The sequence below is a fragment of the Pan paniscus genome, chromosome 1 (assembly GCF_029289425.2).
Source record: "Pan paniscus chromosome 1, NHGRI_mPanPan1-v2.0_pri, whole genome shotgun sequence".
Classification (NCBI taxonomy): Eukaryota; Metazoa; Chordata; class Mammalia; order Primates; family Hominidae; genus Pan; species Pan paniscus.
Genome location: NC_073249.2, coordinates 179,752,373 through 180,040,730, shown reverse-complemented (window position 1 = coordinate 180,040,730; position 288,358 = coordinate 179,752,373). Strand labels below are relative to the sequence as shown.

Below are 288,358 nucleotides of genomic sequence, written 5' to 3'. Positions count from 1 at the left end.
CCTGACAGATTGCATTCCAAATGCTACTCTGAGAAAAGAAGTGGATAGTGGGGCCATTCACTGAGATGTGGTACGCAGGTGAGGAACAGTTTCAGTTGGGGGTAAGAACATTGAGTTTGCAGTGCCTGGAACACAGGTGAGTGGGGATGTCAAGCCTGAATGTGGATATATAGAGTTTAGAGGAGTGGTTTGGGCAGGAAATATACACTTGAGAATTGTTGGCATACAGGTGGGAATGGGGAATTGTCCCCAGAGAGAATGCGGAGGAAAAGGGCAGGAGGCCTGAGACAGAACCCTGCGGCCACCAACATTTAATGGTCTGGTGCAGGGTATAGTAGTCAGCCTCTAAGATGGATCTTAATGTCTCTGCCTCCTGGAACTTATATCCTTGTGTAGCTCCAGCCACATTGTACCAGGCTGCAACTGTGTGACTAATAGAATATGGCAGAAGTGATGACACATCACATCTGAGACAAATTGAGACAAATGATAAAAGACATGATGGCTTCCTTTTTGGTTGCTGTCTATTTTTTTCCTTCCTTCCTTCCTTTCTTCCTTCCTTTCTTTCTTTCTTTCTTTCTTTCTTTCTTTCTTTCTTCTTCTTTTGTTTTTTTGACAAGGTCTCACTCTGTTGTTGTCCAGGCTTGAGTGCAGTGGTGCGATCACGGTTTACTGCATCCTTGACCTCTCAGGCTCAAGCAATTCTCCCACCTTTGCCTCCCGAGTAGCTAGGATGACAGGCACATACCACCACACCTGGCTTTTAAAAAAAAAAAAAAATTTTTTTTTCGTAGAGACAGGGTCTCACTATGTTGTCCAGGCTGGTCTTGAACTCCTAGGCTCAAGTGATTCTCCTGCCTTGGTCTCCCAAAGTGCTGAGATTGCAGGTGTGATCCACTGTGTCACTCCTCTCCTGTGCTTTCTCTCTCTCTTGAATCACTTACTGTGGGGGAAGCCAGTTGCTACGTTGTGAGCAGCCCCAGGGAGGGAGCCCCATGGTGTGGAACTGAAGCCACGTGTCACCAGCCCTTTCAGGTGACAGCAGCCTCAGCCAACAGCTTGGCTGCAGCCTTATTAGAAACTGCGAGCCAGAACCATTCACCTAAACTGCTCCCCAGTTCCTGACTCTCAGAAATTATGTGAAAAGATGATTGTTGTTTTTAGTTGTTAAGTTTTGGGATGGTTTGTTCTATAATAATAGATAATGAATACAGAGAAGAAGGAGCCAGTAAGGGGACTGAGAAGGAACAGCCACCAGGTGCTTCTGGATGGAGAGGCTGTGTGCTGATTAATTTTATCTGTTAACTTGACTGGGCCATGCAGTGCCCAGATATTTGGTCAAACATCATTCTGGGTGTGTCTGTGAGGATGTTTCTAGTTAAGATTATCATTTGAATCCATAGACTGGACAAAGCCAATTGCCCTCCCAAAAGTGAGTGGGCCTCATCTAATCAGTTGAAGCCCTGAATAGAACAAAAGGGCTGAATTAAAGGGAACTCATGCTGCCTGACTGCCTTCTAGCAAGGACATTACTTTTTCCTTGTCTTTGGACTTGAATTGAGTCTTGAGCTTACTGGCTTGCACTGGAGTTACACTGTCACCTCTCCTGGTTCTCAGGCCTTTGGACTGGGACTAGGACTGGGACTGTATCATTGGGTTTCTTGGGACTCCAGCTTGCTGATAGCAGATCTTGGGACTTGTCAGTCTCCACAATCCATGTGAGTAAATTCCTTACAATAAAGCTTCCTCTGTCTCTATGTTCATCCTGTTAGTGCTGTTTCTCTGGAGAATCCCAGATAATACAAGCTGCTTCTCCCTCATTACAGCTGGGTAACATGAATAGTGCTAGAAAAAAAAGATAAAGCCAAGGAGGGTGGCCAGCCACTGTGACCATCCTGCCAGACTGTCTGCTATGACATCCTCCTGCCAGCTTCGTGAAGGCAGCCATGTGAGCTCCTAGTGGCTCTTTGCTTCCCCACTGTCCTTTCCTCTCCATTGCTTTGTTGGAGCTGGAGTTTGCTTTTCCCTTTGACTCCAGGTTGTACCCTCTGGGTGGACCTAGAAGATTAGAGAAGGCCCTGGGGTTTTCCCCTAAGACCTTGCCTTCTGGCCACAGAGCTCACGACCCTCTGGCTACTGCAAGCTCCCTTGATTCTTCAGATTTCTGAACTAATACAGCTTCTGAAACTATTGCTGCTCCAGGCTCCCTCTGTGTAAAGCCCTGAGTAATGTATATCTCCACATGGACAGCTCACAGACACCTGGTTGCCAGGGACCCCATCCCATGAGCTCTGGCTTCCCACTCTGGGCTCCATCACTAGAATAGCTCAGATGTCTCTCCTCCCTTCCCTGTGTAATTTTCCACCAGGGCTTCCAGCTCTGCTAGGGGACTTTCAGCCTCAATGCACAAATCTAGAGCACAAAGTTCTCTTCGCAGCTCTTTCAGTGGCTTGATAACAAAGTCCCTCTCCTCTCTAGGACTTACCCATAGACTGAAAGACTTATTGCGAACGTTCTCAGCTCTGAGCTCTGTAATTCTGATGGTAAGAAACTGATTAACCGACCATAGGCTGAAATGATGAGGGGTGAGGATGGGGACATTGTCCTGCATGCACCCATAGACAGAGCAAGTTTGAGGGAGAGATCTCAGATTCTGAAGGAGGCTTCACGGCCTTCATGGCAGAGAGAGCTGTCTTCATTGCACAGTGTGGTACTTGGCAACTCTGGGCAGCAGTCCCACCCTACTACCAAACTGGAAGCTTTCTTGATGCTGGAGGCTGTGAGATGCTGGGAGTTGCTGAGATGGCAGTTGTGGGTTGGCTGGGAGTCAGGACTCTGAGCTCTCCTTCCAGCTCTGCCCAGGATGCTCTGGGCCATGTCAGCCAGAGGAAGTGGTTCTCAGCCTGTGGCCCCTAAGCTGGGAATGGGGTCTTCTAGCAATTTCCATTCAAAATACAAAAGGCACTACTTACTTTCTAACTCCTTTTAATATCCCTGCGAGATGGTTGCATTTCCTACCTCCCCAGTCTCTGAGAGTGCCCTCTGCTCCTCCCTGGGCCTCCTGCTAGTGTGATCATTTCGGGAAATCTCCAGGAGCTTGCTAGAGTCCAAAGACCATTCTGGTTGTGTTTAACTCAGATGGGTTCCCTTGGAGCCAGAGGGACACCATAACTGCCACTAGAAGCTCAAGAGACCACCTCTTCATGGCCACTGCCACCACTGTTTCAACTTGTCACTGAGTCATGCCCCATCTGAGGCTGCTCCAAGCCCTGCCATGGAGCTACTGCACACATCGCCCCTGCCAAGGTGGTGTTTTAAATCTAACATTTAAATTATGAGACAAGATGTTAAACAAACTGAAAATACAGAAAATAATTTAACAGAAACCTATGAACCTATCTTCTAGATTTAACAGATGTGAATATTTTGCCCTATTTGTTTCAGATGTCCCTTTCTATCTTTTTTTTTTTTTTTTTAAAGACGGGAGTTTAGCTCTTGTTGCCCAGCCTGGAGTGCAGGGCTGCGATCTCGGCTTACTGCAACCTCCGCTTCCCAGGTTCAGGCAATTCTCCTGCCTCAGCCTCCCAAGTAGCTGGTATTACAGGTATGTGCCACCATGCCCAGCTAATTTTGTATTTTTAGTAGAGATGGGGTTTCACCATATTGGTCAGGCTGGTCTCTAACTCCTGACCTCAGGTGATTTGCCCACCTTGACCTCCCAAAGCGCTGGGATTACAGGCATGAGCTACTGTGCCTGGCACCCTATCTTTTAAAAGCAGTTAAACCCTAGATACAGCTAAAACCCTATCTAATTATCCCTCTTCATTCCTTCTCTCCATAAAAATCTAACCTGAAATTAACATGTATTGTTTCCATGCATGTTTTCATATTTTTTCTACATACGATGTGTGTGTATAATGCATAGTGTTGTTTTTGTATTTAAAAAATTTACATAAATGTTTATGTGCTTTCGCAACTTCCTTCCCTACCCTCCACCCACTTAGCTTTGTTTTTGAGATGTATTCTTACTGAGATATGTAAACTGGTTGATTAATTTTAACCACCATATGCTATTCCACTGCAGGGATTATTCAGTTTACATATCAATTTTCCTACTGAGGGGAAGTTGGGATATTTCTCCGTTTTTTTTTTTTTTTTTTTTTTTTACCATTGCAGGCACAGCTATAAGGAACACCCTTCATTGGTCTCTGGGTATAATTATAGGAATTGGGTATGTGGCTAGAAGAAGACTCACTGGGTGGTGAGGTTTGTGCTTCTGCAAGTTTACCAAGCATTGCCACAGTGCTCTTCAGTTTATACTCCTCATAGAAATATGTGAGAGTTTTTTTTTCTCCACATCCTGAACTCTTGGCATTGTCAAACTTGAAGATGTTTGCTAATTTGTTGAATGTGAAATGAACTTTCATTCTGGATTAGCTTTTCATTTCCCTAATTTCTAGTGAGGTTAAACATTTCCCCATGTTTTTGGCCATTGATATTTCATTTATAAATTGCCTTTTTATGTTCTTTGCCCATTTCTTAATTGGTATGTTTGTCTTTTGCCTATTATTTGTAAATCTTTATATATTTTGGATGCTTATATGCTTTGTAAATATCTGATTCAGTCTGTGACTTGTCTTTCAATCTTGCTTATTAAATACCTTTTGTCATACACAAATTTCAAATTTTAATGTGGTAAAATTTATCCCTTTTTTTCTGATCAGATATATCAATTTTTCCCTTATGGTTTAAAAGTTTTAAAGCTTTAACAGATTAATGTTTAGGTCTTTAATCCATTTGGAATTTTTAAGTATGATATGAGAGATCTAATTTTCCTCATTTTCATGTGGATAGTCAATAGTTATAGCATCATCTATTAATACTTAATTTATTCACACTGATTTGTAATGATCCTTTCATCTTACATGAAGTTTTAATATATTAGTCTTTCTGTTCCATTGTGACATTACCACACTTCTAAATATTATTATAGCTTTGAAAAGTCTTGATATCCCTATGAAGGCAAGTTCACTCTTACTCTTTTTCCAGTTCTTCTGGCTATACTTAGCCATTTATTCTTCCATAAGAATTTTAGGTCCAGCTCAGTAAGTCCCACAAAAATTCCTGTTAGTATTTTGTTTGGAATGGCATTGAAATTATGGATTACTTTAGGAAGAAGTGCCACCTTTGTGATACTGAGTCTTCTCATCCATGGATTTGGTATATTTCCCCATGTATTCACTTCTTTATACCTTAGTGGCTGGTGAGATGGGGATTAGGTTCCTTTCTTTAACAAACTCACAGGGTTTTGTGAGAATCCATGGAGAAAATGCTTGAGAAAATGCTTTCCAAAGTCTGTAGTTGTGCACATGTTTGTTGCAGCCTTGGCATATTATTAAGACCAATGAATTTCTGGTCCCTATCTCCCAGAAATTGCAATTCATTAGAAACAGGCCATCAACTTTCCTAACAAGTTTTTCTTGCTTTTTTCCCCCTCTTAATTCAACTCAATAAGCACTTACTGACTTAACTATGGATGAACTGGTGGCCAGCCATCTCAGTATGCCCAAGACTTTGCTGATTTTACCACTGAAAGTTTCTGTGTCCTGGGAAGCTCTTAGTCCCAGGCACATTGGGATGGTTGGCTACTGAGTTCTGTGCTAAGCCATGGGCCACCAGAGAGTTGAATTAGATGAACCCCTGCCTTTGAGTGGGGGAGGGGTCTTGGAGGGCCTCGGGAGGTAGGATTGGAGAGTGAGGGGAGGAGAGCTTGTGAACAAATGCACTTTTATATAACAGACTAAATACAGGAAGGGAATCACAAACAGCCAAGCACAGCAGTGTGGGTGTAGGAATGAACTCTTAGAGGACTTCCTGGAGGAAGGGCATTGGTTATGAAAAGCATAGAATTAGGTAGGCAAAGGTTAGGGGTTAGAGGAGAGAAAAAGTCAATTTTGCTTTTCTCTCAGCTGCTTTCAGTCTCCCGATTTTGTGCTAACTCTGCTCTCTATCTCAGGTGTAAGATATTGTTAAGACGCACTATCTTAGCATGAGACGGGACTTCTTCCAACCCTCCTATGGAACAGAGGGGCAGACTGAAGACCTGAGAAGGAATCTACTTGCCCAGGATCACACAGTGAGTCCATGGCAGAGGCTGGCCTGGATTCAGCTTTCTAGCCTGATACACTGCCTAGCACACCACAAACTGTTATTTCAGGAGCCTGATCTTATGCCCTTAGCCAAAGGCTCTAGGCTGCTCTGAAGGCAGACACCTGGCTTGCCTTACTGGGATCGTACTTGAATGGAACATAGCCAGCTTCTAGGCCTCCTGATTCCGTTTGCCCTGCCCGCATTCCACAGCCCTCTGTCTCCACTTCACACACACTCAGGCTCAAGTACCAGCCAGGGGCAGCTGGGATTACTCTGAAGCAAGTCTATTTCATGGGACAAGCTGTTCAGGAAGCAAGGAAGCCCTAGAATCCATGCTAGAGGCTGCCTCACTCATTCTCCTTTTATCGATCACCACTTACCCCAGAACAACTGCATGTGAGAATATTAAGCTAAAATGTGCTGAGCTGTCAATGTGGGAGCTAGGTGCTTTGCACACATTATCTCTTTTAATCCTCCAAGCAACTTTACGGGTTAGAGGTGATGATAACCTCTGTTCTAAATCTCAGATTAGCAACCTGAGATTTAGAGAGGTTAAGAAACTTGCCCAGGGTTGGATTTGCATCTCAGGTCAGTCAGAAAGCCAAGCTGATGCTCTTAACTGAAGCTTCTGACCGTCCCAGGCAGCTAGTGTGCCTGATGAGGAGGTGGCGGAGCCAGGCATGGCTTTGATGGTGAGTGGCCTGAATGCCAGGCTAAAGGTTTAGCTTTTTCTTGGCCACCCCAGCCAGGCCCCTGAAGTCAGAAATGATTGAACTTTATATGGAAGATGCCAAATGGGGTGGGATTAGATAGGGCACAAAGGGTGCGGTGTTAAGAGTCCCCAGACTGGAGCCCACCCTCCTAGGGAACATGCCCTCCTACCTGGATTTCTCTAGAGGGGAGCAGAGCCCTCTCTGCCAGGGGTCAGACTACCAATGGGTCCAGCTATCTCCCAGGGGGAGCCACTCAGGAAAAGTGCTGAGTCATCATCCTTAGTGAGAGATGGAAGGGAAAAGGAGAAAAGAAGAGAGGGAGGGACCGATGGGGAGGGAGATAAACAAGGAAATAAGTCCTGTTGTAATGCCAGATGGAGCTTTCTCTGATGTGCCAAACATACACCTTTCCCCAACCGGTTCTGGAGCAATCGAGAAATACTGTTATCTCTTGTCTTGGTATCTGGGAAACTGGGTATTTACATGGGGGATTCCAAGCTTCACGATTTCCCAGGACCAGGCTGGAAGAGCTGCCCATTGACGCAGATCCATTGTACTATCAATGCAATAAAATGGGATTAGCACATATATTAAGCACCAGCATATAAACCCCACCCTCTGTCTTCCGACCCTTGTCACCTCAGCACCCTCCACCCACAGTCACATGACCATATGTCTTCATTTTAGTTCCCCCAAAAGCAGAGCTTGAGGGAAAGACTTGTTTGCCTGTAGTGATCCCAGGGAATAGGAGTGAGGGGCTCAGGAAGAACCCACAGGGAAAGCTGTTACCTGCTGGAGACAACCAGGCTTAGTCATGCTGGGAACCCTCTGAGGAACTGTGTAGAATCCACCTTAGAACTATTTGCCTGAGGCATGGAAAAGGAGAATGTTTATTTATCCACTCTTCTCCTGTTTTCCACTGGTCAGGGGTTGCCTGGTCAGGGGTTGCAGGGATGTTAACTCCCTGGCTCTACCAGGTGTATGGGATCCCCCCTGTGCTGAAATGGCTGAGTGGGCTCCTACTTGGCAGCAGGAGGGAATTCCTAGGGCAGAAGGCAAGAGAGATGAAGTGAGGTAAGGTGCCCATAGGCTACACCCGCATGCAGCTGGCTGCTACAGCAATGGTCAGAGCAAAAAGGTGGGCTGCGGGGTGTGCAATGGAGCATAAAGTTTGCCAAAATTGACACATCAGAGTGCACACTGGAGGGCACTTCCTAGACACCATCTGATTCACTGACATGGGACAAGCTGAGGCACTGAAAGCAACAGGGTTTCATCTGAGGTCACTTAGTGAGCCACAGGCAGACTCAAGACCAGAACCCACATTTTCTGATGCCCACACAAAGGTCTTTATTTTTCTGGGCTTACACAGGTGTGCTCTTCCCAGGAACGCAGTCAATTGGTAGGCAAGGGAATGCCTGCATTTTGGACTGGGCTCCTGGAAATATGGAGAAGAATTTTTGTTGTTGTTGGCAGAACATTGTCAGAACGGGAGCTCCTCGTCTCTCTTGTGTATTAATTTATTTCAAGTACTTCAATAAATAGCAGTACTTATTTTATAGGTGCAATAGTAGGTGCTTGGTAAATACATGTTGATGAATGAACGAATGAATGAGTTTGAAAACTGATAGGAGAAAAGTGGTTTCTCTCCTCTTATATGCAGGTGAAGGAAATCTATTTGATGTTTACCTTTCAAGCACTGGCCCATCTTTGTTCACTTGCTGCGACTCAGGCAGGCTGTTTTCTCTGTTCTGTGGTGTAGGTCTCTCTCTACCCTTCTCCTTCCATTTGCCAAGACTGTACCCATCCTTCCCAGGGATGCATCTCGTACTAATTTCCTGCAGAGTGTGACACAGCCACAGCTTGCAGTTTCACATGGAATCTAAAGTATCCCACCATCCTGGGCAGAGGGGCTGGGGACTGGTGTCCATGGGAGGGCAGGGATTCTGAGTCACATCATCCCCATTGTGCTGTATCTTTAGCTGTCCTTGTGGCAGAGCCATCTTTGGGGTGGATTGGAGCACCTTGGAAGAAGTTCGCCATGCTCTCTGGAGCCTCAACTCAGGACAAAGCCTGTAGAATGGCTGACTTCTGTCCAGCCCAGCTGCTTCACGTTCCTCACTACCCTCCTGCCCTTCCCATCTCCACCCTCCACCCTTTTCCCCTGACACTTTCAGGACCAAGGTACTCAGCTAAAGCTGGTTGGGATTGCTCACAAACAAGTACAACCTAGATGGAAGGAGCTGGGAAAACTACAAAGATCAAGAAATCTCAGATGCCCAGACAGGGAGTGACTTGTCTTCTTCCCCCTACCCACGTTGGGCACTAACTGTAGCATCTCTCACATGGTGCATCAGTTTTATAACATGCATAGAACATTGCCATGATCACAGGCTCCTTATGACAACTATGTGAAGAAGGCCATGTGAGCAGGAGAGACAGGTTGTGGGCCAGCACAGAGGACAGGGATGTGTCAGAGGCACCAGGTGATTCAAATGTGCAGCCAAGGTCAAGGATACCACTCTGGACACATCTTTTCTTCCTCTGAATATTACCTGGCTTTGTCTCCTCTGTCAAGAATTCACATTCAGTTTGCCTGACATCCCTGGGAGATTGAGGTATGGGTCCCTTTGAGGACAGTGGTGAGGTTTGAGCCCACCAAGCAGCAGCTACTGGGATCCAGTCACAAGAAGTGCTGACTGCATCAACCAGAAGGGCATCAGTACAACATTTCCAATATATTTCACATTGGTCAGTAAACCTTTCCTCACCATCTCCTCCCCATCTCCAGCTATAATAGCCAATCTCTTCAACATTCATTCAACAAACTGTGAAAGGAAAATAAATCTTGGGGCCCCAAAATCACTAAGCTAAAGGGAAAAGTCAAGCTGGGAACTTCTTAGGGCAAACCTGCCTCCCATTCTATTGAAAGTCATCTCTCTGCTCACTGAGATAAATGCATATCTGATTGCCTGCTTTGGAGAGGCTAATCAGAAACTCAAAAGAATTCAACCATTTGTCTCTTATCTACCTATGACCTGGAAGCCCCCTCCCTGCTTTGAATTGTCCTGCCTTTGGCCTTTGCTTCGAGTTGTCCTGCCCTTCCAGACAAAACCAATGTTCACCTTACATATGTTGATTGATGTCTCATGTCTTCCTAAAATGTATAACACCAAGTTGTGCCTTGACCACCTTAGGCACATGTCCTCAGGACCTCCTGAGGCTGTGTCTTGTGCACCTGTCCTCAATCTTGGCAAAATAAACTTTCTAAATTAACTGAGACCTGTCTCAGATACTCAGGGTTCACATTTTGATAACCATAGAGGGATTCTGAGTGAAGGTGCCCCTGAACTTTGACAAACCTCCCATTGGTGCATGGTACCAGCATGAGCTAACTTTACGGCTCAAACCGGCAGGACAATTTACTAAGGTCTGGGAGCACCCCTTCCAGAGAATCCTTGATCTCCCAAAATTTGGTGGAAATCTAAAGTTTACTTTGCTGCACAACTCCCCACCCCCACCCCACCTTTTTTGGGAGTTTTACTTGCTCCCAACAAGGATGGCAAGATTTCCTGCTTCCATGATGATGGAAGGCAGGTAACTCCTTTATGGAGTTTGAGCTTGCTCCCAGCAGGGAAGATGAGTTTGAGTTTTTCTTCCTGCTTCTAGGATGGTAGGAAGCGATCTTCAGCCTGAGACCCATCTCTAGGTAAGTAGCTGAATTGGGGTTTTGTCTTGGCTAAAGTTTAATAACCAGCTGGTCTTAATTTCTCCTTACTATTAGAGTGTGCAGTGATCATATTGTTGGGGTTTTTTGTTATTTGTTCCAGTCTTTCTCCCATCAGATTTGAGCAGCTCTACCTCACTTGGTCAAATACAAGTGAGAATTCCAAATTATGGGTAACAAAGCCTCTCTAATTTGGCTAAAATTCCTTGCAGCTGAAAAAGAGACGGGTGGGGGGAAGAGCAAATTCCAAACAACCGTGCACTTGGTTTCTGTGTTTGCTTCCTGTGTTAAAAACAAACAAACAAACACATGTTCTTTCACTTACTTCCACCCTATACCTCCTTCCCCCTTTTGCCATCTGCAGTACCAAAAAAATCTAGAGAAGGCTTCTAATGACTTAAACCCCTTTGAAGAATTCAGAACAAAGGTACCACTCACCCCTTTTGGGGTGTTCTGTTTTCTTTGTGGAGTTTCAAGAGTCATGGGCAGATTCTTCTTAGGTCTAAATCCCTGTTTTCTTGTATTGCATAACCTAACCTCTTTGGCTTTGGGGTTACCAGAGATTACCTTGTATGTCCAGGAAATGCTTATAACAGCTGGTCACCCAGTGTTTTGAACCCTCTTAGAGGTCATAGACCTCTGGAGAGAGACACTGAGACACGTAAGATGTTGGAAACAACTCAGTGGTGACACCCTGTGGAGCCCCACCCACAAGCAGCACACATCACTCCACCACACAAAAACCCTTGGCCACAGCTCACTTCCTCCTTTTAAGAAAAAAGTGTGGGAAACAAATAATCTAAGAATGAGGAGAAAACAAGGAGAATGAACTGTTTTGAGCACTCTGTAGGTTTTATGGCACCTCTGCTTGCCAGAATTTATGCAAAATGGAAGTAATATGGTCTTTGTGCACATTTACATTAAGGAAAAAGAGCCCTAAGGTTGACCTGGAAACTATAGAGTTCCTAAGTTCTCCCTTTTTTTTCTATTTTCTTTTCTGTCTACTTTAAATCTGCTGAAATTAAAGCTATTCAACTCCTCAAGTCCCAGGGACTATAATGAAAGAGGTAGGCATGTGAGATTATAAGGACCAATTTTGAGAGATAAAATATGTTCAGTTTCTCTATAAATTAATCATTAATGTCAAAGACACGCTGATGTAAGAACAGCATATGGGCCCCTGTGTCAGATTAACAAGAATTTCTTGAAGCATTAACTGACTCCTTAATAAAGGTTATAAAAGGCTTATGGAAGTTATGGTTAAGATTAAGATTTTATAGATTATTTATAAAATTTCCAAAAAAATTAAGTCTCCTCTCTCAAAGAATGAGGGTTTTTGCCTTTTTTTTTTTTTTTTTGAAATCCTTGAGTTATCACTTTGGTTAAATGAATTACTTATTTTGCAATGACCTGTGATATCAAGTGTTTTAAACCTTTGATATTTGAAAAACGTTCCAAAATCAAATTGTAAATTATATATTTTTCAACCTAATTAGTCCTTTAAGATATTAGGTTCCCTAAAGTCCAAAAATGACATAATATGGCTTACTTGGTATAAAAATTATACAGGAAGAATTGTAAAATATGAAATGGTGTTTGGATTTCTTTGGGCTGTATTTGGATAAATATGTTATTGGTATGTGTTCCAAAATTACGGGAAACTTCTATAATTCTGATATGACTTAGTGTACATTATCAGTAATGATTATAATTCTGATGTTAAATTATTGTGTGGCACAGAGGTACAAATTTCCTTGTCAATTGTGTCTTTGGTTATGGCTGCCATACAAATAGTTGTTTTGTTTTGGTCCTCTCTAGAAGGTGGTTTTATAATCATCCATAAGACTCTAACAGGCATGTTTCTGATAACTTTGGAGACTGTGACATCAGAATAGAGGAAAGACTTCTAGGACTCATGGAGAGCTGAAATGTCCATGAATATCAAGCAGAACAGGAATTAACTGCATGGACTGAACTAATAGAAGACTAAAGTAATCTTTTTGGCTTTTTGATTAAAACTTTGCTGGTCCTTTGTTTTGTTTTTCCAGAGTCAAGGCAAGTTTTCTTTTGAGCTGTTGATAGCTTTTAACCATTATGCATACTCCTATGGACAAAATTTGGAGCATATTTGTTTCCGTCTACCTGATTTCTCCAGAATTTGGAAACTATTTGTGTGAATATTCTTAACTTACAGCATGACAGTTATTTGCATAAGTGCAATAAGAATCTGTTTTCATTTGTAACAGGACACAAATGGAGAAACTGGTTATTTTACCAAGGTGTTGACTGGAATGGTATGCTTTCCTTTAAGGAATCAAACTTGACTTAGAGACCCAATAAAAGCCCACTGGGAAAGAGTTTTATAGCTGATTATAAGACTTCTTGGGAGATAATTTTATAGCTGATGATAAGACCACCTAGAGAGGACCAAAACAAAACAAAAATTGTCTGTGGATGGCAAAAAGTTTTAGGGCAGCTATAGTTAAAGACACAATTGACGAGGAAATTTGTACCTCTGTGCCATCAGAGGTACAAATAATTTAACATCAGAATTATAATTATTACTGATAAAGTACACTAATTCATATTAGAACTATAGGAGTTTCCCATAATTTTGGAACACATACTAATAACATATTTATCCAAATACAGCCCAAAGAAAACCAAACCTCATTTCATATTTGATAATTCTTCCTGTATAATTTTTATACCAAATAGGCCAAATTATGTCATTTTTGGACTTTAGGGAACCTAATATCTTAAATGATTAATTGGGTCAGAAAAATGCATAATTTATAATTTGATTTTGGAAAGTCTGTCAAATATCAAGGGTTTAAAACACTTCATATCACAAAATAAGATCACACATTTTTTGTAAAATAAGTCATTCATTTAACCAAAGTGATAACTCAAGGATTTCAAAAAAGGTGAAAACCTTCATTTTTTGAAAAAGCAGACTTAATTTTCCAAACAATAAGCCCCAATAAAAACAGCATGAAGCCAATTAAGTTTGTTTTTCAAACGTTATAAAGTCTATAACATTTTAATCTTGACTGTAAGATTTAACTTCCATAAGCCTTTTGTAGCCTTTATAACCTTTGTTAAGGAGTCAGTTAGTGCATCAAGGAAACCTTGTTAATCTGACACAGAGGCCCACATACTGTTCTTACATCGTGTGCCTTTGACATTAATTATTAAATTATAGAGAAACTGAACTTATTTTGTCTCTCAAAATTGGCCCTTACAATCCCACACATCCACCTCTTCCTCAATAGTCCTTGGGCCTTGAGGAGTTGAATAACTTTAATTTTTGGCCCCATGTCTCAGGAATGAGGTTTATTTATTTTCTAAAATTGTTATTTTATTTTATTTTTCCATAAGTTATTGGGGTACAGGTGGTATTTGGTTACATGAGTAATTTCTTTAGTGTCTATTTGTGAGATTTTCATGCACCCATCACCCGAGCAGTATACACTGCATCACATTTGTTATCTTTTATCTCTCGCCCCCTCCCACTCTTCCCCCCAAGTCCCCAAAGTCCATTGTATCATTCTTATGCCTTGTGTCCTTGTAGCTTAACTCCCACATATTAGCGAGAACATATGATGTTTGGTTTTCCATTCCTGAGTTACTTCACTTAGAATAATAGTCTCCAATCTCATCCAGGTCATTGCAAATTCTGTTAATTCATTCATTTTTATGGCTTAGTAGTCCATCATATATATATATATAAATATATATTTATATAATATATATATTTATATATATAAAATATATATATTAATATATATTATGTATAAAAATATATAAAATTTATATATATAATTTATATGTAAAATATATATTTATATATTATGTATAAAAATATATAAAATTTATATATATAATTTATATATAAAAATATATAAAATTTATATATATAATTTATGAAATTTATATATATAATTTATATATAAATTATATATATAAAATATATAAATTATATATATAATTTGTATACATATAAAATATATAAAATTTATATATAAAATATAAAATATACATAAAAATAAATATATATAATTTATATATAAATAATGTATATAAATACATATATATAAATACATATATATATATATACACACACACACACACCACAGTTTCTTTATCCACTCATTGATTGATGGGCATTTGGGTTGGTTCCATGATTTTGCTATTGTGAATTGTGCTGCTATAAACATGCATGTGCAAGTATCTTTTTCAAATAATGACTTCTTTTCCTCTGAGTAGATACCCAGTAATGGGATAGATGGATCAAATAGTAGTTCTACTTTTAGTTCTTTAAGGAGTCTCCGCACTGTTTTCCATAGTGGGTGCACTAGTTTACATTCCCACCAGCAGTGTAGAAGTGTTCCCTGAACCCCACATCCATGCCAACATCTACTGTTTTTTGACTCTTTGATTATGGCCATTCTTGCAGGAGTAAGGTGGTATCACATTGCGGGTTTGATTTACATTTCCCTGATCATTAGTAATGTTGAGCATTTTTTCATGTGTTTGTTGTCATTTGTATATCTTCTTTTGAGAACTATCTATTCATGTCCTTAGCCCACTTTTTGATGGGATTGATTTTTTTTTTCTTACTGATTTGTTTCAGTTTATTGTAGATTCTCGATGTTAGTCCTTTGTCAGACATACAGATTGTGAAGATTTCCTCCCACTCTGTGGGTTGTCTATTTACTCTGCTGACTGTTCCTTTTGCTGTGCAAAAGCTCTTTAGTTTAATTAGGTCCCAGCTATTTATCTTTGTTTTTATTGCAATTGCTTTTGGGTTTTTGGTCATGAAATCCTTGCCTAGGTCATTGTTTAGAAGGGTTTTTCCAATGTTATCTTCTAGAATTTTTATAGTTTCAAGTCTTAGTGTGTCCGGAATTGGTAGGTTCTTGGTCTCACTGACTTCATGAATGAAGCCGCGGACCCTCGCAGTGAGTGTTACAGCTCTTAAGGTGGCGCGTCTGGAGTTTGTTCCTTCTGATGTTCGGATGTGTTTGGAGTTTCTTCCTTCTGGTGGGTTCGTGGTCTCGCTGACTCAGGAGTGAAGCTGCAGACCTTCGTGGTGAGTGTAACAGCTCTTAAGGCTGCATGTCTGGAGTTGTTCATTCCTCCCGGTGGGCTTGTTGTCTTGCTGGCTTCAGGAGTGAAGCTGCAGACCTTCGCGGTGAGTGTTACAGCTCATAAAAGCAGCGTGGACTCAAAGAGTGAGCAGTAGCAAGATTTATTGCAAAGAGCGAAAGAACAAGCTTCCACAGTGTGGAAGGTGACCCGAGCGGGTTGCCACTGCTGGCTTGGGCAGCCTACTTTTATTCTCTTATCTGGCCCCACCCACATCCTGCTGATTGGTAGAGCCAAGTGGTCTGTTTTGACAGGGTGCTGATTGGTGCGTTTACAATCCCTGAGCTAGACACAGAGGTTCTTCATGTCCTCACCAGATTAGCTAGATACAGAGTGTGGACACAAAGGTTCTCCAAGGCCCCACCAGAGTAACTAGATACAGAGTGTTGATTGGTGCATTCACAAACCCTGAGCTAGACACAGGGTGCTGATTGGTGTGTTTACAAACCTTGAGCTAGATACAGAGTGCCGATTGGTGTATTTACAATCCCTGAGCTAGACATAAAGGTTCTCCAAGGCCCCACCAGAGTAGCTAGATACAGGGTGTCCATTGGTGAATTCACAAACCTGAGCTAGACACAGGGTGCTGATTGGTGTGTTTACAAACCTTGAGCTAGATACAGAGTGCCGATTGGTGTATTTACAATCCCTTAGCTAGACATAAAGTTTCTCTAAGTCCCCACCAGACTCAGGAGCCCAGCTGGCTTCACCCAGTGGATTCTGCACCGGGGCTGCAGGGGGCGGTGGGGGAGGTGCCTGCCAGTCCCGCGCCATGTGCCTGCACTCCTCAGCCCTTAGGTGGTTGATGGGACTGGGCGCCGTGGAGCAGGGGGCGGTGCTCATCTGGGAGGCTCGGGCTGCACAGGAGCCCATGGAGGGGGTGGGAGGCTCAGGCATGGCGGGCTGCAGGTCCCAAGCCCTGCCCTGCGGGAAGGCAGCTAAGGCCCAGTGAGAAGTCGAGTGCAGCGCTGGTGGGCTGGCACTGCTGGGGGACCCAGTACACCCTCCGCAGCCGCTGGCCTGGGTGCTAAGCCCCTCATTGCCCGGGGCCGGCTGCTCCCAGTGTGGGGCCCACCAAGCCCATGCCCACCCAGAACTCCAGCTGGCCCACAAGTGCCACACACAGCCCTGGTTCCTGCTGGCGCCTCTCCCTCCACACCTCCCTGCAAGCTGAGGGAGCCGGCTCTGGCCTTGGCCAGCCCAGAAAGGGGCTCCCACAGTGCAGCGGTGGGCTGAAGGGCTCCTCAAGTGCTGCCAAAGTGGGAGCCCAGGCAGAGGAGGCACAGAGAGTGAGCAAGGGCTGTGAGGACTGCCAGCACGCTGTCACCTCTCATTAGGTTTAAGTCCTTAATCCATCTTGAGTTGATTTTTGTATAAGGTAAGAGATGAGGATCCAGTTTCATTCTCTTACATGTGGCTAGCCAATTATCCCAGCATCATTTATTGAAAAGGGTGTCCTTTCCTCACTTTATGTTTTTGTTTTCTTGTCAAAGATCAGTTGGCTGTAAGTATTTGGGTTTATTTCTGGGCTCTCTATTCTGTTCCATTGGTCTGTGTGCCTATTTTTACACCAGTACCATGCTGTTTTGGTGACTATGGCCTTATAGTACAGTTTGAAATCAGGTAGTGTGATGCGTCCAGATTTGTTCTTTTTGCTTAGTCTTGCTTTGGCTATGGGGGCTCTTTTTTGGTTCTATATGAATTTTAGAATTTTTTTTTCTAACTCTGTGAAGAATGATGGTAGTATTTTGATGGGAATTGCATTGAATTTGTAGATTGCTTTTGGCAGTATAGTCATTTTCACAATATTGATTCTACCCATCCATGAGTGTGAAACGTGTTTCCATTTGTTTGTGTTATCTATGATTTCTTTCAACAGTGTTTTGTAGTTTTCCTTGTAGAGGTCTTTTGACCCCTGAGTTTGGTATATTCCCAAGTATTTTATTTTATTTTTGCAGGTATTGTAAAAGGGGTTGAGTTCTTGATTTGATTCTCTGCTTGGTCGCTTTTGGTGTATGGAAAAGCTACTGATTTGTGTGCATTAATCTTGTATCCAGAAACTTTGCTGAACTCTTTTATCAGTTCCAGGAGCTTTCTGGAAGAGTCCTTAGGGTTTTCAAGGTAAATGATCATATTGTCCATAAACAGGGACAGTTTGACTTCCTCTTTACTGATTTGGATGCCCTTTATTTCTTTCTCCTGTCTGATTGCTCTGGCTAGGACTTCCAGTACTATGTTGAAGAGGAGTGGTGAGAGTGGGCAATCCTTGTCCTATTCCCATTCTCAGAGGGAATGCTTTCAACTTTTCCCCATTCAGTATTATGTTGGCTGTGGGTTTGTCACAGATGGCTTTTGTTACATTAAGGTATGTCACTTGTATGCCGATTTTGCTGAGGGTTTTAATCATAAAGGGATGCTGGATTTTGTTGAATGCTTTTTCTGCATCTATTGAGATGATCATGTGATTTTTGTTTTTAATTCTGTTTATGTGGTATATCACATTTATTGACTTGCCTATGTTAAACAATCCCTGCATCCCTGGTATGAAACCCACTTGATCATGGTGGATTATCTTTTTGGTATGTTGTTGGATTTGGTTAGCTAGTATTTTGTTAAGGATTTTAGCATTTATCTTCATCAAGGATATCAGTCTGTAGTTTTCTTTTTTGGTTGTGTCCTTTCCTGGTTTTCATATTAGGGTGATACTGTCTCCATGAAATAAATTAGGGAGGGTTCCTTCTTTCTGTATCTTGTGGAATAGTGTCAAAAGGATTGGTAGCAATTCTTCTTTGAATGTCTGACATGATTCTGCTGTGAATCCATCTGGTCCTGGACCTTTTTTTGTTGGTAATTTAAAAATTACCATTTCAATTTTGCTGCTTGTTTTTGGTCTGTTCAGGATATCTAATTCTTCCTGATTTAAGCTATGAGGCTTGTATTTTTCCAGGAATTTATCCATCTCTTGCAAGTTTTCTAGTTTATGTGCATAAAGGTATTCATAATAGCCTTGAATGACCTTTTGTATTTCAGTAGTGTCAGTTGTAATATCTCCTGTTTCGTTTCTCAGTAAGGTTATTTGGATTTTCTCTCTTCTTCTCTTGGTTAATCTTGCTAATGGTCTATCAATTTTATTGAACTTTTCAAAGAACCAGCTTTTTGTTTCATTTATCTTTTGTATTTTTTTGTTTTGATTTCATTTAGTTCTGCTCTGATCTTGGGTATTTCCTTTCTTCTGCTGGGTTTGGGTTTTGTTTTTTCTTGTTTCTCTAGTTCCTTGAGGGGTGACCTTAGATTGTCTGTTTGTGCTCTTTCAGACTTTTTAGGTACATGTTTAGGGCTCTGAACTTTCCTCTTAGCACCACCTTAGCTGTATCCCAGAGGTTTTGATAGGTTGTGTCATTATTGTCATTCAGTTCAAAGAATTTTTAAATTTCCATCTTGATTTTGTTCTTGACCCAATGCTCATTCAGGAGCAGGTTATTTAATTTCCATATATTTACATGGTTTTGAAGGTTCCTTTTGGAGTTGATTTCCAGTTTTATTCCACTGTGGTCTGGGAGAGTGCTTGATATAATTTCAATTTTCTTAAATTTATTGAGGCTCATTTTATGGCCTATCATATGGTCTATCTTGGAGAAGGTTCTATGCGCTGTTGAATAGAATGTGTATCCTGTGGTTGTTGGATGTAATGTTCTACATATATCTGTTAAGTCCATTTGTTCCAAGGTATAGTTTAAATCCATTGCTTCTTTGTTGATTTTCTGTATTGATGACCTGTCTAGTACTGTCAGTGGAGTATTGAAGTCCCCCACTATTATTATGTTGCTGTCTATCTCATTTCTTAGGTCTATCAGTAATTGTTGTATAAATTTGGGAGCTCCAGTGTTAGGTGCATATATGTGTAGGATTGTGATATTTTCCTGTTGGACAAGGCCTTTTACCATTATATAATGTCCTTCTTTGTCTCTTTTAACCACTGTTGCTTTAAAGTTTGTTTGATATAAAAGTTGCTACCCCTGCTTGCTTTTGGTGTCCATTTGCATGAAATGCCTTTTTCCACCCATTTACTTTAAGTTTATGTGAGCCCTTATGCGTTAGGTGAGTCTCCTAAAGGCAGCAGATTGTTGGTTGGTGAGTTCTTAACCATTCTGTTGTTCTGTATCTTTTAAGTGGAGCATTTAGGCCATTTATGTTCAATGTTAGTATTGAAATGTGAGGTACCATTGCATTCATCACGCTCTATGTTGCCTGCATACTTTGGTTTGTTTTTTGATTTTGCTTTTTAACTTGTATTTTTGTTTTATAGGTTTTGTGTGCTTTATGCTTTAATGAGATTCTGTTTTGATGTGTTTCCAGGATTTGTTTCAAGATTTAGAGCTCCTTTTAGCAGTTCTTATAGTGGTGGCTTGGTAATGGTGAATTCTGTCAGCATTTGTTTGTCCAAAAATGACCATATCTGTCCTTCATATATGATGCTTAGTTTTGCTGGATACAAAATTCTTGGCTGATGATTGTTTTGTTTGAGGAGGCTGAAGATAGGACCCCAATCCCTTCTAGCTTGTAGGGTTTCTGCTAATAAATCTGCTGTTAATCTGATAGGTTTTCCTTTATAGGTTACATGGTGCTTCTATCTCACAGCTAAGATTCTTTCCTTCATCTTAACTTTGGATAACCTGATGACAATGTGCCTAGGTGAAGATGTTTTTGTGATGCGTTTCCCAGGTGTTCTTTGTGCTTCTTTTATTTGCATGTCTAGGTATCTAGAAAGACTAGGGAAGTTTTCCTTGATTATTCCCCCAAATATATTTTCCAAGCTTTTAGAATTGTCTTCTTCCTTAGGAACACCAATTATTCTTAGGTTTGGTCATTTAACATAATCCCAAACTTCTTTGAGCTTTTGTTCATGTTTTCTTATTTTTTTCTTTGTCTTTGTTGGATTGGGTTAGTATGCAGATCTTGTCTTTGAGCTCTGAATTTCTTTCTTCTACTTTTTCAATTCTTTTGCTGAGACTTTCCAGAGCATTTCACATTTCTAAAAGTGTGTCCAAAGTTTCCTGAATTTTTTGTTGTTTTTTCTTTTCCTTTTCTCCCTCTCTTTTTGTTTTTTTTATTGAGACAGAGTCTCACTCTGTCACCCAGGCTGGAGTGCAGTGGCGTGATCTTGGTTCACTGCAACTTTCACCTCCCAGGTTCAAGCAATTCTCCTGCCTCAGCTTCCTGAGTAGCTGGGACTACAGACACCCACCACCACAGCTGTCTAATTTTTGTAGTTTTAGTAGATATAGAGCTTCACCATGTTGGCCAGGCTGCTCTCAAACTCCTGACCTCAGGTGATCTCCTGCCTTGGCCTCTCAAAGTGCTGGGATTACAGGCATGAGTCACCATGCCTGGCCTGATTATTTTCCTTTAAGCCATCTATTTCTTTGAATACTTCTGCCTTCATTTCTTGTATCTTTTTTTGGGTTTCCTTGCATTGGGCTTCACCTTTCTCTGGTCCCTCCCTTATTAACTTAATAAATAACCTCCTGAACTCTTTTTCAGGTAAATCAGGGATTTCTTCTTGGTTTGGATCCATTACTGGTGAACTAGTGTGATTTTGGGGGGGTATTGACAGGATTTGTTTTGTCATATTACCGGGTTGGTTTTCTGGTTCCTTCCCATTTGGGTGGGCTCTATCAGAGGAAAGGTCTAGGGGTGAAGGCTGTTGTTCAGATTTTTTTTGTCCCACAGGGTGTTCCCTTCATGTAGTACTCTCTTCCTTTTCCTGTGGTTGTGACTTCCTATGAGCTGAACTGCAGTGATTGTGGTCTCCCTTCTGGGTCTAGCCACCCACCAAATCTACCCTGCTCTGGGCTGGTACTGGGCATTTCTGCACAGAGTCCTGTGGTGTGAACTGTCTGTGAGTTTCTCAGCCATGGATACCAGCACCTGTTCTGGTGGAGGCGGTGGAGGGTGCAATGGACTCCATGGGGGTTCTTAGCTTTGGTGGTTTAATGCTCTATTTTCATGCTGGTTGGCCTCCTTCCAGGAGGTGGTGCTTTCCAGAAAGCATCACCTATAGTAGTGTGGAGAGAGACCAGTAGTGGGAGGGGCCCTAGAATTCCCAAGATTATATGCCCTTTTGTCTTCTGCTACCCGGGTGTTTAGGGAAGAACCATCAGGTGGGAGCAGGGCTAAGTGTGTCTGAGCTCAGACTCTCCTTGGGTGGGTCTTGCTGTGGCTGCTGTTGGGGCTGATGGTGAGATTCCCAGATCACAGGGATTGTATATCTAGGAGGATTAGGCTGCCTCTCCTGAGTAATGCAGGTTGTCAGGGAAGTGGGGGGAAAGCTGGTAGTCACAGGCCTCACCAAGCTCCCAGGCAAACTGAAGGGCTGGTCTCACTCTCACTGTGCCCCAGGAATGTGTTTTATTTTGATTGGCATCTTCTACCAGGTCTGAAGATAAGGCTTTAATGGGTGTCAGTGTTTAAGATTTAGCAGGACTTGGTTGTGTTCTTCAGACCCAGGAGTCAAAGCCCTGTAACTCAATGTCACAAGTACTTTAAAAGCACATACAGAACAATACATGAATGTAATAATCTTAATTAAAAAACATTTTTTAAAAAATCTGTTTTTCTAAGCAAACAAAAACTTAATAATAATGGCATATAAATTGTTTCAATAAGCCACAAAATCTGTTAGGCCAGTTACCAAAAGGCAAAAGAAAAGACCTTCTGCACTGCACAGAATATTATATTGGAAGAAAACATTTTCTTTAGACCTTTAAGAAAACATTGTTAGCATCAGGCCACAACAAACAGAGCTCGAGGAAGAAAACTTACATGAGTTGAAAATGAGTTGAAGTAGAGCATTAGTATTTCATGGCCTTTAAAAGGGGAAAGAAAATTAAAAATGATATGCAATAAAAGTTAAACTTTGGATTAAAAAAATTAAAATCTCTTATATATTAAGAGTAAATCAATCCCTTAGGAAAATTTCATTGTTTAACCAATTATTTAGTATATATATATTTTTTTTACCTCAAGCCAAATATCTAGAAAGACCATTATAATTTCCCTTTAATTACAGACAATTTGATCATATAAAAGTTTTTTGTTTTTAAAAAAATCCTTATTGTGACATACACAGACCATCCATGACATGCTTGGATTTTTGGCTTTGTCTTAAACATGCCCCTTTCGTAAACAACCTTGTCATTTTATTTTAGGACTAAATTTACCATACAATTTTTTTCATTTAAAATTATTTCTCTTTAATCTTTCTTACCAAAAAAGTACCTCTTTTTTTTCTGTAACTTTTACATCTCTCTTATTTCCTGGTTCTTTTTTACCTTGTTTTATAGATAATCTTTAAATAAGCTTTGAATTAGATAAAAATTTTTCACTTTTTTGAAAAGGGTACACTTTTTTTAATAAAGAATGTTTTTCTACAATATATTTTTATTGAAAAATACCCAAATAATGAAATATTGATTATTTAATTTAATATAACTTTAAATCCTAAAGTATGACAAGTTTGTCTAGAAGTATTTATTCTATTACACTTACCTAATTATTTTATTTTAATCATTTACCTAGATTGCTTATGAAAACTGTGGTAGTCATCATTTAAAGTAAGCTTATGGCACCACCATTGCAAAATTATAACTGAGACAGTGAAAAAGATCTGACCTAACTGACTTCATGTTGCTTCTGACCTCCAGGATATCCTTATTCATTCCTGGGTATAGGCTGCACTAACTTTGGGAGGAACTTAATTGATAGTTTAGCTTTGAAACAAAGATGATTCCCAAAACAAACTTCTTACTGTCCATGGACTAGACTGCCTAAAGCCATGAGATTAAAAGTTTTGCTAATCTTGCTAAATTCAAGATGTCCCTACTTTCATTAAACCAATATCAATGTCTTATTTATTAAAAATTACATGAGCAAGTATCATTCTGTTTTGACTGCGTTTATAGTTTTGTAACCCTTATGCCAAATTTTGACACCTTATAGTATTTGGTAGAGATAAGTATGAAATTGCTTGAATAATACATGCAAATAAAAATGTATGCTGGCAATTCTTAAGACATTTCTAACATTACTTTAACAATAATTTTAAAGCTAGCTAATGTATTAAAGATTTTACTTAATCATGTAAACTTGAAAAAGTGTTTGACTAGTCTTTCTTTTTTCCTGATAAATTTAACTCAAATGCTTCTATTTTCTTAAGCCACTTAATTTGAGCTCTTTTATATATTTTTACTAGTGAAACATTGTGTACACAACACATAAATACATAGTCATAGTAGGCATACCAATAGAAATACATCTTGTAGATTCCTAAAACCTCCTTTTTTTTTTTTTTTTCCTATCTTAGACTTGAAAACTCTTGGTAACCTGTTTTATTGCCCTGGCAGTTGTCAGCTAAACAGCCCTAAATATGTGTATTGAAGGAAACAACTCTTAAATTAAAAAATCAGATAGCAAATTTGCATGTTAAAGTACAGAGAGAAAATGTCTTGTGGCGCTAGAGAAAAATTAAAGATAGATGCCAAATCAAACATAAAATTATAGAAATGTGTCATAGGATTTTATAGGGAGACCAATTTTATTTAGATAGGGACTTCCTATCTTTTAACTGGATCTCTGAGCTTTGGACAAGCCCACATTGAATCCTGGGTCTCCAAAAAGGAAGAATTATTATCAGGCCATGTGATGCTTTTACAGTGCACTTTTTTTTTTTTTGTGATGGAGTTTTGCTCTTGTTGCCCAGGCTGGAGTGCAATGGCATGATCTTGGCTCACTGCAACCTCCACCTCCTGGGTTCATGCGATTCTCCTGCCTCAGCCTCCTGAGTACCTGGGATTACAGGCACGTGCCACCACACCAGGCTAATTTGTATTTTTAGTAGAGACAGAGTTTCTCCATGTTGGTCAGGCTGGTCTTGAACTCCCAACCTCAGGTGATCTGCCCGCTTCAGCATCCCAAAGTGCTAGGATTATAGGCATGAGCCACCCTGCCCGGCTTTTTTTTTTTTTTTAAATGAGGACATTTTTAAGTATCTAAGTTACACTCTTCCTTAAAAACCCAGGAGTAGCCTCTCTTGCAACAACTATTTTAGTCAAAAAATTAGGTAACACAATACAAAATCAAGCAGCTTAAGAGCTGAGACAAACTTGTCTATTTACACTCTTGGGGTTCCATAAAGAAAAAGAGAGGTTTCTCCCCAGTGGGAGTGTTGTGCCTTCTCCATTTTCTTTAAGGAACTCCAGGCTATTATAAATTATTTTAGGTCTCTCATGCAGCAGAGGGTGAAAGAGAAAGGAGAGACAGCAGAAGTAAATGAAGAAAACAGTATTCAGTCAACGGAGAAGAAAAAAAACTTTGCTAAATAAAAGGCAAGTTCTAGGAGAGAAACAAAACAAAAACAAAAACATGATGGCCTTTTAAATACAAACACATATACACACACATACAGACACTTATCTTGGATGTTAGCTTAAAAGCTAACTTATTAAGCTGACTTTTAACCACTGAGCTCCTTTAAAAACATCTTTTAAAATCTCATTACCACATTTCAGCTAGGACAAATTGCTGCTATTTCAGAAGTACCAAGTATCAAACCAAAAAGGGCTTGATTTAGGAACCAAATCCAGGGTGTCGTGGTGGAAAAAAAGGGGGCAGAACTTTAGCTATCCAACCGCAGTGTGGGGTGACAGCCATAGTTCTTTCAGTTTGGCCTGGTTAGCAAAAGCCTGGCATTGTTATGTAAATAAAGACCCTTAAGTAGTCAAAATAAAAAATCTTTTTTCCCCCTTTTGCTGGCTGTTTTCTCCCCCCACCACACCACCTTTTTCTGTGTGTGTGTGTGGGAATTTAGCCACTTCAGAGGTCTTGTTCCCCATAATTTGGAACTTTCCTTCGGATTTGATCAAGTTGGATAGAGTTGGTCAAGCTCAGTGGGAAAAAGACTGAAACAACGGCAAAAATGTAAACAACCAAACAACAACATCAACAAAAACCAGTTAAGCAAAACAAACAATTGCTCAACTTATATGATTACTGAGCACTGTAATGGTAAGGAGAAATTAAGATCAGCGGGTTGTTAATTTTAACTTTAGCCAAGACAAACCCCAATTCAGTTACTTACTTAGGGATGGGTCTGAGGCAGAAGACTGCTTTCCACCATTCTCAAAGCAGGAAAAAACTCAAACTTGTCTTTTCTTGGAAGAAAGCTCAAACTCCATAAAGGAATTACTCATCTTCCATCATCATGGAAGCAGGAAAACTTGCCTTCCTTATGTTGGAAGCAAGTAAAACTCAAAAAAAAAAAAAAAAAAAAGAAAAAAGAAAAAGTCATATGGCAAAATAAACTTAAGGTCTCCATCAAATTTTAGGAGATCAGGGATTTTCTGGAGAGGGTGCTTCCAGGCCTCAGCAAATTGTCCTATTGTCCTCCTGGTTTGAGCAATATAGATAGCTCAGGCTGGTACCAAGCACTAACAGGAGATTTGTCAAAGGTCAGGGGCACCTTCACTCAGAATCCCTCCATGGTTACAAAATGTGAACCTTGAATGTCTGAGACAGATCTCAGTTAATTTAGAAAGTTTATTTTGCCAGGGTTGAGAGATGCCTGTGACACAGCCTCAGGAGGTCCTGAAGACATGTGCCCAAGGTGGTCAAGGCACAGCTTGGTTTTATACATTTTAGGGAGACATGACACATCAATCAACATATGTAAGAAGAACATTGGATGGATCTGGAAAGGCAGGACAACTTGAAGCAAAGGCCAAAGGCAGAACAACTTGAAGTGGGGAGGGGACTTCTAGGTCATAGGTAGATAGATAATGTGGGGAAAAGAAAGAGAGATCAGACTGTTACTGCGTCTATGTAGAAAGAAGTAGACATAAGAGACTCCATTTTGTTCTGTACTAAGAGAAATTCTTTTGCCTTGAGATGCTGTTAATCTGTAACCCTAACCACAACCCTGTGCTTGCAGAGACATGTGCTGTGTTGACTCAAGGTTTAATGGATTTAGGGCTGTGCAGGATGTGCTTTATTAAAAAAGTGCTTGATGGCAGTATGCTTGGTAAAAGTCATCGCCATTCTCTAATCTCAAGTACCCAGGGACACAACACACTGCGGAAGGCTGCAGGGACCTCTGCCTAGGAAAGCCAGGTATTGTCCAAGGTCTCTCCACATGTGATAGCCTGAGATACAGCCTGACCATCCCCCAGCCCGACACCTGTAAAGGGTCTGTGCTGAGGAGGATTAGTTAAAGAGGAAGGCCTCTTTGCAGTTGAGATAAGAGGAAGGCATCTGTCTCCTGCTCCTCCCTGGGAATAGAATGTCTTGGTGTAAAACCCGATTGTATGTTCTATTTACTGAGATAGGAGAAAACCACCTTAGGGCTTGAGGTGAGACATGCTGGTGGCAATACTGCTCTTTATTGAACCGAGATGTTTGTGTGCATGCACATCAAGGCACAGCACATTTCCTTAAACTTATTTATGACACAGAGACCTTTGTTCACATGTTTTCCTGCTGACCCTCTCCTCACTATTACCCTATTGTCCTGCCACATCCCCCTCTCCAAGATGGTAGAGATAATGATCAATAAATACTGAGGGAACTCAGAGACCAGTGCAGGAGGGCACAGGTACTCCATATGCTGAGTGCAGGTCCCCTTTTCTTTCTTTCTGTCTTTCTTTTCTTTCTTTCTTTTCTTTCTCTATACTTTGTCTCTGTCTCTTATTTCTTTTCTCAGTCTCTCATCCCACCTGAGGAGAAATACCCACAGTTTGTGGAGGGGCTGGCCCCCTTCAGATAAGAGACAAATGGTTGCATTCTTTTGAGTTTCTGATTAGCCTCTCCAAAGGAGGCAGTCAGATATGCATTTATTTCAATGAGTAGAGGGATGACTTTGAATAGAATTGGAGACAGGTTTGCCCTAAGTAGTTCCCAACTTGACTTTTCCCTTTAGTTAGTGATTTTGGGGGCCCAAGATTTATTTTTCTTTCACAAGGATAAGACAAAGATAAGAGAAATAACTGCTACAAGACTGAAGGTGAATGCAGCTAAGAAAAGTTGCAGACTGAGGTGGAAGATTTAGAAAACTGGCCTAATTGGTGTTTCTGAAGTGGAGGCGTGTGGAGGATGGCATCCTGGAGGAAGAGAGCAGTTAGGAAGGACTTGGATAAAGGCGGTCTCATTATGTCCATCTCTTTGCAGCCTCCCTTCCCTACTCCCATAACCCCAGACCTCTTCAGACACATGGGAATTAATCTTTGCTAAAGGCCTAAAGATTTTTTTCCCAAGGAGTCTGAAAGGGAGGCTTCCAGTCTTGCCCTACAGTCCTGTATAATGGAGATCTCTTAGGCAGGTACCAGTGGTCAAGGAGAGCTGCTATAGTAACTCTGCAGCCTGGGGGTTAGGATCAATGGTGTGTTTGAAAGTGTTTAACAACCGGCTTCTCAGGGGAAAAAGTGGGATTTGTAGCATTTGCCAATTTCTGTCATGTAAATATTAAATACTCCTATGATGGCCAATTTCAAGCTGCTAATGTGACACCAAACCTAGAGTTGGGAAGTGATATACACAATCTGCTCTTGAGAGCCAGTGCCAGCCTGTTCAGTACACTAATGGACTGGGGGCCATCTACAAGCCTTTTTTTTTTTTTTTTTTACAGTTGAAGTTTTCTATGGGACCCTTGAAGGAAGAACTAAGACTACTGGGTGGAAGCTTCCAAGAACTTTGGCTTCCACAAATCACACTGCCAAGATGGTCAGGGTATGTAGCTAGTAGGATCAGGACCTGGGAGTTGACTGAAGCCTAGCCTCTGGCTCTGGTCACATGATGACTTGTTTTTTGCCCTAAAAATGTGGGTGGCTGCCAGATTTCAGCCAAGGGGTGGAGAGCAGGGTGTATGGAAAATAGATCACGAGTGCTGGGCTATATATTTCTGGCAGGAGAAGGTATGTAGGACCTCTGAGGCACAAGCAACATCCACCCTGCTCATTCTCCCTCTGACTTCCTCTCCCTGCCTGCCAATCCATACTGAGCTCCAGCCCCCTTGCACCCCACCAGCCTTGAGTCATGCCTTCTGCCACCTCCCTGTCCAGGTCATCTTCCACAAAGATCAGTGCATTGATAGCTTCCTCTCTCCTCTCCAACCCTTCTGCAGGCCCCACCCCCACCAGCCCAAGTCATTGCACACATACAGAGGAGGTGATCTTCCTGGACCTCACCTCTGATCACCCTTGTCTCTCTGCTTAAGGCCCTCTCCATGGCCCCCTGCAGCCTAGAAGACAAAGTTTAGTCTCCTTACCCCTCTATGCTAACCCTGCACTTGACACTCCAGTTTCCTAACATGTTCCTCTCCTTTGTGTTTTCTGCTTGATAACGTCTCAGATATCTGCTTCTTCTCTAAACTATGCCCCTCACTTTCACCATATCCAGATTATTGCTTGCTCCTATCTTATGGTAGCTTTGCCCAGGCTAATACCACTTAGAACTTCTCTATGAACTCCCTCAGTATTTCCCAGGCAAGCCCCACTTCTCAAAATGTACCAAGATAATCCCACTTGTCCCTTCCCAGGTTAATTTCATTCAGTTTGTCCCAAGCTAACCCCCTAAATATGTTTCAGCCCAATTTAGCCAAGGCTTTCTCATTTTCCCAGGTTTTCCCTAGTATATCACATAGAAATACTTTGGTTTCAAGCAGCAGAAAACCCAACTCAGATTGAATTTAAACAAAGGCGATTTGTTGGTTCATGTAATTAAGAGTCAAAACGTTGGCCTAGGCAAAGAATTTATGACTAAATCCTCAAAAGTAAATGCAAAAAAACCCAAAAATTGACAACTGGGACCTAATTAAACTAAAGAAACAGCAAAAGAAACTATCAGTGGCCAGGCGCAGTGGCTCATGCCTGTAATCCTAGCACTTTGGGAGGCTGAGGGGGGCAGATCACGAGGTCAGGAGATCAAGACCATCCTGGCTAACACAGTGAAACCCTGTCTCTACTAAAAATACAAAAAATTAGCCAGGCGTGGTGGTGGGCACCTGTAGTCCCAGCTACTCGGGAGGTTGAGGCAGGAGAATGGCATGAACCCGGGAGGTGGAGCTTGCAGTGAGCTGAGATCACGCCGCTGCACTCAGCCTGGGTGACAGAGTGAGACTCCATCTCAAAAAAAAAAAAAAAAAAAAAAAGAAAGAAACTATCAACAGGGTAAGCAGACAAGCTACAGAATGGGAGAAATATTTTCAAGCTATGCATCCAAAAAAGGACTAATATCCGGAATCTATAAGGAACTTAAACAAATCAACAATAAGCAACCCCATTAAAAAGTGGGCAAAGGACATGAATAGGTACTTTTCAAAAGAAGACACACAATTAACTGAGAAGCATATGAAAATGCTTATCATCATTAATCATCAGAGAAATGCAAATCAAAACCACAATGAGATGCCATCTCATACCAGTCAAAATGGCTATTACCAAAAACTCACAAAATAACAGGTGTTGGCAAGGTTGTAGAGAAAAGGGAACACTTACACACTGTTGGTGGAAATGTAAATTAGTTCAGCCACTGTGGAAAGCAGTTGGAGATTTCTCAAAGAACTGAAAAAAGAATTACCATTGACCCAGTAATCCCAAAGGAAAATAAATTGTTCTACCAAAAAGATATCTGCACTTGCATGTTTATTGCAGCACTATCTGTAATAGCAAAGACTCATGGAATCCACCTAGGTGCCCATCAGCAGTGGATCAGATAAGAAAAATGTGGTACATATACACCATGGAATACTACACAGCCATTACAAATAATGAAATCATGTCCTCTGTGGCAACATGGATGCAGCTGGAGGTCACTTTTTTAAGTGAATTAATGCAGAAACAGAAAACTGCATGTTCTCACTTATAGGTGGGAGCTAAACACTGGGTACAAATGGACATAAAGAGGGAAACAACAGCCACTGGGGACTCCAAAGGTGGGGAGGGAAGAAGAGCAGCAAGGGTTGAAAAACTTCCTATTGGGTACTATGTTCACTATTTGGGTCATGGGTTCAACTGAAGCCCAAACCTCAGCATCATACAATATAGCCATGTAACAAGTCTGCACATGTTCCCCCGAGTCTAAAAAATAAAATGAAATAAAATGAAATGAAATAAAATAAAATAAAATAAAATAAAAAGTCAAAGGTAATTCTAGCTTCAGGTGAAGCTTGATCCAGGAGTTCAAACAACGTGACTGATATTTAGTTCCTTTTAGTATGTTTCTCAGTTGTGTTGCTATGGTGTTGAGTACATTCTTGTCTGCCTCTTTCCACATTGATGGCTTCTGAGATTACATGCTCTAGGATCGAATTGAATATTAAAGAGAGAATCTGTTTCAAGATAGCTTAAATTAAATACTGGAAATAGATTTCATTCGCCCTGATTGGCTGACTTTGTTCGTGTGCCTATTCTTGAAAGAATCAATTACTGTGGGCAAGATGAATGCAGACTATGTTAAATAAATATAAGCCCATACTGGAGTTGAGGGTGAGGGCAATCTGAATGCACCCCAAGGCTTGCAAATTCATGGTACTAGGTGGAAGGGGGAAGCAAGGAATGGATGCTGGGGAGTCATTCAACTGACGTCCACTCTACCCACTCAACATCTTCTAGGCTAACCCTATTCACTTCCCAGGTGAATCCTATGTGGTCCTTGCCAGGAGCCATGGCTCTTTCATCAGGTGGGAGCCCATTTAGGCTTTCCCTGAAACACTCCATCATATGACCAGGCTGAAACTATGCTGATAAATGAATTCACCATCAAGAATGGAATTCTGCTGATAGCTCATCATGTTTCTTTATTCTCTGACTCAAGTGACTTGCTTTTTTAAAATTTTAAAAATATACTTTAAGTTCTAGGGTACATGTGCACAATGTGCAGGTTTGTTACATATGTATACATGTGCCATGTTGTTGTGCTGCACCCATTAACTCGTCATTTACATTAGGTATTTCTCCTAATGCTTTCCCTCCCTCTTCCCCCCACCACCTGACAGGCACCAGTGTGTGATGTTCCCCATCCTGTGTCCAAGTGTTCTCATTGTTCATTTCCCACCTATGAACGAGAACATGCACTGTTTTGTTTTCTATCCTTGTGATAGTTTGCTCAGAATTATGGTGTCTAGCTTCATCCATGTCCCTACAAGGACATGAACTCATCATTTTTTATGGCTGCATAGTATTCCATGGTGTACATGTGCCACATTTTCTTAATTCAGTCTATCATTGATGGACATTTGGGTTGGTTCCAAGTCTTTGCTATTGTGAATAGTGCCACAATAAACATACGTGTGCATGTGTCTTCATAGCAGCATGATTTATAATCCTTTGGGTATATACCCAGTAATGGGATGTCTGGGTCAAATGGTATTTCTAGTTCTAGATCCCTGAGGAATCACCACACTGACTTCCAGAATGGTTGAACTAGTTTACAGTCCCACCAACAGTGTAAAACTGTTCCTATTTCTCCACATCTTCTCCAACACCTGTTGTTTCCTGACTTTTTAATGATTGCCATTCTAACTAGTGTGAGATGGTATCTCATTGTGGTTTTGATTTGCATTTCTCTGATGGCCAGTGATGATAAGCATTTTCTCATGGGTCTGTTGGCTGCATAAATGTCTTCTTTTGAGAAGTGTCTGTTCATATCCTTTACCCACTTTTTGATGGGGTTATTTGATTTTTTCTTATAAATTTGTTTAAGTTCTTTGTAGATTCTGGATATTAGCCCTTTGCCAGATGGGTAGATTGTAAAAATTTTCACCCATTCTGTAGGTTGCCTGTTCACTCTGATGGTAGTTTCTTTTGCTGTGCAGAAGCTCTTGAGTTTAATTAGATCCCATTTGTCAATTTTGGCTTGTGTTGCCATTGCTTTTGGTGTTTTAGTCATGAAGTCCTTGTCCATGCCTATGTCCTGAATGGTATTGCCTAGGTTTTCTTCTAAGGTTTTTATGGTTTTCGGTCTAACATTTAAGTCTTTAATCCATCTTGAATTAATTTTTGTATAAGGTGTAAGGAAGGGATCCAGTTTCAGCTTTCTACATATGGCTAGCCAGTTTTCCCAGCACCATTTATTAAATAGGGAATCATTTCCCCATTTCTTGGTTTTGTCAGGTTTGTCAAAGATTAGATGGTTGTAGATGTGTGATATTATTTCTGAGGGCTCTGTTCTGTTCCATTGGTCTATATCTCTGTTTTAGCACCAGTACCATGTTGTTTTGGTTACTGTAGCCTTGTAGTGTAGTTTGAAGTCAGGTAGCGTGATGCCTCCAGCTTTGTTCTTTTGGCTTAGGATTGACTTGGCGATGCAGGCTCTTTTTTGGTTCCATATGAACTTTAAAGTAGTTTTTTCCAATTCTGTGAAAAAAGTCATTGGTAGCTTGGTGGAGATGGCATTGAATCTATAAATTACCTTGGGCAGTATGGCCATTTTCATGATATTGATTCTTCCTATCCATGAGCATGGAATGTTCTTCCATTTGTTTGTATCCTCTTTTATTTCATTGAGCAGTGGTTTGTAGCTCTCCTTGAAGAGGTCCTTCCCATCCCTTGTAAGTTGGATTCCTAGGTATCTTATTCTCTTTGAAGCAATTGTGAATGGGAGTTCACTCATGATTTTGCTCTGTGTTTGTCTGTTACTGGTGTATAAGAATGCTTGTGATTTTTGCACATTGATTTTGTATGCTGAGACTTTGCTGAATTTGCTTATTAGCTTAAGGAGATTTTAGATTTTGGGTTGAGATGATAGAGTTTTCTAAATATGCAATCATGTCATCTGCAAACAGGGACAATTTGACTTCCTTTTTCCTAATAGAATACGCTTTATTTCTTTCTCCTGCCTGATTGCCCTGGCCAGAACTTCCAACACTATGTTGAATAGGAATGGTGAGAGAGGACATCCCTGTCTTGTGCCAGTTTTCAAAGGGAATGCTTCCAGTTTTTGCCCATTCAGTATGATATTGGCTGTGGGTTTGTCATAAATAGTTCTTATTATTTTGAGATACATTCCATCAATACTGAATTTATTGAGAGTTTTTGGCATGAAGGGCTGTTGAATTTTGTTGAAGGCCTTTTCTGTATCTATTGAGATAATCATGTGGTTTTTGTCTTTGGTTCTGTTTATATGCTGGATTATGTTTATTGATTTGCATATGTTGAACCAGTCTTGCATCCCAGGGATGAAGCCAACTTGATGATGGTGGATAAGCTTTTTGATGTGCTGCTGGATTCAGTTTGCCAGTATTTTATTGAGGATTTTTGCATTGATGTTCATCAGGGATATTGGTCTAAAATTCTCTTTTTTTGTTGTGTCTCTGCCAGATTTTGGTATCAGGATGATGCTGGCCTCATAAAATGAGTTAGGGAGGATTCCCTCTTTTTTTATTGATTGGAATAGTTTCAGAAGGAATGGTACCAGCTCCTCTTTGTACTTCCGGTAGAATTTGGCTGTGAATCCATCTGGTCCTGGATTTTTTTTGATTGGTAGGCTATTAATTATTGTCTCAATTTCAGAGCCTGTTATTGGTCTATTCAGGGATTCAACTTCTTCCTGGTTTATTCTTGGGAGGGTGTATGTGTCCAGGAATTCATCCATTTCTTCTAGATTTTCTAGTTTATTTGCATAGAGGTGTTTATAGTATTCTCTGATGGTAGTTTGTATTTCTGTGGGATTGGTGGTGATATCCCCTTCATTTTTTATTGCGTCTATTTGATTCTTCTCTCTTTTCTTCTTTATTAGTCTTGCTATTGGTCTATCAATTTTGTTGATCCTTTCAAAAAACCAGCTCCTGGATTCACTGATTTTTTGAAGGGTTTTTTGTGTCTCTATCTTCTTCAGTTCTGCTCTGATCTTAGTTATTTCTTGCCTTCTGATAGCTTTTGAATGTGTTTGCTCTTGCTTCTCTAGTTCTTTTAATTGTGATATTAGGGTGTCAGTTTTAGATATTTCCTCCTTTCTCTTGTGGGCATTTAGTGCTATAAATTTCCTCCACACATTGCTTTAAATGCATCCCAGAGTCAAGACCCATCAGTGTGCTGTATTCAGGAGACCCATCTCATGTGCAGAGACACACATAGGCTCAAAATAAAGGGATGGAGGAAGATCTACCAAGCAAATGGAAAACAAAAAAAGGCAGGGGTTGCAATCCTAGTCTCTGATAAAACAGACTTTAAACCAACAGAGATCAGAAGAGACAAAGAAGGCCATTACATAATGGTAAAGGGATTAATTCAATAAGAAGAGCTAAGTATCCTAAATATATATGCACCAATACAGGAGCACCCAGATTCATAAAACAAGTCCTTAGAGACCTACAAAGAGACTTAGACTCCCACACAATAATAATGGGAGACTTTAACACCCCACTGTCAACATTAGACAGAACAACAAGACAGAAAGTTAAACAAGGATATCCAGGAATTGAACTCAGCTCTGCACCAAGCAGACCTAATAGACATCTACAGAACTCTCCACCCCAAATCAACAGAATATACATTCTTCTCAGCACCACATCGCACTTATGCCAAAATTGACCACATAGTTGGAAGTAAAGCACTCCTCAGCAAATGTAAAAGAACAGAAATTATAACAAACTGTCTCTCAGACCACAGTGCAATCAAACTAGAACTCAGGATTAATGAACTCACTCAAAACCGCTCAACTACATGGAAACTGAACAACCTGCTCCTGAATGACTACTGGGTACATAATGAAATGAAGGCAGAGATAAAGGTGTTGTTTGAAACCAATGAGAACAAAGACACAACATGACTTGCTTTTTAAATGGTGCACTCAATGTCTCGATTCTATAAAATGAAGCACAAATGTGAAATTTCAGGAAGTGTGACAGACCAATGGAGAAGACACTTTTGGAGTTCTTTCATTGTACTCTCTTCTTGCTTTCTCTGCCTATGGGTAAGATTGGACATTATGTCTCCCCAGCAGTGGAGGAGGCTTGGTCTCTTGTGCCAGAGGGGACAAGGAAGCCATGTTGATGGCTTATCATTCTCTGAATTAGAACCTGTGATCTGAGTTCTGAGATTTGAGATCCAAGTCCACCTGATTTCTGGTTTTTTCCTGCCACCTCCCTGCCAGACTGTCCTTGCTCTTATCTCTCTGGGAGGCTGACTTCTGCAGATTGACTCCCCAGGCTCCTTGCCATTTCACTTCTGATTGGCTTGGCTGATTGGAGACACTAGTAGGGGATGGGAGATGGGAGATGAAAGAGTTTAGGACATTTTTGCTCTGTTCTTCCGCTGTTCCAGCATCACTTCTCTCACACTGGCTGTGTTCCCCATAAATACAACCCCCACCAAGCTACAGGATCATGATTTTGTTCCCTTCTTCCTTTAGTCCTGGGGTATTGATGCATTTCTTGTTGTTTCAAGTCTCTGCATGCCACATCATATCTTGTTTGATTTCTTTAATCTGCCTGCCTCTGCAAATAACATACCCTCCCCAGGCAAGGCAGTGGTCTGAGCCAAACTTGTTCTTCCACAGAAGCCTGGGCTGTGGCATTGGGAGCTGCCAATGTCTTGCTGTGCAACTTTGGATATTTCCCTGCCTCTCTTGAGCTTAAGTGGCTCCATCCAGCCAGGAGGGATTGAATTTGATGACTTCTCATCACCCTGAAAGTTCTATGTTCCTAAGTGTCAAAATGGCACTATTGTTTTAGGGGTGGAGTTGGCCCCTTTCTGACGTGGTATTTCCCTTTTGGGGCTAGAACCTTGTCTCTGAAGGTGCCTCACAAAAAAGAACTCAAAGCATTGCGAGCCTAGCATAAATGCCAGCTCTCTTAAGGGTTCACATTGAAGGGGACACTGGAAGCTTTCTTGAGAGAAAGCATAGGCAAGCTGAGCCTCAGCTTCATTATCTGGGAAATGGGTATAAAATGTGAGTGCCTCTGACCTCCTTGCTGTTTGGGTTAAATGAGATAGTATGTAAAAAGTGCCTGAAACATTCACAGTGCTTGTATGAGAAGACAGTGGTTATTATGCTGATGATTACACCAAGAATTGCCATCTGTTTGTTCTAAGGAATCAAGGTGGGATACCCATTGCCTGTTTTTTTTGGAGTCCACTATTAGGTTTCTCTTCAGCCACTAGGCTCTCTCCTCTGTTGTTTGCAGTTTTGGAGGTTGCTGTCTCCGCCTTATGGCACTCAGCCCAGCCTTGGCTGCTGCTGGCTGCAGGGAGTGGCTAGGGCTGGGCGCTGACAAGATGCATGGGTCCAGAGTATAAAGGAACCCAGGAGCAGCTGAAGGCAGGTCAGATGAAGGCTAGGTGGCTGGAACTCCAACATGGTGCCCAGCTTCCTCTCCCTGAGTTTCTCCTCCTTGGGCCTGTGGGCTTCTGGGCTGATCTTGGTCTTAGGCTTTCTCAAGCTCATCCGCCTGCTGCTGCGGAGGCAGATGTTGGCTAAGGCTATGGACAACTTCCCAGGGCCTCCCACCCACTGGCTCTTTGGACATGCCCTCGAAGTATGTGGAGGTCGGGGGGGTGGGGGAGAAAGAAAACATCCTCCCTCCTTTCAGAGAATCAGGCCTAATTCCCAGGGGGCTGTGGAGGGAGACTTCAAACTTGGGCAGGGGGATGATGTCCTGGGATCCATGGCTTCCATTCAGCTTTCCCACCGGAATTTCTCCTTCACTCCAGCCTTTCAAGCTGACTTCAGAAGTGGGGGCAACTTCCAAGTCAGGGCTCAAGCATGGCACAGACACCTTCTCCTCATTCTGAGGCCCGAAGTTTGGACCAGGTTCTGCTAAAAGCTCAGCAATGACAGAAAGGCAATGGCAGAAATCCAAAACCTCTGGATAGTCCATAGAAGTAGGCAATCCATTGAAAGCTCAATCAGCGTCCGTGTTGTTGTGTGTAGTGTAAAGATTTCCATTTGTAAGGCAGGAAATGAGAGTGAGCATGAAGATGAGTACCGCCACATGACAGACCTCACCGAGTGTCTAAGCGGTTGGTGTCCCCAAAGGCAGGGCTCTCCCGGCCATGCCTATGGGTGGCTCAGGAGCCGTGACACCTTCCCAGGTTCAGATCATGGTTCGTCTTCCTGTTACTCCAGGGTGGGAACCACCTTAGCCCCTGCTCTCAGGAAGATCTCTTAGTTTCCTACTGTATTGGGGATCTAGACCAGAGGTTTCTAATTAGACACAGGGCAGGGAATTGGAATCAACTGGGAGGAGCAAATTCCTGGACCTCCAGTCCCTGGAGATTCTAATTTGTCAGATTGGAACTAGGAGTTTACATTTACAAACCTGTCCAAGTGTTAGTGTTTTGATCTGCAGCCAGCTTGGGGAATCCAGGTAGAGATGCCAGAGACTTTTCTTTCTTTCCCTCTCTTTTTCCTTTCCTTTCCCTTTCTTTCTTCCTTTTTTCTTCTTTCTTTTTCTTTCTTTCTTTTTCTTTCTTTCCTTCTTTCTTTCTTTCTTTCCTTCTTTCTTTCCTTCCTTCTCTCTCTCTCTCTTTTTCTTTCTTTCCTTCTTTCTTTCTTTCTTTCCTTCTTTCTTTCCTTCCTTCTCTCTCTCTCTCTCTCTTTCTTTCTTTCTTTCTTTTTTTGATGGGGAGTTTTGCTCTGTCTCCCAGGCTGGGGTGCAGTGGTGCAATCTTGGCTCACTGCAACCTCTGCCTCCCAGATTCAAGCAATTCTCGTGCCTCAGCCTCCCAAGTAGCTGGGACCACAGACACGCGCCACCATGCCTGGCTAATTTTTGTATTTTTGTAGAGATGGGGTTTCACTATGTTGGGCAGGCTGGACTCAAACTCCTGACCTCAAGTGATCCACCTGCCTCGGCCTCCCAAAGTGCTGGGATTATAGGTGTGAGCCACCGCGCCTGGCTGACATGCCAGAGATTGAGGCTCAGAGTGAGGCAAGTTCCTTCTCCTACCTTCTGAACTCACTTTCCTCATTCTCAGTCTGGGTGGGGGCACTGCTTCTCTTCCTTGATTGACACTAGAAATGAGCTTGACCTCTAGGCTTATTCTTGCCCTGACAGATAACCCTGTAACATGCATCCTGAAGACATCCAGGAAAGGAAAGTGTGGGTCAGAGAGATGAATCAGACCCAGGCCTGGGGTTCAAAGAGCTTACGGTCTGAAGGGAAAACAGACACCAGAGCCTTGCTCCCGAGCTGGGCAAGGTTCCTCCCCAGGATTCTGCCTTAGCCCCATTATTTTGATCTCAGCACCTGTCCTGTTGGGTTGAAGTCTTCTGTTTACCTATTCATCTTCTGCACTAGACTGTGGCTCCTGGAGGATGGAGATCTGATCTGATTCATCCCTGTACCCTCAGGGTCCAGCATAAAGCCTAGCGTAGTGTAGGCATCACTAATGAACCAGTAGTGAATGTTGGAGGGTAGGGAGAGTATCCACAGAGGAGAAAGCATGAGGGAGAAGAAAAGCAAAGGGACCAGGAGGGCTTGGGAGAGGCTTTGCTAAGTACACAAGAGGGCCAAGGGAAGGTTGAGGTCTGACACTAAAGGGGTACAAGAGGTATTTAGAGAGAACTTTCTCCCTTTCTTCTTGTTCCCTCTCCACTTCTACCTGCCTTCGTCAAAGTTGTGTTTGCCCTCAGCCAGGGACTTCTTTAGGACAGGGACCTTGCACCCCCACCTCCATGTCAGAGCTGGCTGTTTTCTTCCCCTTGATAGCCCCCACCCCCACCTTGAGAGTATGCAGAGGGCCTGGAACACAGTCTAGCTTTGGCTTCTTGGCTCTAACACAACTGTCTGAAGGGCCTTCTCTTGGCATCAGGTTGAGCAGACAAAGGCTGGAGGAGTGACTACTTGTGGGAACTACAAAGGTTTCCTGGGGAACCATTGCAAGCACAACTCCTGCAGTCATCAAGGGCTTGGCACCTCTGTTCTTGCCTGGATTCATACCTGAACTTGAGAAATGGGTTGGGCAGAGAGGGGATTATTTTCCCTAATGTAAAAATGAGGACATTGAAGTTCAGAGGGTGCAAAGTATTTGTCTATGTCTGTTTAGTAGCTCAGGAGTTAGGTCGAGACTGGGCCCAGGACTTCTGCATTTTAATTCATAATGTTGTCAGACCATAAAAGGTTACTGCAAAGTTGATTCTTAGGCCCAGCAATGATGGGAGTAGGAAGGGGAGGAAGACTGATAGGTAAAGGGACTGGGGGCAGGGAAGAGCTGCTGTCAGGATTAATTTCTCCTTCTTGGTCTCTGATTACAGTCTGGAGGCCTGGGTAGCATCTACCTGTCATCCTCCTCAATTCTCAGAACGTGTCTTCTGGAGGTGGGGACATGTCCTATTCTTCCAGGGTCCCCCTCATTCCAGTCTAGGAACCAGGGAGGACTTTGCACACAGTAGGTGCTCAGCTATATTGTTGGCCTGAGGTTGGAACCCTTGAAAGAAGCCAACAAATCGGTGTGTGTGTGTGTGTGTGTGTGTGTGTGTGTGTGTGTGTGTGTGTGTAGAATGCCAGCTCCCAGATCAAGGAAATGAGATACTCTGAGACTGCAGAGGCCTCTTTCCCAGCCATGCCCTTTGCTGTGAGAGTGCCCTTGACCTTGTGCTGTGTAGTGAAGATGGGACTGTGGCTCATTTTCATTCAGTAAACATTGATTACAGGCCTTCGCTGTGCCTGGTTAGCTAAGCCACTTTACCTCTCTGTGCTTCTGTTTCCCTGTCAACAAAGTGGAGATAATCATTTTTACCTTACTGGGTTAGAAGGGGATAGAAAGAGATAAAGTATAGGTATTTTGCAAACTACTGGGCAGATAAACGTCAGGTGTTAAATCATCATAGAGGGATTCTTGCTACAAAACACCCTGGGGCATTTGCTTTCTTCATCCCCTTCCTTCTTCTCAAGTCAACCCAGTCTTTGTGAGCCAGATATGGTCCCTCTTTCCTAAGCAACCAGCAGTGTCTGATCAACAACTCTGGGTCTGGTCCTATGCTGAGGCCAGAGGATGAAGAATCAAGACAAAGAGGTTGCCTCAGAGGAACTAGGTCTGTAGGAGAGATGAATAACACAGCAGAAGTGTTACCAATCTTTGGGCCTAGAGAAGGGCCCCTCTCAGTGTGGGGAGTCAGGGAAGGTCCAGGGAGGTGATGCTGAGGCACATTCTCAAAGATCTGGAGGTAGAAACCTGTGGCAGGAAATGCAGAAGAAAAGGCAGAAGGTGCTATCTGTGCAAAAAGGCACACAGGCTGGAAAAAGCAGTGTGTTTAGGAAATTAAATTGTGTTTTGGGGTCTAGGACATACCTGTGTTAGTAGCTCAGCGCTTCTGCAGTGGTGACAGGGAGGACAGAATGGAGAGGATGAGGCTGGAGGTAGACGGGGCAGTCACGCAGATCCTTGAGGCCAGGTCAAAAGGCTTTACCTTATTTTGAGGACGATGGGGAACGATGGAAGGAATTTAAGCAAGGGAGAGACAAGCTCAGACTTATGTTTTAGAAAGATCACTTTGGCTTCAAGGTGGCGAACAGATTGACAGAGGGCAAATAGGAGGCAGGGAGGCTAGGGTGGAGGTGATCCAGGCCTCCACCTTGTGTTGGGGAGTAAGCCAGTGGGCTGGAGGGAAGTGGAAGGTAGAGCAGGCCAGGTCTTGGCATGGTAGCCACAGGAGAGAGAGGCGTTGAGACCTCCACCATAGCCAGATGTGAGGGTCAGTGAGGGCTCCTCCATGTAGCAGGAAAAGGAAACAAGGATTACCCTTGGAGCTCTGTTAATTGGAGGCGTCAACACAGCTGGACCAGAGCAGAATCTAGCGAAAGTCATCAAAGGAGAGCCATAAGACTGGATTGTAAACAGGAGGAATGAATTTCTATGTCTCAATTTTAAAATGTGGGCATCTGAGCCCCAGGAAGAGGAGGCTCAGTGGCGGGCAGCACCTGTCAGTGTCTGGGTATGGGATCCTCGAGTACTGGATTTGGAGAATTCCGTGGCAGAGTCTCCTCCCATGACCTGCTACATCTGGTTCTTTTTGCTCTGGTTTGCTGATTTCAATGTAAAAATCACTTGGTGGGCCTGCAGGGAGGAGGGGCCGCCTCCACAGGGCATCCCTCTTCATATTGATATAAACTATGGAGAAAACGACATTCCGTATTCCTGGCTAGTTTTTGGGTGGGTGATGGTACCATCCCCAGGTTCAGTAGGAGAGGCAGATTTTGGGGACAAAAGTGTAGAACATGTGTATGAGTGTGGGTTTGGAAATGCTGGGTCTGAAGAATCTGGAGGGTGTCATGCAGAGAGTTCCGGGGGTTGATTATGATTCTGGACCTCAGGAGAAAGGTAAACTGGAAAGAGCTGTCAACTGAGAAATTGTTGGTAGGTAGATGGCACAGGAAACCACAGAAGCAGGTGAGAGCTTTCAGGGAGAAGACGCAAGGGAAGAGGCCAAGGACTGGATCTGGAGGAACAAAGAGTGGGTGAGGAGCTGCCCATGGCGGCCACTGGGAGAGAGGGGAGGACATCCAGGAGACAGTGCATGAGAGACAGGGAGTCAACTGGGCTCAGCGCCAGGGAGGGTGCTGGATTCCTTAGCAAGATCAGCATAGGAGAGGTGGGGCCATCACAAGGAATTGGAAAAAGTGGGCACAGCTCTTTAGAGAAGTTAGATTATGAAGGGATGAGCAAATAAGGTGTTAGCTGGAGGAGGAAGCTGAACAAAGGGAGATTTGGTTTCATTTTCTTTCTTTTTTTTTTTTAAAGTGAGAGACTTGAACAAATTTTGAATGAGGATGGGAAGGAGCCTGCAGAGAGGGTGAGGTCTGTGATTTGGGAGAGAGGGGCTGATTGATGGGTGAGGTGCCTTGTGGGGAGGGTTGGAATCCAGATGGACTGGTCTTGGACAGTCCCTGCATGCTTCTCTCCTGAAACAGAGGGAAACAGAGAGGCTGGGCGCAGGTGGGGTGGTCCTTCAGGTCTGCCAGCTGACTTTTTGGGGTTTCTTATCTGATGGTTTCTATTTTCTCTGGGAAGTACAGCAAGGGTGATCTGCCAGGAGTGAGGAGGGGAGAGGTAGAGAGGGCAGTTGAAATAAAAGTTTTTGAGAAGCAGATTGTGGCTGATGCCATGGGGCTTTCCAGAAGGCATTTCTGCTGATCTTTGCTGAAATGTCACCTTAGGGTGGCCTTCCTGACCCACCCCCATCCATAGTGGCAGCCTTGCCCCTTACTCTGCTTTTTTTCTTTCTGGAGTTATCACTACATGAAATTGTATTCTTGGTGTATTTGATTCTTTTTATTTTCTTTCTCCCCACTTGGAATATATGCTGGTGGGGCAGGGCTTTGTCTTGCTCACCACTGTAACCAGAAACTAGCACTGTCCCTGGCACAATGCCCATGTGTTGGAAGAGTGGATGAATCTCTGGGGGGAACCAACTCTGGGCAGCAAAGCCACCCATGCGGACTGAGGACAGATGACTGCATCCCCCTGGACTCTTGGGCATTTCTTGGGTCCCTGCCTTCCTGCCTTTTTAGCTGTTTGGATGTTTTCCTGCATTCCTCCTCTCACCTGATTGGGTGCTCCTGAGTCTGGAGTTCACCTTTGGATGCTGAAGACAGGAGGGGTGTTGGGGGCAGAGCACAGGCTTTGGAATCTAAAGACTGGGGCACGATGCTAGTTGTGTGACTTTGGGCAAAGCCCATCATCACTTCCTAGCCAAGGCATGGTGGCTAGAGAGTCCTGGTGACCACACTGATCTCACCCAAAGTCTCTTTGCTCCTTCTATTGAGCTAGGGGTTCTTTCTGTATGTTATCTGTTCACACGTACATGTGTAATGGTTTATTTGTCTTTGAAAGGGAGGATGGAGGATGAAGTCATGTTTGTCACCAGCATGGGAGGAAGTCACCTCTCTGCTCCCTGGGGTATTTTGCATTCGATCCCCTCTTTCCAGGCTCTCTCCATGGCTTTGTTCAACCTCACAGCCGAATCCCCAATGAGTTTTTGTACATTGAGTCTGCTTTTCCCACTGATTTTTATAGTTATTTCAGAGATGCTACCTCTTCTCCCTTTTGGTTGTTTTTTTCTTGGCTTCTAGCTCTTTAGCTTTATTTAAAAGCTTGGCAGTGGCTTGGACTCATGCACACATGGAGCTCTGGTAATTTTGGGGTGTGGGGAGAGGGCCCATAGTAGGGAGACAGCTGAGACCAGGGCACCAAAGGGCACCTAAGGGTGTCCATCCTGGAGGAGAGCAGACCTAGGGGGTTCTAGCCCCCAATTCCCAATCCCTGCAGGACTCCCCTGGGCAGTGGGAGCCTGTGTGGTCCCAGAGGGAGACCCATGGGGAAGGCTACGGGCAGGTGTCTTTCACTTTAGCGACTAAGAAGCCTTTTGAGGAATTAAGACTGTCCAAAGATGGTTGGGGTATTTTGAAAAGAAGTTTCCTGTCACTAGAGATGTTTGAGCACTTGGGCAGGGATTCTTACTGGGTGAAGGTGCTGGGCAGGCACCCTGTGTGCTGGGAATCCGAGACTGACATGACCTGCCTTGAGGGAACTATGACATGCTGCCGAAAAGGAAACCCCTTTGTCTTTCTCCTCCCTCACCTTTTGTTTTTCGAAACTCTTATCCCCATTTTGTGAGCAGACTGATTTTCATTCTGAAGCAGCCCCCTGGGGCACTGTAGCTGTAGCACACTGGTCAAGGGTAGCTTGTTTCTTGGACACTGGCCCACTGAGCTTCGGGTCAACTGGCTGATGGCTTGAGCAGGCTTGCTAACAAGGGCTGCAGAAAGAGACTAAGCCAGGATCCCTGGTCTCCCTTAACTCACGCTGGACTGTTCCCTTTGGTCTTTGTACCGCACATTTCCACCTATAAAGAGAGGTCAGGGTTCCACTAGGCAATGTTGAAATCCTTTTCCGATCTGATTCTTGGAGCAAAGCTTACTTTAGGCTCTTGAGAAGCAGAGAGGAAAGTGGTGACGTATGCTTGCTCTTCCCAATCCCTCCAGTGGTTTATTTCTGGTGAGGTCAACAAGGAGTGCCAATGTGAGGGTGGGAGGTGGGGCTGGGGAGCTGGGATCAGTGAATTATCTTCATACCCTGCTCTCTTCCTGTTTCCTTCCTTCTGGAGAAAAAAACAAGCTGTCCCAGACCTCCCAGTCCTGTAAGTGTCCCAGCTCAGGCATTCTGAGGGTGAGTCTGAGGCATGCAGTTGTGTAATCCAGAGGAACTGTCCAGGCAGTCATGTGTACCCCACAGGGCGGATGCCTCAGCCCTCTTGAGGGGCTGCAGCTGCAATAGTGGGACCAGGTGCTGGGAGCTGTCCTCCTTCTTACCAGGCTCCCGGGGTAATCGAGGCAGGTGCCTGGCAGGTGCTTCTAGTTCTCTAGCTTTATTTAAAAGTTTGGCCATGGCTTGGGCTCATGCACATGTTTTTTATTTATCTTAGTTTTATTTGTTTCTTAAATAAATCTAAAGAGCTAGGAGAAAGCTGGGCACAGGGAGGCAGTGGCAAGCTGGCTGTGACCTTGATCAGGGCACAGGTTGTGAATGTGGTCAGCATGAGACCAGGGTCTACTGTCCCTCGTGGGGTTGCTGCAGAGGTGCACAAGCATAGCTGATAAGGAGGGAAGTGGGGCTTGGATGAACCAGATCAGCCAGAGGCTCCTTCCAATCCTAAGATCCTATGAGTCTGGCTTTTTTGTGACTCAAGCCTTTCCTTGACCCATCCAATTGGGCTTTCTGGACTTGGTAGGGATGGAGAGAAGGGGAATGGCCAGGTGACCAGGAAGTTGGCAAGGAAAACCCAGGAGGGCAGATGGAAAAATAAGACAGACACCAGGGAAAGGAGCACTTCCAGGGATATCAGCCAGGAAGGAGGCAGGCATACAAGAATGTTTCCCCTTACCTGTGGGTGGAGATGATTTTTATCACTTTGTGTTCTTTTTGACATCGTGTACTCAAGGGCAGTGAAAACTCTTACAGCCCTGTTGGGTTGAACTCAGGATTCTGCGTTCAGAGGCAGTGAGGGAAGGGATCTATGGGATGATTACAGACGACTCCACAGAGGGCCTAGGAGGGGAAGAGCCCTAGAGAAGGCACAGATGGGTGGCTGGAGGCCAAAATAGGCCCAATCCCATGAGCCCTTGGAGATAGTGGCTTGGGCCAGAAAGGATCCCTGGGGGCTACATTATCAGATGCCTGTGTCCTTCTTTAAGAATGTTCCCTGGAAGATACAACATGGATGTCTTAGTCCTTTGTGTTGCTGTAAATGAATACCTGAGACTGGGTAAAAGGTTTATTTGGCTCACAGTTCCACAGGCTGTACAGGAGGCATGGTCAATATCTGCTTCTGGTGAAACTGCTATTCATGAGGAGGAGCTTTAGGAAACTGCTATTCATGAGGAAGAGCAGACATCACATGGCAAGAGAGGAGGAAAGGAGAAAGAGAGAGAGAGAGAGAAAGAGGTGCCAGACTCTTTTTAACAAACAGCTCTCATGGGAACTAAGAGAACTCACTCAATCCTGCCAGAATGGCCCCAGGGCCATTCATGAGGGATCCACCCCTATGATGCCAACACCTCCCATGAGGCCCCACCTCCAACATTGGAGATCAGATTTCAAAATGAGATTAGGAGGGGACAAATGTCCAAATTATTAAGGTTTGGACATTTTTCCCTTCCTAATTTGTTTGGATACTATCAGTGAATAGGTGGCAATTGTGAGAGAGAATTTTACAGAGAGAAAAAGCAGGCTCAGCACAGGCTCAGGCCTCAACAGGAATTTTATGGGACTGTAACCTAACCTCTCTATTCCTTAGGCTCCTCTTCCCTAAAATGGGACCACTTAGAATTGTTGTGAGGATTCAATCAGGTCAAAATGTAAGGTGCTTAGAACAAGGTCTAGTACACAGCAAGTGCTTAATAAAGATTAGTCATTACCATGCCTCCCCACAAACTCCAGAGCTTGGACCTTTTCCAAGGCCCCTGGGCAGGCCACTAGGAGTGTTAAGTGTATCTTTGAAAGACTCCCACTAAATGGGGAAAAATAGTTAAATACATTATGGTACATCCTTATAGTGAAATACTACACAACTGTTAAAAATAGTAATGACAGTTAAGTGCACTAGCTTGGAAAGGAGGACAAGTTATGTTCAATGAAAAATGGCTGGTTTTGCAAAAATATTTATTGTATAACTTCATTTACTTAAAACACCTCTGGGTGAGTAAACGTGACTAGAAAGACCTCCAAAGGACATATACCACCCTCCGGATGACCTATTCAAGCTCATCCCAGGTGACCGTCCCACCATGGGGCAGCTCCTGGAAGACACCGTGATCTTTCCCAACCCAGCACGTTTGTGCTTGCTGTTTTCTCACCCGGAATGCTTTTCCTTTATGCTTCACATGGCCAGAGACTCACCATCCTTCAAGTTTCACCTTAAATGTTGTCTCCAACAAGAAGCCTTCCAAGATTACCCTATCTAAGCAGGCCCTCCCTGTTAGTGTCTCTCATAGCACTGTTTTTATTCTGAGCACTCACTATTGTCTGTGATTATTTTACTTAATTGTCTACTTGTCTATTATCTGTCTTCTCCATAGAATGAAAGGGCAGAACTTGTCTGTCTCATTCCCCTGAGATGTCTAGAACAGAGCCCTGCACATGTAGGCCCTCAATAAAAATGTGTTGAACGATACGGCAGGGGTGGAATTGAGGCCATTTCTCTATTGCACAATGAGCAAATATTACCTATCTTTATAATTAAAGAGCTTTAATGTGGAGAAGAAAGCACTTTCTGGCTGCAGTGCAGTAGAGAGTTGGTGGCAGGTGCTAAATGGAAGCAGGTTGGCTAGTTTGGGGATGTTGAGCTAACCCCGGTGTGAGAAGAGGGCGGCTTGGAATTACAGCAGTGGTTGTGGGGCTGGAGAGGGCACTAAGCCCAGGGATGTGTAGGAGAAGGGGGTGCAGGAGAGGTAAGGAAGCAACCAGGGCCTGCCTGGGCAGCCTTCTCCCCTACCCTCCCAGGGACTTGGGGCCTAGCTGGTGACAATGTGTTCCTGAATGACCTTGGCCTTCTGTCATCATTTCAGATCCAGGAGACGGGGAGCCTCGACAAAGTGGTGTCCTGGGCCCACCAGTTCCCATATGCCCACCCACTCTGGTTCGGACAGTTCATTGGCTTCCTGAACATCTATGAGCCTGACTATGCCAAAGCTGTGTACAGCTGTGGGGGTGAGGAGAGAGGATGGGGATCTCAGGAGAGGGTGGGGTTTCCTGAGAACAAAGGGCTCAGGGCATGATATGGGGAGGAAGCCTGGGCCTGTATACTAAGTCTGGGCAGCTGAGGTTCCCACCCTACTCATAAATGAGCCTCCTCTAGGAACCCCGGGTCCCTGCTTGACCTGATTGTCTCCTCCTGCAGACCCTAAGGCCCCTGATGTGTATGACTTCTTCCTCCAGTGGATTGGTGAGTGAGCACCTGCCTTCCCTGCCCTGCCAACCTCAGACCCGTGGTGCTGGGTGACTAGGATCCTGGCCTGTCCCACTCAATTGGTTATCCCAGATGGCCTAGTTCTCGGGTGCCCATCCTAAGCTCAGCTGCTCAGTGGGGAGACAGGGGAGGAGCAGGAGAGCCCCCAGCTGTGGGGCCAAGGCATCTTCTCTGGCACGGCCTGATTCTCTAGACAGGGCAAAGGCTTTGGAGAATGTGTGAGTGCGAAGAACAGTTTCCTGAAGGAGGTGGCACTAGAGTTGATCCAAAAGGAGATTTAAATAGGTAGTGCTGGCCAGGGCAAGGGTCTAAGGAAATGGTGTGGTGGTAGGACCACGGCTGGTCACCAGAGGCTGTGAGGCTGTCAGGGTGGCTACAAGGCAGAGCCCAGCTTGGAGATGATGCTGGGCAGGGAGGACAGGCCAGCCTTGACTGCCAGGATAAGGAGGTGATTTGATGTTGAGAGTAGGTGGGAGTCATTGAGTATTTTATTTTATTTTATTTTACTTTTTCCTTTACAGAGGTACTCAAGTTAAAGCCATTGAGTATTCTTTAGCCAAGGCCATATGCTTCTCCAAAGCTCCTCTTTTACTCATGATCCTATGGTGTCTTCAGTATTTTCCTGGGAGCTGAGAAAGGGCAGGGCCAAGAGGGAGAACACATTCCCAATCCTATTTACTCACCGAGTACCACTGGGAAGACTTTTTGCTTCTAACCCTCTTTTTAGTTATCAATGGGAGGATAAAATTAGAAGGCAGGCAGAAAAGGGTTAGGAAAATGAAGAGATGGTTTTGAAGACAGGAATGCATTTCCATTGCTAGGTGTGTTGGAGTGGGGTAGGAAGGGTCCCACCTGAGGCCATGAAGCACGAACACGGTGGGACATTCCCTAAGTCCTAAAGCTGTGGCCAGTCTCAGCAGCTGAGAGTCAAGGCTCAGCAGGCTCCCCCTCTGCTTGGCTGTCCCCAGGGGGATGCGTGTCCTTTGTCTCACATCTGGCAATGTCATCTGACACAAGTTCCTGGACCCAGGCTTTGTGGGTGCAGCTGAGAGGCAGAAACTGAGTTATCCTGTCCTAAGGAAGGAGCTCACTCAGCCAAGAACTGCTGCCACCTGTCTCCTGAGGTCCTGGTAGCCTAGGGTGAGGGCATGGAGGGCTATACTGCGTTGCTTAGTGGCCCACCCTTGGAGGGTTCAGGCTCAGGGATGGAGTCTGGTAGGATGTGCTTAGCCCCAGGCTGCCAGGGCCTGGAATGACCAGCCCTCTCTCTCCCATCCCTTCCCCAGGGAGAGGCCTGCTGGTTCTTGAGGGGCCCAAGTGGTTGCAGCACCGCAAGCTGCTCACACCTGGCTTTCATTATGATGTGCTGAAGCCCTATGTGGCCGTGTTCACTGAGTCTACACGTATCATGCTGGTGAGCTCCCTGTGCCAGAGTACTGGAGGCTGTTGCCTGCTGGGCTAGCCCCTCTCCACCCTGATTTTGTCTTGGGGAGAGCAGGTGGTGCTCTGCAGTAAGGAGAATAGCTGAGCCCCAAGGCCTGTTCTGCCTGCAACAGCAGTGCCAAAGCCCTGCTCTACTGACATGTGCCGCAGGCTGCCACTGAGTAGGTGCTGAATCTCTGAGTGTCCTGGCAGCCCGATCCTTGTCTCCACCAGGAGACCCAGCCCTCTTTCCTCCCAGGCCAAAGGGTCTCTGTGAGAACTTAATAAGGCTCCTAGCATAGCAGGTTTGAGGACTGCCTATATTTGAGAGTATGGGGAAAGGCTTTCACATCTAAAAAGTGTCTCCTCATTTTCTGTCTACCACAGCTGCCCAGAATTATGTCAATACAACTCATCTCTAAGAGGGATGTCAGAGGTCAGGGTTAGAGTCTTAGGGCTGGGTAATCCCTAAGTTATCCAGGCTAGTCTTTCCCCTTGTAGGAAACTCCCCTCCAGGATTACTTACATACACACTGTGCAGGGGAGCTCACCACCTCTCAGCCATCCTACTCCCTTATAGGCTGCCCTGACTGGGACAAAAAGTCTGTGTGCTGTGCAAGATCTGCCTCCTGGTCCTGCCCTCTGAGCCTGAAGCCCAGAGGCTGCCAAACTTCTACCCACCCTATCCTGATATTCCAGCAGGATGGAGGGCAGGACAGGGACTGGGAGTGTGTGAAGGGGGCTTGGTGGTGGAGGATAGGCTACGGGTCCTGGAGGGCAGCTTGGGGCATCCAGCCCAACTAACCCCCACATCACCTCCTACACATTGCCTCCTATCCCTGGACTCCAGGACAAGTGGGAAGAGAAAGCTCGGGAGGGTAAGTCCTTTGACATCTTCTGCGATGTGGGTCACATGGCGCTGAACACACTCATGAAGTGCACCTTTGGAAGAGGAGACACCGGCCTGGGCCACAGGTCAGGAGCCACCTCGGGGCTGACCGCACTGTCTCCAAAGCCAGCTTAGAGGGGAGAGTTGGCAGGGGTCCTGGGCCCTGATCTGAGAAGAGATAGGGTCCTGCCCCGGGGAGCCTTAGCTTGCGGGGAGACAGGACCTGCTCATGTTGGGGTAAACACCTGGCTTTAGCAAGGAGGCTTAAGGGCAGGGAGAAGAAGAGCAGGATGCTCTGTGGTTGGGGCTAGATTCCTGGAATGGAGTTGCTCTGGCTCTGCTCCTGGGCCAGTGTCTAAGCCAATCCTTCCTCCTACCCTCTGCTTAGCAGGGACAGCAGCTACTACCTTGCAGTCAGCGATCTCACTCTGTTGATGCAGCAGCGCCTTGTGTCCTTCCAGTACCATAATGACTTCATCTACTGGCTCACCCCACATGGCCACCGCTTCCTGCGGGCCTGCCAGGTGGCCCATGACCATACAGGTGGGCCTTTCCCACAAGGCTCACCTCTAGGAAGCCTGGGTTCCTCCTCCTGGCCCCTCTATGCCCCCTCCCATTATAGGACCCCAGTTCCCCTTTGGACAGAAGATGGCTTCCCAGGCAGTGACACTCTGTGCTTTTGGTTCAGACCAGGTCATCAGGGAGCGGAAGGCAGCCCTGCAGGATGAGAAGGTGCGGAAGAAGATCCAGAACCGGAGGCACCTGGACTTCCTGGACATTCTCCTGGGTGCCCGGGTGAGTACATTGTTGCCCACCCCTACCTGAGGACTGGTCCCAGAGAGGTGTTCAACCATCCTCCCAGGACAGCAGAAGGAGCTCTTAAGCATTTCCCCCTCTTTCCTCAGCAAATATAACCTGTTCCTCGTCCCATGAAACATATTAGCAAGGGTTCAGAGGTGGGCAGGTGTAGGGTGTGTGTGCCTGAGCTGTGGAGTTGGGAGCCTAGGTCACGTGGTAGTGGCTGGATGACATTTCTAGACTTCTAAGATCCCTCAAAATGTTGGCCTTGAAGAATCCTAGAATCTTAGACTTCATTCATTCATTCATTCATTCAGTAAGTTCTTTATTCATCAATTCTAGAAACTCACTGAGTTCTGACTCTGGGTCATTTCTGTGCTAGGATGCAGAGATGGGAAAGACCTGGCCCTTCCCTCCAGATGCTTACAGTCCAGCAGGGGAGACAGTAGGTAGATGTTGACCAAAATGTCTTCCTCTGGCAGGTGGTATTCTATGTGCCCAGTGAGCAGAACTAACAGTCAGGGCTGGACAAGGTCACAAGTCATTTGGCCAGAGCATTTAGGGAGGGCTTTGTGGAGGAGGAGGCATCCAGGCTGAGCTTTGAAGGAATATAGGAATCTGGGGGAAGGTCCTAATCCACCCTCTGAAAAGGAGCTTTCACTCCCTCCCAGAGACCTTCATTTGACAACCACCATTATGAGTTCTTCTTGTTACCCACCTCCAATACCTCAGGCTGTCCTATTATGCCTTCCCTAACCCAGGATGAAGATGACATCAAACTGTCAGATGCAGACCTCCGGGCTGAAGTGGACACATTCATGTTTGAAGGCCATGACACCACCACCAGTGGTATCTCCTGGTTTCTCTACTGCATGGCCCTGTACCCTGAGCACCAGCATCGTTGTAGAGAGGAGGTCCGTGAGATCCTAGGGGACCAGGACTCCTTCCAGTGGTGAGTCTGAGGGTGGGCCCGGTTTATCCTGCTCAGCCCTTGGGAAGGGCGATGCCCATCCTGTCCTGAACCATCCTGGAAATCAGGTGAGGTGGCGGCTGCTATCCTGTTTCCCCCAGTGTCATACCTTTTGTGGTGGTGGGGGGTGGGGAGAGTGGTTGGCTGGGCACAGATGCACCCCTGAGCCCATTCTCCCAAAATGGAGCCTTTTCAGAAGTGTTATGTAGAGAAAGTTGTCAACAAGAGGCTGATATTTTGTGTGCTAAATTCTTCTGACGGTAGAACCTGATTACCCTTCTGGGTCCCTGGATAGAGTAGGGAGAGCTGGGAGAGAAAGAGGTGGAAATGTGGGGGTGAACAGAGCTGGGACAGCTGGGAGAGCCAGTGCCTTGCTACTTGCCTTTGGATGGCAATACTCAGCTTCCAGATGCCATATCTCTCCTGCTGGTGAAGGAGAAAAGACTTCCCCAAACTTCATCACTTAAAAACTTTCCATTCTTTTCCCCTGTTTCTTGGCTCAAGACTGAACTCCTAAACACTTAAGGATTGACCCTGACCTCTCTGCAGTGTGAGCTCTGGGAGTCTCTCAAGAGGCTCCTCCACCCTTGCTGGCTGCCTGTTCCCCTCAGGCCTTTGCTTGTGGTCAGACACCCTGCCTTTCTCTCTGGGCTCCTGAGCAGCCTCCAAGAGGGGGCTAGGCACACAGCAGGGTTACAGAAAATGCTGAGCCGGAGGGGGAACTTTAGATCCACTTGAGAGGGACTGACCTATAACTCCAGGGTCTAGGACCTGGAGTATGAAGCCTCTATTACCATTTCTGTTGGTCATATGTGAGAATCCCCCCGCCACGGGGTATCCAGACACATGCCAGGTGCTATCAGGGGTGCAGAACGGAAGAGAAAGAGAAGCCATGCTGCTCGTGGGGAGTTTTATGGAGACAAATTCACATAATCAAACAGCGAGAGAAAAATCACAGGATCACGTGGTCTGAATGTTGAGGGCAGAGGGAAGGAGTGAGGCTTGAACTGACTTTCTAAGGAGGGTTAAAATTCAGGCAAAGAGAGAGAGGTAGGCATTGTAGGCTGGGTAACAATGTGAACACAACCCGAGGCAGGGATTAGAATATTTATTTTATTTTCACGTCATTCCATCTAGAGCTTGAAGCAACTTAGAGGACAGTTATTCAATAAAATAGTAAAATGCAAATGAAAAATAAGAGCCAGTGGGGAGTTTGGCGACTCTGCAATAAAATATTGCCCTGTAGTTATAGTTGGATGTCACATTTGGGCCTGAGCTTCCCGGTGGCCAAAGGGAAAAGACACACACACACACACACACACACACACACACACACACACACACTTCACCTCATTAAATAATGCATGAACTTTGGTTGGTTCATTCAACCAATGTGTATCAGCCCCGGTTTCTTTCATTCAGCTCAGTAGGGGAAACCAAGCTGAAACCTAAAGAACTGTCCTTTGTAGGCTTCCATGGGGGTCCTGAGAGTTGCAGAAGTGACCTTGTCTTTGATGGCTGGGTGCACATTCATCTCTAGGGTCCTGTGCCTTCTTCTCCTACCAGTGAAGATGAGAAAGGGATGGAGAAAAGTGGAACCAGATCCTTTAGATCTAAGTGTTCACACCGTGTCAGGCCTAGCCTGGCCAGGGGCACTTGGAACTCTGTGCCTCTGACTCTTGAGTGTGTGGTGGTGGTGAGGGAGGAAAACTGGGGCTGGGGTCTGCTTTCTCGCCAAATCCTGTTGCTTCCCATTCCAAGAATGTTCTGGTTGTGTTGCTGGCAGGGATGATCTGGGCAAAATGACTTATCTGACCATGTGCATCAAGGAGAGCTTCCGCCTCTACCCACCTGTGCCCCAGGTGTACCGCCAGCTCAGCAAGCCTGTCACCTTTGTGGATGGCCGGTCTCTACCTGCAGGTGGGATGGGTGGATTTGGGGGTGGAAAAGGAGTCCCTGCATGCTCCTCTGGCACCCTCTGTGCCTTTAGTCAAATCTTTGCACTTTTGGGGAAGAGCTCAGGCTTTGCGTTCAGAGGGCCCTGGGTCTAAATCCCAGCCCCACAACATATTGATCAATTCTTCTACCTCTGAGCCTCCATTTCCCCTTCTGTAAAATGGGGATGAGAAGAGTATCTATGTTTCTAGGCTGCTGTCAGGATTAAAGAGAATGTTCACCAAGGCTGCCATGTACCACCATGCAGGTCATGCCCTGAACAGCACCAGGGAGCAACACTCACATAGACTATGATGCTGTGCAGTGTGCAACCTGCACAACTGTATGTGGTAGCTTCATAAAGAGTGTTAAGCCTGTACCTGGTTCATAGTAAGCACCTGGTGAATGATAGCTGTTACTGTTGGCAGTATAATATTATGAATAATAACTTCCCAAGAGTCAGTTAGCTGAAAAGGTTTAATAGTTCCTTCCTGTTCTACCTCATGATGGATGGGTTCATTCTCCCCTTTATTCATTTCACAAATGTCTATCAGGTGCTGTACCCAGTGCCGGGATTACAGGAACTGGGCATCATGATGATCAAAGTACTGTGATGAGTCGGGTGTGGTCATGAACTCTCTGTCACTGGCAGTGGTCAGGCAGGAGCTGGTGCCCCAGTTAAGGGGTCACTAGGGGACTCTGACCTTATGTGGAGGTAGGCCTGGCTTCCCAGGACTACCTGGTCACCAACCTCTGTTCTGCCCATAGGAAGCCTGATCTCTATGCATATCTATGCCCTCCATAGGAACAGTGCTGTATGGCCCGACCCTGAGGTACCCTTTCCCTGGGCTGGGAGATCAGACAGGGTGGGGGACTGGGAGGGTCACCCTCTGCCAGAACCTGGTGAGTGTTTAAGCAAGGCCTGTCCCTTCAGGTCTTTGACCCTCTGCGCTTTTCCACTGAGAATGCATCCAAACGCCATCCCTTTGCCTTTATGCCCTTCTCTGCTGGGCCCAGGTATGGAGAGACCCAGTATCCCAGGCCCTCAGGACTGGGGAGGAGAGGGTGGATGACATCATAGGGGAGGCACTATTAGAAGGTACTCTGAATAAGGGGGAATCATGCTGGGTTTGTGGTGGTTCTAATGCAGGAGGCTTCTTCTTGCAATTATCATATTCCTGTCCCTGGGAAGTGGGTGGGATAGATGAGTCATTCCAAGAGAGAACCCCATGCCAGACCCCCACCATGTGAATCTACCTGGTCTGGGACCCTCACCATGCTCCCAAGGTTTGTTTCATAAGCCCAGGTCAACCAATCTATCAGCCAGTTATTCATCCAAAAACAGTTATCTCTTTTGTTGGCTGCTAAGAGCACTGAATGTCATCACTCTGGACGCTCCATTGCACGATGACTCTTTGTGCTGCTTGCTACAGGAACTGCATTGGGCAGCAGTTTGCCATGAGTGAGATGAAGGTGGTCACAGCCATGTGCTTGCTCCACTTTGAGTTCTCTCTGGACCCCTCACGGCTGCCCATCAAGATGCCCCAGCTTGTCCTGCGCTCCAAGAATGGCTTTCACCTCCACCTGAAGCCACTGGGCCCTGGGTCTGGGAATTAGCTCTGATGAGAATGGGGTCCCAGATGGCTCAGGCTGTGACCTCCCTGGGCACCACCCTCCCCAGGCTGGGTGTGGAGGAGTTGGGGCACCCTGCCTTCAGGAGGCTTGTAGTTTAGAAGGGAAGTAGGCATTACCATAGACGACTCCTAGAGGACAGTGCTATGTAAAAATGTGTGTCTATAAATGTTTATCATGCATGTATTCTAGAGCTCATTCATTTATTCAACAAACATTTGGTGAGCACCTATTTCGTTCGAGAAACTTCATTTATCTCCTATAATTGGCAAACTTAAAAATGCAGCAGAAACTTACATTCCAACCTTAGAGACTCATAGTGAGCACAAGGAAAGTTTTGCCCTGAGATTCATGGTTATGGCTGGGTACCACCAAATAGAAGAATGGCTTAGGGGAGTGCCCCTTCACTGAGATGTGTTTCTTTGTTGAACTTTGTGTGTGTGTGTTTAGAATATAACAGACATAAGAAAAAATTACCTAAATGAAGACTGTACAAAATAATAAATAATTCTGAAGCAGACTCTCTTGTAACCATCACTGAAGTCAAGAAATATGGAATATGGTATCACTGATGTGTCTTCTGCTCCTCCTGAGATGGGTCTCTGTGGCACCCCTGCCATTGTCAGTGTCTGTGTCTCACAGTCACGTGGTGCTCCAGGCATTCAGGGGTCAGCTGGGGAAGGTGGCCAAGTGGCATTAGAAGGGGGTTTCCTGGAGGAAAGGAACCCCTCTCCCCCACTTGAATCAGCTTAAATCAGGCCTTGAGGAGGCCTGGGAGGCTGGATGGGAGGGGGCCATTATTCCACTTCTGTAGGAAGGGAAGGAACCTGTAAGACACTCATCTGGGAGGAGCTTGAGCTGAGGCTTCTGATTCTGGCCTCTTTGACCAAGCCTCCATCATTGTACTGACACTCTCCGAGAGTGTGTGTCAGTGTGAAAAGGAGCTAAGAGCTTTGGTGTGAGAAGGGATAGACAGGCTCCCTGTGGGAGGGAGATAGGAGGCTGGGGAATGGTGGGCACCAAAGATGGATTCCATTTAATTCTTCCAGTTCTCTAAACACACTCTGCTGCCTCCTATGATCCTGGACATGTGTGTACATGTGTGTGGGTTGAATGTGGAGTGTGCAATGGACACATACAGATGTGGCTGTGCCTGAGTGTCTCTATATGGTGTCGTGGAATGTGCACAGATGTGCACTCAGCCTGAGTCTTGCCCATTGCATGGACTGAGCAGGTTACTTTTTGGTCACTCATTCATGCCCTATGGGATCCTGTGGTTAGAGCAACTCTCCATGGCTGACCACCCAGAATTCTGAGCCCCCACTGTCCTTTGTTCTCTGAGCATGGCCAGCACGAGCCCTCGCGTGCTATCTGATACTAGGGACCTGCTGAACATCCTGTGCAGGAAGTTCCCAGCCCACTCTTCTGTCCCAACCCTCTCCCTCTGACCCCAGTCAAACACTGACTGTCCAGGCTGCTCCTTTCCTGCCTCTTCTCAGAGCAGGGCTAAAGTAACCCAGTGATTTGGGAGGTCAGGGGACTGGGAGGGAGGTTCTGCCTACAGCCACCAATTTAGGGAGAAGCCCTGTCAGAGAAGCAGAAAAAGATGTCACATCTTAGTAAAAAGAAGGTCTGTCTATAGCATTCAGGGACCTGGGCTAAAAATGGGGGACACCTGTGCTCAGATCCAGCAAGAGAAGCAAGGTCTAAATGGAGAGAAACTGGCACAGCAGGGACACCAGTCCAGTGAAGCTGTGAGAAGTAGGGGACTGGGTGTTGAAACAGCCCCAAGGCAGTCACCAAGTGTGGACAGGGTTGAGGATGTCCCTGTTCACTCGGGGTGGCCAGCCAGAGAGGCAGGAAACCACCACAAGGCTGTGGTGAGGGGGAGGAAGTGCTTGGGGTCCGACATCCTCTCCACTGGCCAGACCCATTTGTCTACCTTGGCTCCTCCCAGACCTTGCTGGATAGCTGCCCACTCTGTGAACTTCCTGAAGAGCCTGCAGACCTCATGTGTGAGGGAGACCAACAGGTGCCTGGTCATGTGGCCAGGCTGGGCTCCCTTTTCACGTCTCATTGCGGGTATGAGAGGCTGGATCCTTGAGGCCCTCATGCCAGACCAGGCCTGTGAGGCTTTCCTGCTCAGCTCACAACAGCCCTGCTGGTTGGGATGTGGTGTGTCACTGCTCAGACTCTGGTTGCTAACTTGATTCCCAATGTGGCAGTGTTTGGAGTCTGGGCCTTGTGGGCAGTGTTTGGGTCATGGGGGTGGATCTCTCATAAATAGATTAATGTCCTAGAAGAAAACCAAGGCAATACCATTCAGGACATAGGCATGGGCAAGGACTTCATGTCTAAAACACCAAAAGCAATGGCAACAAAAGCCAAAATTGACAAATGGGATCTAATTAAACTAAAGAGCTTCTGCACAGCAAAAGAAACTACCATCAGAGTGAACAGGCAACTTACAGAATGGGAGAAATTTTTTGCAATCTACTCATCTGACAAAGGGCTAATATCCAGAATCTACAAAGAACTTAAACAAATTTACAAGAAAAAAACAACCCCATCAAAAAGTGGGCAAAGGATATGAATAGACACTTCTCACAAGAAGACATTTATGCAGCCAAAAGACACATGAAAAAATGCTCATCATCACTGGCCATCAGAGAAATGCAAATCAAAACCACAATGAGATACCATCTCACACCAGTTAGAATGGCAATCATTAAAAAGTCAGGAAACAACAGGTGCTGGAGAGGAGGTGGAGAAATAGGAACACTTTTACACTGTTAGTGGGACTGTAAACTAGTTCAACCATTGTGGAAGTCAGTGTGGCGATTTCTCAGGGATCTAGAACTAGAAATACCATTTGACCCAGCCATCCCATTACTGGGCATATACCCAAAGGATTATAAATCATGCTGCTATAAAGACACATGCACACGTATGTTTATTGCAGCACTATTCACAACAGCAAAGACTTGGAACCAACCCAAATGTCCAACAATGATAGACTGGATTAAGAAAACATGGCACATATACACCATGGAATACTATGCAGTCACAAAAAAGATGAGTTCATGTCCTTTGTAGGGACGTGGATGAAGCTGGAAACCATCATTCTCAGCAAGCTATCGCAAGGACAAAAAACCAAACACCGCCATGTTCTCACTCATAGGTGGGAATTGAACAATGAGAACACTTGGACACAGGAAGGGGAACATCACACACCGGGTCCTGTTGTGGGGTGGGGGGAGGGGGGAGGGAAAGCATTAGGAGATATACCTAATGTTAAATGACGAGTTAATGGGTGCAGCACACCAACATGGCACATGTATACATATATAACAAACCAGCACGTTGTGCACGTGTATCCTAAAACTTAAAGTATTAAAAAAAAAAAAAGATTAATGTCCCCCTGCAGAGGCATATGAGTTTTTGCTCTAACTGTAAGGGATTAGTTCCTGAGAATGTGGGTTTTGAAAGGAGCCTGGCTTCCTCAGTCTTCCGTGCTTCCGCTCTCACTACGTGAGGGTCCTGGGTTGTAGTTTTGTTTATTGTGCTTGTTTTGTGTTGGTTGACCTTCAGCCAGGAGGTGGCGCTTTAAAGAGAGCATCATCTGTGGTAGTATAGGGAGGGGCCAGCCATAGAGCTCCCAAGAGATTATGTCCTTTGTCTTTGGCTACCAAGGTGAGTAGAGAAAAACTATCAGGTGGGCACAGGGTTAGGCATGTCTGAGCTCAGACTCTCCTTGGGTGAGGCTTGCTGCAGCAGCTGTGGGGGATGGCAGTGTGGTTCTCAGGCCAGTGGAATTATGTTCCCAGGGGGATTATGGCTGCCTCTGCTGTGCCATGCAGGTTACCAGGGAAGCAGGGAAAGCCATAATTATAGGCCTTACCAAGCTCCCATGCAGCCCCAAAAGCCTGTCTCATTCCCATTATGCTTCACCAACAGCACTGAGTTTATTTCCAGGCAGTGGGTGAGCAGGGCTGAGAAGTTGCCCCAGGTTGCCAGCCTCCTGGCTGAGAAAGCAAGCAGGGCATTCAGGTTTCATGCTTCCTCACCTGCTGTGGCTTCTGTGCTGTGTCTGTACTCCCAATTTCCCCCTCCCCCAGGTTCTGTCCAGGAAACTTCACGTTCAGTCAAATTTATTACGAAGTTCGGCTGGAAATTTCCTTCTTTGTGTGGTCTTTTCCCAGTTCCTCTGGCAGCCCTCCCTAGGGACTCCTATGAGACAAAGTCAGAAATGGCTTCTTTGGGGACTGAGAGTGCCCAGTGCTTCTTCTACCCCTGTATTTCACTCAGCTCTCTAAATTCATCTCAGCTCCAGGTAAGGTCAAATCCTACTCCCTCGATCTGGACTTTCAGTTTTCCCAATGAGGGTGTGTGTTCAGGGGCAGATGAGTCCCCTTTCACACTTTAGACACTCACAGTTTTTTGACTGTTTGCCGGGGCCTGCAACAGCAATCTGCTTCCTTCAGAGGGTCTGGGGATTCTGTCAGCTTTCCAGGTGTTTTCCTGCACTAGTTCTTGGAACAAAAATTCATGATATGAGTCTCCATATGCTACTCTGTCTGAATGGGAGCTGCAAGTTATTCCTGCTTCCTGTTTGCCATTTTTTCCCCCAATCAGTGTATATTAACTTTTAAAAATTAGTGAAACATACAGAACATAAAATTGGACACTTTAACACATTTTAATTTCATTCCATTGGAGAAATTGGTTTCATAACATCCATAGCATGCCTTTTATTCATTCAAATCCATGAAAATTTCAAAAAAATTATACTTAATATTAGTTATGATCTTTTCCCATTTATAGGTCTACCTTTAGCTGCCACCATAACATCTGCTAAATTCACACTGCAGTCTTGTCTTCAATTGCCCAGAGAAGGTCCTACAGCAATTTCAATCCAACTTCAGTCAAGTACTATAGCTATAGTGGGAACATGTTTACTAATTCTTTTTCATTCTACAGTAGAGAAAGATTATACAACCAGAACTTTACACTCTTTTTAGGAGCCCTGACTGCCTAGTTTAGTACAATCTGTGCTGAACACAAAATGATATTTAGAAAATGATTGGTTTGTCAACCTGAAGTCAAGAAGCTCTACTAAGAGTAACCGTTGATAAGAACTAACCTTTCTGGCACTTTCACATACCTCTATGTGAGCATTTTCTAAAGCTTTATTATTCTAATACTCTGGACCCATTATTCATCATTTAAATGACAAGACTTTTTTTTAAAATAAGACTTATAAAAACTCTTTTACTCTATCCTCAATAATATTGGAAGCCTTACAGTCATAGATGTACCATTCCTGACCCATGTCTATTGTAAAGAAAAAAACAAATCTGACTTTTTGAAATCACTTTATATTAAATAGTTGAAACAATTTTCATCTAAATAATGAACACTGACTTTACCCCAGGTAAGGCTTGTTAAGGTGACAGAGCTGGTAATTGTGTAGAACTTAGACTTATAATCAGAGGTGCAACTCTTCTGCTTAACCATATGTTCATTAATGATGAGAACACATAGACACATAGAAGGGAACAACCGACACTGGGTCCTATTGGTGGGTGGAGGGTGGGAGGAGGGAGAGAATCAGGAAAAATAACTAATGGGTACTATTTATTAATAATACCTGGGTGACGAAATACTCTGTACAACAAACTCTCATGACAAGTGTTTACCTATATAAAAAACCTGCACATGTACCCCTTAATTTAAAATGAAAGTTAAAAATAAAACAAAACAAACAGAAAAGTTTATTATTAATAAACTCTTATTAGTTATTCCTGTTTAATTAGCCATAGCATTCTTAGTATTGTACAAAATTGTACAAAAAGTTTTAAGACATACACAACTTTGACAAGGACCTAGTGTTATTGCCCCCATAGACTACTACAACCATTTGCAAATGCTTTCAAATTGTTTCTTCAAGAATCATTGTACCTGTGAGAGAAGCAGCTTGCCACTGCAAACTCTGTGAGACAGTCAAAAAACTGTGAGTTCCCAAAGTGTGAGAGGGGGAAAAGTCTGTCTCTGAACACATATCTCCACTAGAGAACTGGAAAGTACAGAGCATGGAGAAGGATTTAACCTTACCTAGGGCTGACATGGATTTAGGGAGCCAACAAAATATAAAAGCAGAAGCAGCCATGGGAAGGGCCCTATAGGCACTGCTGGTCCCCAGCTTGAGCCCAGGGAAGCCATCCTTGACTTTACCTCACAGGGATCCTTGCGGAAGGCAGCCAGCAGAATTGGGCAGGGATTACAGGGTGAAGGAAGCTCCTAGTTGAACTTCTTTTTTTAAATTATACTTTAAGTTCTAGGGTACATGTACACAACATGCAGGTTTGTTACATATGTATACATGTGCCATGTTGGTGTGCAGCACCCATTAACTTGTCATTTACATTAGGTATTTCTCCTAATGTTATCCCTCCTCCCTTCCCCCACCTCATGACAAGTCCCAGTGTGTGATGTTCCCCACCCTGTGTCCAAGTGTTCTCATTGTTCAATTCCCACCTATGAGTGAGAACATGCGGTGTTTGGTTTTCTGTTCTTGTGATAGTTTGCTGAGAATGGTGGTTTCCAGCTTCATCCATGTCCCTGCAAAGGACATGAACTCATCATTTTTTATGGCTGCATAGTATTCCATAGTGTATATGAGCCACATTTTCTTAATCCAGTCTATCATTGTTGGACATTTGGGTTGGTTCCAAGTCTTTGCTATTTTTAATAGTGCCACAATAAACATACGTGTGCATGTGTCTTTATAGCGGCATGATTTATAATCCTTTGGGTATATACCCAGTAATGGGATGGCTGGGTCAAATGGTATTTCTAGTTCTAGATCCTTGAGGAATCGCCACACTGTCTTCCACAATGGTTGAACTGGTTTACGCTCCCACCAACAGTGTAAAAGCATTCCTATTTCTCCACATCCTATCCAGCATCTGTTGTTTCCTGACTTTTTAATGACTGCCATTCTAACTGGTGTGAGATGGTATCTCATTATGGTTTTGATTTGCATTTCTCTGATGGCCAGTGATGATGAGCATTTTTTCATGTGTCTTTTGGCTGCATAAATGTCTTCTTTTGAGAAGTGTCTGTTCATATCCTTCGCCTACTTTTGATGGGGTTGTTTGATATTTTCTTGTAAATTTGTTTAAGTTCTTTGTGGATTCTGGATATTAGCCCTTTGTCAGATGAGTAGATTGCAAAAATTTTCTCCCATTCTGTAGGTTGCCTGTTCACTCTGATGGTAGTTTCTTTTGGTGTACAGAAGCTCTTTTGTTTAATTAGATCCCATTTGTCAATTTTGGCTTTGTTGCCATTGCTTTTAGTGTTTTAGTCATGAAATCTTTGCCCATGCCTATGTCCTGAATGGTATTGCCTAACTTTTCTTCTAGGGTTTTTATGGTTTTAGGCCTAACATTTAAGTCTTTAATCCATCTTGAATTAATTTTTGTATAAGGTATAGGGAAGGGATCCAGTTTCAGCTTTCTACATATGGCTAGCCAGTTTTCCCAGCACCATTTATTAAATAGGGAATCCTTTCTGCATTTTTTGTTTTTGTCAGGTTTGTCAAAGATCAGATGGTTGTAGATGTATGGTATGATTTATGAGGGCTCTGTTCTGTTCCATTGGTCTATATCTCTGTTTTGGTACCAGTACCATGCTGTTTTGGTTACTGTAGCCTTGTAGTATAGTTTGAAGTCAGGTAGCATGATGCCTCCAGCTTTATTCTTTTGGCTTAGGATTGTCTTGGCAATGTGGGCTCTTTTTTGGTTCCATATGAACTTTAGAGTAGTTTTTTCCAATCCTGTGAAGAAAGTCATTGGTAGCTTGATGGGGATGGCATTGAATCTATAAATTACCTTGGGCAGTATGGCCATTTTCACAATATTGATTCTTCCTATCCATGAGCATGGAATGTTCTTTTATTTGTTTGTGTCCTCTTTTATTTCATTGAGCAGTGGTTTGTAGTTCTTGAAGAGGTCCTTTACATCCCTTGTAAGTTGGATTCCTAGATATTTTATTATCTTTGAAGCAATTGTGAGTGGGAGTTCACTCATGATTTGGCTCTCTGTTTGTCTGTTATTGGTGTATAGGAATGCTTGTGATTTTTGCACATTGATTTTGTAACCGGAGACTTTGCTGAAGTTGCTTATCAGCTTAAGGAGATTTTAGGTTGAGAAGATGGGGTTTTCTAAATGTACTATCAATCATGTCATCTGCAAACAGGGACAATTTGACTTCCTCTTTTCCTAGTTGACTACACTTTATTTCTTTCTCCTGCCTGATTGCCCTGGTCAGAACTTTCAACACTATGTTGAATAGCAGAGGTGAGAGAGGGCATCCCTGTCTTGTGCCAGTTTTCAAAGGGAATGCTTCCAGTTTTTGCCCATTCAGTATGGTATTGGCTGTGGGTTTGTCATAAATAGCTCTTATTATTTTGAGATACATCCCATCAATATCTAGTTTATTGAGAGTTTTTAGCATGAAGGGCTGTTGAATTTTGTCAAAGGCCTTTTCTGCATCTGTCGAGATAATCATGTGGTTTTTGTCTTTGGTTCTGTTTATATGATGGCTTATGTTTATTGATTGCATATGTTGAACCAGCCTTGCATCCCACGGATGAAGCCAACTTGATAGTGTTGGGTAAGCTTTTTGATGTACTGCTGGATTCATTTTGCCAGTAGTTGATTGAGGATTTTTGCATCGATGTTTATCAGGGATATTGCTCTAAAATTCTCTCTCTCTCTCTTTTTTTTTTTTTTTTTTTTGTGTCTCTGCCAGATTTTGGTATCAGGATGATGCTGGCCTCGTAAAATGAGTTAGGGAGGATTCCCTCTTTTTCTATTGATTGGAATAGTTTCAGAAGGAATGGTACCAGCTCCTCTTTGTACCTCTGGTAGAATTCAGCTGTGAATCCATCTGGTCCTGGACTTTTTTTGGTTGGTAGGCTATTAATTATCACCTCAATTTCAGAGCCTGTTATTGGTGTATTCAGGGATTCAACTTCTTCCAGGTTTAGTCTTGGGAGGGTGTATGTGTCCAGGAATTTATTAATTTCTTGTAGATTTTCTAGTTTATTTGCATAGAGGTGTTTATAGTATTCTCTGATGGTAGTTTGTATTTCTGTGGGATTGGCGGTGATATCCCCTTTATCATTTTTTATTGCATCTATTTGATTCTTCTCTCTTTTCTTCTTTATTAGTCTTGCTATTGGTCTATCAATTTTGTTGATCTTTTCAAAAAACAAGCTCCTGGATTCATTGATTTTTTTGAAGGGTTTTTTTGTGTCTCTATCTTCTTCAGTTCTGCTCTGATCTTAGTTATTTCTTGCCTTCTGATAGCTTTTGAATTTGTTTGCTCTTGCTTCTGTAGCTCTTTTAATTGTGATTTTAGGGTATTGATTTTAGATCTTTCCTGCTTTCTATTGTGGGCATTTAGTGCTATAAATTTCCCTCTACACACTGCTTTAAATGTGTCCCAGAGATTCTGGTATGTTGTGTCTTTGTTCTCATTTGTTTCAAAGAACATCTTTATTTCTGCCTTCATTTCGTTAGGTACCCAGTAGTCATTCAGGAGGAAGTTGCTCAGTTTCCATTTAGTTGAGTGGTTTTGAGTGAGTTTCTTAATCCTGAGTTCTGATTTGATTGCACTATGGTCTGAGAGACAGTTTGTTATCGTTTCTGTTCTCTTACATTTGCTGAGTAATGCTTTACTTCCAACTATGTGGTCAATTTTGGAATAGGTGTGATGTGGTGCTGAGAAGAATGTATATTCTGTTGATTTGGAGTGGAGAGTTCTGTAGATATCTATTAGGTCTGCTTGGTGCAGAGCTGAGTTCAATTCCTGGATATCCTTGTTAACTTTCTGTCTGGTTGATCTGTCTAATGTTGACAGTGGGGTGTTAAAGTCTCCCATTATTATTGTGTGGGAGTCTAAGTCTCTTTCTAGGTCTCTAAGGACTTGCTTTATGAATCTGGGTGCTCCTGTATTGGGTGCATATATATTTAGGATAGTTAGCTCTTCTTGTTGAATTGATCCCTTTACCATTATGTAATGGCTTTCTTTGTCTCTTCCGATCTTTGTTGGTTCAAAGTCTGTTTTACCAGAGACTAGGATTGCAACCCCTGCTTTTTTTTGTTTTCCATTTGTTTGGTAGATCTTCCTCCATCCCTTTATTTTGAGCCTATATATGGCTCTGCACGTCAGATGGGTCTCCTGAATAGAGCACACTGATGGGTCTTGACTCTTTACCCAATTTGCCAGTCTGTGTCTTTTAATTGGGGCATTTAGCCCATTTACATATAAGGTTAATATTGTTATGTATGAATTTGATCATGTCATTATGAAGTTAGCTGGTTATTTTGCCCGTTAATTGATGCAGTTTCTTCATAGCATCCATGGTCTTTACAATTTGGCTTGTTTTTGCAGTGGTTGGTACCGGTTGTTCCTTTCCATGTTTAGTGCTTCCTTCAGGAGCTCTTGTAAGGCAGGCCTGGTGTTGACAAAATCTCTCAGCCTTTGCTTGTCTGTAAAGGATTTTATTTCCCCTTCACTTATGAAGCTGAGTTTGGCTGGATGTGAAATTCTGGGTTGAAAATTCTTTTCTTTAAGAATGTTGAATATTGGCCCCCACTCTCTTCTGGCTTGTAGGGTTTCTGCCGAGAGATCCACTATTAGTCTGATGGGCTTCCCTTTGTGGGTAACCTGACCTTTCTCTCTGGCTGCCCTTAACATTTTTTCCCTCATTTCAACCTTGGTGAATCTGACAATTATGTGTCTTGGAGTTGCTCTTCTCGAGGAGTATCTGTGTGGTGTTCTCTGTATTTTCTGAATTTGAATGTTGGCCTGCCTTGCTAGGTTGGGGAAGTTCTGGATAATATCCTGAAGAGTGTTTTCCATCTTGGTTCCATTCTCCCCATCACTTTCAGGTACACCAATCAAATGTATATTTGGTCTTTTCACATAGTCCCATATTTCTTATAGGCTTTGTTCATTTCTTTTTACTCTTTTTTCTCTAAACTTGTCCTCTCACTTTATTTCACGAATTTGATCTTCAATCACTGATACCCTTTCTTCCGCTTGATCAAGTTGGCTATTGAAGCTTGCGCATGTGTCATGAAGTTCTCGTGCCATAGTTTTCAGCTCCATCAGGTCATTTAAAGTCTTCTCTACACTGTTTATTCTACTTAGCCATTCATCTAACCTTTTTTTTCAAGGTTTTTAGCTTCCTTACAATGGGTTAGAACATGCTCCTTTAGCTCGGAGAAGTTTGTTATTACCGACCTTCTGGAGCTTACTTCTATCAACTCGTCAAAGTCATTCTCTTTCCAGCTTGGTTCCATTGCTGGCGAGGAGCTGCAGTCCTTTGGAGGAGAAGAGGCACTCTGGTTTTTAGAATTTTCAGCTTTTCTGCTCTGATTTCTCCCCATCTTTGTGGTTTTATCTACCTTTGGTCTTCGATGTTGGTGACCACAGATGCAGTTTTGGTGGGGATGCCCTTTCTGTTGATGTTGATGCTATTCCTTTCTGTTTGTTAGTTTTCTTTCTAACAGTCAGGTCCCTCAGCTGCAGGTCTATTGGAGTTTGCTGGAGGTATACTCTAGACCTTGTTTGCCTGGGTATCACCAGCGGAGGCTGCAGAACAGCAAATATTGCAGAACAGCAAATATTTCTGCCTGATCCTTCCTCTGGGAGTTTTGTCCCAGAGGGGCACCCACCTGTATGAGGTGTCTGTTGGCCTCTACTGGGAGGTGTCTCCCAGTTAGGCTACATGGGGGTCAGGGACCCACTTGTGGAGGTAGTCTGTCTGTTCTCAGAGCCCAAGTGCCATGCTGGGAGAACCACTGCTCTCTTCAGAGCTGTCAGACAGGGACATTTATGTCTGCAGAAGTTTCTGCTGCATTTTGTTCAGCTATGCCCTGCCCACAGAGCTGGAGTCTACAGAAGCAGTAGGCCTTGCTGAGCTGCTGTGTGCTCCGCCCAGTTTGAGCTTCCTGGCTGCTTTGTTTACCTACTCAAGCCACAGCAATGGCAGACGTCCCTTCCCCTGCCAGGCTGCTGCCTTGCAGGATGATCTCAGACTCCTGTGCTAGCAATGAGTAAGGCTCCATGGGCATAGGACCTGCTGAGCCAGGCACAGGAGAGAACCTCCTGGTCTGCCAGTTGCTAAGACCATTGGAAAAGTGCAGTATTTGGGCAGCAGTGTCCCGTTTTTCCACGTACAGTCTGTCATGACTTCCATTGGCTAGGAAAGGGAAATCCCCCGACCCCTTCTGCTTCCTGGGTGAGGGGATGCCCTGCCCTGCTTTGGCTCACTGTCCATGGGCTGCACCCACTGTCTGACCAGACCCAACGAGATGAATGAGGTACCTCAGTTGAAAATGCAGAAATCACCCGTCTTCTGCATCAATCACACTTGGAGCTGCAGACTGGAACTGTTCCTATTCAGCCATCTTGGAATGGAATAAGCCAGTCTAATTTTTGGAATGTGCAGGGTTTGAACATCCCAATCCTGCTGAGTGAATGCTTTACTTCACAACTTTCTTCTCTCCTGAAACCCTCTTGACTCATTTATTAGTTTTTGTAGTTTCTTTTTGTTTTTTTTTTGGAGCCCTTAGGATTTTAAAGTAAACTTTATTTTTAGAATAGTTTTGTTTATTTACCTTTTCTTGAGACAGGGTCTCACTCTGTTGCCCACGCTGGAGTGTAGTGGCGCAATCATGGCCCACTGCAGCCTCGACCTCCTGGGCTCAAGCAATCCTTCCACATCAGTCTCCTGAGTACCTGGGACTACAGGCGTGTGCCACCATACCCAGCTAATTTTTTGTAGAGACCGGGTTTTACCATGTTGCCCAGGCTGGTCTCCAACTTCTAGGCTCAAGCAATCCACCTGCCTTAGCCTCCCAAAGTGCCGGGATTAAAAGTGTGAGCCATGACACCCAGCCACCAACAGTTTTAGATACACAGAAAAATTGACAGGATAGTACAGAGTTCTAATACACCCTGCATCCAGTTTTCCTGTTATTGATGTCTTATATTAATATGGTACATTTGTTATAATTTATGAACCAGTATTGATACTTTATTCACTAAAGTGTGTAGTTTTTTCAGATTTCCTTAGCTTTTACTTAATGTCGTTTTCTGCTCTAAGATCCCACTCAGGATATCATGTTACATTTAGTTGTCTTCTAATCTCCTTAGGCTCCTCTTGGCTGTGGCAGTTTCTCAGACTTCCCTTGTTGTTGATGGCTTTGACGGTTTTGAGTGGTGCTGGTCAGGTATTTCGTAGGATGCCCACTATTGCAATTTGGTGTTTTTTCTCATTAGACTAGGGTTATGGGTTACTGGGAGGATGACTACACAGATATCAGGCATACTTACTATCAGTGTGACTTATGGTTGTTAATGTTCACCTTGATTGCCTGGCTGAGGTATTCTTTTTCAGGTTTTTCCACTGTAAAGTTACTCTGCTTCCCTCTTTTCTTTTTCTTGTTTTTCTTTTTAGACGGAGCCTCGCTCTGTCTCCAGGCTTGAGTGCAGTGGTGTGATCTCAGCTCACTGCAACCTCCCTGTCTTGGGTCCAAGCGATTCTCCCACCTCAGCCTCCTGATTAGCTGGGACTACAGGTGTGCGCCACCATGCCTGGCTTATTTTTGTATTTTTAGTAGAGATGGGGTTTCATCATGTTGGCCAGGATGGTCTTAATCTCTTGACCTCTTGATCGGCCCACCTCAGCCTCCCCAAGTGCTGGGATTACAGATATGAGCCACCACTCCTGGTCCCCTCTTTTCATATTGCATTTTTTTGCAAGGAAGTCACTATGCACAAGCCACACCTAAAGTGGGGGAGTTATACTTCTTTCCTTGAGGGCAGAGTATCTACACAGATTATTTGGAATTCTTCTGCATGGAGGAATCTGTTCCTTTTCCTCCTTTTATTAATATATTTGATCATTTATTTATATTCGTATGGGTTCATGGATATTTACTTTATACTTTGCATTATAGTCCAGTACTGCCTTATTTATTTTATTCAAATTGTTCTGACTTTGGCTGTTGGGAGATCTTTGGTTGACTCCTGTGCTTCTTTGATCTGCATCCATCAGTGTGGTGAGTTTTGTCCATTTTGTTTTGCTTTTTAGCCATTACTTTCTGGCACTACGAAATACTCCAAGTTCATTCTGTATATTTCCTGACCCAGTCTTGGATCAGCCTTTTCTCCAGGGAGCCTTGCTTTCTTTTATTGGAGAAGGGTATTAGAAACCAAGATCTGAGTGTTAGGTGTGGTCCTTACTGCTGGGGTGTACTTTCTTTTAGCCTGTCTTAGCTGACAGAGCAAAGAAACATAGGTATGTGCACTAACCTGAACATATATACATATCTATAAATGTCTTTATATGTAAAACTATCTGTGTCTATATGAAACACAAGTTCATACTATGTTTCCACTTCTAATCCGTGATTACATGGATCACTCTATAGCTTCCTCCCCTGCTTGTCTATAAATTACCACTCTAACAGTGAGAAATCTGGCTCCTACCATTTGCCATCCACTTATTTAATTGTTTAATTTCAATGTATATGTGTAGCCATGTCAGATTTGTTAACCCATGCCCCCATGAAAAAAAGCTTTACCTACTAGTATACAGTGGTATACACAACTCTTTTGCCTTTAGTCTTACAGATTCCACTCATTTCCAAAGGTAGTTAGGTCAGCTCTTTCTCCCCCACCTCCTTCGGTGAGGTTGGTTCATACCCTTATGATTTAAAAAAAAGTTTAGTTCTGGTAAAAACTGCATAACAAAAAATTTACATTTTAACTTTTTGTTTTTTTTTTGAGACGGAGTCTCACTGTGTCTCCAGGCTGGAATGCAGTGGTGTGATCTTGGCCCACTGCAACCTCCGCCTCCCAGGTTCAAGTGATTCTCCTGCCTCAGCCTCCCGAGTAGCTGGGACTACAGTAAGTGCCAGCATACCCGGCTAAATTGTTTTTTGTATTTTTAGTAGAGACAGGGCTTCACCATGTTGGCCAGGATGGTCTCGATCTCCTGACCTCATGATTTGCCTGCCTTGGCCTCCCAAAGTGCTGGGATTACAGGTGTGAGCCATTGCACCTGGCCCATCTTAACTATTTTTAAGTGTACAAGTCAGTAGTGTTAAATGAATTTACATTGTTGAGTGACAGGATCTCCAGAACTTTTTCACCTTGCAAAACTGAAACTCTATTCCCATTAACAACTCCTCATTTCCTTCTTCCCCAGGCTGCGGGCAACCACCTTTCTACTTTCTGTTTCTATGAATTTGGTTACTTTAGATATTTCATATAAGTGAAATCATACTGTATTTGTCTTTTTGTGACTGGTTTATTTCACTTAGCATAATGCCCTCAGGATTCATCCATGTTGCAGCATGTAACAGGATTTCCTTCATCTTAAAGACTGAATAACATTCCATTGTATGCATATGCCACATTTTGTTTATTCATTCATCTGTCAATGGATATTCGGGTTACTTCCACCTCTTAGATATTGTGAATGATGCTGCCATGAACATGGGTGTGCAAATAACTTTTTGAGATCATGCTTTCAACTCTTCTGTTTATTTATTTGCTTATTTTAGAGACAGGGTCTTGCTTTGTCACCTAGGCTGCCGTGCAGTGGCACCATCATAGCTCACCGTAACGTCTAACTCTTGAGCTCAAGTTATCCTCCTGAGTAGCTTCCTGAGTAGCGGGAACTGCAGGCACTTACCACTATGCTCAGCTAAATCTTTTTTCTTTTTTTTTGTGGAGATACGCTCTTGCTATGTTGCCCAGGCTGGGTTTGAATTCCTGGCCTCAAGCAATCGTCCCTTCTGCCTTCCAAAGTGGTGGGATTACAGATGTGAGCCACCATGCCCCATCAATTCTTTTGGACACATACGTGGAAATGGGATTGCTGGATGATAATGGCAGTGCTATTTTTACTTTTTTGAGGAATTGCCATACTGTTTTCTATAGTGGCTGCAGCATTTTACATTCTCATCAACAGTGCACAAGGGTTTCAATTTCTCCAGCACTTCTTATTCTGCCAGCACTTCTTATTCTGTTTTGTCAGCACTTCTTATTCTGTTTTGTTTGTTTGTTTTGTTTTGTTTTTCGAAAAGGAGTCTCACTCTGTCACCCAGGCAGGAGTGCAGTGGTGCGATCTTGGGTCACTGCAACCTCCACCTCCCGGATTCAAACAATTCTCCTGCCTCAGCCTCCTGAGCAGCTGTGATTACAGGCACATGCTACCACGACTGGCTAATTTTTGTATTTTTAGTAGAGATGGGGTTTTGCCATGTTGGCCAGGCTGGTCTTGAACTCCTGACTTCAGGTGATCTGCCCACCTTGGCCTCCCAAAGTGCTGGGATTACAGGCATGAGCCACCTCACCTGGCCTATGTTTTTTTTTTTTTTTTCTTAATTAGTAGCCATTCTAATGGGTGTGAGATACTTTTAGAATTTTTAAATGAATATTTTCAATGTGAAAAAGATAGAGCTACATTTTTCTTCTTTATATCTTTATCAGTCTGTTCTTGCATTGCTGTAAAGGAATACCTGAGGCGGGGCAATTTATAAGAAAAGAGGTTTAATTGGCTCTTGGTTCTGCAGGCTGTAAAAGCCTGGCACCAGCATCTGCTTGGCTTCTAGGGAGGCCTCAGGAAACTTACAATCATGACAGAAGGCAAATGGCGAGCAGGCACATCACATGGTGAAAGCAGGAGCACGAAAGAAAGAGTCGGGTGTGGGGAGGCACTACACACTTTTAAAAGACCAGATCTCACTGTCTTGAGAGCAGCACCAAGTAGATGGCACTAAACCATTCATGAGAAATCCACCCCCGTGATCCAGTCACCTCCTGTTAGGCCCCACCTCCATCACAGGGAATCACAATTCAACATAAGATTTGGTTTTGATTTGCATTTCTCTGATGGCCAGTGATGATGAGCATTTTGTCATGTGTCTTTTGGCTGCATAAATGTCTTTTGAGAAGTGTCTGTTCATATCCTTTGCCCACTTTTTGATGGGGTTGTTTGTTTTTTTCTTGTAAATTTGTTTGAGTTCATTGTAGATTCTGGATATTAGCCCTTTGTCAGATGAGTAGATTGCACAAATTTTCTCCCATTCTGTAGGTGGCCTGTTCACTCTGATGGTAGTTTCTTTTGTTGTGCAGAAGAAGTTTAGTTTAATTAGATCCCAAATGCAAATCAAAACCACAATGAGATACCATCTCACACCAGTTAGAATGGCAATCATTAAAAAGTCAGGAAACATCAGGTGCTGGAAAGGATGCGGAGAAATAGGAACACTTTTACACTGTTGGTGGGACTGTAAACTAGTTCAACCATTGTGTAAGTCAGTGTGGCGATTCCTTGGGGATCTAGAACTAGAAATACCATTTGACCCAGCCATCCCATTACTGGGTATATACCCAAAGGATTATAAATCATGCTGCTATAAAGACACATGCACACGTATGTTTATTGCAGCACTATTCACAATAGCAAAGACTTGGAACCAACCCAAATGTCCAACAATGATAGACTGGATTAAGAAAATGTGGCACATATACACCATGGAATACTATGCAGCCATAAAAAATGATGAGTTCATGTCCTTTGCAGGGACATGGATGAAGCTGGAAACCATCATTCTCAGCAAACTATTGCAAGGACAAAAAACCAAACACCACATGTTCTCACTCATAGGTGGGAATTGAACAATGAGAACACATGGACACAGGAAGGGGAACATCACACACCGGGGCCTGTTGTGGGGTGGGGCGAGTGGGGAGGGATAGCATTAGGAGATATGTCTAATGTTAAATGACGAGTTAATGGGTGCAGCACACCAACATGGCACATGTATACATATGTAACTAACCTGCACGTTGTGCACATGTACCCTAAAACTTAAAGTATAATAATAATAATAATAATAATAAAAAGAAATTAAAAGGCAAGAAAGCTCTTAAAAAAAAAGATTTGGGTGAGGACAAATATACAAACTATATAAATGTCATATATCTTTTATTACGTTTTCTTGCCTTTTTTGCAATAGCTATAACCTCCAATGCAACATTGAATATTAAAAGAAGGGACGAAAGAAGATATCTTATTCCCAATCTTAGGGAAGAAGCATCCAGTCTACCTCATTAAGTAGAATGCGAGCTGTGGGTCTATTAAAATGGATGTCCTGTATGAGGTTAAGGAAATTGTCTTTTATTATTAGTTTGCTGAGAGTTTTTAAGAGTAATATGTGTTAAATTCTGTCAAATGCTTTTCTGCATCTATTGACATAAACGTATGGTTTTTCTTTTTTCAATACTCAATGATTTTTTAAGTGCTAAATCTAGCTTGCTTCTTGGATGAACCCCACTTGGTCATGGTGTATTACCCCTTTTATATATTATTGAAACTTATTTGATAATATTGTGGTAAGAATTTTATGTCTGTGTTCACGAACAAAATTGGTCTGTAGTTATTTTTCTTTATAACGTATTTTTCTTGTTTTGATATTAGAGTAATACTGGCCTCATAAAATGAGTAAGTCGAGTTCTCTGCCTCTATTTTCTTAAAGAGTTTGAAAGGATTGGTATTATTTCTTTCTTAAATATTTGATAGAATTTACCAGTAAAGCCATTGGAACCTGGTGTTTGCTCTGTGGGAGTTTTTAAATTATGAATTCTTTTTTAGTAGACAAAGAGCTATTCAAATATTTTATTTCTTCTGATGCAATTTGGTAATTTGTATTGTTGAATTTATTGGCATATGGTTGTTTGTAACATTTCCTTATTATTCTTTTTTTTGAGACAGGGTCTCATTCTGTCACCCAGGCTGGAGTGCAGTGGCGTGATCTCAGCTTACTATAGCCTCTACCACCTGGGCTCAAGCCATCCTCCCACTTCAGCCTCCCAAGTAGCTGGGACCACAAGCATGCAGCACCATGCCTGGTTAATTTTTGTATTTTTTGTAGAGATGGTGTTTCGCTGTGTTGCCCAGGCTGGTTTTGAAATCCTGAGCTCAAGCAATCCTCCCACCTCAGCCTCCCAAAGTGCTGGGTTACAGGTGCCTTATTATTCTTTTAACATCTATATGATCTATAGTGATGTTCTCTGTTTAATTCCTGATACTGGTAGTTTGTTTCCTTACTAATTTTTTCTTGACAAGTCTAGCTAGAGATTTAAGAATTTTATTGATCTTTTGAAAGAATCAGTTTTTGGTTTCATTGTTTCTCTCCATTATTTGTCACCAATTTCACTGATTTCTGCTAATGTCTTTATTATTTCTTTCTTTCTATTGGCTTTGGGTTTAATTGGTTCTTTTCCCCTTCTAAGTTTCTAAGATGACAGCTTGGATCTTTGATTTTTAGATCTTTCTTTTTTTTTATGTATAAGCCTATAAGGCTTTAAAGCATTGCTTTAGGTGCCTCTTACAATTTTTCACGTTTTGTGTTTTCATTTTTATTCTGTTCAAAATATTTTCTACATTTTTCATGCTTTCTTCTATGACCCATGTTGTTTAGAAGTGAGTTTTAAAAATTTTCAAATATTTTAAGCTTTTCCAGATATCTTGTTTTTGTTGCTATTTAATATTTTTCTGAACTTCTCAGATAGCAGTTAAAAATTTCAACCCTTTGAAATCTGGATTTTTTAAAGATCAGCATATTTTGATCAATGTTCCATGTGCATTTGAAAAGAATGTATATTCTACAGTTGTGTTTAATGTTCTATAAACGTCAATTAGACTAAGGTGATTGGTGGTGTTGTTCAGACATTCAGTATTCTTACTATATTTTTGTTAGTTGTATATCGATTTCCAAAAGACATGTGCTAAATTCTCCATCTATGATTTTGAATTTGTGTATTTATTTCCTTGTTTCTGAAAGTTTTGCTGCATGTAATTTGATGCTCATGAAGCACATAATCTACCCGATGCATTGATCCTCTGTTATCATGAAGTGTTCCTCCTTGTCTCTGATAATATTCTTTATCAGTAGTTAATTTCGTCTGATAATAGTATAGCTACTCCATATTTCTTTTGCTCACTGTTTGCATGACATATCTTTCTCTATTGTTTTTATTTTAAAGCTATTTTGTCTTTCTATTTGAAGTTCATCTCTTGAGTATAACACACAGGCTGTCAGTCCCTGCTTTTTAAAAAATCCAGTTCATCAGTCTCTTTCTTTGATTGGAGTGGTTAGTCTAGTAATCTTTAATGTAATTATTGATGTGGTTGAATTCAGGTCTGCCATTTTGCTATTTTTTTCTGTTCGTATCATCTGGTTATTATATATTTCCCTATTTCTCCTTTCATGCCATCATTTGTATTAATCAAGTATTCTTCAATATTTCATTTTAATGTGTCAGCTGATTTATTAGTTCTCTCTCTTTCCATTACTTTTTAGTGGTTGCTTTAGGGATTACAATATGCAGTTTAACTGGTTTTAAACCTTCTTTAAGTTTATGTTAAATTATTTCAGGTAAAATATAGCAACCTTGCAACAGTATATTTCCGTTTCCCCTTTTTCATATCCTTACTATTATTGGTGATATTTTATATATTTTATATTATATATAATATAAATATATAAATATACATAATATATTTATATAATATGTATTGTATATTATATATAAACATATATTTAATAAGCCCAACAATAGAGTTTGATGTTTTTCTTTAAACAGTCATACATTGTTTAATTAAATTAAGAAAATAACATTTAAAAGATATTCTGTGTATATGTGTATATACATACACATATGTTTATATGCGTGTATGTATGCATCTGACGGTCTTTACTTCTTCCTGTGGGTCCACTTTTATTTGGTATCAAATTAAAGAAGGTTGTAGGTGTATGCATTTATTTCTGGGCTCTCTATTTTGTTCCATTGGTCTTTGTGTCTATTTTTGTACCAGTACCATGCTGTTTTGGCAACTATAGCCTTGTAGTATAGTGCACGTTTGTTACCTGGGTATATTGTGTGATGCTCAGGTTTGAGGTATGATAGAACCTGTCACCTAGGTAGTGAACATAATAGCCAATAGGTAGTTTTTCAGCCCTTGTGTCACTCTCTCTCTATCCCCTCTAATAGTCCCCAGTGTCTATTTCTCATTTTTATGTCCTTGTGTACTCAATATTTAGCTCCCACTTATAAGTGAGAACATGTCATATTTAGCTTTCTGTTTATGTGTTCGTTAGCTTAGGATAATGGCCTCCAGCTACATCTATGTTGCTGCAAAGGACATGATTTTGTTCTTTTTTAATGGCTGCTTAGTATTCCATTGGGTATATGTGACACATCTTCTTTGTCCAATACACCATTGATGGGCATCTGCATTGATGCCATGCTTTTGCTATTGTGAATAGCATGGTGATGAACATTGGGTGCATGTGTCCTTTTGGTAGAGCGATTTATTTTCCTTTGGGTATATACCCAGCAATAGGATAGCTGGGTCCAATGGTAGTTCAGCTCTTAGTTCTTTGAGAAATCTCCAAACTGCTCTCCACAGTGGCTGAACTAATTTACATTCCTACCAACAATGTAGAAGTGTCCCTTTTTCTCCACAGCCTCACCAACATCTGTTATTTTTTGACTTTTTAACAAAAGCCATCTGACTGGTGTGTGATGGTATCTTATTGTGGTTTTGATTTGCATTTCTCTGATGATCCGTGATACTGAGCTTTTTTTTTAATATGCTTGTTGGCCACATGTATGTCTTCTTTAGAAAAGAAGACATGCATGCCCACTTTTTCGTGGAGTTCTTTGCTTTTTGCTTGTTGATTTGTTTAAACTCCTTATAGATTCTGGATATTAGACCTCTGTCGGATGCACGGTTTGCAAATATTTTCTCCCATTCTGCAGGTTGTCTGTTTACTCTCTTGATAGTTTCTCTTGCTGCGCAGAAGCTCTTTAGTTTGCTTAGGTCCTACTTATCAATTTTTGTTTTTGTCACAATCGCTTTTGGGGACTTAGCCATAAATTCTTTGCCAGGGCTGAAATGGAGAAGGTTATTTTCTAGGTTTTCTTCTAGAATTGTTATAGTTTGAGGTCTTACATTTAAGTCTTTAATCCATCTTGAGTTATTTTTTGTATTAAAGGGTCCAGTTTCATTCTTCAGCATATAGATAGCCAGTTATCCCAGCACAATTTAATGGATACAGAGTCTTTTTCCCCATTGCTTATTTTGTCAAGCTTGTTGAAGACCAGAAGGTTGCAGGTGTATGGCTTTATTTCTGGGCTCTCTATTCTGTTCCATTGGTATATGTGTTTATTTTGTACCAGTACCATGCTATTTTGGCTACTGTAGACTTGTAGTGTAGTTTGAAGTGGGTAATGTGATGCCTCTGGCTTTGTTCTTTTTGCTTAGGATTGCTTTGATTATTCAGGCTCTTTTTTTCCTAGTTCTGTGAAAAAGGACATTGCTGGCTTGATAGGAATAGCACTGAATCTGTAGATTGCTTTGGGAAGTACAGTCATTTTAACAATTTTGATGCTACCAATTCATGAGCATGAAATATTTTCCCATTTGTTTGTGTTATCTCTGATTTCTTTCAGCAGCATTTCGTAGTTCTCCTTGTAGAGACCTTTCACCTAGTTTGTTAGATATATTCCTAGGTATTTTATTTTTGTAGCTATGGTGTAGGGATTGTGTTCTTGATTTGGCTCTCAGCTTGGATGTACTGGTATATAGCAATGCTACTGATTTTTGCACATTGATTTGGTATCCCAAATCTTTACTGAAGTCATTTATCAGTTCCAGGGGCCTTTTGGCAGAGACTTTAGGGTTTTTTATGTATAGAATCATATCATCCATGAAGAGAGATAGTTTGACCTCTTTTCCTATTTTGATGCCTTTTATTTGTTTCTGTTGCCTGATTGTTCTGGCTAGGACTTCCAGTGCTATGTTGAGTAAGAGTGGTGAGAGTGGGCATCCTTGTCTTGTTCTAGTTCTCAAGGGGAATGCTTCTCACTTTTGCCCATTCAGTATGATGTTGGCTGTGGGTTTGTCATAGATGGCTCTTATTAATTTGAGGTATGTTTCTTCAATGTCTAGTTCGTTGAGGGTTTTTTTTATCATGAAGAGATGTTAGATTTTATCAAAAGCATTTTCTGCCTCTATTGAGATGATTATATGTTTTTTAAAAATTCTGTTTATATGGTGAATTACACATAATGACTATCACTGATAATATTTTGTTTTTATTTCATCTATTTTATCTAATACTAATATAGTTACTCTGATTCCATAAGTATTTTTCTGGCATATATTTACCACCTTTTTACTTTCAATAATTTCATGGTCTTATGTTTTGGTAATGTCTAGAATTTTTAAAAATCCAATTTCACAACCTCTGCATCTTAATTTGTGAGTTCTTCTCTCCATTGATTATCTTCTACTCATTAATTATTGATGTATTTGCATATGTTTCTACTATTTTACTTTGTGCTTCCTTTTCTATGCTTCTTTTTTCCCTTTTTTTTCAGAGTATGTATTGCCTTTTTTTTGGCTCTTTATATCCTATTTTTTCTTATTCTGTATTTTCCTCTACAGATTTCAAATTTATACATTTTATTTCTATTCTTTAGTTACTATGTTTGAAAATTTTATTTTTCATGCTTGATAAAGTCTAAAGTTATTTGGTATTTTAACCACACCCCCATCCCCCACCCTACAACCTCAAAAGATGCATGGACTTTAGCATAGTTTAATTCCAGTCACTCACCCCTGGATTCATAATGATTCCTCTTGGCTCTCTTGTAATGCTTCTTGGCTCTCTTAACGATTCTGTGTTTTCCACCGCAGATATATGGGAATTTCTGTATCTCTGTTAATGCACACACCAGCATGGGGGATTAGGTTGTTCTATCTGGACCCCCTCTCTGCTAAAATATTTCATAGCTACATTACTCCATGTTGAGCAAGAGTTCCCTATGGTATGGTGTCCTCTAAATATTCCAAATGGGAATTAATATATGAGGCTTTTCTGTATTCAGAATTCCTCTTAAGTGTCTAGGCTTTCTAATATGCTTGAAAGCCACTCTACCACTAGTTACACGAGCCAATAATTTCCCTTCGCAGTGGAAGTCAGCTTGAGTTTTTTCAGGTGTTTCTGTGGGTTTCACCAGATCCAGCAAGGAAATTAGAATTACTGTTAATGGATGTTAAAACCAGTCAGAAGTATCCAAAGTTATATAATTTGTTAAACAACCATATAGATATATTTTGTATTATATTTATCCTTCCATTCTTCCTTTGGTAGGAAAACTATCTCATTAATTCTTATATGAAAGGACTTAAAATTAGCAAACTTTTTTTGCAAACACATGGATTCCATTCTTGGACTTGAGGAGCATTTGACGAACAGGCTGGGAAGGCCTTGAGTAGTCTGGAGCCAGCTCGAAGCGGAGCAGAGTTAATGCCACTGCCACTTTACACTCAATTATGGCAAAATGCTGCCCAGTGCAGTTCCTGGGGATACCCAGAAAGAAAAAATGGCATCTCATGAATTTATATATTGTTAGGAACATAAGCGAGTCTTTTTATATATGACAACTTTTGTAGGGAAACAAGATCCATTTTTTGTTTTCTGTCATTCATGCTGGATTACAGGGTTGTGCCATGATGCCCAGCTAATATTTTTGTATTTTTGGTAGAGACAGGGTTTTACCATGTTGGCCAGGCTGGTCTCGAACTCCTGATCTCAAGCAATCTGCCTACCTTGGCCTCCCAAAGTGCTGGGATTACAGGTAAGAGCCACCACACCCAGCCAAGATCCATGTTTTAAACAAATTCCAATGTGGCAGAATCCAGCAAATGTCTTATTTTAAGTTAAGTAAGCCCCGATCAGAAAGTCCATTAATGTCAAGACCTGCAAACTGTGTCTCTATTATTTTTGGGCCCATCTTACAAGTAAGTGGTAGTGAGTTCTATCAACATTTGATTCTGCAGGGTCCACGTAACTTGAAAACCTTCCTTATATCATGATAAGGAAAAGCTACTTCTTACTATTATTTAGAGGCCGTGCAGTTGAAGCCTTAGGCATAAGAACAATAACCTGGCATACTCAGTGGATTGTGTTGTCATTTGGTAAATTGGGTGTCTCTCATACCAAACCAAAGGGAAACTTGGACTTTAGAACAACATTGCTCTCTGTAGGAACAAGAGCTGGGAGGTGCCAATGTTGCCTTGTTCCTACAACAAGGTGGCATTCCCAACGCTTGTCCATTGCAAGTTTAAGTGTAGTCTTTGAGCCTGTCATGAGGATGGCCTTCATCAATTCACGCCCATATGCCAAGGACCAGAGTTGTTCTTTGTAACATTAACCAGTCCCTTTGGGGGCTCAAAAGGGTACCATCTGAATGCACTGGTCACAAGAGAAGACAAGTCAGGTAAAATGATGGGGAGCAACAGCAGTGTCAGCTAACTGAAGGCCTGAAGGGAAGAAGCACTTGTCAGGTAAGCACTATTACACATTTCCATCCAGTTCACCAGCTTGAGTTTTTACCTTAATCCAGCTGAGAATGGTATGAAGGCATAGGGATGCATTTTTTCAGAACTTTCCCTGGAGAATCTCAAGGGGTTAAAGACCTGTAATGAGAGTGAAGATCCCAGTCCTAATCCCTCCAGCCCACCCCCGCAAAAAGCAAAAACAAAAACAAAACCCTAGATATTGTTAACAGAATTCCAAAGCTAACTTTAGGAACTTACAATATCTGCATACTACAAGTCCTGCTTGATGTTCCCCAAAAGCCTACCACTGAAAATATATCCCAAGAAAGCAGAGGCTATATAACCTAGTGATAGATTAAACAGGCCCCGATAGTAAGAAGCAGCAGCAAATCATCCAGACAATCTGACTTGAGCAAATAGTGACTTCATTATTTTCCCTTCACAGTAAACACGTGCCTCTGTCATATAAAAATGGGCAAATAATCAAATTATTATCTTTTCTATTTGTCTTGGTTTCCAAATGGACTGAGCCAGTGACTTGGGCAAAGAAGAAAGGGGTGGCAATTCACAAGCTGAAGTCACAAGCTGAAGTTGTTCAGCTTCTGCCCGAGTGTCTCTGTGAGAGGCTGCCGATTAGTATCTCCTGGGCTGTGGGGTTGGTCTGAGCACTGGTTTGCAGCCCAGGAGTGTGCTTGTTCTCTCCCAGGCCCCCTCTCCCTTTCACTCTCAGGTTAGCACTGAGTGTGAAGGAGAGTGATATTCCTAGAGGACTAACTTCAAATATGCTCAAATCTTAAAAAAAGCAAAGAGTTCATAATCTTGCTACTTTAATTATGACCAGTAACAAGTGATTTGCAATACACTTCACAAGTCTGTGACTAGATTGACTACAGACATGAATGAAAGCAGAGAGAAAGGTGGTTAAACAGTGCAGTGTCAGTTGACTAATCACACCCCTCTACTTCCCAGGGGATGATATGCTTCTCTTGACAAGGCATCGTCATGGAACACTGGTGATGATTATAAATGCAAATGTATTTTTCTCTTAAAAGCATAGGGATTTTGTTCTGTTTTGTTCTTTTCTAAATGATGGATGGTTATCCTAACTGCCCCCTCGACTGTGAAGATACTTCTTTTCCCTCTTGGTGCTATCTTAGATGCCACTGGGTGCAGTTGGGACAATCATACCTGAGGGTCTTCCCAGAAATAAGGGTTGTGGTGAAGAGCCCAAATATTGATAAACACAGTTATTCCTGAGTAAACAGAAGAAAAAGCAGATGAGTGCATGAGCAAAGATTCTTTCACATCTATTCATAGATTTCATAACCAAGGAAAGAATACTACAATCATAATATCCTCAACGATTTAAGAAGCATCTATTATGATGACACTTAAATGGGTGCTGTGGAGATCAGTGAGATCCATTCTAGCCTTGAAGGAGCTCACAGTCCATTGGAAGAGACAAGCAATTGCAACACATGGTAATAAGTCAGAAGGAAGCCTGGGATGCTTGGGGAATTGAGGTGGGGGAACCTCATGTATAGAGCCTTTGGATGTATGCAGGAGAAAAGGCCCAGGAGAGGCATGCTGAGCTGAGTATCATGAAATCAGCTGGGGAAAACCAGGTAAAGAAAAGAAGATTTGAAGGAGACCCTGGGGGAGATTCCAAGATGGCCAAATAGGAACAGCTCCAGTTACAGCTCCCAGCATGAGTGACGCAGAAGACCGGTGATTTCTGCATTTCCAACTGAGGTACCGGGTTCATCTCTCTGGGGCTTGTCGGACAGTGGGTGCAGGACAGAGAGGGCAGCCCACGGGAGGTGAACTGAAGCAGGGCAAGGCATCACCTCGCCCGGGAAGTGCAAGGGGTCAGGGAATTCCCTTTCCTAGCCAAGGGAAGCCATGACAGACAGCACCTGGAAAATCGGATCACTCCCACCCTAATACTGCACTTTTCTAACAGTCTTAGCAAACGGCACACCAGGAGATTATATCCCGCACATGGCTCAGAGGGTCCCACGCCCACGAAGCCTCGCTCACTGCTAGCACAGCAGCCTGAGATTGAACTGCAAGGCAGCAGCGAGGCTGGGGGAGGGGCGTTCGCCATTGCTGAGGCTTCAGTAGGTAAACAAAGCATCTGGGAAGCTCAAACTGGGTGGAGCCCACCGCAGCTCAAGGAGGCCTGCCTGCCTCTGTAGACTCCACCTCTGGGGGCAGGGCATAGCTGAACAAAAGGTAGCAGAAACTTCTGCAGACTTAAATGTCCCTGTCTGACAGCTTTGAAGAGAGCAGTGGTTCTCCCAGCATGGAGTTTGAGATCTGAGAACGGACAGACTGCCTCCTCAAGTGGGTCTCTGACCCCCAAGTAGCCTAACTGGGAGGCACCTCCCAGTAGGGGCTGACTGACACCTCATATGGCCAGGTGCCCCTCTGAGATGAAGCTTCCAGAGGATTGATCAGACAGCATTTGTTGTACTGCAATATTTGCTGTTCTGCAATATTTGCCCTTCTGCAATATTCGCTGTTCTGCAGCCTCCGCTGTTGATAGCCAGGCAAACAGGGTCTGGAGTGGACCTCCAGCAAACACCAACAGACCTGCAGCTGAGGGTCCTGACTGTTAGAAGGAAAACTAACAAACAGAAAGGACATCTGCACCAAAACCCCATCTGTACATCACCATCATCAAAGACCAAAGGTAGATAAAACCACAAAGATGGGGAGAAACCAGAGCAGAAAAGCTGAAAATTCTAAAAATCAGAATGCCTCTTCTCCTCCAAAGGAATGCAGCTCCTCGCCAGCAATGGAACAAAGCTGGACAGAGAATGATTTTGATGAGTTGAGAGAAGAAGGCTTCAGATGATTGGTAATAACAAACTTCTCCAAGCTAAAGGAGGATGTTCGAACCCATCGCAAAGAAGCTAAAAATCTTGAAAAAAGATTAGATGAATGGCTAACTAGAATAAACAGCATAGAGAAGACCTTAAATGACCTGATGGAGCTGAAAACCATAGCACGAGAACTACGTGATGCATGCACAAGTTTCAGTAGCTGATTTGATCAACTGGAAGAAAGGGTATCAGTGATTGAAGATCAAATGAATGAAATGAAGCAAGAAGAGAAGTTTAGAGAAAAATGAGTAAAAAGAAATGAACAAAGCCTCCAAGAAATATGGGACTATGTGAAAAGACCAAATCTACGTCTGATTGGTGTACCTGAAAGTGACAGGGAGAATGGAACCAAGTTGGAAAACACTCTGCAGGATATTATCCAGGAGAACTTCCCCAACCTAGCAAGGCAGGCCAACATTCGAATTCAAAAAATACAGAGAACGCAACAAAGATACTCGTTGAGAAGAGCAACCCCAAGACAAATAATTGTCAGATTCACCAAAGTTGAAATGAAGGAAGAAATGTTAAAGGGAGCCAGAGAGAAAAGTCGGGTTACCCACAAAGGGAAGCCCATCAGACTAACAGTGGATCTCTCGGCAGAAACCCTACAAGCCAGAAGAGAGTGGGGACCCAATATTTAACATTCTTAAAGAAAATAATTTTCTTCTTTTTTTAATTATACTTTAATTTTTAGGGTACAGAATTTCATATCCAGCCAAACTAAGCTTCATAAGTGAAGGAGAAATAAAATCATTTACAGAGAAGCAAATGATGAGAGATTTTATCACCACCAGGCCTGCCTTACAAGAGCTCCTGAAGGAAGCACTAAACATGGAAAGGCCACTGCAAAAACATGCCAAATTGTAAAGACCATCAATGCTAGGAAGAAACTGCATAAACTAACGAGCAAAATAACCAGCTAACATCATCATGACAGGATGAAATTCACACATAATAATATTAACCTTAAATGGAAATGGGCTAAATGCTCCAATTAAAAGACACAGACTGGCAAATTGGATAAAGAGTCAAGACCCATCACTGTGCTGTATTCAGGAGACCCATCTCATGTGCAGAGACACACATAGGCTCAAAATAAAGGGATGGAGAAAGATCTACCAAGCAAATGGAAAACGAAAAAAAGCAGGGATTGCAATCCTAGTCTCTGAAAAAACAGACTTTAAATCAACAAAGATCAGAAGAGACAAAGAAGGCCATTACATAATGATAGAGGGATCAATGCAACAAGAAGAGGTAACTATCCTAAATATTTATGCACCCAATACAGGAGCACCCAGATTCATAAAGCAAGTCCTTAGAGACCTACAAAGAGACTTAGACTCCCACACAATAATAATGGGAGAGTTTAACATCCCACTGTCAACATTAGACAGATCGATGAAACAGAAAGTTAACAAGGATATCCAGGAATTGAACTCAGCTCTGCACCAAGCAGACCTAATAGATATCTACAGAACTCTCCACTCCAAATCAACAGAATATACATTCTTAGCACCACATCGCACTTATTCCAAGATTGAACAAATAGTTGGAAGTAAAGCACTACTCAGCAAATGTAAAAGAACAGAAATTAAACTGTCTCTCAGACCACAGTGCAATCAAACTAGAACTCAGGATTAAGAAACTCACTCAAAACCACTTAACTGCATGGAAACTGAACAACCTGCTGCTGAATGACTACTGGGTACATAACGAAATGAAGGCAGAAATAAAGATGTTGTTTGAAACCAATGAGAACAAAGACACAACATACCAGAATCTCTGGTACACATTTAAAGCAGTGTGTAGAGGAAAATTTATAGCACTAAATGCCCACAAGAGAAAGCAGCAAAGATCTAAAATTGACACCCTAACATCACAATTAAAAGAACTAGAGAAGCAAGAGCAAACACATTCAAAAGCCAGCAGAAGGCAAGAAGTAACTAAGATCAGAGCAGAACTGAAGGAGACAGAGACACAAAAAACCCTTCAAAAAATCAATGAATCCCAGAGCTGGTTTTTTGAAAAGATCAACAAAACTGATAGACGACTAGCAAGACTAGCAAAGAAGAAAAGAGAGAATAATCAAATAGGTCCAATAAAAAATGATAAAGGAGATATCACCACTGATCCCACAGAAATACAAACTACCATCAGAGAATACTATAAACACCTCTATGCAAATAAACTTGAAAATGTAGAAGAAATTGATAAATTCCTGGACACATACACCCTCCGAAGAATAAAAGAAGTTGAATCCCCAAATAGACCAATAACAGGCTCTGAAATTGAGACAATAATTAATAGCCTACCAACCAAAGAAAGTCCGGGACCAGATGGATTCACAGCCGAATGCTACCAGAGGTACAAAGAGGAGCTGGTACCATTCCTTCTGAAACTATTCTGATCAATAGAAAAAGAGAGAATCCTCCCTAACTCATTTTATGAGGCCAGCATCATCCTGATACCAAAGACTGGCAGAGACACAACAAAAAAGGAGAATTTTAGAGCAATATCCCTGATGAATATCGATGCAAAAATCCTCAATAAAATACTGGCAAATGGAATCCAGCAGTACATCAAAAAGCTTATCCACCATGATCAAGTGGGCTTCATCCCTTGGATGCAAGGCTTGTTCAACATATGTAAATCAATAAATGTAATCCATCATATAAACAGAACCAAAGACAAAAACCACAGGATTATCTCAATAGATGCAGAAAAGGCCTTTGACAAAATTCAACAACCTTCATGCTAAAAACTCTCAATAAATTCGGTATTGATGGGATGTATCTCAAAATAATAAGAGCTATTTATGACAAACCCACAGCCAATATCATACTGAATGGGCAAAAACTGGAAGCATTCCCTTTGAAAACTGGCACAAGACAGAGGGATGCCCTCTCTTACCACCCCTATTCAACATAGTGTTGGAAGTTCTGGCCAGGGCAATCAGGCAGGAGAAAGAAATAAAGGGTATTCAGTTAGGAAAACAGAAAGTCAAATTGTCCCTGTTTGCAGGTGACATGATTGTATATTTAGAAAACCCCATCATCTCAGCCCAAAATCTCCTTAAGCTAATAAGCAACTGCAACAAAGTCTCAGGATAAAAAATCAATGTGCAAAAATCACAAGCATTCTTATACACCAATAACAGACAAACAGAGAGCCAAATCATGAGTGAACTCCCATTCACAATTGCTTCAGAGAGAATAAAATACCTAGGAATCCAACTTACAAGGGATGTGAAGGACCTCTTCAAGGAGAACTACAAACCACTGTTCAATGAAATAAAAGAACACACAAACAAATGGAAGAACATTCCATGCTCATGAGTAGGAAGAATCAATATCGTGAAAATGGCCATACTGCCCAAGGTAATTTATAGATTCAATGCCATCCCCATCAAGCTACCAATGACTTTCTTCACAGAATTGGAAAGAACTACTTTAAATTTCATATGGAACCTAAAAAGAGCCCACATTGCCAAGACAATCCTAAGCAAAAAGAACAAAGCTGGCCAGGTGCAGTAGCTCATGCCTGCAATCCCAGCACTTTGGGAGGCTGAGGTGGGTGGATCATGACATCAGGAGATCAAGACCATCCTGGCTAACACAGAGAAGCCCTGTCTCTACTAAAAATACAAAAAATTAGCCAGGTGTGGTGGTGGGCACCTGTAGTCCCAGCTACTTGGGAGGCTGAGGCAGGAGAATGTGGTGAACCTGGGAGGAAGAGCTTGCAGTGAGCCGAGATCATGCCACTGCACTCCAGCCTGGGCGACAGTGCAAGAATGTGTCTCAAAAAAAAAAAAAAAAAAAGAACAAAGCTGGAGGCATCATCCTACCTGACTTCAAACTATACTACAAGGCTACAGTAACCAAAACAGCATGGTACTGGTACCAAAACAGAGATATAGACCAATGGAACAGAACAGAGCCCTCAGAAATAATACCACACATCTATAACCATCTGATCCTGGGAAAAACAAGAAATAGGGAAAGCATTCCCTATTTAATAAATGGTGCTGGGAAAACTGGCTAGCCACATGTAGAAAGCTGAAACTGGATCCCTTCCTTACACCTTATGCAAAAATTATTTCAAGATGGATTAAAGACTCAAATGTTAGACCTGAAACCATAAAAACCCTAGAAGAAAACCTAGGCAATACCATTCAAGACATAGGCATGGGCAAGGACTTCATGACTAAAACACCAAAAGCAATGGCAACACAAGCCAAAATTGACAAATGGGATCTAATTAAACTAAAGAGCTTCTGCACAGCAAAAGAAACTACCATCAGAGTGAACAGGCAACCTACAGAATGGGAGAAAATTTGTGCAATCTACTCATCTGACAAAGGGCTAATATCCAGAATCTACAAAGAACTTAAACAAATTTATAATAAAAAATCAAACAACCCCATCAAAAAGTGGGCGAAGGATATGAACAGACACTTCTCAAAAGAAGACATTTATGCAGCCAACAGACACATGAAAAAATGCTCATCATCACTGGCCATCAGAGAAATGCAAATCAAAACCACAATGAGATACCATCTCACACCAGTTAGAATGGCAATCATTAGAAAGTCAGGAAACAACAGGTGCTGGAGAGGATGTGGAGAAATAGGAACACTTTTACACTGTTGGTGGGACTGTAAACTAGTTCAACCATTGTGGAAGACAGTGTGGCGATTCCTCAAGGATCTAGAACTAGAAATACCATTTGACCCATCCATCCCCTTACTGGGTATATACTCAAAGGATTATAAATCATGCTGCTATAAAGACACATGCACATGCATGTATACTGTGGCACTATTCACAATAGCAAAGACTTGGAACCAACCCAAATGTCCAACAATGATAGACTGGATTAAGAAAATGTGGCACATATACACTATGGAATACTATGCAGCCATAAAAAAGGATGAGTTCATGTCCTTTGTAGGGACATGGATGAAGCTGGAAGCCATCATTCTCAGCAAACTATCGCAAGGACAGAAAACCAAACACCACATGTTCTCACTCATAGGTGGGAATTGAACAATGAGAACACATGGACACAGGATGGGGAACATCACACCCTGGGGCCTGTTGTGGGGTGGGGGCAGCGGGGAGGGATAACATTAGGAGATATACCTAATGTTAAATGACGAGTTAATGGGTGCAGCACAACAACATGGCACATGTATACATATGTAACTAACCTGCACGTTTTGCACATGTACTCTAGAACTTAAAGTATAATAAAAAAAAAAAGCAAAAAAAAAAAAAAAGGAAAACAAGATTCAGAAAGGACTTTGAGGCAGATAAAAAAGCATGAAGCCAAGCTTTAATACTTGAGAAAGCATTACAAATTTGGGTGACTGGGTGGTTGTATAACAGGATTCAGGGAGCAAAGTGTCCATAGTTGAGCCTGGGGAGGTTGGCTGGGCTTGTACCCTAAAATGGCAAAGAGGTCATGCTAAGGATTTTAGGTTTAAACCAATATGGATCACCAAGAAATTTAAGCAGAGGGTGAGAGTATTATATTTTAGGTTTGTTTTTGTTTTACCTTTTCTAGTCAGCTACTTGGGAGATTTTATTATACTTTGGAGCCATAGAACCATATGGGATATAGTGCCAATATGGCACTGAAGTAATAGTTTATCATGTTATGGAATATCCATTGATCAGGGTGGAGATGATATGGGTTTCTCCTGAAATCTATACATATAATCAATTATATTAATGGATTCCTAATATTGAACAATCTTTGCAGTTTTGGAATATGACCTACTTACTTGGCCATGATACACTATTTTATTTTATCTTTTTGTAGAGATGGGGTCTTGTTGTGTTGCCCAGACTCAAGCAATCCTCCCACCTTGGCCTCACAAAGTGTTTGGATTACAGGCATGAGTCACCTGCCCAGCCAATATATTTATTTTGATGAGCTATTGGATTATGTTTACTAATATTTTATTTAAAATTTTTGTATTTATATACATTAGTGATTTTTATCTAAAGATACTTTTGTGCAATTTTTAGTAGGTTTGTTATCAGTGTGATACTTCCTTAAATAACTTTCTAAGTTTTTATTTTTCTATGCTCTGGACAACTTATTACTGGGATTATATGGTCTTTAAAGGTTTGAAAAAGTTTCTGAAAAACTGCATAGGCCTGGTTCCTTTTCAGGGGCTCTACAATTTTTCTCTAGTCCTGTGAAAATTGGCATGCTTAGACTATTTATCTCTACCAGTATCAATTTTAGTAAATTATGTATTATAAAATTATCTAGTTTTTTTCCTGGTTTTTCAAGTCTCTGTGCATAGACTTGTGTAATATTAGTTAGTGGTGTGTCTCTTTGTTGACCAGCCCCTCCCCCATTGGCTATTGTATTTTTTGACTAGTTTTGCAACCGTTCTGCTTTCCATACCATTACCTTTTGCTTTCCCCTTTGTTAATTCACCTGTTTCCTTTTAGTTTACTCTCTTATTCTTTTCCCAACTGATTTATTTCCAGTTGTTTTCGACATCAATGTTTAATTTAATTCTTTTATTAATAAAAATATTTAGCATTTAATATTATAACTTCTCTTCTGAATGCTGCTTTAGTGGCAGACCATTAATTCTTATATGTAGAGTTTTCAGGGTCATGATTTTATTTTGTAATTTTGCTTTAGCCCAAGAGTTTTTAATGGATAAAACAAAAAACTCCAGATGAATGAAACTTTTTGAAAAATTTTTGTTGCTAATTTCCATTTTTATTGTCTTCATTTAAAGAATGCTATTTTGTAATGTTTCTCTTTTAGTAACTTTTTAAATTGTGGTCTAGTATACAGTCAACTTTAAGGAATGTTGCTGGTGTACTTAAAAGGAAAGTTCTCTATTAGTGGGGAAAAAGTTTAATATTGTACGCATAAAGTCTATCTTATTAATTATATTGTTTAGATAGTCTGTGTACTTTGTTTGATTTGTGTACATCTTTGAAAGGCAGTTAAAATCTATTAGTAGGGTGCCTCTGTCTGTTTTCCTTTTCATTTCCTATAGTTTGCTTTAAAAAATTGCAGGGCCAGGTGTGGTGGCACGCCTGTAATCCCAGCACTTTGAAAGGCCAAGGCAGATGGATCATGAGGTCAGGAGATCAAGACCATCGTGGCTAACATGATGAAACCCTGTCTCTACTAAAAATACAAAAAACTAGCCAGGCATGGTGGCACGCGCCTGTAGTCCCAGCTACTCAGGAGGTGGAGACAGGAGAATTGCTTGAACCTGGGAGGTGGAGTTTGCACGGAGCAGAGATTGCACCATTGCACTCCAGCCTGGGTGACAAAGCGAGACTCCATCTAAAAAAAAAAATTACAGATGTGTAACTTGATATATAGGTATTCATAGCTGTCTTATGTTCATGATGAACTGTGGCTTTTAACATTATGCAGACTAATTTTTGAACTTCACCAATCCTGACATGGCCAGCTAGCTTACTGACTGAGGTAAAGACCTAATTTGGGTTAGAATGGCAACTGGGACACCATAACAGTGCTGCATCCACACAGCAAAGATCACTTTCAAAAAACAAATGGCCAGGTCACCGTTAACGAATTCTTTCTAAGTGATTAATCCACATATTGCTAGCTAATCAAGGACATTCAAGAAATTTGCTTTCTTAACATGGGTCAGAGATTTTGAAGTTTAGAGCTTCAAAAACCCAATGTTATTTAACTCTCCCAAGCCTCAAATCATAGGGTCTAACCTCTATGGTTGGATTAGGTTTATATCCTGGCAGTACACATTCTTTCATTTTTCAATTTTTGGTTCCAGAAGCCTTGTTCTCTTTTAAATGGTTTCTGGAAGTCTCACCAAGATCACCAGAGCAGACTGCCCATTGAAGTTCAGTAGTGGCTAATACCTAAGAAGTATGATTCACAGGCTCATCAATTATTAACTCCTTTGGGTGAGTCTGAATCATGGTCAATGAAAAAAATTTTTTTAAGATAAGGTCTTGCTATGTTGCCCAGGCTGGAGGGAAGTGGTGTGATTATAGTTTGCTGTAGCCTCAAACTCCTGGGCTAAAGTGATCCTCCTGCCTCAGCCTCCTGAGTAGCTGGGATTACAGGCACATGCCAGTGTCCTCAGATGAGATATTTTTGATTTCCTAAGTCTGTTATTGTCTTTCTTAGGAGTTTTTGCTTACTCTGGCTTACAGCCAGAGCGTCTAGTTGATTGCCATGGATCTCTCCCATGAGTGGCACAAAACCCATTGTGTTTTGTTCTATTTAGTGATTGTGAATTATTTAGGAGATTTCATAGAACACTCATTTTTTCGGGTCATGTCCCTCTCCACTGAGGCTTACTGGATCATCATATTCATGGCACATACTAGGCCACTGATAGGTCTATTATTGGCTATTGAGGGAATCTGTTTTGTTTTTGTTTTTGTTTTTTTGGCATGGGTTTTATTAATCCAGAGAATCACACTGATACCTTATGAGTATATTCATTATAATAAAAAAGCATGCACATTATCTAACAAAATTACATATTTAAACCAAGAATACATTAGAAAAAGACATAATTTGAAAATCATCCTATTTTATTGAGGTTTTAAATCTTCATGGAGCCTTAGGGCAAAAAGAAAATAAAATTCATAACTTTTGATGGTTTGCCATCTTTTTTCTTTTTGCCATGTAGAAAATCTGAAAACACCTCAATGACTCTAACTCAATGTCAGTGAAGATTCCCTGGAAAAAAACTTACGAAAGGCAGATTAATGACTGCCTCCAACTGATCTGATTTTATCTTCTTCCTCTCCCTAAATCTGTCTTCCTAACTCCAGTTTCTTTGTGCCACAAATCTAGGTAATTCTGAGCAAGGCTCAAAATATCTCTTAAGATTAGTGAAAAGGGATCTGCATTGTCCAGAAAAAAATGACTGCTCTCCCAGGAATCTGTGTTATCATTTGGGTCACAATCTGTCAGCAGAGTGGACATCCCCTTTTCTCTGCCAGAATAAAGAGTCTTTAATTGTACCCTAGGCTCTAAATTAAAAGTTAACTTTTAAAAGATAAAATATAATTTTTAGGATTGACTATTTCTTTTAGGTGATTAATATACACTTTTCCTGAAGTAGCTCAGCCTTACTGAGCTTATTAAGATCACAATTTCTAAACCTTTTCTATGGGATTAAAAAGTAGAGCCACCCCCTACTCTCTGCAAGACTTTCTGCAGCCACCCTCTCATTGCCTTTTAAAACTGGGAATTTCTCTTCTTGTTTAATTTGGCAGCCCAATCCTACCTTCTTTTTTAATTTCATAAATTCATTAAAATCTCTCTCTCTCTTTTTGTTTGTTAAATACCTTCCTTCCATTCTTTTCACTTTTATGGGATTATTTCTTTTTGCATTTCAGTGTATGTGTATAAGTAGGATCTTAGGAGGGACAAGTGGCAACAGAATCACCCAAGTGGCTGTCTTGAGTTGGAACTTAGAATTTACCTAGACTTATGATTTATCTTTTATAAGTAGATTGGTTTGTAGATAGCTAAGTATGGAAATATAAAACTTAGGGGACTCTGGCAGTTGAAGATTGACAAAGGCAATAACTGAGACCATGGAAGCAAGGTTGTTGAGAAGGAAATAGCTGATATTCTAGGACTTGGATACTGTCTGGGTAAGGAAGATGGTGGAGGCATGAGGATGACTTCTATCTTTCTCACTTAAAATTACTCACAGACAGTGGTGCCATTCATTAATGTAGCAATCCAGGAGGAGGAACAGGTTTAGGGGAAGGAGGTAGATGACATGCTTTCTTTTGGACATTTTGCACATCGTAGTATGCTCAGAACAAAGCAAAGTGCCTAGAGCAGATGTTTAATATGCACTTGTTGGGCCAGCAAATGAAGAGAAGGGCACACATAATGTAGTAGGTCTTTTGCCAAGAGTGAATGGGACCATGGCACAGGCACAGGTAGAGAGTGATGAAAATGTGTAAGTGATATTGTGAGGTGTGGGAGAGAAAGCAGGCATCATAAACATGTTTCTTTTTAGAAATAAACAGGATTTCTGGGTAATACAGGGGAAGAGGTGGGTCTGGCGGATATGAGGCATCCATTTGCACATGCTTTGTTGTGCTATAGCTGCATTGATGGGCCCATTAGCAGGGCAGAGAAAGCGTATAGAAGAATTTAATGCTGGTTGAATTACTGATGAGTGACAGTAGAGAAAGGGAAAATATTCAAGGAAGTTGATGGCATTGCCAAAGGGGAAGTTGGAGTGATGAATCCAGGCATCCAAGCCTGGGGTGAAGAAAGTGAAGTTGTGGAGTACCTGTGTGTATGAGAGGGGGCAGGAAGGAAAGCAGGGTAACAGGAAATGAGACAGATGAGCACGTGAGGTCCAGTGAAGGCCTGAAAGCTCTGGAGGGCAAGAAGGTGTGGCGGAAAGGAATGTAAAGTGAGGTGAAGGCAACTCTGCTTGTTCACTTCCTGTCCCTTCATTGTAGCTTGAGGGAGATTAAGGTGCAGCCCTTGAAGGCACTTGGAGGAAAGGGCAGAGACTGCAGGAGACCAGAGATGACGTATAAGTCGCCTAAAACTGAGTCAGCCGGGTGGAGCCAGCTCTTCCACCAACATCCATGCGGATCTCAACAGAATTGTCTGAAGCCCAGAAAGTTACCCGCAGCAGCCGCAAAAGCCAGAAGATCAGGAAAGTGAAAGGAACATGAAACAGAAAGGACCTGAATGGGAAAAATTAGAAGGCATGCTGATTCTCACATTTTCAACATGTAGCTTTTGTATGGGTCAGGGGATTTTAAGACTCTGGATTACAGGGCTTAGGTGATCTAGAATGGAAGTAGAGAAAATAATTTTCTTGTGTTGGAAGGCAGCAATAAATCATCATTTTATTGATATTGAAAAAAACCAGAGATTATTGACAGGATTTAGGTATTATTGAAATGCAAGGTTAAGGGAAAAGGTAGTAAAAATTGACTCTGAGCTGTCTTGTTTGAACAACTAGGTGCGTGGAACATTATGTGCATAGATGCAATATTATGTAGGTAATAAATATTACAATAAATACTATGTGAAAAATAACACTGAATTAAAAAGAGGAAACCTCTTTAGATACTAGATGATTGCAAAGATCCCCATGATAGCAAAGATCTTTCTCTGGAGAGATCCCAGAGAAAGCTTAAGTTGTTGCTGTAGTGTAGTAGTTAAGAGCACACGCTAGAGTCCCATTTCTTGGGTTCAAGTCCTAGTTCTACCATTTACCAGAGATGAAGTTTTACCTTTTTGTCCCTGTTTGCTAAAATGTGCATAACACTAGTATTTCCACAGCAGAACTGGGGGGGCAGGAGGATGGGTGGATAAAATGAGTTAACACATGCAAAACATATGGAACAATTCTCAGCTCCTAGTAAGTGCTAAATAATTTTTTCCTTTTGTTGTTACAATAGTAAAGTTGATTTTGTAGGAAACAAATATTTAATTGCTATTGGGCAACTATGGTAGCACAGTAGCAATTAAATATTGCTACATTTAATTAGACTACTACAAATGCCCAATCAAATCCAGTATTTGAAAGATGGTTAAATTGGAGGAAGGTGTAGAAACACACCTCAACATAGGTCAAAGATAAATTCTGGCTCATTCCTTTATATCTCTAATGTCATCTTTCAATCCATCTTGCATCCCACCAATGTATTAATCTTTCTAAAAAATAACTATAATCATGCTACCCAGCTTAGATGTCTTAAATCTGCTGCTTGATTGAGAAAGGCTGAACACAAAGGTTGGCCTTCAGAAAACTCTATGATCTGGCTACATCATGGCTCCAGGTATAGTCCCACAACTTCCCTCTGTGAATCCTGGAGTCTGGTGGATTACAGCAATTGCTCCAGTGACATGCCCTGCTGGTGTGCCTGAGGGAAGGGAGAAGGCAGGCTGCCTGCTGCTTTGTGTCTGCTCTTCTCTCTGCCATCAATGCTGCCTCTCTCATCTTTGCTGATATAAATCTAGTCCTTTAAGGTTCAGCATTAAAGCCATGATGCTTCATGAAGGCCCCCTCACCCAATCCTCAGTCCGTATGGCAGGATTCTGTACCTTTGCACCTTGATAATCCTGTGCCTGTTTGGATAGTCCTGAGAGCTCTATCCTCTTTCTCCCTCTCTGGGAAATAAGAATGGCCCTAGGTTCCACAGAGTCTAAGGATAAATAACTGTTAAAGACATGAGTGTGTTAAGACATTTCAATCCAAACATAGCTGCATTGTTAAAAAAAAAAAAAAAAGTTGTTTTAAGACCTGCAGGTAAGGAGCGTCCATCTGGAAAGGTAATGGGTTTGTCGAGTAACCGGGATATGTTTACTACCGGTGCATAGAGGCGGAGGCATTCCTTGATGCACATCGTGGTGTAAGGCATCTGGCTCAGGTGTTCCCTGGGTAGAAGCACAGGAGGAAAGGAAAAGGAGGAGTAGTCACTTAGGCATTGCACTGAAAGCCCAGCTTTTCTCCATTTTTGTAACTGAGAATGATTTTGTTCTTTACCCAAGGAGGACTTCAGATGTATCAAGTATGTCTTAGGAAAAGCTAAATGTTAACATGAACCACTTTTCACATGTAACTGTAAGTTTTTTTTTTTGCCGAAGATATAGGGCTCTTATCCTGAGACATACCTATTCCAGGGCTCCTGTGACCAATATCACACATCTGTGAAAATTTGGATAGACATGTGGGCTGTATTTATATCTAGAGTGCTTCTTTTATGAAAATATAAGTATTTCTGATAGTACTGTAGTAGGAATACAGACTACCTTCTTCACTAAGAGAGTTGAAAAAACTCAGGGAACTCCAAAAAATATTTTTAAAAGCATCAATGAGATAACTCATTTGTTAGGAGACCATAAAGAGGATTGGAGGATTGGAGATCAGAGAAGTGGGCAGATAATGGCTGATGCTTCTGTTGCGAACCAGAAGTGGAGCAGTGGGCAAGGAGACATGAGTCAGAATCAAGGGCTCAACACATGTGGGGACTGTGGGAAGCCACCTTCAGCTCTGGGCTGGGCCTGCAAAGGAATGCACCTGGAAACAGGTATAGGAAAGGCAAAATAAATGCAAAGAAGTAGAGGAAAAAATAGTTTAGGGAAGAGTAGGAATCAATGAGATAGGCAAAAGCAAAAAGTCAACAAGGTCAGCAATGCTAGACATTGGTTCATTGAAAAGATGAATAAAATTGGTAATTTTTGGGTGAGAATGTTAGAGAAAAAAGAAAAAAGACACAACTATCCAAATTGAACAAAAAGGTAGCAAGTTTTGTTTCTAGTGATGGTGGACTAAGTAATTCAGTTCATATCTCCTGCTATGACAACCAGAAAATTTGGACCACACACACACACAAAAACACACATAGTGTACTTGAACACATCAGAAAGCTAGTAATATAATATAGAGATGTTGGTTCAGGAGAGAATGAAGATTGAAGATTCATGGATTTGATCCTGAGATTTAGAAATGCTTTTCTGCTGGGGGCTTGCTGATTGCAGAAGAGTGAGCTAGAAGCCTCAGAAGTGTTTTGGGTAGCCTCCTGTGGCTATGTGGACAAAGATCAGATTGCAGGCCCTCCGGGGGAAGGTGCCTGAAGAATCTAGCTGCTTTGAGTTGGGAGTTCAAAGTTGGCATTCTAGTTAAAAGAGTAAACTGGAGCTACGAAAAGTCACCGTATCAATGGCACAGCTTTTAACGGTCCAAATATTTGAATTAAGAGGATTCTGAATTGCATGATTACAGACACCTGGCATAAAGAAATGTAAATCCTCTCTGGAAGAAGCTTACATCAGCCTTAGTTTACAAGGAATTTGGTAAAAAACTTGTCTGGTACAAAGTAAAAATTTTCCAGGTAAAAAATGAGCCTGGATGACTTGAAAAACAAAACAAACAAAACAACAATCCAGCAGATACAACACAATAAAATAATATCCACAGGAGTTTCAAATATTGGAATCATGAGAATTTTAAAATAGTTTTTCTTACTCAGTACAAGGAGATAAAATTTCAGCAGGTAAAATTTAAAAATTGTAAACAAATAAAATAAATAAAATAGGGAGGGGGCTCTAAGATGGCTGACTAGAGGCATCTGGTACTCACCTCTTCCACAGACAGGAAGCAACATAGCAAGTAGATAATGACACTTTGAATAGATGATCTAAGGGAGAACACTGGAATTCAACAGAGAAGCGATGGAAAGCACCAAAAGCAAGGAAGGAGAGGAAAGTGAGGCAGCCTGTTTGGCAGGGATCAACTGGGAGTCTGGAGAAGCTCCTTAATATGGGAAAAAAATAAGTGAGAGCCCTCCAGTGATCCACATTCCCACCACGGACTCCTACAATACTAGCTATGGAAGAGCCCACTAACCTTTGCAGGCCCTGAGACTGACATAAGGAGCTGCCTAGAGATTGCAGGAAGACATTACTCCAGAGAGAGAGAGCTCACACACTGGGTCCCACAAACCCCTGAGTCCTCAGCAGCTGCAGTGTGGCATCATCTGGAGAGCTCAGCCCCCATCAGACTGTGTCTTGCCTTGGGGTTCAACAGCCTCTACATCTCCACATCCCTGAAGCCCCAGTGACATTCCCCACCACAGCTGCTGCTGCTGTTGCTGCTGGGGCCAAGGTGGGAGCCACTGCCAGTGACCCTATCACCCCCAGCAGAGGGGTGGGCACACATTTTCATGCACCCTGAGGACAAATTCCACTGCCTGTAACTGTAGCTGCTGGGGCTGCTGCAAGGGCCAAGGTGCTAGCGAAGCATGAGTCACCCCACCCCCAGCCCCCAAAAGCCTTTTGCTTATGGCTGCTCCAAATAAAAGCAGCCCCTCCCTCTCCAGTAGCAGGGCCATAGCACAGCTGCTGCCATTCTCATCTGAGCATTCTGCTAGCAGCCTGGGGACCACCCTCTCCCTGCCTACCATAGCCAGCACTTGCATATACTACTGGGGGGTCTGAGGGCAGATCTGCTCAGGCTGGCTCCACTCCTCCCAGTACCTGAGCATGCTGTCTAGGGTCCTAGAGACTGCCCTGCCCAGTCCATCATTGGCACCTGAGACCTTCTCTTGGGGTCTGAGGTTGGGCTCACTCAATCTGCTGCTACCACCACAGCTGGCACCCACCCACATGTGCCAACTGCAGGCCTGGGGACTGGCCTACTCAGCCCCTCACAGCCACCACCAATACCAGTGTGGACTGCTTAGGACCCAGAGGGTTGTCCCACATGCCTGATGCCCAGGGGCTCAAGAACTCACCCATCCACCTGGCCCACCACTGCTATTTCCAACACCCAGGTAAGCCACCTGGAAACCAAAGAATTGGCCTGCCTGGAGCAGCTAACACTGGTGCTAGTATACATCACCCTGGTGCCCAAGAACAGGCATGCTCAGCCCACTGCAGCCACTGCTGGGACCCGAAGACTGGCCCATGTAGTATCCCAGTTCCTAGCAAAGCTTCACCACACTTTTCACTAAGCACATCCTAAGCCACTGAGAAAATCACAGACAACAATGATGCTGTTTACAGTTGGAGAAATCATACAGTGATTACACTACTGCACACACCCAAAATCAAAGCCAAAGCATCCTACCCAATGAACACTACACAGACATTTTCAGGAAGAGTCCTCCCCTATGAAAGCAAATTCAAAAAATTGGAAGAAGCAACTGTTACACAAGATGCACAAATACCAATGTAAGAACAGAGGAAACATGAAAAGCAAGGAAAGAACACAGTAATTCTCTAGCAACAGATCCCAATCAAAAATAAATTTACAAAATTCTGGACAAAGAATTCAAAATATTGACCCTAAAGAAGCATGGTGAGGCCGGGCGTGGTGCCTCATGCCTGTAATCCCAGCATTTTGGGAAGCAGAGGCAGGCACATCACCTGAGGTCAGGAGTTCGAGACCAGCCTGGCCAACACGGTGAAACCCTGTCTCTACTAAAAATAAAAAAATTAGCCGGATGTGGTGGCATGTGGCTGTAATCCCAGCTACTCGAAAGTCTGAAGAAGGAGAATCGCTTGAACCCGGGAAGTGAGAATGCAGTGAGCGGAGATCACACCATTGCCACCATTGCATTCCAGCATGGGCAACAAGGGCAAAACTCCATCTGATAAATAAATACAGCAAGCATGGTGAGATATAAGAGAATGCTGAAAAACACTACAAAGAAGTCAGACAAGAAATTCAGGATATGAGTGAGAAATCCATCAAAGAGACAGATATAAAAAAAGATGGCTCACACCTGTAACCTCAGCACTTTGAGAGGCTGAGGCAGAAAGATTGTTTGAGGCCAGGAGTTCAAGACCAGCTTGGACAACATTGTGAGATCCTATCTCTATTAAAAAAAATTAACCAGGCATGGTGGCACATGCCTGTAATCCCAGCTACTTGGAAGGCTGAAACAGGAAGATTGCTTGAGCCCAGGAGTTTGAGGCTGCAGTGAGCTATGATCATGCCACTACACTCCAGCCTGGGTAACAGAGTGAGACTCTGTCTCTTAAAAAACAAGCAAACAAACAAAAACAAACAGAGATTCTGAAACTGAAAAATTCATTGAATGAAATAAAAAATACATTTGGAAGCTCCAACAATTAGACTAGATCAAGCAGACTCAGACCTTGATGATGGGTCTTTTGAAATAACTCAGAAAAATTAAATAAAAAAGGATAAAAAAGAATGAGCAGAGCCTATGTGACATATAAGACACCATAAAATCATCAAATATTCAAATTTTTGGTGTCCCAGAAGGTGAAGAGAAAACAAAAAGGTTAGAAAACCCTTTAATAAAATAATAGGTGACAACTTCATAAGTCTAGCAAGAGATTTACACATCCGCATACTGGAGGCTTAAAAATTCCCAAATAGATACAATTCAAAAGGTCTTCTCTATAGCATATTATAGTCAAACTGTCAAAAGACAAAGATGAAGAGAAAATGCTAAAAACAGCAAGAGAACAGTGTCAAGTCACCAGTCATTTATAAAGGAACCTCCATTAGGCTAACAGCAGATTTCTCATCAGAAACCTTACAGGCCAGGATAGAATGGGATGATACATTCAAAGTGCTGAAACAAAACAATGGTTAGTCTAGGATACTATTCCCAGCAAAGTTATCCTTCATAAATGAGGGAGAAACAAGCAAAAGCTGAGGGAATTCATCACCACTGGGCTCAACCTACGAAAAATGCTCAAGGGCGTCCTACACCCAGAAGTAAAAGAGTGATAATTGCCATAGTGAAAATACTAGAAAATATAAAGATCACTGGTAAAACTAACACACAAACAAGACAGAGAAAAAGCTCAAATGTTACCACTACAGAATACAACCTAACCACAATGATAAACAATGAAAGAAAGGAACAAAGTATATACAAAACAACCAGAAATCAATTAATAAAATGGCAGCAATATGCCATCACATTATCAGTAATAACTTGGAATGTAATTAAATTTTCCACTTAAAAGATATATACTGGCTGAATGGATTAAAAAACATGACCCAACTATATGCTGTATACAAGAAGCTCATCTCACCTGTAAAGACACATATAGACTGAAAGTAAAGGAATGGAAAAAGATATTCCATGCAAACAGAAACCAAAAATGAGTAGGAGGAGCTATGTTTATATCAGAGAAAAAGTAAAAAATTATTTAAAAAAAGACATAGAAAGTCATTATATAATGATAAAGGGATCAGTTTAGCAAGAGGTTATAACAATCTAAACATGTATGCATCCAACATTGGAGGACCCAGATATATAAAGCAAATATTGTTAGAACTAAAGAGATACACTTTAATACAATAACAGTTGGAGACTTCAGCACCCAACTCTCAGCTTTAGACAGGCCATCTAGACAAATTTGGATGGTCTAGATGGATTTAAATTGCACATTGGACTAAATGGACCTCCCAGACATTTACAGAATATTTTGTCCAAAAGCTACAGATTACATATTTTTCTTATCAGCACATGGAATATTTTCCAGGATAGACTATATGTTAGGACACTAAACAAGTCTGAAAACATTTTTTAAAAATTAAAATCATATGAAGTGTCTTCCCAGACCACAGAGGACTAAAATTAGAAATCAATAATAAGAGGAACTTTGGAAACTGTACAAATACATGGAAATTAAACAACATTCTCCTGAACAGCAATTGGGTCAAGAAAGAAATTATGAAGGAAATAAAAAAAAGTCTTGAATCAAATGAAAGTTGAAACACAACTTACCAAAACCTATGACATACAGCAAAAGCAGTGCTAAGATGGAAATTATAGTAATAAGTGCCTACAGCAAAAACCTAGAAAGATTTCAAATAAGCAATCTAATGAGGCACCTCTAGGAACTAGAAAAACAAGAACAAACCAAACCCCAAATCAGTAGAAGGAAAGAAATATAAAGATCAGAGCAGAACTAAATGAAGTAGAGGCTAAAAGAACAATGCAAGGATAAACAAAATGAAAGTTGGTTTTTGAAAAGATAAGTAAAATCAACAAACCACTGTTAGACTAACAAAGAGAAAAAGAGAGAAGATCCAGATAAAATCAAATGAAAAAGAAGACATTCAACTGATACCACAGAAATACAAAAGGTCACTAGAGACTGTTATGAACAACTATACACCAACAAACTAGAAAACCTAGAAGAAATGGGTAAATTCCTGGAAACATTCAACCTACCCAGACTGAACTGGGAAGAAATAGAAAATCTGAACAGACCAATATGAGTAGTGAGATTGAATCAGTAACAAAAAGTCTTCCAACAAAGAAAATTCCAGAACTGGATGGTTGTTCTTAAAAGCATTATTTATACAGTAGTCCCCACTTATCCGTGAGGGATACGTTCCAAAACCCCCAGTGGATGCCTGAAACCATGGATAGTATTGAACCTTGTATATACTGTTTTTTCATATACTTTGAGGCCATTATTAAGTAAAATAAGAGTTACTTGAACACAAGCACTGTGATACCATGACAACTGATTTGATAACCAACACCAACCGTGACCAACTGGCAGGTAGCATATACAGTGTGGATACGCTGGACAAAGAAATGCTTCACATCCTTGATGGGACAGAGGGAGATGGCAGGAGATTTCATCATGCTACTCAGAATGGCATCAATTTAAAACTTATAAATTGTTTGTTTATGACATTTTTCATTTAATATTTTTGGACCGCTGTTGACTGTGGATACTGAAATCATGGAAAGTGAAACCACAGATAAGAAGGAGCTATTGTAATAGCAAAACCAAAACAAAACCTGAGAATAGCCTAAATGTTCATCAACACTAGAATGGATATAGGATTCATGATTTATACATAACGGAATTCCATAGAGGAATGAAAATGACCGAAAAGAAGCTCCTCTAAAAAATGAGTGAATCCTGTGCAAAAGAAGCCAAACAAAAGAATGTCTGATTTTATTCATATGTACTTCAAACAGAAGATAAACTAGACTCTAGTATTTAAAGTTGCATGCTTAGCCAACAAACTATAAACAAAACAAAGAATGAATGTTATTAAAGTCAGGAAAACATTTACATCTTGGAGAAACAGAAGGGGTTTGTGATGGGAAGGCAGGCACGAGGTTATTAGCAGTGCTGGTAACGTGCAATTTTTCTTTTAAACCAGGGTTGCAACTATATGGCTGTTTGTTAGACAACATTTTAAGCTGTACATCTGTTCTTTGTACTTTTTGAATGTGTTCTATGTTTCACCACTTTAAAAGTTTTTAAGACATGATCAGTTTGGTTTTATTAACACCATGAAATACCCAGCAGCTCAAGGTTAATCATCATTGTGGGGTGGCAGTGTTTAAGGTTCAGAGATGGTGATAAGGAAGAGGGGTGTGAATTCTCTTTCATGTCAAGTGACTGAACATCTTACTTGGGCAATCTAAGGTGGTAAAAGCTGGAGTCCTAAGAAGTCCATTTACATCTTGGAGAAAGAGGTGTTTGTTATATTCCTGCCTTCCGTGACATAAAAAAGGTAGGCAGACTATTCCTTCCACAATTGTACCAGTGCCTGAAGTGAGGAAAGTAATAAAATAGGGCATACTGGCCGGCGAGGTGGCTCACGCCTGTAATCCTGGCACTTTGGGAGGCCGAGGCGGGCGGATCACGAGGTCAGGAGATCGAGACCATCCTGGCTAACACGGTGAAACCCCGTCTCTACTAAAAATACAAAAAATTAGCTGGGCATGGTGGCGGGCGCCTGTAGTCCCAGCTACTCGGGAGGCTGAGGCAGGAGAATGGCGTGAACCCGGGAGGCGGAGCTTGCAGTGAGCCGAGATCACGCCACTGCACTCCAGCCTGGGCGACAGAGCGAGACTCCATCTCAAAAAAAAAAAAAAAAAGGGCATACTGAATACTGTGTGATTGACACAATGTTTTTCCACATAAAAACTAGTGATAATCTTTAAATAACATAGGACTCTAGCCTGCATCCTTACCCTTCCAAATGCATACAGACTATCCCAATGCACAGTAACTCACTGATACCAGAAGAGAGAAATAATCAAATGTATAAGGGGAAAATTCAGGATGAAATAGGAATACAGATCTTACCAGGTAATAGAAGACCCATCCCCTAGGAGTTCCCTGATTTCATCTCGGCATCTCTGCTGATGCTCAGGGTACTTTGCCAAGCAGTAAAAGATCCAGAAGATAGCACTGGATGTGGTGTCATGTCCTGCAAACATGAACGTTTTCACTTCAGCCTGGAGATCTGCTTCAGAGAAGTCTTTGGTGTTTTCACTCTAAAAAATACAGTGATGATATTTATCCAAAGCTGGCTATGGATTGTTATATTTTTCAATTGTAGCAATGATAATACAAAAATATTAATGTTTCAAAATTCAAAATTAATACAACTAATTTGGCATATATTTTTCTATTTTACTTTTTTTCAAATCTTAACAGAACACCAGGTGATGTAAAAAGAAATGACTCAACAGAATTCAACTGGGCAGAATAAATCGAGAGTCCTATGGACGTTCATATTCTTTGATTTATTAATTCTACGTAAAGGAATAAACTCTAAGAAAATGTTTAACAATTGCACAAGAGATTTATGTACAAGAATGTTTAATACCATAGTCAAAAGAAGGAAAGACCATAAGTGGCCAAAAATAGGGAAAGGTAAAAATAAGTTATGGACCATCCATAAAATGGGACATTATGTAGTAACTAAAATTATGTCTTTGAATAACTTCTTAATGATAAGGGGGAATCTCATGATTTAATATTAGGTGAAAAGAGCGGAATTAGAAATGTATTACATATGTATATGTGAGATAATAGTAATTTAAAAATATACAAGTTGAATAGACAAAATATTGAAGGAAAATGGTAGTACTACCAAATGGGATTGCAGGCAGTTTTAACTTCCTTTACTGTCTATTTAATTTTGTTTAACAATTAATGTGTACTATTTTTCCACCAACAACAGGCAAGCTAAGAGCCAAATCATGAATGAACTCCCATTCACAACTGCCACAAAAGAATAGAATATCTAGGAATAAATCTAACAATGGAAGTGAAGGACCTTTTTGAGAAGAACTACAAACCACTGCTCAGAGAAAATTGATATGACACAAACAAGTGGGAAAGCATTCCATGCTCATGGATAGGAAGAATCAATATCATGAAAATGGCCATGTTGCTCAAAGCAATTTATGGATTCAATGCTGTTCCCATTAAACTACTATTGAGATTCTTCATAGAATTAGAAAAAACTTTAAAAATTCATATGGGGTTGGGTGCAGTGGCTCATGCCTGTAATCCCAACACTTTGGAAGGCTGAGGCGGGAGGATCACTTGAGGTCAGGAGTTCAAGACCAGCATGGCCAACATGATGATACCTCATCTCTACTGAAAATACAAAAATTAGCTGGGCATGATGGCTGGCATCTGTAATCCCAGCTACTGAGGAGGCTGAGACATGAGAATCGCTTGAACCCGGGAGGTGGAGGTTGCAGTGAGCCAGGAGCACACCACTGCACTCCAGCCTGGGTGACAGAGTGAGAGTCAGACTCTCAGACTCAAAAAAAACAAAAACAAACAAACAAACAAAAACACTCACATGGAACCCAAAAAGAGCCGGAGTAGCCAAGACAATCCTAAGAAAACAAACAAACAAACAAACAAACCAAAGCTGGAGGCCTCTTCAAATTATTCCACAAGACTACAGTAACTAAAAAAGCATGGTACTGGTACAAGAACAGACACAGAGACCAATGGAACAGAATAGGGAACCCAGAAATAAGACTGCACACCTATAATCATCTGATCTTCAGCCAAGTCAACAATAACAAGCAATGGAAAAAGGATTCCCTATTTAATAAACCATGCTGGGAGAACTGGGTAGTCATATGGAAAAAATGGAAACTTCCTTACATTATGTGCAAAAATCAACTCAAGATGGATTAAAGACTTAAATGTAAAACCCAAAACTATGAAAACTCCAGACAAAAATCTAGGCAATACCATTCAGGACATAGGACACCGGGGCCTGTTGTGAGGTGGGGGGAGGGGAGAGGGATAGCATTAGGAGATATACCTAATGTTAAATGACGAGTTACTGGGTGCAGCACACCAACATGGCACATGTATACATATGTAACTAACCTGCACGTTGTGCACATGTACCCTAAAACTTAAAGTATAATAATAAAAAAATAAAAAAAAAGATGCCAAAAGCAATTGCAACAAAAGCAGAAATTGACAAATGGGATCTAATTAAACTAAAGAGCTTCTCTGCACAACAAAAGAAACTCTTATCAGCATGAATAGACAACCTACAGAATAGGAGAAAATTTTTGCAATCTGTCCATTTGACAAAGGCCTAATATCCAGCATCTACAAGGAATTTAAATTTACAAGAAAAACAGCTCCATTAAAAAGGAGGCAAAGGACATGGATAAATATTTCTCAAAGGAAGACATACATGCGGCCAACAAACACATGAAAAAGCTCAACATCAGTAATCATTAGAGAAATGCAAATCAATACCACAATGAGATACCATCTCATGCCAGTCAGAATGGCTGCTATTAAAAATTCAAAAAACAACAGATGCTGGGGAAATTGTGGAGAAGGAGGAACACTTTTACACTGCTGATGGGAGTGTAAATTAGTTCAACTCTTGTGGAAGACAGTGTGGTGATTCCTCAAAGACCTAGAGGCAGAAATACCATTTGATCCAATGATCCCATTACTGGGTATATACCCAAAGGAATACAAATCATTTTATTATAAAGATACATGCACACGTATGTTCACTGCAGCACTATTCACAATAGCAAAGACATGGAATCAACTTAAATGCCCATCAATAATAGATGGGATAAAGAAAATGTGGTACATATACACCATGGAATACTATGAAGACATAAAAAGGAATGAGATCATGTCGTTTGCAGGGACATGGATGGAGCTAGAAGCCATTGTCCTCAGAAAACTAACACAGGAACAGAAAACCAAATACCACATATTCTCACTTACAAGTGGGAGGTGAATGATGAGAACACATGGACACGTGGTGCGGGAACAGCACACCTGGGGCCTGTTGGGGGATGGGGGCTGGGAGGAGGGAGAGCATCAAGAATAGCTAATGAGGCCATGCATGGTGGCTCACGCCTGTAATCCCAGCACTTTGGGATGCTGAGGTGGGCAGATCATTTGAGATCAGGAGTTCTAGACCAGCCTGGCCAACATGGCAAAACCCCATCTCTATTAAAAAAAAAAAGAAAAAATCAGCCAGGCGTGGTGGCAGATGTCTGTAGTCCCTGCTACTAGGGAGGCTGAGGCAGGAGAATCACTTGAACCCGGAAGGCGGAGTTTGCAGTGAGCCAAGATTGCACCATTGTACTTCAGCCTCAGCGACAGAGTGAGGCTCTGTTAAAATAAAAAAAGAATAGCAAATGAGTGCTGGGCTTAATATCTAGATGATGGGATGATCTGTGCAGCAAACCACTATGGCACACGTTTACCTATGTAACAAACCTACACATCCTCCACATGTACCCCTGAACTTAAGAGTTGGAAATCAAAAAGAAAAAAGATATTAACTCAAAATGAAAACAATGAGTACTATTTTTCTAATCAGAAAATGTTATTTTATTTTTTACTATTATTTTTAGACTCGATGTCATGCCCTGTCACACAGACTGGAGTGCAGTGGCGTGATTAGCTTTGAATTCCTGTTCAAGTGATCCTCCCACCTCAGCCTCCAGAGTAGCTAGGGCTACAAGCATTGCTGCAACACCTGGATAATTTTTAAATTTTTTGTAGAGATGGGGTCTTACTATGTTGCCCAGGCTTGTCTCAAACTCCTGGCCTCAAGTGATCCTCCTGCCTCTGTCTCCTGAGTCGCTGGATTACAGGTATGAGTCACCAGGCTCAGCAGAAAATTAAATGTGTGTGTGTGTGTGTGTGTGTGTGTGTTTTTTTTTTAATAAGTCATTAGTTCCTGGCAATTCTATTTCACTTCCAAATCCACCTCATTTTGCAGTGCCCTGTTCTTAGTAGTCCTGGTTTAGGAAGAGTCGTGTTTCACATGATCAAGGTAGTCAACACAATGAAAGTTGAGTTCACAGAGTATTTATTTATTTTGGTCCCTCACAGAGTATTTATTTATTTTTGGTCCCTCACAGAGTATTTATTTATTTTTCTTCCCTCAAATAATTCAGCACAATTAAATTCAGCAAATATTTATTGAACACTTGGAGATGATGATGGAAAATTATGTTCACGTAGTGCCATTGAGTACAATGGAAATGGCATGGGATTTGGACTGAACCAGAATTGTCTTAAATCCTGGCTTTGTTAGTTTTAGGTATGTCATCTTGAGCAGTTCACTTCACTTTTTGAGCCACAATTTCTCTTCCTTAAAGAAAGATATTTATAAGTACCCCACAGGTTGTTATAATAAAGGTTGAAGATGCTTGGCACATAAGCAAAAATTATGAATAAATATGTATTAAAATATAAAATAACTACAAAATAAAATAAAAATATTGTTTTTCTCACCACATGTCAGGATCTTTACACATATAATCTAATTTTATCCTTACAGGGTTGCTAGCCTGGTGTGCAACAATAGTTGTCATATATTGAGTGACTGTTGATTGCCAAGTCCTTCACTTTTCTCATGAACATCACGTGGACACCTCATGAGACAGTCACCAAGCACTGTGCTAATCACTAGGGAAACAGGAATAAAATATGATCCTAGTCTTCTAGGATGGGGTTTTTCAAACTTTAATTGCAAATGAAACACCGAGGGATATGTTGAAATGAAGATTCTAACCCACTAGGTCTGAGGTAGGGCCTGAGATTCTGCATTTCTAACAAGCTCCCAGGTTTTACCAATGCTGCTGGTCTATAGACCACATGTTGAGGAAGAAGGTTTCAGCAGCTTGTGGGCTTGGAAAAAGACAGACAAGTGCCCAGATAATTAAAATGTGACACTGGAGGCATGAGGGAAAGCCCTGGGAGGACAAGGAGGCAAATCTTCACAAGGGAAGTTCAATATGCATCAGTTATCATATAAGTAAGTTTTTCTAATTTATTTATTTGATATTTTAATTTTACTTATTTATTTTTTGAGACAGAGTCTTGCTCTACCACCTCCCAGGTTCAAATGACTCTCCCACCTCAGCCTCCCGAGTAGCTGGGACTACAGGCATGCACCACCATGCCCAGCTAATTTTTGTGTTTTTTGTAGAGACCAGGTTTCACTGTGTTGGCCAGGCTTGTCTCAAACTCCTGACCTCAAGTGATCTGCCCATCTTGGCCTCCCAAAATGCTGGATTACAGGTGCTAGTCACTGTGCCTGGCCTAGTTCTTTATTATTTAATTATTGAGTTGAATGTGTTCAGAAGTTCAGAAGACTTACTTTGGCACTCAAAAGTATGTCCAGAAAATCCCGGCGTCTTTTCTGAGTAGTATCTTGTTTTAGCTTATCCTTAAGAGACTCCTTCCGGTCCTGGATTACTTTCTCTAGATGGAAAAATTATGATCTTTGTTATTATCAAGGTTACTGGAAAGTCAATCAAAGCCAAATGTAGTTCTGAGAAGCTGGTGCTTTATGGGTAGCCCCTGGCACCACCCCCCCGCCCCACCATGTTTCTGAGTTGGTAAGGGACAGTACCACCAGCTGTCTTTTTTTTTAAATGGTCCCATCCCTGACCTACAGGTACTTCACCCTTTAGTCACAATTTCTCTTCCTTCAAATAAGAATGTTGAAATGTATCACACCGAGTTGTTTTAAAGGTTGGAGATGTTTGACATATATGCTTAGAGGTGCTTGGTACATAAATTTAATTCAAATGTTGTAAAATTTGTTCGTGATGTAGGGTACTGTTACCAATCCCTGAGCTTAATTTCTACAACCTAGGATTTGGTTTTAAAGACAAGCTAAAGAAAAAGATGAGATGCCGTATCTCATGGTAGCGCTGGTGCTCAAAATGAGTGGTGGAGGAATACTGAAAATATTCCCCTTGAGAACTGGAACAAGACAAGGAAGCCTACTCTCACCACTCCTATTTAACATAATACTGGGAGTGCTAGCCACAGCAATCAGGCAAGAGAAAGAAAGAAAAAGCATCCAAATAGGAAAATAAGAAATCAAACTATCTCTCTTTGCGGATGATAAATTCTATGCCTGGAAAACCCTGAAGACTCTGCCAAAAGGCTCCTGGAACTGATAAATCACTAGTGGAAATAGAAATTCTCTCCATAACACACATTGTTAGTTCTCTACAGTACATTGCAGCTTTCCAACTTTTCCTTTTTGTGCCTTTTCTACTGGAAACTAGGCTCTAAGCTACTTCTGTGAACAGGAAAGTTCTACCTTTAGCAGTTAGGAGTAAAATGTCTTCCATAGCCAAATTTTAGTCTCCATATTGTCCCACCAGCATGAAAATAGCCCCTCAGTTCCTATGTTCTTTTAAGACATCCAATCTGTTTCCTGTTAAAATGGTACTTAGGGGATTCTAAGTTTGGAAGTTAACTGGAACCATTTTTCTAAGGTAAATGCTTTAGCATGGGCCATAATAGCAGGCAATTTGGCACATTGCCTCCATTAAAGGAGGCTTGCCCAAAAATGACAGTCTCTCATTTTTGGGGGAGCCGGGCAGATTACACAGGTTTAGGAAGTGAAAAGAGGAATGACACAAGGTGGATAAGCTAAGGTAGTGTGGGTAAAGCATCACTTAGTTCATCTGGTTCCATAGCTTGGAGGACCACGCCTTCGACCATAGGTGGCATATTTAACAGGGTGCCGGGACCCAAGAACCAGGGAGAGAAAACAGCCAGAAGGATGCTCCCCTGTCTTGTCCTTCACCCTGGGTCATATGGAAAGGAAGGAGACTAAAAGAACTCTCACATCTTTTTCTAGATGGGTAACAGATTATCTTCAGCTTGCACCCCTCTGGAGTGCACTCTGAAACACTGGAACTTTAACCTCAGGACTTCAAAAAGAAAAGCAACTCATTTTCTTTTGCACAAGTGCATGGCATGTTTACTAAACCCTTGCAAACATTGTAAGGTCAACCCAACTCTTTTAACAATCTTATCAGGCAGGCCCAAAAAAGAATAGTTCCCCCAAATTAGAGAAGTAACCTCCAGGGAAACCAACTGAGGATTCCCCTTATTTGGGGCCCCTTCAAGTTCCCTTCTCATTATAGGACCTTAGGCAAATAAATGGAGACTTAGGCGAGTTTTCTAATGACCCTGATAGGTATTTAGAGGCTTTCCAAAATTTAACTCAGGTATTTCACCTCCCATGGAGGGATGTTATGCTGCTCCTAAACCAGACCCTCACAGCAGCTAAAAAGCAGGCAGCTCTGCAAGCAACAGAAAATGTTGGAGATGAGCAATATATCTCCTATAATACACCAAAAGGGAAGAAAGCAGATAGGGAAAGTGAAGAAATAGCAAAAACACCATTCCCAATTGGGAGAGAGGCAATTCTGGTAAACACCCCTAATTGCAACCCCAATAACTCAGAAGATAAATGGAAAAGGAGGCACTTTTTAATATGCATTTTAGAAGGCCTATGGAAAACCAGGACCAACCCTCTCAATTACTCTAAACTGTCTATAATAGACCAGAAGCCAGATAAGAATTCCGTAGCCTTTACAGAAAGTCTGAGAGAGGCTGTACTAGAACCCCAATATTAGAAGGAAAGTACAGAAGCAAGCTATAGGACCAGGTAGCACCTTAGAGAACCTCTTGAAGGTGGCCACTTTGGTCTTTTATAATAGGGACCAGGGGGAGGCCCAAAAGAAAGAGAAAAAGCTCAGGAGAAGGAGAGAGACGGTAGCAGCAACTTTGCAGGCTTGCAAAGTCCAGGATCCCCAAGTTGCATCCGCTAGTTTCTATCAGTGTGGCATTTTAAGAAGGAGTTCCCAGGCAGCAAGACAAAGCCAGCGTGACCCTGTCCAGCCTGTGGCAGAGATCACTGGAGATGGAAGTGCCCCCAGAGGTGGAGGTCACTGGGTTCAGGACCACTCTCACAGATGGTCCAGCAGGACTGATGGGTCCTGGGACTCAAATGCCGACTCCAGTGTCTCAAACTGCTATTACAGCACGGGAGCCCTGGGTGATTCTGGAAATTCAAGGAAGGAAAGCAGACCTCCTTCTGAACATTAGAGCCAGTCTCCTTTCTCCCCTTTAACTCCAGGCCTCCCCTCTTCCCATAGCACGACCGGAAGGGGCATATCAGGAAAAACTCTAATCCAATGTTTTTCTCAACCTTAGTTGCAGTTAGAACTTATTGTTTACACGTGTTTCCAAATCATTGTCATAATAGCTCTACTAGAGAAAAAAAGCCTCCAGGTTAACCCTAGGAAATAATTTAACTGTTTACACTCCACATGATGTGGCATTATCACTGTCCTGTACGGGGAGCTCTTAGTTAACAAACAGCCAGTAAAGCAAGAAGTACATAAGGCAGGATAAGCAGTAGTCACTCTAAATAATGTCTCTCCCCAGGCACAAGCACTTAATTGACGGAGCTAATAGCTCTTACAAGAGCACTTGAATTAAGCAAGGAAAGGTAGCTAACATTTATACCTACTCCAAGTATGCTCTCTTAGCTCTCCATGCTCATGCTGCCATTTAAAAGGAAAACCGCCAATGGACCTCCTATAAAATATCACCACAAAGTTAGCAGGTTATTACCCTCAGTTTTTCTTCCATGAGCAATAGGAGGGATGCATTGTAGGGGACATCAAAAGGGAACAAATAAGATAGCCGAAGAAAACAAGTTAGCTGATCAGGCAGCTAAATCAAAGGCAAGGAAGCCTCAGGACATCAACATGCTTCAAGCCCCTTCTAATTTAGGAAGGCTTCATAAGAGAAATTAAACCCCAGTATTCCCCTGCAGAAATAAAATAGGCCACTTCTCAAGGGCATACTTTTCAGTTCTCAGGATGGTTACAGTCAGGATGGCAAACTCTATTTGCCAGCCTCCAGCCAATGGAGAGTCCTTAAAATCCTTTGCCAAGCTTTTCACTTGGGAAAGGACAAAAACTTATCAATGTGCTCAGAGATTGTTTCAGGCAGGAAACCTCTAAATTGGTTAAGCATGTAAACTCTCTAGCTCACTTCCAACAGACGATAACACAACTAGCAAGAACCCAATCCCAGAAATAGAAACACCTTTATTTAACCCAGGAAATTTGGTATTGGTGAAAACTCTCAGCTCTTTCTCCTTCCCTAAGTCAAGCTGGAAAAGGCCCTACACTGTTCTTCTTTCAACCCCCTCAGCAGTAAAAGTTACAGGAATCAACTCCTGGATACATCACACTCAAGTCAAAGCCTGAAGAGCTGAGGGAGCAACCCCTGACAGCTCAGAGGAATGTCTCCATATCAATGTGAAGAAACAGAGGATCTTAAGCTGAAAATCATAAAAGATAAGTAACTGAGTGACGGCTACTTATCTTACTCAGTCCCTCTCCTACCTCACCAGATACTTTTCACTCTTTCTAACCTTTCCTCTCAAAGATCATCACCAGATACTAAAATTTCTTTTTAACGCATATTTGCAGGGAGATTTTAATTATTCATAGAATCGCATTTGTAACTTTGTAAATCCCCAAAGGGAAATGTTATGTAAACTTTTCAAAGGAAATTATTTACTATGCCACTCTTGTGGGAATTGTTATAGTCATGCTACTATTTGCAAAAGAACTATACACTGTAGCACCCACAATGTGGAACTCTGGTTGTAAAATTCTAATTGCTGTAATATCTTGCCTAATTATTATCCTTATAACAGGATTAATAATTGCAGGAAAGATTTAGTCAAGGTTGTTTTGCTTATGGCAGGAGTAATAGTTATGGATAAGAAACAAGTATGAAAATTTTACTATCATTAAGTTTAATAGGACTTTTTACTGAAGGTTCGTAATATAATCCACTTTAAGCTATGAAGAGAAGGTTATAAAGAAGATTTTATAAAAGAAAGGATTTTGTATGGTAAATACTTGTCCTAAAAAAGATGACTGGTTGTTTAAAGGAAGAATGTTTAGGACATGTCAGAAAGTTTAAGTGTGTTGTAAGAGGGTCTATGAAAGTCAGAAAAAATTAATAATTAAAGGAAAGGAATTGTGAGATTAACGCTAAAGTTGTTTTAGCATCCAATATCATATTTCTCCCAATCATATTGCAAGTTATAAAAATGGCCTAAGCCTGAACTTCTTCTCTAAGCAAACCTAACTGCTGTGAAGGGGCATTGGACGACAATTCTTTCTGGCTGCTGCCTGCTGAAAAGGGGCGTTGTGTGGGAGAACAGCAGTTGGGCCTCCTCCTGAGGTTGCTCTAAGCGTTCTCAAAAAAATAGCTTGTTCATGTGTGGTTCTGCCTGCAGCACTGTTTGGAGTTTGATTGCTTCTAGGTGAAAAGAGATAAATTTTACAAGAAGGTTTAAAATATAGGGTTAGAATATGAGTATTAAGAGTATCACTGTTAATGGGGATCCTATAGGCCATAACAGAGTTTGATACCTGTTACACCAATGGATTGCAATATTGGCTTCCCTCCATTAGGTGTCGCTGTGCATTACCAGAAACATTAACATAAAAGTAACATTTTTCTTAAGAAAAGCATACATTTCCCCCTTGACTTGTCATTAGAGAATAACTTCCACAGTGTGGAATTCTGGTTGTAAAATTCTAATTGCTGTAATATTTTGCCTAATTATTATCCGTATCCTGCACATCCTGCACATATACCTCGGAACTTAAAAAAAAATTATTAAAAAAACCCATCACAACAATATTTAAAAATATGAGAAGTAGTAAATAGAGGTTCAAATGGTGTAAGATCCTTGCATTTTCAGGGAAGTATTTAATGTAATTACATATGTTAGATTCTAATAAATAAAGACTACATGTTGTAATTTCTAGCATACCCATGAAAATTAAACTTATGATCTAAAACAGAAAAAATAATAATATAAAATGATCCAGCAATTAATAAAAGAAGGGATAAAAATCGGTTAAATAGAAAACAAATAGTTACATGGCATGTTGAAATCCAAATATTCTAGTGATTACATTAAATATAAGTGGTTTAAATGCTCTAACCAAAGCACAAAGATTTTCAGACTACATAAACAAAATCTAAATAAATGCTGCATATGAGAAATAAACCTTGGCTGAGCACAGTGGCTCACGCCTGTAATCCTAGCACTTTGGGAGGCTGACGCAGGCAAATTGCTTGAGCTCAGGAGTTCGAAACCAGCCTGCACAAACTGGTGAAACCCTGCCTCTAGTAAAAAAAATACAAAATTTAGCCGGGTGTGGTGGCACACACCTGTAGTCCCAGCTGCTTGGGGAGCTGAGGCAGGAGGATCACTTGAACCCAGGAGGCTGAGTCTGCAGTGAGCTGAGATAGTGCCACCACACTGCAGCCTGGGTGATAAGGTGAGACCCTGTCTCAAAACAAAACAAAAACAAAAAACAAAAAAAATTGGAGAATCAAATAGACACATTTGAAGAATCAAATAGATGAATAAAAAATGATAAAGGGATGTCACCACCAATCCCACAGAAATACAAACTACCATCAGAGAATACTATAAACAACTCTAAGCAAATAAACTAGTAAATCTAGAAGAAATGGATAAATTCCTCGACACATACACCCTCCCAAGACTAAACCAGGAAGAAGTTGAATCTCTGAATAGACCAATAACAGGCTCTGAAATTGAGGCAATAATTAATAGCCTACCAACCAAAAAAAGTACAGGACCAGATGGATTCACAGCCAAATTCCACCAGAGGGACAAGGAGGAGCTGGTACCATTCCTTCTGAAACTATTCCAATCGATAGAAAAAGAGGGAATCCTCCCTAACTCATTTTATGAGGCCAGCATCATCCTGATACCAAAGCCTGGCAGAGACACAACAAAAAAAGAGAATTTTAGACCAATATCCCTGATGAACATTGATGCAACAATCCTTAATAAAATACTGGCAAACTGAATCCAGCAGCACATCAAAAAGCTTATCCACCATGATCAAGTGGGCTTCACCCCGGGATGCAAGGCTGGTTCAACATACGCAAATCAATCAATGTAATCCAGCATATAAACAGAACCAAAGACAATAACCACATGATTTTCTCAATAGATGTAGAAGAGGCCTTTGACAAAATTCAACAGCCCTTCATGCTAAAAACTCTCAATAAATTAGGTATTGATGGGATGTATCTCAGAATAATAAGAGCTATTTATGACAAACCCACAGCCAATATCATACTGAATGGGCAAAACCTGGAAGCATTCCACTTGAAAACTGGCACATGAGAGGGATGCCCTCTCTCACCACTCCTATTCAATGTAGTGTTGGAAGTTCTGGCCAGGGCAATCAGGCAGGAGAAAGAAATAAAGGGCATTCAATTAGGAAAAGAGGATGTCACACTGTCCCAGTTTGCAGATGACGTTATTGTATATTTAGAAAACCCCATTGTCTCAGCCCAAAATCTCCTTAAGCTGATAAGCAACTTCAGAAAAGTCTCAGGATACAAAATCAATGTGCAAAAATCACAAGCATTCTTATACACCAATAACAGACAAACAGAGAGCAAATCATGAGTGAACTACCATTCACAATTGCTTCAAAGAGAATAAAATACCTAGGAATCCAACTTACAAGGGATGTGAAGGACCTCTTAAAGGGGAACTATAAACCACTGCTCAATGAAATAAAAGAGGACACAAACAAATGGAAGAACATTCCATGCTCATGGGTAGGAAGAATCAATATTGTGAAAATGGCCATACTGCCCAAGGTAATTTATAGATTCAATGCCATCCCCATCAAGCTACCGATGACTTTCTTCACAGAATTGGAAAAGACTACTTTAAAGTTCATATGGAACCAAAAAAGAGCCCTCATTGCCAAGTCAATCGTAAGCCAAAAGAACAAAGCTGGAAGTATCACGCTACCTGACTTCAAACTATACTACAAGGCTACGGTAACCAAAACAGCATGGTACTGGTACCAAAACAGAGATATAGACCAATGGAACAGAACAGAGCCCTCATAAATCATACCACACATGTACACCCATCTGATATTTGACAAACCTGACAAAAACAACCAATGGGGAAAGGATTCCCTATTTAATAAATGGTGCTGGGAAAACTGGCTAGCCATATGTAGAAAGCTGAAACTGGATCCCTTCCTTACACCTTATACAAAAATTAATTCAAGATGGATTAAAGACTTAAATGTTAGACCTAAAACCATAAAAACCCTAGAAGAAAACCTAGGCAATACCATTCAGGGCATAGGCATGGGCAAGGACTTCATGTCTAAAACACCAAAAGCAATGGCAACAAAAACCAAAATTGACAAATGTGATCTAATTAAACTAAAGAGCTTCTGCACAGCAAAAGAAACTACCATCAGAGTGAACAGACAACCTACAGAATGGGAGAAAATTTTTGCAATCTCCTCATCTGACAAAGGGCTAATATCCAGAATCTACAAAGAACTCAAACAAATTTACAAGAAAAAAACAAACAACCCCATCAAAAAGTGGGCAAAGAATATGAACAGACACTTCTCAAAAGAAGACATTTATGCAGCCAACAGACACATGAAAAAATGCTCATCATCACTGGCCATCAGAGAAATGCAAATCAAATCCACAATGAGATACCATCTCACACCAGTTAGAATGGCGATCATTAAAAAGTCAGGAAACAACAGGTGCTGGAGAGGATGTGGAGAAATAGGAACACTTTTACACTGTTGGTGGGACTGTAAACTAGTTCATCCATTGTGGAAGACAGTGTGGCGATTCCTCAAGGATCTAGAACTAGAAATACCATTTGACCCAGCCATCCCATTACTGGGTATATACCCAAAGGATTATATATCATGCTGCTGTAAAGATACATGCACACGTGTGTTTACTGTGGCACTTTTCACAATAGCAAAGACTTGGAACCAACCCAAATGTCCAACAATGATAGACTGGATTAAGAAAATGTGGCACATATACACCATGGAATACTATGCAGCCATAAAAAAGGATGAGTTCATGTCCTTTGTAGGGACATGGATGAAGCTGGAAGCCATCATTCTCAGCAAACTATCACAAGGACAAAAAACCAGACACCGCATGTTCTCACTCATAGGTGGGAATTGAACAATGAGAACACTTGGACACAGGAAGGGGAACATCACACACTGGGGCCTGTTGTGGGGTGGGGGGAGGGGTGTGGGATAGCATTAGGAGATATACCTAAGGTAAATGACAAGTTAATGGGTGCAACACATCAATATGGCACACGTATACATATGTAACAAACCTGCACGTTGTGCACATGTATCCTAGAACTTAAAGTATAATAATAAAAAAAAGGAAAAGAAAAACAAAGAAAGACATAAACCGCAAATATAAGGGCACAGAAATGGAAATAAAAGAGTATGGAATAATATACTATCAAAATACTAACCAAAGGAAAGCAGAGGTTATCATACTAGTATCAGATAGAGTAGATCTTAAGACTAGAAGCATTATTAGAGATAAAGAGACCGATTTTATCAAGATAAAATAATTAATCAGAAATATATTCCAATTGTAAATGGCTATTGTCATAGGTAGATTAATGGTCCCTCAAATTTATCTATGTCCTAAGTCCCCAAAAACCCGTGCAAAAGGAATACTCAGTGGTGTGCTGTGTTGTTTGATGAACTGTGCATAGTAGGCAGTACCCACTCATGTTCAGTACTTGCTCAGATGTCCTGTTCTGTCTTCCTACAGAAATGTACTTCCTTTCACTTTTACTTTTTTTCACATCTGAAGCTGCTCCATAAGAAATGAAGCAAAATAGACAGATGTTTTGCTTATTGTATTAGTTCTAACTCCAAACATTAAAATGCAGCTATATATAGTCAATAATATAATACCCTCTACATAGCATTTATGTAGCACATTCATTTAAGAGGTACAAATTAGCATTTCTGAATGATGACCATGCCATATGTCCATAGTAGAAGCAGCCATAACCAGAGTCTATGTCTCAGACAATGAGATGTCTCATAGTGGACTCTGGCCATGTAAATCCCAGGACTAACCTGTGAACTGATGAAGTTCTTGGTTAAATTTAGAAAAGATTTGGCCTTGAGAGGTGAATTTGAAAACCAGGTCGTTGTGATGTAGAAAATTGTTCATGCGCTGGTTGGAGATTTTGCTAAGGTTGAACACTGCCTTCAGGTATGAGTCCAGGGTACTGGAATAGGGAAGATGGAACAACATGTTAGTGGGTGACACAGTTATTGGCAAACAATTACCTTCCTTTTGTCACTGACCTGTCCAACTGGATGCTGCCCTGGTGGCTGAAGGCACACTTCATGATGCTGTCCAGGGTCATCAGGGAGACATGTTGAAAGAGCTCCAGACGTGAGTTTTGGGCAATGTGTTCCTCCCATTTGTTCTGGGGCAGGAGATGAATATCATGATCATACACATGCCCATCATTTCCCAATTTCTAAGTTATTTTATGTCCCTTTTAGAGCTTGCCAGGGTTTGAAAATATAAAGTGTACAAAATGAATTTGCCTTATTATGACAACCATATAAAATAAAACACCTTGTCAGTATTGAAAATGATACTGTGCCTTAGATGCTATTTGTGACTTTGTAAGGGTGGGGAAATAGCTATTTTTCCCTCTTTTTCAAGTTTCATTAGTACAATTTATATGACTTTTATCATGGAAAAACTAAGCTGACAAAACATGGAATAAAAAATAAATAAGAATTCAAAAACATCTGTAGAGAGCATAAATAAACAGAGGTTTTTGATTCTAGGAAAAGATCCCTAAAAATATTTAGTACTTGACAAGTTTTTTCCCAGATCCATTGAGAATTTAGAGAGGAATTAGAGATAGTTCTTATTCTCAAAGAGTTTGCAGTTAAGAGTCAAGACAGAAAACCCTCAACTATATATTAGAATTCGGATGTATTTACCCCCTTGGACATACCTGCCAATATCCCAGAAAATTTCACTTTGTCAAAAGCCAAGTGTTTATTGAGATGAAGTTCTCCATTTCAATATAAATATTTATATACTTTTAAGCTGTTATTAACTCTGTAATGTGAATTAATTAATTAATTCAATTTGAAAGCTTTTTTCCAAACACATTACTAAAATCAGATGTTCTGAAAGATTGCAACTATCATGGAGCCAAGAAGAGTAGAGAAACAGCAAGAGGTAGGTGATAATGGGGCTGGTGTCTATTTGGATGTGGGTAAGGGCATTGCAAGGAGAGGCACTGGTTGGAGCAGGCTGAAGGGGGCATCATCAGGAAGGAGCCTTAGACTCGAAGAGAGGTGCATCAGTTCAGGGTGCGCTCTTCCAACTCAAGGAGGCTTGAGTTTGAACTCAACTCTTCCTCTAATCTGCTTATGATCTTGTATTTTTAGTAGAGATGGGGTTTGGCCATGTTGGCCAGGCTGGTCTTGAACTCCTGGGCTCAAGCCATCTACCCACCTTGGCCTCCCAAAGTGCTGGGATTACAGGCATGAGCCACTGCACCTGGCCTGCCTTGTGACCTTGAACAAACTACTTAATCTCTGCATCTCAATATCCTTACTAGCAAAATGGAGATAATACAGCAAAATTGTAAGACTGTAGTAGTATAAAAGGATATAATAAGCCTGATGCATAGTAAGTGCTTAAAAAGTATTTGCAGTCACTATATTTATATGTTTTGCTTTGATTTTTATTTTGGAGTGGGACGTGGGCATGGTGACGAGGGTCATAAAGGATAACAACATGGCACACTGGAAAATATGGGGCCAGTATGAATCCAAGCTGACGTGTTTAGGGGAACCCATGTCTCTGAGCCCCTGTATCATTAAGAAGTCTTTGTGACTAGGATTGAGATCCTGTGTATAGAATTGCTTTACTCCATGCCTGGGATCTTAGAAACTTAGTCTTTGAGTTGTCGCAATCACCTCTTTCAGGACCCCTGAAACAGACCTTAGGTGTACTCAAAACCACCTGGCATGTCTTTGCCATCCAAACTCCAAGAGGACAGGTGTGGAGACACACAACTGTGTCTTCTCTATGGGTTTTAGATTGTCTTGTGAAATCTCTGCACCCTCTTCTGCCTCAGCCAAAGCTAAAGCTCCCTTTTCTCCTTGACCACAAGGTCGTCTTTTCTCTGAGTCCCCATCTCTAGAAATCCTCCCCTTTCTCCAAGACTCAGCTCCTGTCACCTTTCTTAGGAAGTCTTTCCTGACTCGACCTCCTGAACATGATACATTTCTCTATGTTGGCATGGCTACTCCTATGGGTGTCTTTGCTCTTCTGCCTTGTGTTCTCCAAATGTAGTGAGTCTACTGGACTCACTCACTCATTCATTCAGCTACTTCTCATTGAGCACCTACCCTGAGTCCATCCCTGTGAGAAGTGTTGGGTATACAAGACAGGGTCCTTGCCCTGATGATGATGGTCATGGTCTAAACATCAAATAACCCCATATCAACTGCTGTGAACATGGTTCTGAGGGAACTCAGAGTCTCCCACACCATATGACTGGCAGCACCTCACTTCAGAGGCCAGGTACGAATGCTCTCTTCTCCTCTTACCAGCATCATCCGAACACTCTCAGACATCATGGTGATGAATATTTTCAGAATGCTGATGTTGAAGCCAGGTTTCACAATCTGGCGGTGCTTTTTCCATTTAGAACCATCCAGGGTCACAAGTCCTCGACCTGATGAAATGAGAGGGGCAACTGTTTCTATCACAGGCCAGGTAAGTGAAGAAAGACTAGGCAGGCAGTGAGCAATTCCCTATCTATGACACTGGAGAAAAGCTAGAGTGGACAGAGCTTTGAAAGAGTGAATGAGCAGGAGTAGACCTAACTCTTTGGGAATTAAGTCCAAATCAGAAAATTTGTTTATACAATGAACTCAAAAAAAGGTCCATCCTATCCTATTTGATGGTCAGATTCATCAGCCGCTTGATAAGAGTTCAAATTTAGGGTGGGTGAGAATTACCCGAGGTGCTTGCTAGAGGCAGATTCCTTGGCTTAATCCTTCCGAGCCAATAATTCCTAGGTGTTGAAGTAGAATCAAGGACTTTTGAGTTATGACAAGGGTCCCAGCTAGTTCAGGTCCACACTTTGAGAAATACTGCCTTAGACTGGCACAAAGTTCCAGACTGAAGCAGAGGTGCTGCTTTCTTTCCATCACTTTTGTGCTTCTCTTCAGGCTGAGGATCAATGATGGAGGACTAAAGGGGCTTTTCTTTATCATTCCTGCTGGACAAGTGGGTTTGAGATCTCCACTGAGTTCATAAAAGACTTAGTTTATGAGAGTGGATTCTTTCAAAGGGATCCTCAAGAGCAAGATTTTCCAGGGGCAATTAGATTGTGGAAAACTGATAATGAAATTTGTGGTGAATAATATTTTAAATTCTCTGTAAGGTGGAAAATCTAAGGAGAGGGAGAGAAGGTGCCCATGCACATTTGATCCAGGGATCTGGGGCTACTACCCAGATCCTGAATCTTCTGGTGTGAACTTGCTTAGCTGCACAGGCAGGTTGCCCAGAAAAGGGAGGTGAAGTGTGGAGGGAAAAGGAGAGAGAATGATCTTAAGCAACTTTCACAACGGCAACCTCTTCCAGGGCACCATTCTCAGTAAGGTCCATGTTAGCAGGCTGAGGGACTCTCCTTCTCTTTCCATGATCCTCAAGTGGGGACTACCTGGGATAGTGACATCAGTTGGTGTGAGGAGGAGAGCATACAACCCCCTAGGCCCCTTCTTATTCCTCCACCCCTACCCCTAGTTACACCAGAAATAAAGGACCAGTCCCAAACAGGTAGAATAAGAGGAGAAGCTATGAAGGACAAGGCAAGATTGAGCTCAGGTTTCTGAAGCAAAAGCGAGTGTAGGTTGTGGTAAGGTGAGGGAGACAGGAGCATTTAGTGTCTATCAGGAAAGTAATTTCTTCCCCCACCTCCACCTCCACCAGGCTCAGATGAGAAAGGATCAGACACACATATGATATGGTTTGGCTCTGTGCCTCCACCTGAATCTTATGTCAAATTGTAATCCTCAGTGTTGGAGGAGAGGCCTGGTGGAAGGTGACTGAGTCATGGGGGTGGATTTTCCCCTTACTGTTCTTGTGATAGAATTCTCCCTAGATCTGCTTGTTTAAAAGTGTGTAACACTCCACCCCTACTCCTGGTGGCCACGTGAAGGTGTGCCTGCTTTTCCTTTTCCTTCCACCACAACTGTAAGTTTCCTGCAGCCTCCCAAGAAGCAGAACCCTGTACAGCCAATAGAACCATGAGTTGGTTAAACCTCTTTTCATTATAAGTTACCCAGTCTCAGGTATGTCTTTATAGCAGAATGAGAATGGACTAATACACATACCAACCCAGGATTCAAGGATTTTGTGGCTAACAACACTTTTGGGATCTGTAAAACAGAACAAAGGAGGCAAAAGATGGCATTAAGTGAAAATCACGAGTTAAAATGAGAGGAAATTTTTGTATGTTTCCATATTCCTTGTGGGTAACACAAATAGCTAGTGTGCAAGGTGGTTGGAGGCTAGTTCTTCAGTCCCGAGAGTCCCAGGGAAGCCACAGAATTAGAATGAGAACTTGTTTATTCATTCTCCACAGCACTTGGTGCTACAAGGTCAATAGCAGTGGAAAACAGAGCATAATTTCCTTTGTATAATTTTCAGAGTATAATTTTCTTTCAAGATAAGTTGAAAAAATACATTTGTTTTTGTTGGGGAACTCTGACAACATTTTAAAGCTCCAGTTCCTTTTCACATAGACATGTACAGCTAGACACAGGAACATGACTTTGAGATAAATTGTAGATTTTACCCTTGTTGGATTTGTTTGAGAAAGATGTATATAAATGAATCAGAAGAAAAGATAGGGGAGATAACCTTGGTTTTACAGTTTTGGGAAAACAAGAATTAGGGTCTTTATTCATTCCATCAACATCTTTATGTGGGATAAAGACAGGGAAATAAAAATGGGGGAGAAAACATATGAACATCTAGGAAAAGAGAGGATTGTTAACATGAGATTCACTTTCTGCAAAAGTCCAGGTGAAATGAACCTATAAAATACCTTGAGTTCTAAGGGTAAGAAGATATCTTATGGCATTCACTCTCTCAGTCCCTAGTGTATTCTCTCTCTCTCTCTCTCTCTCTGTCCATAGACTTCAGTATAAAACCACTGCCCTCTAGACATTTCCCTTTGTGTACCACACAGACACCTCTGGACCCCAGCAAATCCAAACCTGATCTATCCCTTCACTACCAGATAGCCTCCTCTTCCTCTATCCACTTAAAGGCACAACTGTATTCCCTATTTTCCCTACCAAAAGTTGGGACCCCTTCTTAACTAATTCCACTTTCTCATCCTCCTAATCTACTTGTTGGAAGATCATTCTGGCATTTCTTCAGAAATGGGTAAAAGAGATTGATAGAATTGTTAAGGATGTTTCCAAAACTATTTTGGAAAGAATGTATGTATGTCTACATTTAAGGCTAATAAGCATGAGCCTTTCTACTCTAGACATTCCAGGGTCCTAAAAAATAATGTCCAGGAGTGACATCAGCAAAAATGGTGGATTAGGAACTGTCCAGGGCCATCCCTTCCCAAAGCAAAAACAAAAATTATCTGGCAACTTATAGTCAACTTTAGCAGATTTCTGGAAGACAGTTAATTGTTTACAGCAACCAGGTGCACACTTAATCAGAAGAAAGGCCACTGAAAAAGGATAGAAAAGATTGGTGGCATTGCAATTTAGCCTTGCCCCACATCCCTCTCCAGTACCATGGCAATCTTGAAGATGGCAGCCTGCATTCTCAGTGGGTTCTGATTCCTGGATCCTAGAGAAAGCAGAGTGGTCCTTGTTCTCAAGGAATTTTGTTTGTTTTGACTTCTGTGTGGGTTTTCTGAAGGACAGGGGCTTTCCTATGTTTTACCTAACTCAGAATTCTCTCAGGGCAGGGAAGTGTTCCTCAAAAACATTGAGAGGCAAAAGAACTAGCACTGATTCCTGGGACAAAAAAGAACAATTGAGGCAATAATAAACACACCAAAATCTAGAAGGAAAAGCTGGGAATGAGAATTTTTTTTTTGGAATCAATGCTTTAAAAAGTTCTCACATATAACAGGGAACCTACACATACCCAGGGTAGGATGCATGCTTGGAAAAGACCTGATAAGACCACAGGCTTTCAACTTTGACTAGTCCTTACACAAAGTGCAAGAAGAAAGAGAAAGCTAAGGCAAACTTGTAAATGCCCTGATTAAATATTAGAGGTGTGCCCCAACACAGAACCAACCAGGAAAGACCTGGAGAGTATTTTTATTTTCTTTCCTACCTTTTTTTCTTTTATTCCTTTTTTTCTTACATAACATTTAAAATGTTCAGTTTTAAACAAAAAAATTACAAATCATGTAAAAGAAACAAGGAAGTATGGCCTATGCACAGGAAAAAGAAATGAAAAGAAAATGTTATTGAGGAAGCATAGACGTTGGACTTATTAGACAACTTTAAATCAACTGTCTTCAATATGCTCAAAGACCTACAATAAACCATGGCCAAAGATGAAACAAAACCAAAATACTCATGTATGAACAAATAGAGAATATTAACAAAGACATATAAGTTGTAAACACAAACAAATAAAGTTCTAGAACTGGAGTATACAGTAACTGAAATAAAAAGTTCATAAGGTTTCAACAGTTGATTTGAGCAGGCAGAGAAAAAATTATCAAAGTTGGAGATAGGTCAATTGAGATTGTTGAATCTGAGGAGCAGAAATAGAAAACAGAATGAAAAAATGAATGGTCCTAAGAGACCTGTGGGACACCATCAAGCATACTAACGTATGCATAATTGGAGTCCCAGAAGAGCAAAGAGAGAAAACTAAGTTGAAGAAATAATGGTTGAAAATTTCCAATAGGTTTAAGGTATTAATTTTAATCCCATGTTAATCACTATGAAAATAACTGAAAATATACAGAAAAGGAAATGAGAAGAGTAACATAAAAATGTTACCATACCAAAAAGCAAAAATCAATTAAACACCAAAGTAGGCAGTAACGGAGGAAGTGAGGAACATAAAATATATATGACAGGCTGAGCACAGTGGGTCACACCTGTAGTCTCAGCACTTTGGGAGACTGAGGGGGAAGCATTGTTTGAAGCCAGGAGTTTGAGACCAGCCTGGACAACATAGTGAGACCCTTGTCTATACAAAAGAAACAATTAGCCAAGCATAGTGGTGCAGGCCTATAGTTCCAACTGCTCAGGAGGCTGAAGTGGGAGGATTACTTGAGCCCAGGAGCTAGAGGATGCAGTGAGCTATGATGACACCACTGCACCCTACCCTAGGTGACAGAGCAAGACCCTGTCTCTAAAAAAAAAAAAAAAGACATATAAAAAACAAACAGTGAAATGTTAGAAATAAGTCCTTCCTTATCAGTAATTATTTTAAATGTAAATGGATTAAACTTCAATTAAAAGGCAGAGACTGGCAGAATGGACTAAAAAAATGGCATCCATTAATATGCTGCTTACAAGAGACTCACTTTAGATCAGAAGAAACAAAGAGGTTAAAAGTAAAAGGGTAGAAAAGGTATTCTATGCAAACAGTAAGGAAAAGAGAGCTGGGTGATTATCAGTTAACTATACTTTATTGTGACACAAAGAAAGACATTATATATTGTTAAGGGGTCAATCCATCAAGAAGATATAACAGTTATAATATATAAATGTATACCTAACAATAGAACCCCACAGTATATGAGGCAAAAGCTGACAGCATTGAAGGGAGAAATAGACAGTTCTAAAATTATAATTGGAGAATTCACTACATCCCTTTCAATAATGGACAGAACAATGATACAAAAAATTAATAAGGAAATAGAGAACTTGAACAACACTATAATTATGCCAAACAGACATGTTCTAAAAGCTCCACCTAACAACAGCAGATTACATGTTCTTCTCAAGTACACATGGGTCATTCTTTAGCATAGATCGTATGGTAAGTCACAAAAAGAGTCTCAATAAATTTAAAAAGATTGAAATCATACAAAAATACCTCTCCATAGAATAAAACTAGAAATCAATATCAGAAGTAAAACGGGAAAATTCACAAAACATGAATATTAAACAAGACATTCTTAAACAACCAAAGGGACAAGGAATAAATCATAAAAGACATTAGAAAATATTTTGAGGCAAATGAAAATGAAAACAACATACCCAATGTTATGGGATTCAGCAAAAGCAGTGCTTAATGAGATTTTTATAGCTTAAATGTCTTCATTAAAAAATAAATTCCTTAGATCAATAACCTAACTGTACACTTTAATGAACTGGAAAAAGAAGGGCAAATGAAACCCAAAGCTACTGAAGGAAGGAAATCATAAAGATTAGAGCTGAGGTAAATAAAATAAAAACAGGAAAAACAATAGAAAAAAATTAACAAACAAAAAGTTATTTCTTTGAGAAGATTAACAAAATTGACAAAACTTTAATTAGATGAACTATGAAGAAAAGTGAGAAGAATCAAGTTACTACAATCAGAAGTGAAAGTGGGAACATTACTATCAACTTATTATTACAGCTAATAAAAGGATTATAAGAGGACACTATGGACTACTCCCTTGGACTCCGTGGTGGTCTGTTAGTGGGAGATCCTTGTTGCTGTCCCTTCGTCTCCTTCAGCCTTGCAGAACCTTACAAGTCCCTGTCATATGTGAGTGCATCTCCATGTTGGCTAGGCTGATGTCCAGATTGGCAGTTCCTGCTAGGATCTCTACTGCCTGGAACATGGCCTCTAGCCTGATGGCAAGGCCAAGAGACAAGACTATTGTGGGAGGAAATAACTCCTTCAATACCTTCTTCAGTGAGACAGGTGCTGCCAACCATGTGACTAGGGCAGTGTTTGTAGATGTTGAACCCAGAGTCATTGACAAAGTTCACACTGGCACCTACTGCCAGCTCTTCCACCCTGGGCAGCTCATCACAAGCAAGGAAGATGCTGCCTATAACTATACTTGAGGGCACTATTGCATAGGCAAGGGGATTATATTGACCTCATCTTGGACTGAATTTGCAAGCTGGTTGACTAGTGCACAGGTCTTCAGAACTTCTTGGTTTTTTACTGCTTTGGTGAGGGGACTTGTTCTGGGTTCACTTCTCTGCTGGTGGAATGTTCTTTCTGTTGTTTATGGCAAGAAGTCCAAGTTGGAGTTCTCCGCATACCCAACCCCCCATATTTCCACAGCTATAGTTGTATAACTCTATCTTCATTTCCCATACCACCCTGTAGCACTCTGATTGTGCCTTCATGGTAGACAATGAGGCCATCTGTGACATCTGTGGAGAAACCTCAATATTGAATGCCCAACCTATACTAGCCTTAACTGCCTTATTAGCCAGATTGTGTCCTCCATCATTGCTTCCCTCAGATTTGATGGAGCCCTGAAAGTTAATCTGACAGAAGTCTAGACCAAAATGGTGCCCTGTCTCTGCATCCACTTCCCTCTGGCCACATATTCCCCCATCATCTCTACTGAGAAAGCCTATCACGAACAGCTTGCTGTAGCAGAGATCACCAGTGCTTGCTTTTAGCCAGCCAACCAGATAGTGAAATATGACTCTTGCCATGGTAAATACATGGCTTGCTGCCTGTTGTACCATGGGGACATGGTCCCTAAAGATGTCAATGCTGCCATCACCACCATCAAGACCAAGCCTACCATCCAGTTTGTGGATTGGCATCCCATTGGCTTTAAGGTTGGTATTAATTACCAGCCCCGCAATGAGGTACCTGGTGGAGACCTGGTCAAGGTATAGAGACCTGTGTGCATGCTGAGCAACACCACAGCAGTTGCTGAGGCCTGGGCTTGCCTGGACCACAAGTTTGACCTGATGTATGATAAGCCTGCCAAAGCTGGAGAACTCATACACCTTGATTTCAAACTTACTGCAAAGCTATAGTCACCAAAACAATGTGGTACTGCCATTAAGTGTAGATATCAGAGTCCAAAAATAAACCCATACATCTGTTGTCAATTCATTTTCAACAAGGATGCAAAGGTGGTGATTGTGGCAGAGTGCCATGTGACATGAGAGAGCCACAGACTGCTTGAAATTTTTCGGAAGCATGAAGAGAGGTGTGAGGCATTGTATAACTGAGTGAGCCATCTAGGTAGCTGGGAGAGTGAGGCAAAGGCCAGCCTTATATGCCAACGGGCAGTTGAGGAAAGCCCAGTGGGGGAATCCTACACACATCTTGCCACGGCCAAGAAGCAGCTCTGCAATTCCACGGAATTCCGACACTAGGGACCAGATGGAGAACTGGTGTCCACTTGCCAGAGCCTCCACCTGGCACTGGCCATTCCCAGAGGACAGGCATCGTTAGTGGGCAAATCATCTATTGTGAACACCCACCTCTGTGCAACACTGGCATTAAGCCAATTGTAAGCAAACCACCTCTCCATCCCCAACCCATGGTATGTTTACAGTTAAGTGGTAGTCCTAGGGGTTTGAGGTAAGTAAATGTGATGCAAGGATCAGAAAAAATTTGCGATGTAGGGAGAGAAGATTGCTTGGAAATGGATCGGAGAATCCTCTACAACAGCCCCAATAGAGTCAATGTTCACAGTGGTGGTAAGTGGTAGTGGCATTAAGTGTAGATATCAGAGTCCAAAAATAAACCCATACATCTGTTGTCAATTCATTTTCAACAAGGATGCAAACACCATTCAATGGGGAGAATGGTCTCTTCAAGAAATGGTGCTGGGAAAACTAAATACTTATGGGCACAATAATTAAGTGTACCTTTATCTCACTCTATATACAAAAATGAACTAAAAGTGTACCAAAGGGGGAAAAAAAACAATGAAATCACGTCATTGCAGCAACATGGATGCAGGTGCAGGACATTATCCTAAGTGAATTAATGTAGGAACAGAAAACCAGATACTTCATGATCTCACTTTTAAGTAGGAGTTAAACATTCAGTACTCATGGACATAAAGATGGCAACAATAGACACTCTGGACTACTGGGGTGGGGGAGGAAGGAAAGGGGGCAAGGATTGAAAAACTAATTGTTGGGTACTGTGCTCAGCACCTGGGTGATGGCATCATTTATACCCCAAACTTCACAGTATCATGCAGTATACCCAGGTAAGAAGCCTGCACATGTACCTCTTGAATCTAAAATAAAAGATAAATAAATAAATAAACAAATGCCCCTACTTTAGGCTTCTTTCACCCAAAAAAAGGACTAAAGACCTATGTACAAGAGTCAAAACTATAAAACTCTTAGAAGAAAAAATAGGGGAGGGTCTTCATGAATTTGGACTGGGCAATGGTTTCTTAAAAATGATAGTAAAAGCACAGGCCACAAAAGGAAAAATAAATCAGTTAGATTTCATAAAAATGAAAAGCTTTTGTGTATCAAGGGCCACTAAAAGGGTTAAAAGACAAACCACAAAATAATAGAAAATGTTTGCAAATCATATATCTGATTAAAAAACTTGTGTACTATATATATTTAAAAACTATTACAACTGAACAATAAAAAGACAGCCCAATTAATCATGGGCAAAGGACTTGAATGGACATCTCCAAAGATAAACAATGGGCCAGCAAACAAATAAGATGATATTCAGCATCAATGGGCAAACAATAAGATGATATTCAGTCATTAGGGAAATGCAAATTAAAATAAAATTGGTCTTGGCCTTGTGCATTGGCTCATGCCTGTAATCTCAGCACTTTGGGAGGCTGAGGCGGGTGGATTACTTGTCAGTAGTTTGAGACCAGCCTGGCCAACATGGTGAAACCCCATCTCTACTAAAAATACAAAATTAGTCAGGTTTGGTAGTGCACGCCTGTAGTCCCAGCTACCTGGGAGACTGAGGCAGGAGAATCACTTGAACCCAGGAGGCACAGGTTGCTTTTAGTGGCCCTTGACACACAAAAGCTTTTCATTTTTATGAAATCAGCATTATGCATAATAGCCAAAAGTTGAAACAATTCAAAGGTCTATTAACAGATGAATGGATAAACAAAATGTGGTATATTCATACAGTAGAATATAATTCATGAAAAGAAACAATGCTACAAAATGTATGAATCTTGAAAACATTATGCTAAGTGAAAAAAGCAAAATGCAAGGGGTCACATATTGTGTGATTCCATTTATATGAAAAATCCAGAATAAGTAAATTCATAGAGACAAAAATGCAGATCAGTAGTTGCCAGTGACTGGGGCAAGGGAGGAATGGGGAATAACTGCTTGAAATGGGTATGAGGTTTCTGTCTGGACTGATGAAAAATTCTGGAACTAGACAGAGATGATAGGTGGATAGCATTGTGAATATACTTAGTGTCCCTGAATTGGATCTTTAAAACGGTTAAATGGCAAACCTTATGTGTATTTTGCCACACACACATAAAAGACAATGCCTATTTCTAGGGGTGAGGAAGAGCATTTTTGGCAATAGCCCCTATATATGGTCAGGATCTTGTCGTGTCTGAATTCCTCAAATGTAACACAGACCCTGGTGTGCACAGTACTAACCTGAGTTGCTCTCCATTGCCCCTATAGGACTTAGGGAGATAGTGGGGCCGATGTTAATGTGAAGCTCATGATACCTATTATGCCATGAGTAATAAACAGTCTAAATCCATTCAGGCCCGCTGGCTTTTTGCTGACTGAATTTATGAATGTGCAGTGAACCAGCTAAGTATCTTAGGGACTGCTTGACAGCTTGATACCCCCATGTCAAAAATATTGGTACATTCATTAGTATCTCTTGAATTCATACAATTATTTCCATCTCCACCCCTCTACCTTTGTCCAGGCCTCCATCATCTCTCCCTTGGACAGTGCAGCAGGATAAGGTGGATTCCTTGTCTCCAGCCTTGATTCCCTCCAGCCATTCATCATACAGCTGTCTGAGTGATGTTTCAAAACACACAGATATTCACAGTACTTCTCTCCTTTGATGCTCACCATTACTCAGCCTACAAAGTTCTGAATGACTGGGCCCATGTCTACCAGCCTCTTCTCTTGCTCTGTCTCCTTCTCCATATCTGGGACAATTTGGCCATCAAAAAAGATAATGATGGTAATGAAATTCAATACACTGATTTCTTAACAATCCATGAATCCTTACTGGTATGCAGAAAGACAGAGAAACAGAGGGACAGAAAGTGAGACAATGAGAGAAAGGCAGATGGCGTTGGGGAGAGGAGGAAAGTTCCTCATTATAGATAGGGAAAGCCGAAAAATGGAGAAGAAATAGAAAATCCCTATTTTTTAACCTCTATTAACTCAGATAAAACTTATGCATAAAAAGTTGTTTGGTTCTGTCTATCTATCTATCTGTCTATCTATCTATCTATCCATCCATCCATCTATGAGCAAATGCAGACTTTATACCATATAAAAATTTAACACTAAGTGAATCAAAGAACTGAATGTGAGAGCTACAACTATAAAACTCTTAGAAGAAAACATAAGGAAAACTTCATGACATAGGAGTTGGCAATAATTTTTTGGATATGATGCCAAAAGCACAGGCAGTGAAAGAAAAAATAGATAAACTGGACTTGATAAAATAAAAAATTTTGCTCACCAAAGAACACTATCAACAGAGTAAAAAAGACATCAACAGAATGGGAGAAGATATTTACAAATCATATATCTGATAAGGATTAATATCCAGAAGATATAAAGAACTCCTGCAACTCAACAACAAAAGAAACCAAAGAACCAATTGAAAAAGGTGCAGCAAACTTGAATAGACATTTCCCCGAAGTTGATATATAAGTGGCCAGTAAGCATATGAAAAGATGTTCAACATAATTAATCATTAGAGAAATGCAAATAAAAACCACCATAAGATACCATTTCACATCCATTAGGATAGCCATTATTAGTATTAGTTTAAATAATACAACATAATTTGTATTTTGTTTTTTCTTGAGGTGAAGTCTTGCTCTGTCACCCAGTCTGGAGTGCAGTGGTACTATCTCAGCTCATTGCAACCTCCGCCTCTCAGGTTCAAGCAATTCTCCTGCCTCAGCCTCCCAAGTAGTTGGGACTACAGGCGTGTGTCACCACGCCTGGCTAATTTTTGTATTTTTTTTAGTAGAGACGGGGTCTCACCATGTTGTCCAGGCTGGCCTTGAACTCCTGACCTCAAGTAATCCGCCTGACTTGGCCTCCCAAAGTGCTAGGATTATAGGCTTGAGCCACTGCATCTGGTCTATTTTTTTTTAAATAGAGATGGGATTTTGTCATGTTGCTCAGGTCTTAAACTCCAGGGCTCAAGTGATCTGCCTGCCTTGGCCTCCCAAAATGCTGGGATTACAGGTGTGAGCCATTGCACCCAGCTGGGGTAGCTATTATTATTGTTTTTTAAATCCCCAGAAAATAACAAATGTTGGTGAGAATGTGAAGAAATTGGAACCCTTGTGCATTGCTGGTGGGTATGTGAAATGGTGCAGCCACTGTGGAAAATGCTATCACAGTTCTTCAAAAAATTATATATAGAATTATCATGTGACTCAGTAATTCCACTTTTTGGTATCAACTTGAAATAATTGAAAGGACCCAAACAGATATTTGTACATGCATGTTCATGACAGCATTGTTCACAAAAGCCAACTGATAGAAGTTATCCAAGTGTCCATTGTCAGAGGAATGGATAAACAAAATGTGGTACATACATACAATGGAAATTCAGCCTTAAAAAGAAAGGACGTTTTGATACATGCTACAACGTGGATGAACCTTGAGGACATTATGCTACATGAAATAAGCCAGTTACAAAAGGACAATATTGTATGGTTCTACTTATGGAGGTACCTAGAATAGGGAAATTTAAAAGGACAGAAAGTAGAGTGGTTGTTGCCTGAGGCTGGGGGGAGGGGAAAATGGGGAGTTAGAGTTTAATGTGTACAGAGTTTCAGTTTAGGAAGATGAAAAAGTTCTGAAGATGGATGGCGGTGATAGTTGCACAACAATGTAAATGTATTTAATGCCATTAAACTGTATACTTAAAAGTGATTTAAAATGGTAAATTTTTAGGTTATGTATATTTTACCACAATAAAATGAATGTAATTAAAAGAAAAGCACATATGGGAATATGATATCAATTAATGACACTAGAGAAGGGTACAATGGGTGTTCAAAATTTCTCTTGTAGGGCTGAAAATTTTCAAAATAAAAAGCTGGGGATAAGATGATTTGGGTGGGTCTGGCCAGAAATAATAAGAGCAGGATTCTCAGCTCTCCTTTTTTGGCTACTGTGCTTCTGCAGTGGGACTCAAAAAGAAGTACTGATGTGTGGCAGATAAATAACTTAACATCCCATACTCTGTATATTATTCTGCTCTTTTCTCATGTAACTGTACAGTTATCATACTTCAAGGAATAAAATTATCCTTTTCTCTGAGGAGGAGACAATTTTAGGCACCAGCAGGGAATACAAACCAAAGAAAAAGAAAACAAAACAGTAAGAGAAAAAAAGCAAGAGAGGGAGAGAAATTCTTGGCTTCTCTGGGAAGGAGCTAAGGTTGTGAGTTGAAGACAATGGGGACTGAAGAAAATATGAACAGGAAGGATGGCTTTCCCTGTATGGCCTGCCCAGATGCCCTTACAACCAACCACAAAAAAAGAAAAACAGCCAAAAACTAAGGCTCCCTCCTCAAGGGAGTGAACGCACTGAAGAGAGAATTTGTAGATAAAGAAGAGAAAATAACTCCAAAGGAGAAACAATCACTTTCCTCTTTCATCCCTTTTGGGCAAAGATCCAAAGGTGTGAACAGAGCATAAAGGGGAGCAGAGTAAAGTTTGAAACTGGATACCCAGACATTTCTTGCACCATTACCAGGAAGAAAGCTGAGATGGTGATTCTGGCAGAGTGCCCTGTGAAATGAGAGAGCCATAGGCTGCTTGAAATTTTGCAGAAGCACCAAGAGTGGTATGGAGGCATTTTATAACTGAGTGACTCATGTAGGTAGCTGGGAGAGTGAGGCAAAGGCCAGCCTTATATGCCAACAGGCAGTTGAGGAAAGCCCAGTGGGGGAATCCTACACACATCTTGCCACAGCCAAGAAGCAGCTCTGCAATTCCACGGAATTCCGACACTAGGGACCAGATGGAGAACTGGTGTCCACTTGCCAGAGCCTCCACCTGGCACTGGCCATTCCCAGAGGACAGGCATCATTAGTAGGCAAAGCATCTATGGGGAACACTCATCTCTGTGCAGCACTGGTGTTAAGCCAATTGTAAGCAAACCACCACTGCATGCCCAACCCACTGTATGTTTACAGTGGTGGTAAGTGGTAGTCCTGGGGGTCTGAGGTAAGTAAATGTGATGGAAGCATCAGAAAAAATTTGCGATGTAGGGAGAGAAGATTGCTTGGAAATGGATCAGAGAATCCTCTACAACAGCCCTCAATAGAGTCCTGACTATGATGTTGAGGAGGACATGGAATCTTCCCTTCAACATATCAAATGATGGATTTCCCTTAAAAATGCTTCAACCTGTCCTTCCCTAGTGCCACAGACATCCTGAGACCCTCTTTTTTGCTGCTGTGTACTGTGAGCCCCTCTTGGTTTTTACCTTGTCTTTTCAGGAGAATCTTGACATAGTCTGGGTCATGGATATTGAAGAACATCGTAAAGGGTCCAACCCACAAGGGAACGGCACATGGGTATTTTTCCATCAGCTCAGGATACACCTCAAACTCTTTTACTGGGTAAAACTGTCATAAGATAAGTCATGACTGGTTAGTAAAGGTTGTCACCCCAGGAGGATCCCTTTCCCTCAGATGGACCATGTGCTAAATTGAGGGTCTGTGGACACCACCCCATCAGACAGGTTCACATCTGCTGAAGGCAAGTTTTGTTCTCCATGTGACTCCAGCACCTCCACGGAATCTTCCTGGCCCAGGGCAAGTGCTCAGGACCTGTTGCTGAGTGATTGGTCTTCTCACTCCAGTATCAACTTTGGACATTTAAGTTCAAATCCCAATTCTGACACTTTTTAATTATCTACATCATTAGGGCCATGATTTCCTTACAGAAATATATATTAGGAAAACCAAATATATTTCACAAAGCTGCCATGAAAATTAGGTGAAATTATAAACATAAAATTCCTGGCACAAGGTAAACCGTTAGTAACCACTGATTCCCTACCTCATCTTTGCTCTGGATATACCCACTCATGCTTTATCTGTCTCCAAAGCAGCGAAGTCTCACATGCCTTTTTTTTTTTTTTTGAGGTGGAGTCTTGCTCTGTCTCCCAGGCTGGAGTGCAGTGGTGCTATCTTGGCTCACTGCAAGCTCCACCTCCTGGGTTCACACCATTCTCCTGTCTCAGCCTCCCGAGTAGCTGGGAGTACAGGCGCCCGCCACCACACCCGACTAATTTTTTGTATTTTTAGTGGAGACGGGGTTTCACCGTGTTAGCCAGGATGGTGTTGATCTCCTGACCTCATGATCTGCCTGCTTCAGCCTCCCAAAGTGCTGGGATTACAGGCGTGAGCCACCATGCCTGGCCTCTCACATGCCTTTTACTCCTTTGTGGTTGCTGCTCATCTTTCAACTTTCCTTTCTAATTTGTCAAATGTTTTCCTATTTCCAGCCTCATTAGAAGCTGTAGCATCTTTGCATGTTTCCTGTTAACAATTGGCTTGGTCTATTTCTCTGTAGAACACCCAGAGTCCTGAAAGTAGTAAAGACCTTGGCCTTGAATCAGGAGACCAGGGTTCAAGTTTCATTTCTGTCATTTATGAGATGGGTAGCACAGGAAAGTTGCATCTCTATTTTAGGCTTCAGTTTTCTTACCTGTAAAATAGGAATAACAATATGTTTCCTCCCCTATCATAGAATTTTTGTAAATATCAAATGAGATTGGTGTGAAAGCATTTTGCATATTACATAATGCCCCACTAATATGTGCTGTTTTTTTTAATACCTCATCTTTCTGTTCCTTAACCTCCCCAACTAATTTTCCCCTCTTACCTCCTTGTGGCCATAGAACCAGTGCACAGGGGGTGCAGGAAACAGGTGCATGGCTCTGATCGTCCATCTCCTCCTCTGGTACAACCTGATTACCTGAAACAGCAGCAGAGACATGCAGAGGAGGATCAGCAGCAAGAAGGGTTGAGCCATGAGTTCCCGAAGCCAGGAGGGCTCCCTTCTTCTCAGAGGTCCTGAGCTCTGGAAAGCCTGAGAGAACTGGGCCAGGGAGAATGCAGGTCTCTCATAAACCCAAAGGAGATGCCCCCTGGGCAACACTGGGCTTTCAAAATACCATTTTAAGAGAGGGTACATAAGGAAGAGGAAGCTAATTAAGTCTGCAGGGTGAAAACTGCTGAGATGTTGCCCAGCAGTTCCAGATTCCAGAAGAACTAGATTTTCAGATAGGAGCCATGTGCATGACAGCTCATACCTGTTGCGGGAAGTCAGGGACCCTGAACAGAGGGACTGGCTGGAGCTGAGGCAGAAGAACATAAATTGTGGAGATTTCATGGATATTTATCATTTCCCAAAATTAATACTTTTATAATTTCTTATGCCTGTCTTTACTGCAGTCTCTGAACATAAATTGTGAAGATTTCATGGACATTTATCACTTCCCCAATTAATACTCTTATAATTTCTTATGCCTGTCTTTAACCTCTTAATCCTGTTATCTTCATAAGCTGAGAATGTACATCACCTCAGGACCCTCTGATGATTGTGTTAACTGTACAAATTGTACAACATGTGTGTTTGAACAATATGAAATCAGCGCATCCTGAAAAAGAACAGAATAATGGTGATTTTCAGGGAACAAGGGAAGATAGCCCTAAGGTCTGACTGCCTGCGGGGTTGGGCAGAATAAAGCCATATTTTTCTTCTTGCAGAGAGCCTATAGATGGACATGTGAGTAGGAGAAATATCACTGAATTCTTTTCCCAGCAAGGAATATTAATAATTGATAACCCTGGGGAAGGAATGCATTCCTGGGGGTAGGTCTATAAACGACCACTCTGGGAGGGTCTGCCTTATGCGGTTGAGATAAGGACTGAAATATGCCCTGGTCTCCTGCAGTACCCTCAGGCTTATAGGATTGGGGAATTCCAGCCTGGTAAATTCTAGTCAGACTGGTTGTCTGCTCTCGAATCTTGTTTCTTGTTAAGATGTTTATCAAGACAATGTGTGCACAGTGGGACATAGGCCCTCATCAGTAATTCTAATTTTGCCTTGCCTTGTGACCTTTATTGCCCTTTGAAGCATGTGATCTTTGTGACTTACTCCCTGTTCGTACACCCCCTCCCCTTTTAAAATCCCTAATGAAAACTTGCTGGTTTTGTGGCTTGGGGTCACCATCATGGTCCTACCAATATGTGATGACACTGCCGGAGGCCCAGCTGTAAAATTTCTCTCTTTGTACTCTTTCTCTTTATTTCTCAGACTGGCCAACACTTAGGGAAAATAGAAATAACCTATGTTGAAATACTGGGGGCTGGTTCCCCTGATATCTAGTGTGCCAACATGGTTTTTCTTTTTCCTAAGTGCATGTGGGAACCCGATTCCCTTTGGTAGGTGCAGAGAAACGTTCATTGGTTCAGTCCACAGAAACACTTGTTCGGCTCCGTGATGATTGGTGAGTCTGTCTGTGTATTGTCTGGGTTAACTATGGGTCACATGGAGCCTAAACATTATGCTTATCTCTGCTATATTAAACTCCTGTTAAAACAGGAGGGGGTTCAAGTGTCCATGGAAAATATGGTCACTCCATTCAGGGCAGTGGAAGAACACTGTCCTTGGTTTCCTGAAAAAGGAATCTTAGATGTACAACTATGGTATCATGTTGGTGCAACATTCCAGGAACTGATCCCCACAGGGGGTTATGTTCTCATCCCTGTGTGGGGTGAATGGGCCTTGGCACATGCTGTCCTAATGACATACCTATCCCATTACCCCCTGCAGTTACCACAATTTTCTGAATCTTGTGACTCTCTATCTGTTCCTCAGCCTTCCTCTCCTGCATGGCCTTCGTTATCTGAGCAGCCTCTCCCTTTGCCTACTCCTTCCCCACCTGATGATGTTGAGAATTCAATAGCTAACTCCAGTGGCTTTGGCTTAAGGTCACTCCCTGATGATCTTATTTTTTTTCATGAAGAGCTGGTACTTGTAGCTCCCATGGCCCCAACTCAGACAGCCTGGGACAATATATATGCTAATTCTTCCCTCTTCAAACCTTTGCAGCCTTTGTCTCCAGAGCAACCTAATGGCTCTGGGACCAAACTACAGTTTACCTATAATTCTGCAGGCCCTCCCCCATACGCTTCAGCCGCTCACCCTCCTGTTGTTTTGGTTTCTCAACTGGTCACTTTGCCATCCACTCAGCCTGCTTCTCTGTACCCTTCTTCACACATGGATGCCAGTAATCACCAGTGTACTTCTGCTTCTTCTGCTCCCCCAATGCCCCTTTCTCATGCTCTCATTCCAGTCCAACCTCCTCAACCTTAGTTTCCCTTATCTACACATGCTTTTCCTGTCACTTCTATGCCAACCCCATCTCAGGTGCCTACTCTTGAAACTTCCATGCAATGCTTATTATGCCAAAACAAAGAAACAAGTGGATTAGATGTGTGGGCTTATCCGGTCATGCTAGACCTTCCTAATGCTCAAGGCATCCAAATGCATCATGCACTGCTCAATCTTACCTTTTTAAAAGAATTCAAGGATGCTTGTACTCAGTATGGTCCTACTTCTCCATATGTTAAATTGGTATTTTGTACTGACGTTGTTTTGCTTCCTTTAGACTGGTACCTTTTGGCAAAAGCCGTTCTAACCCCATCTCAGCATTTACAATTCCATACCTGGTGGTCAGAGGAGGCCTGTCTGGAGGCTCAGCTAAATCAGGCTGATGTCATTCTAATTACTCAGGCTCAGCTCACAGGCTCCCATAATTTCTCTGATACTTATGCCCAATTAGGCTTTGATTCTCTTACCATGGAACAAATAACAAAGGTGTGTATGAGCGCTTGGGATAAATTACACTCCCCAGGCCAAGTTCCTGTTTCTTTTACTACTGTTAAACAAGATCACAGTGAATTATACCCTGATTTTTTAGCTAAATTACAAGATGCTGTTGAAAAATCTGTCTCTGATGAGTATGCTCAAGGTATTCTCCTTCCTATGTTAGCTTTTGAGAATATAAATCATGAGTGTAAAATGGCCATGTGTTCCATCCAATGACAAAATTTACCTGATCATGAGGTGTTGCCTGCATATATTAAAGCTTATGAAAGCACTGGATCAGAGACCCACAAAGCTATTCTGTGGGCACGGGCCGTGAAGGACAGCAATCAAACTGGCTCCACTGATTCTTTTCTTGGAGCCTGCTATAATTGCAGTCAACTTGGTCATACTTGAAAAAATTGCACTGTTAAAAACTTAAAAGCGGCCAAGCCAGTTCAACAAACAAGGCCAAATGCTGCTGCTACTGTTTGCTCACGTTGTCGCAAAGGTAAACATTGGGCAAGTACTTGCCACTCTAAGTATGATATAGATGGAAACCCCGTGCCACAGAACCAAGGAAATGGGAAGTGGGGCCAATCCCAGGCCCCAATATCAAATGGGACACCTCAGACTCAGACCAGCATTGTGTTTCCACTTCAAGTGGTCCTAACACAGCCCCCAGCACAAACAAATTTACCTACAACCAACCCAAATGGGTCCCAGCCTCTTCTTCTGTCTCAGTACAATGTTTGCCCACCTCCACAATAGGGGGCAGGGTGGTTGATCTCTGTGGTACCATTCCTCTAAATTTACTACCGAATTCTTTGCCTTTAATTGTCCCCATGGGGGATCACTGGCCCTTTACCTCAAGGTTCAGTGGGCTTGGTGTTAGGTAGGGCATCCACCTCTGCTAAAGGAATCATCATTCATACTGGTCTCATTAATTCTGATTCCCTTGACGAGCTTGGCACTTGTTGGTGTATAGGAACACTAGTGATTTTTGTATGTTTATTTTGTATTCAGAAACTTTACTGACATTGTTTATCAGCTGAAGGAATTTTTGGCAGAGACTATGGGAATTTCTAGACATGGAATCATGTTGTATGCACACAGGAATAGTTTGACTTCCTCTCTTCTTATTTGGATACTGTATTAGTCAGGGTTCTCTAGAGGGACAGAATTAATAGGATAGATGTATACATAAAGGGGAGTTTATTAAGGAGTATTGACCCACATGATCACAGGATGAGGTCTCACAATATGCCGTCTGCAAGTAGAGGCACAAGGAAGCTAGTCTGAGTACCAAAGCTGAAGAACTTGGAGTCCAGTGTTTGAGGGCAGGAAGTGTCACACCCAGGAGAAAGATGTAGGCTGGGAGGCTAAGCCAATCTAGTCTTTTTCACATTCTTCTGCCTGCTTTTATTCTGACCATGCTGGCAGCTGATTAGATTCTGCCCACCCAGATTGAGAATGGGTCTGCCTTTCCCAGTCCACCGACTCAAATTTTAATCTTCTTTGGCAACGCCCTCACAGACACACCCAGGAACAATACTTTGCATCCTTCAATCCAATCAAGTTGACACTCAGTATTAATCATCACAGATGCCTTTTATTTCTTAAAAAACCTTTTTTTTATTTCAATAGGTTTTTTGGGGGAATAGGTGGTGTTTGGTTATGTGAATAAATTCTTTAGTGGTGATTTCTGAGATTTTGGTGCACCCACCACTCAGGTAGTGTGCACTGTACTCAATGTGTAGTCTTTTATCCCTTCACCCCCCATCCTTTCCCCCAAGTCCCCAAAGTCCAATGTATCATTATTGTGCCTTTTTGCATCCTCATAGCTCAGCTCCCAACATGAGTGAGAACATATGATGTTTGATTTTCCATTCCTGAGTTCCTTCACTTAGAATAATAGTCTCCAATTCCATCCAGGTTGCTGCAAGTGCCATTATTTTGTTCCTTCTATGGCTGAATAGTATTCCATAGTGTGTGTGTGTGTGTGTGTGTGTATATATATAATCTATCCTATTAATATATGTGTGTGTATATATATATCACATGGTATATATACACACATACATTATATACATATATATCACATGGTATATATACACACACACATACATTATATATACACACATATATATACGTATATATCACACGGTATATGCATACACACACACACAAACACCACATTTTCTTTATCCACTTGTTGACTGATGGGCATTTGGCTGATTCCATAGTTTTGCAATTGCAAATTGTACTGCTATAAACAGACATGTGCAAGTATCTTTTTTGTATCATGACTTCTTTTCCTCTGGGTAGATACTTAGTAGTGGGATTGCGGGATCAAACGGTAGATCTACTGTTAGTTCTTTAAGGAATCTCCACATTGTTTTCCATAGTGGTTGCGCTAGCTTACATTCCTGCCAACAGTGCAAAAGTGTTCCCTTTTCACCACATCCACACCAACATTTATTATTTTTGATTTTTTTGATTATGTTCATTCTTGCATTGTGCAATGCATATGGCATTGTGCACTTGATTTGCATTTCCCTGATAATTAGTGATGTTGAGTATTTTTCCATATGCTTGTTGACCATTTGTATATCTTCTTTTGAGAACTGTCTATTCATTCCTTATATCCCTTTTTGATGGGATTTTTTTCCTGCTGGTTTGTTTTAGTTATTTGTAGATTCTGGATATTAGTCCTTTGTTGGATATATATAGATTGTGAAGATATTCTCTCACTCTGTGGATTGTCTGTTAACTCTGTTGATTATTTCTTTTGCTGTGCAGAAGCTTTTTAGTTTAATTAAATCCCACCTATTTGTCTTTTTGTTGCATTTGCTTTTGGGTTCTTGGTCATAAAGTCGTTGCCTAAGCCAATGTCTGGAAGGGTTTTTCTGATGTTATCTTCTAGAATCTTTACGGTTTCAGGTCTTGGATTTAAGTCTTTGATCCATCTTGAGTTGATTTTTGTTTAAGGTGAGAGATGAGGATCCAGTTTCATTCTTTTACATGTGGCTTGCCAATTATCCCAGCATCATTTGTAGAATAGGGTATCCTTTTCCCACTTTATGTTTTTGTTTGCTTTGTTGAAGATCAGTTGGCTGTAAGCATTTGGGTTTTTTTCTGGGTTCTTTATTCTGTTCCATTAGTCTATGTGCCTATTTTTATACCAGTACCTTGGTGTTTTGGTGACTACAGCCTTATAGTATAGTATAGTTTGAAGTTGGTAATGTGATGCCTCTAGATTTGTTCTTTTTGCTTAGTCTTGCTTTGGCTATGTGGGGCCTTTTTTGGTTCCATATGAATTTTAGGGTTATTTTTCTAGTTCTGTGAAGAATGGTGGTGGTATTTTGATGAGAATCACATTGAATTTGTAGATTGCTTTTGGCAGTATGGTCACTTTTGCAACATTGATTCTACCCATCCATGAACATGGGATGTGTTTCCATTTATTGTGTCATCTATTATTTCATTCAGTAGTCTTTTGTAATTTTCCTTATAGTCATCTTTCACATCCTTGGATAAGTATATTTCTAAGGTTTTTTTTTTCTATTTTGAAAGGGGTTGAGTTCTTGATTTGATTCTCAGCTTGGTTGCTGCTGGTGTACAGCAGAGCTACTTATTTGTGTATATTAATTTTGCATTCTGAAACTTTGCCGAATTTAATTACCAGTTCTAGGAGCTTTTTGGATGAGTCTTTAGGGCTTTCTAGGTATACGATCATATCATCAGCAAACAGTGACAGTTTGACCTCCTTTTTACGGATTTGAATGCCCTTTATTTCTTCCTCTTGTCTGATTGCTCTGGCTAGGACTTCCAGTACTATGTTGAATACAAGAGGTGAAAGTGGGCATCCTTCTCTTGTTCCAGTTCTCAAGGAGAATGCTTTCTACTTTTTCCCTTTCAGTATAATGTTGGCTGTGGGTTTGTTGTGTGTGGCTTTTATTACCTTAAGGTATGCCAATTTTGTCGATGAGAGTTTTAATCATAAAGGGATGCTGGATTTTGTCAAATGCTTTTTCTGCAGCTGTTGAGATGATCATGTGATTTTGTTTTTAATTCTGTTTATGTGGTGTATCACATTTATTGACTTGGGTATGTTAAGCCACCCCTGCATCCCACTTGATTATGGTGGATTATCTTTTTGATATGCTGTTGGATTCAGTTCACTAGTATTTGATTGAGGATTTTTGCATCTATGTTCATCAAAGATGTTGGTCTGTAGTTTTCTTTTTTCTTATGTCATTCCCTGGTTTTGGTATTAGGATGATATTGGCTTCACAGAGTGATTTAGGGAGGATGCTCTCTTTCTCTATCTTATGGAATAATGTATATAGAATTGGTACCACTTCTTATGTGAATGTGTGATAGAATTCAACTGTGAATCCATCTGGTCCTGGACTTTTTTTTTTGTTGGCATTAAAAAGACTTAGAATTTCAATCTCGCTGCTTGTTATTGGCCTGTTCAGAGATTCTATATCTTCCTGGTTTAACCTAGGAGGGTGGCATATTTTCAGAAATTTATCCATCTCCTCTAGGTTTTCTAGTTTATACCTGTAAAGGCGTTCATGGAAGTCTTGAATAATCTTTTGTATTTCACTAGTATCAGCTGTAATAGCTTCCGTTTCATTTCTAATTGAGCTTATTTGGATCTTCTTTCTTGTTTTCTTGGTTAATCTCACTAATAGTTCATCAATTTTATTTATCTCTTCAAAGAACTAGGTTTTTCATTTCATTTATTTTTTGTATTTTTTTTGTTTCAATTTCATTTAGTTCTGCCCTGATCTTTGTTATTTCTTTTCTTCTGCTGGGTTTGAGTTTTGATTATTCTTTCTCCAGTTGTGTGAAGTGTGACCTTAGATTGTCCATTTTTGCTCTTCTGACTTTTTGATGTAGACATTTAATACTATAAACTTTCCTCTTAGCACTGCTTTTGCTGTATCTTAGGGGTTTGATAGGTTGTGTCACTATTATTGTTCAGTTTAAAGAGATTTTAAATTTCCCTCTTGATTTCATTGTTGACCCCAAAATTATTCAGGAGTAGGTAGTGATTATTTTTGCTCTTCTAGGTCTAGCCACCCAGCGGAGCTACGAGGCTCTAGGCTGTTACTGGAGAGTGTCTGTAAAGAATCTTATGACATGATCCATCTTCAGGTTTCTTAGCTGTGGATACCAGTGCCTGCTCCAGTGGAGGTGGCAGGGGGGTGAAGTGGACTCTGTGAGGGTCCTTGGTTGTGTTTTTGTTTAGTGCACTGGTTTTGTGTTGGTTGGCCTTCAGCCATGAAATGGAACTTTCAAGAGTGCATAAGCTGTGGTCCTATAGGGAGGATGCAAACTTGCCTTAGAGACACCTGGTTATCTATTCAGATTTCTCAGGTGGTGGGCAGGGCCATAGTGCTCCCAAGTGATTATGACCTTTGTCTTTGGCTACCAGGGTGGGTAGAGAAAGACCACAAGGTGGGGTCAGGGTAGGCCTGTTTAAGCTCAGCCTTTCCTTGGGTGGGGCTTGCTGCAGCTGTTGTGGGGGATGAGGGTGTAGTTCCCAGTCCAGTGGAGCTATATTCCCAGAGGTATTATGGCTGTCTCTGGTAAGTCATACAGGTCACCAGGGAAGTGGGGGAAAGCTGGTAGTCAGAGGGCTCATCCTGTTTCCACACAGCCTGTAGTCCTAAAGCCAGTCTCACTCCTACTGTGCCCTCCTCAACTGCAGTGAGTCTATTTCCAGGCAGCCAGTGACCAGGGCTGAGAACTTGCTCCAGACCACGAGCCTCCTCATTGAGAAAGGAAGCAGAATCACAGTTTTTGGCTTCTCAGGGAGCCTGCAGCAGTAATCCAGTTACTTCAAAGGTCTGTAGATTCTCTTAGCTTTCCCGGTATGTTCCTGCAGTGGTTCTTGGAGTAAAAGTTCATGATGTGAGTCTTCACACACTGTTCTGTCCAAGTGGGAGCTGCAAGCTAGTTCTGCCTGCTATCTGTCATCTTCAAACTATGTCTTCCTCTTGCCTGATTGCTTTGGCCAGGACTTCCAATACTATGTTGAATAGGAGTGGTGAGAGAGAGCATCCTTGTCTTGTGCTGGTTTTCAAGGGGAATGCTTCCATCTTTTCCTCATTCATTATGATGTTAATATGGGTTTGTCATAGATGGCTCTTATTATTTTGAGGTGTGTTCCTCAATACATAGTTTATTTAGAGTTTTTAACATGAAGTGATGTCCAATTTTATCAAAATCCTTTTCTGCATCTATTGAGATAATCATGTGATTTTTATATTTAGTTCACCTTATGTGATGATCCACATTTATTGATTTGTGTATGTTGAACCAACCTTGCACCCTAGGGATGAAGCCTACTTGAGCATCATGGATTAGGTTTTCGATGTGCTGCTGAATTTGGTTTGCAAGTATTTTGTTGAGGATTTTTGCATCAATGTTCATCAAGAATATTGGTCTGAAGTTTTCTTTTTTTGTTGTGTCTCTGCTAGGTTTTGGCATCAGGATGATGCTGGTCTCATAGAATGAGCTAGAGCAGAGTCCCTCCTCCTCAATTATTTGGAATAGTTTCAGTAGGAATGCTACCAGTTCTTCTTTGTATATCTGGTAGAATATGGCTATGAATTAATCTGGTTCTGGGCTTTCTTGCGTTGGTAGGCTATTTATTACTGATTTAATTTTGAAGCTTATTATTGGTCTGTTTAGGGATTTGACTTCTTCTTCGTTCAGTCTAGGGAGGGTGTATGTGTCCAGAAATTTGTTCTGCTCTTCTATATTTTCTAGTTTGTGTGCATAGAGGTGTTCATCGTAGTTTCTGATGGTTATTTTTATTTCTGTGGGGTCAGTGGTAGCATCGTCTTTGTTATTTCTAATTGTGTCTATTTGGATCTTCTCCCTTTTCTTCTCTATTAGTGTAGCTAATGCCCTATCTATATTATTAATTTTTTCAGAAAGCAAACATTGAATAGTTTTCCACTAAAAAAAAATTAACTGAGTCCTAGGATCCTATGGGACAATATCAAATAATCTGACATACATGTAGTTGCAGTCTCCAAAAGAGAAGAGAGTAATACTGAAGCAGAATATATATATATATATATATATATATATATATATATATATATATATATATACACACACACACACGTATAGTTTTTTTCTTAAGAAGTAATGGCTAAATGTTTCACAAAAATGTGATAAAAATATAACAATGAGTTATAGTTCAAGAAACTCAGTAAATATAAATACAACCACACTCAGTAACTATATAGTCAAGGTGCAGAAAACAAAAGATTAAAAAATTTTAAAGTAGAAAAATGAAAACTCATGAAATTTAAGAGAATAAATGTAAAAATATTACTGACTTTTTTTTTTTAGCACACTTTAAGTTCTGGGATAAATATGCAGAACTTGCAGGTTTGTTACGTAGGTATTGCTGGTTTGCTGCACCCATCAACCGTCATCTACATTCGGTATTTCTCCTAATGCTATCCCTCCCCTAGCCACCCACTTCCAGTTCCGGTGTGTGATGTTTCCCTCCCTGTGTTTATGTATTCTCATTGTTAAACTCCCACTTATTAATGAGAATGTGCAGCGTTTGGTTTTCTCTTCTTGTGTTAGTTTGCTGAGAATGATGGTTTCCAGCTTCATCCATGTCCCTGCAAAGGACGTAAACTCTTCCTTTTTTATGGCTGGATAGTATTCCAGGTGTATATGTGCCACATTTTCTTTATCCAGTCTATCACTGATGGGCATGTGGGTTGGTTTCAAGTTTTTGCTATTGTGAACAGTGCCACAATAAACATATGTGTGCATGTGTCTTTATAGTAGAATGATTTATAATCCTTTGGGTATATGCCCAGTAATGGGATTGCTGGGTCAAATTTTATTTCTGGTTCTAGATGATTGAGGAATCGCCACACTGTCTTCCACAATGGTTGAACTAATTTACAGTCCCACCAACAGTGTAAAAGCATTCCTATTTCTCCACATCCTCTCCAGCATCTGTTGTTTCCTGACTTTTTAATGATCGCCATTCTAACTGGCATGAGATGGTATCTCGTTTTGGTTTTGATTTGCATTTATCTAATGACCAGTGATAGTGAGCTTTTTTCCTATGTTTGTTGGCTGCATAATGTCTTCTTTTGAGAAGTGTCTGTTCATATCCTTCACCAACTTTTTGATGGGGTTTTTTTTTCTTGTGAATTTAAGTCCCTCGTAGATTCTGGATATTAGACCTTTGTTAGATGGATAGATAGCAAAAATTTTCTCCCATTCTGTAGGTTGCCTGTTCTTTCTGATGATAGTTTCTTTTGCTGAGCAGAAGCTCTTTAGTTTAATTAGATCCCATTTATCAATTTTGGCTTTTGTTGAAATTGCTTTTGGTGTTTTAGTCATGAAGACTTTGTCCATGCTGATGACTTGAATGATATTGCCTAGGTTTTCTTCTAGGGTTTTTATAGTTTTAGGTTTTATGTTTAAGTCTTTAATCCATCTTGAGTTAATTTTTGTATACAGTGTAAGGGAGGGGTCCAGTTTCAGTTTTCTGCATATGGCTAGCCAGTTTTCCCAGCATCATTTATTAAATAGGGAATCCCTTCCCCTTTGCTTGTTTTTGTCAAGTTTGTCAAAGATCAGGTGGTTGTAGATGTGTGGTGTTATTTCTGAGGTCTCTGTTCTGTTTCCTTGGTCTATCTCTCTGTTTTGGTACCAGTACCATGCTGTTTTATTTACTGTAGCCTTGTAGTATAGTTTGAAGTAAGGTAGCATGATGTCTCCAGCTTTGTTCTTTTTGCTTATGATTGTATTGGCTATACATGGACTTTTTTGGTTCCATGTGAAATTTAATGTAGGTTTTTCTAATTCTGTGAAGAAAGTCAATGGTAGCTTGATGGGAATAGCATTGAATCTATAAATTACTTTGGGCAGTATGGCCATTTTTACTATATTGATTCTTCCTATCTATGAGCATGGAATTTTTTTCCAATTGTTTGTGTCCTCTTTTATTTCATTGAGCAGTGGTTTGTAGTTCTCCTTGAAGAGGTCCTTCACGTCCCTCATAAATTGTATTCCTAGGTATTTTATTTTCTTTGTAGGAATTATGAATGGGAGTTTATTTATGATTTGGCTCTCTGCTTGTCTATTATTGGTGTATAGGAATACTTGTGACTTTTGCACATTGATTTTGTGTCCTGAGACTTTGCTGAAGTTGTTTATCAGCTTAAGGAGTTTTTGGGCTGAGACAATGGAATTTTCTAAATATACAATGATGTCATCTGCAAACAGCGACAATTTGACTTCCTCTCTTCCTAATTGAATACACTTTATTTCTTTCTCGTGCCTGATTGCCCTGGCCAGAACTTCCAATACTATGTTGAATAGGAGTGGTGAGAGAGGGCATCTTTGTCTTGTACTAGTTTTCAAAGGGAATGCTTCCAGCTTTTGCCCATTCAGTACGATATTTGCTATGGGTTTGTCATAAATAGCTCATATTATTTTGAGATATGTTCCATCAATGCCTAGTTTATTGAGATGTTTTAGCATGAAGGGGTGTTGAATTTTATCAAAGGCCTTTTCTGCATCTATTGAGATAATCATATGGTTTTTGTCATTGGTTCTGTTTGTGTGATGGATTATATTTATTCATTTGCATATGTTGAACTAGCCTCTCATCCCAGGGATGAAGCCGACTTGATTGTGGTGGATAAGCTTTTTGATGTACTGCTGGATTCAGTTTGTCAGTATTTTATTGAGGATTTTTACATAAATGTTCATCAGGAATAATTGTTCTGAAATTTTTTTGTTATTGTTGTGTCTCTGCCAGGTTTTGGAATCAGGATGATGCTGGCCTCATAAAATGAGATAAGTATGAGTCCCTGTTTTTCTGTTGTTTGGGATAGTTTCATAAGGAGTGGTAGCAGATCTGCTTTGTACCTCTGGTAGAATTTGGCTGTGAATCCATCTGGTCCTGGGCTTTTTTTAGTCTGGCTATGTTCTATCTATTTAGTTGATCTTTTCAAAAAACCAGCTCCTGGATTCATTGATTTTTTGAAGGGTTTTTCATGTCTCTATCCCCTTCAGGTCTACTCTGATCTTAGTTATTTCTTGTCTTCTGCTAGCTTTTGAATTTGTTTGCTCTTGCTTCTCTAGGTCTTTTAATTGTGCTGTTAGGGTGTTGATTTTAGATCTTTCTTGCTTTATCTAGTGGGCATTTAGTGCTATCCATTTCCCTCTAGATACTGCTTTAGCTGTGTCCCAGAGATTCTGGTACATTGTCTCTTTGTTCTTATTGGTTTTAAAGAACTTAGTTACTTCTGCCTTAATTTCATTATTTACCCAGTAAATTTTTCTCCAATCATTCAGGAGCAGGTTGTTCACTTTCCATATAGTTGTGTGGTTTTGAGTGAGTTTCTTAATCCTGAGTTCTAATTTGATTGCACTGTGGTCTGAGAGGCTGTTTGTTATTATTTCCATTCTTTTGCATTTGCTGAGGAATGTTTTACTTCCAATTATGTGGTCAATTTTAGAATAAGTGCTATGTGGTGCTGAGCAGAATGTATATTCTATTGATTTGGGGTGGAGAGTTTTGTAGATATCTATTAGGTCCACTTGGTCCAGAGCTGAGTTCAAGTCCTGAATATCCTTGTAATTTTCTGTCTCATTGATATGTCTAATATTGGCAGTGGGGTGTTAAAATCTCTCACTATTATTGTGTGGGAGTCTAAGTCTCTTTGTAGGTCTCCAAGAATTTGTTTTATGAATCTGGGTGCTCCTGTATTGGGTGCATGTATATTTAGGATAGTTAGCTCTTTTCATTGCATCGATCCCTTTGCCATTATGTAATGTCCTTCTTTGTCTTTTTTTTAATCTTTGTTGGCTTAAAGTCTGTTTTATGAGAGACTAGGATTGCAACCCCTGCTTTTTTTTTGCTTTCCATTTATTTAGTAAATATTCCTCCATCCCTTTATTTTGAGCCTTTATGTTTCTTTGGACGTGAGATGGGTCTCCTGAATACAGCATACTGATGGGTCTTGACTCTTTATCCAATTTGCCAGTCTGTGTCCTTTAATTGGGGCATTTAGTCCATTTTCATTTAAGGTTAATATTGTTATGTGTCAATTTGATCCTGTCATTATGATACTAGCTGGTTATTCTGCACTTTAGTTGATGCATTATTTTCATAGTGTCATTGGTCTTTATATTTTGGTGTATTTTTGCAGTGGCTGGTACTGGTTTTCTCCTTTCCATAGTTAGTGCTTCCTTCAGGAGCTCTTGTAAGGTAGGCCTGGTGGTGACAAAATCCCTCAGCATTTGCTTGTTTGTAAAGGATTTGATTTCTGCTTCACTTATGAAGCTTAGTTTGGCTGGATATAAAATTCTGGGTTGAAAATTCTTTTCTTTAAGAATGTTGAATATTGGTCCCCACTCTCTTCTGGCTTGTAGGGTTTCTGTACAGAGATCCACTGTTAGTCTGATGGGCTTTCCTTTGTAGGTAACCTGGCTTTTCTCTCTGGCTGTCCTTAACATTTTTTCCTTCATTTCAGCTTTGGAAATCTGATGATTATATGTCTTGGGGTAGCTCTTCTCAAGGAGTATCTTTGTGGTGTTCTCTGTATTTCCTGAATTTGAATGTTGGCCTGTCTTGCTAGGTTGGGGAAGTTCTCCTGGATAATATCCTGAAGTGCATTTTCCAGCTTGGGTCTATTCTCCCCAACAGTTTCAGGGACCCTAATCAATCATAGGTTTGTTCTTTTCACATAGTCCCATATTTCTTGGAGGCTTTGTTTTTTCCTTTCCATCTTTTTTCTCCAATCTTGTCTTCATACTTTATTTCATTAAGATGATCTTCAATCTCTGCTATCCTTCCTTTCGATTGATTCATTCAGCTACTGATACTTGTATATGCTTCACAAAGTGATTTTGGTGTGTTTTTCAACTCCATCAGGTCATTTATATTCTTCTCTAAACTGGTTATTCTAGTTAGCAGTTCTTGTAACCCTTTTTCAAGATTCTTAGCCTCCTTGCATTGGGTTAGAACATGCTCTGTTAGTTCAGAGGAGTTTGCTATTACCCACCTTCTGAAGCCTACTTCTGTCAATCCATCAAATTCATTCTCTGTCCAGTTTTGTGTTCTTGCTGGAGAGGAGTTGTGATCATTTGGGGGAGAAGAGGCATTCTGGTTTTTTGAATTTTTGGCATTTTTGCACTGGTTTTTCCTCATCTTCATGGATTTATCTAACTTTGATCTTTGAGTCTGATGACCTTTGGATGGGGTTTCCGTGTGAAGGTTGTTTTTGTTGATGTTGATGTTATTGCTTTCTGTTTGTTAGTTTTTCTTCTAACAGTCAGGCCCCTTTTCTGTAGGTCTGCTGCAGTTTGTTAGCAGTCCACTCTGGACTCTATCTGCCTGAGTATCACCAGTGGAGGCTGCAGAACAGCAAAGATTGCTGCCTGCCCCTTCCTCTGGAAGCTTCATCCCAGAGGATGAAGCTGGCATCCGCCAGATGCCAGTCGGAGCTCTCCTGTATGAGGTGTCAGTCAACCCCTGTTGGGAGGTCTCTGGCAGTCAGGAGGCATGGGGATCAGGGACCCACTTGAGGAGGCAGTCCCTTAGCAGAGCTCAAGCACTGTGTTGGTAGAACCCTGCTTGTCAGGATCAACCGCTGTCTTCAGAGCCGGCAGGCAGGAAAGTTTAAGTCTGCTGAAGCTATGCCCACAGTGAGATGGGAATTTTATCTATAAGCTCCTGGCTGGGGTTGCTTCCTTTCTTTCAGAGATATCCTGCCCAGTGAGGAGGACTCTAGAGAGGCAGACTGACCACAGCCGCTTTGTCTCACTGTGTTGAGTTTTGCCCAGTCCGAACTTTCAGGTCGTTTTAGCACTGTCAGGGGAAAACTGCCTACTCAAGCCTCAGTAATGGCAGACGCCCCTCCCCCAACCAAGCTCAATCGTCCCAGGTTGACTTCAGACTGCTGTGCTATCAGTGAAAATTTCAAGCCAGTGGTTCTTAGCTTGCTGGGCCTTGTGGGAATGGAACCCACTGAGCGAGACCACTTCGTTCCCTGGCTTCAGCCCCCTTTCCAGGGGAGTGAATGATTCTGTCTCACTGGGGTTCCAGGCACCACTAGGGTATGAAAAAAAAAACCTCCTGCAGCTAGCATAGTGTCTGCCTGAACAGCTGCACAGTTTTGTGCTTGAAACCCAGGGGCCTGGTGGTGTAGGCACATGAGGGAATCTCCTGGTCTGCAGATTGCAAAGCCATGAGAAAAGTGTAGTATTTGGGCTGGATAGCACAGTCCCTCATGGCTTCCCTTGGTTGGGAAATGGAGGCCCCCCACTCCTTGCATTTCCCCGGTGAGGCTGTGCCCCACCCTGCTTCTGCTCACCCTCTGTGGCCTGCACTGACTGCCTAACCAGTCCCAAAGACATGAACAGTCTACCTCAATTGGAAATGCAGAAATCACCCACCTTCTGTGTCGGTCTCACTGGGAGCTGCAGACCAGAGCTGTTCCTATTTGGCCACCTTGGCAGTAGATCGTACAGTGTTTTACAACCATCATCACTACCTATTTCCAAAAGGTTTTCATTACTCTAAAGAAACTCTGTAATCATTAAATGATAACTCTGCCTTCTCCCAGTCCTTGTTATTCTCTACTACTTTGTCTAATCTATGAATTTGCCTAATCTACTACTTAAGAGTGGAATCACATGATATTTTTCCTTTTATGTCTGTCAAATTTTATTTAGCATGCTGTTATCACTATCATTCCTGCTGTAGTGTGTATCAGAACTTCATTCTTTTTACGACTGAATAATATTCCATTGTCTGTATACCACATTTTGTGAACCCATTCATCTGTTGATGGACACTTGGGCTCTTCAACCTGGTAACTACTATGAATAATGTTGCTGTGAACATTGGTTTACAAGGATCTGTTCAAATCCCTGCTTTCAAATCCATTGGGTATACATCCAAAAGTGGAATTACTGGGTCCCGTGGAAATTGTGATTTTATTTTTCTGAGGAACCACAAATTGTTTTGCAAATTGACCATGCCAATTTACATTCACCAGTAATTCATAAGAGTTTCAATTTCTCCATATTCTGTCCAAAATTTCATATTTTCCATTAAAAAATAATTATAGCCTTTCTAAAGGATATGAAGTGGTATCTCACTGTGGTTTTGATTTGCATTTCCCCAATGACTAATGAAGTTGAGCATCTTTCCAGGTGCACTTATGGATCACTTGCATATCTTCTTTGCAGAAGTTTCTATTGAAGTCCTTTGAATTTTTGAATGGGATTATAGTATTTTGTTGTTTTGTGTTGGAGTCCTTTACATGTTCTCATTTGATTTGTGAATATATTCTGCCATTCTGTGGGCTATCTTTCAATCCTTCTATCCATTTTTTTTTAGTTTGTATATCATGTATGTAAAACTTCAACATCATTCTTTTACATACAGATATTCAGGTTCTCCCTCCTTGTGCACCTTCCCTATCTCTTTGATCACTCTGAGGTCTCCACCTCTCCAATTGCAATGAGACTTTCACTTATATGATTCCCTTCCCCTCGTCTTTTCAACCAGGTATTAGGGGTGGTAATGGGAGTGAGTGCACACTGTCCTGTGGTCTTTGAGTATGGCCAACATGAGCCCTTGGAAATCCCCTGATGCCAGGTGACTGGCTGGCCATCCTGTCCATGAGGTTCCCAGGTCATTCTCCTTTCCCAGTGTTTCCAACTCCCTCCACTCCTGGCTGATTACCGACTGTCCAGCCCTCCTCTTTCCTGCCTGTTCTCAGAGCAGGGCTGAATTAATCCAATGACCGGGGAACTCAGGGGACTTGGAGGGAGGTCCTATTTGCAGGCACAAACTACAAGAGAAGCTCTTTCAGGGTAACAGAATGAGCTTTCAGACCTCAGGCAGAGGAATTCCTCTCTATGGCATCCAAGGTCCTGGGCTAGGAATGGGCAATAGGTGAGAGGAACACCTGGGTTCAGATTTAGGAAGAGAAGCAAGGTCTGCATTAAGAGAGGCTGGGACAATCAGTGACACTATCCCAGGGGTAGTACATGGGGCCTGGGTGCTGGAACAGGGCCCAGGGTCAGCAGTACCAGCACCCAGGCAGTCACCAAGTGTGGACAGGGTTGAGGATGCCCCTACCCCATCAGGGTGGCCAGCCAGAGAGGCAGAGGACAACCAAGAAGTTGTGCTGTTGGGAAGGAGCTGCTTGGGATCTGACAGCCTCTTCCACCAGCCAGACCCATTTGCCTACCTGGGCTCCTCCCACCCCTGACTGGACAGCTGCCCACTCCATGAGCTTCCAGAGAAGCCTGCAGGTTCCATATGTGAGGAAGGTTGACAGGTACCTGGTGACGTTGCTAGGCTGGGGTCTCTTTCTACACCTCACTGGGGCTGTGGATAGCTGAATTTACAAGGTCCTCATGACAGACCAGGCCTTTGAGGCTTTCTTGCTCAGCTCAGTGCAGCCTCACTATAGCTGCGATGTGGGATGCTCCTAACCAAACTCCTGAAGCCTTGATCCCCAACACAGTAGTGTTGGGAGGTGGGTCCTAGTGGGAGATATTTAGATCGTGGAGACAGATCCTTTATGAAGAGATTAGTGCCCCCTTCCACCTCACAGGCTTGAGGTTTTGCTGTATCTGGAATGGACAGGTTTCCAAGACATTGGGATCAAAACAGAGTCTTGCTTCCTTAGTCTCTCTCCTGCTTCCTCTGTCACCATGCAATCTCAGCACGTGCCACTCCCCTTTTGCTTTCTGCCATGTGTGGAAGCTGCATGAGGCCTTCATCTGATTTAGCTGCCAAAACTTAAACTTTTCAGCCACCAGATCATGAGCAAAATAAACTTCTTTTCTAGATCAATTACCCAGCCTTGGGTATTCAGTTACAGTAACACAAAACACAGCAAGACAGGCCCTTAGCTCAGCCTTGCTGTGATTCATCTGGAATCTAAATCTTGAATGGAATGGAGGCCTGGAGTCTTTTCCCTATAGGTGTGAGCTTCTCCCTCTGATCTCCTAGATAAATATCGTTTGTCTAAACTCAGCTACCATGGGAGCCTCAGGAGCTGGAGAGGGTGTGGGCACCAGGGGAGACATGGTATGAGGCTGTGTGCAGGGGGATGGATCAAATCAGGCCCTGCTAGGGTTCTGGCACCAATGGGCACACCTCATCTCCGTTTTCCCTCTTCAGTAGGGATTTATCTCCCTGCCTTAGTGTCTCCTCTTCTAAACCTATCACCTTCCATGTGAAGCTGGACAAAGCATGCAAGCTTGTGAACCTTATTCTAGAGAGGAGGGAAGATAGAGGGATTGTCTGGCTGACAATCATGTATGTAGGTAGGTAGCATACAGGAGAGATTTAGATGGACACATTGGATGACAATCCGGTAGGGGCTGTGCTAGGATGAACAATGGGTCTCCATGTTGTCCACATCCTAATTCATGAAACCTGTGATTGTGGGACTGCGTATGTCACAATGGACTTTTGAGTAAGTAACGGATCTTGAGGTGGTGACATTATCCTTGATTATCTTAATAAGCTTGATGTAACTAACCACAAGGGTCCTCATAAGAGGGAAAGAGATGTGAAGACAGTCACAGAGAGAGAGATTTGAAGATGCCATTGGCTTTAAAGAGGAAGGAGGGGACCGTACCAAGGAATGCAAAAAAGGCAGCTCTGGAGCTGAAAAGCCAAGGGGCAGGGCTCTCCCTGAAACCTTCTGGGGGTGGGGGTCTGGCCCTCTCCAGAACTTGTTTTAATCCGGTGAAACCCATATATCTGACTTTGACCTCCAGAACTGTAAGAGAATAAAAGTCGTTATTTAAAATCACTGAGATTGTGATAGTTTATTACAGCAGTAATAGGAAACTAATATAGGAACAGACAAGCAGGCAGGAAGAAGGAGACAGGTGTATGGGCAGACAGTCTGGAGGGCAGGCAGGAGTTTGGGAGGTGGGTGGAGATTCAGCGATGTTGGGGTGTTCGGACACAACACCAGGTCGTGGGGGTGACAAAGTCCGGCAGAGTCAAAGCAGTGAGAAAAGACAGTTTGAGAGAGAAAGTGGGTCCAGGGCGCCAAAGCTAAGTATGGAGGCTGTGAAGGCCCCAAGCTCTGGAAGTGCAGATTATTTATTGGTGATCAAACAAAGAAACAGGTGGTGAGAATGTGGGGGTCGAAAGGGCATGTTGCATTAAGCACATGATTTACAGCTGTGACGGTTTAGCATCTGCTCTGCTACTTGAGATAATGGAGAGCAGGTTCTTTTAACTCAAGATACAATTGATCCTGGGAGAGCAAGGAGCAAGGAGGCAGCAAGTTCAGACACATTCCAGAGCCACGAGCCCTGGATTCTATCCAAGCCATGAGGGGTTTTATGCCCCGGGCTTAGATTATGGTGCGTCAGGGTAGCCTTCCACCCTTCAGCACAGAGCTTGGTGTTCCAAAGGCCACAAGGGGTTTTAGACCCTGGATCCTGGACATGATCCAAGACTCTTTTACATTATGTCAGACATGCAAGCTCTGCCTCAGCTTCTCCCAACACTCAGCTTTTCTCCCAACAAGAGATACAGGTGGGTAGGAGACAGGTATACAAGCAGGTAGGGAGCCTGGAGAAAGGTGAGAGAGAGAAGGGCAGGCAGACTGGGGGACAGCAGGCAGGTGGGAAGAAGGGAAGGTGGGCAGATAGAAAACAGGATATGGGCAGACAGGAAGGGGACAGAAGCGGGGGTCAGGAAGACAGGATGGCAGGTGGAGGCCCTCAAAGCTGGTCCTTGTCTTCACAAGGGTTAGGGAGCCTCCTGAGACGCAGGTGGATTCCATTTTTGGATTTCAACACAAGTCGTGCAATGGGGATGGGGATCCTGGTGGGATCAGGCAGCAGCTCAAAGCGGAGCAGGGTCAGGGCCGTGGCCACCTTCAGCTCGTTCATGGCAAATTGTTTCCCGATGCAGTTCCTGGGCCAGGTGGAGATAATGAATTGAGAAGTGTCCTCAGGCCCCATTCTGATCTGAGCAGGTTTTGGCCCCTGACGCCAGCCCTGAGCTGGACATTCAGTGCCCAACCTCATGTGTTCAGCCCCTGCACACATACAGCCCATGGACACTTCTACCCCGTCCTGGCTTCACACTATCCCAATCCTTGGACAGAGCCGTCTTCCCGGGCTAGATCCTAACTCCTACCCTCTACCTCTGCTCTCAGCAGCCTGAAACCCTCTATCAAGACAAGGCCAGGGCTCTAAGGCACAGAGTCTAATCACATGAATAGATAAAGAGTTAATCAATGGTTTGTTCACTCCTCCACAAACATTTCTTGTTCTCCAGTGTGGAGGTCAGTTCAGGTCCTGTAGGGTGAGGGTGGGCCACACTCTCAGGTGCTTCCCATGTAGTGGGACACATAGGGACCTGAATCCTCATAGGGGCCCCGATGGGTGGATTAAGGGAGTCAGAAGGGCAGTGGGAGGCTTCCTGGAGGGGAACTGGGTGGGTGATCCTCAGCTGCTGCCCCACCTGCCTCCCACTCCATGGTCCAGGTTCCTGTCTAACCTCACTCCTCCATCCACCAGCCCCTGTAGCCTTCTAATTCTACTCCAGAAACATCCTTCCTTGCCCTTCCTCAGTCTTCTTGCCTGGACTTTATGGTTTTCTGCTTCCCCTCCCAGCACACTGAAGCCACAGCCCAGCTCAGACCCTCCCACGCTCTTCATCACAGGTGGGACAGCATCCCAATGCCTCAGCTGGCAGATAAGCCCTCCATGGGCTCTTGCCTCACCCACATTTTACCTGTCCAGCCCACGTCCTGGCCCTGTTCATGTGGAGATGGCTCAGAATGTCCTCCCTCCACCTCTGCCTGCCACATCCTCAAGGCTAAAGTCAGATCCCAGCTGCCTCTCACTCCCTGCCAGCTGGGCCTCTCCCTCCCAGGCCCCCAGGTAGCATTCATGATTTATCCATGAACACTCACAGTCCAGTGCCAAGGACAGCACCAGGGACAGGGACACTCAACACGCCACTCAGTGAGTGAATGAGTGAAAGGATGGTTGATGGAACGATGTGTGTCTGGAGCACAGGATATATTTCTGTACAACACATTTTTGTACCTTTTATCTCTGTTTTCTCATCATGCTGCATAGGACTTGACCCAGAGAGGTAGCTTAAGAAATACTTTTATATTTGAATGATGTTAAGTTTTAAAATGAATAAAATAGAATGAAATACACTGAGAGTAAATATTAATTCTGAGCTAGAAATGGACCTTAGGAATGCTCTCCGGTTCTCTAGTGGCAGCGACATGATTTGCAGGCAATGTTTAGGAGGACTTTCTCATGCTGGGATAGACAGACCAGTGCTGGAGAAGGAGTTTCAGGAGGAAGCTTTTTCTTAAAGCCTGTTCTGTGTAAGTGGACTCGCCGTTTCAAAAAGTCACATAATTATTTCTTTGAACAAACTTTGTTTCTACTAAGAATTTATATCGTTTTTGCCTGTGTGTATGTCACAGGATGATTCCTGATGCCACAATGATCTCCACCGCAGCCATTCTGGAGTTTTCCTCTCCAGTTCAAAAGCAATTTCAAGTGTATTTTATATTTTACATACCAGGAGCCTTCAAATGTTGTGTGTTATATGATAATTATTGGGTTTTTCTCTCCAAGACAGTGTACTGTACACATTTTTATGTTTTTGGCCAATATTGGGCTAAGCGGATTATAGGACTATGGTATAAAGATCTCAAGGCATGTACAGAATTTGTCAAATGGGAAAATAGATGTAAATATGTGAACACTATATAATGCAGTAAAAATTTCATTGGGCAAGACAGAAAAATGTATGATATGACACACACTGTTGTAAAACTTTCTTCAAAGGGCTACCTTAACCTCTCCCTTATATGACTTGAAAGGTAGGACTTGCAGGTCATCTGTATTATAAACAGATGCAAAGACTTCAGTGATTCATCTCTATGACAGACTAGTGAATTAAATGGGGAAGGTAGTGTGCTGCATTGAGGATGTGTGGGGGGAGAGAAATCTACAGTTTACTATTCCTGACAACTGAGAAAAGCAAACAGCTGAAGTTGAATTTACTGGAGAATATCTAATTTTGAGAATTCATATCCTTAAAGTGAGGAAAATACATGAATATACTGAAGTTTGGAACATGCACTGACAGTCAATTCAGGCTGCCCATTTGAAGAAGCAGAAGGAGCAAAGTCTCCATGGGGTGCTCTGAATGCCACCTTCCTTTTGTACACAGAGACGCCCACACCAGGTGCCTGACTTTCCCACAAATACCAATATTTAAGAGCACACCTGAAGATGCCACATATGAATATCAGGCTGACAAAGATCAGAGGGTTGACCAGAGACTTCCCTCATTCCTCTATTCGAATTACCACACAGGACGTCTCACCTTGATCCTCCTGAGAAGGGCAGGAAAGCGTGGCTGTGTTGAGCAGAACCCGGTGCAAAACGGGAAGGGTCAAACACCTGCAGAGAGAGCACCAGAGCCAGGATAGTTAAGGATCCAGCACCTACTTGCCACCTATGGGGGACAGGACTCCCAGAGGTGGAAGCAGGAGAAGGTATTGGTCTTGAGAGATCACCCCATTTCCTCCTCTCAAGGACCACATACCTCTGGGTTGGGCCACACTTTTGGGTTGTGGTGAAGGCCATAAATGGAGAGGAAGACCATGATACCTGTGGTGCAGGTTGGAAAGAGAGAGAAGACCGATCATTTGCATGGGGTGGCCTGGTACTTCAGCCTGCAGGGGCAAAAGAAGGCCCAAAACACCTACTTTCTATAAATTGTCACTTTGACTAGGATGATTCTGCCATTACGCAGGTGGGTTAGGCTTGACAAAGCATGTGAGTTCAGATGATGAATAGACAACCATTTATGCAGGAATGAGAAGCAAGAAAGAATCAGAGCATTACTCTTTAGAGTAAGTCCAGTGACATTTCACATTCATCAAATATCCTCCAAGGGTCATTGGAGAATATACATGAACTCACTCAATACAACAATGCTCCAAGGAAGACATTCTTTTGCTCTCAGTTTTCAGGGGAGATACCTGAATCTCAGAGAGACCAATTGTCATGTCTATGTTCACACAACTAGGTTATGGCAGGACTGGGACCAGAACCCAGGGAGTTGCACCTTGGTGTCCCCAGATCTGGTCATCACTTTCTCTCTGCCATCAACCTGAGGGTTCCTCAGAGACTGGACAACAGCTGACCCAGGAAATGAAATTCCTGATAAGCCTCTTTTGCACTGACCCCATGAGGAAAGAAACACATCCCTCTCTGCCCTTGTCTGATTCTCTTTCCAGCCCTGCACATCTCAGGGAATAGAATTTTACAGTTACTGACCCAAGGCCACATTCAGAGATTAGCAATTATTTCTTGAACTTTTGGTGGGTTCAAGCTCTCGGCCAGACTTTTCAAATTCTTTATCCCAAGTACAAAGTATGTTTTTGATTTTTTTAGAACAAAAGGGAGACCCAGAGATGTGCAGAACTCTGATGCACACATGGATTTCTCACCCTCCACATGTCCCCGTGGAGAGTTTAGGTGAGAGGGTGGGGGAACTTCATACCTTTGGGCAAGGAGCGCCCATCAGGGAAGGTGACGGGAGTGCTGAGCTCTCTGCCAATGCCTGGCACTGGTGGGTAGAGTCTCAGTGCCTCCTTAATGCACATGGTGGTGTAGGGCATCTGGTCCAGGTGGTTCCTGAAACAAGCCCATCCTGAACATCAGCAAGGCCTGGGCAGACCAGGGGCTTCCCCTGTGGAGAAGGCAGGGAACCCCATCTTTTGAGCCCTCACTCACCAGGTGATGGAGGCTCCATCACCCAGGAGGCCATGGATCTCCTCCCGGCACCTCTCCTGATGCTTGGGGTGTGTGGCCAGAGCATAGAGGATCCAGGAGATCCCACTGGCTGTGGTGTCGTGGCCCTCAAACATGAACGTGTCCACCTCAGCACGGAGGTCCTTGTCTGACAAGATGCTCCCATTCTCCATCTGGGAAGACCGTGGTGAAAGTGCAGGGCTTGTCTCTTGCTCTGTACTTCTGGGCAAAGACTCAGGCCTCTCCTACACATACTCACTTTGGCCAAGAGGAGGATGTCCAGAAAATCCAAGTGCCTCTTCCTCTTGATCTTCTCCAGCTCCCCCTCCTTCTGTAGTTGAGCCTTCCTCAGTTGGATCACTTGGTCTGTACCAGAACAATGGTTACCAGGCAGAGCTGAGACCGTCAGCAGCCCCCAGGAGGCCTAGCTGCCCAACTGCCCCAGTGTGGGTGCCTGGTAGATCTCAGCATGAATGTGAGTGTGGGTGCAGGGTCAGGGGTGGAAGCTCTAGTACTGTGTGAGGCAGGGCACCCCTCCCACCAGTGGCACAGTTCATGGAGGCTCCGCTTGAATGCTGTTTGGACAGGGTCTCATTCAGTTATCTCCATGTGGGGACATTGATAAACCAAGGCACAGAATCTGGCCCCTCACATCTCAGCTCCCAGCCCCTGAGCAAGGGAATTCCCCAGGCTGAGTGTGTTCTGCGTTCTGCAGGGTTACTAGGGGCCTTCTCTGGCTGAGGAGTCAGGGCAAGTTCTTTCGCTGTGCCTGGGAAAGGCTGGGAGACAAGAGGAAGAGACAGAACCTGTGTGCTGATGGGCCAGCTGGCAGGCGCGGTGTGTCCAGCGGCCAGCAGAGGTCAGGCTGTAGATGGTGTCATTCTGGTGAAAGGCATTCCTCACACGGGAAAAAACCAGGTTGTTCAGGTCACTAATGGCCTGGATGTAGGACTGAGAATTCCTGAGGGAGAGTATGAAGAAGAGACCGCAGTAGGGGTGGGCCCATTACCCGGAAGTAGAATGGGGTCTGAGAGGAGGCAGTCTCAGATAATGGGGACAAGCAGCCTTGAGGCAATGTTTCTTCTATCTTACAGCCCTATTATCCTTTGGCCTTTATCAGATGGTATGAACATCCAGGGTCCACCTGTGCTAGGAATTAGGCATCTGTTCCTGAGACTTTGTTTGGTCTGGACTGGAATTAGAGTTTGGTCAGGGACTGACTCTTCCTTTGTGTGGCGGTGAGCCTTCACGCTGCCCCACCTGCCCCTCAGGTATGTGCACTCCACTTGATAAGAACAAGGGCCCTGCAGCTGGAGGGTTGTCACTGACCTGTCCACCTGGATGCTGCCCTGATGGCTGAAGGCACACTTCATGATGGTGTCCAGGGTCATCAAGGAGACGTGCTGAAAGACCTCCAGAGGGGAATCCTGGCCAAGGAGCTCTTCCCATTTGTCCTGTGGTGGGAGGGGGCATGGACCTTCTTAATCTCCAAGAAGTGCTTTGCTAATAAGGCCTGGCTTTTTCATGTACCTGCAGATATCCTGTTTTTTCCTGTAGCTTGCAGATATCTTGGTTGGGATTCCTCACTTTACAGAGCAGATGCATTGTAGAAACTGAGAGTGTAAAGCCAGTGTTGGTAAACTGACACCTAATTCTCACACACTTTTAATACAACATTCAACAGATCCTCTCACAATAGCATGGATTAAGTATTGAATTTTGAGATTCAGTTAGGACATTTGGTGGCGAAAATTGTGTTGCTATTGTTGTTCTGGGATAAATAATGGGGGACTCTTCAGTGTTCTGAGAGCTGAGCTAGTTCTGAGGGACTAGTAGGAAAGTTTCAGTGCCAAAGATAGCTTGAGGGGCCAGAATGGGCACTCTGTTGTAGAGAAAACAGGGACTTCAATTCTTTTCCATTCATCAAAATGTGCTAGGCACAGTTGGGTGAGAAATCAGAGTCCTGACTGGAGATGATGCTATCTATGGCAGTTATCGCTCTGAGAACATAGACCTGGTGTTCATTTCCTTCCCAGGGTGGCTTAAATCCATGCAGAAACCTGGGGCCCCAGGCCAGAGCCTGGGTGGGTGACATCTTGGCCTGTCCATGCTGCCACTGAAGCTGCCATTGCCCAGGCCAGCCAGCATAGGAAGTCCTACTGTCCAGCAACATTGCATACTCCTCCAGTCCCTTGTGCTGAAGGTTCCAAAGTGGGAGGAGAAGGGCCTTGTGTTCACCATGAATCTCTATTCCTATGGTGGGGAACAAAGCGTGGATATGACCTGATGCCTGGGTGTTCTACCTTATACAACTCTGGGGAACCCTCTACTCTCACAGCAATGACCTGAGAGTGTTTTTCCATGTGTCTATGTCTATGTCTGCCTGTGTGACACAGGGTTGAGAGTGGAGTTGGTGAGAGTGTGTGCTGTGAGTGGGTGTGGGGAGAGGAGAGAGACATGGACTCACCAGCATCACTCGTACAGAGTCTGCCATGAGCCCCACATAGGGCTTCAGGATGTCATAGTGGAAGGCTGGGGTCAGCATCCGTCGATGCTGGAACCATGTCTGCCCATTCAACAGGAGCAAGCCGTACCCTAAGAGAGACATGAATGTGTGTGTGTGTGTGTGTGTGTGTGTCAGGGGCTTCAAGGAGCTTGGGATGACTGGTGACAATTTGGGAGGGAGAAAGGTGGCTTCTCAAGGGGAGAACTATCCAGAAGAAGCCATGTCATGGGCAAATGCAGGAAAAGGAGGTATATTTCAGGCATGTGAATATTCTGATTGAGCTGCTACATGTATGTGATTATGACAGCTGTGAGATAAAGCTTGAAAATGGTTGTGGGCAGATGTAAAATAAATGTGAGGCCAAGGATGTGTGGAGAGAACTGAGACATGAAATAGAAGAAGCTGAGCCTCAGGAAGGTTTGTACCAGCATTAGGAAGGGGTGAGGGTCTTGTTAGAAGAAGGAAATGAGGCTTGATTTGGGGATGAGGTCATGATAGTGGTGGCCCCTAATCTGTTGTTCTCTCTGAGCCAAATAAATAACTCAAACCTGACTAGGGAGTGGGCTGCAGTCCTAGTTTGCACACATACCAATCCATGGAGCCAGGAATCTGTAGGAACCATGGGATTTCGGGTCTGAAAGGCAAGAAAGGGCTTTATAGGAAACTAGGAGTTACTAAGAAGGCAGTCTCAGAGGCTGCATCAATTCTTGGTGTCTGTCAGTTGGCAGTTTGACCCATGTCACCTCCCACTTGACTCCCATCCACTTCTATTTCTGTCCTGAAGGTCAGTGTGGGCTCAGGAAGACAGACTCAGTGTTCCAGCAGGAAAACACCCAGAGGGTTAGGAAGGTGAATTGGTGAGAAACATAGGCTAGGTCTTCAATGACAATGAATAACATAGAGCCATGGGTTTTTCTACATTGATGATTTCCTAGTCACCTCCTGACCAGGACAGGCAACAATTAGAGCTTTGAAACCCAAGTCAATGTGGGTATGAAATTTGTTTTACAGATCTGGGACAATTTACATTTCAGAAAACCTCAATTTTCTTAATAGAGAAATAGAAAAAAGAATAGAAAATTCAGCCCCACATATTGTTTTAAACATTCAGAGTTCAGTAACTATTTTTGACTACAGCCTGGGCATGGTGGGCTTGGTGGATGCGTGGGAGAGGTTTCAGATATTGATGTTTGAACAGCCACTCTCTTCTGGAATTTTACAGACCCAGGAGCATGTGTCAAGAGGGAAGACACATTGCAGTTGGGATGGGGGTTCGATCTCACCTGATCTCCCCAGAATCACCTTCATATACTCAGGGTCATGGAGCTGGACACGAACTTTGCCTCCCCATAGCCAATGAGGACAGGCACTTGGGAATGTCTCCACCCATTTCTGAATCCGTTGTAGCTCCTGGTCCTGTTGGAACTGTCAACAAGGGTAGACAGATGAACACTTTCATTTACTTCTAGTCTTTGCAGCAGGAGTGAAGGGCAGGACAACTACAGGAGCCATGTAGCGCAGGTTAGGGATTTAGATCTGTTTCTGATGACCTGAGCTGTGATCCAGATTCTTGCTCTCTCCCCAGAACTTGACCTTAGGCCAAACGCTATGAGCCCTCGCTCAATGCTGCCAGCAGAAATTTAAGTCAGCCATTGTCTTCATGTTGTGTAACATCTCTGGAAGTCATAAATACAACAATTTCCATGGGCAATGTGTATAACTCGTATTAGTTGATAAGTAGGTTTGTAAAATCATTTAGTATATCTAGAGAATAAAATGAATTAATGTAAACATTTTAAATTACACAATGACTTTATATAATCATACTTGTTATATTTTCAATATTATCCCAGCATATACGGTAAATATTTGTTAAGATAAAATAGAATTTGGGATGTGTATTCGTAAGCAAAAAAAGATTAACTATAAAATTGTGTGCAAAATAGTATTCTACATGTTGAATATGTACAGATTTATGGGATGGAGTCTGAGTATATGCATATGGTGCTGGTGTTGGACAATAATTTTGAGATTTGGGTTTCTTATTCTCATTTTCACTTATCAACGAATTATGAGCTCCCTGATGCCTGCAGTCATCTTTCTAAACTCTTCGATGTGGATCACAAAGCCCTTGGCTTTCTGGCTTCAACTTCTCTTTTCTTGCCTCCAGCCCTGCTGGCAATTCCACCATCACCCGTTTGTTTCAGCTCCAACGCCGATGCCACCACTGCTGCTGATTCACACACCAGCTACACCTGCTCACTCTTCTGGGCCCTGGCACTTGCTCTTTTCTCTACCTTGAATGCCCTTCCCCTCTGCCACAGAGCAGCCACCTCTCCTCAGCTTTCAAGACTCAGCTTTGCTTTAATCTCATCTGGAACCCTCAAAGACATTGGGTCCTAGTGATGTTCCATGTAGCCAACTCTTCTTTATTTCAACTGCTTCTAGTAACTCAAAGCAACTGTCTACCACATAGGTATCGAATATCTGCCCACCTCCTTCTGATAATCACATTCTCCAGCTCTGAGGCAGCTTGCCCTACTGTGGGGTCGGCTCCTTCATTCAGCCCATGCTTACTGCACACATACTATGTGCCCAGTGTGGCTCAGGCACTGCGTTAGGACACAGCTGTGGTCCTTATCTGTGTGGAATTTTCAGTCTAGTTGGGGGATAAGAAAGATTAGAGGCTGTGCAGTAGGGGATAATGGACACTATATGGAATGAAGGACAAGCATCTGGGGAAGCTTTGAAGAGGGACCTAACTCAGAACTGAACATTAGAAAGCTCTTCCTCACTCACTGAGTCATCATTTACTGAGGGACTATTGGGTTACAAACATAAATCAGAGATGGTCTCTCCCAGAAGAATCCCACACTTATGACACTGCAGAACAATAACTGAGTCAAGTTAACACTGCTCTGGCCTCTTGAGAAGGATAGCTCATGGAAAAAAGAGTCAGCCTTTCACTACTGGGAGACCCAGGAGGCCTTCTTGAAGGAGGTAGCTTGGTGCTGGGCCTTGACCGATAGATATGCGTGAGAAGATAATTCCGGGTAGCAAGCATAGTGTGATCAGAGGCCTAAAGGTTGAAATGCAGAGGCAGGTAGTGAGGTAGTGAGTAACATATGGTAAAAGAGGAGAATGGGAAAGAAGGCAGAGTGGTATTGGGACCAGTCCATATAGGGTTAGAACTTTGGCAGGTCCCCACATTTGTTCTGCTCTGCTGAGAACTATGTTGCCTCCTTTGCTGAGAAACAATAGGCCTCAGTTCCCTGCAACCCCTATCTCTACTTAAGTGTGTTCAATTCATAGCACCTTGGTGAGTCCCTCTCCATGCAGCCGTTTACCTGCTCTGTTCCTACCTGCCCCCCTCCCCTTGTAGGGATAGCAGTGCACAGGGGATGGGCTGTGTCCCTCCTCAGCCCTCTTGCTGCTCCTTTCTCTTCTTCCTCTGTTCCTCTACACCTGGTATGTCCAATCTTTTGGCTTTCCTAGGCCACATTGGAAGAAAAATAATTGTCTTGGGCCATGCATAAAATACACTAACACTAATGATAGCTGATGAACTCAAAAAAAATTGCAAAATAATCTCATAATGTTTTAAGAAAGTTTACGAATTTGTGTTGGGCCACATTCAAAGCCATCCTGAGCTACATGCAGCCCCATGGGGCGTGGGTTGGACAAGCTTGCTCTACACACCTGAGCTGATCATCAAGCTGTGCCAGGATTTTGCTGATTGCCGGGGCACAGGAAGGGGATGACATGCTCACCTCCAGGGAGCTCACAGTCCGGGTGTGTGGGAGGAGAGCCAGGAGGTCAACACACCCTGTTCAATGTGCAACTCAAATACCAGTCTCCTCACCTGGAGGACATTGTGCAGGCTGCCCCCCTCATGTGTACCCATAATTGTCAGGTTTTCAGATCCTAAATCACCTGTTGTGGAAATTCCATGAGTCTTGGGGAAACTTACTTAGCCAGTTGGTCCCCTATACCAGCAGATCTCTGCCTCAGATATCCACCCCAGCAGAGTGAGCTCTTTTCCTGCAGTCTGACACCTTCTCAAATTCCTGCCTGTATTCTTCACAGACCATAAACTCCTCATGGCACGGATTCCTCAGATGGGTGTCTGTGCTCCCTGGCAAACACAGGGCCAGGCAGAGTGATGGCATTGAGTGACTGGGCAGAGAGCATCTAGAAGCCTTGTTCTTTGAGAAAAATCAAGGCTTATGGGGTAATCAGTCTGGAGACAATCAGGCATTGCCCTCCACATGCAGGACTGCCAAGACACACTTGATATCTGCAGAAGGAGGGCATGGGTGATAGAGCTGAGGACCAGCAGGATGGGCTTCATGGGAGGAGTGAGCTCCTCATGACTGGGAAAAGCTGAGACCAGAGAGGTAGGCTGGGTGTTCCTTTGAGTCCTCACATTTGTTACAAAACAAGGCTTTGCTCTATGGATTTTGTGACCAGGGTCTCAGAGCCCCATCCCTCTTTGCCCTCCCACTTCCCCATTGAGTTCCTCCCTACCTCCTGGATGTGCCCGAAGAGCCAGTGGGAGGGAGGGCACGGGAACTGCTGGAGGGCTTTGAGCAGCCACTGCCTGTGCAGGTAGAGCTGAGCTGCCTTGATCAGCAGCAGAAGCAGAATGAGCAGGGAGGCCGCTTGGAGGATCCCAGAGACATCACCCAGGAGTCTGCTGGGGCTCAGGACAGAGACACTCATGGTGCAGCACCTGCTGGATCTCTGAGTGCCCCTACCTCTCTCTGACCACCCCCGTCCCCCTGTGCTCAAGTCCAGAGAGGATTGTCCCGCCCACTTGTGGGGAGAGTGAAGGGGGAGGGCAGAACTTGGACCTCAGAGTTCAGAATCAATTGACTATGGATGATCCACCTAGGGGAACAGTGGGAGAAAAGCTTCATCAGCTGTCTACCACATTCCCCTGTCCATGTACCTCACAAATATTTAATGAGCATTTACTGTGTGCCAGGCAGTATGCTAGGTGTGAGGGCACCGCTGCGAGGAAAACAGACTTGAATGCTGACCTCAAGGAATTTGCATTCTGCTTTACTACATTGCAATAATGTTCATTCAGTAGCACTTTTTTTTTGTTACATGTTCAAAGAAAATTCTCAACATGATATGTACATTTAAACTTAACATTAACCAAGCCCTGAATCATTACTTTTGTCTTATTGCAAATCTAATTTTATTTACCATAAAAACCACTTCCATCTATATATTGAGTGAAGACTGGGAATTATGTCTTTCTAGTAACTGGATGATGATATGGACAAACAGATGCTAATATGGCAGCTGTTCAAGTACTTTATTTTATTCCATTGGGGAAACTGGTCTCATAATATGCATAGCATGACTTTTTTTCTCAATTCATATACATGACAATTTAAAAAAATTCTACATCATGTTAGTTATGACTTTTTCCCCCATTGATAGGTCTACCTTCTCTACCAGAGAAAGTCCTAGAGCAATTTTAGTCCTACTTCAGTCTAGTACTATAGTCACAGCAGGAGCCTGTTTACCAATTCTCTTTCACCCTACAATAGTATGTAATTACACAATCAGAACTTTGCACTCTGTTTAGGAGCCCTGACCAAGGACAATCTGTACTAAACAGAAATTAATATTTAAAAAATGATTGCTTTGCCAACCTCAAGTAAAGTAGGTTAAATAGCAACTGTTGCTATGAATTAACCCTCCCTGGCATTTTTACATGCATATCTGTGCATGAGCATTCTTTTTTTCCTCTTTTTATAATTTCAACTTTTATTTTAGATTCAGGTACGTATGCAGGTTTTTTACACTGGTGTATTGTGTGATGCTGAGGGTTTGGATACAAATGATTCTGCCACTCAGGTAGTGAGTATGGTATATATTAGTCAAATTTCCAATGCTTACTCATATCTCTACCTACCCCTCTAGTACTCCCCAGTGTCTATTGTTCCCATATTTATGTCCATAAGTATCCAACATGTAGTTCCCACTTATAAGTGAGAACATGTGGTATTTGGTTTTCTGTTGCTGTGTTAATTTGCTTAGGATTATTGCCTCCCAATTCATCCATGTTGCTGCAAAGAACATGATTTCTTTATTTTTTTATAGCTGCCTAATATTCCACTGTGTATATGTATCACATTTTCTTTATCCAGTCCACCATTGATGGGCACCAAGGTTGATGCCATGTCTTTGCTATTGCGAATAGTGCTGTGATGAATGTATGAGTAGAGGTGTCTTTTTGGTAGAACAACTTATTTTCTTTTTGATACATAGCTAATATTGGGATTGCTGGGTCAAATAGTAGTTCTATTTTAAGTTCTTTGAGAAATCTCCAAACTGCTTTCCACAGTGGCGGAACTAATTTACATTTCCACAAACAATGTATACACATTATGTTTTTTTCCTGCAGCTTAGTCAGCATATGTTGCTTTGAAACTTTTTAATAGTAGCCATTCTGACTCGTGTGAGATGTAGTTTTGATTCACATTTCTCATTAGTGATGTTGAGCATTTTTAAAAATATTTTTTGGCTGCTCATATGTCTTCTTTAGAGAAGTGTCTGTGTCTTTAATGGGGTTGTTTGTTTTTCGCTTGTATTGGAAGTTCTGGCCAGGTAAGATAAAGAAATAAAGGGTATTCAAATAGGAAGAGAGGAAGTCAAATTGTCTCTGTTTGCAGATGACATGACTGTATATTTAGAAAACCCCATCATCTCAGTCCAAAATCTCCCTAAGCTGATAAGCAACTTCAGCAAAGTCTCAGGATACAAAATCAATGTGCAAAAATCACAAGCATTCCTACACACCAATAATAGAGAAACAGAAAGCCAAATCATGAGTGAACTCCCATTCACAATTGCTACAAAGAAAATAAAATACCTAGGAATACTGCTTACAAGGGATGTGAAGGACCTCTACAAGGAGAACTACAAGCCACTGCTCAACAAAATGAAAGAGGACACAAAGAAATGGAAAAAAATTCCATGCTCATGGATAGGAAGAATCAATATAGTAAAAATGGCCGTACTGCCCAAAGTAATTTATAGATTCAATGCTATTCCCATCAAGCTACCATTGACTTTCTTCACAGAATTAGAAAAAACTACTTTAAATTTCATATGGAATAAAAAAAGAGCCCCCATTGCCAAGGCAATCCTAAGCAAAAAGAACAAAGCTGGAGGCATCATGCTACCTGACTTCAAACTACACTACAAGGCTACAGTACCCAAAACAGCATGGTACTGGTACCAAAACAGATATACAGACCAATGGAACAGAACAGAGGCCTCAGAAATAACACCACTTATCTACAATTATCTGATCTTTGACAAACCTGACAAAAACAAGCAATGGGGAAAGGGTTCCCTATTTAATATATGGTGTTGGGAAAACTGGCTAGCCATATGCAGAAAACTGAAACTGGACCCTTCCTTAAACCTTACACAAAAATTATTTCAAGATGGATTAAAAACTTAAACTTAGGATGTAAAACCATAAAAAGCCTGGAAGAAAACCTAGGCAATACCATTCAGGACATAGGCATGGGCAAGGACTTCATGTCCAAAACGTCAAAAGCAATGGCAACAAAAGCCAAAGTTGACAAATGGAATCTGACTAAACTAAAGAGTTTCTGCAGAGCAAAAGAAACTATCATCAGAGTGAAAAGGCAACCTACAGAATGGGAGAAAATTTTTGCGATCTATCCGTCTGACAAAGGGCTAATATCGAGAATCTACAAAGAACCTAAACAAATTCACAAGAAAAAAACAACCCCATCAAAAAGTGGGCAAAGGATATGCACAGACACTTCTCAAAAGAAGACATTTATGCAGCCAAAAAAACAGCAAAAAAAGCTCATCATCACTGGTCATTAGAGAAATGCAAACCAAAACCGCAATGAGATACCATCTCATGCCAGTTAGAATGGCAATCATTAAAAAGTCAGGAAACCACAGATGCTGGAGAGGATGTGGAGAAATAGGAATGCTTTTACACTGTTGGTGGGATTGCAAATTAATTCAACCATTGTGGAAGGCAGTGTGGCAATTCCTCGAGGGTCTAGAACCAGAAATACCATTTGACCCAGCAATCCCATTACTGGGTATATACCCAAAGGATTATAAATCATTCTACTATAAAGACACATGCACATGTATGTTCATTGCAGCACTGTTCACAATAGAAGACTTGGAGCCAACCCAAATGCCCATCAATGATAGATTAGATAAAGAAACTGTGGCACATATACACCATGGAACACTATACAGCCATAAAAGAGGATGAGGTCATGTCCTTTGCAGGGACATGGATGAAGCTGGAAACCATCATTCTCAGCAAACTAACACAAGAACAGAAAACCAAACACCACTTGTTCTCACTCATAAGTGGGAGTGGAACAATGAGAACACATGGACACAGGGAGGGGAACATCACACACAGGGACCTATCTGGCATGGGGGGTTAGGGGAGGGATAGCATTAGGAGAAATACCTAATGTAGATGATGGGTTGATGGGTGCAGCAAACCACCATGGCACATGTATACCAATGTAACAAACCTGCACTTTCTGCACATGTATCTCCGAACTTGAAGTATAATAAAAAAATGAATTGTTTAATTTCTTTAGGAATTCTGGATATTAGACCTTTGTCAGATGCATAGTTTATGAATATTTTCTTCCATTCTGTAGGTTGTCTGTTTACTTTGCTCATAGTTTCTTTTGCTGTACAGAAGCAGTTTAATTAAGTCCCACTTGTGAATTTTTACTTTTTTGCAATTGCTTTTGAGGACTTAGTTATAAATTCTTTCTCAAGGCTGATGTAAATCACCATGTTTCCTAGGTTTTCATCTAGGATTCTTATAGTTTCAGGTCTTACATTTAAACCTTTAATCGATCTTGTCTTTTTTTTTTTTTTTTTTTTTGATGTTGGCTCACTGCAAGCTCAGCCTCCCAGGTTCATGCCATTCTCCTGCCTCACCCTCCTGAGTAGCCGGGACTACAGGTGCCCACCACCATGCCCAGCTAATTTTTTGTATTTTTAGTAGAGACGGGGTTTCACCATATTAGCCAGGATGGTCTCGAACTTCTAACCTCGTGATCTGCCCACCTCGGCCTCCCAAAGTGCTGGGATTACAAGCGTGAGCCACCGTGCCCGGCCCCTTTAATCCATCTTAACTTAATTGTTATATGGTGAAAAGTCAGGGTCCAGTTGCACTCTTTTGCATATGGTCACCCAGTTTTCCCAGTACTATTTATTGTATAGGGAGTCCTTTTCCCATTGCTTATTTTTGTCAACATTGTTGAGGATCAGATGGCTGTAGGTGCATGGCTTTATTTCTTTTTTTCTCTTTTTTAAAAATATTATTTGTTAAATTTTTGATTCAGAGGGTACATGTGCAGGTTTGTTACATGAGTATATCGCATGATGCTGAAGTTTGGGCTCCTAGTCCAGGTAGTGAACACAGTACCTAATAGGTAGCTTTTCCATCCTTTCCCCCTCCCTCCATCACATCCCTTTTTGGAGTCCTCAGTGTCTGCCATTCCCATCTTTGTGTCTATGTGTATCCAATGTTTAGGTCCCAGTTATAAGTGATAACATGCAGTATTTGGCTTTCTGTTACTGTGTTAATCGGCTTAGGGTAATGGCTTCCAGCTGTATCCATGTTGCTGAAGAGGACATGATTTCATTCTTTTTTTTTTATATTATACGTTAAGTTCTAGGATACATGTACACAACTCGCAGGTGTGTTACATATGTATACATGTGCCATGTTGGAGTGCTTCATGCATTAACTCGTCATTTACATTAAGTATATCTCCTAATGCTATCCCACCACCCACGTCCCACCCCACAACAGGCCGATGCGTGTGCCCCTACATTTCCTACTGATCCATACCTCCTGGGTCCTGACTACGACTTTCCTGAAAGTGTAGCCCCAAAATCCTCCTTACTTCTGAATCGACTTCCTCTGATCCCTGCCTCCTAGATACTAATGCTTCAGGCTTTCACTTCCTCTCCCAAGTATTAGAGCAGGTTGTATCTCCAAAGGGATCTAAGGAAGCTCTATGCTGCATCCTCAGGCCCCTAGGCTATGAACCCAGGGAGTCTTATACCTGGTGTCCCTCCCAATTTAGGCATACAGCTCTCCACATGGGCAGTTATGTGGGACCCGTTCCCGACCACCCTTGCCAGGGCCTTAGAACTGATAACCTAGTACTTTAACAACTGGAATTGGGTCTACAACAACATACTAGATCAGGATGAAAGCAAATTGAGTAAATAAAAGGGAGGCACATATTCCTATAGTGGCAAATGGGGGCAACCAGCGAACATCCTTCCACTGTGTTTCCAAAATCCATCTACAAAGACAGAAAGGAGAAAGAGAAAGAGAAAGATAGAAGTAGTAAAGAAAAAAGTGTACCCTATTTCTTTAAAAGCCATGGTAAATTTAAAACCTATAATTGATAATTTAAGGTTTTCTCTGTGACCCTGTAACACTCCAATACCACTTTGTTGTCAGTGTAAACAAGGGCATAGCCCAAAAGCACTGAGGCCACTGACAACCAGTGGCCTTCCTATCAAAAATCCTTAACCCAGAAACCTGCAGATGGCCCACATGCATTCAATATTTTGTGGCAACTGCTTTCCTAACAGAAGAAAGTAGAAAATTAGCCTTTAGAGGAAACCTCATTGTGAGCCCACCTCACCAGTTCAGAACTATCCTAAGTCAAAAAAGCAAAAAGGGTAGGTTGCTAACTCAAAAATCTTAAAGTATGGGGCTATTCTGTTAGAAAAAATAGTTTCACATTAACCACTGAAAATTCCCTTCCCCCAGCAGATTTCCTGACGGGGGATTTAAATCTTAATTACCATACAAAGGTCCAACCAGACCTAGGAGGAACTCCTTTCAGGACAGGACAATAGATGGTTCCTCCCAGCTGATTGAGAAAAAAACACAATGGGTATTCAGTAATTGAGGGAAACTCCTGTAGAAGCACAGTTAAGAAAATTGCCTAATAACTGGTCTGCTCAAACGTGTGAGCTGTTTGCACCCAGCCAAGCCTTAAAGTACTTACAGAATCAAAAAACTCTATCTCAATCCTGACTCAAAAGGTTACCCACACCCTCTCTGAAATGAATTTGCATAAGAGAGAACTGTTGCTTGTAGGAATGCATCTTGATGGGGCATCTGGGTTATTAGGAAATACTCAGGAACCCAGCCCAGCTCTAGAACTCATGCCTGAGCACAATGGCAATGTCGGGCACACTGGTAAAGGACCACTAGAATCCAGCAGCCTGGACCCCTTTCTTTGTGGTCAAGAAAGGTGGGAAAACAGGTGCAGGACTGCTACATCCACCAACTTTCTGGTATTTTTTTTTTTCACAATAGCCCTAGGAAACTAAAATGGGGGGGATTACAATCACTTCTCTCAATATCTTGATCTCCTGACCTCGTGATCCACCCACCTTGGCCTCCCAAAGTGCTGGGATTACAGGCACTTCTCTGAATATCTCATAGAATTATACACTTATTCACTCATTTATTTATTCAAAAACAAAGGTTTTTTTTTAACCTCACCTTTTAGTAGCTAAATAAAGAAAAATAAATTATTGTGTTAAAACATTATAGAGGGTGTACTGAAGCAATAAATCATGGGCTTGGGCCATTCAGAGACAGAGAAAATAAATAAGTAAAGAGGTCTTTAAGGACGAAGAGGAGTTTACCAGTTGGTAAATACTAGAAAAAGGAAAAAGCACTGGCAGATTCATGGAGATCATACATGAAAGAGCAGAAATGGGACCAGCTCCTCTTCAAATTACCACTCCTCTCACTTTTTTCATAATTATCTCCACAAGGTCATACCAAAGGTCATCAATTCAGAACATAAATCAAAGTAGATTTCAGAAAGAATTCCTTGGAAGTCAGCTCTCCCGGGGGCCCGATTTCCTCCTGCTCCCTAATCCATCTAAACTCTTATGCCCAACACCTTCCTCCTTAGCCCCACTCATGGCAGGTGACTCATTCCAGAACCCAGAGAGTCAGAGTTCTTTTCTTTCTGCCTCACATCCTGGGCTCCTATCCAAACCAAAGAGTAGGGACATGTAACTATTTACACTTCAATCCACCCAACCTCCCTTAGTTCTGTGACTACTTTCCACCATCCATCACTCCCTCCCTGACTCCCACTAGGGACCCTTGGACCCTGACTCTTTCCCTACTTGGCTCAGCACCTGTTTTTCTCCCATAGCATGAGCAACAGTAGCTCTGAAGTCAGAGATTTTAGCTTTGAATTCTCATTGTGCTTTTTTTTTTTTTCCCCTCCCTAGACTCTCAATTTCTTTATAGTCGGGCTCAAAATGTGGTAATGGCCAACATTTAGTGAGCATTTGTTATGTTCTGGCCATGCAGCCAAAACTTTACATGCTTTCTTTGCAAAAACTCTGCAAAAGAGATTTTTAAAACAATCTTCATATTAGAGGTGGGAAAGCTAAGGTGCAATCGGGGTAGCTCCCTGTCCAGAATCCCCCAGTTGGTAAGAGGTACAGCCAGGATTGTAACCCAGGCAGTCAGGCTCCAGAGACTTTCCTGTTAACCATTCATTTAAATGAGGTCATGATTAAGTTGAGCCTCCAGTCCAGATGGCAGCCCCTAAACTTTCCAGGGGGCATTTGCTATGTTTTATTCAGTATTTTCAAATAGCAAGAAGATTTGTCAGATTATGAACTCCCCATATTGGCATAAATGCAAGTCTCATTATCCAGGGCAGCTCCTGTGAGAAACTGAATGGCAACCATGGAGCTAGGTGTAGCATAGTCATTGAAAGCGATGTTTATGGAGAATGTTTAATGATATGAGTAAAGCATATGGGAAAGTGATAAAAGCAGAATATAGAGCCATCTGTAGAGTATGAATGTAACTCTTAGAAAAGTGTGCTTGTGATTGTCAAGACTTATTAACAAGTATATATCTATCCCACTTATTTATTTATTTATGTATTTATTTATTTATTTATTGAGACAGAGCCTTGCTCTGTCACCCCAACTGGAGTGCAGTGGCACGATCTCAGCTCACTGAAACCTCAGCCTCCTAGGTTAGAGTGATTCTCCTGCATCAGCCTCCTGAGTAGCTGGGATTACAGGCACCCACCACCATGCCTGGCTAATTTTTGTACTTTTAGTAGTGACAGGGTTTCATCATGTTGGCCAGGCTGTTCTCAAACTCCTGACCTCAGGTGATCCACCCACCTTGGCCTCCCAAAGTGCTGGGATTACAGGTGTGAGACACTAGGCCTGGCCTATCCCATTTATTTACTACTCAGATGCCTCCACAAAAACTCCTGAAAGGTGGTAACTCAGCTGCTGTGTCCTTTGCTTCCCATTGCATGAAGCAGATGACTGTGTCTGTTGATGATGCCCAAGAAATACCTACTGATTGAATCAATGAGGGACAGCTGGAATAAGCAAAACTTTGAACTGGTTATATCACCATCCTGAAGAGACTCAGTTTAGTTTTGAATGCCACATTGTAAAAATGAAACTGATATTTTTGTTGCTGAATATTTCCCGATTCAGTGTTTAGGCAAGCCAAGGCAGAGGAGGGAACACCAAGATGTCCCTTGGTGGCATCTTGAAGCAGTTACTCCTGTGGGTAGATCAGCCCAGGGACTTGATTTCTGGGTTTTGATACAGGTGAGTTTGATGCTGATGTAACTTTACATTTCTTGTACAGAAATATGTTTAGTTTTATCTGAGGACCTTCGGTATCATCACTTCCTTCCTGGAATGAGAGGCAGAGGTGATTCTGAGAAAGGGAGGTTTTCTTACCTCAGTGCCAGCATGCCATTAGGCCTCAAAATGTCTCTTCTGTATTTGCTGAGTGCTTAATCTTTGCTAAGCAAAATCACAGCTACTCCTTAATTTACTAGGTGTCATTAACATTAACCTTATTTTACAGACAGGTGAACCAAGGCCCAGAGATGTTAAGTGACTTTCAGATTACAAAGCATGTGAGTGTGAGTGTCAGGATCATCATTTCAAATTCCTAACTTCAGTTTTGCTAATATCTGAGTATCCTTAGGATAATACTTCCTAGGTGCTGGGCATGGAGCAAAGTGTTTTTAGCCATTATCCTTCTTCATTCTTATCATACCCTGATATAGGGCACATGTCACCCTCTGTGTGATCTCCTCAACCTCTTCTCAGGTGACTGTCTCACCATGGGGCAGCTCCTAAAATACATCATGATCTTTCCCACCCCAGAGCCTTTGTGCTTGCTGTTCCTCCCACATTGAACGTTCCTCCCTTGTGCTTCACACAGCCAGAGTCTCAGCATCCTTCGAGTTTCACCTTAAGTCTTGTCTATAACAAGAGGCCTTCCAAGATCACCTATTTAAGCATGTCCTTCCCTTTAGTGTCTCTCATAGCACTGTCTTTATTCTCAGCACTCATTGCTGTCTGTGATTATTTTACTAAATTGTCTGTCTATTATCTGTACTTCCCATAGAATGAAAAGGCAGAATGATTTCGGTCTCTGTTCTCTGAGATGTCTGGAAGAGAGCCCTGCACATGTAGGTCCTCAATGAAAATGTTTTAAACAGAATAAAGGCCATTTATGAAAAACCTGTGGCTAGCAAACTGATTGGGGGAAAAGCTGAAAGTATGTCCTTTAAGAACCACAACAAGACAAGGATGCTGTATCTCACCATTCATATCCAACATAGTATTGGAAGCACTTGCTAGAGCAATTATGCAAAAGTAGAAATAAGGGACAGCTAAATTAGAAAGGAAGAAGTGAAATTGTCCTTGTTTACAGATGACATAATATTATATACTGAAAAAACCTGGCAACCCCCTTTGGGTCCCCTCCCATTTTATGGGAGCTCTGTTTTCACTCTATTAAATCTTGCAACTGCACACTCTTCTGGTCTATGTTTGTTATGGCTTGAGCTGAGCTATCGCTTGCCATTCACCACGTCTGTTTGCCCGCAGACCCGCCACTGACTTCCACCCCTCCAGATCCAGCAGGGTGTCAGTGGCACTCCTGATCCAGCAAGGCACCCATTGCCACTCCCAAGTGGGCTAAAGGCTGGCCATTGTTCCTGCACAGTTAAGGGCCCAGGTTCAGCCTAATCGAGCTGAATACTAGTCGCTGGGTTCCTCGGTTCTCTTCCATGTCCCATGGCTTCTGATAGAGCTATAACACTCACTGCATGGCCCAATATTCCATTCCTTGGAATCTGTGAAGCCAAGAACCCCAGGTCAGAGAAAAAGAGGCTTGTCACCATCTTGGAAGTGGCCCACCATCATCTTGGGAGCTCTAAGAACAAGGACCCCCCCAATAACATTTTGGCCACCACGAAGGCATGTCCAAAGTGGTGAGTAATATTGGACCACTTTCTCTTGCTATTCTGTCCTATCTTTCCTTAGAATTGGAGGAAAATACCAGGTGCCTGTGAGCTGGTTAAAAACGATTAGTGTGGCCACTGGACTTAAGACTCAGGTGTGAGGCTGTCTGGGAAAGGGCTTTCTAACAACCCCAGCCTTTTATGGGTTGGGAGTGTTGGTCTGCCTGGAACCAGCTTCTGCTTTCAATTTTCCTGGGGAAGCCAAGGGTGGACTAGAGGCAGAAAGCTGATGTCCCAAACTGCTGGCATTAGCCGGTTGAGATCATGGCACAGACAGAAGTCTCTACTCAACATTCACTCATGCATACGCCCCTACCTTTCCTTCTGAGCCATACCTCCTGGGTCCTGACCATGACTTTCTTGAAAGTGTAGCCCCAAAATTCTCCTTACTTCTGAATTGACTTCCTCTGATCCCTGCCTCCTAGATACTAATGCTTCAGGCTTTCACTTCCTCTCCCAAGTATTAGAACAGGTTGTATCTCCAAAGGGATCTAAGGAAGCTCTATGCTGCATCCTCAGGCCCCTAGGCTATGAACCCAGGGAGTCTTGTCCCTGGTGTCCCTCCCAATTTAGGCATACAGCTCTCCACATGGGCAGTATTGTGGGACCCGTTCCCCACCACCCTTGCCAGGGCCTTAGAACTGATAACCTAGTACTTTAACAACTAGAATTGGGTCTACAACGACATACTAGATCAAGATGAAAGCAAATTGAGTAAATAAAAGGGAGGCACATATTCCTATAGTGGCAAATGGGGGCAACCAGCAAACATCCTTCCATTCTGTTTCCAAAATGCATCTACAAAGACAGAAAGGAGAAAGAAAGAGAGAAAGAGAAAGATAGAAGTAGTAAAGAAAAAACAGTGTACCCTGTTTCTTTAAAAGCCAGGGTTAATTTAAAACCTATAATTGATGATTTAAGGTTTTCTCCATGACCCTATAACACTCCAATACCACTTTGTTGTCAGTGTAAACAAGGGCATAGCCCAAAAGCACTGAGGCCACTGACAACCAGTGGCCTTCCTATCAAAAATCCTTAACCCAGGAACCTGCCAATGGCCCAGATGCATGCAATCTTTTGCGGCAACTACTTTCCTAACAGAAGAAAGTAGAAAATTAGCCTTTAGAGGAAACCTCATTGTGAGCCCACCTCACCAGTTCAGAACTATCCTAAGTCAAAAAAGCAAAAAGGGTAGGTTACTAACTCAAAAATCTGAAAGTATGGAGCTATTCTGCTAAAAAAAAGATAATTTAACATTAACCACTGAAAATTCCCTTCCCCCAGCAGATTTTCTGACGGGGGATTTAAATCTTAATTACCATACAAAGGTTCAACCACACCTAGGAGGAACTCCCTTCAGGACAGGACAACAGATGGTTCCTCCCAGGTGATTGAGAAAAAAACACAATGGGTATTCAATAATTGAAGGAAACTCCTGTAGATGCAGAATTAAGAAAATTGCCTAATAACTGGTCTGCTCAAACGTGTGAGCTGTTTGCACTCAGCCAAGCCTTAAAGTACTTACAGAATCAAAAAGCTCTATCTCAATCCTGACTCAAAGTTTACCCGCATCCTCTCTGAAATGAATTTGCATAAGACAGAACTGTTGCTTGTAGGAATGCATCTTGATGGGGCATCTCGGTTATTAGGAAATACTCAGGAACCCAGTGCAACTCTAGAACTCACCCCTGAGTGCAATGGCAATGTCAGGCATGCTGGTAAAGGACCACTAGAATCCAGCAGCCCGGACCCCTTTCTTTGTGGTCAAGAAAGGTGGGAAAACTGGTTCAGGACTGCCCCATTGGTGAATGTAACTAATCCAATAAGCAGAGGTCCACTGGTGGCTATGCACCCTAGAAAGGAACTCATCTCTGAGTGCAACAGCAGTGTTGGATATGCTGGTAAAGGACCTCTAGAACCCAGCAGCCCCATCCCCTTTCTTAGTGGTCAGGGAAGGCAGGAAAATAGGTGGAGGACTGCTACATCATTGAAAGTAACTAATCTGAAAAGCAGAGGTCCTTGAGTGGTTACGCACCTGAAAGGAATAAGCATTAGCTCCATAGAGGATGCTCTAGGTCTAATGCTCATCAGAAAATGACTAAGGGTGCTGGCATCCCTATGTTTTATTTTCAAATGGGAAACATTTCCCCCAAGGCAAAAATGCCCCTAAGATGTATTCTGGACAATTATGCCCAGTCAGAGTGTACATACCTTTTTCCCTGTCAGACTTGAAGCAAATTAAAATAGACCTAGGTAAATTCTCAGCTAAGACTGATAGATATTTTGATGTTTTACAAGTGTTAGGACAATCCTTTCATCTGACATGGAGAGATATAATGTTACTGCTAGATCAGACACTAACCCCAAATAAGAGAATTGGCGCCATAACTGCAGCCTGAGAGTTTGGTCATCTCTTGTATCTCAGTCAGGTCAATGATAGGATGACAACAGAGGAAAGAGAACAATTCCCCACAGGCCTGCATGCAGTTCCCCATGTAGACCCTCATTGGGACGCAGAATCGGATCATGGAGATTGGTGCCACAGATATTTGCTAACTTGGGTGATACAAGGACTAAGGAAAAGTAGGAGAAAGCCCATAAATTATTCAATTATGTCCACTGTAACACAGAGAAAGGAAGAAAATCCTACTGCCTTTCTGCAGAAACTAAGGGAGGCATTGAGGAAGCATACCTCTCTGTCACCTGACTCTATTGAAGGCCAACTAATCTTAAAGGATAAGTTTATCACTCAGTCAGCTGCAGACATTAGAAAAAAACTTCAAAAGTCCGCCTTAGGCCCAGAGCAAAACTTAGTTACTGGGTTCATAGCCCCATGACCCATGGCTTCTAATAGAGCTATTAGAACTATTGAACTTGGCAACCTTGTTTTTTTTATAATAGAGATCAGGAGGAGCAGGCACAATGGGAGAAACAAGAGAAGAAAAAGGCCACGGCTTTAGTCATGGCCCTCAGGCAAGCGGACTTTGGAGGCTCTGGAACACAGAAAGCTGGGCAAATTGAATGCCTAATAGGGCTTGCTTCCAGTGTGGTCTACAAGGACACTTTAAAAAAGATTGCCTGAATAGAAATAAGCCACCCCCTCGTCCATGCCCCTTATGTCAAGGGAATCACTGGAAGGCCCACTGTCCCAGGAGATGAAGGTCCTCTGAGTCAGAAGCCACTAACCAGGTGATCCAGCAGGAGGACTGAGGATGCCCAGGGTAAGCACCAGCCCATGCCATCACCCTCACAGTGCCTCAGGTATGCTTGATCATTGAGGGCCAGGGGGTTAACTGTCTCCTGGACACTGGTGCAGCCTTCTCAGTCTTACTCTCCTGTCCTAGACAACTGTCCTCCAGATCTGTCACTATCCAAGGGGTCCTAGGACAGCCAATCACTAGATACTTCTCCCAGCCACTAAGTTGTGACTGGGGACATTTACTCTTTTGACATGCTTTTCTAGTTATGCCTGAAAGCCCCACTTCCTTGTTAGGAGGAGACATTCTAGCAAAAGCAGGGGCCATTATACACCTGAACATAGGAGAAGGAACACTCATTTGTTGTCCCCTGCTTGAGGAAGGAATTAATCCTGAAGTCTGGGCAACAGAAGGACAATATGGATGAGCAAAGAATGCCTGCCCTGTTCAAGTTAAACTAAAGGATTCCACCTCCTTTCCCTACCAAAGGCAGTACCCCCTTAGACCCAAGGCCTAGCAAGGGCTCCAAAGGATTGTTAAGGACCTAAAAGCCCAAGGCCTAGTAAAAACATGCAATAGCCCCTGCAGTACTCCAATTTTAGGAGTACAGAAACCCAACGGGCAGTGGAGGCTAGTGCAAGATCTCAGGATTATCAATGAGGCCGTTGTCCCTCTACACCCAGCTGTACCTAACCCTTATACTCTGCTTTCCCAAATACCAGTGGAAGCAGAGTGGTTTACAGTCCTGGACCTTAAGGATGTCTTTTTCTGCATCCCTGTACATCCTGACTCTCAATTCTTGTTTGCCTTTGAAGATCCTTCAAACCCAACGTCTCAACTCACCTGGATTGTTTTACCCCAAGGGTTCAGGGATAGCTCCCATCTATTTGGCCAGGCACTAGCTCAAGATTTGAGCCAGTTCTCATACCTGGACACTCCTCTCCTTCAGCACATGGATGATTTACTTTTAGCTGCCCTTTCAGAAACCTTGTGCCATCAAGCCACCCAAGCATTCTTTAATTTCCTCTCCACCTGTGCTATAAGGTTTCCAAACAAAAGGATCAGCTCTGCTCACAGTAGGTTAAATACTTAGTGCTAAAATTATCCAAAGGCACCAGGGCCCTCAGTGAGGAACATATCCAGCCTATCCTGGCTTTTCCTCATCCCAAAACCGTAAAGCAACTAAGAACGTTCCTTGGCATAACAGGCTTCTGCTGAATATGGATTCCCTGGTACAGCAAAATAGCCAGATCATTATATACACTAATTAAGGAAACTCAGAAAGGCAATACCCATTTAGTAAGATGGACACCTGAAGCAGAAGTGACTTTCCAGGCCCTAAAGAAGGACCTAACCCAAGCCCCAGTGTTAAGCTTGCCAACGTGGCAAGACTTTTCTTTATATGTCACAGAAAAAACAGGAATAGCTCTAGGAGTCCTTATGCAGGTCCGATGGACCAGCTTGCAACCTGTGGCATACCTAAGCAAGGAAATTGATGTAGTGGCAAAGGGTTGGCCTCATCGTTTATGGGTAGTGGCAGCAGTAGCAGTATTAGTATCTGAAGCAGTTAAAATGATACAGGGAAGAGATCTTACTGTGTGAACATCTCAAGATGTGAATGGCATACTCACTGCTAAAGAAGACTTGTGGATGTCAGACAACCATTTGCTTAAATATCAGCATCTATTACTTGAAGGGCCAGTGCTGCGACTGTGCCCTTGTACAACTCTTAATCCAGCCACATTTCTTCCAGACAATGAAGAAAAAATAGAACATAACTGTCAACAAGTAACTGCTCAAACCTACACCACTCAAGGGGACCTTCTAGAGGTTCCCTTGACTGATCATGACCTCAACTTGTATGCTGATGGAAATTCCTTTGTAGAAAAAGGACTTTGAAAAGTGGGGTATGCAGTGGTCAGTGATAATGGAATACTTGAAAATAATCCCCTCACTCCGGGAACAAGCACTCAGCTGGAAGAACTAATAGCTCTCACTCAGGCAATAGAATTAGGAGAAGGAAAAAGGGTAAATATATATACAGACTCTAAGTATGCTTAGCTAGTCCTCCATGCCCACGCAGCAATATGGAGAGAAAGGAAATTCCTGACTTCCAAAGGAACACCCATCAAACATCAGGAAGCCATCAGGAGATTATTATCTGCTGTACGGAAACCTAAAGAGGTGGCAATCTTACACTGCCGGGCCCATCAGAAAGGAAAAGAAAGGGAAATAGAAGGGAACTGCCAAACGGATATCGAAGCCAAAATAGCTGCAAGGTAGGACCCTCCATTAGAAATACTTATAGAAGGACCCCTAGTATGGGGTAATCCCCTCCGGGAAACCAAGCGCCAGTACTCAGCAGGAGAAATAGAATGGGGAAACTCATGAGGACATAGTTTCCTCTCCTCAGGATGGCTAGGCACCAAAGAAGGAAAAATACTTTTGCCTGCAGCTAACCAATGGAAATGACTTAAAACCCTTCACCAAACCTTTCATTTAGGCATTGATAGTACCCATCAGCAGGCCAAATTATTATCTACTGGACCAGACCTTTTCAAAACTTTCAAGCAGATAGTCAGGGCCTGTAAAATGTGCCAAAGAAATAATCCCCTGCACTGCAGGCCATACATTTCAATCCCTGTATCTTTAACCTCCTTGTTAAGTTTATCTCTTCCAGAATCAAAGCTGTAAAACTACAAATCATTCTTCAAATGGAGCCCCAGATGCAGTCCATGACTAAGATCTACTGCGGACCCCTGGACTGGCCTGCTAGCTCATGCTAGCACCCCTACTGACATTGACAGCACCCCTCCTGAGGAAATCTCAACTGCATGACCCCTACTATGCCCCAGTTCAGCAGGAAGCAGTTAGAATGGTCATCGGCCAACCTCCCCAACAGCACTTGGGTTTTCCTGTTGAGAAAGGGGACTGAGAGACAGGACTAGCTGGATTTCCTAGGCTGACTAAGAATCCCTAAGCCTAGCTGGGAAGGTGACCACATCCACCTTTAAACACGGGGCTTGCAACTTAGCTCACACCCAACCAATTGGGCAGTAAAGAGAGCTCACTAAAATGCTAATTAGGCTAAAACAGGAGGCAAAGAAATAGCCAATCATCTATTGCCTGACAGCACAGCAGGAGGGACAATGATCAGGATATAAACCCAGTATTCGAGCTGGCAATGGCAATCCCCTTTGGGTCCCCTCCCATTTTATGGGAGCTCTGTTTTCACTCTATTAAATCTTGCAACTGCAAAAAGAAAAAAAAAAAGAGAGAAAAAGAAAAAAAGAGAAAAAACCCAAATGCTCTACCAAAAAACAAAAAACCTGTTACAACCAATAAACAAATTCAGTGAAGTTGCACAATACAAATCAAAATACAAAACCTGTAGCATTTATATACACGAATCATAAACTAGTTGAAAATAAAACTAAGAAAGGAATCCCGTTTAAAATAGTTACAAAATATACCTAAAAATAAATTTAACCAAGGAGGTGAAAAATATGTATACTGAGAACTATAAAACATTGATAAAAGAAATTAAAGAAGACACATATAAAAATGGAAAGGCACCCCATGTTCATGAACTTGAACAATTAATATTGTTAAAATAAGCATACTGCACAAAGCAATATACAGGGTCAATACAATCCTTATCAAAATACCAGCGACATTCTTCACAGAAATAGAAAAAAATTCAAACATTCATAGAGAACCACAAAAGACCCCAATAGTCAAAGCAATGCTGAGAAAAAGAATAAAACTGGAGGCATCACGCTACCAGACTTCAAAATATATACAAAGCTATAATAACCAAAACAGAATAGTCCTGGGATAAAAAAGATGTAGAACAATGCAAGAGAATAGAGAACACAGAAATTAATTTACATATCCATTGTCAGCTGATTTTTGACAAAGGTGCCAAGAATAGTCATTGGGAAAGTACAGTCTCTTTAATAAACAATGCTGGGAAAACTGGATATCCATAAGTAGCTGAATGAAACTAGACCCCTATTTCTCACCCCTATTTCTCATGCAAGAACCAACTCAAAATGGATGAATGACATAAATTTAAGACCCTGAAACCATAAAACTACTAGAATAAAATGGGGGGAAAATGCTTCAGGACATTGGTCTGGGAAAAAATTTTATGAATAACACCTCAAAAGCAATGGCAACCAAAGGAAAAATGAACAAATGAGATTATATCAAACTAAGAAGTTTCTGCATATCAAGGAAAATAATCAATAAAGTGAAAAGATAGCCAGGAGAAAATCAGACAGCAGATTAATATCCACAGTATACAAGAAACTCAAACATCTCAACTCAGAAAAAAATCTGATTAAAAATGAGCAAATGATCTGAACAGATATTTCTCAAAAGAGGACATACAAATGGTCAAGAGGTATATGAACATAATGCTCAACATCACTAATCATCAAGGAAATGTAAATCAAAAGCACAATGATATATCATATCCCAGTTAGGATGATTGTTATCAAAAAAACAAAATGGCAACAACAACAAAAACAACACTAGGAAGAATGCCAAAAAAGGAAACTCATATACACTGTTGGTGGGAATGTACAGTAGTACAACCACTGGAGAATGACACGGAGGTTTCTCAAAAACCTACAAAGAGAACTCACACGTGATCCAGCAATTTTCCTGCTGGGTATTTATCAAAAGGAAAGAAAAGGAAGGAACATCAGTGTACTGAAAGGATATCTGTACCTTCATGTTTATTGCAGCATGATTCACAAGAATCAACATGTGAAATCAATCCAGTGTTCAACAACAGATGACTAGATGAAGAAAATGTAATATATACACACAATGGACTACTCTTTAGCCATAAAAAAATAAAATGCTGTCATTGATGGCAACATGGAAAGAACTGGATGACATTATATTAACTGAAATAAGCCAGGAAAAGAAACTGCATGTTGTCACCCTTATGCAGAGGCTAAAAATAGTTGATGTCATAGTTGTAAAAGGTTAGTAGAGTCTGCAGAGGTTAGTAGAGTCTGGGAAGGGAGGTGTAGTGAGAGATTTTTTTAAAGGACGCAAAATTATAGCTAGATAGGAGGAATAAGTTTTCATGTGTATAGCACTGTAGGATGACTATAGCTAACAACAATATATGTTTTCAAACAGAAGAGAGCATATTGAGTGTTCCTAACACAAAGAAATGACAAATGTTTGAGATGATGGCTATGCTAATTGCCAATGGTCGCTATACACTGTATGTATGAAAACATCAAAAAGTACCTCTAAATATGTACAATTATTATGTGTCAATTTGAAAAATATTTTTTAAATGTGTTGAATGATACAAGGGTGGAATAGAGATAATTTCTCTATTGCACAACAAGCAACTATTACTTTTATAAAGAAAATGCTTTAATGTGGACAAGAAAGTGCTTTCTGGCTGCAGTGCAGTAGAGAGTTGGTGGCAGGTGTGAGGTGGAAGCAAGTTGGCTAGTTTGGAGGTTGTTGAGCTAACCCCAGTGTAAGAAGAGGGTGGCTTGGACTTAGAACAGTGGATGTGAGGCTGGAGTGGGCACTGAAACCAGAGATGTTTAGGAGAGGGAGGTACAGAAGGGGGAGGGAAGCTCCCACAGACTGCCTGGGCAGTCTCCTCCCCTGCCCTCCCAGAGACTTCGGGCTTTAGTGGTGATACTGGATTCCTAAGTGGCCTTGGCCTTCTGTTATTTCAGATCCAGCAGATGGGGAGACTGAACAAAGTGGTATCCTGGGCCCACCAGTTTTTCTACACTCACCCACTCTGGTTTGAACCGTTCACTGGCTTCCAGAACATTTGAGCCCAACTATGTCAAAGCTGTGTGTAGCCACAGGGGTGAGGTGTTCTTGGGAGAGCTGCTCTTCCTGAGAACAAAGGGCTCAGGCTATGATGTGGGGAGGAGGCCTGGACCTGTGTCCTATGCCTGGGCAGCTGAAGTTCCCACCCTGCTTATCAAGGTGCCTCCTCTGGGAACCCCCTAGTCTCTATTTGACCCAACCAACTTCTTCACTTGCAGAACCTCAAGCCCTAATATGTATGACTTCTTCCTCCAGTGGATTGGTGAGTAAGCACCTGCCTTTCTTGCCTTGCCCACCCCAGACCCTTGGTGCTGGATGACCTCTGCCCTACCCTACTTAGTTGGTTATCCCATCAAACAGACAACCTGGCCTCTTTGTGCCTGTCTTAGGTTCAGTTGCTTTTTGGGGAGTCAGAGAAGGGGAGAGGAGAGCTTCTGGCTGGCTGGCAGGGGACATGGACCCAGGCACTTTCTCTTGCCAGGTTGTCTTCTACCCTGGATAGGCATCTTTCCCACTGGTCATGTTTCTCTGCTAAATCCCTGATTAAGACACATTTTGGTCCAAAGACTGGTACTAGAGAGACTGAATCTTAAGTATGAGCTTTCTTTTTTCTGTCTTTCTTTCTTTCTTTTTTGTTTTTCAAGATGGAGTTTCACTCTTTTTTTCTCAGGCTGGAGTGCAATGGCCTGATAGCTCACTGCAGCCTCCGCCTCCTGGGTTCGAGTGATTCTCCTGCCTCAGCCTCCCAAGTAGCTGGGATTACAGGTGCACACTGCCATGCCTGGCTAATTTTTCATATTTTTAGTAGAGAAGGGGTTTCACCATGTTGGTCAGGCTGGTCTCCAACTCCTGACCTCAAGTGATCTGCCCACCTCGGTCTCCCAAAGTGTTGGGATTACAGGAGTGAGCCATCTTGCCTGGCCAAGTGTGAGTTTTCTGAACTGATTCTGGGTTTCCTGGAATTTTTTCCCTAATCTGACTAGTTAAAAAGTAACCAATTACTGTTTTCAGTGGTAAAGAGAACACTGGTAGTCCATGGCAAAGAAGTTAAAAACCTTGAAAAAAGATTAGACGAATGGCTAACTAGAATAACCAATTTGATTGCACTGTGGTCTGAGAGACAGTTTGTTATAATTTCTGTTCTTTTACATTTGCTGAGGAGTGCTTTACTTCCAATTATGTGGTCAATTTTGGAATAAGTGCAGTGTCATTCTGAGAAGAATGTATATTCTGTTGATTTGGGGTGGAGAGTTCTGTAGATATCTATTAGGTCTGCTTGGTGCAGAGATGAATTCAATTCTTGGATATCGTTGTTAACTTTCTGACTCATTGATCTGTCTAATGTTGACAGTGGGGTGTTAAAGTCTCCCATTATTATTGTGTGGGAGTCTAAATCTCTTTGTAGGTCTCTAAGGACTTACTTTATGAATCTGGGTGCTCCTATATTGGGTGCATATATATTTAGGATAGTTAGCTCTTCTTGTTGAATTGATCCCTTTACCATTATGTAATGGCCTTCTTTGTCTCCTTTGATCTTTGTTGGTTTAAAGTCTGTTTTATTAGAGACTAGAATTGCAACCCCTGCCTTTTTTTGTTTTCCATTTGTTTGGTAGATCTTCCTCCATCCCTTTATTTTGAGCCTATGTGTGTCTCCACATGTGGGATGGGTTTCCTGAATACAGCACACTGATGGGTCTTGACTCTTTATCCAATTTGCCAGTCTGTGTCTTTTAATTGGAGCATTTAGCCCATTTACATTTAAGGTTAATATTGTTATGTGTGAATTTGATCCTGTCATTATGATGTTAGCTGGTTATTTTGCTCATTAGTTGATGCAGTTTCTTCCTAGCATGGATGGTCTTTACAATCTGGCATGTTTTTGCAGTGGCTGGTACTGGTTGTTCCTTTCCATGTTTAGTGCTTCCTTCAGGAGCTCTTGTAAGGCAGGCCTGGTGGTGACAAAATCTCTCAGCATTTGCTTGTCTGTAAAGTATTTTATTTCTCCTTCACTTATGAAGCTTAGTTTGGCTGGATATGAAATTCTGGGTGGAAAATTCTTTTCTTTAAAAATGTTGAATATTGGCCTCCACTCTCTTCTGGCTTGTAGAGTTTGTGCCGAGAGATCAGCTGTTAGTCTGATGGGCTTCCCTTTGTGGGTGACCTGACCTTTCTCTCTGGCTGTCCTTAACATTTTTTCCTTCATTTCAACTTCAGTGAATCTGACAATTATGTGTCTTGGAGTTGCTCTTCTTGACGAGTATCTTTGTGGCATTCTTTTTATTTCCTGAATCTGAATGTTGGCCTGCCTTGCTAGATTGGGAAGTTCTCCTGGATAATATCCTGAAGAGTGTTTTCCAACTTGGTTCCATTCTCCCCATCACTTTCAGGTACACCAATCAGACATAGATTTGGTCTCTTCACATAGTCCCATATTTCTTGGAGGCTTTGTTCATTTCTTTTTATTCTTTTTTCTCTAAACTTCTCTTCTCACTTCATTTCATTCATTTGATCTTCCATCACTGATACCCTTTCTTCCAGTTGATTGAATCGGCTACTGAGGCTTATGCATTCATCACGTAGTTCTCGTGCCATGGTTTTCAGCTCTATCAGGTCCTTTAAGGACTTCTCTACATTGGTTATTCTAGTTATCCATTTGTCTAATCTTTTTTCAAGGTTTTTTACTTCTTTGCCATGGGTTCAAACTTCCTCCTTTAGCTCAGATAAGTTTGATCGTCTGAAGCCTTCTCTCAATGCATCAAAGTCATTCTCCATCCATCTTTGTTCTGTTGATGGTGAGAAGCTGCATTCCTTTGGAGGAAGAGAGGCGCTCGATTTTTAGAGTTTCCAGTTTTTCTGCTCTGTTTTTTCCCCTTCTTTGTGGTTTTATCTACCTTTGGTCTTTGATGATGGTGACGTACAGGTGGGGTTTTGGTGTGGATGTCCTTTCTGTTTGTTAGTTTTCCTTCTAACAGTCAGGACCCTCAGCTGCAGGTCTGTTGGTGTTTGCTGGAGGTCCACTCCAGACCCTGTTTGCCTGGGTATCAGCAGTGGAGGCTGCAGAACAGTGAATATTGGTGAACAGCAGATGTTGCTGCCTGATCATTCCTCTGGAAATTTTGTCTCAGAGGGGTACCTGGCCATGTGAGGTGTCAGTCTGCCCCTACTGGGGGTGCCTCCCAGTCAGGCTACTTGGGGGTCAGGGACCCACTTGAGGTGGCAGTCTGTCTGTTCTCAGATCTCCAGCTGCATGCTGGGAGAACCACTACTCTCTTCAAAGATGCCAGACAGGGACATTTAAGTCTGCAGAGGTTTCTGCTGCCTTTTGTTTGGCTATGCCCTGCCCCCAGTGGTGGAGTCTACAGAGGCAGGCAGGACTCCTTGAGCTGCAGTGGGCTTCACCCAGTTCGAGCTTCCCGGACGCTTTGTTTACCTACTCAAGCCTTGGCAATGGTGGGCACCCCTCCCCTAGCCTCGCTGCCGCCTTGCAGTTTGATCTCAGACTGCTGTGCTAGCAATGAGTGAGGCACCTTGGGTGTAGGACCCTCCAAGCCAGGCACAGGATATAGTCTCCTGGTGTGCCATTTGCTAAGACCATCAGAAAAGTGCAGTATTAGGGTGGGAGTGACCCAATTTTCCAGGTGCCATCTGTCACCCCTTTCCTTGGCTAGGAAAGGGAATTCCCTGACCCCTTGCACTTCCCGGGTGAGGCGATGCCTCACCCTGAATTGGCTCATGCTCGGTGTGCTGCACCCACTGTGCTGCACCTACTTTCCTGCACCCACTGTCTGACAATACCCAGTGAGATGAACCCAGTACCTCAGTTGGAAATGCAGAAATTATCCATCTTCTGCATTGCTCACGCTAGGAGCTGTAGACTGAAGCTGATCCTATTCAGCCATCTTGGAACTGCCCCCACTCTTTTTTGTTGATGTTGTTGTTGTTTCCTGTTTTTTGTTTTTCTTTTAACTCTCAGGCCACTCTACTGTAGGGCTGCTGCAGTTTGCTGGCAGTGCACTGCAGACCTTTGTTGCTTCGGTGTGATACCTGGAGGTATCACATGTGAAGGCTGTGAAACAGCAAAGATGGAGGCCAGCTCCTTCCTCTGGAAGCTCTGTCCCAGTGGGGTACTGAGTTGTTGCTGGCCTGAATGCACCTGGAATCCCCTGTTGGGAGGTCTCACTCAGTCAGAAGAGCAGGATCAGGGACCAGCTTAAAGAAGCAGTCTGGCTTCTTTTTAGTACAGCAGGTGTGCTGCATTGCAGCAGGGGTCCTTCCTCATCTGGACCATTTGTATTCTCTATAGCTGGCAGGCTGGAATGTCTGAGTTGGCCAAACCATGGAGATGATGGCCACGCCTCCCCTCAGGAGCTCCATCCCGGGAGAGACCAGAGCCCTATCCATAGAACCCTGGCTGGAGTGATGGAAGCCCCCACAGGGAGATCTCACTCAGTGAGAAGGAATGGATCAGGGTCCTGCTTAAAGAAGCAGTCTGACCACAATCTGGCAAGGCAGCTGTGCTGCTTTGTGGGAGATCCTTCCTTGTCTGGACCATTTGTATTCTCCAAAGCCAGCAGACTGGAACAGCTGAGTCTACCAAACTGCAAAAATGGCTGCCACTCCTCCCACTAAAAACTCAACACTTCTCAGGCAGATTCCAGGCTGCTGCTGTTGGTTGGCTAGAATTCCAAACCAGTGGGTTTTAACCTGTGAGGTGCCATGGAAATGGGGCCCACAGAATGACAGTGCTTGGCTCGCCGGATTCAGCCCTCTTCCTAGGGATATGTATGGTTGGATTTTCTGCCTTGCCAAGGATCCCAGGGCTGGATTATGTAAAACTCCTGGGTTGCTGTGTGGGCCTGAGTTGCTGCTCTGCTGAGACTCCACACAGCTCTGTGTATCTGACCCAAGGCCCTAGTGGCTTGGGCTCACTAGAGGATCTCCTGGTCCATGGGTTTTAAAGATCCATGGGAGAAGTGTGGTTTCCTGGGTGGGGTCGTACAATCAGTCACTGCTTCTCTTGGCTGGGGGTTGGGGTTTCTTTGGCTCTGTGCCACTTCTGGGTGGGCCATTGCCTTCCTCTTTCTTTTCTTCATTCTCCATGGGCTGAATTGTTTGCCTAGTCAGTCCCAAGGCAAGAACCTGGATATTTCAGTTGTAGGCACTGAATTCACTTGCCCCTTTTCATTTCTCTTCATGAGTGCCATGGACTGCAGCTGCTTATAATCAGCCATCTTGGACAAAATCCCATTCACAATTAACATTAGATATATTAATAATAGTTAACTTTAATATTCTCTTTAGAGAATCACTGTATTTAAGTTAAAGAATATTAAAGAGAAGGGTGAATGTCATTCAATGACTTTGCATTGCCTTTGTGAGGGAAAGGTTAATGTACTTCCAATTGTGTATAGGAGAGTTAGCACAAGTATGACTTTGTCATAGTTTTTACTGGCAGATTAAGTAGGCCCTAAGGGGATGTGTATAGATGCCAAATTGACAAGGTATGAAATGTGTTGTTTAATTTTACATGTTAACTTGGACAGGCTGTAATACCCAGTTATTCAATTAAATGCTATTCCAGATGTTGTGAAGAGATTTTGTGGTTGTAGTTAACATCTACAATCAGTTGACTTCAAGAAAAAGAGATAACTCTTGATAATTTATGTAGACTTAATTCAATCACTAATAGGCCTGTAGAGCAAAGCTCTAGGAGCTGAAAAAGTGGAAGAAAAGAGATTCTCCCTAGAGCCCCTCAACACCTTGGATTTGGAGCAAGAAAATCCAATTCAAATGTGAGACCTCCAGACATTTAAGACTATAAATTTCTGCTGTTTTAAGGCACTGACGTTGTGGTAGTTAATTACAGCACCAATAGGAAACTCATACAAAAGCAGAAAAGCAGGCAGAAGGAATAAGAAAGAAATGGGGGCAGACAGGCTGGAGGGCAGGCAGGAGATTGGTTGCTGGATGGACAGTCTGTGATGCAGGTAGGCAGGAGGGAGGTAGAGCAGCAGATACAGAGCCTAGGGAAAGGTGAGAGAAAGAAGGGCAGACAACATGGAGTACAGGAGGGAGGATAGCAGGTAGATGGGAAGAAGGCAGGTGGGCCGATAGAAAGCAGGATGTGGGCAGACAGGCAGGAGACAGGAGCAGGGGTGAGGAAGACAGGGTGGTAGGTGGAGGCCCTCAGAGCTGGTCCTTGTCCCCACAATGGTTAGGGAGCCTCCTGAGATGCAGGTGGATTCCACTTTTGAACTTCAACAAAATTCATGGTATGCCGACCGGGATCCTGGTGGGATCAGGCAGCAGCTCAAAGCGGAGCAGGGTCAGGGCCATGGCCACCTTTAGCTCATTCATGGCAAATTTTTTCCCAATGCAGGTCCTGAGCCAGGCAGACAGTGAATTGATAAGAGGCCTCAGTCCCCATTATGAGCTGGAAATTCATGAATGGTTAAAGGGTTAATCAATGGTTTGTTCACTCTGCCACAGTGTGTGGTTCTGCAGTGTGGAAGCCAAGTTCAGGTCACTGTAGGGTGAGGGTGGGCCACACTCTCAGGTTTTCCCCATGTGGAGGGATGCCCAGGGACTAGGATCCTTAGGAAGGGGCCCAGATGGGTGGGCAGGGGAGTCAGAAGGGCACTAGAAATTTTCTGAAGGGGCACTTTGTGGATGGATGGTCCTCAGCTGCTGCCTCATTTGCTTCCCAGTCTAGGGGCCAGGCTTCTGCCTCCCCTTACTCCTTCATTACCCATGCCTGTAGCCTTATAATTCTACTCCAGAAATGTCCCTCCTTGTTGTCCATCAATCTTCTTGCCTGGACTCTCTGGCGTCCCTGCTTCCCCTTTCTCCACACTGAAGCCACATCCCAGCTTAGACCCTCCCGTGCTCTTCATCACAGCTGGGCAGCATCCTAATGCCCCAGCTGTCAGCCAGCCCTCCATGGACTGTTGCCTCGCCCACCTCTTACCTGTGCAGCCCATGTCCTTGTCCCATACATGTAGAGATGGCTGAGAACATCCTCCTTCCACCACTGCCTGTAACATCCTCAAGGCTATGGCCAGGGACCTGCCTCTCACCTTCTGCTGGCTGTGCCTCTCCCTCCCCAGTACCCCAAGGCAGCTTTTTCCCTTATCCATGAACAGTCACAGTCGAGTGCCTAGGATAGTGCCATGAACACTCAACGAGGCACTCAGTGATTGAGTGAGTGAGTGAGTGAGTGAGTGAGTGAAAGGATGGATGAGGGAGCAATGTTTGTCTGAAGCACAGGATGTGTTTCTATATAACACGTTTTGTCCTTGACTGTACTTAGAGGCAAGAGCAGTGCCTTGTATCTTTGTTTTCCCATCATGGTGTATGGGACTTTACCCTCAGACACAGGCTTAATAGATACTGTTATATTTAAATGACATTACTTGGGTTTTGAAAATGAATGAAATAGAATGGAATACAGTGAGAGTCAGTATTAGTTCTGAGCTCGAAATTGTGCTGCTGAATACTCTTGGTATGGTTTCGCTGTTGGTCCCCTCCAAATCTCATGTTGAAATGTGATTCCATTTTGGAGATGGGTTGGGTGGGAGTTGATTGGATCATGGGGGCAGATCCCTCATTATGGTTTAGCACTATACCACTGGTGATCAGTGAGTGAGTGCTCAGTTTGTTCACAGGAGATCTGGTTCTTTAAAAGAGTCTGGGACTTCCCTGCACCCGCTCTCTTGCTCCTGTTCCCACCACGTGACATGCTGGCTCCCCTTCGCCTTTGCCGTGAGTGAAAACTTACTGAGGCCTTCACCAGAAGCAAATGCTGGCACTTCATGTCTTGTACATCCTGATGAACCATGAGTAAAATAAATATCTTTTCTTTATAAATTACCCTGTCTCAGATAATCCTTTATAGCAATGCAAGAGTGGTCTAATGGAACTCGTCCTGTCCTCTAGTGGCAGCAAACCAATTGGCAGCCAATATTTTGGAGGAAGTACTCATCCTGGGATAAACCAATGCTGAGAAAGGACTTTCTGGAAGAACAATCTGCTTAAAACCTGTTCTGGGAAAGTGAATTCATCATTGGAAGGATTCTCATAAATTACTTTTTCTAAAAAACTTATTTCTACTATTTACATTGTTTTTGGCATTCATATTTCTCAGGACGATTCCTGCAGTCTTTGAAGATTTCCACAGAAGCAATTATAGAGTGTACCTGTCCAGTTCAACAGCTATATTATGTGTCTTCTGTATTTCACATACGAGGAGCATTTAAAGGCTATGTAGCATATCCTAAAAAGGCCTTTCCCCACAGTCAGTTTATTGTCATTTTTATGTTTTTGCTAATGATGTGCTAAGTGAAATATAGGACTATGGTACAGAGATTCTACTGGGTGTACAGAACTTGCCAAATGGAAATGGAGATGTAATTATATGAACATTACTATGTAGTGAAAATTTTGTTGGGCAAGATAACCAAGTGTGTGAGACAACACACATCGGTTAAAACTTTTTGCAAAGGACTTTGTTAACCTTTCATTTGTATGACTTCAAAAGTAAGACTAGCAAGGTGTCTGAATTCTAAACATAGGCAAAGACTTCAATGATTCAACTCTATGTAGACTGGTGAATTAAGTCAAAAGGTGGTGTGCTGCATTGGGAGTATGTGAGGAGAGAGAGAAATCAACTCCTTAATATTTTTGAAAATTGAGAAAAACAAACACCTGAAGTTGAATTTATTATGTACTATCTAATTCTGACAAGTCATATTTCTAAAGTGAAGACAACACTAGGATACAGTGAAATTTGGATGACCCACTGACAGTAAATGCTGGCTGGCCATTGGGAAACAGGAGAAGGAGCAATGACTCCATGGTGTTCTCTGAAATGCCACCTTTCTTTAGTACAAGAGACATTTACACAAGGTCGTTTTCTTACAAACACCAACATTCAAGGACAAAACTGAAGATGCCACATATGAACATAGGGGCCCAGAGACTGCCTCCTTCCCTACTCCCATTACCATACAGGAAGACTCACCTTGATCCTATTGAGAATGTTACAATACTGAGTCTATGTTAAAGAAAAATTTTGCTTGCTTGAGGATAATTGCTGCTTTAAGTTTATAGACTAATCATTAAAAACAGCCTCAGAAAAGCCAGACCTGCAACAGTGGTAAAAGAGAAATGTGCTGTGCAGGAATTCTGGGAACAAGTTGACCAGCTGTTTTAACTACCAGATAATAGTCTTGTGGCACCTGCAGAAGGTCATAAGATGCTAACCAAGACAGCAATAATTAAGTGCCTCCCTGAGATTGCACACGCAGCTGCTGCACAAGAATGCTTTGACTATTACTTACAGTTTTCCTAATTTTCCTTAAAAACCCCTGGTGTGAAGGCACAACTCAGAGAGGTGGTTTTTTAATTCTTTCTTTTTTGAAATTTTGTTGTCCATTATATGTTTTTTAAAAATTCTTATTTTAGGTTCAGGGGTACATGTGCAGGTTTGTTAGATAGGTAAATTGCATGTCACAGGGGTTTGGTGTACAGATTATTTTGTCACCCAGATAAAAAGCACTGTATTCAATAGGTAATTTTTGATCCTTAACCCCCTCCCACTCTCCACCCTCAAGTAGGCCGTGGTATCCATTCCCTTCTTTGTGTCCATGTGTACTCGATGTTTAGCTCCCTCTTATAAGTGAGAACACGTGGTGTTTGGTTTTCTGTTCCTGTGTTCTCTTAGGATAATGGCCTCCTGCTCCATCCATGTTGCTGCAAGGGAAATGATCTCATTCTTTTTATGGCTGCACAGTATTCCATGGTGTATGTGTACCACATTTTCTTTATTGAGTCCACTGTTGATGGGCATTTAGTTTGATTGTATGCCTTTGCCATTGTTAACAGTGCTGTGATGAACATATGCATGCATGTGTCTTTATGATAGAATGGTTTATATTTCTTTGGGTATATACCAGTAATGGGATAGCTGGGTCAAATGGCAGTTCTATTTTAAGTTCTTTGAGAAGTCTCCAGATTGCTTTCCACAGTGGTTTAACTAATGTACATTCCCACCAGCACCATATAAGCATTGCCTTTTCTCTGCAAACTTGCCACCATCTGTTGTTTTTTTGACATTTTTGAAAAGAGCCATTCTGACTTGTGTGAGATGATCTCTCATTGAGGTTTTGATTTGCATTTCTCTAATAGTTAGTGATATTGAGTATTTTTTCATTTTCTTGGCCACATGTATATCTTCTTTTGAGAAGTGTCTGTTCAAATCCTTTGCTGATTTTTTAATGGGGTTGGTTTTTTTGTTTTGTTTTGTTTTTTGGCTTGTTAATTTAAGCTTGCTATAGATTCTGGATATTAGACCTCTGTCAAATGCATACCTTGCAAATATTTTCTCCTATTCTGTAGACTGTCCATGTACTCTGTTGATAATTTCTTTTGCTGTGCAGAAGCTTTTTAGTTTAATTAGATCCCACTTGTCAATTTTTGTTTTTGTTGCAATTGCTTTTAGAGTCTTCATCATAAATTATTTGCCAGGGCCTATGGCCAAAATGGTATTATATTCTAGGTTTTCTTCCAGAGTTTTTATAGTTTCATATCTTACATTTATATATTTAATCCACCTTGAGTTGAGTTTTGTATATGATGAAAAACAGGGGTCCAGTTTAAATCTTCTACACATGGCTAGCCAGTTGTCTCAGCACTATCTATTGAATAGAGGGTCCTTTTCCCCATTGCTTGTTTTGGTTGGCTTTGTCAAAGATCACATGGTTGTAGGTGTGAGGCTTTATTACTCACTTATCTATTCTGTTCCATTGGTCTATGTTTCTGCTTTTGTGTCAGTACAATGCTGTTTTAGTTACTGTAGCTTTGCAGTATATTTTAAAGTCAGGTAGTGTGATGCCTCCAGCTTGTTCTTTTTGCTTAGGATATCTTTGGCTACTGGGCTCTTTTGTGGTTCCAAATGAATTTTAGAGTGGTTGTTTCTAATTGTGAAAAAATGTTGTTAGTAGTTTGATAGGAATAGCATTGAATCTGTAAATTGCTTTGGGCAGTATGACCATTTTAACGATATTGATTCTCCACATCCATGAGCTTGGAATGTTTTCCTATTTGTTTGAGTCATCTGTGATTCTTTCAGTAGTGTTTTATAATTCTTCTTGTACAGACCTTTTACCTCCCTGATTAGCTGTATTCCTAGGTATTTTATTCTTTTTGTGGCTATTGTGAATGGGATTGCATTTCTGAGTTGGCTCTCAGCTTGGATGCTGCTGGTGTGTAGAAATGCTAGTGATTTTTATAGAATGATTTTGTATCCTGAAACTTTGCTGAAGTTTCTGAGATCTAGGAGCCTTTGGACAGAGAGTATGGAATTTTCTAGGTATAGAATCATATAATCTGTGAAGAGAGATAGCTTGACTTCTTTTCCAATTTGGATGCCTTTTTATTTTTATTTTTTTGTCTGGTTGTTCTGGCTAGGATTTCCAGTATTATGTTGAACAGGTGTGTTGAGAGTGGGCATCCTTGTTTGGTTCTGATTCTCAGGGGGAATGCTTCCAGCTTTCCCCATTTAGTATGATGCTGACTGTGGGTTTGTCCATATATAGCTCTTATTTTTTTAGGTATGTACCTTTGATATCTAGTCTGTTGAGGGTTTAACATGAAGGAATGTTGAGTTTTATTGACAACCTTTTCTACATCTATTGAGATGATCATGTGTTTTTAAAAATTTCTGTGTATGTGATGAATCACATTTAATGGTTTGTATGTATTGAACCACTCTTGCAGCCCAGGACCAAAGCCTACTCGATAGTGATATATTAGCTTTTGGATGTGCTGCTGGATTCAGTTTGCTAATATTTTTTTGAGAATTTTTGCTTCTGTGTTCCTCAGGGGTATTGGCCTGATGTTTTCTTTTTTCAAAGTTTCTCTTCCAGATTTTGGTATCAGAATGATGCTGGCCTCGTAGAATGAGTTAGGGAGGAGTCCCCCCCTTTTCTATTTTTTGGAATAGATTCAATAGGATTGGTACCAGCTCTTCTTTATACCTCTGGTAGAATTCAGCTGTGAATATGTCTGGTCTAGAGCTTTTTCTGGTTGGTAGATATTTTATTACTGATTCAATTTAATACCTTGATATTATTTTGTTCAGTGTAAATTTGTTCATGGTTCAATCTTGGGAGGTGGTGTGTTTCCAGGAATTTATCCATTTATTCTAGGTTTTCTAGTTTGTGTGCATAGATGTGTTCATAGTAGTCTCAGGGTTTTTGTTATTTCTGTGGGGTTGGTGGTAACGTCCTCTGTCATTTCTGATTGTGTTTATTTGGATCATCTTCCTTTTTTCTATATTCATCTAGCTGGTGGTCAATCAATCTTATAAATTCTTTCAGAGAACTAAATTTTGTTTTCATTGATCTTTTCTGTGTTTTTTTCTCACCTCCATTTCATTTGGCTCTCTGATTTTTGTTATTTTTTTCTGCTAGCTTTCAAATTCGTTTGCTTTTGTTTTTCAAGTTTCTCTAGGTGTTATGTTAGGTTGGTAATTTCAGATCTTTTAACTTTTTCATGTGAGTGATTAGTGCCATAAACTTTTCTCTCAACAGTGCTTTAGCTGTGTCCCAGAGATTCTCATATGTTGTATTTTTGTTTTCATTAGCTTCAAACAATTTTTTGATTTCTGTCTTAATTCGTTGTTTACCCAAATGTTATTCAGAAGCAGAGTGTTTAATTTCCATGTAATTGTATGGTTTTGAGAGTTTTTTTGGTATTCACTTCTATTTTTCTTGCATTGTGGTCTGAGAATGTGCTTGGTATCACTTTGGTGTGTATGTTTTTTCTTTAATTTGTTGAGAATTGCTTTATGACCAAGTGTAGGGTCCATTTTAGAGTATGTACCATGTGCAGAGGAGAAGAATGTATGTTCTGTTTTTGTTAGGTGGAGTGTTCTGTAGATGTCTGTAAAGCTCATTTGGTCAAGTGTCAAGTTTAAGAGCTAAATACCTTTGTTAGTATTCTGCCTCAATGATCTGTCCAATATCGGCAGTGGGGTGTTGAAGTATCCCACCATTACTGTGTGTTTATTTAAGTCTCTTCATAAGTCTCTAAGGTCTTATTTTATTTATATATATAGGTGCTCTAGTGTTGGGTGCATGTATATTGAGGATAGTTAAATCTTCTTGTTGAATTGAACATTTTATCATTGTGTAATGCCTTTCTTTGTATTTTTTAATCATTGTTGGTTTAATATCTGTTTCATTTGAAATAAGAATAGCAACTCCTGTTCTTTTTTGTTTTCCATTTTCTTGGTAGATCTTTCTCCATCCCTTTTCTTTGAGCCTATGGATGTCCTTGCATGTGAGATGGGTCTCTTGAAGATGACATACAGTTGAGTCTTGCTTTTTAAATTTTTTTAAATAAAAATTGCCACTCTGTGCTTTTTAAAATTTTTAATATTTATGGGTAGATAGTAAGGGTATATATATATGAGGTACACAAGATGTTTTGATCTAAGCATGTAGTGCATAATAAGTACATCATGGAGAATGAGGTATTTATCCCCTCAAGCATTTATCCTTTGTATCATAAAAATCCAGTTACATCATTTTAGGTATTTTTAAGTGTATGATTGAGTTATTATTGCCTGCAGTCATCCTCTTATGCTCTCACTTTTAAGTGGGGTATTTAGCCTGTTTACATTCAAGGTTAATATTGATATGTGCCTTTGATCCTGTCATCATGTTGTTAGCTGGTTGTTATGTACACTTGTTATGTATTTTATAGTGTTGTGGTCTATGTATTGAAGTGTGTTTCTGTAGTGGCTGGCAATGGTCTTTCATTTCCATGTTTAGCACCCCCCTGGGACCTTTTGTAAGGCAGTTCTGGTGGTAATGAATTCCCTAAGTGCTTACTTTCCTGAGAAGGATTTTATTTCTCTTTTGCTTATGAAGCTTAGTTTGGCTGGTTATGAAATTCTTGGTTGGGATTTCTTTTCTTTAAGGGTGCTAAATATACACCCCAATCTCCTCTGGTTTGTAGATTTTCTCCTGAAATGTCTACTCTTAGCCTGATTAGGTTCCCTTGGAGGATGACCTGCCCCTTCTTTCTAGCTGCATTTCATATGTTTTCTTTTGTGTTGACCGTGGACAACCTGATGACTTATGTGTCTTGGGGATGGCCATCTTATATAGTATCTTGCAGGGATTCTCTGAATTTCTTGTATTTGCATGGCAACCTCTCTAGTGAGGCTTGGGAAATTTTTGTGAACAATATTCTCAAATAAGTTTTCCAAGTCGCTGTTCTCTCTCCCTGTCTTTCATGCATGTTGGTGAGTCATGGACTTGGGCTCTTTACATAATCCTATATCTCTCTAATTTTGTTCATCAAAAAAATTTTTTTTCTTTATTTTTGTCTGAGTTAATTCTAAGAACTGGTCTTTGAGCTCTGAGATTCTTTCCTCAGCTTGGTCTATTCTGCTGTTGATAATTCCAATTGTGGGATCCATTCCAAGATGGCTGAATAGTAACAGCTCTGGTCTGCAGCTTCTCGTGTGATCGATGCAGAAGATGGGTGATTTCTGCATTTCCAACTGAGGTACCTGGTTCATCTCATTGGGACTGGTTGGACAGTGGATGCAGCCCATGGAGGGCAAGCCAAAGAAGGGTGGGGCATCACCTCACCTGGGAAGTGCAAGGGGTCTGGGGATTTCCTTTTCCTAGCCAAGGGAAGCCGTGACAGGCTGTACCAGGAAAATTGGGACACTGCCACCTAAATACTGCACTTTTCCAAAGATCTTAGCAAAAGGCATATCAGGAGATTATATCCCACGCCTGGATCCGTGGGTCCCATGCCCATGGAGCCTTGCTCACTGCTAGCACAGCAGTCCGAGATTGAAGTGCTAGGTGGCAGCCTGGCTGAGGGAGGGGCGTCCACCATTGCTGAGGCTTGAGTAGGTAAACAAAGCAGCTGGGAATCTCGAACTAGGTGGAGCCCACTGCAGCTCAAGGAGGCCTGCCTGCCTCTGTAGACTCCACCTCTGTAGGCATGGCATCACTGAACAAAAGGCAGCAGAAACTTCTGCAGACTTAAACATCCCTGTCTGACAGCTCTGAAGAGAGCAATGGTTCTCCCAGCATGGTGTTTGAGCTCTGAGAATGAACAGACTGCCTCCTCAAGTGGGTCCCTGACCCCAGTGTAGCCTAACTGGGAGACATCTCCCACTAGGGGCCAACACACACCTCATACAGCCAGGTGCCCCTCTGAGATGAAGCTTTCAGAGGAAGGATCAGGCAGCAATATTTGCTGTTCTGCAATATTTGCTGCTCTGCAGCCTCTGCTGGTGATACCCAGGCAAACAGTGTTGGGAGTGGACCTCCAGCAAACTCCAACAGACCAGCAGCTGAGGGACCTGACTGTTAGAAGGAAAACTGACAGACAGAAAAGAATTGCATCAACATCAACAAAAAGGACACCCACACCAAAACCCCATCTGTAGGTCACCATCATCAAAGGCCAAAGGTAGATAAAACCACAAAGATGGGGAGAAACCAGAGCAGGAAAGCTAAAAATTCTAAAAACCAGGGCACCTCTTCTCCTCCAAAGGATCACAGCTCCTCACTAGTAATGGAACAAAGCTGGACAGAGAATGACTTTGATGAGTTGGCAGAAGTAGGTTTCAGAAGGTCGGTAATAACAAACTTCTCTGAGCTAAAGGAGGATGTTCAAACCCATCACAAGGAAGCAAAAAGCCTTGAAAAGAGATTAGATGAATGGCTAACTAGAATAAACAGTGTAGAGCAGACTTTAAATCACCCAATGGAGCTGAAAACCATGGCACGAGAACTATGTGATACATGCACAAGCTTCAGTAGACAATTCGACAAAGTGGAGGAAAGGGTATCAGTGATTGAAGATCAAATTATTGAAATGAAGTGAGAAGAGAAGTTTAGAGAAAAAGGAGTAAAAAGAAATGAACAAAGCCTCCAAGAAATATGGGACTATGTGAAAAGATCAAATCTACATCAGATTGGTGTACTCGAAAGTGACCGAGAGAATGGAGCCAAGTTGGAAAACACTCTTCAGGATATTATATAGGAGAACTTCCCCAACCTAGCAAGGCAGGCCAACATTCAAATTCAGGAAATACAGAGACCAACACAAAGATACTCCACGACAAGAGCACCCCCAAGACACATAATTGTCAGATTCACCAAGGTTGAAATGAGGGAAAAAATGTTAAGACAGCCAGAGAGAACGGTCGGGTTACCCACAAAGGGAAGCCCATCAGACTAACAGCTGATCTCTCGGCACAAACTCTACAAGCCAGGAAAGAGTGGGGGTCAATATTCAACATTCTTAAAGAAAAGAATTTTCAACCCGGAATTTCATATCCAGCCAAACTAAGCTTCATAAGAGAAGGAGAAATAAAATACTTTACAGACAAGCAAATGCTGAGAGATTTTGTCACCACCAGGAATGCCTTACAAGAGCTCCTGAAGGAAGCACTAAACATGGAAAGGAACAACCAGTACCAGCCACTGCAAAAACATGCCAGATTGTAAAGACCATCAATGCTAGGAAGAAACTGCATCAACTAATGAGCAAAATAACCAGCTAACATCATAATGACAGGATCAAATTCATGCATAACGATATTAACCTTAAATGTAAATGGGCTAAATGCTCCAATTAAAAGACACAGACTGGCAAATTGGATAAAGAGTCAAGACCCACCAGTGTGCTGTATTGAGGAGACCCATCTCATGTGCAGCAACACACAAAGGCTCAAAATAAAGGGATGGAGGAAGTTCTGCCAAGCAAATGGAAAGCAAAAAAAAGGCAGGGGTTGCAATCCTAGTCTCTGATAAAACAGACTTCAACCCAACAAAGATCAAAAGATACAAAGAAGACCATTACAACAATGGTAAAGGGATCAATTCAACAAGAAGAGCTAACTATTCTAAACATATATGCACCCAATACAGGAGCACCCAGATTCATAAAGCAAGTCCTTAGAGACCTACAAAGAGACTTAGTCTCCCACACAATAATGGGAGACTTTAACACCCCACTGTCAATATTAGATGTATCAATGAGACAGAAGGTTAACAAGGATATCCAGGACTTGAACTCAACTCTGCACCACGCAGACCTAATAGACATCTACAGAACTCTCCACCCCAAATCAATAGAATATACATTCTTCTCAGGACCACATCACATTTATTCCAAAATTGACCACATAGTTGGAAGTAAAGCACCCCTTAGCAAATGTAAAAGAACAGAAATTACCACAAATTGTCTCTCAGACCACAGTGCAATCAAATTAGAGCTCAGGATTAAGAAACTGACTCAAAACTGCACAACTACATGGAAATTGAACAACCTGTTCCTGAATGACTACTGGGTACATGACGAAATGAAGGCAGAAATAAAGATGTTCTTTGAAACCAATGAGAACAAAGACACAACATACCAGAATCTCTGGGACACATTTAAAGGAGGGTGTAGAGGGAAACTTATAGCACTAAATGCCCATAAGAGAAACCAGGAAAGATCTAAAATCAATCTCCTAACATCACAATTAAAAGAACTAGAGAAGCAAGAGCAAACACATTCAAAAGCTAGCAGAAGGCAAGAAATAACTAAGATCAGAGCAGAACTGAAGGAGATAGAGACACAAAAAGCCCTTCAAAAAATCAAGGAATCCAGGAGCTGGTTTTTTGAAAAGATCAACAAAATTGATAGACCATTAGCAAGACTAATAAAGAAGAAAAGAGAGAAGAATCAAATAGACGCAATAAAAAATGATAAAGGGGATATCACCGCTGATCCCACAGAAATACAAAGTACTGTCAGAGAATACTATACACATCTCTATGCAAATAAATTACAAAACCTAGAAGACATGGATAAATTCCTGGACACATACACCCTCCCACGACTAAACCAGAAAGAAGTTGAATCACTGAATAGACCCATAACAGGTTCTGAAATTGAGGCAATAATTACTGGCCTACCAACCAAAAAGAGTCCACAACCAGACAGATTCACAGCCGAATTCTACCAGAGGTACAAAGAGGAGCTGGTACTGTTCCTTCTGAAACTATTCCAATCAATACAAAAAAGAGGGAATCCTCCCTAACTGATTTTATGAGGCCAGCATCATCCTGATACCAAAGCCTGGCAGAGACACAATAAAAAAAGAGAATTTTAGACCAATATCCCTGATGAACATCGATGCGAAAATCCTCAATAATATACTGGCAAACCGAATCCAGCAGCACATCAAAAAGCTTATCCACCAAGATGAAGTTGGCTTCATTCCTGGAATGCAAGGCTGGTTGAACATATGCAAATCAATAAACTTAATCCATCACATAAACAGAACCAATGACAAAAACCACATGATTATCTCAATAGATGCAGAAAAGGCCTTCAACAAAATTCAAGAACTCTTCATGCTAAAAACTCTCAATAAATTAGGTATTGATGGAACATATCTCAAAATAATAAGAGCTATTTATGACAAACCCTCAGCCAATATCATACTGAATGGGCAAAACTGGAAGCATTCCCTTTGAAAACTGGCACAAGACAGGGGTGCCCTCTCTCACCACCCCTATTCAACATACTGTTGGAAGTTCTGGCCAGGATCATCAGGCAAGAGAAAGAAAGAAAGTGTATTCAGTTAGGAAAAGATGAAGTCAAATTGTCCCTGTTTGCAGTTGACATGATTTTATATTTAGAAAACACCATCATCTCAGCCCAAAATTTCCTTAAGCTGATAAGTAACTTCAGCAAGGTCTCAGGATACAAAATCAATGTGCAAAAATCACAAGCATTCTTATACACCAATAACAGACAAACAGAGAGGCAAATCATGAATGAACTCCCATTCACAATTGCTACAAAGAGAATAAAATACCTAGGAATCCAACTTACAAGGGACGTGAAGGACCTCTTCAAGGAGAACTACAAACCACTGCTCAATGAAATAAAAGAGGACACAAACAAATGGAAGAGCATTCCATGCTCATGGATAGGAAAAATCAATATCATGAAAATGGCCATACTGCCCAAGGTGTAATTTATAGATTCAATGCCATCCCCATCAAGCTACCAATGACTTTCTTCACAGAATTAGAAAAAGCTACTTTAAAGTTCATACGGAACCAAAAAAGAGCCCATATTGCCAAGACAATACTTAGCAAAAAGAACAAAGCTGGAGACATCATATTACCTGACTTCAAACTATACTACAAGGCTACAGTAAACAAAACAGCATGGTACTGGTACCAAAACAGAGATATAGATCAATGGAACAGAACAGAGGCCTCAGAAATAACACCACACATCTACACCATCTGATCTTTGCCAAACCTGACAAAAGCAAGAAATGGGGAAAGGATTCCCTGTTTAAAAATAAATGGTGCTGGGAAAACTGCCTAGCCATATGGAGAAAGCTGAAACTGGATCCCTTCCTTACACCTTATACAAAATTTAATTCAAGATGGATTAAAGACTTAAATATTAGACCTAAAACCATAAAAACCTTAGAAGAAAACCTAGGCAATACCATTCAGGACATAGGCACGGGTAAGGACTTCATGACTAAAACACCAAAAGCAATGGCAACAGAAGCCAAAATTGACAAATGGGATCTAATTAAACTAAAGAGCTTCTGCACAGCAAAAGAAACTGCCATCAGAGTGAACAGGCCACCTACAGAATGGGAGAAAATTTTTGCAATCTACCCATCTAACAAGGGCTAATATCCAGAATCTACAAAGAACATAAACAAATTTACAAGAAAAAAATCAGACACTCCATCAAAAAGTGGGCAAAGGATATGAACAGACACTTCTCAAAAGAAGACATTTATGCAGCCAACAGACACATGAAAAAAAGCTCATCATCACTGGTCATCAGAGAAATGCAAATCAAAACCACAATGAGATACCATCTCACAACAGTTAGAATAGTGATCATTAAAAAGTCAGGAAACAACAGGTGCTGCAGAGGATGTGGAGAAATAGGAACACTTTTACACTGTTGGTGGGAGTGTAAACTAGTTCAACCATTGTGAAAGACAGTGTGGTGATTCCTCAAGGATCTAGAACTAGAAATACCATTTGACCCAGCCATCTCATTACTGGGTATATACCCAAAGGATTATAAATCATGCTACTATAAAGACACATGCACACGTATGTTTATTGCGGCACTATTCACAGTAGCAAAGACTTGGAACCAACACAAATGTCCATCAGTGATAGACTGGATTAAGAAAATGTGGCATATATACATCATGGAATACTATGCAGCCTTAAACAAGGATGAGTTAATGTCCTTTGTATGGACATAGATGAAGCTGGCAACCATCATTCTGAGCAAACTATCACAAGGACAGAAAACCAAACACCACTTGTTCTCACTCATAGGTGGGAATTGAACTATGAGAACACTTGGACACAGGGTGGGGAACATCACACACCAGGGCCTGTCATAGATGGGGAGATGGGGGAGGGATAGCATTAGGAGAAATACCTAATGTAAATGACAAGTTACTGGGTGCAGCAAATCAACATGGCACATGTATACATATGTAACAAACCTGAACTTTGTGCACATGTACCCTAGAACTTAAAATATAATAAAAAAAGAAAAAAATCCATTTGTGTAATAATAAAATTATTGTACTATGTTTTTTCAGCTCTATTAGCTCAGTTTGGTTCTTTCTTAAAATGGCTATTTTATCTTTCATCTCTTGAATCATTTTACTGAATTCCTTTGATTCCTTGGAATGAGTTTCAACTTTCTCCTGAATCTCGATATTTGATAACATCCAGGTTTTGAATTCTGTGTCTGTCATCTCAGCCATTTCTTTCTGTCATCTCAGCCATTTCTTTCTAGTTAAGAACCATTGCTAGGGAGTTAGCGTGGTCATTTGGATGTAGCGAGACACTCTGGCTTCTAGAATTGCCAGAGTTCTTGCGTTGGTTCTTTCTCATCTTGTGTGGGCTGATGTTCTTTTAACTGTGGAGTAGTGTAGTCAATTGGCTTTGTTTCTGGATGTTTTCAGAGGGCTGAGGCTTTGGGCAGGCTTTTTATTTGTGGCAGAATTCTTGTCCTTGATTTCACAGGGGGTTATATTAAGAAAGTATATTTGGTGTTGAAGTTAGGGCTGCGTTCCAGTAATGACACTTAAGCATAATGGCCAGTAGGTAGGCTCTTGCTCAGTCATGTGGCTCCTATATATTTCCTCACATCTGCAGCTGTGCTCCTTCTCAGTGCTCTGAGCATGTGGGCTTCTGTCCCACCCAGGTGCTGGCTGTAGATCTCAGCTTGGCACTCCTGGGCTGCACACTACAATCCTGGAGTGAGCTCAGGCTTTTTGTTACCTCCCCATCTTGGGGACAGCAGTGATGGGGACGTTGGCAGTGGCAATGGCAAAGGACTTTTAACTGGTCTCTGGGGCTTCATCCTACAGAATTGCATAGCTGCTGCCAATCAGAATGATCAGCCCAAGGTGGGGTGGTTGTGTTGCAGGTCCAAGCCTGGGGGCCCTGCCTGGGGACACGTGGTGGGGTGGGGAGCTTGTGGGAAAGGCCGTCTGGCCTTTTCTCTATAGGGTGGCTATGGTGTGCTGGAAGTGCAAGTAAAGCACTCAGGCTCTTTGTTCCTTCCCCAGCCTGGTGGCAGCAAGGGTGGGTATTGCTGCAGTGGCAGAGGGCATGTCTGTTGCCTCTGGCAACTCCACCCCAGAGAGACATAGAGCCGGTGCCTATGGAAGCATTCAGCAGGGGATGGGGTGGCTGCATTGTGGATGCTAGCCAAGGCCATATCTGGTGAAGAGCAGGGAATTGGGAGCTCATAGGGAAGAGAGACTGGGCTCCTTTTCATCTAGCCGTTGTGCCATGTTAGAGTTGCCAGCAAAATGATCAGGGTCTTTGTTTCTTTCCCAGCCAGAGGGCAGCAAGGGCAGTTCCACTGCAGCTGCAATGGCAGAGAGCCTGTGGATTGTCTCTGGGATTTCCTCCCTACAGAAATGCAGAGCCGCCACTGACTGAAGTGCTCAGGTGGAGGCAGGGCGGCTGTGCTGGAGACCCAGGTCGGGAAAACCTGCCCAGTGATGAGTAGCAGAGGCAGGGACATGCATGGAAAACAGTCTGGGCACACTTCTGTAAGGCAGTTGCAGTGTTCTCAAGGCCCGTGATAGTCCTTAGGCTTCTTGCTTCCTCCCAGCCTGAGGGCAGTAGAGGTGGGAGCTACAGCAGTGGCAAAAATGGTGGGCATGTCCATTACCTCTGGGAGCTCCAGCCCAGATAATACAGAGCTGCCACTGGTCCGAGTGCTGTGGTGGGGAGTGGGGTGGCTTCACTGGGGTCCCAGGTCAGTGGGCTTTATTTGGCAAGGTATAGTGGATGCTATGCCTGCAGTCTGTTCACCCCTCAGCATCATTGGTACAGCCCCTATCCTGAGGGCATGCAAGAGAGCCAGGCCTCCCTTGTTGGCAGAGCTACAGCAGCTGGTGCAGGAGTGCTCAGGAGTCCAAGGCCCTTGGGGCTCCATGTGGGCCTGAGCAGCAGCTCTGCTGAGCAGCTCTCGGTGTCAGTCTGGAGGCCCAGGGGAGAGAAAGTTGGTGGGGGAGGGCGGGGAGGGTGTGTGGAATTTCCTGAGCCCAGGTTTGCAAACGTCTAAGGCAGAAATGTGAGTCCTGGGGGCTCTTGCTCACTCACTGTTTCCCCAGTGGGGAGTCTCCCTTGCACCAATCCCCAGTGAGCAGTTGTCTTGTCTCACTCTTCTCTCTGTGGGTTGCATTTCTTCTTGATGAATCCCAATGTGTCCTCTGGGATGATCCCACTGAAGAACTAGTGTTTAACTCCTCCCTGCTCTGCCTTAAAAAAAAAAAAAAAAAAACCAGGAGAGGCTGGCAAGATGACTGAATAGGAACAGCTCTGTCCTGCAGCTCCCTGGGAGATCAATGTAGAATGTGGGTGGTTTCTGCATTTCCAACTGAGATACCTGGCTCATCTCACTGGGACTAGTTAGACAGTGGGTGCAGCCCACAGAAGGCAAGCTGAAGCAGGATGGGGTGTCATCTCACCTGGGAAGCGCAAGGGGTCGGGGAACTCCCTCCCCTAGCCAAGGGAAGCCATGGGGGGCTGTGCCTTGAGGAACAGTGCATTCCAGCCCAGATACTACACTTTTCCCATGGTCTTCGCAACCTACAGACCAGGAGATTCCCTGGGGTGCCTATGCCACCAGGACCCTGGGTTTCAAGCACAAAAGTGGGTGGACATTTGGACAGACATGAAGATAGCTGCAGGAGTTTTTTTCATACCCCAGTGATGCCTGAAATGCCAGTGAGACAGAATTGTTCACTCCCCTGGAAAGGGGGCTAAAGCCAGAGAGCCAAGTGGTCTAGGTCAGTGGATCCCACCCCCACGGAGCCCAGCAAGCTGAGATCCACTGACTTGAAATTCTCGCTGCCAGCACAGGAGTCTGAGGTTAACCTGGGATGCTCAAGCTTGGTGGGGAGAGGGGTATCTGCCATTACTGAGGCTTGAGTAGGTGGTTTTCCCCTCACAGTGTAAACTAAGCAGCAGGGAAGTTCCAACTGGGCAGAGCCCTCCACAGCTCAGCAAAGCCACTGTAGCCAGACTGCCTCTCTAGATTCCTCCTCTTTGGTCAGGGCATCTCTGAAAAAAAGGCAGCAGCCTGTAGTCCCAGCTACTTGGGAAGCTGAGGCAGGAGAATGGCATAAACCTGGGAGGCAGAGCTTGCAGTGAGCCGAGATCATGCCACTGCACTCCAGCCTGGGTGACAGAGCAAGAGTCTATCTCAAAAAAAATAAATAGATAAAAAAGGCAGCAGCCCCAGTAAGGGGCTTATAGGTAAAACCCCCATCTCCCTGGGAGAAAGCACCTGGGGGAAGGGGTGGCTGTGGGCACAGCTTCAGCAGACATAAACGTCCCTGCCTGCTGGCTCTGAAGAGAGCAGTGGATCTCCCAGCACAGCGTTCGAGCTCTGCTAAGGGTTAGACTGCCTCCTCAACTGGGTCCCTGATCCCCATGTCTCCTGATTGGGAGACATCTCCCAGCAGAGGCTGACAGACACTTCATACAGGAGAGCTCCGGCTGGCATCTGGTGGGTGCCCCTCTGGGATGAAGCTTCCAGAGGAAGAAACAGGGGCATCAATCTTTGCTGTTCTGCAGCCCCCACTGGTGATACCCAGGCAAACAGGGTCTGGAGTGGACCCCCAGCAAACTCCAGCAGACCTGCAGCAGAGACGCTTTACTGTTAGAAGGAAAACAAATAAACAGAAAGGAAGAGCATCAACATCAAAAAGGACGTTGTCCACACAGAAACTCCATCCGAAGATCACCAACATCAAAGACTAAAGGTAGATACGTCCATGAAGATAGGGAGAAACCAGCACAAAAAGGCTGGAAATTCCAAAAATCAGAATGCCTCTTCCCCTCCAAATGATCACAACTCCTCACCAGCAAGGGAACAAAACTGGATGGAGAATGAGCTTGATGAATTGAGAGAAGCAGGCTTCAGGAGGTGGGTAATAACAAACTCCTCCGAGCTAAAGGAGCTTGTTCTAACCCAATGCAAGAAAGTCAAGAACCTTGAAAAAAGGTTAGATGAATTGCTAACTAGAATAACCAGTTTAGAGAAGAATGTAAATGACCTGATGGAGCTGAAAAACAGCAAAAGAACTTCATGAAGCATATACAAGTATCAATAGTTGAATCAATCAAACGAAAGAAAAGATATCAGAGATTGAAGATCAATCTCTTAAAAATCTCTTAATGAAATAAAGCATGAAGACAAGATTAGAGAAAAAAGAATGAAAAGAAATGAGCAAAGTGTCCAAGAGATATCAGACTATGTGAAAAGACCAAACCTATGTTTGATTGGTGTACCTGAAAGTGACAGAGAGAATGGAACCCAGCTGGAAAACACTCTTCAGGATATTATCCAGGAGAACTTCCCCAACCTAGCAAGACAGGCTAACATTAAAATTCAGAAAAAACAGAGAACACCACAAAGATACTCCTCGAGAAGAGCACCCCCAAGACATATAATTGTCAGACTCACCAAGGTTGAAATGACGGAAAAAATGTTAAGGGCAGCTAGAGAGAAAGGTCGGGTTACCCACAAAGGGAAGCCCATCAGACTAACAGTGGATCTCTCTGCAGAAATCCTACAAGCTAGAAGAAAGTGGGGGCCAATATTCAACATTCTTAAAGAAAAGAATTTCTTTTCTTTCATCTCCAACCAAGCTAAGCTTCATAAGTGAAGGAGAAATACAATTATTTACAGACAAGCAAATGCTGAGAGATTTTGTCACCACCAGGCCTGCCTGACAAGAGCTCCTAAAGGAAGCACTAAACATGGAAAAAAAAAACCAGTACCAGCCACTGCAAAAATATACCAAATTGTAAAGACAATTGATACTATGAAGAAACTGCATCAACTAATGAGCAAAATAACCAGCTAGCATCATAATGAAAAGATCAAATTCACACTAACAATATTAATCTTAAATGTAAATGGGCTAAATGCCCAATCAAAAGACACAGACTGGCAAATTGGATAAAGAGTCAAGATCCATTGGTGTGCTGTATTCAAGAGACCCATCATACATGCAAAGACACATGTAGGCTCAAAATAAATAAAGGGATGGAGGAATATTTACCAAGCAAATGGAAAGAAAAAATAAAAAGCAGGGGTCACAATCCTAGTCTCTGATAAAACAGACTTTAAACCAACAAAGATCAAAAGATACAAAGAAAGGCATTACATAATGGCAAAGGGATCAATGCATTAAGAAGAGTTAACTATCCTAAATATATATGCACCCAATACAGGAGCACCCAGATTCATAAAGCAAGTTCTTAGAGACCTATAAAGAGACTTAGACTCCCATACAATAATAGTGAGAGACTTTAACACCCCACCATCAATATTAGACAGATCAACTAGACAGAAAATTAGCAAGGATATTCAGGACTTGAACTCAGCTCTGCACCAAGCAGACCTAATAGACATCTACAGAACTCTCCACTCCAAATCAGCAGAATATACATTCTTCTCAGCACCACATTGCACTTATTCTAAAATTGACCACATAATTGGAAATAAAACACTCCTCAGCAAATGCAAAAGAACAGAAATCATAACAAACAGTCTCTCAGACCACAGTGCAATCAAATTAGAACTCAGGATTAAGAATCTCACTCAAAACCACATAACTACATGGAAATTGAAAAAACTGCTCCTGAATGACTACTGGGTACATAACAAAATTGAGGCAGAAACAAAAAAGCTCTTTCAAACCAAGGAGAACAAACACACAACATACCAGAATCACTGGGACACAGCTAAAGCAATGTTCAGAGGGAAATTTATAGCACTAAATGCCCACAAGAGAAAGTAGAAAAGATCTAAAATTGACACTCTAACTTCACAATTAAAAGAACTAGAGAAGCAAGAGCAAACATACTCAAAAGCTAGCAGAAGGCAAGAAATAACTAAGATCAGAGCGGAACTGAAGGAGATAAGAGACATAAAAAACCCCTTCAAAAATTGATGAATCCAGGAGCTGGGTTTTTGAAAAGATCAACAAAATATGTAGACCACTAGCCAGACTAATAAAGAAGAAAAGAGAGAAGAATCAAATAGATGCAATAAAAAATGATAAAGGAGATATCACCACTGATCCCACAGAAATACAAACTACCATCAGAGAGTACTATAAACACCTCTACACAAATAAACTAGAAAATATAGAAGAAATAGATAAATTCCTGGACACATACCCCCTCCCAAGTCTAAACCAGGAAGAAGTCAAATACCTGAATGGACTAATAACAGGTTCTGAAATTGAGGCAGTAATTAATAGCCTACCAACAAAAAAAGTCCAGGACAAGATGGATTCACAGCCAAATTCTACCAGAGGTACAAACAGGAATGGTACCATTCCTTCTGAAACTATTGCAAGCAATAGAAAAAGAGAGACTCCTTGCTAAGTCTTTTTATGAGGCCAGTATCATCGTAATACCAAAACCTGGCAGAGACATAACAAAAAAAGAAAATTTCAGGCCAATATCCCTGAGGAACATCGATGGGAAAATCCTCAATAAAATACTGGCAAACCGAATCCAGCAGCACATCAAAAAGCTTATCCACCATGATCAATTTGGCTTCCTCCCTGGGATGCAAGGTTGGTTTAATATATGCAAATCAATAAATATAATGCATCACATAAACAGAACCAATGACAGAAACCGCATGATTATTTATCTCAATAGATTATCTCAACAGATGCAGAAAAAGGCCTTCGATAAAATTTGACACCCCTTCATGCTAAAAACTCTCAGTAAACTAGGTATTAATGGAACATATCTCAAAATAAGAGCTGTTTATGACAAATCCACAGCCAATATCATACTAAATGGGCAAAAGCTGGAAGCATTCCCTTGGAAAACAGGCACAAGACAAGGATGCCCTCTCTCACCACTCCTATTCAACATAGTATTGGCAGTTCTGGCCAGAGCAATCATGCAAGAGAAAGAAATAAAAGGTATTCAAGCAGGAAGAGAGGAAGTCAAATTGTCTCTGTTTGCAGATGACATGATTGTATATTTAGAAAACCCCATCATCTCAGTCCAAAATCTCCTTAAGCTGATAAGAAACTTCAGCAAAGTCTCAGGATACAAAATCAAAGTGCAAAAATCACAAGCATTCCTACACAACAATAATCGACAAATAGAGAGCCAAATCATGAGTGAACACACATTCACAATTGCTACAGAGAGAATAAAATACCTAGGAATACCAATTTACAAGGGATGTGAAGGACCTCTTCAAGGAGAACTACAAACCACTGCTCAACAAAATAAGAGACAACACAAACAAATGGAAGAACATTCCATACTCATGGATAGGAAGAATCAATATCATGAAAATGGACATACTGCCCAAAGTAATTTATAGATTCAATAATATCCCCATCAAGCTACCATTGACTTTCTTCACAGAATTAGAAAAAGCTACTTTAAATTTCATATGGAACCAAAAAAGAGCCCACATAGACAAGACAATCATCAGCAAAAAGAGCAAAGCTGGAGGCATCACACTATTTGACTTCAAACTATACTACAAGGCTACAGTAACCAAAACAGCATAGTACTGGTACCAAAACAGATATATAGACCAATGGAACAGAATAGAGACCTCAGAAATCACACCACATATCTACAACCCATCTGATCTTTGACAACCCTGACAAAAACAAGAAATGGGGAAAGGATTCCCTTAATAAATGGTGCTGGGAAAACTGGTTAGCCATATGCAGAAAGCTGAAACTGGATCCCTTCCTTACACCTTATACAAAAATTAATGCAAGATGGATTAAAGACTTAAATGTAAAACCCCAAACTATAAAAACTCTAGAAGAAAACCTAGGCAATAGCTTTCAGGATATAGGCATGGGCAAAGACCTCATGACTAAAACACCAAAAGCAATGGCAACAAAAGCCAAAAGTGACAAATGGAATCTAGTTAAACTAAAGAGCTTCTGCACAGCAAAAGAAACTATCATCAGAGTGAACAAGCATCCTACAGAATGGGAGAAAATTTTTGCAATCTGTCCATCTGACAAAGGGCCAATATCCAGAATCTACAAAGAACATAAACAAATTTACAAGAAAAAAACAAACAACCCCACCAAAAAGTGGGTGAAGGATATGAACAGACATTTGTCAAAAGAAGACATTTATGCAGCCAACAAACATATGAAAAAAAGCTCATCATCAGTGGCCCTTAGAGAAATGCAAATCAAAACCACAATGAGATACCATCTCAAGCCAGTTAGAATGGCGATCATTAAAAAGGCAGGAAGCAACAGATACTGGAGACGATGCAGAGAAATAGGAACGCTTTTACATTGTTGATGGGACTGTAAATTAGTTCAACCATTGTGGAAGACAATGTGGTGATTCCTCAGGGATCTAGAACTAGAAATACCATTTGACCCAGCAATCCGATTACTGGGTATATACCCAAAGGATTATAAATCATTCTACTATAAAGACACATGCACATGTATGTTTATTGTGGCACTGTTCACAATAGCAAAGACTTGGGACCAACCCAAATGCCCATCAATGATAGACTGGATAAAGAAGATGTGGCACATATATACCATGGAATACTATGCAGCTATAAAAAAGGATGAGTTCATGTCCTTTGTAGGGACATGGATGAAGCTGGAAACCATCTTCCTCAGCAAACTAACACAAGAACAGAAAACCAAACATCGCATGTTCTCACTCATAAGTGGGAGTTGAACAATGAGAACACATGGACACAGGGAGGGGAACATCACACACTGGGGCCTGTTGGGGGCGGGGGGTTAGGGGAGGGATAGCATTAGGAGAAATACCTAATGTAGATGATGGGTTGATGGGTACAGCAAACCACCACGGCACATGTATACCTATGTAACAAACCTGCACGTTCTGCACATGTATCCCAGAACTTAAAAAAAAAAAAAAAAGAGTCAGGAGAGGCATCCGTTAGTGGATCTGCTAATTGCACCTCAATCAGCACTGGATTCACAGAAATGTTCCCCCTCTTGCTCCCAGAAGCAACCTTCCAGACTGCTTTTAATGCGTTCTCTCAAGGTTCAAAGAAGCCCTACACTTCAAAGAAGGCCTCATTTCTGTTAACTTATTGCCACTTACTGGCCTATGTTAAATTTTATCAAGAAACGAGAGCCTGGATTTTAATGACCAGTTGACATCATGGATTTGTAGTTTTCCAGGGAGGCTTAGCAGGGCTGTCATAAGGGGCCTCATTAATTCTCCACAGTAAGCCCCAGATGGCTGAATATTTAGCTTGTTCTTAAAGGCTTTTCAACGGGAATTCCACGCTTACCTCCCCTAGCTCATTCCTACAACTTAGCATCTCTCACTGGGCAGAAGTCCTATCCCAGAGCTAATCCCAGTTCCTCCTGCTGCAGTTAAAGCACCCTTGTTTGATTATCATCCATGGAGCTGTATACACTTAGTGGCCATCATCTGACCTCTGTATTTTCTACCTCAGAAGCCTCCACTGGGAGGGGTAGGTGAAAATCCACTTAAGGCAGAGGACACAGATGCGTTCCAAGAGGCTTGGGCTTCCCCCATGTGACGGCCAAAGCAAGCGCAGAGCAAACTTAAAGCAGCCTCGGGAGTGACAGGAGGACAAGCCTGTTGGAAAGGAATACATTAGAGGCATTGTGATGCGTGGGAAGGAGGAGGCTTTGGAGTCTTATAGATCTGATTCTCCTCTGCAAAATAGAGACAATAATCTTAATCTTAATAAAGAGTTGGGAAAATGAAATGAGCTGGCTTTACAAAGTGCCTGGTATGAAACAGATCCCACTCAACAGACGTTATCATCCGCTTCTCTCCCCACTCCCAGGACTGTCATTAAGAAAACTCAATTCAGGCCAGGCATGGTGGCTAACGCTTGTAGTCCCAGCACTTTGGGAAGCCATGGTGGGCAGATCACCTGAGATCAGAAGTTCAAGATCAGCCTGGTCAACATGGTGAAACCCTGTCTCTACTAAAAATTTTTAAAAAAATTAAATTAGCTGAGTGCGAAGGCACACGCCTGTAATCCCAGCTACTTGGGAGGCTGAGGCACGAGAATCACTTGAACCCGGGAGGCAGAGGTTGAAGAATATAAAAATAGACACTTTAACCAATTTAAATTGTACAGTTCAATGGCTTTAATGAAATTCATGATGATTTAGAAACCTCATTACTACCTATTTCCAAAACATTTTCTTCACTCCAACAGAAACTCTGTAACCATTAAGCAATACTTCCCCAGTCTGACTTCCCCCAGTCCCTGGTTATTTCTAATCAACTTTCTGGATCTATGAATTTGCCTATTCCTCTACCTATAAGCGGACTTATTACAATATTTGTCTTTTTATGTCTGGCTATTTTCACTTAGCATACTGTTCTCAAGGTCATTCCTGCTGTTGTATGAATCAGAACTTCACTCCTGTTTGTGATGAAATAATATTGTATGTATATAGGACATTCTGTGTACCCATTTGTCTGTTAATGGACACTTGAGTTCTTTCAATCTTACATCTGTTGTGAATAATGGTGCCATGAACATTGGCTCACAAGTATCTGTTCAAATCCCTGTTTTCAATTCTTTTGGTTATATAGCCAGGTGTGAATTTCTGGATCCTATGGCACTTGTGATTTTCTTTTTCAGGAACCACAGATCTGTTTTCCAAATTGATATGCCAATTTATATTCACCAGCAATTTGTAAGAGTTCCAATTTTCCCACATTCTGTTAAATATTTGTGATTTTCCACTAAAAATAATTATAGACTTCCTTTTTTTATTACACTTTAAGTTTTAGGGTACATGTGCACAACGTGCAGGTTAGTTACATATGCATACATGTGCCATGTTGGTGTGCTGCACCCATTAACTCGTCATTTAACATTAGGTATATCTCCAAATGCTATCCCTCCCCCCCGCCACCCCACAACAGGCCCCGGTGTGTGATGTTCCCCTTCCTGTGTCCATGTGTTCTCATTGTTCAATTCCCACCTATGAGTGAGAACATGCGGTGTTTGGTTTTTTGTCCTTGTGATAGTTTGCTGAGAATGATGGTTTCCAGCTTCATCCATGTCCCTACAAAGGACATGAACTTATCCTTTTTTATGGCTGCATAGTATTCCATGGTGTAGATGTGCCACATTTTCTTAATCCAGTCTATCATTGTTGGACATTTAGGTTGGTTCCAAGTCTTTGCTATTATGAATAGTGCCACAATAAACATACATATGCATGTGTCTTTATAGCAGCATGATTTATAATCCTTTGGGTATATGCCCAGTAATGGGATGGCTGGGTCAAATGGTATTTCTAGTTCTAGATCCTTGAGGAATCACCACACTGACTTACACAATGGTTGAACTACTTTACAGTCCCACCAACAGTGTAAAAGTGTTCCTATTTCTCCACATCCTTTCCAGCACCTGTTGTTTCCTGACTTTTTAATGATTGCCATTCTAACTGGTGTGAGATGGTATCTCATTGCGGTTTTGATTTGCATTTCTCTGATGGCCAGTGATGAGCATTTTTTCATGTGTCTTTTGGCTGCATAAATCTCTTCTTTTGAGAAGTGTCTGTTCATATCCTTCGCCCACTTTTTGATGGGGTTGTTTGTTTTTTTCTTGTAAATTTGTTTGAGTTCTTTGTAGATTCTGGATATTAGCCCTTTGTCAGATGAGTAGATTGCAAAAACTTTCTCCCATTCTGTAGGTGGCCATTCACTCTGATGGTAGTTTCTTTTGCTGTGCAGAAGCTCTTTAGTTTAATTAGATCCCATTTGTCAATTTTGGCTTTTGTTGCCATTGCTTTTCGTGTTTTAGACATGAAGTCCTTGCCCATGTCTGTGTCCTGAATGGTATTGCCTAGGTTTTCTTCTGGGGTTTTTACGGTTTCAGGTCTAACATTTAAGTCTTTAATCCACCTTGAATTAATTTTTGTATAAGGTGTAAGGAAGGGATCCAGTTTCAGCTTTCTACATATGGCTAGCCAGTTTTCCCAGCACGATTTATTAAATAGGGAATCCTTTCCCCATTTCTTGTTTTTGTCAGGTTTGTCAAAGATCAGATGGTTGTAGATGTATGGTATTATTTCTGAGGGCTCTGTTCTGTTCCATTGGTCTATATCTCTGTTTTGGTACCAGTACCATGCTGTTTTGGTTACTGTAGCCTTGTAGTATACTTTATGCCCACCATTCCCTTAGTGCTGGCAGTGCCTGTGCAGTTAGGGCTGGGCTGCCTTGAATAGTAACAGAAGCAGGCTCAGCAGTGAGGCTCCTTGGAGGAGCCCTGAGACACCATCTGGGAGTCTGTTGGGGTTCAGCACAGAGACACTCATGCCGCAGCACCTGCTGGATCACTGAGTGCCCCTGTCAGTCCCTGACTGCCCCTGACTATCCCTGACCACCTCTGACAAGTCCTGTGAGATCCCCTGTCTATTTGTGGGGAAGGTAAAGTGGGAAGGAAGATCTTGGACCCCAGTGTCCAGAATTGATTGATTGTGCAGGATCCACCTGGGGAAATAGCAAGAGGAAAGCTTCGTGAGCTGTCCATAGTAATGGCCATGCACACACCCACATTCCCCTGTCCATATCACTCAAAAATATTCAACAAACACCTACTATGTGCCAGGCAGTATGCCAGATGGGGGGCACAGCTGTATAGAAACAGAAATGAACTGTGACTTTAGGAATTTATAGTCTAATTTACTGAATGTTCAAAACATGTGGCTGCTTTTATTATTACCTGGATTTCAGTAATGAGAAAATGATTACAGAGGAGTAGAAACTTCTGTTAAAAATAAAACACTCACTGAGAGTCAAAGATGGATTAGACTCTTTCTCTACTCCAATACTCCCTGTCCCAGGTGCCTCTGAAATATTACCTGGGGCTGGCCCTGTCCACCCTTCAGTCATCGCCCAAGGTGATGGTGCTGGTGGATGGAGCACTGGACTTGGACTCAGGAGCCTCAAGCCTCAGGCTCACTATATATGTTGATAGAAACTTAAAGTCTCTGAGCCTCAATTTTTTCTGTTGTAAGGTGGGAGCATAATCTTTATGCTATGTACCTAATAGATTTAAGTCATTCTTTCATTCAGCAAATGTTTCTTGAGCTCATAATTTAGAGGCTAAAGGCAGAAAACTAAAACTGTTCAATAAAATATCATAAGGCTTTACTAGGGAAGTGAAATATCCATCCAGGAAAGGAAAAATCTAAAAAGGAAGAATGAGGTCTTGAAGAGTAATAGGAGTTAACCGGGAAGAGAGTCCTAGGTAGAGGGACAAGCACCGAGAAAATCATGGAGATCACAGATAGAGGAGCAAGGGATGGGACATTTTATCTTCAAGTTCTGCACTCTCACTTTTTTCATGATTTATTTTCTCTAAGATCAAATTCAATGTCCAGAGTTCAGAGAGTAAGACACAACAGATATTTCTTGAAAAATTCCTCGGAAGTTTTAGAAGCCAGCTCTCACTGGGATCACAAGTTTCCTCCTGACCTGCTCTTTCACCCACCTTAAGTCTTACTCCCATTACTTTCCCCTTTGTGCCCCTGCCTTGTGACAAGAAATTCATTATAAAACTCATAGGGCCAGAGTTCTTTTCATTCTCCTCTAAGTCCTGGATGCCATCCAAAACCAACGGCAGAAGGCCATGCAACAACGTACACCCCATTTCAGCTGCCTTTCGTTTAGTTCTGTTGCTCCTTTTCCTCACTACATCATCCAGACACTGACACTTTTCATGCTGGGCTCAGCACCTGGTTTTTATTCACTCCCTGAGGTACAGCAGCAGAAAGAGGTGTAGAGTCATAGTGCCTGTCTGTGAAACCTGGTTTTGGCTGTTTCTGTCTTTGGGTACTCATTTCTTAAAACAGTTGAGTTCATAATGTGGTAATATACAACATGTAGCGGGCACTGGCTATGTTCTAGGCATTGAACAAACAACTTTACATACTTTCTATCACAACAACTCTACGAAACTGTTTCTTAAAAAGAAATCTGATATTGTACATGTAGAAACTAAGGCATGAAGAGGGTAGCTGCAACTCTAGTGTCCCCCAGTTGGTAAGAGGTACAGCCAGGATTCTAACCCAGGCAGTCTGGCTCAGGAGACTTTGCTGTTCACCATCCATGTAAAGGAGATAATGATTAGGTTGAGCATCCAGGCCAGGTGGCAGCTCCTAAACATTCCAGGTGACATTTCATGTTTGCCATGTTTCTTCCAGTGTTTCCAAGTAGCAGGATGAGGTGTCAGGTTATCAACTACACATATTGACATAAATGCAAGCAGGCCTCTCTATTCGGGGTGGTTTCTGTGTGAAAGTGAATGGCAAAACTTGGGGCTAGGAGTAACATAGTCATTGAAAATGATGTTTATGGAGAATGTTTAATGATATGAATAAGAGTATAACAAAGCAATAAAAGCAGAATATAGAACTGTATGTAGAGTATGAGCTTCCATCTTAGAAAATTGTCCTTGTGATTGTCAAGGTTTATCAACAACTAAATATCTTTCCAATTCATTTGTTACCCAGACACTTCCACCAGAAACTCTTGGAAGGTGGTAACTCAGCATCTATGTCTTTTGCTTCCATGGTATGAAGCAGAGGCCTGTGCCTGTTTATGATGCCCAAGGAATATCTGCTGATTGGACAAACGAGGGAGAGTAGGAATGAGTCAGATTTTGGATGGGTTACATCACCATCCTGAAGAGACTCAGATCAGTTTTGGGTGCCACACTGTAAAAAGGAACTTGGTATTTTTGTTGCTGAAAGCTTCCTTGTTCAGCGTTTAGGCAAAACAAAGGCTGAGGGAGGCAGTTGATCCCCATGGTGGCACTTTGAAGCAGTTTCTCCTGTGGGTAGATGAGCCCAGGCACTTGTTTTCTGGGGTTTGATAAAGTTGAGTTTGATGCTGATGCAATCTTACATATCTTGTTTATGTCTACTCCTTTACAAAAACTGAATAGCCCATGCAGAAGTATTTTTTTTGTAAATGTTAAAGTGATTTATTTACTAAGGAATTCATCTTTTTCCTGTGGAGTTTATTCAAAAGATATTTTAAAATTATAGATTCAGGAGGTACATGTACATGTTTGTTACATGGATATATTGTGTAACACCGGGGTTTGGACTTCTACTGAACCTATCACCAAGATAGTGAACATAGTACCCAATAGGTAGCTTTTCAACCCTTGCCTCCTTGCTTTATCCCACTTTTGGAGCCTCCAGTGTCTATTGTTTCCATCTTTATGTTCATGTGTATCTACTGTTTAGCTCCCACTTACAAGTAATAACATGCATGCAGTATTTGATTTTCTGTCTGGGGAATTATTTCATTTAGGATAATGGCCTCCAGCTGCATCCATTTTGCTGTGAAGAACATGATTTCATTCTTTTTATGGCTGTGTAGTATTTCATGGCGTATATATACTGCATTTTCTTTATCCAGTCCACTGTTGATGGACTCTTAGGTTGATTCAATGCCTTTACTATTGTGAAGAGTGCTGCCATAAACATTCATGTGTCTTTTCGAGAAAATGATTTCTTTTCCTTTGGATAGATACCTAGCAGCGGGATTGTTGCGTTTAATGGTAGTTCTATTTCTAGTTCTTTGAGAAATTTCTATAATGTTTCCCATAGGGTTGGACTAATTTACATTACCTCTAACAGTGGATAAGTGTTCCCTTTTCTACGTATCTTTGCCAACATTTGATATTTTTAGACTCTGTGATATGGCCATTCTGACCAGCTTGAGATAGTATCTCTGTGGTTTTAATTTGCATTCCTCTGGTGATTATTGATGTTGAGCATTTTTTCATATTTTTGTTGGCCACTTTTATGTCCTTTTGAGAAGGGTCTGTTCATGTTCTTTGTCCATTTATCATTTTTTTATTTTTGAAAGGAGGTGTTTTTTATTAAAAATAAGGAGCTAATACAGTTTTGATTTAGTATTATGCATAAAGTGAAGATTGGTGGTTTATTAGGTTTTTTTGTTTGTTTTTTGTAGGTTTTTCTGTTTGTTTGTTTTTTAGAAACCTAGTCTTGTTCTGTCATCCAGGTCACCCAGACTGGAGTGCAGTGGTGTGATCATAGCTCACTGCAGCCTCAACATCCTGGACTTGAGTGATCCTCCTGCTCTAGCTTCCCAAGTAGCTGGAACTACAGGCGTGCACCATCACACCTGCTTAATTTTTTACTTTTTGTAGAGACAGGGTCTCCCTGTGTTGCCTAGGCTGGTCTCAAATTCCTGATTTGCCCATTTGTAAATAGAGTTATTAGTTTTTTCTTTTTGAGCTTTTTAAGTTTCCTATAGATTCTAAAAATTAGTCCTTTTTCACATGCATAGTTTGCAAATATTTTCTCCCCTCCTGTAGGTTGTCTGTTTACTCTGTTGATTTTTTCTTTTGCTGTGGAGAAGATCTTTAGTTTTATTAAGTCCAGTTTGTTTATTTCTGTTTTGGTTGCATTTGCTTATGAGATCTTAGTCATAAATTCTTTGTATTGGCCAGAAGAGTATTTCCTAAGTTTTCTTCTAGGATTTTTATACTTTCATGTCTCATATTTAAATCTTTAATCCATCTTGAGTGAATTTTTGTATATGGTGAGAAGTAGGAGTCCAGTTTTATTTTGCATATAGCTAGCCAGTTTTCCCAGTATCATTTATTGAATTGGGTATTCTTTCCCCCTTATTTATTTTTGGTGCCTTTCTTGAATATCTGGTTTGTATAGGTATGTGGCTTTATTTCTAGGCTCTCTATTCTGTCCCATTGATCTATGTGTCTATTTTTGTACAAGTACCATGTTGATTTGGTTACTATAGCCTTGTAGTAGAATTTTAAATTAGGTAATTTGATGCCTTGGGCTTGCTTTCTTTGTGTGTGTGTGTGTGTGTTTTGTTTTTTTTGTTTGTTTGTTTGTTTGTTTTTGGTGCTGAGAACACTTTAGCTATTTGGCTTCTTTTTTCAGCTCCATATGAATTTTGGGGATTGTTTCAGTAAATTCAATACCAGCTCTTCTCTGTTCACCTGGTAGTATTTGGCTGTAACCCATCTGGTCCCAGACTTTTCTTGATAGGTAGACTTTTTATTACTGATTCAATTTTGTAACTTATAATTGACATGTTCAAAATTTCAATGTCTTCCTGGTTCAATCTTGGGATTTTGTGTTTCCAGGAGTTTTCCCACTTCCACTAGGCTTTCTAGTTTGTGTGTATTGAGATGTTTATAGTAGTCGCTGAGGATCTTTTTTATTTCTGTGTTATCAGTTGTAATGTTACCTTTGTTATTTCTGATTGTTCTTATTTCAATCTCCTCTCTTTTTTTCTTTGTTCATCTACCTAGTGGTCTATCAACTTTGTTTATGGTTTCAAATAACCAACTTTTCACATCGGTCCTTTGTATGATTTTTTGGTCTTGATTTTATTTAGTTCTGCTCTGATCTTTGTTATTTCTTTTCTTCTAGTTGCTTTGGGTTTGTTATTGTTTTTATAGTTCCTTAGGTGTGGCATTAGGTTGTTAATTTGAGATCTTTTTATATTTTTGATGTAGGCATTTAGAGCTGAATACTATGAATACATTCTGCAATTTGTGGGCTGTCTTTTAACTCTTTTTCTTTTTTTTTTTAACTTTGTACATGGTATAGGAAAGGGTCCATCTTCAATCACATATGGATATCCAGTTTTACCCCCTCCTTGTCCACCATCCCTATCTCTTTGGTGACAAGGGACTTGCCTTGTCTCAGATGAGAATTTGGAGCTGGACTTTTGGGTTAATGCTAGAATGAGTTAAGACTTTGTGGGATGATTGGGAAGGCATGATTGGTTTTGAAATGTGAGAAGGACATGAGATTTGAGAGGGGCCGGGGTGGAATGATGTGGTTTGGCTCTGTACCCCTACTCAAATCTCATCTTGAATTGTAATCCCCATGTGTCAAGGAGGGACCTGGTGGGAGGTGATCGGATCATGAAGGTGGTTTCCTCCATGCTGTTCTCATGATAATGAGGGGAGTTCTCACAAGATCTGATGATTTTAGAGGTGTTTGGCAATTCCCTTTCATGCTCTGTCCCTCACCTACTACCATGTAAGGTGTGCTTTGCTTCTCCTTTGCCTTCCACCATGATTTTATGTTTCCTGAGGCCTCCCTAGTCATGCAGAACTGTGAGTCAATGAAACCTTCTTTTGTTATAAACAACTCGGTGTCAGGTAGTATCTTTTTAGCAGTGTGAAAACAGATAAATACAAGCGGCCAGTAATGCAAGAAAGGCAGCTCTAGAGGTGAAAGGCCTATAGGATGGACTCTCCTCTATGCCTTCTGGGGGGTTTGGCCCAGCCCACAACTTGTTTTCACTCATAGAAACCCATTTCCAACTTTGACCTCCAGAACTATAAGAGAATAAAAAGATATTATTTTAAATCACTGAGATTGTGGTAGTTTATTATAGTGGCAGTAAGAAACCTCTACGGATACAGACAAGCAGGCAGAAGAAAGAAGACAGATATAGGGGCAGACAAGCTGGAGGGCAGGCAGAAATTGGGAGTTGGGTGGGGATTCAGGGATGCAGTTGGGTAGGAGACAGGTAGAGAAGCAGGTAGGGAGCCTGGAGAAAGGTGAGGGAGAGAATGGCAGACAGACTGGGGGACAGAAGGCAGGACAACATACAGGTGGGAAGAAGGCAGGTGGGTGGATAGAAAGAAGGATATAGGCAAACAACCAGGGAACAGAAAGAAAGGATGGCATGTAGAGGACTTCAGATCTGGTTCTTGTCCTCACAAGTATTAGGGAGCCTCTTAACATGCAGGTGTATCCCATTGTTGAATTTCAACACCATTTGTGGTAAGAGGATAGGGATACTGGCAGGATCAGAAAACAGCTTAAAGTTGAGTAGGGTCAGGGCCACCTTAAGCTCGTTCATGGCAAATTGTTTCCCGATGCAGTTCCTGAGCCAGGCAGAGACAATGAATTGAGATGTGGTTTCAGGCCCCATTTTGTACTGGACAGGCTCTGGCCTGTAAGCTCCAGTCTGAAGCTGAGTATTCAGGGTCCACCTTCATTTATCCAAGACTTGGTTCACACTTTCCCCTGACCTTGGACAGAACCTACCAGTCTTGCTCTTAATTCCTACCTCTGCTCTCAGCAGGCCTGAACCACTCTGTCAGGACAGGGCCTGGGCTCTAAGGCACAGAGTCTAATCACATGGATGGATAAAGAGTTAATCAATGGTTTGTTCACTCTTCCACAAACATTTCTGGTTCCCTAGTGTGGAGGCCAGTTCAGGTCACTGTAGGGTGAGGATGGGCCATAATCAGGCGTTCCCTTTATAGGGAGACCGACAGGCACCCAGATCCTCAGAGCTGGGCCAAGGCGGGTATGGGCAGTGGAGTCAGAAGGGCTTTGGGGAGGCTTCCTAGAGGGGCAGTGGGTGGGTGGTCCTCAGCTGTTGCCCCACCTGCCTCCCACTCCAAGGTCTAAGCTCCTGCCTTGCCCTTACGCCTCGGTCCAATAGCACCTGTAGCTTTCTAATTCTACTTCAGAAATTTTTCTTCTTTGTCATCCCTCAGTCTTCTCGCCTGGACTTTCTGGATCCCTGCTTCTCCTTCCTCCACACTGAAGCCACAGTCCAGCTCAAACCCTCCCACGCTCTTCATCACAGGGGGGACAGCATCCCAATACCTCATCTGGCAGCCAAACCCTCCACGGCCTGTTGCCTCACCCACTTCTTACCTGTCCAACCCATGTCCTAACCCTTTTCATGTGGAGATGGCTGAGAACATCCTCCCTCCACCTCTGCCTTCCGCATCTTCAAGGCTAAGGCCAGGGCCCAGCTTCCTCTCGCCCTCTATTGGCTGTGCCTCTCCCTCTCTAAGCATCCAGGCAGCGTTCGTGATTTATCCACTGACAGTTATAATTGAGTGCCTAGGACAGTGCCAGGAACAGGGACACTCAATGAGCCATTCATTTAGTGACTGAGTGAGTGAAAGAATGGATAAGGGAGCGATGTGTCTGGAGCATAGGATGTATTTCTGTACAACACATTTTTGTCCTTGACTATGAACTCTTCAAGGCAGGGTCAGTGCTTGTTATCTCTCTTTTCCCATCACACTGCACAGGACTTGACCCACAGAGGTAGGCTTAATAAACACTTTTATATTTGAATGAAGTTGCTTAGGTTTTGAAAAATGAATAAAATCGAATGGAATACAGTGAGAATAATTCTTAGTTCTGAGCTAGAAATTGAGCTTAGGGATGCTCTCCTGTCCTCTAGTGGCAGTGACATGATTGGCAGCCAATGCTTAGGAGGAAGTTCTCATCCTGGGATAAACCAATGCCTAAAAATTACTGTCTGTAAGAACAATTTGCTTGAAGCCTGTCCTGTGAAATTGGGGTCATCATTAGGGAATTTACAGAATTACTTATTTAGAAAAACCTTGTTTCTACTGTTTACATCCTTTTTTGCATTTGTACTTCAAAGGACCATTCCTTCAGCCTTTGAGAATTTCTAAAGCATCCATTTTGGAGTGTACGTGTCCAGCTGAATAGCTCATTCAAATGTGTTTTATGTTTTACACAACAGGATCCTTCAAATGCTATGTGTTATATGCTAAAAAGGGAGTTTTCCTCAAACACAGTTCATTGTCCTCATTTTGGTGTTTCTGCCAATATTGTGATATGTGGACTATTGGACTATGCTATAGAGATCCCACTGCATCTAAACAATTTTGTCAAATTAAAAAGTAGTTATAAATATGTGAATATTATTATGCAGTGGACATTTGTTTGGCAAGACAGATCCAGAGGCATGTACACAAGAGGGAAGAGCTGCTACAGCTGGAGTGTGGTTTCTCTCTCACTTGATCTCCCTAGAATCACCTCCATCTTGTCAGGGTCATATAATAGGAAGTGAACTTTGCGCCCCCCACAGCAAGTGAGAACAGGATCACAGAAATCTCTCTTTGGGTAGATTCAGAAATCTACCCATTTCTGAAATTGTTTTAGCTCCTGGTCTGTTGGTTTCTCTGTCACCAAGAGAAACACAGATCAATGAAAACTTTCATTTAGTTCTCATCATTGGATTGGAGTAAAGGGCAATTGATCACAGGGAGATCATTCTGAATCAATCAGCAGAAGTTAGAAATTTGGAACTGTTTCTGTGGACCTGGAAAGTGATCCAGGCTCCTGCTATCTCCCGGCACTTAACTTGAGCCAGAAATTGTCCCCATATTGGGTGAACTGTATGGCTCAGAGGAGCTACCGGTGTCAGAAACCACAGGTCCCTGCAATTTCCATCTCCTCTTAATTGTTGGATTAGGCCATTCTTGAATTACCATAAATACCTGAGGCTAAGAGTAATTTATTTTTAAAAAATATTTAATTGGCTCATGATTCTGCAGGCTGTACAAGCATGATGCCGGCAACTGCTCAGCTTCTGGAAAGACCTAAGGGGGTTTTTACTCATGTCATAAGGCAAAGTGGGAGCAGGCACATCATAGGGCAAAGCCAGGAGCAAGAGAGAGAGTAGGGTGGGGAGGTGCCACACTTTACAACAACCAGATCTCACAAGAACTTACTCACTATTGTGAGCACAGCACCAAGCCGTGAAGGATCTGCCCCCATAACCCAAACACCTCCCGCCAGGCCCCACCTCCAACACTAGGATATTTCAACATGAGATTTGAGCAGAGATAAATATCCAAACGATATCATTCTACCCTTCCCTCCCCACCGTCCCCGCCAAAAAATCTCAGGTCCTTCTCACATTACAAAATACAATCATGCCTTCACAACAGGTAGCTAACAGTCTCAACTTGAGCCAGGAAAATGGGGTCTGGAGACAGAGAACATAAGGCTAATTCATGCTGGCTTCCTAGAACTAAATCAAATGGAAACACTTCAGCTATGCTAGGAAATATCTTCTCCATTTACATAGGGTGTACATCTAGTAAATGTCTTTGTAACTTTATCCTCTTCATTTACATAGGGTGTATACCAAGTAACCAATGGAAACCTGTAAAGGGTATTTAAACCCCAGAAAATTCTGTAACGGGGCTCTTGAGCCCCTATGCTCGGGGCCGCTCCCATCTTGTGGAGCGTACTTTCATTTTCAATAGATCTTTGCTTTTGTTGCTTCATTCTTTCCTTGCTTTGTGTGTTTTGTCCAATTCTTTGTTCAAGACACCAAGAACCTAGACACCCTCCACTAGTAACATATTCTAGTGAGGTAAGCCCAAAGTTTGGGATTTATTTTTCACCTTTTCCTTTCTGCTTCATACAAAGGAATCTCTCCCTCTCTCTCTCTTTTCCTTTCCAACTCAGGACCCTTGGTGGGCAGCACCTAAACCCAGAGGCAACTGCAGATGTCTGGCCATGGCCAGTGAAATTAAGAGGTTTCCATGTGGAGGTGCCTAGCTGCAACTGCCTGTTAGCTTAAAGGACCTGAGTCTTTTTGCCTTTTTTTTTTTTTAATTTATTTATTTCTTTTTCTGTCTTTCAGCTGCTGTTTCTAGTAGCTCCTTGGAAATTGAGGCCACCTGGCTGCAGCCACTCTTTTGTGTTGCCTGAAAGCCAAGGAGTAAATGCAGATAATTGCCCTGGCTGGAAGGAGGAAGGACTCTTTTCTATCTTTTCCAGTGTGGTGCAGCTCAGCGCAAATGTGCACATGTTTCAGATTATTTAAACTTTGTTTTCTTACGCTAAATTCTTCCCTTACCCTACTTGACTGGCTAAGGACAAAAGAAACCCACCCAGCCTCCAGTTCCTATATCACTAGTGGAATGGGAAGCCACAAATTATAAGGTGGCTAGAAGTTGAGGCCTTCATCCAGGGACAAAAGGAAAGCTCATGGTAGGCCATCACCTCTGGAGGGAAAACATGTAATTGGCACCAGTGTCCACCTAAGGTCAGAGACATCTGACACTCTAAGATTGGACCTCAAAGGGGGATGCCCTGAGGAATCCTCTGGACCTCAACCTCTCCAAAGGGGATGCACTCAGAAGAGGTTCTGAGGTCTAGTACTAAGCAGTCCTTAGAATTTTCTCTTGGAGTTGCAATACTGTTTGGCCTCAATATTGCTTGGAATCTAGAGTTTACCACTGAATGGGAAAGTGGGATGGTGTTGCATGTATCCAGACTTATGTGCTGCTGTCCCAAGCAGGGGGCTTGGTTAATGTGTGATGCTCTCCTTTGGTGATGTTTGGCCCCAGTGCTCTTTGGAGTCTGGGGGTTTGGCCTTTAAAAATCAAACTGCCATGGAGACTGCTTTACCCAAAATTTTGGATCACAGTCTTTATTGGATTATCTATTGGGGGCAAAGTAAAGCCGGTGAGCTTTATTGCTATCTCATGGCTAGCATTCCAAGCTATTGGATCTTCATTTATATGTGTGTATACAAGTCTAGATGTGTTTATTTGTATGTACACTTATTGTTATATGTTGTGACTAGCAAATTGGCTTATAAGTAAAAGAGTGGTCATATATTAAATGATTAAGTGTAAGCAATTTTCAAGTTCAGGTAACTTAACTATAACTTTACTAAAAAAGTTGGCTTTAAAATTATCGGTGGAACAAAACCAGAAATGCCTTCAGAATTGTCAGCATACATTTTGTCTGAATTTTATATTTGTCTTTGCTAGACATTTTGAGATGTCAGTGTTTGCCATAGAAAGTTATAAAACTATAAGCCCAGTCAAAACAAAATGATTTGACTTGTGTGCCTTTTTTGACAAATGAGAGTAATTTAATGTTAGCTAAATCTCCTGAGTTATTGGCAAAAATACCTATGTATTTAACTTTGAGACATGTACTTAGGTTTAGGTGAGCACCTGATGTTCACTGGCTATTAGAAACATGGTTAACAAGGGAATCACTAACTTTAAAATGATAGTGTCTAATGTCTCAGTTTACAGAAGTAATCTAGATAAACTGTTAAAAGTGAAAGAATCGAGTCCAGTGAATGGGGTAAATGTTTTACATAAACTTTTTGTGTAAATTAAAATCTTAAAATTATTTTTGATACTCATTTAATATCTGGGTCATTTCCAATGAAGAAAGGTTTGTGATATAAGGAAATATGGTTCTAAAAACTGTGGAATTGTTCTTATCTATAAGTGCCCACATCTGATAGTTCAGGATTTCTTGCTTTTTGGGATTTCACTAAAGTTTTAGGTTACCAAGCATAAGAATTCTAGTAGACACATAATTCTGTATACAAAATGTCCCAGAAAGCATTATGTTATTAGTGAGAAAAAGAATAACTTTGTCTGATTCAGAAGTTATCTAAGAGAGGTGGAGCCAAGATGGCCGAATAGGAACAGCTCCAGTCTACAGCTCCCAGTGTGAGCGATGCAGAAGATGGGTGATTTCTGCATTTTCAACTGAGGTACCGGGTTCATCTCACTGGGGAGTGTCAGATAGTGGGTGCAGGACAGTGGATGCAACACACTGAGCATGAGCCAAAGCAGGGTGAGTCATCGCCTCACCCAGGAAGTGCAAGGGGTCAGGGAATTCCCTTTCATAGTCAAAGAAAGGGGTGACAGATGGCACCTGGAAAATTGGGTCACACACACTCTAATACTGTGCTTTTCCAATGGTCTTAGCAAACGGCACACCAGGAGATTATATCCTGCTCCTGGCTTGGAGGGTCCTATGCTCACGGAGCCTCGCTCATTGCTAGCACAGCAGTCAGATCAAACTGCAAGGCGGCAGCGAGGCTGGGGGAGGGCACCCAAAACTGCCCAGGCTTGAGTAGGTAAACAAAGCGGCCGGGAAGCTCGAACTGGGTGGAGCCCACCACAGCTCAAGGAGGCCTGCCTGCCTCTGTAGACTCCACCACTGGGGCAGGGCATAGCCAAACAAAAGGCAGCAGAAACCTCTGCAGACTTAAATGTCCCTGTCTGACAGCTTTGAAGAGAGTAGTAGTTCTCCCAGCACGCAGCTGGAGATCTGAGAACAGACAGACTGCCTCCTCAGGTGGGTCCCTAAACCCTGAGTAGCCTAACTGGAAGGCACCCTCCAGTAGGGGCAGACTGACACCTCACACGGCCAGGTACTCCTCTGAGACAAAATTTCCAGAGGAACGATCCGGCAGCAACATTTGCTGTTCACCAACATCCGCTGTTCTGCAGCCACCGCTGCTGATACCCAGGCAAACAGGTTCTGGAGTGGACCTCCAGCAAACACCAACAGACCTGCAGCTGAGGGTCCTGACTGTTAGAAGGAAAACTAACAAACAGAAAGGACATCCACATCAAAACCCCATCTGTACGTCACCATCATCAAAGACCAAAGGTAGATAAAACCACAAAGATGGGGAAAAAACAAAGCAGAAAAACTGGAAACTCTAAAAATCAGAGTGCCTCTCCTCCTCCAAAGGAACACAGCTCCTCACCAGCAATGGAACAAAGCTGGACGGAGAATGACTTTGACGAGTTGAGAGAAGAAGGCTTCAGATGATCAAACTACTCCAAGCTAAAGGAGGAAGTTCAAACCCATGGCAAAGAAGTTAAAAACCTTGAAAAAAAATTAGACGAATGGCTAACTAGAATAACCCAATGCAGGGAAGTCCTTAAAGGACCTGACGGAGCTGAAAACAATGGCACGAGAACTACGTGATGAATGCACAAGCCTCAGTAGCCAATTCAATCAACTGGAAGAAAGGGTATCAGTGATGGAACATCAAATGAATGAAATGAAGTGAGAAGAGAAGTTTAGAGAAAAAAGAATAAAAAGAAATGAACAAAGCCTCCAAGAAATATGGGACTATGTGAAAAGACTGAATCTATGTATGATTGGTGTACCTGAAAGTGATGGGGAGAAGGGAACCAAGTTGGAAAACACTCTTCAGGATATTATCCAGGAGAACTTCCCCAATCTAGCAAGGCAGGCCAACATTCAGATTCAGGAAATACAGAGAATGTCACAAAGATACTCCTCGAGAAGAGCAACTCCAAGACACATAATTGTCAGATTCACCAAAGTTGAAATGAAGGAAAAAAGGTTAAGGGCAGCCAGAGAGAAAGGTCGGGTTACCCACAAAGGGAAGCCCATCAGACTAACAGCTGATCTCTCGGCACAAACTCTACAAGCCAGAAGAGAGTGGGGGCCAATATTCAACATTCTTAAAGAAAAGAATTTTCAACCCAGAATTTCATATCCAGCCAAACTAAGCTTCATAAGTGAAGGAGAAATAAAATACTTTACAGACAAGCAAATGCTGAGAGATTTTGTCACCACCAGGCCTGCCTTACAAGAGCTCCTGAAGGAAGCACTAAACATGGAAAGGAACAACCAGTACCAGCCACTGCAAAAACATGCCACATTGTAAAGACCATCAAGGGCAGGAAAAAACTGCATCAACTAATGAGCAAAATAAACAGCTAACATCATAATGACAGGATCAAATTCACACATAACAATATTAACCTTAAATGTAAATGGGCTAAATGCTCCAATTAAAAGACACAGACTGGCAAATTGGATAAAGAGTCAAGACCCATCAGTGTGCTGTATTCAGGAAACCCATCTCATGTGCAGAGACACACATAGGCTCAAAATAAAGGGATGGAGGAAGATCTACCAAACAAATGGAAACAAAAAGGCAGGGGTTGCAATCCTAGTCTCTGATAAAACAGACTTTAAACCAACAAAAATCAAAAGAGACAAAGAAGGCCATTACATAATGGTAAAGGGATCAATACAACAAGAAGAGCTAACTATCCTAAATATATATGCACTCAATACAGGAGCACCCAGATTCATAAAGCAAGTCCTTAGAGACCTACAAAGAGACTTAGACTCCCACACAATAATAATGGGAGACTTTAACACCCCACTGTGAACATTAGACAGATCAACGAGACAGAAAGTTAACAAGGATATCCAGGAATTGAACTCAGCTCTGCACCAAGTGGACCTAATAGACATCTACAGAACTCTCCACCCCAAATCAACAGAATATACATTCTTTTCAGCACCACACCACACCTATTCCAAAATTGACCACATAGTTGGAAGTAAAGCACTCCTCAAAAAGAACAGAAATTATAACAAACTGTCTCTCAGACCACAGTGCAATCAAACTAGAACTCAGGATTAAGAAACTCACTCAAAACCGCTCAACTACATGGAAACTGAACAACCTGCTCCTGAATGACTACCTGGTACATAAAGAAATGAAGGCAGAAATAAAGATGTTCTTTGAAACCAACGAGAACAAAGACACAACATACCAGAATTTATGGGACACATTCAAAGCAGTGTGTAGAGGGAAATTTATAGCAATAAATGCTCACAAAAGAAAGCAGGAAAGATCTAAAATTGACACCCTAACATCACAATTAAAAGAACTAGAGAAGCAAGAACAAACACATTCAAAAGCTAGCAGAAGGCAAGAAATAACTAAGATCAGAGCAGAACTGAAGGAAATAGAGACACAAAAAACCCTTCAAAAAATCAATGAATCCCAGAGCTGGTTTTTTGAAAAGATCAACAAAATTGATAGACCACTAGCAAGACTAATAAAGAAGAAAAGAGAGAAGAATCAAATAGATGCAATAAAAAGTGATAAAGGGGATATCACCACCTATCCCACAGAAAGACAAACTACCATCAGGGAATACTATAAACACTTCTATGCAAATAAACTAGAAGATCTAGAAGCAATGGATAAATTCCTCGACACATACACCTTCCCAAGAATAAACCAGGAAGAAGTTGAATGTCTGAATAGACCAATAACAGGCTCTGAAATTGAGGCAATAATTAATAACTTACCAAACAAAAAAAGTCCAGCACCAGATGGATTCACAGCCAAATTCTAGCAGAGGTACAAGGAGGAGCTGGTACCATTCCTTCTGAAACTCTTCCAATCAATAGAGAAAGAGGGAATCCTCCCTAACTCATTTTATGAGGCCAGCATCATCCTGATACCAAAGCCTGGCAGAGACACAACAAAAAAAGAGAATTTTAGACCAATATCCCTGATGAACATCGATGCAAAAATCCTCAATAAAATACTAGCAAACCGAATCCAGCAGCACATCAAAAAGCTTATCCACCGTGATCAAGTGGGCTTCAACCCTGGTATGCAAGGCTGGTTCAACATACGCAAATCAATAAATGTAATCCAGCATATAAACAGAACCAACAAAAACCACATAATTATCTCAATAAATGCAGAAAAGGCCTTTGACAAAATTCAACAACCTTCATGCTAAAAACTCTCAATAAATTAGGTATGGATGAGACATATCTCAAAATAATAAGAGCTATCTATGACAAACCCACAGCCAATATCATACTGAATGGGCAAAAACTGGAAGCACTCCCTTTGAAAACTGGCACAAGACAGGGATGCCCTCTCTCACCACTCCTATTCAACATAGTGTTGGAAGTTCTGGCCAGGGCAATCAGGCAGGAGAAGGAAATAAAGGGCATTCAATTAGGAAAAGAGAAAGTCAAATTGTCCCTGTTTGCAGATGACATGATTGTATATCTAGAAAAACCCATCGTCTCAGCCCAAAATCTCCTTAAGCTGATAGGCAACTTCAGCAAAGTCTCAGGATACAAAATCAATGTGCAAAAATCACAAGCATTCTTATACACCAATAACAGACAGAGAGCCAAATCATCAGTGATCTCCCATTCACAATTGCTTCAAAGAGAATGAAATACCTAGGAATCCAACTTACAAGGGACGTGAAGGACCTCTTCAAGGAGAACTACAAACCACTCTTCAATGAAATAAAAGAGGATACAAACAAATGGAATAACATTCCATGCTCACGGGTAGGAAGAATCAATATCATGAAAATGGCTGTACTGCCCATGGTAATTTATAGATTCAATGTCATCCCCATCAAGCTACCAATGACTTTCTTCACAGAATTAGAAAATACTACTTTAAAGTTCATAGAGAACCAAAAAACAGCCCGCATTGCCAAGACAACCCTAAGCCAAAAGAACAAAGCTGGAGGCATCATGCTATCTGACTTCAAGCCATACTACAAGGCTACAGTAACCAAAACAGCATGGTACTGGTACCAAAACAGAGATATAGACCAATGGAACAGAACAGAGCCCTCAGAAATAATACCACACATCTACATCCATCTGATCTTTGACAAACCTGACAAAAACAAGAAATGGGGAAAGGATTCCCTATTTAATAAATCGTGCTGGGAAAACTGGCTAGCCATATGTAGAAAGCTGAAACTGGATCTCTTCCTTACACTTTATACAAAAATTAATTCAAGATGGATTAAAGACTTAAATGTTAGACCTAAAACCATAAAAACCCTAGAAGAAAACCTAGGCAATACATTCAGGACATAGGTATGGGCAAGGACTTTATGACTAAAACACGAAAAGCAATGGCAACAAAAGCCAAAATTGACAAATGTGATCTAATTAAACTAAAGAGTTTCTGCACAGCAAAAGAAACTACCATCAGACTGAACAGGCAACCTACAGAATGGGAAAAAATTTTTACAATCTACCCATCTGGCAAATGGCTAATATCCAGAATCTACAAAGAACTTAAATAAATTTACAAGAAAAAATCAAACAACCCCATCAAAAAGTGGACAAAGGATACGAACAGACACTTCTCAAAAGAAGACATTTATGCAGCCAAAAGACACATGAAAAGATGCTCATCATCACTGGCCATCGGAGAAATGCAAATCAAAACCACAATGAGATACCATCTCACACCAGTTAGAATGGCGATCATTAAAAAGTCAGGAAACAACAGGTGCTGGAGAGGATGTGGAGAAATAGGAACACTTTTACACTGTTGGTGGGACTGTAAACTAGTTCAATCATTGTGGAAGACAGTGTGGCGATTCCTCAAGGATCTAGAACTAGAAATACCATTTGACCCAGCTATCCCGTTACTGGGTATATACCCAAAGGATTATAAATCACACTGCTATAAAGACACATGCACATGTATGCTTATTGTGGCACTATTCACAATAGCAAAGACTTGGAACCAACACAAATGTCCAACAATGATAGACTGGATTAAGAAAATGTGGCACATATACACCATTGAATACTAAGCAGCCATAAAAAAGATGAGTTCATGTCCTTTGTAGGGACATGGATGAAGCTGGAAACCAGTATTCTCAGCAAACTATCACAAGGACAGAAAACCAAACACTGTATGTTCTCGCTTATAGGTGGGAATTGAACAATGAGAACACTTGGACACAGGGTGGGGAACATCGCACACCAGGGCCTGTCGTGGGGTGAGGGGAGTGGGGAGGGATAGTATTAGGAGAAATACCTAAGGTAAATGACGAGTTAATGGGTGCAGCACACCAACGTGGCACATGTATACGTATGTAACAAACCTGCACGTTGTGCACATGTACACTAGAACTTAAAGTATAATAATAAAAAAACTATCGATATTCAAAAAAAGAAAAAACCAGACTGAAAAAAAAAAAGGTCTGGCATAGATGTGAAGTAATACACATGCCAGTCCCTTTGCAACAGCTCCCAAGAGCCCACTGATCCAGGGACCAAGGTTTTTTAGCTTATTTGTCCTTATTTGTGAAATGAGGCTTATACTGCCCTGTATTTCACAGAGTGGTCTGGAGGACTGAAAGATAAAAGATATATAAAAGTGACATATTAGGTAAGCTCTTATAGTTTCCACTTCCTGGTACTTGGGAGTGAGTTTTTAAAAAATTACAAGTCTAAGAGTCAGTTTGCCCAAAGTCGCATTGTCTCTAACAAAAAATAAAGTCCTTTACTTAGTCTTCCTACTTATTTCTATACATTTAAACATTTTTTTCCTACGTTTTGTTGTTGTTGTTTTTCTGTATCAGCACATAAATAAGTAGTTACCAGCTTTCAGCTTCACTCTAGGGAAAAGGTCACCATACCGTTTTCTCGATGGTAGGCTGTTGTGGCTGGTTCATTCCGAGTTTGTTGGTGGTGGTGTTTGCTTTTAAAGTGAAAGCAAGTTTATTGGGAAGGTAAAGGAATAAAGAATGGCTACTCAATAGGCAAAGCAGCCCCAAGAGCTGCTGGTTGCCATAAATTTTGGCAAATTTATGACTCACTATATATGTCTGCGTAATGTCAAAAAGTGGTAGGGGAGAGGTCTTAGGATGCATTGGAGGCACAGTGTGATACAGAAGACAGACTTTGGGAGCCACATATGACCAAGGTCAAGTTATTTCGTTTCTCAGGCTTCAACTTGCTCATTTGTAAAGTGGAAATAGTGAGGCCTACTTGGGACAACAGAGATAGCACATGTAAGATTCCTGGCACATAGTAAGAGTTCAGTGTTATTTGATATTATTATTATTCCAGATAAGAGTCTAACTTGGCAGAAGCTGATGTGTCAGTTACACCATAAGTTACATTACTTATGTGATGTTCAAACAATATTATTATTTTTGAAATACACCCAAGTTGGACAAATATGAGAATTGCTTAAGGCATTTGACTTACTACTGAGTAAGTTAATTGTTTAACTTATTATCCAAAATAGCAATTTATTTAATTTGATGTTAAGCAAATAAACTCTTTCATCAGATGGGGAAGGTGAAGTTTAAATGACTTTAGTTGACCTCAATATACTCTTTTTTTTTTTTTTTTTTGAGATGGAGTCTTGCTCTGTCACCCAGGCTGGAATGCAGTGGCACGATCTCAGTTCACTGCAATCTATGCCTCCTGGGTTCAAGCAATTCTCCTGCCTCAGCCTCCCAAGTAGCTGGGATTACAGCTGGGATTACAGGTACCCACCACCATGTCTGGCTAATTTTTTTATTTTTAGTAGAGATAGGGTTGCGCCAAGTTGGCCAGGCTGGTCTCAAACTCCTGACCTCAGGTGATCTGCCCACCTCGGCCTCCGAAAGTGCTGGGATTACAGGTGTGAGCCACCCCACCTGGCCCTCAATGTACTTTTAAATTTAATAATTTTGAGTTGGCCCATTTATATTTAATAAGGAAAACAGATACTGGATATTGACATTGTAAAATTAAATAATAGTAGTATTCAAAACTGTCTATGACTGGAAATATTTAATGGGATTTTATACAATTTGCATTTTGTGTTATACTGTGTTGTGGTTTAAAGTACTATAAAATGTGAAACTCTACATCTGCCCCAACCTTTTCTTCCTCCTATCTTCAAGGCCAGTGACTGCACTAGGAATCCCAACCTCACTTACTAGGAATTGGGGGTGAGGTTGGGGTAGGAAATAGAGAGAGGAGGAGAAACCTTAACCTTCTTTCACTCTCAAATCCCTGAGATCCCCATCCAGAAACATTCCAACTCTCCTTTCACAGTCAAACTCTTCAAAGTGGTTGACACTTCTCCATACCTCCTTACTGCCCTCCTAATTTCTTCTCAACCCACTTTATTTTGATTTCTGTTTCTATCATTTCAACATCTCTTCCCAAGTTTACAACTGACTTCCATGATATGAATTCCAATAAACACATTTTAAACTTTGTTTTGTAACTCATCACTCATCTTTCATTTCAAGTGTCTCAGCCTCTTTCTTTGTATCTCACACTGGATGATCCTGGTTTCCTTCACACCTCTCTGCTTGCCTCTTTTCCATCTCCTCTGGAGGTTCTCACATCTCCACCAAACATTTTAAAAACTGGGTGGAGAAGTATGAGCCTTCAGAGGAGATGAAACAGAGTAACACTGTTGGATACATTTAAGATTTCACTGCCCTGTCCTTCAAAGGAACTGGAAACATCAGCACAGGTCGTATAGCCCACAGGTCACATGGAGAAAGGAAAAGTGACCTTGGAATTCTCAGTCTGGAGAAAAGGAGGTTAGGGGTAGTCTTTTTTGTTTTTTGGTTTTTCTTTTGGACTTCATTTCCCTATCTGTAAGATAGGACTAGATCCAGATAACCCATATGGGTCTGTGCAGTTGTAGCATGAATCCGTTTTACCATAACACTGCTTTCCATATCTATCTGTCTTCTCCACCAGATTGTGTGTTGGCCTACCTTTGATACAGTTTTGTATCCTGGTATTTCCCAGCATTGGCAGAGGGACAGTGCAGAACAGTGAGAGTAGGAACTGGTTCTATGCTTCCTTACTGAAACTTTCCGTTGTCTTACCTCCAGGATGTTGACTGGAGAAAATGATGGAACCATGTGCTAGTGGCCTTTTGCGTGGAACTTACTATGTAAATTCTACTGGTTCCTAAGTCTTTTAACAGCTTGCTTGTCAATGCCCCCAGCAATAACCATAGCAGCTGTTCCGAATCCCTGCCCCTGCCGTGGCAGAAGATGCCTCAGGATTCTCTAAAAAAAACTCGGGTTATCCAGCATTAGAGATACAATCTGCCTGTTTCCTCCTCCCATTCTTTCTCTTATGCTTATGTGCTTGTCTTCCCAGTTTAACCCCTTCAAAACCAAAACTACTGTGTTAATTAGGGACAGAATGAAGTGATCACTTCCCAACCTTGATGCATCCATAAAAATATCTAGGACTACTCAGGAGGCTGAGGTGGGAGGATCACTTGAGCCCAAGAGGTTGAGGCTTCAATAAACTGTGATAGCACCACTGTACTCCTGCCTGGGTGACACAACAAGACTGTCTAAAAAAATGGCTAGGACTGGCTATCTATGAAGTTTCTGTACCTCGCCCCTTCTGGCTCATCCATTCTATTCAATGCCCCATTCATCCCCTTCAGCCTCCCCGGCCATGTGTTTTCTCTCTTACTGCCCCTCTCTTAGAATCTTCTATCCTTCCTATTAGTGCCACCTCCGTGAGGAAAAACCAACAGGCTCCCTGTCTTGAGAATAACCATCATTTTACTTTACTCATCTTCTATTTATCTACCTTCCCACCCTCTAGCTTCTACTTATTCTCTTAATAGAAAAAATTCTTGACCTGGGATATCTCCATTTCTTCATTGTCCACTTGCTTTGTAGGTCATTGCTCTACATTTCTCACCCTGCTGTTTCTTAAAACTCCCTGACCCCTGGTTGTCTCCTTAGTTCAAGGGAAATAAATGTTTATAAAACATTTATTGTGTGCCCAGCTCAAAGACGGGCTCCAGGCAGAATTCAAGAAATTAAAAAAAAAAAGTTTAAACCATCATGGTGTTTTAAAGCCTAATTAGGAAGATAAGCTGAATATGCAAAGAGATACAGAAGGAAGCTGTACAGGATTTTTTTTAATTTTTTTTTTTAATTTTTTTTTTTTTGAGATGGAGTCTTGCTCTGTTGCCCAGGCTGCAGTGCAGTGGCGCTATCTTGGCTCCCCACAAGCTCCACCTCCCAGGTTCACGCCATTCTCCTGTCTCAGCCTCCCAAGTAGCTGGGACTACAGGGACCCGCCACCACACCCAGTTGATTTTTTGTATTTTTAGTAGAGACGGGGTTTCACCATGTTAGCCAGGATGGTCTCAATCTCCTGACCTCGTGATCCACCTGCCTCGGCCTCCCAAAGTGCTGGGATTACAGGCGTGAGCCTCTGGCCACATAGTATGTATATATATTTATGGGGTACATGAGATGTTTTGACACAAGGCATGCAATGCATAATAATCACATCGGATAAATTGGATTTATTATTTGTGTTACAAATAATCCAATTATACCCTTTTGTTATTTTTTAAAGCACAATTAAATTGTTATTGACTACAATCACCCTGTTATGCTATTAAATACTAGGTCTTATTCGTTCTTCCTATTTTTTTGTTCCTTCACATCCCCAACTGGTAATCATCCTTCTATTCTCTATCTCCATGAGTTCCATTGTTTTGATTGTTGGATCCCACAAGTGAGAACATGTGATGTTTGTCTTTCTGTGCCTGATTTATTTCACTTAACATAATGACCTCCAGTTCTATCCATACTGTTGCAAATGACGGGATCTCATTCTTTTTTATGGCTGAATAGTACTCCATTGTGTATTTACACCACATTTTCTTTATCCATTCATCTGTTGATGGACACTTAGTTTGCTTCCAAATTCTGGCTATTGCAAACAGTGCTGCAACAAACATGGGAGTGCAGATATCTCTTTGATATACTGATTTCCTTTCTTTGTGGTATATATCCTGCAGTGGGATTGCTGGATCATATGGTAGCTCTATTTTTAGTTTTTTGAGGAATCTCGAAACCATTCTCCTAGAATTTCTGATTGTGGAATGAATGACAAATGAAAACAGGGATGAAATATCAAATGAGAGGCATAAAAACCAAGGCTTTAATTGTTCATAAAATAGATTCCTGTAGGCTGGTGGTTAAAGAAATATTTGAGAAACAGATAGAAATTTTTTTTGAGGAACACTTTGACAAGAGCAAAAGACACATAGGGCAGGGGGTGGAGATGGGGGGTGGGATTGGGGAAGATAGATTCTTCTTGCCTTTTCTATCTCAGTGAAGAGAAACTATGAAAGGAAAATATGCTGGGCCCCCAAATCACTAAGCTAAAGGGAAAATTCAAGCTGTGAACTGTTTAGGGCAAACCTGCCTCCCATTCTATTCAATGTCGTCCCTCTGCTCAGTGAGATAAATGCATATCTAATTGCCCCCTTTGGAGAGGCTAATCAGAAACTCAAAAGAGCAACCATTTGTTTCTCACCTACCTGTGACCTAGAAGCCCCCTCCCTCTGGCAAGTTGTCCCACCTTTCCAGACTGAACCAATGTTCATTTTTAGATACGTTGATTGATGTCTCTCTCATGTCTCACTAAAATGTATAAAACCAAGCTGTGCTCTGACGACCTTGGGCACATGTCACCAGTGCCTCCTGAGGCTGTGTCATGGGTGCGCATCCTCAACCTTGGCAAAATAAACTTTCTAAATTAACTAAGAGCTGTCTCAAATTTGGGGGGTTCACATAACATAGGGATTGTCCTAGACTTTCCTACTATGCCTACATCCAGTCACCAACTCCCATCAAAAACACACCCCAATATCTCCCCCATTCATTCTTGCTTGCCTGTACCACTGTTCCTGGACCAAACTGAGGGTCAGGCTGCTTATTCTTGTGACCTAATAATGAGATGCAGATGAACTGGGGAGGAAGAGAGTTTTTATTTCTGTAACTGGTTACAGGGAGAAGGCCTAGGAAATATCACCAGACAAACTCAAAATTACAAAGATTTTTCAGAGCTTATGTACCTTCTATAAAACTCTTGGTGGGCTTTTGTTACATTCCAGCCTTTGTATAAGAGTACTGGCTCTATCAGTTTTTAATATGTAACTTAACCATTCAGTCAGTGCTGAAACAGTTGTTACAGAAGCCTATGTTAGTGAGACCTGACCTGCCACAATCTCCACTGTCAATTTCTGCATGATTTCTGTCATGCTTGTATATTTAGTCATCATGAGAATTTTAGTGAGATGGGGTGTAGTGATCTTTCTGGCTACATCCTGATGAGAGGGAGTCACCATTATGGGGCACCGAATGCAGCGTTGGAGTGGAAGAGGTTGACCTGTTCCCAGTAGTACTCTCTGTTTCAGGGGCTTAGAGGCAACACCTGCTGAAACATAACAATATGTAACAGCAACACATATAAATAGGTTGCTGCTGTTTTCTTCTGAAGTTTAAGTTGTCTAGTCTTCAGTTTGCAGGGCTTTAATAAAGTATGGTTTAGGTTTCAGTGAGTTCCAATTAGGAAAAACGGGGAAAAAGGAAAAAAATTGAAAACATTATCTTGGAGACTTGTAGCCAGAAAAATCAGAATTCAATCCAAGCTGTAGAAAATACAAGCCGCTGACCATTGAAAACAGCTCCATCCCAGTGGCTCCTGGCTGCCTCACCCAATTTGTTCCCAGACCAAACCGAGGGTCAGGCTGCTGCTTATTCTTGCAGCCCAATAATGAGATGCAGATGAACTGGGGAGGAAGAGAGTTTTTATTTCTGTAACTGGTTACAGGAAGAAAGCCTGGGGAATATCACCAAACTCAAAATTACAAAGTTTTTTCAGAGATTATATACATTCTAAGCTATATGTCTACGTGTAAGTGTGCATTCATCTAAAGACATATGTGATTAACTTCTTTTAATCTATAACTAAGAGCTGAGTCCTGAAGACCTTCCTCTGGAGCCTCAGTAAATTTACTTAATCTAAATGGGCCCAGGTGCTGCGGTGATTACCCTTATCTTGTCTCCTGCTAAATCATGGAGGTTTGTGGAGTTCCTTCAGACCCCCAATAAACTTGTTTGTGGAGGTCTGGGGAGTTTCTTCAGATTCCCAATAAAACTTGTTTAATCCTAAACGGGTCCTGATAAGAATTCCTTCATTATCTTGTCATGCTTCAAAGCCCAGGAAAGGCCTAGGCAAAACTCTTGCTGGACTTTTGTTACATTCCAGCTTTTGTATAAGGGCACTGGCTCTATCAGTTTCTAATATTTAACTTAAACATTCAGCCAATGCTGAAACAGTTGTTATGGAGGCCTGTGTTAGTGAGACCTGGCCTGCCACACCACTGCAACACCCCAGTCCGGGCCACCATCATATCTTATCTGAATATTGCAATAGCATCAGAACTGATCTCCCTAGTTCTAGTCTTACCACTACCTTCCCCATCCCAATTTATTCTCATAAATGTTAAGGTCTCAGGACCTAGAGTTAGACTGTCTGACACCATTTTTTACTCTCTGATGTCCTTGGACAAGTTGCATAATCTGTGTCTCAGTTTTCATACAGGTATGGAATAATGGTAACATCTACCTTGATTATTATGAGGAAGAAATAACTGAGTACATATAAATCACTTTAGAATTGTACTTGGCACTTAGTGAGGATACAATAACTATTTAGCTGTCCTTATTATATTTCAAGTAAGCTTTCAGAATAATCTACTACTTAACTATGTCATTTTCCACCTTAAATCCTTTCAGTGGATTCCCATGGCCTTAAGTAAAGCCTGAATTTCTTAACTGGGCCTACCAAGCTCTCATGGTCTGACTTTCACCCTATAGGTGGTCTTAGCACCCATCCTTCTCTCTGAGACTTGAAGCTCTAGCCATGCTAAAGAGCTCCCACAGTCCAGTTAGCTCAGGCCATTTTATGCTCTGTTCATGCACTTTTCCACCATGTAGAATGCCCTTTCCTACTTTGTCCACATGGAAGACACTTTCTGACATTTTAAGACACAGCTCCACTACACCCTAAGCCACATGAAGGCAGGGCCATGTTGATTTTGTTCAAGGCCACATCTCCAGTGCTCAGGGTGATACATGGCACATGATCAGTTCTCAATAAATATTCACTCAGTAAGTGAATGAATGGATAAAAGCATCTCCTCAGCTACAAAACTTTTTTCACATTTTCTCCTCACCTGCATCCCCCCTAGCCTGGACAGATTTCATTACTGGCTCCTTTGTCTGGCAAGGATATCAGCATCACTTTCTGTGATAGCTACCTTAAAAGTACTTAAGCGACCCTTGTCTCCCCAGTGCATTAAGCCCCCAGCATGTGCCCAGCACAGGGGCCTGGGACACAGTAAATGTTCAACCCATGTTTACTAGCTGAGCACATGAGCAAATCAGAGAGCAGTGAATCTCTGGAATCCCACATTGGTGGGCTGCAATGCTATCCTGGGATACAGCTCCACAAACGTCTAGACTTTTATCCGCATGGTTCCATGTTCTTAAAATTCATTTATTATTAAGTAATAATATACTTCCACATTTTAATGGATCAAAAATATAGATTGCCATACTGAATTATTATAATTTCGGTCAAAGGTTAGTTACCTTGCACTGCCCTGTTTGTAGACAAATGTATGGTTTTCTTTGGGCTGTGTGTAGGATTGAAGCAGCTCCTCATTGGCCTTCATTTCTTGTCTCTTGTGTCTGAGATGGAAGGAGCCATCAGATGAGCATTGGGAGAGGCACAGGCCTCCTTCTGGGAGTCTCATGGGGCTTATATCCATCTAGAGGCACCGCTATCCAGGTTGATGGGATTTTTTTTGGTATCTCCAATTCCCTGTACTGTAGCCAAGAAAATTCAATTCAGTAGATATTTGTGCAGGAATGCCAAAAAAAAAAAAAAAAAATGGAAGGAGGCACTGCTCTGTTTTTGGCCTCCAGAATCATATTTTTGAGTTGTAGCAAGTATCAAAAGCCAGTCTTTGGCCAGAATAAATAATTTTCTAAATTCCTTTCTCTCCCATCAGCCTGCCCTGTTGGAGTAGATTACAGAACTTTATTCTCCACCAGGGATAGCAAAAACACAAGCAATAACATAAGGATATTTTCTACCACATGAAATGGAGGTTGTGGGGAAAACCCACCTCTTGCAGCCTGGCGGACTGAGGCAAAAAGTGGCAGAGGTCGGGTGGTCAAGAGAGTATCTAATTATCCCCCTCTAGGCTAAAATCCTGGGATTGGGGTTTAGACAGAGTGAAGGGAAAGTTGAGAGCACAGGGAATTTTACCTTGCATCTTTTTTTGGAGAAACCAGAGTGAAAATGGCAGTGAAGCAGAGAAGGCCTGAACTTCAAGCCTCTTCAACACCTTCAAGCCTCTCTTAGGCTCCTAAATATAGTGCAAAAAGTTCCAGAGTTCCTTCGTTACCCATGAAAGCACATGGAACGGTGCTGGACAGGGGCAACTGGCCCTGGAGCAGAGGAGTAACTGCATGGAACTGTCCAAGCCTCAGAGGGAGTCACACCACCAGCAAGAACCTGGGTGGGAGTAGGTGAGCCAAGGGGTTCCCAGGCTCTGACCCTGCCAAGAGAACTCATTAGAAGGTCACCAACCACACATACTATTCCTCAGTCTCACAAAGAACCCAGGCACCAGACCAGGCAAGATATTACAAAGCTGAAACCAGCTCTGGGGCAGAGCATGGATCTGAGGTCTTCAGCCCTACCACCATGCGATCATATGAGGGCCATCATACAACCATCATGATTTGGGGAAGGAATAGGGCATAGAGGAATCATATGAAAAGCTGAAATGCCATGAGTTACCCAGAAGAAGCTGTGTAAGCCAGAGGATTCTGAGACCCTGTCAAATAACAACATCTAGTTGAGGGTTGGAGTTAGGTAGGAGGTAGGGAAGTCTGGGAAAGAAGGAGCTGAAACACTTGCTGTGTGTGGCTTAATGGAACATGCAAGGGGCCGGGACGAACTTGGTCCAGATGAAGTCACCACCCCTGGGGCCTGTCTTTTTTTTTTTTTTGAGACGGAGTCTCACTCTGTCACCAGGCTGGAGTGCAGTGGCGCGATCTCGGCTCACTGCAATCTTTGCCTCTCGGGTTCAAGCGATTCTCCTGCCTCAGCCTCCTGAGTAGCTGGGATTACAGGCGCGCGCCACCACGCCCAGCTAATTTTAGTACTGTTAGTAGAGACGGGGTTTCACCATCTTGGCCAGGATGGTCTTGATCCCTTGACCTCGTGATCCGCCCGCCTCGGCCTCCCAAATTGCTGGGATTACAGGCGTGAGCCACCGCGCCCGGCCCCCTGGAGCCTGTCTTAATCACTTATCCGCCAAATAAAATCTGGCTCCAGAGAGTGGAGCGTAGGCTTAAGGAATGGGGGATGGAGGGGCGGGGAAGGTGGGGGAGGGACAGTGATAGGGAGAACAGGGAATTGTAGCAGAAACTGGGTTTATTGTTCAGAGCTGTCAATGAACACTTACCATATGCCTGTCTTAGCCTAAATCAATGAATAAATGAATGAATAAATAAATGAATGAAATGTGGGCAATGCCTATAAAGATTGCCGGGACAGGGAGGTGGGGGGAGACACCAGCTTGGGAAGTCAGGCCTGTTAGATCCTAGTTCACCACCTGATACGTTACAAATACTAAAACCATCACTTTCAAATTATTTTTACTACATTTTTCTGTTATCTGTACTCGAGTTTATTTATGTTTCTGGCATCTAGAGTCAGCCCTTCATGGACAAGAGACCCAAGCAGCCACACGAGGCTCTGAACCCAGAAGGGCATATGCTCGGTTTAATGCTCTGTCATCTTGGAATTGTTAATAAAGTTTTTATCCCACATTTTCATTTTGCACTGAGATTCATAAATTATGTAGCAGGCCCTGACTGTACCTGTATAGTGGAATTACTATATGATGGTACGCTACTGTGCATATCTTCCCCGTTCAGTGTTCAGTGCCCTCGTATCGGCAGCTTGAACTAGCTCATGGTACACGCTGGGAATCAGGGTGGGAATCAGTTGTAAACCATTTACCGGAACACCACTAGGCAGGCCACAGGATAAAGGAATAATGATGGTACACCTCCCCCTACCTCTACCACCTGGGAATTTTGGTAGAATGCCAGAATGGAAAAGAAAATCTCTTGCATAGCCATTTATAATTTGTGATAAGGAAGAAAAACAATGACCTCAGCTTTAGCATTATTTTACAATATAAATTCAGATCCCGTGACTGAAAACTGTTGGACTTAAAAGAGGACGCTCCAGGAGCGCAAAAGCAGTTGGGCCGAACGAAGCGTGCGCGCTTTGATAACCGGCTAGAAATCCCGCACGCGCGCCTGCCTCCTCTCCCCAGGCCTGAGCTGCCCCTCCCACTGCCTTTCCTTCTTCCCGCGAGTCAGAAGCTTCGCGAGGGCCCAGAGAGGCGGTGGGCTGGGCGACCCTACGCCAGCTCCGGGCGGGAGAAAGCCCACCCTCTCCCGCGCCCCAGGAAACCGCCGGCGTTCGACGCTGCGCAGAGCCATGGAATTCTCCTGGCTGGAGACGCGCTGGGCGCGGCCCTTTTACCTGGCGTTCGTGTTCTGCCTGGCCCTGGGGCTGCTGCAGGCCATTAAGCTGTACCTGCGGAGGCAGCGGCTGCTGCGGGACCTGCGCCCCTTCCCAGCGCCCCCCACCCACTGGTTCCTTGGGCACCAGAAGGTAGATGGGAGGGAGGAGGGAGGAGGGAGGGGCGGAGGAGGATGCGGCAGAGGAGCCCAGCCGGCAGAGAGACGCCGCTTTCTTCCATCCCTGGGGACCCTCCGGCTTGCACTGGCCTTTCCAGCCCGGCCTGTGGCTCTCAGCATCATTTTTCCTTGCTCTGGAGAATTGCTTTCCCGCAGCCCCACAGAGAAAGGTGACTAAAGAGGAAGCTTTGGGGGCTGGGAGAGAGCTATTTAAAGAACCTGAATATGGAAAAAGAAAGCGAGCTATAACTCAAGTCTGTCTCTCATTGCTTCACCAAGTCTTCCACATGTGTTGCTTTAAAAATAGCATGTTATTCTAAATAACTTATTAGTTGCAGAAAATATGCAAAATCTATCCCAATCGTTGGCACCCTTAGTCCATTTTAACAAGAGAAAATTTTCTTTTCCTAAGATTCTTGTGAAGTAAGGAGCAGCCCCAGCCAGCCACTCGAGAAATACTGATTGATGGAAATTTGTAAAGGGAGACTGTTAGCTTTTGGTCTCTCCCTTTTTTAAAATCCACTCCCACCCCTAATTAAGGTTTTTATTCATTCAACCGACCCTGAGTGGCAATTGTGTGATAGGTACTAAGATTACAAAGAGAAGCTAAGTCCCTCCCCTGCACCACCCAAGTCAGGTGCAGACTTAGGCCACAGAGAGAAAATGAAAATTTAAGGCAATGGGTGCTTTACTAGAGGCCTAGAGACAAGGGAATATCTGTCGGAGGAAAGTATACATCTCCGCCTAGAGAAGGAAGGAAAGTCTGTGAAGGGCTGAGCCGAGTCTTAAAGGATGGTTGGGTGGTGTGGGGAAGGCATTCCAGCAGAGCTACTACACGATCCTTTGGTTTCCCCACTTTCTAGTCTTTCTTATATAAAGCAACCACTTTCAACTCTTTTATCGGTTTCTTCTGGTATTTAAATACTTATTTGTAAGATAGTATTACCATATTGCATCTATTAATTTAATAAGTTTAGACATCTGCTGTGGTTTAGATATGGTTTGTTCGTCCCCACCAAGCCTCATGTTGAAATTTGATTCCCAATGTTGGAGGTGGGATCTGATGGGAGATCTTTGGGTCATTGGGATGGATCCCTCATGAATGTCTTGGTGCAGCTATCTCCTTCGTAAGTTCTCACTCTCTTAGTCCCTCTTCAACCCCCAGAACTGATTGTTGAAAAGAGCCTGCCACCTCGTCCCCTCTCTCTTCCTGTCTCTCACCATGTGGTCTCTGCACACAGCTGCTCCTGTTCACTTCCACTATGAGTGGAAGCAGTCTGAGATCCTCCGCAGATGCAGATGCCAATGCCATGCTTCTTGTACAGCCTGCAGAATTGTAACCCAAATAATCCTCTTTGTGAATGACCCAGCCTCAGGTATTCCTTTACAGCAACACAAATGTACTAAGACAACATCCACCTATGAACTTCTTTATGACAGGCAATCACTTACACTTCATCTTCCACTGTCCCAGTAACTATATAGTATTGTATTTTTTAAATAGAAAAACTATTTGTATTATTTTTATTATGCAAATGTTATTTACTGCTGATCTAAATGGTCCTCTTTCATTTTATTTCTTTTCTCATAGAACTTTTCCCCACCCCCACAGTATTGTTAACTTCTTCCTTTTCTAATCTGCTTCATTTTTCAATATCTGTCACTGTTTTTTCCCAAATGCTCTAATAGATCTGTCAAACACATCTAAATAATATTTCCAAATATGCAAACATGCCAAATCTGTTCGTTTTTCTGGAGATATTTTTGCCACAGACCTCTCCTCCTGTTCCAGTCTGGACTGGTTGTTCTTTAAGCTTGGTATGCAGATATTGTTCTAGGACTCCCCATTGATGCTATCCTGTGTTATGTATCTCTACTGTCTCATGGATGCTATGTCGTCTGTTGTTTCAATTGAATTGTTTTGGCATCCTTGTCAAAAATCAATTGACCGTAAATGTCAAGGTCTATTTCTGAGTCTTCAATTCTAATCCATTGATCTATATGTCTGTCCTAACCCATGGACACAGAGAGTAGAAGGATGGTTACCAAAGGCTGGGAAGGATAGAGGGGAGCTGGGGGAGGAGGTAGGGATGGTTAATGGGTACAAAAAAAAATAGAAAGAATGAATAACACCTACTATTTGATAGCACAGCAGGGTGGCTATAGTCAATAATAACTGTACATTTTTAAATAAAGAGTGTCATAGGATTGTTTGCAACTCAATGGATAAATGTTTGAGGGGATGGGTACCCCATTCTTCATGATGTGCCTATTTCACATTGCATGCCTGTATCAAAAACATCTCATTTACTCCATAAATATATACACCTACTATGTATCCACAAAAATTAAAAATTATAAATAAATAAATTATATATCTATCCTTATGCTAGTACCACACTGCCTTACTGTTGCTTTGTAGTAAGCTTTGAAATCAGGAAGTATGAGTCCCCCGCACTTTGTTATTTTCCAAGATTATTTTGGCTGTTTGGAATCCTTGAGTTTCTATACAAATTTTAGACTCAGCCTATCAATTTCTACAAGGAAACTAGCTAGGGTTCTGCTTGGGATTGCACTGAATCTGTAAATCAGTTTGGGGATTATTGCCATCTTAAGAATATTAGGTCTTCTGATCCATGAACACAGAAAGCCTTTCCGTTTAGTTAGGTCATCTTTAATTTTTTTGTTGTTTTTTTTGTTTTTTGAGACAGAGTCCTGCTCTGTCGCCCAGGCTGGAGTGCAGTGACTCAATGTCGGCTCACTGCAACCTCCGCCTCTCGGATTCAAGCGATTCTCCTGCCTCAGCCTCCCAAGCAGCTGGGACTACAGGCACACGCCACCACACCAACTAATTTTTGTATTTTCAGTAGAGATGGGGTTTCACCATATTGGCCAGGCTGGTCTCGAACTCCTGACCTCAAATGATCCACCCGCCTCAGCCTCCCAAAGTGCTGGGATTACAGGCGTGAGCCCCCACTCCCGGCTTTCTTTAATTTTTTTTAACGATGTTTTTGTATTTTTCAAAGTATACATTTTGCATTTCTTTTGTTAAATTTATTTCTGTTTTGTTCTTTTTAATTTCATTTCAGACTATTTATTGCATTCATAGTGTTTTAGAGTCCACATTCCCTCTTGACTGTCACTAAGTTTTTTTTTTTTTCTGTTTTTGAGAGGTTTCTATCAGAATTTTGCAGATCAGAGATGACGGACATGTCAAACTGTCTAATATTACCAACCCTCCCCATTTACTCAGATCAGGATCCTTTTGGTGATTCACCATGCAGGAAGTCACAAGGAAATCTAGTATCTAAGGCTCAAAAGGTGATACTATTTTACATAGGCGGTAACATTTTATTGCTACATAATAACTGTACATATTTATGGAGTACCTGTTATATTTTGATACGTGCATACAATGTGCAGTGATCAAATCAGGGTGTTTAGGGTATTCATCACTTCTAACAGTTATTATTTATTTGTGTTTGGAACATTTCAAGTCTCTTCAAGCTCTTCAGAAATATGCAATAAATTATTGTTAACAGTGCTATTGAACACTGGAACTTATTCCTTCTATCTAAAGACAGTAACATTTTAAGTATAGTCATAAGGTTACAGAAGGATAAAGTGTGTATAGGGAAAATTCCCTACAAGATGAGAAATTTCATTCCTTACTCTTAGTAATACAGGTCTTCAAACATGCCAAGGATATTCCTCCCTTGGAGCTTTGAACATGCACGTCTGTGGTTATATTGCTCTCCCTGCAAATTATTCCTAAAAGAGGCTTGCCTTGACCATTCAGACTAAAATAGCACCTCTAGTACTCTCTATCTCCAACCCTATTATTATTATCTTGGCCCTTATCACTCTCTGACACTATACTGTATACTCTTTTGCTTGTTCGTTTATTATCCACCACTAACTACAGTATAAAATCTGTGAGAGGTAGGATCTTTGTTTGCCACTATAAACCTAGTGCATGGTACAGTTCCTGGTGCATAATAGGTGCTCAATAAATCCTTTGTTGAATGCATAAATATGTTAGGTGCTGAGAAAATTTATTTATTCAAAGATCAATTTACTGCATAGAATAGGCCAGGTGGTTTGACATTTATTCAATAGCCAACATATGGGACCTAGGATGTACATATGCAAGTGTGTGTGCATCTGCATGTGTACTTGGATGTACTGCAGAGAACATCTATGTAGCTAAGTAGTATAAAGCACTTGGGCTCCAGAGTTAAACTGGAGTTTGAATCCTCATTAGTGGTTGCCAGCTGTACACACTTGGGCAGATCATTTAACCTAGTCTGTAGGGCTCAATTTCCTCATCTCTAAAGTAGGGATTCTAATTATATCTACTTCATAGGGTTCTTGATGTAAATATTAAATAACATAGAACATGGAAGGCATTTAGCAGCACCTAGTTCATAGCAGTGCTTGATAAATGTTAGCTGTTGCTATTTGGGGGCACTATGCATTTTCTGAACATTTCTGAACAATGTTTACTAAATATATGTAGTACCCGTTTTCAAGTGTATTTAGATGCTTCTCTGGGGATGAAGAAATATAAATTAAATATAGTACAGTATTCACAACAGTTTTCTGTCCTTTTTGTCTAGTCAGGAGTTACAAAAAGTATAATGAAATACTTTCATGTGGCTGGGGTGTTTATGAAAATTTTTTACCTAAACAAACAATTGTCATATTAGTTTATAATATTCATGAGGGCAAAGACCTTGTCTTTCTTATATTTCTCTGTATCTCTACCACCTGGTACGTGTGATAGACAATAAATACTTGTGTGTTTATTGTTTGTAAATGAATAAATGAAAAAATATTCACATTGTTGAAAACCACTACTCTGGATAGTCAGTGGGTGCTTATCACTGGCTTGATTATGGCAACATTAACAAAAAAGAGTGCAGTATTTTAGAAACTAGGTTTCAAGACTCTCAACCTTTCAGTGGCCTTGAACTATCCAGAGAACACTTTATGGGTTAAAATTGCTAAATGATAACAGAGAAAAATGGGAGCCAGAGTTGTCCACCTCTCCAGAGGATGAGAGCAAACAATCCTGCAGCAGATACCGTGTGATTGGTCACACGAGGAAAAATCTGGCAGCCTTAAGATTACTTTGCAGCTGGGGACTCCCACCATCATGCTCAAGTGTGTAGATGGGCACACCAAAACACACACATGCAGGTGCCCTCCACTTTACACAAGAAGCAAATGTAAATGAATCTTGTTTTCAGTGATTTACAGAAACAATTTAAGTGAGCCATTACTCATCTGCTTCTAAAAGCAAAAACTCCTTCTCTGGTGGTAGTATTTGCACTCTTATTTGTAAATGTTGGAAGCTGAAAGTTTTGTATTTGAGTTGGCTTTAAGATTCACACATCTGTGTAAATGGACCTTCTGTTGTTGGGGGGAGAATTTGGATTTTCTTTATAGATAGAGTTGGCAATTTTTTAGAGAGAAGCATTTACTGCTAAGTCATGAGAAATAATCACTGGTGCATAATTAGAGAGAGGAACAGGAAGAAGAAATGGTGAGCTGGATGTAGGGTCATGCCCCATTTAGTAACTGTTAGTTTCCCACCTAGGAAATACTTCTTTTTACCTTCCAGATCCCACTCCAATCTGAGTGTGTGATGTTGGCAAGTGAGGCAGAGAGTGTGACTCGGCTCACCCTCTATTGGGACAAGAGTTCACAGTAAATGTCCTTCAACAGTGACTTGGTCTGGGGGTACACGATATATTAATATTGAGAAGATAAATACACTAACTTTGTTTAGAGAATTATCCCCCAAGCTTAGAAGTCCCAAAGAAAGCATGTTATGTCACTTCCAGAAAAGTCTCAGGCTCCTCTGCTTCTGTGACCTTATCAGGTCCTGAACTCAGCTTGTGTCTATAAGAGGGGACAGGTCCAGCTTGGCTGGCTAATTACTTTTACTTTTTCCACTGCAGTTTATTCAGGATGATAACATGGAGAAGCTTGAGGAAATTATTGAAAAATACCCTCGTGCCTTCCCTTTCTGGATTGGGCCCTTTCAGGCATTTTTCTATATCTACGACCCAGACTATGCAAAGACACTTCTGAGCAGAACAGGTAAGAAGAGGGGGAAAGCTCTGGGACCTATTCCTCCTAGAAGTGAAATGCATAAAACCCACAGGCAAGATTCCAAAGCAAAGATTGGTTTGGGGCCTTTAAGAGACACAGGAGCAAGTATGGGGAGGTGACAGGTTTCCTACCAATACTAAAGGGGATTCCCATATCCTCCCCAGTCCCTTGTCTTGTTCAGGTATGCATGGGCACGTTGAAGTTGGTATAACTTAAAGCCTAGCTGGCATTACCAGACTTGCCAGGCAAGGCTTCCCTTGGCCTCTGTGGGTTTTATGACTTCAGTGTCAGCAACACTTCCCACTCCTACCCCTGGTCTCGAGCATAAGTCTCAAGAGGGTGGGAAATCAGCAGTAACTCTACCTCTGCTGGTTCAGTATGCAAGCCTGAATGCTAGATCATTAATTTACCCATCGGACCTCTTGATAGTGATCCAAATTTTAGCTTTCCTCTCCACATATTTCTCAACTATGTCCCCTTTTCAGGTATGAGTCATCTACTTCCCCACCCAATCCTTTTTTAAGGCTTTCATTGTGGATTATTTCATAGCATAATACTAATATGTCCAGTTTTTGCCCTGCCAACTTGGTAAAATGAAGGTTTTTATATTCCAATCTTCCCTGTGCATTGTATCCACCACTCCTAATAAAACCTAATGAAAGAAAGAGCCTTGCCCTGACTATCTCCATGTTTCCAGTCCCCCTGCTCTGATTTGTGTCATGAGACTTATGCTCGAGACCAGGGGTAGGAGTGGGAAGTGTTGCTGACACTGAAGTCATAAAACCCACAGAGGCCAAGGGAAGCCTTGCCTGGCAAGTCTGGTAATGCCAGCTAGTCATGTTCACCTGTTAAAGGACAAGAACAGTAGAACACCTCCACTTTGGGGTTCACAAAAACACCAAGAGGCATTGACACCTCAATACGTGGTGTCTACTGGCCTCTGCTCTGATCGTTAATTTGCCTTCTGTAAAGGATATGTGTTGTCCCAACTACGGTTATGGAAACTTTGCAACCCTCAGGCAAACTCTGTTCTTGTTGGAGGAAGTGTAAACAAGGGAATAATCAGGGTTTCTGTACTTGTCTGCCTCATAGGGCTTGCTGTTCTCTGAAACTGAGCCAAGACTAACACAAGTCTTTCCCCAGGCTGCCAAAGGCAGCAGGAAGTAAGCCCTGGGCTCTCTTTTGCTCACTTTTTGTGGTTGGTGCAGAAATGCAGAAAACCGTCATCAACTTGAACTGATAATGAATGCTCCCTCTAATGATGTCTTTTGTTTCCTCTGCTTGACTCTGCAGATCCCAAGTCCCAGTACCTGCAGAAATTCTCACCTCCACTTCTTGGTATGTATGTGCAAATGAGAGGTATAACCCACTCTCATTCAAAGTCCCCTTTCCATAGTAGAGCATGCCAAAGAAACTGAAATCTGAATTCAAAAGCACAAAGAGTGCAGGTAGAGCTATACTGAATGTTATCTAGGGGAAAGATTGAAGCGGAGCTCTAAGGTCAACACACCACCACTTCCCAGAAAGCTTCTTCATCCGTTTATCTCCCACAAAGTCTTATTCTCAAGGCAGCAGATACGTGAATCTGTCCCCTCTCTCTTTAAAACTGCAGCCTTGGCCAGGCACAGTGACTCAATGCATGTAATCCCAGCACTTTGGGAGGCCAAGGTGGGAGGATCACTTGAGGTCAAGATTTCAAGACCAGCTGGGCCAACATGGTGAAATCCCATCTCTACTAAAAATACAAAAATTAGCCAGGCGTGGTAGCATGTGCCTGTAGTCCCACTACTTGGGAGGCTGAGACATGAGAATCGCTTGAACCCAGGAGGTGGAGGTTGCAGTGAGCTCAGATTGTGCCACTGCACTCCAGACTAGGTGACAGAGCAAAACTCTGTCCGCAACCCCCAACAACAACAACAAAAAAAACCCAAACTGCAGTCTCACCATCCCTATTCTTGTTTTCTTTATCCTTTTCTCGTTTTCTTGGATGTTTTCCTTTCTTTTTGGAGTTCCTTTATTTCCACATGCGAGTCAGTAAAATTTTGCTCTAGAGTTTGGCAATATTCTGTCAGCAGATAAACTAAGCTCTTTAATTACATAATTGGTATTTATGTTAAACAAGACATGAATGAAAGAAAAGAATATAGGCTTGTATTAGGAACCATTTAAATTTGAATCTTGCCCCCTCCTGCATTGACTAGTTAAATATGATCTTGGGGAAGTCATTTAATCTCTTCCTATCTCAGTTTTCTCATCTTTGACAATAAGGATGAGACTCACATTGCTGGGCTGTTATGAGGATTAAATGAAATACATATTTTTAGCACTACATGTAATGGCCACCATTGTATGAGTGACAGATCATGCATCATGAGCCTAGAATGTTGTAAGCGTTCAATGAATGGTATCAATTATGTATTAATAAACTTTAAAGTCCTTTTAAAGCCAAATCCTAATGACCAGTCTGGCAATAGAAGATTGTGAAGCATTAGCCTTGGTAAGTATTTCCACATAGTATCATTCATAGACCTGGGCTCAAGGAGGAAATATCAGGGGACAGAGTGGACACTCTTGTCTCTTTCCTTGTGAATTTATGTTCATCATATAGTTTATGGATTGGTTTGGAGTGGAAAGGAATTCACTTGCTCTGTTACTAGTGTGAGCTAGGGAGTAGGTTGACTACCTTATGTATTCACTTTCAGTTAACCTCCACAGCAACACAGGGAAAAAGGTATTTAGTATCATAGTTCATTATTGAGAAAACTAAACCTCAGGAAGATTGAGTCACTTATTCAGTTACTACGTAGGTAGTAACTGGTGATTTCAGGATTAGCGTGCTCATCTTATAAGGCTTTGAAATTTATTAGACTTTGAAACTGTTTCTCACAGTATTAAATACATCCATCCCAGAGTTAAGCTTCTAAATTCACCTTCATCTATTAAATTGCATTGCACATTAATACGAGTACTACTTTGATACTCCACTGTTGCATGACTGCCTGTGGGTCATGGTTACTCCACGCTGCCTGTGTTCCTCATCTATCCTTCATCTCATCTAATTAAATGGCATAAGGTTTTCTGCCTTTTATTTCTCAAGGAAAAGGACTAGCGGCTCTAGACGGACCCAAGTGGTTCCAGCATCGTCGCCTACTAACTCCTGGATTCCACTTTAACATCCTGAAAGCATACGTTGAGGTGATGGCTCATTCTGTGAAAATGATGCTGGTAAGTAAAGGGGGAAAGTGCTCTGTGCATTGCAAAATGCTCCCAGCAATGGACAGTATTAGGTATGTGTTTTGTGGGCCATGAAAATAAAAAATCAGTTTCTAAAAATTTAACCAATGTACAAGTACTTATTGAACAATAGGTGTCTGTAAAAAATTTGTTATGTTCTTTGAGTGATAATATTAATAAAAAGATCTGGTCCTCTGTCTTAGATATATTTTGAGATTTTATGGCAGCAAACCAAGTACCAAATGGTGATAGTTAGATAGTAAGTGCTGCAGATGTGTTTCATGGAGGGCAGGTCTGTACAAACCTACCCCAAAGTCTGAGGAAACTGAGAGGCTGAAGAAAAAGGCTGACAGTTTCTTAAAAAGAAACATTCAATAGAGGCTTTCAAACAAAAACCATGGCTGTTTCACACAGTTGTGAGACAAGATGGTGGATCCCTGTGCCATTACCCTCCAGACCCAGGAATTACAGACCATGGGGAGGGGCATACATGCTTCAGAGGAAATTATTAATAGTAAGAACTTGCCCTAAGGGCAAGATTTATGGTAAGTACATGCTCTTACACAAGGAACAATAGATAAACTGGAAATCTCAGAGCATTCCTGGAACTAGAGTTAATTGGAAGTCAAGATGGCAGATTAGCTTCCAGTATGGAGTTGCGTTAACTTCCGCAAGGTGACAGGTAAGGATGGCAGGAGCAGCTATAACAGCTTCAGATTCAGAGGAAACTCAAATTTCCCGTGAAATATAAGCTGGACTTGAATATGTAGGTAATATGGATGAGAGTATTCGAGGCAGAGTGAGGGAGCATGAACAAAGGTTTGGAGATTGGCATGGACTTGCCCAGTGGCTATAAAGGAGCAAGCAAAAGAGAATGTCTGTATTAAAGTTGCAGATGTGAATTTCCTCTTGTAGATAGTGGAGGATCATTAGGCCCTGACCTACACCTTTCAAAGGGGCCGAAGAACATTCCTGTGAGCGGTCTCTGATTTATAAACGAGTTCTATTCCAAAACTCTTTTTGTACAATGGCTTTAATTTTTAAATCATATTTATTTTGAAATAAGACAAGTAATTCACTAATACACTTTCATCATAGACACCTCAAACACCACAAACAAAGACAAAGTTTTCCTCTCACTTCATGTGCAAACCCATCCCTGTTCCCATACAAACCTCTGCTACCAGCTCAATGATTGGGTTCTCAGCCAAACTCACAGAAGCAGTTTGAACCCGAAGTCAGCCAGGATTGTGGTAAAAACATCAGTGTGAGTTCTCAAGGCAGAGACCCAGAGACTGTGCAGTGCAAGCTAGTGAGAGAGAACAGCATCCTTTTGTGACTCTAGTGCTGTTCAGGTGCAGCACAGTTTCAGATCCTCCAGTGACTGCACTGGAGTTGCATTGGAGTTTTCTCTCTATTTCTTGGAGCGCTTCCTCCCCTCCTCATTTCTCAGCCACATATTTCTCCGGGATTTTTCTCACACTTCCTTCCTCTGCTGCATCATTCCAGAGTTTCTCAAGCTTGGAAGCCTCCCTCCTGTTCTCATTTCTTCTACATTTACCATTTGTTCTTAGTAAAACTTACATAATTGAGAAAAAGCCTCTTTGACTAAACAATTTGCACTTAGGGAAAAGTTTTTAAAATTCTCTTTGCCTTTGTGGTTGCCAAGTCTCTGAAATTTTAAAAGTTCAGGTTGACCGATAGGTCTTAAGCTAGGGGCTAGGTGCTTAAGACCTATCGGTCGACCTGAACTTTTAAAATTTCAATTTATTTTAATTTTTACACAAAGTATGCTTATTATACAAATACATTTTCAACCAGGGACCTTGTGACAGTTTTAAAATGTCAGGCAAAGCATTTCAAGCAGTATAAGTAGGTCTCTTTGTGGGGAAGTTAAGCCAGGTCAGGCTTTACTGGGGGCAGCTCCCTGCAGCAGCTCCTCTCCACACTTGCTCTGTTTCTCACTTTTGAATCCAAATGTTTTTGAAAATGTTCTGAGTTTATTTTAAATGTGGCTATGGTGGTTGAGAGCAGTGGCAGGGCACCTAGCAAGTTTGGAATTGAAGATGGAGGAAGCCCTGGGGTAAACCCCTTGTAATTATGGGTCTTGTGTCAATGATTGCTTTAATGGAACTCTGGTCTGCTTGAAAGCAGAGTTATGGTAATAATTGAAAAGCCACAGATCTTTAACTCAGCCATTTACCATATATGCAGTTTTCTCCATGCTCCTTCGCACTCCGCTGGGTGTATTTTTCCCTTCCTCGTGCCCTGTGTAAGCACATGGCTTATTTACTCATGTGATCTTTGGTTCCTGCTGGGTCAGGGTTGTCTCCATTAGATCATAAAAACAGGGCCAGGCAGGAGCCTTCAAATGAAGGCAAATTGGTCATGGTGGTGGTGATGATGTTGGTCTTGACCTCCTGTGCCAGGATAAGTGGGAGAAGATTTGCAGCACTCAGGACACAAGCATGGAGGTCTATGAGCACATCAACTTGATGTCTCTGGATATAATCATGAAATGCGCTTTCAGCAAGGAGACCAACTGCCAGACAAACAGGTCAGTGGTGGGAGAGCAAAAAAGATATTTCTTCACATTTTCTAAGTTGTTTATTAACACATTATCCCAACTTTCTTTTCTAGCACCCATGATCCTTATGCAAAAGCCATATTTGAACTCAGCAAAATCATATTTCACCGCTTGTACAGTTTGTTGTATCACAGTGACATAATTTTCAAACTCAGCCCTCAGGGCTACCGCTTCCAGAAGTTAAGCCGAGTGTTGAATCAGTACACAGGTATTTGTTGGGTTTGGGTTGCCCACGTCCATACGCTGCCATGATTGTACTGTGTCTGTCTAGAGGGATAAACCTTAATATGACAAGAGAAGGAATCTTTGTTATTAATGGAGCTTTTATATAGATACTGCTCCAAAGAAATTTGACTTGAGTCCTTTATAAGACTTTGCTTCAACCATAGCAGTAAGTATTATCAGAATTTTTATATATATATATATATATATACTATTTTTATTATGGACAATTATTATTAATACAAATATATGTAGGCACTTAAGAGTTCCAGACATACATGGAATATGGCTTTTTGCACAGCGATTGCAGTAATAATAATGACAAGCTAGAAACATTCATGCAACATAGGAATGGAGAGTGGAACAGAGTAAACATGGACATGCACCCGAAAGAATCTTGATTCAAAAACAGTTTTAGCAAGCATAAACACAAAAGTTGAAATAGATTAAGCTTTTTAAGCAATTCAACATTACTTGTCATGAATGCCATAATGGAGAATACTTATCAAGCAGTGAATTAATCCTTCATCAGCTTCACCACTTACTAGCAGTTACTAGTAAGTTACTTACTGCTTTGTTTCAGTGTCATCTATAAAATGGAGATTAAAAAAGAACCTATCTCATAGATTTGTTGTTACGATGAGTGGGTTAATATATATAAAGCATTTAGGACAGTGCCTGGCACTGAATAGATGTTAAATATAAAGTATAGTTATGTCAAATGTCTTTGCTTCCAGGAATTTTGCAAGACACACCAACATATGCACATTTACACATACATATATGCATACATGTACATAGATATTATAAAGAGGACACTCAGAGAAGCAGGTTATAAACAATTTAAGGCATAAATGGGCATTATAAATAGCAGCAGTTCCCAAGTCTTTCTGCATCATTGCACACATAGAAAATGTTAATGTTTTTGTGCTTCATTGGAGTAAACAAGAATGGATTTGGGAGAAGCTATACAAAACTTTGTAAAAAAAAATCTTTACTTTTAAAATATTATACAATTATGATGAAAAAGCAAAATGCAAAGTATTAGGGAAAATATTAAATGTTAAATTTATTCAAACCTTAAAACCTTTTCAATTTTTTTTTTTTTTTGAGATGGAGTCTCTATCACTCAGGCTGGAGTGCAGTGGTGTGATCTCAGCTCACTACAACCTCCACCTCCCAGGTTCAGGCAATTCTCCTACCTCAGCCTTCTGAGTAGCTGGGATTACAGGCACTGCCACCACACCTGGCTAATTTTTTTAAATTGTTTATTTTTATTTAGTCAAATATATCAATATTTTATTTTATTGCATCTGGATTTTTAGTAATCACAAAAAGCCATTCTCTATTCCAGGGTTTCTCAACCCTCAGCACTAATGGCTTCTTGGATTAGATAAGTCCTTGTTGTCAAGATGTGTGCATTGTAGGATGTTTAGCTACATCCCTGACATCTACCCACTCGATGTAGTAGAGCTGTGATAGTTATAGCAACTATAAATAACTCCAGACATTATTGAATGTTCCCAGGACCAAAGTTGCCCCCAGTTGAGAACCACTGCCCTGTACCCAGGTTGTAGAGAAAATTATTTATGTTTTCTTGTGGTACTTGTATAATTTCATTCTTTTCATATTTAAATCAGAGATCTAAACTCCATTTAGAATTTATTCCTATATATGGTGTGAGGTATTGATCTAATTTTTCCAAATGTTTATCCAGTTGTCCCATCACCATTATTTAAAAGTTTATCTTTTCAAGTGATTTGAGATAACCATCACATTCTAAACGGATACATGTACTGGTATCTGTTTTGGATGAGAGTATATTTGGATGTTCTCGTGTATTCCATTGATCTATCTACCAATGTACTAGAATCACACTGTTTTAATTAAGGAGATTTTGTGGCTTTTTTCAACATTAATAGACCTTATTTTTAGAAAAGTTTTAGGGTTGCAGAAAAATTCAGCAGAAAGTACAGAGAGTTCTCATATTACCCATGTAACAAACCTGTACCCCTGTATCTAAAATAAAAGTTGAAATTTTTAAAATAGTAAATAAATATTACCTCTGTTCCATATTTTTGTTTTGTTTTTTTCTCTCAGCTCCTTCAATTATAAATATATTGGCATTTATTTGCCTGTCTTCTATTTCATTCCATTTTATTTAATAACTTTTCCGTGAAGATAAAATATTAGACTGAGGAAGAAAAGAATAATTGGTCACTTGCATCTAAACTTGAAATCATCTTAATTTTATTGCCTACATACTGATGGAAACTATGTTTTTTATTTGTGTTGTTTATCTTTGGAGCTTTAATCAAAAGTCCCTTTGATGAGAAAATAAACCATCTGTGAAAATTAGATCTATTTAAACGTCTGGAAATCAGGCAAGATTTGAAGCTATTCATTAACCATGGCTTGCTTTATAATTTATTTGACTTTGCCGTCACTTTGGTAATTGGAAACTATTTTTCTACCCAGATACAATAATCCAGGAAAGAAAGAAATCCCTCCAGGCTGGGGTAAAGCAGGATAACACTCCGAAGAGGAAGTACCAGGATTTTCTGGATATTGTGCTTTCTGCCAAGGTAAATCTTCTAAATTTCTAAGCCAGCTCAAGTGACCAGTTAATTATGTAAGTAGGTGGGTAAGTGGGAATGGGATGGGGAGACAAGAATAAAACCGATTGACTAAATTTAACTGTACTTTGAATTGATGAGTAGCTTCATGCAATTTGAGACAAAGAGAGAATTCTGCAACTCTGTCGCTAGAGGAGGGTTAGTAAAGACTAAACGAACGATTTGACAAGATTTGAGGATTGTCATATGGATACATGGATTTTAGGACATCATGAAAAAATGGTCACATGGATAAACGTAAAAATTGTGATGATAAGGTCCTGGGAAATCTGGGAGTTTGAAGAGAATTTCTAGGGCCTGTTGATCGAGGGCCCTTTGTGCAAGGCCTGCTTTTCTTATCTAACCTTGGTTCTCCTTTATGCTTTGGGCAGAATATGGTTTATACTACATATTTGTTGAACTGAATTAAAATTTAAACCCCTATTTAAAACTCTGATTTTTCCCCTAAAATCATTATTGTGGTCGTATCTCCAAACATTTGTAAACTGGCATTTTATTTAAAATATTTGTATTGTACTTTCTAGGATGAAAGTGGTAGCAGCTTCTCAGATATTGATGTACACTCTGAAGTGAGCACGTTCTTGTTGGCAGGACATGACACCTTGGCAGCAAGCATCTCCTGGATCCTTTACTGCCTGGCTCTGAACCCTGAGCATCAAGAGAGATGCCGGGAGGAGGTCAGGGGCATCCTGGGGGATGGGTCTTCTATCACTTGGTAAGATCTGCACCCCTAAATTTTCCTAGTTTTCCCCCTGAGATTTTGCTTTAGTTTTTGCGCTGGTACCTTAGTGACCCTAGTGCCTCAGGATATGTGTAGGTGAAACAGAAGAAGTAGGCTACTTTTCTGTTCTTTCTAAAGAGAGCTCCAAATTATTCTCTTGTTTTTCAGGAAAAAAAAAAGTTTATTTATCCATAAATTGTCCGTCATTGGTTTTCTAATCAATGGTGTGTGAAATGTCTTATTTCTTTATTTCACCTTGGCTCTGATGCATTGGAAATGAGGACTTGATCCCTGTGCTGGCACTTAGAACTTAAACAATAGGGTCCAAGTGGAGCTCCTCTTCTGAGAGAGCTGAATGATTAGCTGCATTATTTAAGGCTCATTTTAGACATCTCCCAGCCGCTTGTCACCAATTTTATTCCTCAGGATTGATTTTAGACTTCATACATGATATTCGATGATATATACTATAGTTAAGTTTAGCAAATATGGACTGAGGACATTTTAAATACTGAGACTTTTTTTATGACTACAATTTATTGTGGGCCCTGTCTTCGATGAGCTAATGGTCTAATACAGGAGACAGGAGACAGACCTCCAAATTGCAGTGCAGCATAATGAGGGCAATGATAGAGATATGTGCTGGCTAACACAAAGACAGAAGACAGGTACCTACCCTGGCATGGGAGCTCAAGGAGACTTCCTTGACATTTACGCTGACTGCAGGATAAGTAGGAGTTAGCCAGGTGGAAACTGTCGTCTCTATCTTGCTAGACTTTAAGCATATATTGCTGTTAATAAAGCCCAGGTTATGCTGTTTGCAAAGATAAAATGTGTTCCTGACATAATCTGGTCAAAGGGACAGAAAGACAGAAATGCTAAGGACGACTCAGCAGCATGACCAGATAAAAAACACCATATTTCATATGCAAAAGTCAACTCAATTGAAACATTTGTAAAACCAAATTTGACATTATAAAAGTATATTAGATCTCATTTTATAAGGAAATAGAAGCCCTTTCCTACCATAAACTAAAGATTTAGTCTATATAGCACAAAATACAATGTTGAGTAATCATTTTTAATTTATTTTTTAACTGACAAAAATTGTGCGTATACATGTTATATACATATATATGTATGTGTGTATATATATGATGTACAACATGATATTTTGATATATGTATACATTGTGGAATGACTAAATCTATCAATGGACATGTTCATTAACTCATACTTATCATTTTTTTGTGGTAAGGACATTTAAAATCTACCCTCTTAGCAATTTTCAAGTATACAAATTGTTATTAACTCCAATCACATATTGTACAATGCATCTCCTAAACTTATGCCTCCTGTCTGACTGAAATTTTGTATCCTTTGACTAACATCCCTGTAATCCCCCATTCTCCCACAGCCCCTGGTAACCACTGTTCTACTCTCTGCTTCTTTGAGTTTAATGTTTTAGATTTCCACATGTGAGATCATGTGGGATTTGTCTTTCTGTGCCTGGCTTATCTCACTTAGCATAATGTCATCCAAATTCATCTCTGTTGTCATAAATGACAAGATATTTGTCTTTTCTATGGCTAATTGTTGGTCCATTGTTTATATATATACCACGTTTTCTTTATCCATTTATCCAGTGATGAACACTTAAGTTGATTTCTATATCTGGGCTATTGTGAATAATGCTGCAATGAACATGGGAATGTAGATGTCTCTTCAACACACTGATTTCATTTCGTTTGGTTGTATATCCAGAAGTGGAATTGCTGCATCATATGGTAGTTCTATTTTTAATTTTTTGAGGAAACTCCATACCATTTTCCATATGGCTGTACTAATTTACATTCCAACCAAAAGTGTATAAGGGTTCTGTTTTCTCCACATCCTCACCAACATTTGTCTTTTTGGTAATAACCATTCTAATGAGCATGAGGTGATGTCTCATTATGGTTTTAATTTATGTTTCCCTGATGATTAGTGATGTTGAGCATTGTTTTAAATACCTGCTGGCCATTCATGTCTTCTTTGTAGGAATGTTATTTTAGGTTTTTCTCATTTTTAAATCTAGTTATTTGTTTTCTTGCTTTTGAATTGTGTGAGTTCCTCATATATTTTGAATATTAACCCCTTATCAGATGTATCATTTGCAGACATGTTCTCCCATCCTTTAAGTTGTCTCTTCACTATGTTGATTGTTTCCTTTGTTGTGCAGAAGCTTTTTAGTTTGCTGCAAAACCATTTATCTATTTTTTCTTCTGTTGACTATACTTCCAGAGTTGTATCCAAAAAATCATTGCCAAGAATAATATCAAGAAGCTTTTCTCTATGTTTTTTTCTAGTAGTTTTATAGTTTCAGGTCATATGTTTAAATCTTTAATCCATTTTTAGTTGATTTTTGTATATGGAGTGAGATAAAGGTCCACTTTTATTCTTCTACTAGTGCATATCCAGTTTTCTCAACACCATTTATTGAAGATACTGTCCTTTCACCACTGTATGTTACTGGAACCTTTGTAGATCAGTTGACAATAAATGTGTGGGTGTATTTCTGGACTCTTTATCCTGTTTTATTAGTTTATATGTCTCTTTTTTTAGAAGCTCTATGCTGTTTTGGTGACTAGAGCTCTGTAGTCAATTTCAGATCAGGTAGTATGATGCCTCCAGCTTTGCTCTTTTTGCTCAAAATTGCTTTGGCTATTTGAGTTTTTTTATTCCATACGAATTTTAGGGCTTTTTTTTTTTCAATTACTGTGAATAATGCCATTGGAATTTTGATGGAGATTGCATTGAATCTTTGGGTAGTATGGATATTTTAACAGTATTAATGCTTCCAATTAATGAACACAGGGTATTTTTCAATTTGTGTTTTCTTCAATTTCTTTCACCAGTGTTTTTTTCTTAATTTAATTGTTTTATTTCCATAGGGTTTGGGTAACAGGTGGTGTTTGGTTATGAGTAAGTTCTTTAGTGGTGATTTGTGAGATTTTGATGCACCCATCACCTAAGCAGTATACACTGTACCCAATTTGTAGTCTTGTATCCCTCACCTCCCTCCCACCATTTCCCCCAAGTCCCCAAAGTCCATTGTATCATTCTTATGCCTTTGCATCCTCATAGCTTAGCTCCCACTTATGAGTGAGAACGTATAATGTTTGGTTCTCCATTTCTGAGTTACTTCATTTAGAATATTGGTCTCCAATTCCATCCAGGTTGCTGTGAATGCCTTTATTTTGTTCCTTTTCATGGCTGAGTAGCATTCCATGGTATATACATCCCACAATTTCTTTATCCATTCTTGATTGATGGGCATTTGGACTGGTTCCATGTTTTTACAATTGCGAATTGTGCTGCTACAAACATGCAGGTGCAAGCGTCTTTTTCATATAATGAGTTCTCTTCCTCTGGGTAGATACCCTGTAGTGGGATTGCTGGATCAAATGGTCGTTCTACTTTTAGTTCTTTAAGGAATCTCCACACTGTTTTCCATAGTGGTTGTACTAGTTTACATTCCCACCAACAGTGTAGAAGTGTTCCCTGTTCACTGTATCCACACCAACATCTATTATTATTTGATTTTTTGATTATGGCCATTCTTGCAGGAGTAAGGTGGTATTGCACTGTGGTTTTGATTTGCATTTCACTGATCATTAGTGATGTTGAGCATTTTTTCATATATTTGTTGGCCATTTGTACATCTTCTTTTGATAATTGTCTATTCATGTCCTTTGTCCATTTTTTGATGGGATTATTTGTTTTTTTCTTGCTAATTTGAGTTCCCTGTAGATTCTGGATATTAGACCTTTGTTGGATGTATAGGTTGTGAAGATTTTCTCCCACTCTTTGGGTTGTCTGTTTACTCTGCTGATTATTTCTTTTGCTGTGCAGAAACTTTTTAGTTTAATTAAGTCCCACCTATTTATCTTTTCGTTGTTGTTGTTTTTTGGGGTTGTTTTGTTTTGGCTTGGTTTTGCATCTGCTTTTGGGTTCTTGGTCATGAAGTCTTTGCCTAAGCCAATATCTAGAAGGGTTTTTCTGATGTTCTAGAATTTTTATGGTTCAGGTCTTAGATTTAAGTCCTTGATCCATCTTGAGTTGATTTTTGTATAAGGTGAGAGATGAGGATCCAGTTTCATGCTTCTACATGTGGCTTGCCAATTATCCCAGCACAATTTGTTGAATAGGGTTAATATTTAAAGCTTTATATATTTAGGTGTTCCTATTTTGGGTACATATTTATTTACAACTATCATATCCTCCTGATGGATTGACCCCTTTCTCATTATATAATGGTCTTCTTGTCTCTTTTTACAGTTTTTGTCTTAAAGCCTAATTTGTCTGATAAAAGTTCAGCTACCTTTGCTCTCTTTTGGTTTCTATTTGCATGGAATATTTTTTTCCAACCCTTCACATTCACTCTATGTGTGTTCTTAAAGACAAAATGAGATGCTGTAGGGGCATATGCTTGGGTCTTGTTTTATTCATTCATTCAGCCACCCTTTTGATTAGAGAATTTAATTCATTTGTATTCAAGGTAATTATTGACAGACAAGGACTTACTACTGCCATTTTGTTAATTGTTTTCTTGACGTTTTATAGATCTTTTGTTCCTTTCATCCTCTCTTACTCTTTTCCTTTGTGATTAGGTGCTTTTCTCTAGTGGTGTACTTTGATTTTTACTTTTTATCTTTTGTTGCTCTACTATAGGTTTTTGCTTTGTGGTTACCATGAGGGTTACATAAAGCATAGTTATAAAAGGCTATTTTAAACTGATAACAGCTTAACTTTCAACACTTAAAAAAACTATACACTTTTACTCTACCAACTGCCCTCCATTTTATGTCTTTGATGTCATAATTTACCTGGTTTTGGAGATGTGTCCCCTTATTGTGTATCCCTTAACAAATTATTGTAGCAACAGTCATTTTTAATAGTTTTGGCTTTTAACTTTATACTAGAGATAGAATTAATTAACATACCACCACTACATTATTAGGGTATTCTAAATTGACTATGTATTTACCTTTATCAGTGAGATTTTTGTTTTCAATTTTCATGTTGTTAATTAGTATTCTTTCATTTCAACTTGGAGAATTCACATTAGCATTTTTTGTAAGATGGGTCTAGTAGTGGTGAACACCCTCAACTTTTGTTTATCTGGAGATGTCTTTACCTCTGCTTCATTTTGAAATATAACTTTTGTTCCATGATTGAAATGGACACAATTGTTTTTTTAATTATGCAAAGTGCCAGGGTAAGCAGAATTACTCTTTTTTTTTTTTTCTGAGACCGAGTTTCACTCTTGTTGCCCAGGCTGGAGTGCAGTGGTGCAATCTCTCAGCTTACCGCAACCTCTGCCTCCTGGGTTCAAGCGATTCTTCTGCCTCAGCCTTCCTGAGTAGCTGGGATTACAGGCATGCACCACCATGCTCGGCTAATTTTGCATTTTTAGTAGAGACGGGGTTTCTCCATGTTGGTCAGGCTGGTCTTGAACACCTGACCTCAGATGATCCGCCCACCTAGGCCTCCCAAAGTGCTGGGATTGCAGGTGTGAGCCACTGCGCCTGGCCAGAATTACTCTTATTTATCCTGAGCTTGAGGAAGAAAGAATTCAAAATTAAAATTTCACATTACCTAATGGCCAAAGCCTGCATTCAAAATAAGTAATCAGAAAAACATATAAAAACACAATAAGATAAACAGACTAAATATATGCAGTCATTTTATGGAACCAATCTGACTAGATTGGATGCAGACTAGGTAGGATGCAAATTAAAAAAAAACTTTATTCTTCTTCCACTTATAAACTTTAAACCTGCTTTGTGGAGCAAGTTCTTTTTATCTCTGGGGAAAGATCCTGAGTAAGTCTCATAGAGTTCTCATTCATTTAAATCACAAGAACAATCTTAGGTCAGTAATTAAACTATCTGGCCCAGTGTAATACTGAAACTTTCAAATACTTATCCACTTGAGCTCTTCTTTCCATCCCAGCTTGGTACTTCTTTGGTCCTAGAAGCCAGCAGTGGGCAAGGGGTTTATCATCGACTTATTCTTACTGACTAGCTCCCCAATACCCAGTAGCTGCTGTTTCTGGCCCCTCCAGGAATGGTTTTAGGAGGAAAGGGGATAAGGAGTAAAGGGCTGGTACTATTGTGATCATGCCAAAGGGCTTGGTGGATATTCCATGCTTCCCTTTCTCTCAAGAGGAAACTCCCTTTCTTGGAGACTCTCTCACTAGAACTTTCCAGTGGTGATTCAGGGGACAAGAGAATAATTGTCCTTAGGCAGAATCTTTTTCAAGCTGGTCCCAGAGCTTTCCCTCTTGCCAGTTAATTGGTTTAAGGACACAGTTGCACATCCTTGCCTTGCCTCTGCTGCTGTCCTCTGCCTTTCTGTCTGTTCTGAGTTATAGCCTTTCACATCAGTCCTGTACTCCCCAAACTCCAAGGAGCACAAGTCAGATCATCTAAGTGATCCTCTTGAAGCCTCTTGTTTAAGATGGGGGAAGCACCCTTCCTTTTCCATGGCACTCTGGTGTTCCAACAACACTTTAAATAATTTTTTCTCTCAAAATTCTTAAGCCTCTCCTCTTTAATCCTTCGCCATTTTTATGTATTATTACTTTATATGATGAGCTAAGAGTTACAAAACTGGTTTTCAGAAATCTCCTTAGCAAATGTTTTACTGGTAGTTTAGCAGCTCACTTTATAATAAGGATATATGATATATTTCTTTGGTTCCTCTGCCTCTGGGACCTCAGCTCATCCTGAGGCAGAGAGTCCCATTTTAACATTCTGTTACATAAACCAGTGGCAAAATGGCTTTAACCTGAGGGTAATAGTTACCAGGAACAAATAGAAAACAGAAAAAAAGTAAACTGGTTATGATATCTGAGTCCCTTCCCTCCCTCATCCTCACAGGGACCAGCTGGGTGAGATGTCGTACACCACAATGTGCATCAAGGAGACGTGCCGATTGATTCCTGCAGTCCCGTCCATTTCCAGAGATCTCAGCAAGCCACTTACCTTCCCAGATGGATGCACATTGCCTGCAGGTCTTTACATTCTTTTCCTAAGCAGTTCTTAGAGGCTGTGGGATCCTGGAGACCACAGTGACAAAGATTAGTGAGTCTCTTAGCACTTGGAGAAGACAAAAGATAATGCTAACACGTGACTTAGGTTTTATCACCTATGAGGAGCTCAGAGGATAATGCTTTGGTCAGACATGAATTTCAATTACTTTCCCAAAGGCACATAGCCAGTTGCAGCAAAGCTAAGCCCAGAATCCATGTCTCTGGAATCCCAGCCCAGGGTCTCTTCCATTGTGGGACATCATTTCTAAGATAATCTTTGTTTGGCTGAGTTTGAGACCAAGCTGAAACTTCATGGAAAATAGCACCAGTATCTTTATCTGAAAGACCAAGGGGGATCTTTGGCCTCATCATCATAATATCACCCTTATAAATATACAACATTTAATAGTTAATATAGAGCCTTCAGACCCATTATCTCATTTTTCCCCTTGGAATCCAATGTTAACAGACGCTTATACAATGATTTACAGTTCACTGAACACTTTTAAATACTTTCAATGTGGCCCAAAATCCAGAGGCAGCCCCAATGTGTAGATGACATTAACTGATGTGAGCAGAGCTAGAACTCGTGCGGAGACCCTGAGTCTGGAGCCTAGAGCTCTTCGAAACAACACAGGTTTCTGAGCAGGGCTTATAGGAAGCAGAGGGGTCATGTGAGACATATTATCTGATTCAATGTTCTATTAATTCATGTCTTAGGAAGCAAGCCAACAGGATTGCTTCTGGCAAACACCTACAGCCTGTTACTGTAACTTTGCTGACAGACCCAGAATTAATTTCTGGAAGCTAGAATTATTTCTGGAAACCAAATAACCCTCACATTCTCTCTCCTTTGTTTTGTACTCTCTTTCTCCCCAAACCACATGGATATTTGCCAAAATTCTCCACTTTCCATATGTGAATAGCACCAATGGAAATTTGTCATGGGATCTGCATGACAGAATCACAGTTCTGTGTGTGTGTGTGTGTGTGTGTGTGTGTGTGTGTGTGTGTGTGTGTTTTCCTCTCGAGACAGAGTCTTGCTATGTAGCCCAGGCTGGAGTACAGTGGCGTAATCTCGGCTCACTGCAACCTCTGCCTCCCAGGTTTAAGCAGTTCTCCTGCCTCAGCCTCCCGAGTAGCTGGGATTACAGGTGCACACCACGCCTGGCAAATTTTTGTATTTTTATTAGAGATGGGGTTTCACCATGTTGGCCAGGCTGGTCTCAAGCTCCTGATCTCGAGACCAGCCCTCCTCAGCCTCTCAAAGCGCTGGGACTACAGCCATGAGCCACTGCGCCCAGCCAGTTCTGTGCTTTTATACCTAAATTGTCTCCAGGAGTGCTTAATAGTCCATTAATAGGTATTTAGGCCAGGCACAGTGGCTGACGCATATAATCCCAATATTTTGTGACGCCAAGGTGGGAAGACTGCTTGAAGTTAGGAGTCTGAGACTAGCCTGGGCAACATAGGGAGACCCTGTCTTTACAAAAAAAAAAAAAAGAGAGATAGCCAGGCATGGTGTTGCATGCTTGTATTCCTGCCTACTTGGGGGACTGAGGCAGGAGGATCACTTGAGCTCAGAAGTTCAAGGTTACTGTGAGCAATGCTCACGCCACTGCTCTCCAGCCTGGTTGACAGGCCAGACCCTGACTCTAAACAAAAACAAAAAACAAATATTTAAGTAATTTCCAAACATAGCAGAAAATATAAGCATGGTTTATCACTTTGATATGACACCAACAGCTACTTAAGATAGAATCATGAATTCAGTAAATTGTTGTGTGGAAAGCTAAGGTGCCAACCCAAGCCGCATCTTCTTAGGTGCTCCTCACTGGTGTCATCAGCTACAGCAGGCAGAGCATTGCCAGGAGCTAGCTCTTCCCTTCAAGAACAAAAGTCTTGTTTAAGAGCAGTGTAACAGTAGCCCACAACTTGCTCTTTCTCCTGCAGTCTCTTTCATTTCCCTCCTTTCTCAGGGATCACCGTGGTTCTTAGTATTTGGGGTCTTCACCACAACCCTGCTGTCTGGAAAAACCCAAAGGTATGATTCTCTCTTGTACATAAATACTTCCAAGAACTAATGCTGTGCAAGTCACTTTTTGGTAGCTAAGCACAGAAGTGGGTATATAATTAAGGGAAATGACACAAATTAAACGAAAATAAACATAAAAGCCAAAAGAAACGTAAAACTATTCTGTGTTCTTGAAACACTCCTGATGCGTATCAGTGATTTCTTTCATATAAGCCACTAAGGTTTAAGATCTATTACTTGTAACTGGAAGCTGGAGTATATGTCTCTGTAATAATTGGCCACATCATCATTTTGACTTGATTTCTAAGTGGATGCACATCCATTTCTAAGTGGATGTATCTCCATAGTGAAAATAATACCACTTGCCATAGTATTTTTGTTTGCCTGGGTATCAGACAAATCAGCTGTGAAGCTGCAAGGTCTGCAGGTCTGAAGGTACACTGCCCAGTGTAGTAGCCACGGGCCACATACGGCTACTGAGCACATGACATGTGGCCAGTTGGAATTGAGTTGTGCTGTAAGTTTAAAATACGTGCTGGATTTTGAAGACATAGTACCCTAAAAAAATGTGAAACATTTCCTTTTAGTAATTATTTATATTGATTACAGGTTGGAATGGTAATTTTTGGTTAAATAAACTCTATTAAGATTAACTTCACCTTTTAAAAATGTGACCACCAGAACATTTTAAATTACACATGTAGATCACATTATATTTCTATTGATAGGTGCTAGGTGGTAGGTGAAGAAATGTGTTCATGTTGTTTGGGGGATGGTGTTGGGGTTGTCCTCTCATTTCAGGTCTTTGACCCCTTGAGGTTCTCTCAGGAGAATTCTGATCAGAGACACCCCTATGCCTACTTACCATTCTCAGCTGGATCAAGGTGAGAACAATTTGAAGTTGCTGAAAGTACCCAAAGATGTTTACTTGAGAGTAGTTTATTCCTTTCAGCTCCTCAGCTCTATACATTCTTCCAGGGAACCGTAGATCTTGGTGCCTATTTGAGCCCCAAAGGATCAGTTAGTTTTACAAAGGACAATCCTATTCTCTGTCACATCCTTTTTGGCCATGCCTCAAAAGCAGTCCCACAATGTAAGCTACTGCTCATAGGCTCAATGCAGTCCACCTTCAAAGCAAGAGAAATAATTTCATGAGTAACTCTAACTGCCACCTTGTTATAGGGAAGGCATCATGTTGGAGCCTCCCAGCTCAAATTCTCACAGTGAACAATTTAAGTCTAAAGTTCAAAAGTTTCAATGGCATTTGGTGGAAAAATATCACTTTACTGTGTACTTCAGACTTCTTGTACTAGTATTTTACTATAGTCAGAAGAAACATCATTTTTTCAAGTATCACTTTCTTTCCCTCTTGTCTTCAGGAACTGCATTGGGCAGGAGTTTGCCATGATTGAGTTAAAGGTAACCATTGCCTTGATTCTGCTCCACTTCAGAGTGACTCCAGACCCCACCAGGCCTCTTACTTTCCCCAACCATTTTATCCTCAAGCCCAAGAATGGGATGTATTTGCACCTGAAGAAACTCTCTGAATGTTAGATCTCAGGGTACAATGATTAAACGTACTTTGTTTTTAAGTTAAATTTACAGCTAATGATCCAAGCAGATAGAAAGGGATCAATGTATGGTGGGAGGATTGGAGGTTGGTGGGATAGGGGTCTCTGTGAAGCTACACATGATCCAAAATCATTTCTAGGTACACAGTGTGTCAGACTAGATCTGTTTCTATATAACTTTGGGAGACTTTCAGATCTTTTCTGTTAAACTTTCACTACTATTAATGCTGTATACACCAATAGACTTTCATATATTTTCTTTTGTTTTTAAAATAGTTTTCAGAATTATGCAAGTAATAAGTGCATGTATGCTCACTGTCAAAAATTCCCAACACTAGAAAATCATGTAGAATAAAAATTTTAAATCTCACTTCACTTAGCCTACATTCCATGCCCTGACTAATCCTACTGCTTTTCCTAAAAACAGAATAATTTGGTGTGCATTCTTTCAGACTTTTTCCTATACATTTTATATGTAGAAATATAGCAATGTATTTGTATAGATGTGATCATTCCTATATTGTTATTGATTTTTTCACTTAATAAAAATTCGCCTTATTCCTTATCATGGCTTTATGGTATTCTGTAATATGAATGTACTATAATTTATTTAACTATTTTCCTTATTGGGCATTTAAGTTATTTCTAGTTTTAAAAACATGCTTGTCAATGGCAACAAAAGCCAAAATTGACAAATGGGATCTAATTAAACTAAAGAGCTTCTGCACAGCAAAAGAAACTACCATCAGAGTGAACAGGCAACCTACAGAATGGGAGAAAATTTTTGCAACCTACTCATCTGACAAAGGGCTAATATCCAGAATCTACAATGAACTCAAACAAATTTACAAGAAAAAAACAACCCCATCAAAAAGTGGGTGAAGGATATGAACAGACACTTCTCAAAAGAAGACATTTACGCAGCCAAAAGACACATGAAAAAATGCCTATCGTCACTGGCCATCAGAGAAATGCAAATCAAAACCACAATGAGATACCATCTCACACCAGTTAGAATGGCGATCATTAAAAAGTCAGGAAACAACAGGTGCTGGAGAGGATGTGGAGAAATAGGAACACTTTTACACTGTTCGTGGCAGGAGAATCACTTGAACCTGGGAGGGGTAGGTTGCAGTGAGCTGAGATGGCGCCACTGCACTCCAGCCTGAGCGACAGAGCAAGACTCCATCTCAAAAAAAAAAAAAAAAAAAAAAAAGGACACCAAACTTCTCAATCTTAATGTTGTCATCTATGTGGTATCTTCCATAATCTCTCCCAGACAGAGTCATCTTTTGCTGATATGATCTCACAGTATTTTTTGTTTATACCATTATAATCTCATGAATTGCAGCAACACAAATGACAAAAGACAACTGATTTCTCCCCTTGGATGATCTAATTTGCTTTCACTCTTCCATCATCACTTATAACATGATGATTCTCAAATTCATCTACCTAAAATCTATATATAAAAAAATCCCTCCCTTGAATTCCAGATCCTTGGAGACAAACACACACGTCTAAAACCAAATTTGTTTAACACTGGACCAGTCGTCCTGTATGACTTTCCATTTTGTCACTATTTTGTCAGCTGGTATACCAATATCCACCCAGTTAAACAATATTTCCTTGTTTTTTTCTGGTACAAACCCAAATAAATTACAAACATCAATAAAAGTAAAATTCTAAAATAACTCACTTTCTCTATATATCTCCTTCTTGCTGGAAAAATGGGTTAGGTTAGTTCTTTTAAAAGCATGCATGATAAATTGTACTGAATACAATATTCAGGTGTGGACATACTAGGTATAATTTTCTGTGTCTCTGGGGTCTTACCTATTTGGGGTCAAAATAAACTTAAGTTTATTAAGCTTATTAATATTCAATTTCATTATCTTCTTTAACAATTATGTTCCCTGATAGTTTCATTGCCAATAATTTATTTGTCAGGTTGCCAGGTGCTTCTAAACTTCTCTGTATTTTTTCATGTCCAATTTTACTTTAAATATTTTTATGAAAAGTCTGTTAAATTTCCTAATAATTATTATATTATTGTTTTTTCACTGACATTTTGTGAATTGAAAACCCTTAAAAATATGAAATCATTTTTTCCAAATATGTACCACAGACAATTTTGTTAAATAAATAAGACAGAAACAGGGCATTATAAAGAGATAAATATTCAATGTACCTTATATTTCTGTCACACATTTTTATACCAACTGTGCCAAAGATTGTATATCATATAAATGATAACAAGTTCACAAAGGCATTCCTTTATCCCTTAACTCTCAAATTAGAAACTTTCATAGGTAGGAAGTAGGGGAAGCATATATTTCCTTTGAAAGGCGCAAGAAAATGTCATTGGCATTGACCATGGTACTCTTCAAGCTTAAAAAAATGGGCTGCAAAACATTTACGAACATAGCCTATTTATTGGGTACCTTTATGTTTACATAAATATTGAAGATATCTCACATACCTCTTTCAATCAAATTATCTCACTGACATTTATTGACAACTTTCTATGGGGAAAAAAAATTGTGTTTGCCCTAGAAATCTTTGGAACTCAGTTCTTGAATAAAAATGTTCTCCTAAATAAATAAATAAATAAATAATAAAATAAAAACTTGTTGGCCATTTATGTTTATCTTTGTTTTGTTCTCTGTGATTTGTCTGTACACTGTTTATGCTTGTTTTTCTGTGGAATTGTCTATTTCTTTTTCTTTTTTAATTTTATTATTATACTTTAAGTTTTAGGGTACATGTGCACAATGTGCAGGTTTGTTACATATGTATACATGTGCCATGTTGCTGTGCTGCACCCATTAACTCGTCATTTAGCATTAGGTATATCTCCTAATGCTATCCCTCCCCCATCCCCCACCCCACAACAGTCCCCAGTGTGTGATGTTCCCCTTCCTGTGTCCTTGTGTTCTCATTGTTCAATTCCCACCTATGAGTGAGAACATGCGGTGTTTGGTTTTTTGTCCTTGTAATAGTTTGCTGGGAATGATGCTTTCCAGCTTCATCCATGTCCCTACAAAGGACATGAACTCATCCTTTTTTATGGCTGCATAGTATTCCATGGTGTATATGTGCCACATTTTCTTAATCCAGTCTATCATTGTTGGACATTTAGGTTGGTTCCAAGTCTTTGCTATTGTGAATAATGCCATAATAAACATACATGTGCATGTGTCTTTATAGCAGCATGATTTATAATCCTTTGGGTATATACCCAGTAATGGGATGGCTGGGTCAAATGGTATTTCTAGTTCTAGATCCCTGAGGAATTGCCACACTGACTTCCACAATGGTTGAACTATTTCCCATTTACACTCCCACCAACAGTGTAAAAGTGTTCCTATTTCTCCACATCCTTTCCAGCACCTGTTGTTTCCTGACTTTTTAATGATCGCCATTCTAACTGGTGTGAGATAGTATCTCATTGTGGTTTTGATTTGCATTTCTCTGATGGCCAGTGATGATGAGCATTTTTTTCATGTGTTTTTTGGCTGCATAAATGTCTTCTTTTGAGAAGTCTCTGCTCATATCCTTCGCCCACTTTTTGATGGGTTGTTTGATTTTTTCTTGTAAATTTGTTTGAGTTCATTGTAGATTCTGGATATTAGCCCTTTGTCAGATGAGTAGGTTGCAAAAATTTTCTCCCATTCTGTAGGTTGCCTGGTCACTCTGATAGTAGTTTCTTTCACTGTGCAGAAGCTCTTTAGTTTGATTAGATCCCATTTGTCAATTTTTGCTTTTGTTGCCATTGCTTTTCGTGTTTTAGACGTGAAATCTTTGCCCATGCCTATGTCCTGAATGGTATTGCCTAGGTTTTCTTCTAAGGTTTTTATGGTTTTAGGTCTAACATGTAAGTCTTTAATCCATCTTGAATTAATTTTTGTATAAGGTGTAAGGAAGGGATCCAGTTTCAGCTTTCTACATATGGCTAGCCAGTTTTCCCAGCACCATTTATTAAATAGGGAATTGTTTCCCCATTTTTTGTTTTTGTCAGGTTTGTCAAAGATTAGATAGTTGTAGATATGCAGCATTATTTCTGAGGGCTTTGTTCTGTTCCATTGGTCTATATCTCTGTTTTGGTAACAGTACCATGCTGTTTTGGTTACTGTAGGCTTGTAGTATAGTTTGAAGTCAGGTAGCGTGATGCCTCCAGCTTTGTTCTTTTGGCTTAGGATTGACTTGGCGATGCGGGCTCTTTTTTGGTTCCATATGAACTTTAAAGTAGTTTTTTCCAATTCTGGGAAGAAAGTCATTGGTAGCTTGATGGGGATGGCATTGAATCTATAAATTACCTTGGACAGTATGGTCATTTTCACGATATTGATTCTTCCTACCCGTGAGCATGGAATGTTCTTCCATTTGTTTGTATCCTCTTTTATTTCATTGAGCAGTGGTTTGTAGTTCTCCTTGAAGAGGTCCTTCACATCCCTTGTAAGTTCAATTCCTAGGTATTTTATTCTCTTTGAAGCAATTGTGAATGGGAGTTCACTCATGATTTGGCTCTCTGTTTGTCTGTTATTGGTGTATAAGAATGCTTGTGATTTTTGCACATTGATTTTGTATCCTGAGACTTTGCTGAAGTTGTTTATCAGCTTAAGGAGATTTGGGGCTGAGATGATGGTGTTTTCTCAATATACAGTCATGTCATCTGCAAACAGGGACAATTTGACTTCCTCTTTTCCTAATTGAATGCCCTATTTTTCCTTCTCCTGCCTGATTGCCCTGGCCAGAACTTCCAACACTATGTTGAATAGGAGTGGTGAGAGAGGGCATCCCTGTCTTGTGCCAGTTTTCAAAGGGAATGCTTCCAGTTTTTGTCCATTCTGTAGGATATGGGCTGTGGGTTTGTCATAGATAGCTCTTACTATTTTGAGATACATCCCATCAATACCTAATTTATTGAGAGTTTTTAGCATGAAGGTTGTTGAATTTTGTCAAAGGCCTTTTCTGCGTCTATTGAGATAATCATGTGGTTTTTGTCTTTGGTTCTGTTTATATGCTGGATTACGTTTATTGATTTTCATATGTTGAACCAGCCTTTCATCCCAGGGATGAAGCCCACTTGATCATGGTGGATAAGCTTTTTGATGTGCTGCTGGATTTGGTTTGCCAGTATTTTATTGAGAATTTTTGTATCAATGTTCATCAAGGATATTGCTCTAAAATTCTCTTTTTTTGTGTGTGTGTCTCTGCCAGGCTTTGCTATCAGGATGATGCTGGCCTCATAAAATGAGTTAGGGAGGATTCCCTCTTTTTCTGTCGATTGGAATGATTTCAGAAGGAATGGTACCAGCTCCTCCTTGTACCTCTGGTAGAATTCGGCTGTGAATCCATCTGGTCCTGGGCTTTTTTTGGTTGGTAAGCTATTAATTATTGCCTCAATTTCAGAGCCTGTTATTGGTCTATTCAGAGATTCAACTTCTTCCTGGTTTATTCTTGGGAGGGTGTATGTGTCGAGGAATTTATCCATTGCTTCTAGATTTTCTAGTTTATTTGTGTAGAGGTGTTTATAGTATTCTCTGATGGTAATTTGTATTACTGTGGGATTGGTGGTGATATCCCCTTTATCATTTTTTATTGTGTCTATTTGATTCTTCTCTCTTTTCTTCTTTATTTGTCTTGCTAGCGGTCTATCAATTTTGTTGATCTTTTCAAAAAGCCAGCTACTGGATTCATTGATTTTTTTGAAGAGTTTTTTATGTCTCTATTTCCTTCAGTTCTGCTCTGATCTTAGTTATTTCTTGCCTTCTGCTAGCTTTTGAATGTGTTTGCCCTTGCTTCTCTAGTTCTTTTAATTGTGATATTAGGGTGTCAATTTTAGATCTTTCCTGCTTTCTCTTGTGAGCATTTATTGCTATAAATTTCCCTCTACACACTGCTTTGAATGTGTCCCATAGATTCTGGTATGTTGTGTCTTTGTTCTCGTTGGTTTCAAAGAACATCTTTATTTCTGCCTTCATTTCGTTATGTACCAGGTAGTCATTCAGGAGCAGGTTGTTCAGTTTCCATGTAGTTGAGTGGTTTTGAGTGAGTTTCTTGGTCCTGAGTTCTAGTTTGATTGCACTGTGGTCTGAGAGACAGTTTGTTATAATTTCTGTTCTTTTACATTTGCTGAGGAGTGCTTTACTTCCAACTGTGTGGTCAATTTTGGAATAGGTGTGTGGTGCTGAATAGAATGTATATTCTGTTGATTTGGGGTGGAGAGTTCTGTAGATGTCTATTAGGTCCGCTTGGTGCAGAGCTGAGTTCAATTCCTGGATATCCTTGTTAACTTTCTGTCTCATTGATCTGTCTAATGTCGACAGTGGGGTGTTAAATTCTCCCATTATTATTGTGTGGGAGTCTAAGTCTCTTTGTAGGTCTCTAAGGACTTGCTTTATGAATCTGGGTGCTTCTGTATTGGGTGCATATATATTTCAGATAGTTAGCTCTTCTTGTTGTATTGATCCCTTTACCATTATGTAATGGCCTTCTTTGTCTCTTTTGATTTTTGTTGGTTTAAAGTCTGTTTTATCAGAGACTAGGATTGCAACCCCTGCCTTTTTTTGTTTTCCATTTGCTTGGTAGATCTTCCTCCATCCCTTTATTTTGAGCCTATGTGTGTCTCTGTACATGAGATGGGTCTCCTGAATACAGCACACTGATGGGTCTTGACTCTTTATCCAATTTGCCAGTCTGTGTCTTTTAATTGGAGCATTTAGCCCATTTACATTTAAGGTTAATATTGTTATGTGTGAATTTGATCCTGTCATGATGTTAGCTGTTTATTTTGCTCATTAGTTGATGCAGTTTCTTCCTAGCCTCGATGGTCTTTACAATGTGGCATGTTTTTGCAGTGGCTGGTACTGGTTGTTCCTTTCCATGTTTAGTGCTTCCTTCAGGAGCTCTTTTAGGTGAGGCCTGGTGGTGACAAAATCTCTCAGCATTTGCTTGTCTGTAAAGTATTTTATTTCTCCTTCTCTTATGAAGCTTAGTTTGGCTGGATATGAAATTCTGGGTTGAAAATTCTTTTCTTTAAGAATGTTGAATATTGGCCCCTACTCTCTTCTGGCTTGTAGAGTTTCTGCCGAGGGATCAGCTGTTAGTCTGATATATATATATATATATTCTGCTTCAATATTACTGTCTTCTCTTTTGGAGACTTCAACTACATGTATGTCAGATTATTTGATATTGTCCCACAGGATCCTAGGACTTGGTTAATTTTTTTTTTTTAGCTTTTTTCATTTTGTTTTTTAGATTGCATATCTTCCAATTATATGTCTTTAAAGTCACTGAATTTTTCTTTTGCTCATCCAGTGAGTTTCTAAATTTCAGATATTGGACTTTTCATTACTATACTTCTAAGTTCTAGACTTTTCATTTGATTTTTTCTTGTAGTTTCTATTTAACTGCTGAGATTTCCTGTGTATTCACTCATTAAGATGATATTTTCCTTTAAGTCTTTTTAAAAATCATTTGTAAATATTTATAATCACTGAAAATCTTTGTCTGCTTATCCTTATGTTTGGACCAGCTCCAGATTTGTTTATAGTAACAACTTTATTTTTCTTGACTGTGGGTCATTTTTTCCTGTTTCTTTGTATGGCTAGTGGGTTTTAATTGAATACTGGACATGGTGAATAATATAGAGACTTTGGATTCTAGTTTTCTGAAGAGTGTTAATTCTTATCTTAGAAGGCAGTTCAACTACTGGTTGATCACCATGAACTTGTGCAACTTTGGTTTTACATTTTGCTTGTGCAAATTCTTTTTTAAAAAAAACTATTTATCAAAAAAAACTTTACTTGGTTCTGAATCAAATTAACTTACTGGGTGAGATCACATATCTGTGCCATCAAAAGCTTTTCATCTCCTGAATCAGGGCATCATATTTTCTCTCTATGAAATAAATTAGGTCAAAGCATTTCATTTCCTCTAAATATTTTGGCTTCTACTACAAAGTTGTTTTCACAGTTGAATAAAATTATGTGAATTTGCAGATAATTATTTTTATTATAATTATAATTTTTCACTTTTAAAATGGTGTCCTTGCTCCAATAAAGACCTTCAGGCTGAGGTAGTTTGCTGGTATGATTCCAGGCTCAGAAACATTTTCTGGTTCCCCTACACTCTGGCTAAGCTGAGTGTTGCACTTAGGACATCCTCGATCACCACCTCACTTTGTGAGTGTTTTTCAATTAGTTCTTAGAATTGTACTTTATAAATTTGAGGTGCTAAGTATCCCCTGCATGGCATGCTTTCCTGCTTTTACTGCTTATTCAGTGCCATCCCAAAGGACCTATGGGCAATCCTTGACCCTAACACAATCCTAATTCTGTTTCCAGAGCACTGGAATATGGACTCACATTTCTTCTCTCTCCTTTTCTTTCTCTCTTTCATACATCACACCTGTACACGCATGTATATTCCTGACTACTACCAATATTTTTGCCCTCTGCCAGAACCACATAAGTGGTTCCAGTATGTAGTGCTCTTTCTTGTCCCTACTCTACTCAGACCTATGTAGAGTCCTTTCTGTAGTAATAGACTACCACTCTTTACCTCCACAACCCTGGCAGGGACAGGCAGAGACAGGGGCCTATGAATATTACTTAACTATTTTTTGGTAGCAATATCATTATTTATCTTTCATGACAAGTAGATTCACTGTGGTGTTCTGGTTCTTTATTTTTGCAGTTATTTATTTGAATACAGATATACATCTTAATAGTATTGTATTTGCCCAACTTATAAAAGCCAGTGAAGGATAAATGCTAATATAATACAATATAAATTAAATCATGAGAAATATTTACAAATTAATCTAAATTTTAAATAGAACAATGTGCAAGTATACATTTTTGAAACATTGCCTGAGATTCCTAAGAACAAAGTAATCAAAGATACTAGCATATTTTGGCCAATAAATTTTATTAACAATTTTATACTTACATAATATTTTTATATGTCCCAATGCCTTCATAATTAATTCTGAGACATTTTTGCCCAAACCCTGAGGTTAACATTTTACATAAAGCAAAATAAGTTGCAGCTATAGAAGGTTACCATATAAATAGCCAGATAGTTAAATGAAAAACAAACAGTTCATTTTCTGTTCTGTGGTTGAATATATAATCAAGGTAAAATGAAACACAAAGTTACTTTCTTTGTATCCTGAAGTCACTTAGAGCCTATCCAAATTTGGAAGATAGTTTAATAAAATCTAAATGGGAGATCAGCCATTCATTTCCAGTTGGACCCATGTGAAAACAATAATTTGCAACAGGCTGGCCAATAATTTCCTAACTCTGCCCATGTAATCTCCTGGAATTTGGCTACGTAAATATCATGTCTGGTTTTGGCATACCTGCTGTACTTCTCAATTTTCATGTCTAAACATCACCTGCTTGCATGTAGGAAAACCCAAAAGGCTTTCTCATACTGTGTATGAGAAGAACCTGATGAAAGAACATTTAATTTCCCTAATTTAGGTAGCAAAGAAAGCTGGGCTGTTTCCTAAGCATCCCCTGGGACGGAGGCTGATGGTCCCCTATGGGGCACTTTGTTTTAAGCAAGCATTTATCTGATCGTGCACCTTCAGCCTGACTGTGAGTTTTAGAAAATTCTGCTCCCACCCTTTTCTCCTGTCCCCAAGACTTTTACTTGCTCTTTATGTGAAGTCCAGGGCACTCTGCAAACATAAATATGATATCACTCTTTTCTCGTTGAAAATTTATTTCATGAATCAATATTAAGTATGGCCAAGTTATGCTTGCATCATGTATTGGGAAATATCCTAGTTTTGTCTTGTATTCATTTAATAGATTTATTTATCTGATAAGCAGAAATTCATTTACATTTTTAAATATTTGTTAGACAAATTCACTTCATTTCTATGATCCCTTTCCAATGTTTGCTCAAAACTTCTTGTAAAATACTTTTCATATATTTTTTAAAAAATTAATAGATTATTGAATGTAAATGGGCTAAATGTCCCACTTAAAA

At 41.6% G+C, this 288,358-nt stretch overlaps 4 protein-coding genes and 1 pseudogene across 5 annotated transcripts; 3 read left to right on the top strand and 2 right to left on the bottom strand.

Moving 5' to 3' along the window:
• Positions 1-37,046: 37,046 nt before the first annotated feature.
• CYP4B1 (cytochrome P450 family 4 subfamily B member 1) lies at positions 37,047-55,823 on the top strand. Its single transcript, XM_057302331.1, has 12 exons — positions 37,047-37,261; positions 47,792-47,933; positions 48,124-48,168; positions 49,479-49,606; positions 50,465-50,589; positions 50,892-51,046; positions 51,192-51,298; positions 52,063-52,253; positions 54,058-54,191; positions 54,975-55,039; positions 55,141-55,223; positions 55,640-55,823. The coding sequence occupies exons 1-12, from the start codon at positions 37,082-37,084 to the stop codon at positions 55,821-55,823; spliced, it is 1,539 nt and encodes a 512-aa protein (XP_057158314.1). The 5' UTR covers positions 37,047-37,081.
• Positions 55,824-79,963: 24,140 nt separating this feature from the next.
• LOC103785155 (putative inactive cytochrome P450 family member 4Z2) lies at positions 79,964-138,074 on the bottom strand. Its single transcript, XM_057298965.2, has 12 exons — positions 137,857-138,074; positions 136,451-136,592; positions 124,181-124,225; positions 122,387-122,514; positions 120,104-120,228; positions 119,870-120,024; positions 110,164-110,267; positions 104,832-105,022; positions 96,520-96,653; positions 82,537-82,601; positions 81,404-81,486; positions 79,964-80,047 (listed from the first exon to the last, which is right to left on the bottom strand). The coding sequence occupies exons 1-12, from the start codon at positions 138,004-138,006 to the stop codon at positions 79,999-80,001; spliced, it is 1,371 nt and encodes a 456-aa protein (XP_057154948.2). The 5' UTR covers positions 138,007-138,074; the 3' UTR covers positions 79,964-79,998.
• Positions 129,154-129,796, top strand: LOC103785153 (tubulin alpha chain-like; annotated as a pseudogene).
• A 19,642-nt stretch (positions 138,075-157,716) lies between the features above and the next one.
• On the bottom strand, positions 157,717-252,104 carry CYP4A11 (cytochrome P450 family 4 subfamily A member 11). Its single transcript, XM_055093318.2, has 12 exons — positions 251,983-252,104; positions 166,510-166,651; positions 165,816-165,860; positions 165,188-165,315; positions 164,050-164,174; positions 163,527-163,681; positions 162,980-163,086; positions 162,703-162,893; positions 162,470-162,603; positions 161,507-161,571; positions 161,285-161,361; positions 157,717-158,833 (listed from the first exon to the last, which is right to left on the bottom strand). Exons 2-12 carry the CDS (start codon positions 166,532-166,534, stop codon positions 158,638-158,640), a joined length of 1,248 nt encoding a protein of 415 aa, XP_054949293.1. The 5' UTR covers positions 166,535-166,651; positions 251,983-252,104; the 3' UTR covers positions 157,717-158,637.
• CYP4X1 (cytochrome P450 family 4 subfamily X member 1) lies at positions 251,716-278,909 on the top strand. 2 transcript variants are annotated; one of them, XM_003812730.6, is made up of 12 exons: positions 251,716-252,114; positions 258,107-258,248; positions 259,554-259,598; positions 261,358-261,485; positions 263,924-264,051; positions 264,135-264,289; positions 266,782-266,888; positions 267,464-267,654; positions 274,587-274,720; positions 276,718-276,782; positions 277,575-277,657; positions 278,153-278,909. In XM_003812730.6, exons 1-12 carry the CDS (start codon positions 251,938-251,940, stop codon positions 278,325-278,327), a joined length of 1,530 nt encoding a protein of 509 aa, XP_003812778.2. In that variant the 5' UTR covers positions 251,716-251,937; the 3' UTR covers positions 278,328-278,909. The 2 variants fall into 2 exon arrangements, with proteins under 2 accessions (XP_003812778.2, XP_034820417.3); XM_034964526.3 differs by having other exon boundaries at positions 251,961-252,310.
• The last annotated feature ends 9,449 nt before the right edge of the window (positions 278,910-288,358 follow it).

What these genes read in the sequence shown, in the direction of transcription:
- CYP4B1 (XM_057302331.1), top strand. Translation starts at nt 37,082, where the DNA reads ATGGTGCCCAGCTTCCTCTCCCTGAGTTTCTCCTCCTTGGGCCTGTGG. An exon ending in AGCTGTGTACAGCTGTGGGG is followed by an intron (nt 47,934 to 48,123) that starts GTGAGGAGAGAG and finishes CTCCTCCTGCAG; the next exon opens with ACCCTAAGGCCCCTGATGTG. An exon ending in CTGTATGGCCCGACCCTGAG is followed by an intron (nt 55,040 to 55,140) that starts GTACCCTTTCCC and finishes CTGTCCCTTCAG; the next exon opens with GTCTTTGACCCTCTGCGCTT.
- LOC103785155 (XM_057298965.2), bottom strand. Translation starts at nt 138,006, where the DNA reads ATGGCTCAACCCTTCTTGCTGCTGATCCTCCTCTGCATGTCTCTGCTG. An exon ending in GGTTCTATGGCCACAAGGAG is followed by an intron (nt 136,593 to 137,856) that starts GTAAGAGGGGAA and finishes ATCTTATGACAG; the next exon opens with TTTTACCCAGTAAAAGAGTT. An exon ending in TGGACGCTCCTTACCTGCAG is followed by an intron (nt 82,602 to 96,519) that starts GTCTTAAAACAA and finishes CTGTTTACTCAG; the next exon opens with GAATAACTGTGTTTATCAAT.
- CYP4A11 (XM_055093318.2), bottom strand. Translation starts at nt 166,534, where the DNA reads ATGAAGGTGATTCTGGGGAGATCAG. An exon ending in ACTCTGTACGAGTGATGCTG is followed by an intron (nt 164,175 to 165,187) that starts GTGAGTCCATGT and finishes CTCCCACCACAG; the next exon opens with GACAAATGGGAAGAGCTCCT. An exon ending in TGGGCGCTCCTTGCCCAAAG is followed by an intron (nt 161,572 to 162,469) that starts GTATGAAGTTCC and finishes CCTGCACCACAG; the next exon opens with GTATCATGGTCTTCCTCTCC.
- CYP4X1 (XM_034964526.3), top strand. Translation starts at nt 252,119, where the DNA reads ATGGGAGGGAGGAGGGAGGAGGGAGGGGCGGAGGAGGATGCGGCAGAG. An exon ending in GATGGGTCTTCTATCACTTG is followed by an intron (nt 267,655 to 274,586) that starts GTAAGATCTGCA and finishes TCATCCTCACAG; the next exon opens with GGACCAGCTGGGTGAGATGT. An exon ending in TGGATGCACATTGCCTGCAG is followed by an intron (nt 274,721 to 276,717) that starts GTCTTTACATTC and finishes CTCCTTTCTCAG; the next exon opens with GGATCACCGTGGTTCTTAGT.